Here is a 235,074-nt window from a genome sequence, read left to right on the forward strand (position 1 = left end):
CTCGGGTCAGTACAAAATTGCTGTGGCTTTACAAAAGGTTTGGGATTCACAGTAAAATACCAAAGGGGAGCGTGGCAGGGGCACAGCGAGGGACAGAGCCCTGTCCCTGCTGGAATTTGGTCTCGGAAAATGCAACAGGTCTGGTAGAAAACCCCATCCCGAGGGCTGGATGCGTGCACAGCCACAGCCACGGGATTTCTACTCCTCCTAGAGGGCTCAAAGCCTGGAAAAGGCATCTGCAGGCCTGTCCTGTGCTGGGCTGCATGCGATTCTCCCTCCAGGAGGAATTTTGCAGGAGGGGAGGACAGGACACAGGGACAGGGCAAGGCAAAGCAGGGATCAGCCCCTCTGCCTGGCACTCAGCTGCTTTTGTAGCTTAAAAAAAAACCCCAAAATCTCCTCCCCTCCTGCCCAAAGCTGTTCCAAAGAAAGCAGCACACAAGTTTTGGCTATTTCTGGATTTGTGTCTAAAACCAGCCCAGACTTTCATCCCAGGGTCATGGGAAAATCCCAAATCTTTCTGAAATAGGATTTCACTGCCGGCTGGAAGATTTGCAGCCTCCCAGCATGAGGGCATGGAAAGGCCTCCTGGGACAGCAGTGGCACCTGACAATCCCTGTGTCCCCACCAGGAAAATTCCCACCTGGAGCACTTTGGCCTCTCCCCCAGGCAGGGATGAGCAGGGGGGATGTGGGCAGTGATCCTGCTCTGGCTCCACTGGGGACAGCACCAGGATGAATTTTAGGGAATCCTTGGTCAGCACGAGGATGCTCAGCTGGGATAAATAAACCCAGGCAGGTGCTGAAGTTTCATACATGGAAAAAATCCCTAAAAAATCCCTAAAACATCCGGTCATTCACCTTTCCCTGCTGCTGTGGGCCACTCTCCAAGGAAAAATAAACCCAGGGACATCCAGCAGCAGAAGGGGCCCAGGCTGCTCTGATTAATCCAAGAGGTGCCAGGCAGAGCCAGGTTCCTGCCCTCCTGTGAGCCCCCCTGGCAGAAGCAGCATTTCCTGGGGATCCAGCAGCTCCATGCACAATTCCCAGAAGGTGATGCTAAAATTCAGCACTTTTTGTTTGTTTGTTTGTTTGTTTAAACCTTTACAAATACACATCTTGCTCTTTTTTCCCCTTAAATATATAGTTTATAAAATAAGGCAACTCGAGGAGACAAGAAGTGTCCCCTTTGCTCGGGTACTGCATCCTGCAAAAAGGGGGTGACAGCACTTCCAGTTGAGAAAAACCCGGCCCAACCCAATGCAGGGATGATATAAATCATGGAAAAACACCCGGGAGTGGCCCTGGGTGCTTCCCAAGGAAGGAAAAGTCTCTGGGATTTCCTGGGGAGGGAGTCACTTTGCTGGGGAAGGCAGCAGGAGCAGCTGAAGGGACCCCCTGGCCAGGGGACCTCAGGGACAAAGGCAGCACAGAAGGTGGAATGAGCTGATTTCTCCCCAAAACCAAAGCACAGACAGAGATAAATCTTTGGGAGGAACTCTCAGGACGTCGCTGTCTTGGAGTATTAAAAGCTATAAACCAGGAAAGCACGAAGGGTGCAACTCATCCCCAGCCCAGGCCCTGCTCAGCCTCACAGCTTTCCATAAAAACCTGTGCAGCAGCTTTTTCTCACTGGGAATTCAGCTCTCCCTGGGGAAAGGGTGCAAGGGAGGGTTTCACCTCCAGTGTTCTGCCTCTTTCACTAATGCTGGAAATGTGATCCTCACGTCTCTCAGCTCTGTAGAAAACACCTTTTCCATGTTGCTCCCAAAATTCCCACTGGGGTAAGTGTTGCTTTCTAGAGCTTTATTTCTCTGAGAAATACATTTAATAGAAAATAATTTATAGGGAAAAAAACCTCTCAGCCTAGAGAGTCCTCAGCAGTAAAAGGTCCTGTGGAGAAACAGGATGGCACATGTGGGCTCAGCCAGGGACTGGGGGCTGGACAGGGATGGCAAGGACACCACGGCAAAGCTGTGTAAACCTGGAATGACCAATGCCCTGGTCAGCATCACCAATCCGGGATGGACCACAGGCAGGAAAACTCCATAGCCCCAAAAGAGGGAAAAACCCCTTATTCCAGCAGACTGGACCTTCCAAACAAAGATCTGATCCTGGCTGTAACTGGTATCCACCAACATCACCCAGTTCACCATCACCCAACCCCAGCACAGCCCTGGCACTGCACTGGGAACCAAATCCTGGATGGGATGGAATCCTGGTCCTTGTTTAGTGCTCCTCGTCCGGGAGGACGGGCGGGATCCTGCTGGACAGCAGGCTGTACACGTAGGGCCAGATCTTGTTGGTCTCCGTGCCAGAGAAGGAGTGAAGGATGCCCCTGCTCCTGGAAAAAAGGGGGAGAAGTCAGGAGCAGCCCATCCCAAGGCAGCTTGGACAGGGCTTGGAGCAGTCTGGGATAGTGGAGGAGTCCCTGCCCTTGGCAGGGGATGGAATGGGATGGGCTTTAAGGTCCTCTCCAACCCAAACCATTTTGGGATTCTGCAATTCTCCCCATTCCCCTGAAAGGGCAATTTTGGCCCCCCATGTGTTTAAAAACACTCCTGGGCTTCTTGTCCCTTTGAGCAGTGGATTTGTCACCCTGCAGCAATCCATCGTCCCCAAGCTGGCCAGGGGACAGCAGCCCCACATCCCACAGCTCCAGGGGACAGCAGCCCCACAGCTCCAGGGGACAACTTCCCAACCATTCCAGGGGACAACTGCCCCACAAGGGGAACAAGCCCTGGAAGCCCCCTGTGCTCCCAGCAGATCCATCTGAGCCAGCTCTGGGGTCTCTCCCTTCTCCTGCCAACCTCCCCGTGCTTCACCCAAACCCCTCAGGATGGATTTTTCATGGCATGTCCCACCCTGGATCAAGGCCAAAATCCCCATTTGATGAGCCCAGCAGGATGGACAGGAGCTGGGAATTTCTTTGGATCACCCTCCTGCCTCCAAGGGAGGCCCTGTCCAGGCTCAGGGCTCGGCCCCAAAAATCTGCCAGGGCTCTTTGGGATGTGGGCATGGGACAGGGCTGGAGAGGGGCTGGGAACACAAACCCTGTGAGGAAGGGCTGAGGGAGCTGGGGGTGTTCAGCCTGGAGAAAAGGAGGCTCAGGGGTGATTTTATCACTCTCACAGCTCCCTGGAAGGTGCCTGTGCTCAGGTGGGGTCAGGCTCTCTCTCCAGGCAGCACTGACAGAAGGAGAGGACACAGCCTCAAGCTGTGCCAAGGGAAATGCAGGCTGGATATCAAGGAAAAGGTTTTTATGGAAAGGGTGATAAAGCACTGGAATGTTCTGCTGGGAGGTGGTGCAGTCACCACCCCTGGATGTGTTTCACACAAGGCTGGATGTGGCACTGGTGCCGTGGTTCAGTTGAGGTGTCGGGGCTGGGTTGGCCTCGGTGATCTTGGAGGTCCCTTCCCACCCAGTGACTCTGATTGTGTGACAAGCAGCCCTGGTGGCTGCTGTGGCAGCCCTGCTGTGGTTTCTCCTCGTGCCCAACTCACTTGTAGAGCTCAATCACGGGCTTGGCAGCATCTTTGTACTTCCTGAGCCGCGCGGCCACGGCCTCGGGCCGGTCGTCCTCACGCTGCACCAGCGGCTCTCCCGTCAGGTCATCCACACCCTGAGGGGACACAGAGCCACACAGGGACACCCTGAGGGGACACAGAGCCGCACAGGGATGTCACCGAGCCCATCACCCCCCCTGGAGCTGCCAAAGCCTCCTCCTGTCCACATAAACCCCGCTTTGCTCGTGAACATTTCACACAACCCCCAGCGGTGCTCAGCGCCTCTGCCCAGGATGGCATCCCCAGAGCTTCCTCAGGATCCCAGCTCCCCAGAAAGGGCTTCCAAAAATCCTCTCCGAGGTTTTCCTTCTGTGGATGGCCCCCAGGGCAGCGCCGGGGGCTCTCACCTGCACGTGGGGAGGGTTGAAGTCCATGTTGTAGACCCTGCCGCTGGCGGGGTGCACCCAGCGGGCGCTCAGGCGATCCTTGAGCGTCTCGAAGGGGATGTTCAGGCTGATCACCAGGTCCAGCTCGCAGATCCCATCCAGAGCCCTGGCCTGCCCCAGCGTCCGAGGGAAACCTGGGCAGCAGGGGAGCAGCAGTGAGGGCTGGGGAGCAGCGGGGCTGAGCCACGCTCGTCCCTCGGCAGCGGCAGGCCCGGCCCCGCTGCGGCACACGCAGGCAGACACCGCCATATGGCTCCGGAAAAAATAGCTCCTGCAGCAGCAGCTCCCAAAATGTGACACCCAGGGCTCGGAGCTGAGGCTGCTGTCCCTGCAGCCGGGGCTGGGGGCAGGAGGGAGGACACAGGGAAGGGCAGAACAGGGAACAATGCTGGAATGATGAGGGAGAACGTGAAGGGAATGGAGGGCTGTGCACAGACTGCTGGTGTGTGTGGAGGGCATCAAAGACACTGCAGGGAAATGGTCCTGTCCTCCTTGGGAGAGCCAGAGAGCAGCTGAAGCACAGAATTCCAGAATCCCAGATGGTTTGGGTAGGAAGGGACTTAAAAGACCTGAAGGGAGCCCACAAGAAAGATGTAGAGGGATCTTTTACAAGGGGTGGAGGGACAGGACACAGGGAATGGCTTTAAGCTGGAAGTGGTAGATTTAGATGGATTTTGGGAAGGAAGTGTTCCCTAGGAGGGTGAGGAAGCCCTGAATAGAATTCCCAGAGCAGCTGTGGCTGCCCCTGGATCCCTGGCAGTGCCCAAGGCCAGGCTGGGGCAGCCTGGGACAGTGGAAGGTGTCCCTGCCATGGCAGGGGTGGCACTGGATGAGCTTTACCCCCTGGGATTCTTTGATTCTCATTCTGTGCCTGTTTGCCCTCAGCCTCTCCCATCCCTCCACCTCAGGTGGCTTTTGGGATTGAGGAGCTGCTTCACACACACGTGAGGGAGGGAAGAAGTTTTTCCTGGCGTGTCTCCAGCCCTGCTCTGCTTTCTGGAGCACCCAGCTCCTCTCCCTGCCCTTCCCTTTCCGGCCACCTGCCAAGGGCTCAGCTGGACCCTCACATGCCCAGGCCAGCAGGAAGAGGTTCCTGCCAGCAGGTCAGCTCCTGCCTCTCCTCCCACCTCCAGCAAAGGCACTGCTGCTTTTATCTTCTTTTGGCCAGCATCAGGATTAAATGCTCGAGACAGTATTTTTTATTTCACTCAGTTGTTTATTAATTCTCATCTATATTACAGTCTCACAAGCTGTGAGTTCTACAGCACTTCTAGCTAAGAGAGTAAAAATGGAGCCCTGTCTCTCTCTCTACAAGGCCTTTTAAAGATAAACTGTCCAATTATGGAATGACACCTAAATTATTTTTACTTTTAAACCAATAACTTAACCGATGGTCTTCAGTGTGGATTTTTCTACCCAAATTACAAAACACCACCCAGACCCATGAGAAAGAAGGTGAAAAAGAAGGACTCAGCCTCTGCCCTAAAACCTCCATCCTGCTTTATATCTATTACTGTATTCTAAACCCTTAAACTCTGAGTTTTGCACCCTGTGCTATCACACACTGCTACCCAAACTCCACACCCACAATCCCAGCGCTGTGACTCAATTTTGGAGCCTGTTCCACAGCCTCAGGTCAATGCAGAGTTTGCTTGGGGGTCAGTGCCTGTGAGCACAGAAAGTCGGAAATTCTCAATGCCCAGGGTTCCCCCAAGGCACCTCCTGGCCTTTCCCTCTCCTGGGACTGCCAAAGCGTTGGGAACAGAGGGATTTCCCTCTGGACTCACCGTCCAGCAGCCAGGGCTGCTCCCGCCGCTTCTCCAGCTCCGTCAGCATCACGCGCGTGATGACGTGGTCGGGCACCAGGAGCCCTCTCTCCAGGTACTGCTGGGCCAGGGCTGCAGCCTCTGCTCAAGACAGGAAGGGAAACCCAAAAGCAACAGATGAAAAAAAAATCGTGATGTTTCCACGTAAAAAATATCCCTCCCCTTCAAATTCTGCCCTGCCTGGCCTCCTCTGTCTGGGGGTTTTAGGCAGCTCTGCCCGTGCTGGAAAGGGCACAGAGCCCTGCTGGGGCTGGAGGGATGGGAATTCCTGAGAGCAGGTGATGCCTTGGGCAGGCTGAGCTGGAATAGACTGGACAGAGCTGAGGAATAAAGTAGAGATTTATCAAAAGGCTTTAAAGGATTCAGCTTGGGCAGCACAAGAGCCTGGCCAGGGCTGCACCCATGGTGGACCCAAAATGGGCACAAAATGGACAAATGGTCACGAGGTCTCACACTTTTGTAAGTTTTGGTCCATTTGCATATTGGGCTTTAATTGTCCAATTCCAGCTCCAGGCTGTGAGGTCCCATCCTTTGTTCCTCCCTCCAGCCACCCTTGTTTGTGCTTTTGGGCCTGAAAACTTGCACTCATTGTCCTTGGTCTCCATCAGGGAAAGGATTTGTTTTGTCTCCCTCTCTGTGCAGAGCTGAGTGACCCTGAGTGTGAGCTCAGAGCTGCACCCCTGGGCAGCACGGAATGTGAAAAACATGGAAGATAAAACTTGAGGCACCACAGGAACATGCTGGGCCTCAGCCAAGCCCTCAGCTGATGGAGAGGGAAGCTCTGGATGTGCTCCTTATTTCAGGAGCTCTTTGGTTCAGGAGATGGCTCCCATGTGGTCACAGGTGAGGCTGGCACAGGCAAGGACTGTCCCAAATGCCTGAGCCTACTTCCCATCCCCAGCACTGAAAGATTTCACAGCCTCCACTTAAGAGAAGCTCAAATAAGAAAATTATTCCCAAGATCACGTCCTTGAGAACATAATTGTGGTAATTGCAAGGTAAGAGCACGAAGAAAACATTTGGGAAATGCAAATATTCTTTGTCCCTGTGTGTGACAAGTGCTGCTCCTGCCCCAGGAGCTCCAGCCCCTTTCCCCTCGGGCCAGGACCCACGGACACCTCCTCTGCTGTCTTCCCTCAGCAGCTGAAATAGCACTTGTCACCAGAAATGAACAATCCCCTGATCTATTTTTTGAGCCCTTTCTGGTGAGGACAGCACATTTCAGCCTCTCCAATGTGAGTCCTCTCTAAAAATAATCCCCAGGACCCTGCACTTGGAGGCAGCTCTGGCTCTCCAGAAGAGATGTCAAAGTGGGCAGCACCTGCACCTGGCTGGGGGTGAATTCCTCAGCTGCAGGAGGGGTTTCTGCAAGATAAACCATTCCTGGGGAGAATTCATCTGATCTGAGGGAGGAACCAGCCTGAACACATCCCCTGGGAGCGTGGGGACGGGGCCTGCCTGGGAAGGGGGGAGCTCCCAGAGCAGCCAGGTTTAATCTGATGCCTTGGGCTGAGCTGGAACAGAGATGGACAGAGCTGAGGAATAAAGCAGAGATTTATTGAAAGGCCTCCAGGATTCACCTTGGGCAGGACAGGGCCTGGCCAGGGCTACACCCAAGGTGGGCCCAAAATGGTCACAAAATGGACCCAAAATGGACCCAAAATGGGCACAAAATGGATGACAGGTCACGGGATCTCACACTTTTATAAATTTTGCATTTTGGGGTTTAATTGTCCAATTCCAGCTGCAGGCTGTGAGGTCCCATCCTTCTTGTTCTCCCTCCAGCCACCCTTGTTTGTGCTTTTGGGCTGAAAGTTGTCCTTGTGTGCAGCAGGGAAAGGATTTGTTTTGTGTCTCTGCTGTGTGCAGAGCTGAGTGACCCTGAGTGTGAGCTCAGAGCTGCACCCCTGAGTCTGAAAATACAGGAAAGATAAAACTGGAGGCATCAAATCCAGAATCCCAAGAATCTGCCTGGAAAACACACGGATTTTTCCCTGCTGTGTGTGACGAGTCCTTCTCCCCTCACCAGAAGGAAGGTCCGGCCTCCTTCTCTTGGAGCAGGGCCAGAAGTGCAGAATGCTGGAATCTGGCATCCAACCTGCCTGGGAGGGGGCAGCGCTGACTCACGGCTGAGTCACCGGGATCCATCCCTCTGCCTCCATCCAGGCAGGAATTCCAGCAGAAAACACCTTTTCTCAAAGGCAGCTTCTCCCTCACTGCCCAGAGGTGGCAGCGTTCCCGCCTGGGAACGCGAAGGACACGGGGATGGAAAAAACACCCTGTGGATTGTGCAAACAGCACGCAGCCCTGAGGGCACCAATTTTATAAAAACAGGGCTTTTTGGGTTGTTTTTTAAAATATTTATTGGCATGGGCTGCACAGTGCCAGCGGCTCACAGGGAATGAGCAGGGCTGGGCTGCTCCAGGGAGAGCCGAGAGCTGCTGGGCAAGGTCTGGCTGTCACCTCAGGAGGGAGGGACATCCAGGGGACCAGGAGCTGCCACACAGGGTCTGGCTGTCACCTCAGGAGGGAGGGACATCCAGGGGACCAGGAGATGCCACACAGGGTCTGGCTGTCACCTGAGGAGGGAGGGACATCCAGGGGACCAGGAGCTGCCACACAGGGTCTGGCTGTCACCTCAGGAGGGAGGGACATCCAGGGGACCAGGAGCTGCCACACAGGGTCTGGCTGTCACCCCAAGGAGGGAGGGACATCCAGGGGACCAGGAGCTGCCACACAGGGTCTGGCTGTCACCTCAGGAGGGAGGGACATCCAGGGGACCAGGAGCTGCCACACAGGGTCTGGCTGTCACCCCAAGGAGGGAGGGACATCCAGGGGACCAGGAGATGCCACACAGGGTCTGGCTGTCACCCGAGGAGGGAGGGACATCCAGGGGACCAGGAGATGCCACACAGGGTCTGGCTGTCACCTGAGCAGGGATGGACATCCAGGGGACCAGGAGCTGCCACACAGGGTCTGGCTGTCACCTCAGGAGGGAGGGACATCCCAGGAGCTGGGAGAGGCCACACAAGGTCCGGCTGTCACCTGAGGACAGATGGCTGTCCCAGGGACCAGCTGTGGCTCAGCAGGGCTGCTGGAGCTGCAAGCCAGAAATACCCTGAGCCACAGCTGGGGCTGGGAACAGTCTGGGAACAGAGCAGAGCCCCACAGCTCCGAGGCTGCAGCTTTCCCACGCCCCAGGACAGACGGACAGCTCCCCACGGCTCTGCCACGGACAATTCCTGCTGCTCCCCTGTCCCCTGTGTGTGTGAACCTCCTGGAGCTTCTCCCTCCTCCACAGCACTGCCCCATCTCCTCTCTCCAAGGAGGAATGGCCATGGATCTGCAGAACTCTCCAGACCCCCAGGATGTGCTGGAGAGCATCATCCCAACCTCCCAGCCCTTGGGGTTCCTTCCAGGCAGACTAAACTCCAAATTTAACATTTGCTATCCCCTCCCCAGCCCCCAGCCCCATCTGCCCCATGTAAAACCTCCCTGGTACAGCCTCATCCCAAAGGGGAGGGGGTTTGGGGAGCCCTTCCCGAGCAGGGAGGGAGATCCTGGTCCCCCCACGCGGAGCTGGGGCTCTCCCTATAGCCCCAAACCCCCACTGCTGTGGCTGAGGGGTCACAGAGGGGTGCAGGCCTTACTCTGCAGTTACTCCAGGTAGCAAAGGGAATTTTAGTGTGCTGAGCTCAAACCCAGCCTTTCCAACTCCTGCTTTCATCCATTGATCTGATGGCCCTGGGTTTAATCTGCCCTGAAACTCACGGGAATCCCAGCGCTCTGTGCCTTCCCCACGAGACCTTGATCTGTCCCTCCCCATCACAGCAGCACAGACCCAGCCCTGAGGGAGGTGTCCCAACCCCAGGGAAGGTGTCCCAGCCCCAGGGAAGGTGTCCCAGCCCTGAGGGACGTGTCCCAGCCCCAGGGAAGGTGTCCCAGCCCTGAGGGACGTGTCCCAGCCCCAGGGAAGGTGTCCCAGCCCCAAGGGACGTGTCCCAGCCCCAAGGGACGTGTCCCAGCCCCAAGGGTCGTGTCCCAGCCCCAAGGGTCGTGTCCCAGCCCCGAGGCCACCCAGCAGCCACGCAGGGCCAGGCAGGCCAGGCTGGAGGAGAAGCTGTTCCCAAACCCAGCTCTGGGCAGCCCCCAGAGCCTGCAGCACAACCCTGGACTTTCTCCCTATCCAAAACCTTTTCCAGGATTTTTTTCCCCTATTATTTAGGCTACAGCAACACAATCTGGAGCTGACAGAGAGGAGAAACCCTGGGAGTGACCAGGGCACCACAACAGATGTCAGCCCAGTTTTGGGACCTTTTTCCTGGCACAGGTGCTGCATCCACCCTGGCCACCAACCAGGCCAGTGTGGCCAGCAAACACCACAGCCCCTGGGAAAGGTGTGGGGAAGGGCTGTGGGGCTGGGCTGTGCACGGCCCACATCCCCCGGGGAATTTTGGTTTGTGCTTGCTTTGGTGGATGCTCACAAAGGAAATCTGTCACGAGGAGGGGACAGGAGCCACTCCTGGCTCCAACAGAGCACCTGAAAGGGAGCAGTGGGACAGACACAGGACCCACAGACCCTCAGCCAAAGCCAGGATAAACAATTCAGTTGTTTGGCAAATGAACTGCCAGATCCCACTAAGAGCTGGGGATGCTGCCAACACCAGAGACAACCACCTGGGTTCCGGGGCAAATGCTGGCCAAGGAAATGGCTCACCACCCTCCAGCAGTCCTGCCTGGCACCAAAACACAGCCTGTGGGCTTTCCGAGGTGTTACAAAGGCCTGTCCCTGCAGCAGAGCAGCCGCTTGCTGACAGACACCAATTAGGAGACACAGGGTGGGGGCGGATGCACTCGGGGGTTCTGGAGCACAACCTTCAGCAGCAGCCGTGCGTTCAGCTGCCTCACCTGCCTCCAGAGAGAGCCTTTGTTCCCCGGCACTGCCATTCCCAGCTCCAGCAGCCCCTGGAATGCTCCCCATGCTGGGAACTCAGCAGGAGCTGCTGTGCCCCTGAGCCCCGAACCACAGCCGTGGCCGCTCCACGCCTGGCAGTGGCCAGCAGGAAAATCCCTGGAGCACCAGGCTGAGATCCCAGTGAAAACACAGGACTGGGAGCTGCCTTTGGGATGGTGAGCCCCTAATGACTCTGTTGGTTCTGCAGGGCCCCAGCTCCCCTGAAGCACAAAGCCGGTGACACAGATGATAAACTTGGGGAGAGGAGCTGCTTCCACCTCGTTTCCCTCAGAGCTGGCACATGGCAGCACAGTCATGTAACAGCTTGTCCAAAGCAAATAGAAAAAAAAAATTAAAACCAAACAACTGGAGCTCAGTGAGAGCTGTTACAGAGGCTGAGTTAAAGGTGGGACCCGAATGTCATTCCAGATGAACCAAACCACGGATGGTTTCCTTCTGAGTAATTTTCCCTGCATTTCTCACTGTTGCTTCCTTCTGAATGCACCCAAGACACCTTCAGCTAACTCTCCTGGCTTCTCCAGTGTCCCCAGAGGAGCTCCATGGCAAGAGAACTGAAATGTGGAGTTTGGGAGAGCCAGGGGAGTTCCGGGTGGGCAGTCCCACTGTGCTGCCCCTCTCCTTGCTTTTCAGCCCACCTTTCTGTCCTTCAGCCAAAGCCCTCCTCGGGATTTGCCAAATTTTGAGCCTCCCTCTAAAGGAAATATTATTGTCCTTTTTATTTGCAAAAGGAAATCTGGATATTTTCACACGAGTGACCAGTGCCGAGCTGTGTGCAACGCCCTTGTTGGACCATGCACCTCTCCAAAACTTCGCCCTCCCTAATTTTCCTCCCTGTTTTTGACATCCTAGAATAGAAATCGCTTGTAAATCCTCTCGGCTTGTTTTGCATCGACGCCGTTTCACCGTTCCCTGCCCGGTGAGTCAGCCTCCCCCCGGCTCGGTCTTTCACACATTAGCAGAGCACAGAATTAAGTGTTGGGAAGAGAAATACGCCGGGATTGCCCAAGGCTGCAGAGCTGGGGCTGAGCACGGCCCTCCCGAGCCTCGCCTGGACCAGGAGCCCCTCACAGCCCAGGGGACACGGGCACAGCACATCCCGGCTCCCGGGGGCTGGATTTGGATACCGGACACGGGCACAGCACATCCCGGCTCCCGGGGCTTGGATTTGGATACCGGACAGGGGACAGGGGACACGGGCACAGCACATCCCGGCTCCCGGGGCTTGGATTTGGATACCGGACACGGGCACAGCACATCCCGGCTCCCGGGGCTTGGATTTGGATACCGGACACGGGCACAGCACATCCCGGCTCCCGGGGCTGGATTTGGATACCGGACAGGGGACAGGGGACACGGGCACAGCACATCCCGGCTCCCGGGGGCTGGATTTGGATACCGCACACGGGATAGGCAGCACTGCCCTGCCTGGGGCTAAACCCGCGTGTGCAGGGGTGGCTGTGGAGGTGGGTGCTGACACCCATCTCCAGAGCAGCCGGTGACCCGCAGCGATGCTCCGGGCGGGTTTTCCCTCTGGACAAACGCTCGATCCCAATCCACCCGTGCCACCGTGGGCGCACAGCACCGCAGCCGTGTGCCGTCCGTCCCGGGCACCTCCTGGGGCCGGTGGAATTACCGATGGCAGCCCCGAGCCCCCGACACGGCCGGGTGGGGGTCCCCCAGCGCAGGGATAACAAACCCAGCACGGGGATAACAAACCCGGCACGGGGATAACAAACCCGGCACGGGGATAACAAACCCGGCACGGGGATAACAAACCCAGCACGGGGATAACAAACCCGGCACGGGGATAACAAACCCGGCACGGGGATAACAAACCCAGCACGGGGATAACAAACCCAGAGCAGGGATAACAGACCCAGCACGGGGATAACAGACCCAGCGCACATCCACGGCCCCCCGCGCCTGCAGACCCCGCTTTTCCCGAGCGGCTCCGTGCGCTCCGGCCGGAGGGAGCGGGCGGTGAATGAGCTGTGCCAAACGCACAGAAAACAACCTGTGGTGTACCCGCCGCGGGGATGGATCCCCAGCCGTGCCCGTCTCCATCCCAGCCCCGCTCCATCCGCATCCCTCCCCTGTGCTCACCCCCGCCCCGTCCCGGGCAGAGACCCCCCGCTCCCGGGGCGGACGGGGCGCCCCGCGGGCACTCACCGCCGCCGCCGCCGAGGCTCTCCCGCAGGAACTGCCCGCTGGAGAGGTGCTGCAGCCCGAAGCTGCGGGCGATCCTCTCGCACACCGTGCCCTTGCCCGAGCCGGGGGGGCCGAGCACCACGGCCCGCAGCAGCTTGGAGGCCATGGCCGGCTGCCGGCGCCGGAGCGCTGCGGGGCAGGACACGCGTCAGCCGCGCCGGCCGCGCTCCCCCCGCACCGCCCGGACACATCAGCAGGGCGGGGGGACCCCGCGGCCGCTCCCCCCGCCCGCCCCCTCGGGCCGCGGCACCCTGGGATTTGTAGTCCCGGAGCCGCCCGCGCATCCCCCCGGCCCGACGGGGCCCCCGCGGTTCCGCACATCCCGGCTCGGTACATCCCGGCTCGGTGCATCCCGCCCCGGCACGCCCCGGCTCGGTACATCCCGGTTCGGCACGTCCCAGCCCGGCGCGTCCCGGCTCGCCCGAGCCGCTCCGCCCATGGACGCGGCTCCCGGGGCACGTCCCGCACGCCCAGCACGGCCGTGCCCGCTGGGAGCCGGGGGGAACCCACGGGGGACCGCGACCACCGGGGCGGGCAGGGCGGCCGCAGCCCGCGGGTACAGCCCGGGGGAGCCCCGCCTGCGGGGAACGCGGGCGCGCAACCTGTGGATGCAGAGCTGGAAAACCTCAGCCCGGGCAGGCACAACCTGTGGATGCACGGGCGGCACACACACACACACACAGCCTGGAGATGGTGCACAGCCTGTGGGCAGCCCGGCACCGCAGAGCACCGCACCGCACAGCCTGGCACCGCACAGCCTGGCACCGCACAGCCTGGCACCGCACAGCCCCGCACCGCACAGCCCGCCCTGCCCAGGGGCTGCTCAGCCCTGGTGACACCGTGGGGGTGGCTGTGTCACTCCCTGTGCGTGTCTGTGTCACTGCGCGTGTTCGTGGCACTCGCTGTGTGTCTGTCACACTCACACTCCCTGTGAGTGTGGCTCCGTGGGTGTCATTCCTTGTGAGTGCGTGTGTCACTCCGTGTGCGTGTGTGCGTCTGTCACTGTGTGTGTTTCACTGTGTGTGAGTCACTGTGTGTATCACTGTGTGTGTGTGTCACTGTGTGTGTCACTCTGTGTGTCACTGTGCCACTGAGTGTGACCATGCATGTCTCTGTGTGTGACTGTGTCACTGTGTGTGTGATTGCCACTGAGCGTCTCTCTGTTTATATGTCACTCTGTGTGTGCTGTGTGTGTCACTCAGTGTGTGTGTCACTGTGTGTGTGTCACTCTGTGTGTGTCACTCTGTGTGTGTCACTCTGTGTGTCACTGTGTGTCACTGCCCGTGCTATCCCGGCAGGCTCAGCCATGTGTCCATGCCATGTCCATACCGAGGCTGTGTCCATCCTGTGTCCATTCTGTGTCCATCCTGTGTCCATTCTGTGTCCATACCGTGTCCATCCTGTGTCCCTACGGTCACCATTCTGTGTCCGTGTCCGTGCCCGGTGCGCGCCCCCGCGGGTTCCGCCGTGCCCGCGCTCGGGGGCGCGCGCCGCTCCCCTGCCCTCCTCCCCCCCGCCCGCGCGCGCCCCCGCGCCGCCCCCGGAAGCGGGCGCGGGTCACGTGGGCGCGCGGCGCTGCCATAAACACGGCAAGATGGCGGCGCTCACGCCGCCCGCCCGCCCGTGCTGCGTCATGTCGCGCCCCGGCCCCGCCGCGCCCGCAGGTGGGTCCGGCCCGGCGCGGCCCCGGGCACCGCGGGGTGGGCGGCCGGCGGCGGAGGGCGCGGGGCCGGCGGCGCCGGGCGCGGCGCTGCCCCGTGGCGCACTGGCGTTTTCGGGGGGTGCGCGGGCGGGGCCGCCGCCCCCCCTGCCCCGGGCGGGTCCCGGCGCTCCTGAGGGGCGAGCGCGGCGGGGGGCGCTCCGCGGGGATGGCGGGGGTTCCCGGGCCCGTCCCGTCCCGCCCTGTCCCGTCCCGTCCCGCGGCTGCTCCGCGGCGTTCCCCCGCCCCCGTTGCAGGTACCCTCGGGCAGCGAAGTTGGGCGGGAGCGGCGGTGGCGGCCCGGGCCCCGCCGGGCCCCGCCGCCCCTCGGAGCCCCGGGCCCGTCACCGCGGCCGTGCCACCGCCCGCCACGCCGCTGCATCCCCGTAACGAGAGGTTTGTTTTCTTCCCTCTCCAGGCTCCCGGGATTGGTGTTCCAGCCGCGCCGGGAGGATGCACAGGAGGTTTGTTCCCCTCACACTCCCGAGGCCGGGCAGGGCGAGAGCGGCCCCCGGCGCTGGAGGATCCTCGGCCCGTGCGTAGGGGTGGGGAGGGACAAACCCCGGGGCTGTGGGCAGGGAGCGGCCCCAGTCCCATCGCTGCCACGCTGAGGAATGTTGGGTTCATAGGAAAAATATCACCAGCCCCAAAGGGGGCAGGAGGTGGAACTGGAGTTTAAAAAACAACCGGGCCAACTTCAACGGGTTTCAAAGGTGAGAACTGGCAGCAAACACTGGAAAGCTAGAGGGCTTTTTTTAAAAAAGTCTATGGAAATTTGCAGGGCCTTAGCAATAACAAGAACAAAAATGTGTGCTGGACTCCAAAACTAATGTGGGTTTTGCTATAAAGAGGTGGGATTTTTTTCCCAGATAAATGGAGAACCTGCTTGAGCTTTCTGCATCAGGTCTGTGTAGCTTTAGTCTGGCTGAAGCAAAACCAAAATCAGAGTGTGTGTGAGATGCAAGACAACAGAGTGTGTTTGCATTGGGGGAAGAGCTGGATCCTCCAGGGAAAATGGCATCAGCCCTTGAATACGGGTGTGACTCCAACAGTTGCTGTGCCAGAGGGTGCTGGGGAGGAATTGTTCACCCTCTCCCTGTAATACTGATTAGTAACTGCTGGAGCACAGTAAAATCCTGATAGAGTGATCAAAGCATGCTTGAATTGCAAAGCAGCGATTCTCTCATCACCTCTGCCTGTGAAATGCAGAATTCCCAATCCCACACTTAAACCATTCTGCTGAAATCAGTGGAATTCCTCACCTGGAATACCAATGGTGGTGTGAAAACACCTGGCAGTGAGAGCCAAGGGCTCCTTGCTCGTGCAGCTCCCTTCCTTTTCCAAACCCACCCTTGCACGGGCAGAATCCATTAATATTTTTAGCGAGTTTTTGTTGTGCTTTCCTAGCAACAGCCAATTCCTTAATGATTAATCCCCAACCTGTGGCAGATCTGCAAATTTGGGGATGCACGCTGAAGTCATCTGTGCTGCCCAACGTCAGCATTGCATAATCTGTTGACTGTCCCGTTTTTATGTAATGTATGTTTGGAGTTTGTTTTAAAATGTACAAATGGTTTGGGTTTTTTTTTTTTTTCCCTGCGTGCTGCTCCTCCGAAATTCCACGTTTGCCTCTCCATTGCCCTCTGGAGTTGCAAACTTGTAAGGCAGCGTTTCCATGGCTGGGTGCAGCCGAGTGTTTTGTGTTTTTCTCTTAAAAACAGCCTCTGGAACATCTCAGCACCTTCTCTTTGCCAGGTGAGTTGTTTAGAGTGTTGAAAAAAACCCCAATTTCTGGAGTTTCCGCTTCCTCCTGGTGGAAACGTGGAAGCTGCTCGTGCTGCTGGAGTGCATCCACATCATAAATGGACTTTTATTGGAAACTTAGTAACACATTAACTTTGGCAGCCTAAAACCGTGGTGCTTTTTTAAAGTCTTTTGGGAACTTGATGTATCCAATCCCTCAGGCAACCTGGGGGTTGTGGAAATAATTTTGTGATGTTTTCAGGAATGCCTGGTCTTAGGAAAGAAAAAAACCAAGAGGGGGTAAAGTTGTAGAAAAACACAACAAAGTGGGGGGTCATGGAGAAGTAGTTCCATGATCTTTTCAGTTTTTAAGGAAGAAAAAAAAAAAAGGGGGGGGAGTAAATCCAGGTTGATGGAAGCTTGTAATTTAACTGATTAGTGGGATTGTGCATTTCAAATGTTTTTATGTGGATTTGGTGACCTGAAAAAGCCGACTCGAGGCCCCTCTTGGCCTGGTGCAGCTGCAGCCCCTGTGAGCACAGCTGGCTCTGGAGCTGCTCCCCTCGCAGGGCACGGCGGGGATCAGCCCTGCTGCCTCTGGAGACACACGTGCCAAACTCCAGGGGAGCCCGGGGAAGCTGTGGGATGGGCTGGAAAATCCCAGATCCCGGAAAACCGGGCAGCAGGAGCCTGGCGGGCTCGGGGCACGGTGCCCGTGGTGATCCCGCTGTCCCAGGGTGGCTCCAGCAGCTCTCCTGGCTGCCTGCCACTGTCCCCGCTGCTCCCTGCCAGCAGCGCAGCAGCGGGAGCCAAGTGCCGCTGCCTGCCGGGGTCTGAGGGCAGGGAGGGCTGCCCCCGTGCAGGAGGGTTGGGTACTCTCTCTCCATTAGAGCCCGCGTGGGTGGATGTGCCCAGAAGAAGCTGCTGCTTAAAACCGCTGGGAGCTGCGCTGCAGAAGCCGCCGCGGTCATTAAGATAACGCTAATTATGTCGGTAATTTCCTGGAGTGAGCCTCAGCTGCAAAGCCACTTGTGTTAAAGCTCCTGAGGCTTTCACCTGCGGGGTGGCGCGGGGTTTTGGGGACACGGAGGGACGAGGACACTGAGGACTCGGCACGAAGGGGCCAATGACTGCCAGGCTGCCCTGGCTCAGTTATCACAGTGCTGATGCTGTCTCTTGTAAAGGTACAGTACTGTGATAACTGAAGGATGGCAGCCATCTGAGCTTCACAGGGCCACCACAGCCACCACGCGCGGCACCCTGCTCCTCTGGAGCGTGCTCCTTTTACCTGGAACCCTTGGTGTAAAAGGAACAATCATTTCAATAAAATGTTACACACTTTGCCTCGTTATTGGCTGTTTCATCTTGGGAAGGCTTCCAGAAGTGCTGTGCTTTGGAGAATGTTCAGAGCTGGTTCCCAAAGCGGGGTCCTGTGCAGACTGATGGATATTAAATAACAGAGAGGCCCCTCAGTGGGGGACACTTGGTAACAGAACAAATTATTATTTAGCAACAAAGAAAATGAAGCCCTTTAAAGATACTTTAAATTTTTTTTTGTTAAGGATACCCCAGTCTTGGTTGGCTACTGTAACTCAGAGGTCTCTACGTGGAAATGGTTCTTCCAGGCATTGAGTTAGTGGTGGAGTCGGGGACAGTCCCTTGCAGGATTTCCTCGGGGCTTCTCTGCTCTGTGAGTGGGAGGCTGAATTTCCTGGGTCATTTTTACGGGGATGTCATCAGAATCGCTGGAAAGGAGGCGGTTTTCAGGAAGCCGGTGCTGATTTTTGTGCCGTGAGTTCACTCTGCAGTGCTGGGACACGACAGCAGAGGGGCCCCGCGGGCCGGCTCGTGGTGAGAGTGAAATCCCAAGATTTTTGCGCAAAGTAACCGGAACCCCGCAGAAATGTCCGTGCAGCGCCTGTTTCCCAGATTCCCGCCCTTCCCCGAGGAGCTGGTGGCGTTCAGGCTGCCGAGGCTGATGCAGCACTTTCCAGAGGTCACTGTTTACTCCCCGGCCTCGTTCAGCGTGGTCATTGACCCAGGGGTGTTTAGAAATTCTTCTTTCTGGGCTGGATAATTCATGTCCAGCGGGGCTTTGCCCTGTGCTTCCCTGCTGCTCGGGGGAGAGGACAGGGATTAGCCCGAGAGGGTAAGAAGATGGTTTTTCATTTCCCTGCTGCTCACTGGAAGTTTTTGGGGCCAGCCTGGCGGGGTCAGGGCTGTGCAGCCGTGATGGAACATTTTGTCAGCCTGCGTCACTTAAATTGGGGAAATTATTACTGGTGCCGTGACAGAGGCTCGAGGCTGGCTCTGGAGGAGGGATCTGCCTCACCAGAAACTGCAAACAATAAAAAAAAAAGACATCCTGCTACCAAGAGCATAAATTCTGTGCGGAGTCAACCCTCAGCCTCCTCTTTCCGAAGGCTACAGGCACCTCTTGATCAGGCAGGAATGTGCTCATCCCAGAAAGGAGCAGTGGTCATCTCTGTATTTGCTGACCCACAGGAAAACTGCTGTGCTCCTTCCTGTGCCACACTCCCATTCCAGGATGGATGGAGAGAGGAGGAGCTCTGGGATCCTCAGAGCATTTGAAAGCTGCCCAGGGCTCTCTTTTTACCTGTTTTGGGGTCCAGCAGGTGCTCAGGGAATGTGCATCCCCTTTCCTGGCAGAAAGGCAGGGGCATCCAGCCAGGTGCTGCCCCCTGGACAGCTGCAGTGCTCCCTGATGGAAACAGCGTGCTGACTCCTTGGAGAAACCATCAGGTTCTTTCCCTGCCCAAGATCAGTGCCCAGAGGCAGACCCGAGGTTTGTTACGGGTCACATCCAAGGATTGCAGTTCTCACCTGCCAGGCCGTGGCTCAGGTTTGAGGTTAGGGACCAACCCGTGCTGTTTTTAGGGATGTGCAGCAGAGCTGGGACCCTCATGTGGGGCCACTGAACAGGGCACAGAGCCCGCCCCGGTGACTTGTGCCTCTCATTTCCTGTCACAACAAGCACAGCCTCGAGCTCTGGCACGGGACAGGAACTGTAGCACTGCCTGTGCCTCGGAACAGTCAGATTTACTGGAATTTATCTCCCTCTCTAGCACAGTGGGACGAGAGTCCGTCTCTTTTTCCTGTGGCTTCCTCCTGATATGGGAATGGGACAGACTGGGGGGTTTGCTGTCCAAATGTTGCTGCACGTGAACAATGCGACTCTGAGAGTTTGCCAGTGGAGCATTTCCTCCCAGCAGCGTGTTAAAGCAAGACATAAACAACCTGCATCCAGTGACACAGCCTCAGAAACAAGATCCGTCCTCTCTCTGGTAAAGCAGTCTGTCATTTCTGGGATTGCTCCCAAGGCAAGGCAGTTTCTCCTGCCGTGTCTCAGCTGCCGTTCCAGATGGGTCTGTTCTTACCCAGCAGTTCTCAGGCCCTCGCATCAGGAAAGTCCCTTTTCCCGTCTGGGCCCTGCCTTCCCGCCCACGTTCCGCGTGAGGAGAGGAGCAGTTCTGCCCCTGCGCTGCTCCCGGGGCTGCCAGGCTGCCACAGCCGCGCTGCTCCTGGCTCCCAGCCCCAGCTCAGCCTTTTAAGGGTGGCAGCTGCTGCTCGGAGCAGCCTGGCCCCTCTGACAGCAGCAGGATTAAAGGCAGACGTTGTCTGCGGGCCTTGAAACCAGGTGAAGATGGTGCCTCTCCCCAAAGTGCCTCTTTTTTCCCCCAAATGTACCTTCTGTAAATATTGGACTAAAATGAGAAGAATCCTTCCCAACAGAGCTTCAAGCACTCAACTGTTTCAAAGTCCAGCAGTGCCCCATATGAGTCAGACTGCTTTAATTGCTGCTCATTCAGATCTTCTCCAGCTTAGTGCGGACACTTGAACTTGAACTGTCACCCAGACCTTTGTGAGTAAACCTCTTTATAAACCAAGCTGCCTACTTGCAATGTCGCCATGCAAATATTAGATGTACCAGAAAGCAGCTGGGGTTTATGTCTGATTCCTCAGCGTGAACCTGGAGATATTGGACGGTGTGCAATGAGCTCTGTACTGTCCTGTTTTTCCCTGGAACTGGGAAAAGCAGTGCCCAGGAGCAGTGTGTGAACAGAGGGTGGTGACATGATCCCTTCTCCTTTCTCCATAAGATATTTCTGCCTGTATCTCACATGTTAGAAACAGCTGCTTGCTGAGTTGTCGGATTATATGTAAAGCGTGCATTTTGCCATTAGCTTGATTCACCAAGGGAAACTGAGACTATTTGGTGGCTGATCAGGGACAAAAGTACCCAGCAGGAGCTGAGTGTTCCAGTGTGGTGCAGTATCAAAGTTACTGCTGTAATTTCTGTATTTGGGCAGATGAGAAAGCCAAGATTGCACAATTTGGTACATAACTTGCTTTTGATAACATTTCACAGGAGCAGGAGAGGTGCACAGACCCGTGTGTGGATTAATAGATATTCTTATACAAGGTCTTTAATTGATGTTGGGCAAATGTTGTAATTTTTCTGGGAGTGGTGGAACCAGAGGAAAGACCCCTCTCCTCCAAAGGGCTTTAGCTCCCAGCTGTGCTTCAGTTCATAGGTGAAATTAGAATTCAAATCTCAAGTTCCCCTTTGACTTCAAGAGGCTGAGAGCTGCACTTTGGGTTTTGTGATCTACAGGGATGTGCATCTGCCACTGGAAAAAGCCTCTTTCAACCAGAGCAGAAAATGGAGAAAAAGATGAGGCTGCTCAAGTTTTTCCTTGGATCTTCTTAAGTCAGGCACTGCAGCCTCACGCATAGCTCAGGACACAGCAGTCCCCAGGTCTGCACCATTCAGGATCACCTTAAATTAAGGCAAATTTGCTCAGATTTGGTGCTGGACAGCACCAGGGGAGCCCAGAGCTGGAGCCTGTGGGGCAGGAGGGGTGGAGAGGGCAGGGGTTGCCAGTGCTTCCTCTGCCACCTCCTCTCCACGGTGAATGTCAGAGCTGTATCTGCTGCCCTCCCTTTGAATGAACCCCAGGAGCAGGCAGAGCACACTGAGTCACTCAGGAGAGACGTGTGTTTAAACACTTGCACAAGCCTCAGATTCCTCCTGCCTAAGAGTAAAGGCAGAGAGGAAAGGATTCCTGGCTGAGGTGTTGGTGGAGGACAGCGGAGCTGTGCACCCCTCCATGGGTCTCATCCCTGCTGCTGGGACCAGCCTGGGGCTGAGGGGAGTTCAAGGCCATGAGTTGAGGGCTGCACACACAAGGGCAGCACCAGCACAGGCAGGTTTGGTCTGGTGGTGGCAAAGAGCCCTGGAGAAAGAGCTGCTAGAGGAGCAGGGGAGGTCAGTGAGCATCAGTGCTTTGATTGGTACAGGGAGAGCTTTCTCCACAATGGGAGTCTCACCTCCTGCTTTTTTTAAATAAAGGCAGCGTGACTTTAGGAAAACACAGAAAAAGGTGTCGGTGTTTGAGCAGAAGTGATTCTTCCAGAGGGAGGTGGATGAATGAGGAAGAGTCAATCCCTCTCCCATGGAAGCACAGGCTGTGCTGGATGAGATGGACACAAATCACAGAGACAACGTGAGGAGCTCCACGAGGATATTCCTGATTTTCTGTGTTCCATTTGTGAGCAGTTTCCTCAAACCCGTGTGCTCACATTCCCAGAGTGATCAAAAGTCACGTGGTAGCTTGAGCAAAATCTCCTCCCTGTGCGGAACATCCACATCTCCAGCATCCAAAGCCTTGCTGCATCCTCCTTTGAAACGTATCCAGGGACTCTGGAAATGAAAATTTCCTGAGGTTTGTTGCTAATGAAGCCTAATTCATTTTGGATGTAAATGTGCCAAGCATCTTCAGTTGTGTTTGCAGCCCCACTAAAGGAAAACTCATGGCAGTTTTATCTGAAAATTGTTAGAGCAACAGGGTCTGTTTTGTTCCTTCTTAGACTTCTTCACCTCTTGAACTCAGCTAAGTTAAAGGAAATGTCACAGCTTTTTAAAACTGCCTGAAATATAAGAGGAAATAAGGATAACAGAGAGATGAGAGAAGATTCCTCTGCTGCTCCTCACCTCCATGGATTTTATGGACTGGAATGGTAACATCAGCTATTTCCTCCAGATTTTGTGTTGCAGTCTGGATGCTCTCAGTAGGTTTGAAACCCATATTCAAGAGCACTGTGACAATTCTTCTCTTAATGTGGACTGTGCCATTTAAAGGTGACCCAGGGTGACAGAGACCAGCAGGAAAATCACATTTCTCTGTCTCAAGGATCCCTGACACTTTCTTCTTTCCCTTCCCACAGCAGCCACCTGGTCCTGCTGACTCCATTCAACCAGCACAGCAGGACTGGGGCACTCAGCTCATCCTTAATGGGAAAAAACTCCACTTTCCTCCAGATCTGGAGGTTGTTGGCCATCCTGCCTGGATTTCTGAACTCTCTGTGCCATTATGAGCAACACCTTTCCTGGAAACACAACCTTAATTCCCAATCTCTTCGTGACAGAGGGAGGGGGGATATGGTAAACCCCACCTCAAAATGCTGCTTTACAACCCAGAGTGAGGAATTGTAATTTCCAAAAGTGCACATGAGGAAAACAGCAGCTGAGTGAGCTTTGAAATTTGTCCAAGCATTGAAGATTTTAGAAATGCTACGTGCTCTGTGTCACGTGTGTCCCCTGAATGGGACAGGGACCCTGGACAGTGCTGGCACGACCTGAGGAATGTCCCAGACATGTACACAAGCTCTGGGGTGTGTGGACAGAGAGAGAGACGTGATCAATATTGTTTCATTTTGGTGACAGACATGGCATTTCCCATCCAAAAATATTTAATTCTTGCTCTGGTTGAGGTCCCTGCTCTGCTTTGTGCCTCCCCACCAGCACACTCCAGTTCCAGTAAGCGCTAAACTTGCCCTTACAAAACCCAGCTGTTGCACATACAGCTTTTTCTAGGATATATATATATCTCCCAGAAAAAAATACCCATATATATCCATAAATATCCGTGGATGGGGAGTGTCTGAGAGCAGGGCATTGTCTAGCTGCAGTGGTGTGGCTGGCAGGCAGCCAGGCAGCAAGTGAGTACCTGTGAGCTGTGCCAGCAGCAAGCTCATCCTTCTGGAAAGGGCTGTGCTGGGAAGTGGGGGAGCTCAAGAAAATGCGTTTGAGCTTCTGGGCAGTATTGATTTGTCTTGATGTATTTATTCATCTGCTTGAAGCACAAGAAAAACGTGCTGGTCCGAGTTCAGGGGAGGGGGGTTTGGAGCTGGCCACCATCGCCGTCTTCTTCCTTTGCAGCTGCTCTAGAGCTCTACACAAACCCAGTTTCTGCTTCCCAGCAAGGTAACAGAAAGGATGTTTTTCAGCAGAGAAATCTGGGGGGAAAATGAAAATAAAGCTGTTGGTTCAGTGTGAGAACAATGAAGAACCAGAAAGATGGCAACGGGAAAAAGCAGTGCAGGCAAGCAGCAACATGAAGGCGCCTGGCACAGGGCTGAGACACGGCAGCAGCATCCTCACACTCGCCAGCTTGGAGCAACGTGAGTGAACTCCATCCCCCCGGCCAGGAAAGTCGGGAATTGAGCTCCTGTTCACCTCCCACACACGGCTCTGCCACTGGCTCCAGCCGTGCCCAGGAAATCCCCCTCAGCCCGGCCGGGGCACCCTCGGAACCAGCGCCGCGCTGGGTGCACAAAATCTTCTTTTTGCCAAGTATCCTCGGACTACCGACATGAAGTAGCTCTCCTTCCCCAAAACGAGATTATTAGCTTAAAAAAAAAACCAAAAAAGGCTTGAGCACCATGTTTAGAAGTAGTTAATTACTCGGAAGCAATTCACACCTTCCCCGTGGCTCAAAATAAATTCTGTCACTTGCTTTTCCAAGCAGAGCCCTCTGCAAACGGTGTCAGCAGCGGGGGTTTCACGCATGTTCCGTGAGCACAGGAAGCTGAAGATAAATTCAGCTAAAAACAGATCAGATGTGAAGAGCTTGTGCTCTTGGGTGTGTATTTATGCAGCTCCCACCAGCAGCCGGGAGCTCTGCGGTGGGGATGGGGTGCAGGGTACCCCCAACACCCAGCTGAAGGAGGCTTTGGAGCACCCAGGATTTACTTGGGTGACCAAAACTCTGCATCCTGGCTGCTCCCCATGCTCCAGCACGGAGAGAACCAAAAATGGAATTCATAAGATTATTTCTGATTTCAAAGCGCTCTGCAGAAGCGTGCGAGGGCACTGAGTTGCTCTCAGAGTGCTTTCAAATCCCGCTGCAGGTTAAGGAATTTTACATCTCCTTTTACTCACCCCCAGTGCTGCTGGCTTCATTGCATCCTCCTGAATTTTGCTGATACGAGTGAGGAGAAGCAGGCCCCAGAGTCACTGCCAGGAACAAATCAATGACAAACTGGAACCACTTAGAGAGTGTTAAATCACCCTTATATAAAAGTCCTGTCAATCCCAAGCTGATGTCACCAGTGATTTAAAGCACTTTACAGTATGCCCCTTGCTGTACCTTGAAATACAATGAATAAAAAAAGCTTTTAGAACATTTACACTGTTTAGAGTGAAAATATCACCATTTCAGAGGGAAAGGTGAAGCTTGAAATCAAACTGCAGAGTGGACAAGAAAGGGATAATCTGTGCATTCATCCCTACCCCTTCTTTAAAGAAGGCTACAAGAGGAAATTTGTTGGAATTTAGTTGGATTTTTGAACCACAAATACCAACAGAGTCAGATTTTGTCTTCTGTGGGGTTTTTTTTGTTTTTTTGTTTGTTTTTTAATGGAGAATATCAGTGCATCCTGGAACTTGGAAAATAAAGGAGAATGTAAGATACAAAATAATTCTTCAGATGTGTCACTGCACCCTGGTACAGTACTTAAAAGGGAAAAAAAATTATTTTTATTTATTTACCTTTCTGCAGCTCTTTGCAAGCCTCTTCACTTTCTAAGCAAGAAACAAAGTCAGCCACAAATACAGATGATTAATTCCTTAGAGAAAACGACTTTAAGAGCTTTAATACAAAATTACATCCTTCCCATAGGCTGGAATGTTGTGGTAAACACAGACAATTCTGGGCATAGGTTGGAAATCTCCCCCTGTTATTAACATAGTTCTTGGAGGAATTTTTAGAAGCATATTGATTTCATCCCAGTTTCTGTCACAGAACAACCAGGAGAAATCAGCAGTGTCCCAAAATCAAGGAAAAGAAGGCAAAAGCTCACGTATCAGACAGGACTGGCAGACTGAACACACAATTTCAGTGAAATCTGAGTTCCAGAGCAGCTCAGCCCCTGGATTTTTTTAAGTGAAGCGTGTGAGAATTTAATTCTGGCTAGAAGATGTGGCCTTTGGGAGCCTGGGTCATTCCTGGCCGTGGTCCTGGGCTCTGGGCATGGATTTAGATGGAGGAGAGGTAAAGCTGCTCTGCTCCACGAGCAGCCCCAGGCTAAGCCCCTTATGCAATCCTTGGTCACAACCTCGGCTGGGCAGCTCCAGGATTTAAGGACCTTTCCAGCCTCAGTTGCTGTGCTGAGAAACAAGTCCTGCCTGTAAGGCACAAATACTGCAGCTCTGGTGTGGTTTTCAGCATGAAAACTCACCAAGAAAATGGATTTTATGCTTATCAAGGCAAAGCCATGGAAAGGGCTGGTGAGAAGGAGAGAGAGTTGTTGGAAGCAGCACCTGCAGGTAAAATGTGGGGAAAGGGAACAAGGAGAGGTCAGGCCTGGTACATCCAGACGTGTCGTAGATGTTAGGGAAGAATCCTTCCCTGGGAGGGTGGGCAGCCCTGGCACAGGGTGCCCAGAGCAGCTGGGGCTGCCCCTGGATCCCTGGCAGTGCCCAAGGCCAGGCTGGAGCACCCTGGGATAGCAGAAAGTGTCAAGGTGTGAAATTAAATGATTTTTAATGTCCCTTCTGATCCAGATCCTTCTGTGATTCCATGATTTGCACTGTTCAACCTCTCTTCTCCCAGCCTCAGGCTCTCATCTAATTTTGAGATTACCAAAGTGATGGAAACGGGGTGAGGCTCCAGTGTTCTCCCACAGTGCATGGTTAATCCAGACCCACTGGCCATGAGGAAAAAGGTTAACTAAAAGGAAAAGGAAAAATCGTCCAGCTGACACCCTGCTGCTTCCCTGAGAGCTGTGGAAACAGGCGGGGAGGGCTGGCTTGATTCCTCTTGGAAGAGGGGAAAAATGGAATCAATGATTATTTCTTTAGTTTGTTTTACAAGCACCTGGACATGTGCACTGCCGGGCCATCAGCACCTGACTCCCAGCTGCTCCCAGCTCGATTTCCTGGAGAAAAAGGGTCAAAACTTGGGATTGCTGAGGCACAGGGCAGATGAGCTGGGGCAGAGAAGCTCCGGTGGTGTGTAAACACTTCAGAACAGCGAGGGGCCTTTCACACCTGCTGCTGCGAGAAAACCGTGGTAAAATGGTGTCAGTGTGCTTAGTCTGAGTTACACACAGGGGAAACTTTTGGCAGAATGGGTTTTTTAGCGACCTGTTCATCTTTTAGGACGATTCCCCCAAAAGGCAGCAGCAGATTTACTCTTCTGTCAGAAGAAAATGCCAGAAACGTGTGGTGCGTGGGAAGCAGGGGCGAGTGATTTCATTGAACTGAATAATCTTCTTACTCGTTTTACTTCCACTTGTGCTGTTTCCTGTGACTTTGACAAGAGTTTGAAACCGCAGTGAAGAAACTGGTTTGTTTTCTGTGCAGAGGGAGGACTGTGAGCGTCTCCTCATCTCAGCGCGTTGTTTACACTGGCGTGAGGGTGGAGATGAGGTTGTGGGTTTGTAAAAGATGATCTGAACACACCTGACAGGAGCTTGTAGCCAGGTGGGGGTCGGCCTCTTGTGTAACCAGCAGTAGAACGAGAGGACACGATCCTAAACTGTGCCAGGGCTGCTTTAGGTTGGAGAGCAGCAGGAATTTCTGCATGGAAAGGGTCAGGCCTTGGCAGGGGCTGCCCAGGGAGGTTTGGGGTGTCCAAGGAGGTGGCACTCAGAGCTCTGGGCTCCGTGACTGGTTGCAATCGATGGTCTTGGAGGGCTTCTGCAAGCTCCATGATTCTGTGATTCCATAATTCTCTAGCTCACACCGCACCATGGCAAACTCTGGGCATCTGCGGAGGTGACGGCCGCAGCCCGGCACTGGGGTGGGGAAGAACCCGCAGCTCCGGCGGTGTCCGAGCGGTGCCAGAGGTGGCCGCAGACTCCTGGCTTGGCTCGGTTCGGTTCGGTTCGGTTTGGTTCGGTTCGGCTCGGTTCGGTTCGGTTCGGGAGGGGCCGCTCCCGCCCCGCCGCCCCCGGCCCGCGCGGCGCCTCAGCCGGGCCCCGGCGCCTCCCCGGGGCGGGCCGGCCCCGCGCATGCGCCGCTGCGGCCTGCGCCGCGCCGGGACCGCCGCCCTCAGCTGTGCGCCCGGAGTGCCGCTCCCGGCCCGGGCTGCAGCGCGTCCGCACCGCCGGCCCCGCCGGGCTGCAGCGCCCGCACCGCCCGGCCAGCGCCCGGCCAGCGCCCCGGGCCGCCCCCGGAGTGCTCCGCACCCGGCCCGGGCTGCAGCGTCCGCACCGCCGGCCCGGCCCGGCCAGCCGGCAGCCAGCGCCCCGGGCCGCCCCGCGGGGCCGCGCCGCTCCGCCGGGCGCCACGGCAGCGGTGAGTGGGGCCGACCGGGGGAGCGGGGAGGGAGGGCGGGCGGGCGGCGGGCGCCTTTCCCGGGGAGGCTCCGCGGGGGCGGCGTGGGGCTCTCCCGGACGCGTCCCGGGCTCAGCGCGGCGGCCGCGCCCGGGGTGCGGGGCGGCTGCGGAACCTCCGCGTTCCCTGTGTCAGAGAGGCTGCGGAACCTCCGCGTTCCCTGTGTCAGAGAGGCTGCGGATAGAGGTGCCCCTAAGCCGGAGGTTGCGGGGCTGGGCAGCGCTGTCAGAGCCGCGTTTCGGCCCCGGCTCGGCGGCAGGAGGAATGAACCAGCAATGAACCAGCTCCGGTTCTCCGCCGGTGGGTTTGGAGGGCTTAGAAACGCCCCGGAGGCCGTGGGTGAGCGCAGCCCCCCGTGAGCGCTCTGTGCGGGGGTCCCGCTGCCTTCCAGCCCGGGCCTGGGCCCGCTGACGGTGCCCGCCTGTCCCTCTGGCAGCTGCTCCTCTGCGACATAAGGACACTTGGGGACATCTTTCACTCCCCCGTGCCCTCTCCCCCACGGGAAAAGCCATGCCGGGTCACCTGTGGCTGGGTGCCCATCACCCCAAAGCACACGCAGGGATGCAGGGCAAGGTGTGCCCACTATACACCTCCTGCAGATGCTTAAAACAGAATTCTGCTCTGTGTGTGAGAGAAAAAATAATTGCTGTGTTGGATAATGGCAGGGAGTCGGAACCAGATTGATCTCCAAGGTCGCTTCCAAACCAATCTATGGTTCTATAAGCGTGTTGAATTGAGATTTTTAAAATCCATGGATAAGGAGAACCAGGACTGAAGCACATCAAGCCTGCTGCTAATAATGTAGATTGAGGGTAGAAAGAGCACTCAGCAGTGGCTCAGTGGCCGGAGAGGATGGATCCAGCTCTGTTTGAACAGGCACTGACCCTGTGCTTAGGAGGATGCAGTGTCTGTTCTGAGGGATTAACCATGGGAAATCATATTTTCAGGCAGTCTAGAGTGCCAAGTGCAGTGCAAGAAAATGTTTGGTTTATTTTTTTGGTGCTTTTTTAATTGGGGGAGGCAGATGGAAATAATTCCAAGCCGTGTCAGTGTCTAAACTAAACTCCACTGAGCCCAGCTTTGCTTGGGGAAGGTTCCCTGCAGTTTATTTCCGAGCGGAGTGGATGTACTTTGGTACTGCGCTATTCGGGTGCTGGAGCTCGGTGTTAAGTTCAGTTTTGCCCTTATAAGGGGCCTGGGAGGCATTTCCTCCTGGCACTTGTTTTTAAAACGCTCAGGAAGTTGCACCTTGATCTGGCTCTGTGCTGGGTGACACCGGGACAGGTGCTTTGAAGTGCAGGGCCAGCTCAGGACCTGCTGCTCGGGCTGAGCCGACAAAGACAAACCCGTCAGGCTTGAGATGGTAGAAGTTTGTCGTGGTAGGCAGATGTTACAAATATTTTTGTCAGTACATTTTTAGTGATTCAGTTGTTAAATATGTTACTTGTCCAAGTGTCACAGTATCTGTAAGCTGTCCCACAGCCCGGTGGCACAGTGTGTCTCTGGCCTTTGGGAAAGGTGATGTGAAAAGCTTGTAAAAAGCCACGGTGAGTGGGTTTAACCTTGCACAAGAATATAAACACGAAACAGGAACCGTGTTAAAGTCTATGAACTCCTGGAAGGTTGTGCACTGCGTAGTTGGTTCAGAATTAATGGCAAAGTGGCCCTTTTTTGAGAGGTAGCTTCTGTAAGTGTTGATCTGTTTCTGTATGCTCAAATTGTCTGTTCAATGATTTCAGTTAAAAAACAATCAGGAATATTTAATGGAAAAGCTTTGAAAAACAAGTCTATCAGCTGCAAAGCAAAAAGGTGAAGTGCACCTGAACAGTCACTCAGGGGGTAAAATCAATGTTCCTTTTAAACTCATTTTTCCCTTGGTCAAACCAAGTCTGCAATTTCAAATTAGTTTAATTCTTTGCCTTACCTCTTCGGGGCTGGAGGGAAGGCAGAGTTCTTATAAGTTGTATAAATTCAGGAAGTTTAGAGTGACATTTTTGTAGTGGTTTAGTCTTGCAAATAAAGACAAAATTCAGAGAAATCAGCTTCCTTTTTTGTGTGGAGGGGAAAAATCTGTTTTCACGGGTAGCATCCTGACAGCTTCACCTCTTGTGCCTCCCCCTGCTCCCTGAATTTGGAGGTAAAACACCTTTTTCTTCAAGAGAACTGGCCTCAGGTTCCTCGGCTCCTTCTGGTGCCTGATCTGGCATGAGGAAGAGGCTCAAAATGAGGAAGGGAGTTCAAAACCCAGCAGCCAGCTGGATAATCCTTGTGTTGGGTGCAGAGAAAGAGCTGCTCTGATTCCATAAAGAGGAAGGTGTTTGCATTGTGGACCCGCCAAAGCTTTCACACATAACAGCAAACCCTCAGGACTGGTTTTATCGAGGTTGTTGTGAGAATTTCTGACCCAGAAAGGAGCTTGAGAAGCCAGATCATGGAGGCAACACCGAGCTGGGGCTCTGCTCCTGATTTGTCTTGTGTCCAACAGCAATTAAAAATGATAAAGTGTTTTCTTCTGGGTGAAAAACTGGCAATATTCACGTTGTTCTTTTTCACTAACAGTCTGCAATTCAGGCATTATTCCTGTAAACACACTCAGAGTTGCTCCAGATCTTTTGAAGCACTTAAAATGCCATTAGGTTTCAGGTAGTGGTGGTGGCAAACACCTGCTAAATTGATAGAAAATGGCTTTTACAGTTCAAGCACACCATTCAGGCAGCTGATGCTGAGAGCCTGCCTGCAGTGGAGCTTTTCATTTGCTGGCAGGGTGAGACAGAAATGCTTGAACCTCAAGAAGGAAAGTGGAGCCTTAAAAAAAATCAGCATTTTGGGGTTTTGGCAGCTCAATTGCCACTTCCATCTCTTGCTGTCGCTTCTGTGCAGGACGTGAAGTGACAGATGAAGGGAGTTGTTCTCTCACTTGATTTCTTTAGCAGCACTTTGGGGCTCCCATCCAGGATGTGTTTTACAGACCTTCCAAAAAACTGAAGCACTGCTGAAAACTGCTGGAAGAAGAAGTTGTGATGGCTTTCTTGAGCGAAATGGCTGCAGCTTCTCTCGACTGAAAGTGGAGAGGAGGAAGTTCAGTTTAGTGGTTTTAATGTCCTGGCCTGTTGCACACAGGTGGATTTTTAAGGAACATGCCCTGACCATTTTCTTCATGCTGAAGGGTTTTATAAAACTGCAAACAGTTTTTCTGGCTGGAGTAGTTCTTGATTTTTTCTTTTTTTTTTTTTTTTCCCTTGAACTGGTTATATAAATGTAACGTAAGTTGCATAACTGACAGAAAATTGAGCTACAGGAAACTGGGAGAAAAATGGAAAAGTAAAGTCTGGAGCAGTTACTCTGCATATCAATAATGCCTTTTACACAGTGTGGGAGGTTTGATAACAGTGGTATTAATGTGGCTCTCTGCATGTGATGTGATTATGATTATGCCTTGAAACTGCTGGCACACAGAATTATTCTGTTTAACTTATTCTAGATTTCCTTCTCTCCACACTACGATGTAAAAGGTAATCTGGGAAGTAAAGGAAAAGAACTGAAGTGAAGGGAAAAGCAGAGGATTTATACATTATCCTGAACTGTGGGGAAAGGTAGTGCTGAATGCCTGGGGGGAAAAAAACGAGTTTTTATATGAGGAGGAACCAACCTGCAGAGTAAGGTGGAAATAAGCAGAAAGTAGAAAAATTGTTAAATTAAAGTGGTTTGGTGTTGCTGTTGGTCCTGTTTGGATCTGACTGCAATTTTCTGGAAATACCAAGAAGGAGCCTTCACGAGGAGCCTTTGGGAAACTGGGCTGTCATAAATCCATTTATCCAGTAGCTTTGCTTTATGCTGGATTTCACTGTTGCTGCTTTGGAGCAGGTCTGCTGCATCAGGGAGGCTCTGCTAATAAAGGGAATTAACCCAGTGTTTAACACAGTATTCTCTGAATTTTGAAGCCTGTGGGATTTACTGTGAGTCAAGAGTTTGGCCCCAGTTCCCAAAGGCATAATTCCCTTTGTACACAAAATTTGACAACTACAATTCCTCCTTCCAGGAGAAAACTCCTAAAGGCAATTTGCACATTCCTCCCTTGTTTATAGAATGGATCTGAGAGGGGCTTTGGCTTGTTAAAGCCCCAGAATATGAATATAGTTCAAATTTTTAGCAATTTTGGACTCCAAGTACTGTTTAGACAGTTCCCTGAGTGTTTCCTGTCTCTTCCAGCTATTCCAAGACTCAGTGGAATCTGTCTTGCTCATCATGGGGCCCAGCTGGAGTTCAGCAGGATATTGAAATATTAAATTGCATTAGTGATACTCTTAATAATACCCCTTCAGTGTGATGCATATTCTCTTAAAATGAGTTTATTGGTCTTCCACTTCAGATCTTTGGAACCACTTCATTTTCCTGGCTGCAAGCTGAGCTAATATTGACTGATGTCATTTGGAACAGGAAAAAAAATCCTTGTTCAGCTTAGGAAATCTGGGAAAAAACCCTTAACACCTTGTTTGTCAGGAAAAGGGCAGATCCAAACCTTCCACTTATTTTTTAGATAAGGAGAATGGAGCAGACAGCGCTCAGTCCTTGCCTGGGACAGCAGGGAGGGCAGGGAACACAATTTGTTTGTGTGTGGACTCAGATTTTCAGGAAATGGATTTGGCAGAGGTGACTTTTATGTTCATTTGGAGCCACCAGCAGCACGGAGAGATACATTAAACAAAACAAGCCTTGAAAACTTGGCACTTGTCTAAATAAAGGGCAGTCTAAATAACTTCCTGGTGCTGGCCATCCATAAATACCTGGCTCTGCTCTCTGGAGTTTATTAAAGTGTGATAACAAATGCAAAGCAAGTTTTGTTATTTGTGTGGCTTGTTCTGTTTGATGTTTTTTTCTTTCTTTTCATGAAGGTAAATTAGTTGTAGAGCACCAGAAAGGGAAGGGAGCATCAAGGGAAAAGTATTAAAGGTGCCACCGTAAGTGCCGCATTAGGCTCAGTCTTTTGTATTTAAATCTCTTTGGCATGGGTTGTTTTTTTGTCCCCAGGGTACCAAGCTCTCACCTCTTCTCCTGCATGGAGGGAAGGGGAGGCCACCCCGGGTGCTGAGGTTTTGACCCCGAGCTGGCATTTGCAGGTCACTTGGTGATTTTTGTGCGCTCAGCGTTTCGTGTTTACTGAGGGTGCACAAGAAATAACCTTTCACTTCCTGGACACTTCTGTATTTCGCTTTTCCTCAAAGTACACCAAAGCAGGCACCAATAATTTTGAAATTGCTGGGGCTGAGAGTTTAAAAGTTCATAAAGGACCAGAGGTGAGGGAGCCTGAGCTGTGTGTGTCACACCTTTGTGTCACCCTCGCCAGCTCTGTCACTCTGTGCTACAGGAATTACCCTCCCTCTGAAAAAAAAAAAGAATTAAAAATTCACTGTTTGCCTCTTTACTCTTTCCTGCTCTTGATTTATATTGCATTTATATTAATTTTCTTTTTCTCCTACCCTTCTTTCTTGTTCTTAATACTCAAGCTGAAGGAAGAGAAAGGTGCATTTGACTTCGGTAATGAACTTTGCTCTTTCCCGCTCTTGATTTGTACTGCATTTATTCTAAATAATATTTTTTTTTCTTCTGCCCTTCTTTCTTGTCCATAATACTCAAGCTGAAGGAAGAGAAATGTTCATTTGACTTTGATAATGAAGTATCAGCTGCAATTCCCAGACCTAGCACTTGTTACCTTCCAAGTGTTCCTGATGGAAAACTCTGTTTGGGCTCTGCAGGTTGTAAAGGGCACCAGGTGCTTCTGAAATGGGGTTAAAACCTTGTAACTTTTCTATTACAAACCTCAAGGCTTGGTTTAAATGTCTTTTATTTGACTTAGGTATTGTTTTGTGGAAGTCTCTTAATTATTCCAGGCCCTAAAGGAATAGTCAAGAGCTCCTCCAGGCTCTGGGCTGGTCAGACAAGGAACCCGTGCAACCCCTGATTTTTGGTAATTCATAACAATTCATTGCCAAGGAAGCTTGTGCTCATTGTCCTGAGGGGAACATCGAGGTTGTTTTATCATGATGCAGAACAAACCCCCATGGAAATGCAAATTGAGCTTTCCCAACTGGAATTCTCCCCTTGAAGCCTTTGTTTTTCCACGTGGAAAAAATCAACTTGCCTTGTTCTACACCAGCCATTGTTTTAGGAGGAATTCACGGCTTTGAACAACTTTCTTGTAGTTGTGGGGTTGATGAACAGCTTGGGTTTGATTTGGATGTCAAAGCCACACAGGGCAAGTGAAAGGACATTTAGGGATGGCTGGCTTAGAGCTGCATTTTTACCAAAGAGCAGCTATCTTCTGCCAAATTAAAAAAAAAAAAATCCTGTGGTTTTTAGAGTTCTTTCAGCTTCCTGCACACGTGACTGACAACCCAGCCAGGCCCCAGATATATAAGCAAGATACACCAGCAAACAGGCTGGGCTTAAAAAGATGCACCTTGTAAATCCTGAGTGCTCACCGAGGCTGATCAGATTAACCCGCTGTGTGATTAACTCCTCACCCTCTGTGGGATTCACGGCGTGTTTACCTCGCAATTAAAGAGTGTGCTAGCTCCAGGGTTCATCACAGCGCCTTCTTGGGAGTTTGCTGTTGAGTTAAGTGGAGAAAAAACCAGATTTTTCTTGGTTCGTGCTGTGTGTGGAGGCAGCAGAGCTGGGGGGTGTCCTTGAGGCTTCTCCTTGGCTCTGTGGGAATTTGGGAAAATCCTGTGTGAGGAACACCAGGCTGAGTTGAGGTGGAGAAATTTAGCTCCATCAGGCACAGAATTGTTCACAGAATTGTTCACAGAATTGTTCACAGAATTGTTCACAGAATTGTTCACAGAATTGTTCTCCCCACCCTTGCACCACAGCCTGGGCCTGGTGCTGTGTCTGCATCGTTCCCGTTCCTATAGGACTGCCCTCTGTCTTCTGTACTTGAAATATTAATTTTATTTGACCAAGGCAGGACCTGCCAGCCTATAAATCTGCATCCCCCTCTTGATGTGACCCCTCATTGATTTGGTTCCATGCTTTGCCTGATGAACAAACTCCTCAGGACTTGTTCAATCCTCTGTGTCCTTGTTACTTACCTGCTTGATGAAGTTTAATTAGCAGCTAAATTGCTGTGCTTGTTTGTGTGCACACTCTGCTGCCTCCCTTTTGGCCGCTGAGTTCTGTAAAAGCTCAGCTCTGCACACACAGATCGGTGCCTATCACTGAAATTATTACATAAAAACCTGGATTTCTCCAAGCTTTGTGGCAGGTCCAGCCTTTGAAATGCGGCCGAGATGCAAACCACTCTTCCTGATCATTTCGCTGATATTGCAAAAGTTTTTGTTAAAACCACAACTTTTTCCAGCCAAAACCAGGGAAAAGAAGATTTACTGCCTATTTCAGCTCACATTTTGGAAGTTCTTTAATCTGGAATAATTCTGTATTTAGGGCCAGGCCAGCTGGCAGAGGTGCACATGATCACTCAAAATGTCCCAGCCCTGCCCTGCTGGGTGGGACAATTCCTTTTTTCACCAATAAACAATGATAACCACCAGTGAAGCAGTGACACCTTCACCAGGCTCTGGTGTGCATCTGCTGACAGCCACAGCAGTTTTAGAAATGTTTTAGGGGATGTTCTAATCACCAAATTATCCTTAAAAAAAAAATCTCTTCAGTATGGTTTAGAAGTTTTCAGAATCAGTGGAGATGAGCAGCTTTCCCAGGCTGTTCCAGGATATTTATGTATTTATTAAAACCTGCTGTTGCTCAGTTTCAGAGACAGGGAAAGCTGGGAGTGGTTAATTAGCAGGGAGGACTGACATAATGATCCTTATCTTTTGAACAAATACACACTTACAGTCCCATAAAACCTTTCTACGTGTCTGTACTCATTGAGAGGGCACAGCCTGGAACAGAAATGTTTGGTTTGTTAAGCCCCAACCAAAGGATTAAGGAGCAGCTTTCTGTGTTCTGTCTCTGTGTTAATAGAGCTTCATTTTTTAGGGTTTAGTTTAGAATCAGACTCTTAAGGGTAGGGTTTAGGCCATGCCTCTGCTCCACGAGCATCCCATTATAAAATGGGCTAAAATGGGGTAATTCCCTTTCCCCCCATGTGGCTGAGCCTCATCCAGAGCCAGGGGTGAGCTGGAAATGGGGATAGGAGGGAAAAGTTCCTCTCTGGGAGTTTGACCTGGCTGGTGTCAGGGATGAGCTGGAAATGGGGATAGGAGGGAAAAGTTCCTCTCTGGGAGTTGGACCTGGCTGTGTGCAGGAGCCCAGGGTGCTCTTCAGCAGAGCTGAGGGCTCAGAATTGTCGTGGAGCTGGCTGTGGTTGGAGTTTTCGTGCTGGCCTCACATCATTTTCTCAGTTTCCAGCTCAGGTTTGTCTTCCTGCTTCCATCTGCATTGGATCCTGATTGTTTCCTGGAGCTGGGACCTAAAAATATAAACCAGGTTTTTATCTGTGAGCATGAGTAATTGGGGGGGTCAGGCCAATTAATTATGCAATAATTACGTTCTTTCCTCTTTCATTTTGTAGCTGTGGTCTTGCTCTAAGTCAAAGGCTGTGGCTTTAGGAAGAGACAAATGGTAATTTGATCAGGATGTGTTTTTAATAAGACAAAATGTCATCTAATGCTTAAGAAAATAAATGTTTTGTACACCAGCCCTCTCCTTAAGAGCCTGGGACATCTTTCATGCGGCACTTCAGTAATAAATAATTTTTAATAAAATTAACACCTCAGACATTCATTTTAAACTTCTAATTGCATTTATTTCCAGATTAAAACTGTGCTTTTCAGTGCTAGTCCTAACTAGGAAGGAATGGCTGTTCCTGGAATATCTGGAATTCTTTTCCCTTGCCCATCTGTTTGCTCTCGTGTGACAGCAAACAGCAAAGAATTTACAAGATTTTAAAACTGTGGCTTTGGCTTCTGTAATCCTCAATTAGACTTTCATCATTCCCAGCTGAAATGGCAGGGTGGCTTTTCCAGGGCTTGTATCAAAGAAAGGCATTTTTCCTTTGGGGAAGATGGAACGAGATGGGTCCTTCCCAACCCAAACCTTCCGTGACTCCAGCCCAAGCACGTGGTGAGAACTGGCAGAAAATTGAGTTTTAGGCAGCCTAAATGAAGCCCTTTGCCCTGATTTCAGTGACTTCTGGTCGCAAGCCATCAGCTCTGGATTTCTTGAGACAAAAATAAGGATGGGATGGTATTTCTGCAGTGTTTAACACTGCATACATCAAGGCTTTTAATAGCATCAAAAGAATGTACAGTGCATGTTGTAAGTGGAATTAGGTTTCTGTGCTCTGATGGATGAGGAAATAGTGCCATGCAAATTTCCCTCTCTTGGCAATCGAATTCTCCTCGTGGTGATTTTGTAGAACAGGATTATGGGGTTTTTGTTTAAATTCAGGTGGGGTTTTTGTTTAAATTCAGGTGGGGTTTTTGTTTAAATTCAGGTGAATTTACTCCTGAGAATGTTTTCTGCTTGCCTTGTTCCACTAAAATATCAGATTTTCAGCAGAGATTAATTGTACAGTGAGCCCTGAAGGGGGACAGAAATAGACTGATGGATCTGTTGAGTTGATTTTCCTGTAAGAATGAGGAAAATTATTCTTTTTTTTCTATTTGCACGTGTCTGGATATGTGTGGCGACATGCAGCAGGCAGCTTTTAGTTGCAAATAATCTTTTATATAAAGATAACCTCTGTGTATGCACAAAAGTCACAGACATCAAAACAAACATTGGTTTTCTTTATAGCTGGTTAAATATAATTTATATGCATTTCCATTTGAGAAATGAAGCAGTTTGTGACAGGAATACCAAGGCAGAGCTTGGCTGTGGCCGGGTTTCCAGGTTGGGACACCCAGGGCAATATTTTGGTTTGAATATCAGGAGTTTGCCCGCTGTGAGGTGCATGTGGGAATTCTCAGATTGCCTAAGGAAAATCCTGCAGGGCTGATACATCCAAATTACTGCAGGAATTACAGATTTTTTATTCCTCCAACCGATTTCTCTGAGTTTTGTCTGAAGTCTCTGATTAACCTTTCGACACACAGAGCTGCTTCATGTCCCTAACACTTATTTAATGTCTATTAAAATATTCTCTCAGCTCTTTGAATTCTGAAGCTATCCAAGCTTATGATTTTTTAATTATTTTTATTATGATTTTTTTTTAATGATCTGATGCATTTTGAGTGAGTTTTCATGGGATAACAAAGCTCTGGTAATTGCAGTGACAGGACAGTGGTTTTTGAACCTCCCAAAACCCAGAGGTTTCTGTAAATTCTGAAAATGCCTGATGTGGGATTGCTCAGTTTTTGTAAGGGATGAACCAACAACAAGCTGAAATTGGAGGTTTTGTTGTTCAGATTCCTGCATGATAACTTGCAATTCAATTTCTGGGTTGTTTTTAAGGCCAGAAAAAAAGGAAGTTCTTTATGGAGAAGAGAATTCAGAGCTGCAGGCCCCCTCGGGCAGCTCAGGGCTGTGGTGTCCTCAGCTCTGGGCATGCACAGGGCACCTCCTGCCTTTATTTTTTAATTTCTCATTCTTTTCTCCAGGATCCCGTGTGCCTTACAGGGGGATTTGTAGGAGGTGCTGCCCACTGCAGTTCAGTATTTATTGCCCAGAGGAGCTGCACTGTATTTGTAAATTGGCTGCAGCTTTGGAGCCAAGCAGGAAATGTCCAGATGCTTCATAAAAGTTCTTTTTTCCATAGATTTTGGGTTGGAAATCCAGGCTTTGGAATTGTGATGAATTGTGAAACCAGCCAGTTTCATCACAGTGGATAAAAAAGGGGGAGAGGTGTGATTTTTGATTTAAAGCTCCTCAGACTTATCTCTCTTCTCTTTTTCCATTTTTTCCCCCTTTCCCTCTGTCTTTCCAGATTTCCTGCCTGTGGAATTCCCAAATTTCCCTTGGAACCTTTCTTTTCCAGCTGTGCTCACTCCTCTGGAAGTTTTCTCATTTGTAGAAATGCAAAAAAAAAAAAAAAAAAATCCAGAGGGGGTGTGAAGCTACACTCACAGCTCAGCTGAAATTAAAACCAAGTTTTTGCAGCAAATAATAAATTCTAAATTTACCCTCCCCCTCAAAAAAAAAAATAAATTCAGAAGTTTTCGTGTCTCGTGGTCTCTGAGGCACAAAATGTGTTGTTAGTTCTGGTATCAGGTTCAGAAGGGGAAATACAAAACCTCAGTTCCAGAGCCCAGTTCCTGTTTTTGTGACTTAACAGTTTGAGCTGGGGCTTTGTTGCTGCTGGGTTTTGTTAGTTAGGACACAGGCAAATAGGTTTTTATAGTTTATAAGTGAGTTAATCTGGGTTTAACATTTATCTGTCCTCTCTTTTTTCTGAGTTAAGGTGAAAACTTCACCCAAAATAGGGATATTGTGCTTTTTCTGGAGAAAAAAAGAGCAGAAAATAGTATTTTTTTTAATGACTGACACTACGTAATGGAGAGATAAAACTTAATAATTCATTCATAGGTACTTAATAAAGTAGTGCAAGTATAATAATCAACAACTTCCGTAAGATATGAAGTATTTTTCCTAAAAGTTTCAGGATTTTTCCTCTTGTTTTGGTTTTTTTTTTCCCTTGATGTCCAAAAAAAGCCACTCAACCCCAGAAGAAGCTGTTGTTATTTTGGCAGTGAGAGGGGAAGGTGCAATAAAAACTTGACACAATTTCTGAAGGGTTTATGTGAGGATTAATGATGTGATCACAACATGAACTCTGTGCTTTGCTGGCCTCTCTCTTTTCTTCCCTTTGCCATTTCTTTGTGATCTCTTTTAAGGCATGAGCACCACAATTTAATTATTGGCTTAATATCACTGCAATTCTGGCAAAGACTTTGGTTTATACAATTTTTAAGCACATAAATAATTTTGGAGACCTACCAAAATTATATACAATATATATAAAATCTACAGGATCACATATGTATCACTGATAACTGATTAGCTTAATTAATCTTGATTAAAATTTACATCTGTCATGAAGATTGTTTTTAAAAGGCTTTTCTGTTCTCTGTTTTCATGGTAGATGTACAGTCAAAGTATAAAAATGACGACCTTCACTCTGTGGAAATTCCCTGTATGTGAGCAGCAGTTCCTGGAAATAAGACAAAGAAGGGGGATTTTTCTGATTTTTGTGGGGTTCAAACAGCGAAGGCAGAGATCCTGCATTCAGAAAGTTTGTGATGACAGCTTTGGGGTAACTGGGTGATCTTGGAGTAATTCAGTGTCTTAGGGGACCACTCAGAAATTCAATGTTTTAGAGGGCAGCTCAGAAATTCAATGTTTTAGAGGGCAACTCAGTAATTCAATATATTAGAGCACAACTCAGAAATTCAATGTTTTAGAGGGCAGCTCAGAAATTCAATGTCTTAGAGGGCAACTCAGAAATTCAATGTTTTAGAGGGCAACTCAGAAATTCAATGTTTTAGAGGACAGCTCAGAAATTCAGTGTTTTAGAGGACAGCTCAGAAATTCAATGTTTTAGAGGACAGCTCAGAAATTCAATGTTTTAGAGGGCAGCTCAGTAGCTGAGCGTGGCTGCAGTTAGGAGGGAGAAGGTAAGAAATAATTTCCTGAAGCCAAATATTTGGGAGTTGCCAGTTAAACCTTTGGAGAGTGATTCTAGCACGACAACCCTCATTTCAAGTCCTTTTTAATGCTGGATTTCGGTAGCATCAGTTTATGGCTGATCTTTTTCAGAGTGACCCTTGGAGGCTGCAAGGAGGAGCAGCAAACCCTGCGGGGTTTCTGGTGGTGTTTTGTGGCCCCTCTGCCCTGCAGTGTCGGAGTCTAGAACATTCCTGTGGCCACCCTGGAGGGTTTGGGGACAGGACAGGGGGTCTGGGGTCTGTCCAAGGGGGTCACAGCCTCACACAGAGCCCAGGAGGGCACTGCCTCTGATCCCTGCCATGGCAGTGAATGCCCACAGTGTGTGAAGAATCACAAGCTGAGAGAATTCAAAATAAGTAGTATTTAATTTATCATAGAATGTAAATGTAGAATCTGGGATTCTCAGTGTATGGGGTTGAAGAGACAAGCTGGAGGAATTGGGGAGTGGCCCCTGTGCTCCTTGTTCTTGCTCTCGTCCCCCATTTTCTGCTGAGTTGGATTTTAGAGATTGGTTTAGAGTAGAAATGACATGTTAACATAGGTAGTGAGCATTGGTAAGATTCTGTAAATAAAAAGTTCATTGTGGACAGTGGTTGGATCAGGGGAATGGTACAAAGGGTCCAGGACCCTCTGACCCGCCCAGTCCCCCGCGTGTCCTGCTCTGCTGGGGACGCCCTGCAGAGCTGGGACAGAACTGAGATCAGGGACCCTGCCAGGGAGGCCTGGCAGAGCTGAGAAAGAACTGAAATAATGAAGAATAAACAACCTTGGAAATGTGCACTGGGGACTCAACTTGTCGTCTCTACCTCTGGTGTGAAACACTTAGGGCAAAGAGAAGACAAAAAACCTGATTACCTGAGGATCTCAGGGAAGAGCAACCCTGAGACTGGAGCATCCCCAGGGTGTGATGCAGGAGCTCCAGACGGGGACAGCAGAGAGGGCAGGAGGGATTGGGGATGAGCCCTGGGATGAGTCACCCCTGCCTGAGTCAGTGCTAAAAGCCATTGAGCAAGAGCGGCGCAGCTTAGCTATTTTTAATATTTGCTTACTCACATTTACTGTACTAAGCTCTTTACAGGAAAGGTGGTTAAGAGCTGCAGTAAGCTCCTAAAGCCACTTTCCACGGCAGCAGCTCCTGGATTTGAGGAGCAGCGATGCCTTCAGCCCTGTTTTGTCTGAGCTGTTAAAATCTGTAATTCTTGATGCTTCCAAGAGTGCTGCAGTGTGGTGCTCACAGGATTGCCTCTGGGTACAGAGGATAAATTGGATATAACATAACATTCTATATTCCTGGATACCCAGGGATAAATTGGACTTTAAAACCAGCAGAAGCAGCTGGTTTCATCACAGCTGTTTTGGTCGATGCTGTCTTATTTTAAACAAAAATTAACTAAACTTTGTAAGTTAGATAAGCATATTTTAACAAAACATGGGATAATTTTAAATTTAACCAATACTTAATATGAATAAATTTTGGCAAAAGGAATCTTAAATTGTATTCATAAAACTTACATGTAATAGAACTTTAAATTAACAAAACATAACCTAACATTATTTAAATTTTACAAAATTTTAAGCTTAAATTTAACCTAAACAGGGCCCAAACTTAACACCGGTATGTTTTTTATGGTACTTAGAGGTATTTTTTGACCTCACCAGGTGGAATTCTGTCCCCAAAGCGCCGTGGGTTAACGTGAATAAAACACCCAAGGTTTTTTAGCCACGATGGAATAACCAGGTCCCAACTTTGCTGTTCAAGCCCCGTTTCAGTGCCCGCCTGTCACAGTGGACACAGAAAGAACCACATGAAGACACACTAGTGAGCGAAACAAGAAAAAAGAGACGAGTTTATGTACAAAACTCAGTTTTATACATTTCCTATAGTGCCCGTGGATTGGAGGATGGAATTCCACCTCTCAATCCACATTAGTCAAGCTAACTGTCAATCACCTTTCTCTTCTCACCTAGAAATATAAACAATGAAAGACACTTAGCAAAACATAGCCAGTGTTTATAATAGAAAGTATGATAAAGTAAAATTTCTGACTCCAATATAAAAAACATTACAGAAGGCTTAGAAAAGTCTTCAAAACCAGGGTGACATCCGCCCTCCTCCGGGCGTGCTCTGGTGCTGAGGGAGCCCTGGCTGTGCCCTCCCCGGGCACGGCTGTTCTCCCCCTCCAGCTGCTGCCAGCTGTGCTGCAGCAGGAGGGAGCCCGGCAGGTTCCTGGGGTGCCTTTGTGTCACCGAGTTCAGCCGTGGCTTCCTGTTTACTGCTGCGAGGGAGGGCTGGGCCCGGGCCACAGCAGGTGCGAGAGTGGCTCTGGGATTCGCTGGTAGGGCTGGTAGCCATGGGCTGGCAATTTTGCACTTTCCCTTGCCCCTTGCCCCCTTTTCTCTTGCCCCCTTTTCTCTTGCCCCCTTTTCTCTTGCCCCCTTTTCTCTTGCCCCCTTTTCTCTTGCCCCCTTTTCTCTTGCCCCCTTTTCTCTTGCCCCCTTTTCTCTTGCCCCCTTTTCTCTTGCCCCCTTTTCCCTTGCCCCCTTTTCCCTTGTCCCCTTTTCTCTTGTCCCCTTTTCTCTTGTCCCCTTTTCCCTTGCCCCCTTTTCCCTTGCCCCCTTTTCCCTTGCCCCCTTTTCCCTTGCCCCCTTTTCCCTTGCCCCCTTTTCTCTTGCCCCCTTTTCTCTTGCCCCCTTTCCCTTGCCCCCTTTTCCCTTGCCCCCTTTTCCCTCGCCCCCTTTTCCCTTGCCCTCTTTTTTTCCCTTGCCCTCTTTTTTTGCCTCCCTTTTTTTGCCTCCCTTTTTTTGCCTCCCTTTTTTTGCCTCCCTTTTTTTGCCTCCCTTTTTTTGCCTCCCTTTTTTTGCCTCCCTTTTTTTGCCTCCCTTTTCCCTCGCCCCCTTTTCCCTCGCCCCCTTTTCCCTCGCCCCCTTTTCCCTCGCCCCCTTTTCCCTCGCCCCCTTTCCTTGGGAGAGGGAGGCAGACCTGCAGCTGGGAAATCGCTGCTGCTTTGGGCTTCTGGAGAGCTGAAAGAAAATCATAACTGGACTGAAAAATGAACTGGCCATAAAGTTTTATGAAACTGCTCTTGGCCAAAGCAAGAAATGCTGCTACTGTCAGTTTTCATAATGCACACACAGTGCTGGGAATGCAGATGGATTCCTTGAAAGGTCAAAGTTCACGTTCCTCTCATAATTTTTGACTTTGAATTCTGAAATATAGAGTGTACATTCAAAATTGGACTTCTTCTCAGCTTTCCTGCATGGTATAAGACTCACAGGATGATGAATCTGGAGTTAAAGACCACCTGGAGTTACCAGGCAGCCACTGCCGAAATGGCACAAGCAAATGTTTTCTAAAAAGAGAGAAATGAGCGAATTGCAAATAAACACAAGATGATTCAGCCCTACCAGAACTGTATAGAAGAGTTTATTTGGATTGTTAACCTGGAAGAGGTGAGAGGCTCTCTAGGGCAGGAAGGTTGTTGGTGCCAGGCTGGAATTGCTGTTGGGGTGAGATCTGTGCCAGGTGTGAAGTGTGGCAGGGTCTGCAAAGGCAGCTTTGGGCAAACCCTCAGTGACAGGAGAACTGTGCAAGGTGCAGGACAAATGTTCAAATTCATAACCCAGCAGGACTCCCTAAGGAAAGGAAAACAAAGTCCCCCTGGTGATCACTGTACGCTGAAGCCACTCACGTGTGTCACCACCTTTGCACACTGTTGACACAATTCTCAGATGCAAACACGTGAATTTTGTACTCCTGTTTCGCCAGTTAGTTACAAACAGTGGGTGCTGTTTGTCCAAGAGATTGAATGAATGGTGGGTAAATATTTGGGTTGCTTGCCAGGGTGATGCTGGGCAGGAGACTCACCCCAGCAAACTCTGAATTGTAGCAGCTCCTCCAGAGCATCCAAACGAAAATTCATGGCTGAAAACCATTGGTGGAGCTTTGGGTGGCTGAAAAAGCCAAACCTGCAGTGATGTGTCTGGAGGCGCTGGGGTTGTTGGGGCGGTGCTGGAGGACAGGACTGGATTTACAGGTTCCTTCCTGCTGCTGGTGCAGAGCCTGCCGTGCTCAAACACAGAGTTCTGGTGTCTCAGGAGATAAAACTGATACCAGACAAACAGCAGGGTGTTCTCTGGCTGGGGCAGAACGCAGCTGTTAGATAAGACTGGAGCTCTGCTGGCAGTTCATATCCTGAAGGAGAATCCCCAGGAAATCCCTAGGAATCCCTAGGAAACCTCTGGAAAATCGTCCTTGGCGTGCCAGGGTTCTGCTTTTGGCCACCGAAGGGAGGCACAGGGATCCTGGGTTTGGCAGAGCTCAGGTTGTTTACGGAGACAGCTTTCTAAAGGTTTCACTGATTGATTGGCTTCTTCTGGTTCAAGTGTTCCCTGCCAGTTTCCTTGTGTTTGATTTTTGGGAAGAAAGGAGCCTTCAGCTGGGAGAAGTTAAACCAGTTAAGTGGTTTTTTTCCCAATCTTTGTTGCAGTTGGGATCAGAGAAGAATGATTTAGGGGGAGATCTGAACCACATCATTTCTGTGTCATCTTTCCAGGTGGTGTTTAGGGCTTAGCTCCTCTTTTTGAAGGTGGCAATGTAAGAATTCAGAGTGAATTCATTAAAGCCTGAAAATATGAAAGTAATTGCAAGCAAACCAAAAACATATCCTGGGGGAGAGTTCACTCGCCCAGATTTGAATCTGCAGTTTGAAGGGATGGGTTGAGATGCAGATGTGAGATCCCTTCTCAGTCAGAGGACTTGCAAAGCTCATTTTGCTTCAGACAAGTGCATTAACTGTCCCACCTCCTTCCTCTGCCTAAGGGGGATAAATGTCTTTACTGCCAGCCCTGAGTACAGCTGTTCTCTGGTGATTTTTCTACTAAAAAGAGATTGCTGGGTGTGTTTATCCCAACAGATGGACAAGAAATAACTTTATTTCCCATTTACGCCTCAGTGGCATTTGGTTCTTTCCTTGGGTTGTCCATTTTTTACGGAGTCCATTTTTTATGGAGTGCTTGAGCTGCTCACCCTGCACCCACTTTTCTAAACTGAAAACATTTTTTTCTCTGCACACCAAACCAGTGCAGCCCAACAACTCCACCTGGGAATTTTTTGGGTTGGAAAAGTCCATATTGTCCACTTTCCTCTGAGCCTGACAAGATCCTGTGCACCTTTGTGACTGAATACAGATGGGGGCTACCAGCATTTTAACTTAATAAAAGAGGAGCAGAGAGCACAGGGAGGGGTTTTGGAGATCAAATTTCTCTTGACATCAGTAGGAAATACCAAGTTTATTATGGAATTTCATGATTTTCAACTCCATTGAAAGTGGATGTGCTGGATGGTGCTGGACTAAAGGAGTTTTGTTCCTCTGTTCCAAAGGAATTTTGCTGCTGCAAACCCTCCCCTGATGCTTGTTCCTTCTCTGAGGCCAGGTGACCTCCGTGTGCGTGGTGGCAGGGAGGAGATGATCTTTAATGTCCCCTCCAACCCCAGCTCTGTGTTTTTGTGCTGGGGCTGTTGTGGCACTGAGGAGTTTTGCTCACGATGTGCAGTCGGTGCTGCCCAGGGAGGAAGGGCTGAGAGTCCCCGTGTGAGATGAAATGAAAAAGTTGAGGGGGAACATCTGGAGCTGCTGTGACCACGTGTGAGCCATGAGGCAGCAGGAGGGAGCCCTGCAGCAGCTCTGCTCCCCCAGCCCCGGCCCCTCTGCACTTTTTACAAAGCAAAGCCCGTGAGGAGCTCCCCTGTCGGGCCCGTGGGGTCTGCAGGAGCTGCTCCCAGCGCTCTGCAGGGCAGGCTGGGCATTGCCCGTGCTGGCACTGCTTCCCTGGGTGAGGCAGCAGCTCCTTTCATTCCTCCCTGGCACAGGGGACACATTGAGGATGTTTCTCAGCAGTCGTGGCTCTGCTAGACCTCGGCTGGTTGCTTGGTTTGGTTTGTTTCCTACTAAAGATCCAAGGCACTGTCAGAAATCCGGGTGCTCTTGTAGTAAATCCATGCTTTTTCCATAAAAACTGGGGGAATGTGGGATGCCCTTGCTGAGGAGCACCAGTGGGTCATGGAGGTGGTGGTTGGACTTGTTTAGCAGCAGTGGGGTACAAACAGCTCCTTTGGAATGATGTGAGGAATTATCCAGTGGATCAGTGCCAGGGTGGCACATCTGGGACCTGGGGCCATCCCTTCTCCACGTGCACAGCCTGTGGGGTAAATGGATTCTGTAAGATAAATAGGGCGAGGTGGGTGAATTCTGGCTTACAAAACTTGGCTTTTAGGAGAACTTGGAGCTCTGGCAGATATCTGTAGATGCATAAGGAGCCCCCAGAGGTTTCTTCACTCATCATTTCAGCGTGGTGGCATCTCTGAGATTTTAAAGCTCAGAGAACAGCGTGAAGTGACCTCTCTTGCTCCTGCCTGGGTAAGGAAGGGAGGAATTCTCCAGTTCCAGGTGTGAACCATGGAACTGCTTCACCTCCTTCCTGGTGGCTGTTCCTGCCTGGGGAAGCTGCTCCAGCGCTGCCCTGTGTCCATGCAGGGTCAGCTGTGTGGTGTTGGCCTGCTCTGCTCTCCCAGTCAGCAGAGGAAGGGCTGGTGTTGGGCTGGCTTTGCTTCCATTCCCTGTTCTTTTTCATTCCTCCCATTCCCACGGATCTGTACTGTGGCTGCAGCGCCTTCTCCTCCCTTGGAAAAGGCAGAGCATTCCCTGGATCGCGCTGTTCCCAAGCTCTGTGCTGTGTGAGCAGGGCTGCTGTGTGTGACCCCCCTGGCTCTCCGTGTCTCCTCCCCTCAATCCATTCCATGGAAATTGGAATTTGGGTCGGGAATGTGTCCGGAGCCCTGCTGCAGTGACCCGCTGGGGTCAGCGCCAGCAGCGCCGAGCTCTGCACAGCCCCGAGCACTTTCTCCTCCAAGAAACCCGAGATGTTTGCCAGGGTGACAGATTTCCCTGGAAGTTTCTGAGCACACCTCGGTGCTCCTCAGGAAGCCCCCGACATCAGCGGTGCCACCGGGAAGGGGCCGCGCTTCCTGCGGCTCTGCTGGGAAGGTGGCGTGGCTCTTCTGTGGCTCTTTTCCAGAGAATTCCCATCCCATCTTCCATCCCCGGTCAGGGATGAGAGAGGAGAGCATCGAGGAAGGAAAAGGATCATTAATGCCGTGCCCCAGGCAGGAATAAAAACAAATTGTCCCTGTAAATCACTTTAAAACTGGAATGCCCCACAAGCATCAGCCAGAGCAGTAATGCTGTTTTTAGGTAGTTGTGAGGAAAAACTAATTACACACAAATCAGGTTGTTGTTGGAAAGTTTCTGTGATGGCTTCTTGAAGCTTGAGACCTTTCCCTCTGAGAAAATTGATCCTGGTTTAGCAGAGAAGTGCTTGGGGTTGACTATACAGGGATATAATAATTGTAAACCCCAAGAATTTTATCATTTCCAGTTATTGCACCAGAAATGAGGGATGAAAGAGAATTTAGCACGCCTTTATAAGCTATAAAAACTAAGCTGAAGATTCCCCTGCTCATTGCAGAGGGGCTGTGACCTTTAAAAGTCACTTCCAACCCAAACCAGACGATGAGAAATTGGTCATTATAGCAGCCCAGGCTGCATGCAAAGGAAAATCAGGCTGGAAAGAGCAGATAATACAGAAAAAAAAGTGATTTTGTGTCTGTGTGCTCCTGCATCTGCCTCAGCCGTTACAGGCAGAGCAATAAAGGTGGCAAATTAACACCCAGCTCTCCGAGAGGGTGAGAAACTTCTTCCCACATTGGTGACACATCATGAAATTCAGAGAAGTGGCTGCAAGTGCCATGGAAAGGCAGAGGAAACAGCAGGGTCCTGCTCAGGGTGCAGCAGGGGATGGGCTGAGCTGGCACAGAGCTCTCACCAGGAGCTGCCCTCCTCTGCTTTTCAGAGCTGAGAGCTAAAAATGGAAATATTTGATAGCTGTGAATATTAGCATGTCACTAATGAAGCTGGCTGGTTTTCAGTTCTTGTGAACTTTGCTGCGCATCAGCCACTCTGGATGAAAATTCCCATTCTGTGCCTTGCTGGCCCTGTTTTAAAACACCATTTTACAGTGGAGCAGTCACACCACGGCCCGAATTCCACAGGAAAACCCAAGGGGGATTACTAATTCTGGGCTGGGGTAAACAGCGTGTGATGAGATCACTGTGGATAAAAGCATCAAATAAAAATAATGAACAAAACAAAGGAAACGGACACTTGGTGAGAGAATCCTGTGGAAAACAAATAGCCTGTGCTCACATATCCAAATTTTCATTGAGTCTTGAAGAGTTAGGAAACCTGAAACTAAATTGGCTGAGAGGGTAAAAAAGAGGAAGGACTTGCAAATGGTGCTTCAGAGTGAGTTTTGGACTGGTCAGATTTTATCTGGGATTTTCCTGTGTTCCTATTTTAGGGACTTTTGCCCCTGCAATGGCCCTTCCATGTTTGCATTTGGGTCCAGGATCCTGGGGAAGAGTGGTGTTGGTCCTTCTGGTTCAAGGAAGATTTGCACAGAGTTTCTAAAAGATTTAATTTCTACATCTGCCTTTTCTTAGTTTCTGAGGCATGCCCGAGTCTAAAGGGGTTGGTTAACAATACCATTGTACATTTGTTTTTTTCTTCAAAAATGTTGGAGTTGCTGGGCTTCAAATGTAGCAAATCATAGTCAGGAACTTGAGTTTTTACCAAATATTTTTCTCTCAAAGTATCCTAATAATTTAATAGCCAAACTGATTTTGAACAACCCACCTTTCGACTTCCCTGTTTCATAATTCTTTCTGATGCCAGGAGTTTTTGAGGGCTCTGTCTGTGTGTGAGGAAAAAAATACCTGACCTGGCTTCCCTGACCAGCCCTGGGCGTGTTCCTGGGTCTGGATTTTAAATAAGCAGGGAAAGCCTTTGCCTGGGGGAGTGGAATCTCGAGAGGAGCCATCCTGCATTCCCAAAAATGCTTTGGAGGATGCATCACAAAGAGCTGCTCCCACTGGAGAAACAGAAATGAAATTAAATAAAGCCTGAAAAAGGCAAATGCTGTCCTGTGCATCAGCACATCCCTGCCATCCTTGGAGCAGAGAAGAGAGCAGAAAATACACAAATAATAATTTGTGAGGCTCTGAGGCAGTGGCAAAGGATCAAAATGCCCTTCACCTTTCAGAGGTGAGGCGTTTGACCGTGTGGGTCTGGGGAGGGATGAACAGACAGAGCAGGAAATGTCTGGCTCAAAGGAGACTTTTTGGAAGATGAGGATGCATTTTTCAAAGGTGAATCCCTGACAGTGAGAACATCTGGAATTGTCTGGGAGAGCCATTAGGAAATCATAAATCAGAGAGTGGATGTTGGGTTGTTTGGTTCGTCCCCAGAAGGTTTTGTAAATGAAGCAGCACTTAAAGGTTTTTAGGGTTCTGGGAATTGCTGTGACTAAAGCCATGAGTAGGAGCTTTTAACCAAAGCAAAGCAGCTCTGTTGAAAAACAAGAAGTTTGATTTAGGAATCTGCAAAAGGCAGTGGTTTTATATTCCCCCTCACATTTTAAAACATCTGGACAATTTTTTTAACATTAGGCCCACACAGACATTAAAAAATATTGAGCTTCAGTTATGTGTAATTTTACAGGGGGTGGTTTTAATGGATTCAAGTTAATATATTTCAGTTTTATGGTGCTGTGCAGTAATAATTCCTGGCTTGTCTGCATTTCCCAAAAATCACACTCTCAATTACTTCTTCCCCATATCATTGCCAAAGGAACGTGTCTGGAAACTCAGATTTAGCATTCAAGTGGGAGAGATAGCAGGAAAATGCAGTTTAACTGGGAATGTGGGCCAGGCTCTTCAGTATCATTTTTTTTCTGGGATGGGATCACGTTTGCTGGGCTCTTCCCGAGCACCAGGGAAGTTGTGTGCCCGTGTCTGACTTTTCCCAGACCAAGCCTCAGGCTTTTAAAGCAATATTTGCTGCCTGCTGGGTCACTGGTGAAGCAAAAATAATCCCACACCTTTGGTTTAAACACGTTTTGGCAGAGAGGGGGGTGGAGGCTGGAAGTGGAGGAACCCTCCAGCCTCAGGTGAGTGATGGGTGAGGTTTCCCAAAGCAGCAGCACTGTCAGGTTGAGTTTAAAATGAAAATTTGGAGGGGGGGAAGGAACAGCAGAGAGCAGGGAAGGATTGGAATTAATACCTAATGAAAAATTGAGGAATGGAGGCACGGAGGAGGTGAAGCACAGAGGAAAATGGTCCTGAGGTGTCACAGCTTGTGGTGAGAACAATTCAAAACTGAAAACAGGGGAGGAATCCAGGGGTAACCAAGGCTTTCCTGGGTTTTTGGGAGTGTCCCCAAAGTGTCAGAGGGAGCAGTGGATGTGCCCAAACTCCTGGAACCGGCTTTGGCTGAGACCAGGTCCAGATCTCAGGGGTCCTGAGGGTTCCCTGGGGCTGCAGGTGGGATTTCATTTCATTCATTAAAAGAATGTTTCTTTCTGCCTTTTGTTTCAGTCAGAGTGAAGCTTCTCCTGGGGAGAGTGAGGACCCGTTTCAGCTGTGTAGAGCATCCCACAGGCACATAAATGCAGGTGTGTTGGCTTTGAGAATTCATTTTTTATTTAGTTTTTTTTTTTTGGTGGGAGGATTAATTTCATAAACTACAAAATTGGTGGTTTGGGCTTTTGTTGTTGATTGAGCTAAAGTTTAGAAAAACATGCAACAAAACCCCCAAATAACTCAAATAACTTTCTGCTCTTTCTATTTAAGCACTGGGTATAAAATGCAATTTTCTTCTGAGTCAGAGCTGCCTTGTTGTGCATCCTTGGCAATCTAAAAGCTCTTGCACTGAACCTACTCAGTGCTACCTTTTCCTCCCAGAGAGACAGAGAGGTAATAAAAAATAAATGCCAATAAATCTTATAAAATACATTGTGACTCGTAAAGCATCAGGAGTTTCAAACACAAAGGGTGAGAGGGGAGAAAACAATGAGGAGTATTTTGCTGTTAAGGGGCTGTAAAAATAGAAGTTGACTTTTTAAAAGAAAGGAAACATCAAATGAGCTGTTTAAATCACTCAGGCTCAAGTGTTGTTTTCCAGCCAGTGAGGTGCTGAAGGATGGGGAAGTCATTTCTGCCTTGCAGTGAGGAGAGAAACCTTTCAGAACCACCAGAAGAGAAGGGAACGATTTGGAGCAGAGTTCCCAGAACAGAATGATCACTGACATTTCTCCCCTTTTCACCTCCTTGGTTTTGAATAAATCCCCACCTGAGGGTTCTGAGGGTTCACTCCAGCAGCGATGGATTTGCATCCTGATAATTCCAACTCCCCCTTTGCTCTTTTCCCTCCTCTCCCAGTATCTCAACGTAAAAGAGGATTGCAAAGCCATGGCTTTCTGTGCAAAAATGAGGAGCACGAAGAAGAACGAGCTCAACCTGGAAACTCAGCACCAGGGGCTGGAGATCCTCTTCTACCTGCAGGACAAAGCCCCCATTTACTACTCCAGCGGCGAGTTCACCTCGGAGGAGCTGTGCATCGAGGCTGCCCAGAGGTGTTGTGAGTATTCGCCCTGGTTTCAGCTCTCAGGGGCTGGCAGCACCCAAAGGGAGGCACCCCCTGTGTGCCAGCCTCAGAGGAGCCACCCTGTCCCAGAAAATCCCAAAGGGAGGCATCCCCTGTGTGCCAGGCACAGAGGAGCCACCCTGTCCCAAATCCCCAAAATGAGGCACCCCCTGTGTGCCAGCCTCAGAGGAGCCACCCTGTCCCAGAAAATCCCAAAGGGAGGCATCCCCTGTGTGCCAGGCACAGAGGAGCCACCCTGTCCCAAAAAAATCCCAAAGTGAGGCACCCCCTGTGTGCCAGCCACAGAGGAGCCACCCTGTCCCAAAAAAATCCCAAAGTGAGGCACCCCCTGTGTGCCAGCCACAGAGGAGCCACCCTGTCCCCAAAAATCCCCAAATTGAGGCACCCCCTGTGTGCCAGCCACAGAGGAGCCACCCTGGCCCAAAAAAATCCCAAAGTGAGGCACCCCCTGTGTGCCAGGCACAGAGGAGCCACCCTGTCCCCATAAATCCCAAAATGAGGCACCCCCTGTGTGCCAGCCACAGAGGAGCCACCCTGTCCCAAAAATCCCCAAAGGGAGGCACCCCCTGTGTGCCAGCCACAGAGGAGCCACCCTGTCCCAAAAATCCCCAAAGGGAGGCACCCCCTGTGTGCCAGCCACAGGAAAAGCCACCCTGTCCCAAAAATCCCCAAAGTGAGGCACCCCCTGTGTGCCAGGCACAGGAAAAGCCACCCTGTCCCCATAAATCCCAAAATGAGGCACCCCCTGTGTGCCAGCCACAGAGGAGCCACCCTGTCCCAAAAATCCCCAAAGGGAGGCACCCCCTGTGTGCCAGCCACAGAGGAGCCACCCTGTCCCAAAAATCCCCAAAGTGAGGCACCCCCTGTGTGCCAGCCACAGAGGAGCCACCCTGTCCCCATAAATCCCAAAGTGAGGCACCCCCTGTGTGCCAGCCTCAGAGGAGCCACCCTGGCCCAGAAAATCCCCACAAAGCTGCTTTGCCCTCGTGGGCATCGCTCACGTGTCAGGGGCTGGGCTGTGCTGCTCCTTCTGGGCTGGGGCTCAGCACAATCCCTGTAATTCCACAGGAAAAAGTGGATTTACAGTTTGATACTTACACTTCTGAGGTTCTTGCCCCGTGGAACACCAAAGGTTTTGCAGCTGCTGTGGGGTGTGAACAGGGGGACTGGGCAGGGATTCTCCTGCAGCTCTGCAGTGTTTTCTCTGCCCACATCACCTGGATTCTTGGAATCCCTTTCAGCTCATCCACTGATTGCTCCTGTTCCATGGGAGTGGGTGAAATGATGTGAACCTGCAGGGCAAACCTCCTCAGATGAGTGCTGATGATGTTTTTTAAGAGATTTGAGCAAAGTGAGGGTGTTTAACACCCCCTGTCTCTGCTGGCGTGCAGGAGCTGCTCCCAAAACTGGAACAAGGAATTCAAACAGGTCTGGGATGGAGTAAATGCAGAGTTAAAGCAGATCAGCCCATTGTTATCAAAGCCTGTCCTTAGCTGGAATCCCCTCTGTGGAGTGACCAAAGCTTCCTGCTGGTTTGCTGAAGCCTCATTTCACCTCTGGAGGTTGAATTTAGTAATAAAATAAAGCTGAGAACAAAGCTGTGGGATTGGTAAAACTCCTGTTTGTATGATCTGGACAAAATGAAGGTTTTAAGTAATTTCCTTGAAGCTCAGACCTTGGCAAACTCAGGATTTGAGAATGACTCTAACACCAGAAATCTCCCTTTAATCCACCCCAAAGCCCGCGGGTTGAACCGAGGTGACAGCTCCACCTCACCCTTTCCCCCCTAACGCTGGTTTCAAGCTAATCCCGGTATCAGTTTCTTTTCCTGATCCAATATTTGCTCTGTGCATTTGTGTTCTGGGGTGTGGCTGTGCACTGGAGCCTCTGATTCACCCTTTTTGTGTGTTTTTGTGCCAGCTGTGTCCCCTCTGTGCCACAACCTCTTTGCCCTGTATGACGAGAACAAGAAGCTCTGGTATGCACCAAACCAGGTGTTCAAGGTGGAGGAGAAATCTTCCTTCAGGCTCCACTATCGCATGAGGTAAGAGAAAACCCTGGAAAATGAGATTTCTTCACTCCTGAGCTCCCTGCAGAAGCAGGGAAGCAAAACCAAAAGCAGCAGCTTGGTTTGCACAGCTTGGAGGGGAGATGAGCAGCAGGAGCTGCAAATATCTCCTGATTCCTTTGCATCTTTGGGATTTAACCTTGAAATAAAAAAAGGTGGAAAACCAGGAGAAGTTGTTTTCACAAAGCTGGGAGTGAACAAGGCCAAAGTGAATTGGAATATTGCCTCCAAACCACAGCTTTTTTATGGATGAGTTTCCTTTTGAAGTGTTCCACTTCCCACTGACATCAGTGGGAATTTTACTCTTAAAAGGAAAAGGCAGCAAGCTCTTGCTTTTGGAATTCTCCAGGACTGCAAGGGATCTGTGGGAAAACCTGGAAAAAATCAAACCAGGAGCCAGGATATTCCCAGGATCTTTGAACAGGGAATTCCAGGTGGCATCCTGGAAATCCAGCCCATGGATTTGGGGCTGCAGCCTCATCCAGGGGAATGAGGGCAGGAATTCTGGCAGCTGCTGAGCCAGGAAAGTTTTCATCCTTATAGGGTTTGCTAGAAAGCTAATTCTGCACATTACTATTATTAATATTAATGTTATTATTGCTATTGTTATTGCTGTTATTGTTATCATCATAATCCTCATCACAATAACAATGTTGTTATTATTAATAATAATAATATTGTTGTTATTATTATTATTGTTATTATTATTATTATTTCTGGCTGTTCATAACCCAGAAAGGTGATTTAAGATAATTAATAATTCTTTTGTTATTTCCTGCAAATAATTAGGAACAAAATTAATTTCTGCTGAGCTTTATTTTCTATATTTTTCTGTTGTTCTGTTTCATAGAATGAAGCTGTGGAAAAGCCCCTGCTTTCCATAATGAAAAGTTCTGATTGTTTATTATTTGTTTAAATTTTTTTCTTTTTTTTTTAGCTTTGGGGTTGGCAGGGAAATCTCTTTTGTCCCTTGTAGTCCACCAATGAAAACTGACAAACTTTGGGCCAAAAATATGGATTTTAAATCATTTCAGATGCATTTCAGACAGAGCTAAGCACTAAAATCCAAATGTTCGCATTTTCCCAGGAATGCATTCACATCCTGGTAGTGTTTTGCTTTTTAATTTCATTTATTTCTGTTGTGGGTTTTGGGTTGTGAAGCCGATCCCTAAATGAATTTGGTTTGTTCTGGTCTCTGCCAGAGGCAGAATTGCCCTGGAAAAAGAGAAATGCTCTGGGCTTTTCTAATAGAGCAGTGGGTGAACTGTTCATGGTCACTCAGAAATGAAATAATTTGCATTTTTGATTACATTGACAGGTTTTAGGCTGTATCCTTTTCCATAGTATTGAAATGTTTTTAGGGCTTTGACTTTTCTCCCACTGCTGAGAGCTTTTTGTTCTCTCTGTGAACTTTTCCTCCTCCTCCTCCTCTCCCCCAAATCAGTGCCAGATGCTGCTGCACTTCTGGGGATGTTTTCAAAGGGCTTTTCACAGAAACTCTGTGACTACCCCGTGGTACTCACACTTTTCACACTTGCCTCAAGTTCTTTCTTTTTTTTATAATGAAAATAGGCTCCAGTGTGAGAAACCCCAGGATTTTGTAACATCCTGGAGTCACTGGCTCACAGGGGAGGAGGATTTAACTCCTCCCTAGCTGGGTTTGATTGTTGGTGTGGGTTTGGGAGGGGTTTGGGAAGCTCCAGATCCCTTCCAGCCCGTTCTGGGATCATTTCCTGGGAGCTCTGGGAGCTGCTGGAGAGGAGGGAGAGCAGCAGGGCCCCTCCAGCATTTCCAGCACTCCCTGGCCAGGCTGAAATCCAAATCCTCCTTCCCAAGGGAGTCCCAAATTCCCCTTCCCATGGGAAATTTGTGCCCCTGTTGCTGTCGTGGAAGTGAAATTCCAAAAATCCCTCCCACAAATCCATGGAGCTTCCCAAGGAAAAGTTTCTCCTTTATTTACTCCTCCCTCAACCAATGGGGCTCCAGTTGTTTTTTAACTCCTCAGTGTTGTCTTAATCAGAGCAGTTAATTAGGAAAAGGAGCAATTTTTCCTCTCAATCACAAACAATACACAATACCGTGCCCATAATTATTTCCAGGAAATAACAAAAGAATTGGAGTTATTAATTCTGACTCCTCTTCTGCAGAAGAGGGAAGCAAAGTCATTTCCTTTGGATTTCAAAGGATTTGCTTTGCTCTGCACTTCAGGCTTCAGCCCAAGGAGTTCTTGAGGATCTTCTGGTTCTTGTCAGGAGCTTTTGGCAGTTTTGGGTTGGAGTTTCTGCCTGAGAAGAGCTGAACTAAAGATATTAATTTTATTTTGCTGAAGATCCTGACTCTGCACTGAGGCTGAGCCACTCCAGCCTTGACCACTGCAGATTTGGGGCTTTAAAAATGTCAATCCCAGACTGGCTTGGACTGGGAGGGACCTTAAATCCCATCCCACCCCTGGGACACTTCCACCACCCCAGGCTGCTCCAAGCCCCGTCCAGCCTGGCCTTGGGCACTGCCAGGGATCCAGGGGCAGCCACAGCCAGGAATTCCCAATTCCCAATCTCCCACCCATCCCTGCCCTCTGGCAGTGGGAGCCATTCCCTGTGTCCTGTCCCTCTGTCCCTTGTCCCCAGCCCCTCTCCAGCTCTCCTGGAGCCCCTTCAGGCCCTGCCAGGGACTCTGAGCTCTCCCTGGAGCCTTCTCCTCTCCAGGTGAACAATCCCAATTCTCTCAGTCTTTCCTCACAGGTGAGGTGCTCCATCTCTCTATCAAAAAAAAAGGAAAAAAATCTAATAAAACGTCATAATTTTATCATTTCCCCCCAGTTCCTCAGGCCAGGAATGTTGAACCACTTAAGGCAGAAGTTTGACCGATTTTTCTTTGAACTGCTTTGCTTTTCAAAGCCCAAATTATCTTGTGGAAATGGAGGCTTTTCCCAAAAAGTTTCTGAAGTTTCTGACTCTTTTTGGTTTTTTTGCAGGTACTATTTCACCAACTGGCACGGGACGAGCGAGAGCGAGCCCTCGGTGTGGAGGCACTCCCCGAGGAAGGCCAAGGCCTATGACAAGAAGCTGGCCCCCGAGGGGACCCCCATCCTCGATGCCTTCTCCCTGGAATACATCTTTGCACAGGTTGGGACTGTCTCTGACGCTGTATTCCTATAAAAACTGTGGGGTTCTAGGGGTTTGTTATCTTCTTTTCTTCTGTTACAGCTGGGATTGATGCTCAAGAAATGATTTTTTGTGTTTGGGCTCAGATGTTTGTTAATTCTTATCTGTGTTACAGTGTTACAAGCTGTGAGCTCTGGCTAACAAAGTGAAAAGTGGCTCTGTCTCTGTCTCTACAAGGCCTGTTAAAGCTGAATTGTCCAATTAAGAGATGACACCTAAATTATTTTTACTTTTAACCCAATATCCAACCACCTCTGGCCCACAGTGTGGATTTTTCTACCCAATTACACAACACCACCCAGACCCGTGAAGGAGAAGGTGAAAAAGGACTCAGCCTCTGCCCTAAAACCTCCATTTTACTTTTTATATATAACTATATTCTAAACCTTTAAACTCTGAGTTTTGCACCCTGTGCTATCACACACTGCTACCCAAACTCCACCCCCACAATCCCAGTTCAATTTTGGGAGCCTGTTCCAAGCCCTCAGGTCAAATGCAGTTTTTTCTTTGGGGTTAGTGCCTGTGAGCACAGAAAGTCTGGAATTCTCCGTGCCCAGGGTTCCAGCAGGATTCTGCTTGCAAATCCTCTTTTTAAGCTCCTGAAATGCACATTATGTGTGCTGTTAGTCCTGGAAAGGGTTTTTGTTTTGCTGCTGCCTGGTGGAGATGAGAGGATTTGCTACGTGAAGGAGGTGTAAAGAAACTCTCCCAGTCCAAAAAGGGTTTTATTTTTATAGATATTTTATTCTGAAGTGAATTACTTGTCTTTATAAAGGCTGTCAGGCACCTTTTGTGGGACATTTCCACAGGGCTGGGACATTCTGGGGCTGGAGAGGAGCAGCAGCAGAGGGAAATCTGGCAGGGCTGGGTCCTTTGAATGAGGTTTTTTATTGGGTGGTGTGAAAGGATTGATAAACATTTACTGATAACCCGGGGTGATAAAGATTGATAACCTCACTGCAGTTTATTCTCCTCTTGGGCCTTCCAGAGGATTTTTAAACCAGAAGGCGTCAGGTTTCACAAAAAAAAAAGGAAAATTCAGGTTGATGAAAGAGCAAATTGCATGCACTGAGGAAATCTCGTTTACTGTTCATTCTGAGTAGAATTCCTGCAGGATTTTCACTGCAGGAGTTCTACTCAGAATTCACAGTGAATTCACTGCAGGAATTCACTCAGGAATTCTGTTGTTTTGGAAACAGGAGTTTGCCCTTCAGAAAAAGACACAACATGGAGCTGCTCCAGCAAATCCTTGTTTAGTTGGGAAACCACAAAGAAAGAGGATTCCAGGGAAACCTTAAAGCAGCAAAGCACAGAAATGTCTTTGCTCTTTGCTAACCAAACACTTTCCAGGCTGTCCCAGAGCCAGACTTGGCTTAGATGAATCCATGAGATTCATGGAGACTTTGGATGGGGAGGGCAGACATAAGGCAGAGACACAAAATTGGTTTTGTGGACTAGAAAATAAACATTGAAGGTACTAAAAGAGGCCAGGAGTGGTGATTTCTGTAGTTAATTTTTTTAAAAAGTGAAGTTTTAGTGGGCTGCTGTATAAAACAATGGGAGGAGGTTCCAGCTTCTCCTTGCCCAAAGATCCTGGGATGAATTCCTGGCTCAGGGACAAACTCTGGGAAAGACCAAAGGGCTAATTTGGTTTTTTTTGTCCTGTTAAGGGCCAGTATGACCTGGTGAAGGGCCTGGCCCCCATCCGTGACCCCAAGAACGAGCAGGAGGTGCACGAGATCGAGAACGAGTGCCTGGGCATGGCTGTCCTGGCCATCTCCCACGATGCCATCAAGAGGAACGTGAAGCTGCCCGAGCTGCCCAAGGACATCAGGTGAGCTGGGCCCTGATAGTGTAATTAAAATATAATTATATTCTCTGCTGCCCCTGCTGCTCCCCCAGCAGGAGCTGAATCCCAGTTTTCCCTCTGTCTTGGTTTGACAGACAGGTATCTGCTAGGAAGGGGGCAGGACCTCCCTAGAGATGGAGAATTCAAATCCTCTCCCTCCAAATTGTTCTAATTTAGAAAATTAAAGGGGCTTTCAGGCAGAGGTATGGGTATAGGAATAGCAGTTCTTTACTAGTATATATGACAAAACAACAAACAAACAACAACTACAGCATTAATAATAAACAGAACCAAGAACCTTGAGGGCTTTCTTTCACAGAAAGAGAAAGGGGAAGGCAGTTTGATCTGGGTGCCCCTGCAGGACTCTGAGAGGCCGAGCTGGAAGGGAGGAAAGTCCTGGGCTGGTGGAAGAGATGAGGAGCTCCTGGAGCAGCAGGGGTGTCCCAGCAGGGCTGGGCAGGGCAGGGCTACAGAGCAGCAGGGGAACCTCAAAGCTCCCAAGAAGCAGCAGTGGGGAGAGGCTGGAGAAAGCGAGCTCAGGATTCCCGGGTACAGGAACAGATTTCCCAGGATGAGACAGAGGCAGAGTGATGGCCGTGAACTCTTCCTGCAGCGAGGGGCAGCTTGAGTGTCCTCCTCGATGCTGAGAGCAAGAGAGAGCCCCTGCTTCCCCCCAGCTCTGTCTTTTTACCTTTCCCAAAGCCTGTGTTATCTCTCCCCTCTGAGGGACACTCAAAAACAATCGGTGTAGCCTTGTGCTGCCATGTCCTTCAGCTACTCCCTTTGCTCTGGCTAAGCACTGTCATTAGGGTTTCTTAGAAACTCATGGGAAAAAATTCTATAAGTGAAAAAAAAGAGTCAAATCTAACCCCCAACACCCTCCCAGTTACAAGCATTACATCCCCGAGACCCTCAACAAGACCATCCGGCAGAGGAACTTCCTGACCAGGATTCGGATCAACAACGTCTTCAAGCACTTCCTGAAGGAGTTCAACAACAAAACCATCTGCAACAACAGCGTCTCCCCGCGGGACCTGAAGGTGAAATATTTATCCACCATGGAGGTCCTCACCAAACACTACGGGGCTGAGATCTTCGAGACCTCGTTCCTGCTGATCTCTGCCGAGAACGAGATGGGGAAATTTAACTGTGGAGACAACGAGAGGTACGAGGTGATGGTGACAGGGAACAACGGCATCCAGTGGAGGCTCAAGCCAAGTGTGAGTAGCCCCGGATAAATGGGAATTAAAGGAGTTTTTGAGGATAGAACAGCTGGTAAAAGGTGGTTGTGGGCTTCAGACACTGCAGAGCAGCTTTTATAGGATTGCAGGATTATCCAGGTTGGAAGGGGCTCAGGAAGGTCCAGCCCAGTCCCTGTTCAGGCTTTGTTTTGAAACCAGACCAAGCTCAGGATTTTTGTCTGGAAAAATTCCAAGATTGGACACAGAACCACCTCTGTGGGCAGCCCTGTTACAGGAGAATGAAAGGCTCTGGGAAAAAAATTCCAGAATTAAATAGGTTTATTCTAGATACTACAATACATTATAGTCTGTATTTTATATTCTTATTCCATAATTTATATTCATTTTATAATGTATTTTAATATATATAGTATATATATTATATAGTATATATTATATATAGTATACATATATATATACTATATATATTAAAGTATTATAATTCTGTTCTGTAATTCTAACAAATAATTTATATCATTATTCTAGAATTAATTTTTGGTTTAGAGTAAAGGTATTACAATACATTATTTTCTTTATTTTATATTATTTGCCTATAATTTATATTAATTTTATAATTTGTATTATAATTCTATAATTCTAACAAATAATTAATTTATATTACTGTTCTAGAATGAAATGTTGGTATGCAGTAAATGTATTACATTATAGTCCATATTTTATATTATTATTCTATAATTTATACTAATTTTATGATTAATATTATAATTATATTTGACAATTCTAACTAATAAGTTATTAATTTATATTACTGTTCTAGAATGAATTTTGGTATAGAGTAAATGTATTACAATACATGATATTATATATTTTATATTATTATTCTATAATTTATATTAATTTTATAATTAGTATTATAATTACATTCTATCATTCTAACTAATAAATAATTAATTTATATTACTGTTCTAGAATGAATTTTGGTATAGAGTAAATGCATTACAATACATTATATTCTATATATTATTTTTCTATAATTTATATTAATTTTATAATTATATTATAATTATTTTCTATAATTCTAATTAGTAATTAATTAATTTATATTACTGTTCTAGAATGAGCTTTGGTATAGAGTAAATGTATTATAATACATTATATTCTATATATTATATTATTATTCTATAATTTTTATTATTATATAATTATAATTATTTTCTATAATTCTAATTAGTAATTATTAATTTATATTGCTGTTCTAGAATGAATTTTGGTATAGAGTAAATGTATTACAATGCTATATTCTATATTTATATAGAATATAAAATTTATAGAATATTTATATAGAATATAGAATATATGCTATATTCTACTATATTCTGTATTTTATGCTATTATTCTATAAGATATATTAATTTTATAATTGCTATTATAATTATATTCTATAATTAATAATTAATGAATTAATATGACTGTTGTAGAATGCATTTTGATATAGAGCAAATGCATTCTAATACATTATATTATATATTTCATATTCTGTAATCTATATTAATGCTATATTTTATATCATAACTCTAGTATATCATTCTAATTAACAATTAATTGATTAATATGACTGTTCTAGAATGAATTTTTGGTTCAGAGCAGAATCCCTGTGCTGAACTCTTTTCACCCAAGCTTTCCCCCCCGTTTCAGCCCGTGCAGGCGGAGAAGGAGAAGAAGAAGAAGAGCGAGGGCAAGGCCAGGAGGGAGGAGGAGAAGCACAACCTGCGGGAGCTGTGGAACAGCTTCTCCTACTTCCCCGAGATCACCCACGTGCTCATCAGGGACTGCACGGTCACCGTCAACCGCCAGGACAACAAGAGGATGGTGAGGGCTGGGCACGGGGCTGGGCACTGAACGGGCACTGAACGGGCACTGAACGGGCACTGAACGGGCACTGAGCTGGCACTGAACGGGCACTGAACGGGCACTGAACGGGCACTGAACGGGCACTGAGCTGGCACTGAGCTGGGCACTGAGCTGGGCACTGAGCTGGGCACTGAGCTGGGCACTGAACGGGCACTGAACGGGCACTGAGCTGGGCACTGAATGGGCACTGAGCTGGGCACTGAGCTGGGCACTGAACGGGCACTGAACGGGCACTGAGCTGGGCACTGAGCTGGGCACTGAGCTGGGCACTGAGCTGGGCACTGAACGGGCACTGAGCTGGCACTGAGCTGGGCACTGAACGGGCACTGAGCTGGGCACTGAACGGGCACTGAACGGGCACTGAACGGGCACTGAGCTGGCACTGAACGGGCACTGAACGGGCACTGAGCTGGGCACTGAATGGGCACTGAACGGGCACTGAGCTGGGCACTGAGCACGGCACTGAGCTGGCACTGAACGGGCACTGAGCTGGCACTGAGCTGGCACTGAACGGGCACTGAACGGGCACTGAACGGGCACTGAGCTGGGCACTGAACGGGCACTGAACGGGCACTGAGCTGGCACTGAGCTGGCACTGAACGGGCACTGAACGGGCACTGAACGGGCACTGAGCTGGGCACTGAGCTGGCACTGAACGGGCACTGAACGGGCACTGAGCTGGGCACTGAGCTGGCACTGAACGGGCACTGAGCTGGCACTGAACGGGCACTGAACGGGCACTGAGCTGGCACTGAGCTGGCACTGAACGGGCACTGAACGGGCACTGAACGGGCACTGAGCTGGGCACTGAGCTGGCACTGAACGGGCACTGAACGGGCACTGAACGGGCACTGAGCTGGGCACTGAGCTGGCACTGAACGGGCACTGAACGGGCACTGAGCTGGGCACTGAGCTGGCACTGAACGGGCACTGAACGGGCACTGAGCTGGCACTGAACGGGCACTGAACGGGCACTGAGCTGGCACTGAACGGGCACTGAGCTGGCACTGAACGGGCACTGAACGGGCACTGAGCTGGCACTGAGCTGGCACTGAACGGGCACTGAGCTGGCACTGAGCTGGCACTGAACGGGCACTGAGCTGGCACTGAACGGGCACTGAGCTGGGCACTGAACGGGCACTGAGCTGGCACTGAACGGGCACTGAGCTGGCACTGAACGGGCACTGAGCTGGCACTGAGCTGGGCACTGAGCTGGGCACTGAACGGGCACTGAGCTGGCACTGAGCTGGCACTGAACGGGCACTGAGCTGGCACTGAACTTGCACTGAACTGGCACTGAACGGGCACTGAGCTGGCACTGAGCTGGCACTGAACGGGTACTGAGCTGGGCACTGAACGGGCACTGAGCTGGCACTGAGCTGGCACTGAACGGGCACTGAGCTGGCACTGAACTGGCACTGAACGGGCACTGAACGGGCACTGAACGGGCACTGAGCTGGCACTGAGCTGGGCACTGAACGGGCACTGAGCTGGCACTGAACGGGCACTGAGCTGGGCACTGAATGGGCACTGAACGGGCACTGAGCTGGGCACTGAACGGGCACTGAGCTGGGCACTGAATGGGCACTGAACGGGCACTGAGCTGGCACTGAACGGGCACTGAGCTGGCACTGAACGGGCACTGAGCTGGCACTGAACTGGCACTGAACGGGCACTGAACGGGTACTGAGCTGGCACTGAGCTGGCACTGAGCTGGCACCGAACGGGCACTGAACGGGCACTGAGCTGGCACTGAGCTGGCACTGAACGGGCACTGAACGGGCACTGAACGGGCACTGAGCTGGCACTGAACGGGTACTGAGCTGGGCACTGAGCTGGGCACTGAGCTGGCACTGAACGGGCACTGAGCTGGCACTGAACGGGTACTGAGCTGGGCACTGAGCTGGGCACTGAGCTGGGCACTGAGCTGGCACTGAGCTGGGCACTGAGCTGGCACTGAGCTGGGCACTGCAGCTCCCTCAGCACGGGCGCAGTTCCCTGGGCTCATTCCGGGGTTTGATCTGCTTTTCCTGTGGTACAGCCGGGATTGAGGCTCAGGAGATGGAGTTCGTGTGGGGGCTCAGGTGTTTGTTCATTCTTATCTGTGCTACAGCCTCACAGGCTGTGAGCTCTGGCTAACAAAGTGGAAAATGGCTCTGTCTCTAACTCTGTACAAGGTCTTTTAAGGATAAACTGTCCAATTATGAAGTGACACCTAAATTATTTTTACTTTTAACCCAATATCCAAACACCCGTGGCCTGCAATGTGGATTTTTCTACCCAATTCCAAAACACCACCCAGACCCATGGAGAAGAAGGTGAAAAAGAAGGACTCAGCCTCTGCCCTAAATCCTCCATCTTGCTTTATATCTATTACTGAATTCTAAACCCTTAAACTCTGAGTTTTGCACCCTGTGCTATCACACACTGCTACCCAAACTCCACACCCACAGTCCCAGTGCTGTCACTCAATTTTGGAGAGACTTCTCCACGCCCTCAGGCCAAATGCTGAGTTTTCTTCAGGGTCAGTGCCTGTGAGCACAGAAAGTCTGAAACTCTCCGTGCCCAGGGTTCTTTCCCTTCCATGGGGAGCCAGGGTGGGGTTGGGCAGAAGGGGACAGTGTCCTTTGAGGAGTTTCTGTGTGGAGCCAGAGAGTTTTTAGCCCCACCAAGGTTTATCACACTCTGAGGGATGCCAGCAGCCTCTCAGAAATGGCTTATGAAAAATTAGTGAGATGGCTGATCAGAGGGGTTTGGAAAGAGCAAAAAGGTTTTAATTAAAGAGAAAACAACAAATTACTCAGAATAAAAGAATAAAAGCCATGCACGGTGCAGGGAGGGCCCTTGCACCTGCTGAGAAAATGCCCTGAGAATCTCTGGGCTCTCTCTGAAGTGTTCAGTGATCCTGGAGGGGTTTTTGGCACTGCCCAACAGAGAAACAGCCACATTCCCTGAGGAACAGGTCAGGGGTCCAGGAGTGCCTCTGTCCTGGCACTGGGACAGTCATGGGGAGGAGAGCATGGGAGTGTCTGGTTCTTCTTCCTTTAAAGTTCAGGGATAAAGCTTAAACTCTTTCCTAATGTGGGAACACCTGTTCAAGTGTGGGGCTGCACTGCAGCACTCCCTGAGGGACATTTTGAGTGTAAACAACACAAAACCTGCTGCCCTTGACACAGGGCAGAGCAAAAGTGGTGTTAAAAGGGGGTGAGTGCAGTTGTGCCCACACTGGCACCAGATTTCCCTTCACAAATCCCAGGAGGAATTACAGAATTTGTGAGAGCAGAGAATTGAGTGTCCAACCAGGGAAGGGCAGGGAGTGGCCACTAAATCCCAACATCCTGTAGCCACAAGTGGCTGGATATTCCTGCCTCATTCACACCAACGTTCCAGGGATATTCTGATGCCTTGGGAAGGCTGGCCTGGAACAGAGACTGGACAGAGCCAGAGAATAAAGTGGAGATTTATTAAAAGGCCTTAAAGATTCACCTTGGGCAGGACAAGAGCCTGGCCAGGGCTACACCCAAGGTGGGCACAAAATGGACCCAAAATGGTCACAAAATGGGTGACCCGTCACGAGGTCTCACACTTTGATAAGTTTTGGTCCATTTGCATATTGGGGTTTAATTGTCCAATTCCAGCTGCAGGCTGGGAGGTCCCATCCTTCTCATTCCTCCCTCCAGCCCCCCTTGTTTGTGCTTTTGGGCTGAAAGTTGTCCTTGGAGTGCAGCAGGAGAAGGATTTGTTTTGTGTCCCTGCTGTGTGCAGTGACCCTGAGTGTGAGCTCAGAGCTGCACCCTGGGCAGCAGAAAGTCTGAAATACAGGAAAGATCAAACTGAAGGCCTCAGTTCCATCCTGGTGCTGTCCTGCCCAGCTGATCCTTTCCTTTTTTTGCCAGGAGCTGAGGCTGGGCTCGCATGCCGAGGCTCTGTCCTTCACCTCGCTGGTCGATGGCTACTTCAGGCTCACGGCAGATGCCCACCACTACCTGTGCACGGACGTGGCCCCTCCCCTCATCCAGCACAACATCAAGAACGGCTGCCACGGGCCCATCTGGTCAGTCACTTCTGCTTTTTGAGGGGGTTTTTTGACAGTTCCTCTTGTTTTGATAATTCCTGCTGAGGAAACGCGGGGTTTGGATGGGCGGTGGTTACCAGAGGGTTGGAGAAAAGTTTTGTTAAAGGGAAAAAAATCAGTGTTTGTCTCCTTACTCATGTATAAACCCAGTGTTCTGCACTGAAGGAGTGTTCCAAGAGTTTCCTCTGTGGACAGAAGGGAATATTTTAGGGAGAGAGTGGAAGTGTCTCTACACTCACCCCAGGATGGATGGACAGAGCCTTGGGTTTTTAAACACCTGAAGGAATTCTCTACCCTCCACCCACCTCTGTGGCTTTTCCCTTGATGTTTAAGCTGCAAACTGTAGAAATCCAGGAGTTCACCTGCACAGTGCTGGATGCAGAATTCCCTTTAATAAATCCTTCCTCCCTTGCTCTGTGCAACGCACCCTTAAATCCAATTTTAACAATAACATAAATACCTCTAAGTTGCTGTTACACCCCAAATAGAGCTTTGCTCATGTGTCCCATCCCAAAAATCAACCTTTGGACGCTCCCTTGCTGCTTTGATCACTGTCCCTTCCCTTCCAGCACGGAATATGCCATCAACAAGCTGAGGCAGGAGGGGAACGAGGTGGGAATGTACGTGCTGAGGTGGAGCTGCACCAACTTCAACCACATCCTCATGACTGTGACGTGTCTGGAAGGCTCCGAGGTACAACCAGCTGGGCATTCCCAGCAGGAATGTGATCCCTGGGATCCCTGGGGGTGTGGTTTTGTCCTTAGGGCACTCACCCTGAGCTCTGCAGAGGGAAATGGCTTTTTTTTCCCAGCTCTTTGTGTTGTCTCTCCAAATGGGATTAATTAGATCCAGAACAGCTCCATTCCTCCCAATCAGACTGTGCAGGAACATGATAAAAACGAAGCATTTGAAGCTCATGACACAGAGGATTTGTCACTTCACCCTGCCTTGAGCATGGTTCAGCTTCCCTGGAGCCTTTTTGGGCGTGGATTTAATTCCCTTGATGGATTTTATTCCCACGCCGGCCTCAGCTGGAAGCCTGCAGCTGACTTGGTGGGCTGGGAGAATATTTAAAGTGTTCACACGAGAATAATAATGGAGAATAGAGAATAAATTATATGTAATAAGTAATAAATAATAATAAATCCTCTTAGGAGAAAATGGTCATGGAATCAGTGGTGAATCAGGAAGGAATATTTGATATTGAGTTTATCTCCTGTAGGTATTTTTTAAAATAAAAAGATGCTCAGCTCTGTCTTTTAACAGTGAAACAAGAAAGGAATTTTGTCTTGGAGAAGAGGGAAGGGAAAGGTGACCCAAAGCTGCAGAGCTTGAGAGCTCTTGGGATGGGGAAGTTCAGGAGTTCAGCCCTTCCCCAGCCCCTCTGAGTGAGGCTGGAAGATCCCAGCACCAGCCTGAAACCTCCGTGAACGCTCTGGGGTGGGAAAGGGAGTTTTGCAGATTTTAAGTTGATATTTTGAAACCCTGCTCCAGATTCTGCAGTTCTTGACCAAAGGAAGAGAAAATTCCTCCAGAAGAGGCAGAACTGCATATTCTCAGGCTCTGCAAAAAAACCAAAAAAGCCATAATTTGGGCTTGTGGGGTGATTGCATCTTTCTGTTGCTGATCTTCTCTTTGAGTCTTTCTGGGAGTGAAAATTTCAGGAATTTTAGGAAATTTAGGGTTTTTTTCTGCTCTGTTGCAGTTTGATTAGAGCTCCTTGACTCAGGAGCAGGGGCTGAGCTGTTCCCATGTGTGATGCCAAAGTTTTGGGAAGCTTTACAAACAATTCCCTCACTCCAGTGATTCTCTCTGCTTTCTTGTCCCTCCACACCAGGGGATGAACAACTCCAACTCAGGCCCCTACAAGAACTTCCAGATCGAGGTGAAGAAGGGAGGGTACTTCCTCCACGGCTCCAACAAATCCTTTGGGTCCCTGAAGGAGCTGATGGATCACCTGAAGGGACAAACCCTGCGCACAGACAACATCAGCTTCACCCTGAAGAGGTGCTGCCAGCCCAGACCCAGAGGTAGCCTGGCCTTGCAGGGTTTTGTTGTTGCAAGGGCACAAACTGCAGGCACAGGAGGGGGTTTGGGTGTGTTTTAGTGCTGTGTCCTGCTGTGAAGGGATTTAAAAAAGGATGTTTGAAGTTTTTTCCCTCTCTGGGGAGGAGGGGTTCTGTCAGAAGCAGGGCAGAGCTGTGGGCAGGTTTGAGGAGGGGAGGGGAGGTTGGGAGCTGCTGTGGGAGCTCTCATGGTGAGCTGTGTTCAGTAACTCTGAAGGGTTTGGTCCCACTGCTGTCCTGAGAGCCTGGTGGCACCTGTGGGTGACATCTGAGGGACAGTGGGGCAGCTGTGGGGCGGTGCCAGCGCTCTCTGGAGCTGCTTGCCATGACCTGGAGAGTCCTGCAGCTGAATTCTGTGTGAGGAGGCACGGGGGGATTGATGAGCTGATCACGGGGTCCTGTCAGCAGCAGGGGAAGAACTGAGCCACATCCATCACTCTGAGGCTTGGGGGAGCCCCTGAGCTTCTCACTCTGCACAGAGAGCCTGGCTCGTGCCCTGGAGCAGGGGGACAGTGCACATTTGACATTTTGGGTTTGTTTTGATGGTTGGATTTGGGATAAAATTAAATAAAAAGGGTCAGGGAGTTGATTGCCCAGATCAGCTTCTCCCTGGCTTTAGTTCCAGCAGGATGTTCCCTATTCTGTCTGTTCCCTGGTGGGTTTTTAACTTTTCAGGTTTTTAATCAGTTGGAGGTTTTTTAAATCAGTTTAACCAGATTAATTCTTTGAGTATTTAATATTCACAGAGAAGTTCAGGGGGTGCAGGGCTAGAGCAGTTTGGCAGGGAGTGGTGATTCCTGGTGATCCCAGAATCCCAGGTGATGATTTAGCCCCAGTTCTGCCCACAGCAGGAGGAAGCCCAGATGGCCACACACATCCCAATCCATCCTCTCCCAAGAAATAATGCCTGGAAGGCAGAATTCCTGTGCAAAACCTCTGGATCTGTCCTGCAGCAGTAGAGCAGTGGATTTTTGAGTTCTTCCTTCTGCTCGTTCCCCATTCCCCAGCTGAATTCCTGGGAACCCTGGTGGTGTTTCCCAGTGCTGAGGGAATTTGGAAGGAGGTGAAGAGGAAAGGAGCCCCCCCCCGCACCCTGGAAAGGAGAAGGCCCTGCTGGCAGGAGGGGATGGGGGTATTTTATTCCATTTTATTCCATTTTATTCCACTTTATTCCATGTACAGCACAGGTATTTTCTCTTCCAATCTTTGTGCAGAAAATTTGGTACAGTTGCTCAGTATCACCCTGATCTGGCTGATAACAACTCTGTATTTAAAATAGAAGCACAAAACTATTTCAGTGACTGCTAAGAGAAGAAGAATCTGCTTCAGTGACTTCTCCATTGAATGAGGAGCAGAAGTCCAGCCCGAGTTTCTTTTTTCCTCCCGTTTTTTGGGATTTTAATGCATTTCCACCCACGTTGTTCCTGGGAAGGGGAGTGCAGCTCCTCTGAAAAGCCTGAAGGACGTTTCCTCCCCTGCAGAAATCTCCAACCTGCTGGTGGCCACCAAGAAGGCGCAGGAGTGGCAGCCCATGTACTCCATGAGCCAGCTCAGCTTCCACCGCATCCGCAAGGAGGACATCGTGCAGGTGGGTGCTGGGCACCCAAGGGTGCTCCCGAGGGGCACAGACTGCCCTGCTGCTGCTCCTGCCCCGCCAGGGACCCTCAGCAAACTCACCTGGAGCCGTGTTTGGGTTTTTTTACTTGCTCACAGAGCCCCCGTGTCTGTGGGGCTTTGTGTGGACAAAGGAGAGCTCAGCAGTGATGCCTTTCACTGGAAAAGAAATCGATGTTTAAGTTTCATTTAAGATGCTTAAGGTCATTTCTTGGGAGTTTTAACAGCCGTGCTGGTTGTGGGTGTATTTTTTAAAGCCTGGCTTGTCAGAGAAACAGAGGTTTAAGGCAACATTCCACAGTAAAAAAAGGTGAAGTGTTCAAAAGCTCTGAGCAGTCAGAATTCCGTGTTTAAACCTCCCCAAATTTTCAAATTTCCCCATGTTTGTAGGTACTTATTCAGGTCACATGGCAGGGACATGTTCAGGGACATGGCAGCCTGGTGCTTATTTTTCTAAGTGTTGTGTGCATTAAAATTCCACCTTTGGAATGGCTGGTTCCAGGTTTAATGTTCATTTGCCCCATGGAGCCTCTCAGCCTTTCAATCTGGTTACTCTGAGCACTGAATACACTTAAATCAGATTTAATGTTGCTAAAAGAGCTCCTAAATGGTGCACTTGGCTTCTTCTGTGAAATCAAAAGGTGTTGGGGGTGTTTTAGCTGCATCACTGCAGACAGAGATGGGGTTTGGGTTGTGTTTACAGTCAGCATCCTGCAAAAATATCCCACGGCAGAATCCTGTGCTGGTGTGGAGGAAATTGCCTCCCCAAACAAAGCCTGCCCGTGAAATATTGCTTCCTCTCACTTTTGGAAACAGATTAAAGATCCCCTCAGCAGCAGTGTGTGAACAGGAGCCCAGCTGTTGTTTATTCATTTGTTTAGTCTGGGAATGCTCAGCCCCAGGGAAGCTGCTGGCTGATGTGGAGGTGTCACATCCCAGGAGCTCAGGGGGAGCAGGAGCAGCTCCTCTGGCACTGCAACAATTCCAGTCTGTAACCAGATCAGCCAGAGACACAAAAAAGTGCAGGTTCCAGTCAATGTTTGTGTAAATCTTGTTTGCTTCCTGCCTGACCAATCCCTGCTGCTGTCTCAGGGAGAGCACCTGGGAAGAGGGACCAGAACCCAGATCTACTCGGGGATGCTCAGCCTCAAGGATGACGAGGACGAGGGGTACCAGAACGAGAAGGAGATCCGGGTCCTGCTCAAAGTCTTGGACCCCAGCCACAGAGACATTTCCTTGGCAAGTTAATCCTTTTGTGTGCTGTTCTTGGGTGACTTTTTAAAGGGCTGGGAATGGGGAGATGCTGGAGGTGCAGCTCAGCCCACGGGGCACATCCCTGACCCGTTCTGTGCCTGCACCAGGGGGGTTTGAGTGCTGTGGACGTGCTGGGCTCAGGGAGCGCTGCTCAGGAGCAGCAGTGGCTGTGATCTCTCTCCTTTGCTCCTTTCCCCAGGCATTCTTTGAGACAGCCAGCATGATGAGGCAGGTGTCCCACAAACACATCGTGCTCCTGCACGGCGTCTGCGTCCGCGACGTGGAGAGTGAGTCCGGGGCAGGGCTGGGGCAGCAGAGCAGCTGGGAAAGCCTTCCTCCCATAAATGTCCCTTTCCAGCACTGTCTGAGCCTCCCTGCGTGGTTCCCTAAGGCTGGAATGGCAGAGGGGCAAGGCCAGGGCGGGTACAAAGCACCCTGTGGCAGGGGTGGCATTTGCACCATTAAATGTGTTGCATTTATTACAAATATACATTCATTTGTATAAAATAAATGTGTATTTGTAATAATTCCACATATAAAACATGGGCACATTTACATGTATACATTTATATGTATAAAGTTTATGTTTATACATATAAAATACAAATATGCAGATAAAAAATGTAAATGTGTTGTATGAGTTTTTAACCCAGGACAGTCCTGATGCTGTGGTGTGGACACCAGAAGGAGAGCAAAGCTTTGGAAAATTGAAACACAAATTGGTCAATGCCCCAGCCTCAGCTCTTCCAGCCTCAGGAAAGGAATTTGAGTTCTGTTTGGATGTTTAACAGGCCCACGCTAAAGGAATTTTGGTACCAGAGCACAGGGGGACGTGGCAGCCTGGTGTTTATTTTTCTAAGCTGTTGTATGAATTAAAATTCCACCTTTGGAATGCCTGGTTCCAGGTTTGATGTTCATTTCCACATGAAACCCCTCAGCCTTTCAATCTGGACTCTGAGCACTGAAATAAACCTTGGGCAAGGTGAAATAAAAACATTTTCCAACCATCTGGGCTGGGAGGTGGCAACACAAATTGAGTGACTCCAAACAATTCCTTGCAGCCCTGACTTTCTGCTCCTGCCTTTGCAGATATCATGGTTGAAGAGTTTGTTGAGTGTGGGCCTCTGGATCTGTTCATGCACAAGAAAAGTGAACTTCTCACAACCCCATGGAAATTCAAAGTGGCCAAACAACTCGCAAGTGCCCTGAGCTACCTGGTAAGAGACACCTTGGCAGAGGCACTGGGGCCTAGCTGGGAATTCGTTTTCCCCCAGGAAAAGTGGAACACTTTATTTCCTGCTCCTCCTTTCCTTCTTTTCCTCTGGTTTCTTCCCAGATATAATTTTGGATTTCAGCTTGGAATATTTTAGAGGTGGTGTTGATACCTGGAGCACTGGCAGAGCATCCCTCTGACTGTTCTTTCCCCGCTTTTCTGTAGGAGGACAAGGATTTGGTGCACGGGAATGTGTGCACCAAGAACATCCTGCTGGCCAGAGAGGGCATTGACACCGAGTACGGGCCTTTCATAAAGCTCAGTGACCCGGGGATCCCCATCACGGTGCTGTCCAGGCAAGGTGTGTGCAGGGCAGGGGAAATGTCATTTATGGCAGCAGAAGTGGCTCTGCAGTAGCAGGGATCAGCTTTCCTGGACCTGCAGGTGCACAGGGGGTTCAGAGCATTCATTGCTCTTACACAATGCTGTGTCCAGTGGGGTGAGACAGAAGGAATCCCAGTCTGGGGGTGGCTCCAGGCACGAGCCTGTAAAAGCCACAGGAACATCCTTTTGAAAACAGGGATTTGAAACCAAGACCTGCACCAAGCCTGCAGCTCTGGTTCATCTCAGACAGTGACTCAGGTGAAGCTGTTTCCCTGCTTGGTGCTCACTCCCGGTGTGTTTGGTCCCAGAGCGTGTGGAGCGGATCCCCTGGATCGCACCCGAGTGCGTGGAGGATTCCAAAAACCTCAGCATTGCTGCAGATAAATGGAGCTTTGGTACAACCCTGTGGGAGATCTGCTATAATGGAGAAACTCCCCTGAAAGACAAGACCTTGGCAGAGGTAAAACTGTTACACAAGCCTGGATCCATCCTCCTGGGCCCTTCAGTTTTCCCCCTGTGTCCTGTCCCTCCGTCCCTTGTCCCCAGCCCCTCTCCAGCTCTCCTGGGGGCCCTGCCAGGGCTCTGAGCTCTCCCTGGAGCCTTCCCCAGACTGGACAATCCCAGCTCTCCCATCCTTCTCTAAGCCCTGTGTCCAGTTGGCAGCTGGGTGAGATTCTCCCCAACATCTCTTTGTTTCTTTTGGGTTGATCCCAAAGCGTCCCAGGGGACTCTGCTGCTGCTCACTGCAATTTAAAGAACTGGAGTCCCTCCTGCTGTGCCCCTCCTGATGTGGCCACAGCCCTGCAGGGTTGGGAATGTTCATCCCCGCCCTGTCCTGGCCTGGAGCTGGGAGCTGAGGAACACCCAGGGTGTCCTTGGTAAACATTTCCTGGTGCAGCAATAACTGGGAAAGCCTGGCAGGAGATGATTCCTGAAAGTGGAAATATTCAGCCCCTTTTAAACACTTCATGGGTGGTCAGTGGTTGCTCCAGATCCAGCTCACTGGAATTCTCTGCTGTGAAGATCCAAGTCCCAGTTGGAAGGGGAATTTCCTTGGCAAAGCTCTCACTGAATTAAGGGTTTAATGGTCACTTCCTCTGATGTAGAATCACAGAATTGCTCATGTTAGAAAAGACCTGAGAGATCCTCGGCTCCAGCCACTGCCCCAGCTCAGCAGTGAGAGTCAGGGAAGTTAAAAGTGCTGGAATTTCTGTTTGCTCCCACAGAAGGAGAGGTTCTACGAGGGGCACTTTGTGCTGGCCACGCCGTCCTGCAAGGAGCTGGCAGACCTGATGAAGCAGTGCATGAACTACGACCCCCACCAGAGACCCTTCTTCAGGGCCATCATGAGGGACATCAACAGGCTGGAGGAGCAGAGTGAGGCCCGGGGCACTCAGGGAGGGGCTGGGACCCTGGGCTGGCTTGGGGGAGCAGCTCCTTCATCTCATGGAGGCTGAGGAGCTGCTCCAGGGTGGGGAGTTCACCCAGGGGAATCTGGGCGTGGAAGCAGATCCAGCCTGGCACGAGAGGATGGAGAATTCCCTGTCAGCAGGTGGGATGTAAGGAAGGAAAGATGTGACAGTGGGAACAGAGCAAGGATGCCTTGGGAGTGTCCCTGCAGGAATCTGACCTGGGATGTTTTCCCCTCCTAGACCCCGACATTGTCTCGGAGAAGAAGCCCGTGACCGAGGTGGATCCCACCCTCTTTGAGAAGAGGTTCTTGAAAAGGATCCGGGATCTGGGTGAGGTAAGAGGAATGTCACCCCCAGACCACAGCCAGTGCTCGTGGGTGTCCCCACAGTGTGTGCACAGTGTCACAAGCACCCAAATCAGTGCCTGGGTGTCCCCACACAGTGTGCAGTGTCACAGACACCCAAATCAGTGCCTGGCTGTCCCCACAGCCTGTGCAGTGTCACACAAACACCCAAATCAGTGCCTGGGTGTCCCCACACTGTGTGCAGTGTCACAGACACCCAAATCAGTGCCTGGGTGTCCCCACAGCCTGTGCAGTGTCACAGACACCCAAATCAGTGCCTGGCTGTCCCCACAGCCTGTGCAGTGTCACACAAACACCCAAATCAGTGCCTGGGTGTCACTGAGCATTGTCCTCAAGGATGCTCCTTTCTCCCCCACCCAGGGCCACTTTGGCAAGGTGGAGCTGTGCAGGTATGACCCAGAAGGTGACAACACCGGGGAGCAGGTGGCAGTGAAGTCCCTGAAGCCCGAGAGCGGAGGGAATCACATCGCTGACCTCAAGAAGGAAATTGAAATCCTGAGGAATCTTTATCACGACAACATCGTCAAGTACAAGGGGATTTGCACAGAAGATGGTAAATCGTGCAGAGTATTAACAAGGATAAAGGTTTTCCTCCATAGGTTATAGATGTCCTGCCTGGAGCAGGTTTTCCTGTGGATTGGCTCAGGGATGGATGATGGGAATGAGCCATGGGGTGTTTAAAATCCTGTGGTGCTCTGGGCTTGTACAAAAGCTGTTGGTGTTCACAGTGTGAGAAGGGTCTGCAAACTGAACATGCTCTGTTTTTCAGGAGGAAGTGGGATTAAACTCATCATGGAATTCCTTCCCTCTGGGAGCCTGAAGGAGTATCTCCCACGGAACAAGAACAAGATCAAACTCAAGCAGCTGCTCAGATACGCAGTTCAGATCTGCAAGGTGAGCTGGGCCCTGCACCTGCAGCCCCTCTGCTCCATCAGCAGGGCCAGGGGGGATGGAAAACACCAGCAGCAAACCCCCTCTGTATCCCCAAGGATCAGAATCCTAAAACAATCCCTCCCATGCTTTGGGTGCCACTGGCACAAAGATCAGCGGGGGAATAATGAAGAGGTTCCAAACTCCAAAGTTTCCTCTGAAAAGTTGTTCCTGGGATTTGGAGGATCAGGAGGGAGGGCAGCACTTGGAATGTGTTGGCAAGAGGAAAGGAGCAAGGTGAAGTCTGAAGGGATGGAGATGAGAGTGCAGAACATGGCCAGGCCATGTGAAGCAGTAACTGGAGAAAAAGGGATTAAAGTATTGGAGCAATAAAAGGAAAGGAGATAAAAGGAGAGGAAATAAAAGGCTTCTCTCCTCCTCCCTCAGGGCATGGACTACCTGGGCTCGTGTCAGTACGTGCACCGTGACCTGGCAGCGAGGAACGTCCTGGTGGAGAGTGAGAACAGGGTGAAGATCGGGGACTTTGGGCTCACCAAGGCCATCGAGACCGACAAGGAATATTACACAGTCAAGGACGACCGCGACAGCCCCGTGTTCTGGTACGGCCGGGCTGCAGGGCAGGACCCTGCTCCTGTGCTCCCCAGGATTCCTCCTGCTTTCATGGGAGCCCTGAGTACAGACACACCATGAGAGCAAGGAAAAGGCACCTGGTGGACAGGACTCACCTTGTGCTGTTTGCTGTTTGTTTTTCATTTCCCTGCCATTTTGGGTTTGGTCTCCCTGGTTTCACAGTGCCTTGCTGTGAACACTCCTTGTTTATCACTGTTTAATTTACGTGTGAGGGCTCCACACACACAGCGGTGGCTCCAGAGCTGCCCTGGCTGTGTGAGCAGGGCCGGGCTCTGGGTGTGACGCTGTCCCCTCGTGTCCCAGGTACGCCCCCGAGTGTTTGCTGCAGAGCAAGTTCTACATCGCCTCCGACGTGTGGTCCTTCGGCGTGACGCTCTACGAGCTGCTCACCTACTGCGACTCCGAGTCCAGCCCCATGGCAGTAAGTGGGGCAGAAACGGGACACAAACGGCTGCCACAGCTGCCTCATCCCATCATTTTAAACAATTCTTGGTGCTTTTGGCAACACGGGGAGCAATCAGAGAGTCGTGGGCTTGTTTGGGGAGGGACCTTAGCACTCGTCCCATGCCTTCCATGGGACACCTCCCTGCAGGTTTATCCTGGCAGGCAGCCCGGGGTTGTCCCTGCAGTGTCCGTTCCCATCTGTCATTCCCATTCATCTGTCCCCGCTGTCCCCGCAGGAGTTCCTGAAGATGATCGGCCCCACGCAGGGACAGATGACGGTGGCGCGGCTCGTGCGCGTCCTGCAGGACGACAAGCGGCTGCCACGGCCGCCGACCTGCCCCGAGGAGGTGAGCGGGGACGGGGAGGGATGGGGAGGGAAGGACAGCAGGTCTGTCTGTCTGTCTGTCCGTCTGTCTGTCCGTCCATCTGCCCCTGTCTGCACGTGGAGTCAGCCCACAGGGGTGACACTTCCCCGGTTCCACACCCCGACCACTCGGGTAGGAAAACCTTCAGAGTGCTGGGCAAAGGCATTGCCAAGGTTTGCAATTATTGTTTAAGATGTTTTTTGATATTAACAAAGCCCGTGGTGTCCCTTCCGAGGGGTCAAGGACTTGCTGTAGTAGCTGGATCCATGGAAATTCCTTGGGAATGCCTCTGATTTGGGCAGTTCCTGCTGCGTTAGTTCAAACCTGAACTGGCCAAAGGCCCCTGCTCAGTCCCTGCTGCCCCTGCCCAGCACTGGAGGTGTTTCTGTTCCTTCAGGGAGACTCTGCTCCGTTGTCTTTACTGGAAAACAAAGAAATGTTTCACTCCTTTAAATCTCCCCCCCTCTGCTGCCAGGTGGATCAGCTGATGAGGAAGTGCTGGATCTACAGACACGACGAACGCACCACCTTCCACAACCTCATCCAAGGATTTGAGACAATTATGAGTAAAATGTAATTGAATTTTTTTATCCTGTCAGGACTTTAAATGCCCAGCAAACTGTCTATGCCCAAGGCTATTTCTTTTTTGTTTTTCACTCCTGTAATTCGTACTCAGGCTGGGCTGATGTGCTTATAAAGGATTCTTTTACCAACGGATTGAAAAGTTGGATTAAAAGAATTTTAAAGTTTGGGCAAAACGAACTCCAGCTCCCTTTGCTGCTGTTCCTGCAGGGCAGTTTTATCCTGCTCTCGTTCTGGTTGTGCCAGGATTGGAATTGCCCTGATGGATGTGAGCTGTGAAAATAAATCCACTGCAATTCTCTGCTCAAACCTCTGCTGGTGGATGTAAGAGGGCTCAGTTAAAGATTTTAAACTCAGCTGACAAAATATCCTTCACGTGCACTTAAGTCCTAGTAACAAACAAAACAACTCTGGCATAAAAATACAAGGAAGGCAAAATCTTCAGCTCTTTTTACCCCACCAGGGCCCAGTCCTGAGCTCTTACAGGTATTTTTTAAAAATTGTTCAAAAATATCACCCCCGGAGCGTGGAGGGGTGGGCACAGCTGTGCATTTCAGTGAGAACACCCCAATTCTGGGATAAATAATTTGCTTTTCCTGCATTCTTCGCCCCTGGAGCTCCCAGACTGGAGGGGGTGAATGTGCACCCCTGCTGCTGAGGGATGTGCAGGGGAGGAATCCATGGAGATGGGGAAGATCCCAGTCCATGCCCACAATCTGGGATTATCCAAAAGGAAATAAAGGCCTGAGCACCCAGGGGTGTCCTCGGGATGGGAACCCCTCCAACAAAATTTCTGAAGAACATTTTGGCTCAGCCCATGCGTGGTTTAACTGGAACCTTCTGCTGCCATCATTTTTCCTACCACACCTGGCATTGGAAAATGCTCCGAAGAGAGCCTCAATTTTGGCAATAATAGGAAGAGGTCTATATAAATATATATATAAATATATATAAAAATGATAATGATGAGCTCTAAGGAGGTCAGATGTATTTTTACAGTGTTATTGTTTCTGTATGTCACTTAGGAAGCTGAATTTAATCTGGAAGCACTTTGTTACTCTTTATACAAACAAGTCTAATAAAGATTTTTTTTTTCTCCATGTGCCTCCCTTTTTAATCATAAATTAAATAGAGGAGAGTTTTAAAAATGGAATTTCCATAGGAATGGTGTTCTTTAAAATCTTTTCCTGCCTTACCTGATTAAAGGAGTCCAGGGCTGTTTTCCTCCCACAAAAAAACCACTTGAAGTAAGTACCAACAATTTATTTTCATTGAAAAGTGTAACAAGTTGAGAAAGTTGCATATACAAACAGTTGAAACAAAATATTACAAGTGAATTTATCAATACATACAGGCAGAATCCCAGAAAAGCTCCTGGCTCCTCTTTGTGGAGCAGTTCCAGCAGCGGAGGGAAGAGGGATTTTGACTGGGATTTTTTAAAGCTTTGAAAATGTGGATCCTGGTCACATCCCAAAGCTTGAAAGGCAAAATTTAAGACTTTTCATTAAAAAAAAATCAGTATTGAAAAATGGCTTCAGTGTTCTCTAGCAAAGAAAAGGGAGAAGGAGGCGGCTCCTGGCCTGGGTGAACTCAATCCGAATGGATTTGCAGCAGGATTCCAAGGGGCAAAGCCCTGGAACGAGGGCTGGCTCCTCATTTCCACTGATGGCAGAAGAGAACAACTCGAGCCAGAGCTGAGAATAAGCTAAAAATAGAAAAAGTCTTAAAAAAAAAAGGAAAATACACTCAAAAGTGGGAAACAAATGTGGGGTGGCGCAGGAAGGGCTGCCCCACACCTGGGGAAGGAGGGTGCTGCCTCACACTGGGAATTGCTTCCTCCATGGAAAAGCTGTGGATTCTCAGGCTAAAAACAAAGTTATTCCACTGTCCAAGGATCAGCTCTCCAAATCCCAGGGAATATCCCAAGGCAGCACAGGGTAGCATCTCCCTTTGCACAGGCATTTATTGAGAACATCACCGGGGCTCTGGGAATCCATTTGGTATCGCTCCATTCCAGGATTAAGAAGAAATATTAAAAATTGAAAGGCTGTAAATGCAGAGCTCTTAATCCTGGAAAAAGGAAAGTTGGGAAAAAAAGCCCCACATTCCGAGTTAAAAAAATACAAAAGAATTCCTACCAAGACTTCCTCTTTTAACTTCTTCAGGCTGAGGACTGGAGAGAGGATCAGCTTTCTTTCCTCCGGGTTTTTATTGCTTTCAGCTGGAGCTGCCCCAGCTCCCCCAGTCCTTGTGCTGTCCCTCAGCCCGCGGGTGACAAAGCCAGCGCTGTCCCCTCCTCTCCAGGTGAAAGCAGCCGCCGCCTGTGCCACAGCCCGGGTGTCACTCGGTGTCCTTGGCCGCGCCGGGACAGAGCTGGCTCCTGTGGGACGCTCCCCGCACGCAGAGAGCGCTCCTCGGGCGCGGTGAAGGCAGCGGTAAATGCGGGGTTCCGTGCCCGCCGTGCCGTGCCGGGGCAGCGCTGGGCTCTCAGTACACGCGCTTCTTCTTCAGCGCCGCCTCCGCCAACCGCGCGGCGCCGCCGGGCGCCGGCAGCTCCGCGGGGCCGGGCTCGGGCAGCAGGAACGCGGAGCCGCGCTTGGGGGCCGCCTGCGGGGACAGGGACACGGACAGGGCAGCCACCAACGGGGACAGGGACACGGACAGGGCAGCCACCAACGGGGACAGGGACACGGACAGGGCAGCCACCAACGGGGACAGACAGCGCTCCCCCGGCGGGAAATACTGAGCTGTGCTACGTGTCGGGAAACAAAGAGAATCTGTGCAATTGTAATTGTGGGACACGGCCACGGGACAGTGATAGAGGTGAGTTCTATAAACAGCAGAGGAAAGCATGGAAGAAGGGTTTTGAACAAACTTTACCTGTTATAAATCTTAACCTATTCTGTAATAAAGTGTTTTTGAATTATAACTCTAGAAGCTTGTTTTATATTAAAGAATTTTAGACTGTAGTTTTAGAATGTAAAAAGGCTTTCTCACAGACTGGTAAAAAAAAAACCATCCTGGATACAGAAGAAAAGATTTCAGCTCATTGATTTATGGTTCCTGAAAAAGGAAACTGAACATTGTTATCAAAGACTGATAGACCTGGAAAATAGAACCTGGACTGAAAATAGAACCTGGAATAGAAGCTTCCATATCTGGAAGCTGGACCCCACCACCTAGGATGCATATCCTGGAATACTGAAATTTAAAATAGACCACAATAGGTACTGAATAATGACGGCAAAAATTAGAAATAAAAGCTGAGAAAGTTTATGAATATGGATGAATATAGCCAATAAAATCCCAGCAAGTCCAGCAATGGGTGTGCAGTCAGAAGGGAAAATCCTTCCACTTTACCCAGCGCTGTCTTTGCTCACACTTTACCATGCTAATTAATTAATTATTAAATTGAATTGCTGCTTGATCTATTGGCACCAGGGTGAGGATTCCCCCTGAGGCAGTGTCAAAGACCCGGCTCCTCCGGCCTGGAGGCCTCAGGTTTGTCCCCTTTCCCTAAAAAGCCCCACTGGCACAAGGATCCACCTGTGGTGCCAGGCCAGGCAGCCTCATCCCACAGCCCGTGGATAAAATCCCATGGATAGTGGCCTTGGGGGTGTCCTGCACTGATGCAGACATCTCCACCTTCAGCAAGAGGCACTTCCACTCCTCCTGGAGAGCTGAAGGGCTTGAGCAGTCCTGGCCCCGCTCCCACACTAAGCCAGGGGGTGAAGGGGGAATTTTCCAGCCGTGCCAGAGCGGGTCTGGCAGGACCTGCCCTGCCCTCACACGGAGCGAGGGATGGATGGAGCAGCGAGGGATCTTTAACTGGAATTTCAGCCCTGAGGGGCCCAGGGCGGGGTTTCTGTGAGGGCACAGCTGCTCCAGGCTGCCCCAAGAGCTCCCTGGGTTCACCTTCCCTTTGCAAAATCCTTTCCCAGCAGCCCTCCAAGCACCCTGTGCTGGTCACAGGCACAGCTCAGACTGCTCCTGCTCACTCCAACTCCATCCTGGGGGCACCTCCACCAGAAACACAGAATTGTTTGAGGAAAGGCAAAAGCTTTCCCCCCGTCCTCTCTCCTGCAGTTCTCAAAGCCATGGGGATGTCACCCATGTCCTGTGTCCCTGCACGAGGTCCTGGCTCACTGCTGCCTCACACAAATCCCCCCACCCTGCTCCTCCTGAGCCTCTGCAGCAGCAGGATTAAAAAAAGCCCCAAAAAAGGAGGAGCCCCTGCAAGCACAGCCACAGAGCACACCCTGAACTGACAGAGCCTCGTGGGGAGCAGCCTCTCCACTGAGATTTATCTGCAGTTGCAGCAGTTTGGAGGCAAACTGTGCTGCTGTGCCTGTGCCAAGGGACTGAGCGAGCTCCTCCTGCCTTTTATGGCTCCTGGCAGCACCACCACCATCCCAGAGCTGCTCTGCACCACCCCAGGAACCTCTCTGGGGACAAACTGAGAGGTGCTGCTTGGCCCAAAGCCCACACTCTCCTCCTGCTGCCACTCCATCATTCCCAGCCCTGTCAGGGCTGTTTGCAATCTGAAAATTCCATTTTTTCATGTCCCAGCCCGTGGCCAGGCTTTGGCCATCCTCACCCCAAACCATGTCACAGCCAGCTCTACGCAGGAGTCAGGAACTGCTGGAGTTCAAAGGAAGGCACTGCCTTCAAAATCTCCAAAAAACAGGAATCTCATGCCCAGTCTGAACTGCACCCACAGGATTTAATGCTGTGATGCAGGGGCCAGGCCCCTCAGCTCTCCATCCATGAAAACAGGAGCAGTGGGATTTACCTCCAGCACACAGACAGGAATTCCTCAGCAGTTCCAAACCCTAACCAGACTCCATGAACTGGCCCTCACTGTTTCCAAGGCACTCCCACTCCATTTCTTGATGAAAACTCGGTGTCCACTGGAGCACCAGCAAAGCAAGCTTTGCTCAGTGAGTCTGAGCTGCAGCTGACACCTGCTGTAATTCCAAATAAAATCCATTTTATCCCCCACGATCCAGTGAAGGGGCTGTTGGTAACCTGGATGCTGCCCAAGACCAGGTAACCCTGCAGATGGCTCCAAGAACTGTTTTAGAAACACACCAAAAAAATCTGTATTTTACAAATCAGGCAGGTAAAAATCTTTAAATCTATCCTGTGTTTTCAGATTTGCTTTCCAGGACATTTTGAGCTGCTCTCTACTCCAGAGATTCTATCCCAGTGCAAACTATCTGCAAGTCAGGCAAACACCCATTTAAATCCAGTGTGAACCTCCTCCTTTTCCTCCTTTATCTGCCTCCTTCCAGGCATTTCTGCACATTCACATCTCTCCAAGGAGCTCCCCAAAAACCCAGCCTTGCCCTGCCCGTGGGTTTTGGGCCCTGAGAGGAGCTGGAGCCCAGGGCCTGGAGGGCTCAGCCGGGCTCTGGAGCTGGCCCAGCCTCTCCTCACATTCCCAGGAACTGTGAGGAGCAGGGATGCGGAGGGAAAGCTCCACTCGGGGGCAGCACCAGACAGGGAGGAAGCGTCTGCAGCCACTGCTCCTTCTCTGCTCTCACCTGCTTTAAGGGATTGGCTGGAGGAGGCTGCCAGCCCTGCTGGGACCCCGGGGCTCCGCTCAAAAGGGGAGGCACCACCTGCAGGCAGGTGCTGCAGTCTGGGAAAGATCCACCCGCAGATTCCTGAATCCAGAATGGCATCCACGAAGCAGAAGGAAAAAAGGTTTAGCAGTAATTTTGGTTTTGCTATCCTGATGAGGTCTCAGCAGGTATGGAAACACCTGAGGAACAAGGGGTGCAATTCACAGCAGCTCAGGTGTGCAGCAATTCCTGGAGCAAAATGTGGGATTTGGATGATGGTTTCATTTGTGTAATTCCTTTAAAAAGTGTCTTTCTCCTTGGTCACAAAAACCTCAGCTCGGGCAAGCAACAGCCCTTCAATGCTGGGAAGTTCAGCACTGGGAAATGCCATTAATGCTGTGCTGCTGCCTGGTGGGAATATTTTAATCCCCTCCCGAGTGTTCCAGGTGATTTTAGAGAGGGATATTTAGGTGTGACTGCAGGGGGCTGCCCTGCAGCAGTGCCCATGCAGTGCCCTCACCCCACGCTCTCCAGCCCCTCGTTCCTGTGCCAGCACACAAAGCAGTGTCCAGAAGCTGATGGGAGCACAGCCAGTGGAGACAGCAAGAAAATGAAATTATTTCTCACCTCAGAGGCTTCATTTTCCAAGCCCTCCACTCTGGCCTGGGTGGAGGGATGTGCCTGAGCACAATGCTGGTACCACTGCTGGACAGCCTCCTACAGAGGAGCAGAAATCCTCTCCCACGTCTGCCCACAATTCCTACAACCCAAAACTCTCCAGGAAGCAACAAAACACCTTGATGGGTGTGGAGTGCTGAAGCTCACATCAAACATTTAAAATGATGGTAAGTGCTTCAAACATACCAGAGGCACCTCTGGCTGGCAGTGAGGAGGGACAACCATTCCTGTTCTGGAACACCTCCAGGGATGGGGCAGCCACAGCTTCTCTGAGCACTCCCATCTTCCCAGGGAACAATTCCTGCCCCAAATCCCACCCATCCCTGCCCTCTGGCAGTGGGAGCCATTCCCTGTGTCCTGTCCCTCCAGGCCTTGTCCCCAGCCCCTCTGCAGCTCTCCTGGAGCCCCTCCAGGCAGCAGATCTGACCCAGGGGGTGCCTGGCCCCTGGCAGAGCTCCCTGCCCTGTGCAGTGCCTGTTCCTCCATCCCTCTGGCCAGGCTGGGAGCCTCCAATCCAAACCCCTCCATCCTCGGGAGCCACCTGACTCCAGGAGTTTGGGGGGTCACGGCTGTCCCTGCCAGCAGCCCAGGGGAGCCTCTGTGTCCCCAGTGACAGCCTGGGCAGGAGGAGCTCTCAGATCTGATCTGTTCCAGTTCCACACAGCCTGGGCAGGAGGAGCTCTCAGATCTGATCTGTTCCAGTTCCACACAGCCTGGGGAGGGTTAATGAGAATGGGAATGCTCCTTCCCGGTGGAACTGAGCACTGCAGCGCTCTCCAGAGCTGCACTCTGCTCGCCACAGGGGCACACGGGAGCACATCCTGTCACTGACAGCCTGGGCAGGAGGAGCTCTCAGATCTGATCTGTTCCAGTTCCACACAGCCTGGGCAGGAGGAGCTCTCAGATCTGATCTGTTCCAGTTCCACACAGCTTGGGGAGGGTTAATGAGAACACAGGAATCTCCTTCCCGGTGGAACTGAGCACTGCAGCGCTCTCCAGAGCTGCAGCTCGTGGTTCTGCTCACCACAGGGGCACACGGGGCACATCCTGTCACTGACAGCACTGCCAAACGTCCCCAGGTCTGCAGGACCAGAGCTCCCTTCTCTGCCAACCTTCAGGAGTTAAAAACTTCTGGGGAAGGCAAAGAGAAACCCCCCTGGGTCTGCAGGCAGACAAAAGCCAAGGAGGGGTGGTGAGAAGTCATTTTTTAGTGAGTGCCCAGAGCTGAGGCTCTCAAGAAGCAATTTTTAAGGGCTGTGATTTCAGCAGGGAAGGTTCTTTGTGCCAGATCTGCTCTGAACACTGAAAGAGATAAAGTGTCAGAGGAGAGGCTCAGGAAGAACACCCAGAGAAAAGAAGGAGCAGCTCTGGGAGAATCCAGGCTGTGCAATTCCTACCTGTGGGTATTCCCCAGGCTGCTGGGAATAACTGAAGTAATTTTCCATTGCATGTTGTGATGCAGTTCCCTGAGACACAGCAGCATCCATGACATTGTTTGGAAGGCTGGTCTGCTGTGGAGGACTGGAGGCTTTGCTGGCAATTGCTGCAGGGAACACAAAGAACAGAGTCTGAATAAACACCTAAAACCCACACAAATCAGGTCCTATTCCAGGATTAAAACTGAAATTTCCCTTTTCACATTAGGCTGTGCCCCAAATTAATCAGTGCTACTGATAACTGAAGTTTGTGAGGCACTGAAAATTCACCCCTGTTTAACCATCAGGAGAAATTACTTTGCAATTTTAAAACACACTGTGAGATTTCCTTGAGGGATAAATGCTGTGGTCACTGGATTTACCAGGCAAACAGGATAAAGATTTGCCACGCTCTGGCTGTGGAGATTTGCAATGAAATCCATGAAATGTTTGCTTACCTGGCAGGCAGATACCAGGCAGGACACTTGCCAAATTCAAGTAGGGGTTGGTGCTCAGCCGAATTTCTTTTGGGGGTTCCCCAAGCAGAGAAGTCTGTTTTTTCAAGGGAGTCTGAAAAATGGCAGTTTGCATTAAATGCATATAAAATTGATTAGAAATAAGGTTAAGTGGCCCAGCAGGGTCCTGGAAAAAACTTAGTCCTATGAAAAAAACCTTCTGAAATGCAACTTTTGAAATAAAATTAAACTTTTGAAGTCAATGCTTCAAAAGTTTCATTTTATTTCAGCAATTTGGACACATTGCGTGCAGCTTTTCCTTCCAAATAGTTTTTGTAGGGATGTTTCTCTTCAGACTGCAAGTTCCTGAAGGATATTACAAAACAAACAAACAAAAGAGAACCTTTTACATGCAAGTGAAGGAATAATAATCACTCGAACAATTCCAGATGCAGGGAGTGAACATGAAGTGCATGGCCAAGACAAAATCAACTCTTCTCACTTGGAGACACAAGGAAACAAAGGCCAAATGTTAGGAAAATCATGAATTAAGCACATGTTTCCCCAAAAATGTCTAAGTATTGATGTATATTATAAATAAGGTAAATTTTGTTAAGGGCAGAAAAAAATTCTGAAAGAATGAGACCACTTAAATCCCATCTCATCATCCTCTCACACATCACCTTCAAGGGAATAAAGAGCATTTTAAAAAACTGATAATTGGAACTGGAAAATTTATATACACACACACACAAGCACCTGGAAACCCAAAACCCCCCTGCCCCACCAGAACTGCTCCTGCCTAACCACAAAATTCAACCCCAAGTTCAAATTTTGGCCTTTAAAGGAGACTCTGCCCCTGAGATCAATTTAATCATCAAGCACTGAGGCAAACACATGGACAAACGCCCTGCAGCTCTGCGGAGCCTCCTCTGTTCACTCGGCTGGACCACCAAGGAGCAGCATTGTTCTCCTGCTGCCACAACTGCTGCGACCTCCACATGGCCCAGGGATGGCCCGGGATGAGCAAAATTTACAGCAGAGACACAGGAGTGGTTAAAATAAAGAGAGGAAGAGAGGGGGAAGAGAGGGAGGGAAGAGAGGGAGGGAAGAGAGGGAGGGAAGAGAGGGAGGGAAGAGAGGGAGGGAAGAGAGGGAGGGAAGAGAGGGAGGGAAGAGAGGGAGGGAAGAGAGGGAGGGAAGAGAGGAAGGGAAGAGAGGGAGGGAAGAGAGGAAGGGAAGAGAGGGAGGGAAGAGAGGGAGGGAAGAGAGGGAGGGAAGAGAGGGAGGGAAGAGAGGGAGGGAAGAGAGGGAGGGAAGAGAGGGAGGGAAGAGAGGGAGGGAAGAGAGGGAGGGAAGAGAGGGAGGGAAGAGAGGGAGGGAAGAGAGGGAGGGAAGAGAGGGAGGGAAGAGAGGGAGGGAAGAGAGGAAGGGAAGAGAGGGAGGGAAGAGAGGAAGGGAAGAGAGGGAGGGAAGAGAGGGAGGGAAGAGAGGGAGGGAAGAGAGGGAGGGAAGAGAGGGAGGGAAGAGAGGGAGGGAAGAGAGGGAGGGAAGAGAGGAAGGGAAGAGAGGAAGGGAAGAGAGGGAGGGAAGAGAGGGAGGGAAGAGAGGGAGGGAAGAGAGGGAGGGAAGAGAGGGAGGGAAGAGAGGGAGGGAAGAGAGGGAGGGAAGAGAGGGAGGGAAGAGAGGGAGGGAAGAGAGGGAGGGAAGAGAGGGAGGGAAGAGAGGGAGGGAAGAGAGGGAGGGAAGAGAGGAAGGGAAGAAGGAGCAGGAGAGAAAGAGCAGGAGAAAAGGAGCAGGAGAGAAGGAGCAGGAGAGAAGGAGGAGGAAGGAGGAGGAGGAAGGAGGAGGAAAGAAGGAGGAGAAAAGAAGGAGCAGGAAAGAAGGAGAAGGAAAGAAGGAGCAGGAAAGAAGGAGGAGGAAAGAAGGAGCAGGAAAGAAAGAGGAGGAAAGAAGGAGCAGGAAAGAAGGAGCAGGAAAGAAGGAGCAGGAGAGAAGGAGAAGGAGAGGAGAAGGAGAGAAGGAGAAGGAGACAAGAAGCAGGAAAGAAGGAGGAGGAAAGGAGGAGAAGAAGAAAAGAAGAAGGAGGAAAGAAGGAGCAGGAAAGAAGGAGGAGGCGGCAAGAAGAAGGCAAGAAGAAGGCAGCAGAAGCAGAGAAGTGGAAAGGGAAGCGCAGAGCAGCGCAGGAGGCGGTGCCGTGCCGCGGGCTCTTACCCCCAGGCCGGAGTCGCAGTTCCTGAGCTGGCCGGGCGGTTTGCAGGGCGCGGCCCGCAGCGCCCCGGGCAGGCTGGGCAGGGCCGGCGGGAAGGGCTGCGGGCCCGGCCCCGCCTCGCCCTTGTCGGCGGCGGGCCCGGGGAGCGCCTGTCCCACGAGGTGCTGGCTCGGGAAGAACGGCAGCATGCCCATCCCTGCCGCGGCTGCAACGGGAGCTGGGTTAGACTGCAGCCTGCCAGAAATGGTTCATGTATTTTTTTGATTTTTATTTTATTTTATTTTTGCTTTGCTGCTACATGGGATTTGCTAGGGAGGGTTTGGTTGTGGGGTTAATGAGGGGGGAGGATAATTCCAGATCTACTTCATTTGTTTTTGTTCTTTTCCCATCCCACAGGCAAACAACTCAACTTCAAGCTGATTCAATAAAACTCTGACTTTTCTAAACATTCCCTGTGATAACTTACTTAGTGCTTCCTGTCATTGTCAACAAAAAAACCTGGGAACAACATCCTGGAGGATGCTGGATGGGAACGCCGGGGGAAACCCCACCTCAGCTGGAATTTAGCAAGAATTCTGGAAGAGCTGGAAAGTGTTCTCCAAAATTAAAATCTGGATATTCTGAGGAGCTTTCTGCCCTCCCCTGGGTACCTTTTCCTTGCTACTGCAGTGACTCAGGATTGCAGAGCACAATGGAGCAGTGGAGGAAAGGGATCAGAAAGTTCTGGAATGGTTTGGGTTGGGAGGGACCTTAGGGATCATCCATTCTCACCCCCTCCCACTATCCCCAGGTGCTCCAGCCTGGCTTTGGACACTTCCAGGGATCCAGGGGCAGCCTCGGCTTCTCTGGGAATTTTATTCCAGGGCCTCAGCACCCTCCCAGCTGGGAATTCCTGCCCAGTATCCACCTAAATCCACCCTTTTCCAGCTTGAAGCCATTCCCTGTGTCCTGTCCCTCCATCCCTTGTCCCCAGTCCCTCTCCAGCTCTCCTGGAGCCCCTTCAGGCCCTGCCAGGGGCTCTGAGCTCTCCCTGGAGCCTTCTCCTCTCCAGGGGAGCACTCCCAGTATCCAACTGATCTTTCCTCATAAATATTGAGGGCATCAGTGGCACAGAAATTTGCATTCCAAATTGACATCTGCCACAGACTGGCTGTTAAAACTCATTTCTTAATAAAATGAGGGCAAAGAGCAAATTTGTGGTGCCTCTTAAGCAACTCACATTTACCTGCTTTGAGAAACCCCACAAAACGTCACCTCTAAATAAAAGCTAAATATTCCAAGTGTACAACAAAAGGCAGGAACTGAGCTGGCAGAGGAATTAACAGCCTGCTTTTGTTACACAGGGAGAAAGGCAGGTGCACAATGGGAAGCCGGGCATTTCTGCTGATCTGGGGTGAAATAAAATGTCACTTAAAATCAAATTTACACTTGAGAGCTTCTCCTCGTGCTGCCAGGCCCGAGTTCACTGCTGGCATCACCCCTATGCCCAGCACTGTCTGCAGGAGCATTGTTGGAGGCTCTCCCAGCAAACCTGGTTTCTGGAAGGAAGAAGAGAAAACTGTAAATGATTAAAACAATCTGCTCACAGCTCCTTCTCAGAACTCCCACATCCCCAACCTTTCCAGCTCTGCTAAACTGGTCAAGGATCACAGAACCAGCAGTGGGTGGGGTTGGAAGGGAACTTAAAGCTCGTTTGATGATACAAATGATTTATTTTAGGAATTCTAGGAGTGCCCAAAGAGAGCCAGGGTTGCAGGGATGGCCTTACACTGTTTGCCTGCATGTTCTCCATCTTCAGGAGCTGCTGCTGGGGCAGGGGCAGGTGAGCAGGGCTCTGCAGCAGCAGGCTGGACGTGCTCCCCAGAAGTGAGCTCTGAGAAAGGATAAAAACCAGGGTTAGTTGGCACTCAGGGAGAACAGAGCAGCCTTGAAACATTCTCACACAATACTGCTTGAAGAAATCCAAGATTTTGAGTTAAGGCAGCAAAGGAAAATAATAATTTTCCCCACAGAACTGATTTTGCTTCAGAGAAATACCCAGATATGTTTCCCCTCACAACAACCTACATGAAATCCTACTCCAGAGCCATTAAAACCTGACAAATCACAGTGCCTGCAGATCGGCAAGTCCATAAAATATTCACATTGCTCATTCAAAATATTCTGGATCAGTTTGCCACCAGAACTGAGCCACTGAATTAATAACTTTGGGGCACCCTCTTCAGACTCTGCCACTGGTATATTCAACATTAGGAGCTCTGGCCAGCACTGAGGCTCAAAATAAACTTTAAAAGACATCATGATTGATGCTGCAGGCCTGGAAGTGTCTGGCAGCATCATTTGCCAGTAAAATATAGATTGTTCTATAGGGTGCTGAACAAAAATCAATATACAGGACACTGTGATCACGCCAAGTACACCCTTTTTTATTATTTTTATTATAAACCCAGGGAATGAAGACTGCAGAACATCTCCCAAGTATTTCCAAGCCTAGGCTGTGTCTCTGGGTGGCAGGGTTACATTCCCAAGGGAAAGAAAAACCCTTTATGACTAAAATATCATTTTCTGGACTAAAATATGATTTTCTGCACTCAGAAATGTGCTTTTCCAAACAAAGATGTGCCATATCTAGATTAGTTATGCATCTATTTTAATTGTCTCAGTGATTTCCAGGAGAAATTATGCAGGGCTGGTTATTGTCACCAGTGCCTTCTAAACTCGGCTCCAGCAACAAAGCAAAGTGGTTCAATTGCAAAACTTTCAGAAATAAAAGAGTGGAAAAATCACTTTGGTCAGAATCCTCAGAGGAAAGGCTCTGGATTAATCAAGATTTAATAAATTGCTGGATGACTGAGGAAAACATCCCTGAGAAAGCTGAAAATGCATTATTTTGGCACAGGATAATTTATAACGAAGAGAAATTAGGAGAAACAAGTTGAAAATCAGGCTACATCGAGTTGAAAAATTACTGGTGAATAACCTTCAAATCCTGTGTGTTAAATCCTTTTCAAATAATTATTTTAAAATACTTATTCTCATTCTGTTACTTTACAAAGCCCTGAATATAAAAGAGAAACCCAAGACATGCAGGGAGCTAAATCAGCGTGACTGGGGAGGTGTTTCAGTGACAACACCAAATTTCAAGAGTATAAAAATAAAACAATAAAAAAATAATACAAAAAATACAATAAAAATAAAATAATAAAAATAAAACAGTGACCTGCTTCTCTGGCTTTAGAGAATTCCCACAGTAAATCACCCAAGAAGAGAAAAATGTGCCTTACAGAAGAAATTTGGATCAGCAAATCCTTCTAAAATTCAGGTTTGGAGCTCATTAAATGACAGGAAGAGAATGAGCCTTTTAAGTCTCTGGACTTAAAATACAGAATTGTCTGGCTGCAGCTCTCCCAAGCCAAAAACCACTGGAAAAACCTTTGGATCATCATCAATCCCACTGTTCATCGTGGAAAACATCCCTGGCTCCAGCTGAGAGCACCAAACACTCACACTGCCTTCCAAGGAAGCACAGGCTGAAGAGAGAGCAGCAGGAAATGTCATTTAAATTTAAAAAAACCAAAAAACCCATGTATTTTTTCTTATATGGGCAAAATTAAGCAGCATTTATTCAAAATTAATATATTCACCTACCAGTTTTTACAGAAAAAATAGAAGAGCTCAATGGACTTAACATAAGGAATATATCTGCATTTTAGTTGGGTTTTTTTTTTAGTTCACTTAGCCTGTGTTTGCCAAAAAAACCTGCAGAAATAATTGATGCTGAAGGGGATTTTGTTTTTGAAATGGGAATTTCTGAAACATCAGAAAAAGTAAGGCCAAGTGATCAGCTCCAGTCCCTTGGAGGTATTTGTGTAAATCCCTACCATGACAATTAAATTCAATTTTTGGCTCCTGGCAGAGCTGGAGAAATCCCTGGGAGCAGCTCAAGGCACAGATCCTGGCTGTGGGTGCATTTTCTCCTTCTCCATTTCTAGCACAAACTCATCCCTAAGATCCTTCCCATCACCTCTCAGGGATTCTGGTGCCCGTCTGGAATTACAGGAGAACCTTGAGGGGTTTATAGGAAAGAACATCTGCAAATCTCTGTTTTTATGGCACATTTGGGTCCCTGCAAGCTTGAAAATGCAGCTAAAGGTGCTGAACTTGTTGGTTTGACTCAGATTCACCCACAGAGGCCCTGCAGGAGGTGGATGAGCTGCTCCAAGGGAAAGGGATGTGCCAGGCTCCTGGAGAGATATAATTTAAAGAGGGTTTTTTCTGCCAGTAATGACAAAATTTTGTTTACATTGGCAGGTTTTAAGTCAAAAATTTAGTTAAAATAACTCAGTTTTGGACAGTCAGCACTGCCTGCTCCCCCATCTCATAACTTTCCTTAGAGCTCTAACAAGAACATTCGATTTTAGCTGTAATTCCTTAAAACTTTAGGGTTTCTCATGTTAAGATTTCCCCAAATACCTCTTCGATGACAGAGTTTTTTTGTCACATACCTGATGAACTTTATTCAACTGCAAAAAAGGTGGCCCAACTGCTGAATTTATGAGGTGAGGTAAACCTGCAGATGCTCCAAGAACTGTTCAAGAAACACACCAAAAAATCGTGTATTTTACAAATCAGGCAAGGAAAAATCTTTAGAATTATGCTGTATTTTTAAATTTGCTTTCCAGGAAATGTTAAGCGTACAAAGGTCATTATGAGGGAATGACAGACTCCTTTAGGCTGGGAGAGGCTGTGAAATGTTTGGGTGTACAATAATCAGAATATGAGAGCTCAGAGCCCCTCCAGGTGCTCCTCCACCCCTGAGAGTTTCAGCCCCGAGCTGATTCCAGGTCTCAGCTTTATCTGAAGTGCTTTAAATTCAGATTAGCTCAAGTGCTCCTGCCCTGAAGTGGTCACTCCACACTCCCTCTCTGGGTTTCTTTGTCACCACTCTCAGCTCTCCCCCCTGATCTCATCACCTGGTTCCTGTTCTGAGCACTTTCACATTTGAAATTAATGAGGGTGATTAATGAGGGTTTCTGTTTATTCACATCCTATGTGAAAGGAACACAGAAATGTTTCTGGCTGATGCTGTAATAAATACTCTGTGCAGCTGTGGCAGCAGCCAAAAGAATAAAGATTTACATTGGCAACAGGAGAAGGACTCAGGCTGCACAGTTCAGACCTAGAATCAGATTTAAGCTTAGCAAAGTCCTGCAAAAGACATTTCTTTCTAAACCCATCTCTAATATGAATATTCAGAGCCCACAGAGTCAATACAAGGGTATTTGTAGGAACACTGAATTTTACCCAAACACAAGAGCACCACAGTTTTACCCAAACCCAAGCACCTCTTGCTTTTCTTTTCAGAAAATGTGAAATTACCTGCACAAACACATTGAAACAGCGTCTGCACAGATTTAAAACATTATTTCTACTTAACTACTTTGCAAAAGCCTTGCAGCACTAAGAGCAGGGTTTAATTTTGCATTATTTGAGAGCAGCTTACCAGGTTTAACAGCGTGGCCACGCAGCTGGGGCTGCAGCAGCATCTGCAGCATTGCTGGATTATTAAAACTTTTCATGATCTGCACTGGATTTGGCTCTGGAAGCAAGCCTTTCCTATTGTTCCTCATCTCCAAAGAAGAGATAAAAAGTGTTAGAAGAGGAGAAAACAATGAGTACATTTAAATCCCTCGAATTCCAATTGCAATGTACTCATTTCATCTGCCACAGAAAAAACAATTTCCTTCCCTGTTTTCTGCTCTTTTTCTCCTCATATGAAACACCTAACAAACCATTCCAACAACATTTCAAGCACATTTCTTTTTTTCCCTTAAACCCAGAGTTATCAGCACAGGAGAATGAGAAATGTTGCCATGAGCACCATATCTTGGAGCAGATTTCTCATCCCTTTTACAGAGCTGGCTGAAGTGAGGGAACTCTTCTGCCTCTCCATGTAACACTGATCACATCCAATTTCCTAGGAAATAATTTGATAAGACATGTGGGTGTAAAAAGCTTTCTTCTACCTCGAGCATGAAATGAACCTATTTCTCCTGCCTTGAAATTTATCTTAGAGCTGACAAATTCTTACCTCTCTGTTTTAAACCAAGTTTTAGCTCATCCAGTGACTCATCCCCAGTCACTTTTGTTTCGAGCTGGAATGATTTCTCTTACAGGAGGTTACATTTACTAAAAAATCCCAGAGCTATGTGGGTGCAGAGCTTTGTGGTATTTTATGGATATATTTTATGGATATATATTTCTTCTTGACCATCTTTGCCTAGGAAGGAGCCTGAACTGGGCTGATTATCCAGAATCCCAGAATGGTTTGGGCTGGTTAAAGGTCCACCCTTCCCCATGGGCAGGGAACCTTCCACTGTGCCAGGGCTGCTCCAAGCCCTATCTAACCCTCCTTTGATAAACCCAAAATGCCTCCCCAGCCTGGCTCCTTCCCCTTGAGCAGGGAACCTTCCACTGTGCCAGGGCTGCTCCAAGCTCTGTCCAACCCTCCTTTGATAAACCCAAAATGCCTCCCCAGCCTGGCTCCTTCCCCTTGAGCAGGGAACCTTCCACTGTGCCAGGGCTGCTCCAAGATCTCTCCAGCCTGGCTTTGATAAACCCAAAATGCCTCCCCAGCCTGGCTCCTTCCCCTTGAGCAGGGAACCTTCCACTGTGCCAGGGCTGCTCCAAGATCTCTTCAGCCTGGCTTTGATAAACCCAAAATGCTTCCCAAGCCTGGCTCCTTCCCCATGGGCAGGGAACCTTCCACTGTGCCAGGGCTGCTCCAAGATCTCTCCAGCCTGGCTTTGATAAACCTAAAATGCCTCCCCAGCCTGGCTCCTTCCCCTTGAGCAGGGAACCTTCCACTGTGCCAGGGCTGCTCCAAGATCTCTCCAGCCTGGCTTTGATAAACCCAAAATGCTTCCCAAGCCTGGCTCCTTCCCCATGAGCAGGGAACTCTCCACTGTGCCAGGGCTGCTCCAAGCCCTGTCCAACCCTCCTTTGATAAACCCAAAATGCCTCCCCAGCCCGGCTCCTTCCCCTGGCGGCGCCCAGCCCCAGCTCAGCGCGCCGGGCTCGTCCCAGGGGGTTTCCAGGGATCTCACCATCCTCTGTGCTGCAATCAGAGCTGCCAGGGTGCTCCTGCCCGGGGCTCCGGGGGCGCAGAAGGACACCTGCACCCTCCTGCCGCCGACGGTGGCGCCGTCCATGGCCCCGCGCACGCTCTCCGCCTGCTCCGCGCTCTCGTACTCCACCACGGCAAAGTCCCCGCAGCCGCCGTCCTCGTCCTGGGCAAACTGCAAAGCAACAGCGCCCTGCAGCCCACGGAAACTGGGAATGCCAGCAATCCAGGGAAACTGGGAATGCCAGCAATCCAGGGAAACTGGGAACGCCAGCAATCCAGGGAAACTGGGAATCCCTGCAGCCCACGGAAACTGGGAATGCCAGCACCCCACGGAAACTGGGAATCCCTGCACCCCACGGAAACTGGGAACCCCAGCACTCCACGGAAACTGGGAACCCCAGCACTCCACGGAAACTGGGAACCCCAGCACTCCACACAAAACTGGGAATCCCAGCACTCCACACAAAACTGGGAATGCCAGCAATCCACGGAAACTGGGAATCCCAGCACTCCACGGAAAACTGGGAATGCCAGCACTCCATGGAAACTGGGAATGCCAGCAATCCACAGAAACTGGGAATGCCAGCACTCCACGGAAACTGGGAATCCCAGTACTCCACAGAAAACTGGGAATGCCAGCAGCTGCCCTGCAATACTGGCACCTGCTCCCTGCAAGGTCTTGCATGGCTGACACAACCCAAGGTCACTATTTCCCCCCAAACCATGAGGTTTCTTTCTCAAAATGCTGGAAATAAATTGGATATCACATCTTCATCTCTTATAGACTCCTGATTATCTCTTCATGGTTATCTCTTCATGGTTATCTCTTCATGGTTATCTCTTCATGGTTATCTCTTCATGGTTATCTCTTCATGGTTATCTGCCCATTCCTTCCATTAGCTCCTCCACTCCCACCTCCAATTCCACCTCACCTCATGGAGAACCTCTCTATGAAATGCATTTAACCCAATATTTAAACAACAAAGGAGGAATGAGGAGCCAAGTGTAAATACAGCTGGATGCTACAACCGGTTTTGTTTTGCAGGATAATTATAAACTCATTCCTCTTCATTGTTTTCAGCCTGCAATAATCAAAGTGTCGTTCATCAGGGTGCAGGACAGCTGCTGAAACAGGCAACAATGCAAATTCCCCCAGTGTCTGGTGCCTTTTGGGAGCATGGGAAGGCTGTGCCTGTGGGGAATGCCAGGAGAAGATGCCAGACTGATCAATCAAGCAGACTGGAAAAGGGCTTAGGTGGCAAACGCTGCCCTGCCCTTTGTGTGCAGACTTTGAGAGAGAATGAGCAGATTTAAATCAAACAAAAAAACAGGCTGAGAAGGGAGGGATGAAGCTTAGGCAAAAATCTCCAGTTCCCCAATGAATGGGAGTGATAAACTGATACCAGCGCTGGTGTGGGAGAGACAAAACCTCCTCCAGACTGCACTGGATAAAAACAGCCTCAGCCCCACAAACCTCCCCTGACAATGAAATATAAATGTCAAAGAGTTGGAAAAAAAAGAGTCTGGTCAGACCTTTATTGGCACTGTTCCAGCCTGGCCTCAGGGCAGAGCTCTGGAGAACACATATTCCCTATATTTTATATTTATGTTTTATTTTGATACCAGTTTAGGTGCACTGGCAAAGACCTGAGGTACTTGTGAAAAGAAGGGTTTGGAGCTATGGAACATCTGTATTTTAGTTGCAGCTAAAATGAAACAGTTAAAAACTCCCTGAACATGTCCCAAGTGCAGACATCAATATTCTTGCACAGGATTCAGGAATTTTCAACTTCCCAAGTAAACAGGTACTGAAAAAGAGCTCTTAATTCCTATCCAGGTAAGGGTGGAGACCTTTTAGTGACAATTTAAAGTTGACAGAAGAAAAAAATGAGATTTTCTGGTCCATTTTGTTGAAACAAAGGACAAAACACATTTTTCCTAATATCCATGTGTGAGTATTTAGCTTCACCTCCTCCTGACAGAACATTTCTGTTGTCAATGGAGGAGAAATCAAAATGATTTTAAAAAATGGTAACTTTGGAATAAGATGAAATAACCCAGGGTTTATCTCATGAGTCCAGGTAAGAATTTTGGGCAAAGGATTGTATCCACTTGATGAAATACTGCCTGAGCTCCCAGCAGAACTAAGCCATGGCAGCACCACAAGAGCTACATTAAAGTTTTCCAGAAAAAAAATACTTTTCTTAGTCACTGTCTATAGAAATTCCCCCACACTGAGGTTTCTGCTGCCCTGTCCTCTCCCAGTTTTTCTGTCTGTACCCACCACATCCCCTCCTCTTTGCTTTTTCCACCTTTTCTTGGGTCTTCCTCCTCCTCCTTTCTTTGCCCTCAATTTTCAGGCTCACTCCTAAACCCATAATGAATTTTCTCCCCATTTTCTTCCCCTTTTCACCTATTAAATCTGAACTATTTGTTTTCCTCCCTCCACCCTCCTGTGTTTTATAAGAACAGGAATATTTACTGACCTAACGCAGACAAACACTCTCCTCACCCACACCAAGTGTGACCCAAGGTTTATTACGATTTAAACAGGTAAAAAGTCAATTTTTAGTGCCTCTAACTGCACAGCAAAGCTCTGTCAGTGAAGGCCATCCTTCCACAAGAAGTCTGTTATTCTTTGAAGCTCAGACTTTTTAAAGGATGGTAAAAAATTGTTGGGGGAGCTGATAACAGCCCCCGGATTATTTGACAGCTGGAAAAAAAACCCTGAAGGAAAAGACTTAAAAGGATCAATCTGTTGAGCTAATTAAACAAAGATTGAGCAGGAGACTTGAGTGCAGCATTTAATATCTTCTTACAGGAAGAAAATAACGGGAACAAGAGCTCCTTAATTTAGGCATCAGTGAGGTGAGGCTGAAGCCAGACACATTCCCAGGCTCGAGATCAAAACAGCCAGGAATGGGGGTTTTCTGGGAAGAGATAATTCCAACCTATTCATCTCCTGGTGTATTTGGATCAAGTAAATCTAAGATTTACTCTGGCCAGCTACAAATTAGTGGTGCTGGAAAAGAGAGGCTGCAGGTGGTCAGGCTGCAGATCCCGATGATCCTCTGCTCCACATGCTGGGAATCTCTGGGTGCTCATCCCAGGGCTGATCCCTGAGCAGCCTTCCAAGAGACTTCAGGGAAAAATCCAACCAAAAAATAACCCTGCGACTGCAATCTGCATGAGTACAAGGAAAGATTTCCTTCTGCTGCCTGTTCATGAAGATCTGTCTGTGCCACTTTTATTTGTGGTCTCATCTCACAAGCCATGAGGATGAGAAGGAAACCTTTGCATTACAAAGGCAAGGATCCGTCTCTTCTGTGCTTCCCAGCTTTCCAAAGATGGGACTTCTATCCCTGGCAACACCCAAGAACCCAAGCCTGCATCTCCCTCAGTTAGGGAAAAACATGTTAAATATTAATATATTCATTATATGATGTATTTTGCATCATCTGAACTGTTGCACTTGTGGTATTCACACACTTTGGCTTTCTTTGAGCAGTAAACCTGCAGCAAAGTTTACTTTGAAAGCTCTCAAACCCCATATTATTTTCAGCAAATGATAAATTTATTTATAATAATTATCATTATTAAATGATGAAATTATTTCAGAAAATGATGAAATTTTCAGTAAATACGGGGATGCCTTCCAGACATTCTGCTGGCATTTCCCTGGAGTGGTGTCCTGTGGAATTCCCAGACACCACGGGTCACACTGCACACCCAGAGCAGCTCAGCATCACCACTCCCATCCCTGTGCACACGCACAGTCGAGTGATTAAAGCAAAAATAAAACTGGAAGACAGCAAGAGGGAAGAGAGGCAGAACTGCAGTCCCAACCCTGGTCTTCCACAAGACAGAAATCCAACATACCTGGCAGAACACAGGTTTGTACTTGAGGGAGAACGCCTGGATCAGCTCCTTGGAATCAGCGCAGTCTTTTTGTAATTTATCCACACAAAGGCACTTGGAGTGAATGAGGTTTGTGGTCAGCTGGTTGACATCCATCCACTGTGCAAACAGAGTGCTCTCCTCCAGCTGCTTGCCCAGCAGCTCCAGCCTGGCCTTGGCAGCAGAGTCCTTCTTCATGTACTCCACGAAGCCGTAGCCCTTGGAGCGGCCGGTGAGCTCGCTGTACACCAGGAAACACCGCTCCACGTTGCCATAGGCACGCACCAGCTCCTCAAACTCCTCTATGCTGAGGGAGAGGGGCAGGTTGGTGATGCAGAGCAGAGCATCCGTCGGCTGCAGCTGCACGGAGATCTCCTTCCCCCGCAGGGAGTGCTGGTGGAATTTCCTGATGGCGCTCTGGGCCTGCTCCCCGTTTAACAGGGTGACAAACGCTGCAAGAGAGCAGGAGCAGGGACATCACCTACCCCAGCTCATCTGCAGCCACCTCCCCCTCCCCTGAAACCACAGGTCTACCCCAAAGACACAATAAATCTATGGCATATATTATATATAATGTCTAAAATCTGGGATTCTCAGTGGAACACCAGGAGCAATTAACTGCAGAGGTGACTGTGTTGTGATGCACACAACTTCACTGCTTGGAACCCAACCAAACTGTGTGTCTGGGGAACAAAATGAAATATTCTACTAGCAGACTATTATTTACTGAATTAAATATTCCACTGAAGTCAACACATCACAGATTCTACGGAATCTCTTTGATTTGACAACATCCACAAGCTCTCACTTTGGGGTGAACAGACCTTTTTTTGGGGTTTTCAGTCCATAAAGCATTTCACACAATCCCCAAACGGGATGAGGGTGGCAAGGACCTCCTGAGGGCCTCTTGTCCAGCCTGTTCTGGTCACCCAGACGGCTCCCAGGATCCCAAGGGATGGAGATTCCACACCCCTCTGGACAACCCACAACAGTGCTGGGTGACCCTCAGAGGGTAAAAGTGTTTCCTGACATGAGCAAACTGCAAATGCATCTGGAGCTGGGCAGGTTCTCCTCTCAGGCACGTGTGGTTTGTCCAAGAGAGATTCGGGAACCATTTTCCAAAGGAATTCAGCCAGCTGAGGTCAGCTTTGTCCCAAAGGGACACTCACTGTGGAATACTCCTGAGAGAGACCAGAGTGAACCAAAAAACCTCTGATCAGCACCAGAAAGTTTCCAACTTTCACTGGCTTCAGTAGAAGGTGACAAAAAAGGCACTGAGGGACACCAGACAAGCTGTGACAGCCCGTGACTTCACACACAGCACATGATGTTCCTCACAAAACTGAAATAAATGAAATTTTTAAGTTCTCACCTGTTCTTTTATTCCTGTCCACATAACAATACTTGATTTCATAATCCTTGAACAACTCGTGGATTTCCTGCAAGGGAGAAGAACCCAAGTAACATCACAGAAATAAGCAAGTGTGTAAATTCATCCTCATTTCAAACAAAACCAAAAACTTCCCCAACAAACAGAAAATTTCACCATAGAAACCCTTGATAAGTATTTGTTTTTAAAGGGGTTGGTTACACTGCTGCAGCAATGTTTTTACGTCACGTATAAAACTGGCTTGCTGAATTTGATTAATTTACTTTTCATTCTCTGGGGTCATGTAAACACAAAAGGGCGTCCTGTAACTGTCTTTTGATAAAGACAAATAACATCACAGCTCATTAAATAGCAAAGCCCTCTCCATTTCTCTGAAGTACAACTGGCATATCTAAAATACCACATGGACAAGGAACACTGGCAGCATCACGTCACCAAATTTTGGGGCACAACGCTGCCCCAAACCCCAACAGTTGCTTTAGTTTCCTGCTCAAGTTCACTTTAATAGATTTTCACTCTTAATAATGGATATTCTTTCAGCCAGCAGATAATTGTGGCCAGAGTACCCCCTGGAAAGTATCCTCTATCAATTACTGCACAGCTGCTCAACAGAGAATCAATCCCAAGAGTGTTATTTGCTCCCAGTAATTAATGGGAAGAGAGGAGGGGTGAGTAAGAGCAAGTCTAAGAGGAGTTTGCTGAGATATTCCCAAAAAATCCAAGGTGCACATGGCCCAAAACCCCACAAATTACTGTCAGTTCAGTGGTGAGAAGGCAGAGATGAACATTCACCACCCCAAGGAAAAACGAGGAGTAAGAACCTGGATATTTACATTATTTTAGCTGGATAAATCCCATGCACAAGAGTGCAAGATGATTTCTGCAAGCAAAATAATCACCCAGCCCTGTCTGAAAGTTTAATTGCAGCTGATTTTCAGCAGCTAAGTGTAGGTGCCAGTTTGGTAACTCAATCTGTGGAGCCTAAAGGTTAATTGGGTTCTCTGGGAGGGGTATCAGGTGCACACCTTTTAGTCAAGAGAGCACCAATCTCTGGTTTCACTATTTAACAGCTGTCAAACACTGCATGAATAAAACATGGCAGCATTTCTCCAGCCACCACCCGTCCTGGAATAAGGTGTGATGAGGATGGGGTTTCTGAAATGCAAGAAATGCCCAAAATTCAAGCCAGGTAGGGGATGTGAGTCAGGACACCTCTCAAACAAGGATTGGGAGGTTCATTCTCAGACGTGAGAGACTGAAAAGAAACTTTCTGTACAGTTTGTGAGCTCCGTTGTGCTGTGCCACTGAAGACTCCAACACATTGTTTCTGTGCCACTCAGAAAAAGAGGGACATATTTTACCTTTTGATTTCCTGTATTATTTTACAAGAGCAACACTGGAAGTTTTATATGATGATCAGGTAGCAGGAAATAGGATTTCAAACAGCTCTGAACACTCTTTTGAAAGTCATCTGTGTATCAGATGATTCCACATGATTTCCCAGTAACTGCCTGAAACTTGGAGAGCAAAACCAGCTATTGAACAACTCTTTGGGGGATAATTATGAGATCTTGTATAAAAAATGATGAGAATATAAGGGAGATTCAAAATAAAAGATTTAAGCATAGAAATCCGGTAAATATTTTAACACACATTTCCACAGGTGGCTGCCAATGCTGCCAGGTTTGTGCAGAGGGTTCTTCCAGGAAGGTTCTGGTTCTTGTGGACTCTTGGCAGGGCTGAGACCTTCACCTGTGGAACTGGGGTTGTGCAGAGTTTCAGTGAAAGCATTTCTCACATAAACACCGTTCCTGAGGATTTACAAAGATAAAACACTCCCTGCCAAGGGTCAGAAAACGTGTACTCCTTTCAGTGAAACAGCTGTGAACATCTGTGTTACACTGAGATTTCTCTGCTAATTCTGTAAACTTCATCTCCACCATCTCCCAGCACTCAGGTCTGGAGCAAAGGAAGGAACAGAGCTCCCATTGTGCTGTCCCAGTTTCCCTCCCCACAGCTCAGGAGTGTCAGGGAAAGCAACGGGAACGACTCAGCTCTGCAGGACTGGCCAGGAGGGAATGTTCACCCTGGAGGAGGACGGGGTCAGCCAAGGCAGGTAGATGCTCTGCTGAGGAATGTAAGCACGGGGGTGTTTCCCTGAGAACGGAGAAACAAACAGGGAATGCTGCTCCAGGGAGCTCCTGCACCCCCAGCCCCCTCAGCACTGCCCTCAACTCCGAGCTGTAGTAACGCAGGAGTAAACTCAGAGTGGCACCACACCTGAGCAGCCCCAGTGCCACCTCCCTGTCCACGCTCCAACATCCGCATCTGAACATTCCCCAACAAAACCGCTCCTCCTGAAGGGCTTTTCCTCATTAACAAACCAATTAATCCACAAAAACTGACTGGCAACTGCCACAGTAATCTTCATGAAACACAGGACATTAAACATCCTATAAACAACACCAATATTTACCAACATGCTGAAGGCTTGAGTGTCACACACTGGACAAAGCAGATTTTGACAATAAAATATTAAGGAGTTCTATCTGGTCCAACCCAAACCATTCCAGGATTTTGTGCTCTTGGAACAGAAATACAACCAATAAAGCACAGCTATTCTGCAGCCCCTTACAGCTTTAAAAGCAGATAATCTTGTAATACAAATTAAAATTGTAACTAGGAGATCATCGGTCATAGGAGAAAATTAGTAGAAAAAGCAGAATCGAATATAATAAAAGGAGTTTAAGAGAAATCACTCTTTATCCTTTAAAAAACTGTATTATCTACTACTGCAAATGTGGTCTTGAAATACTTCAGTTCTTGCCCTGTCCTCTCTTGGGCAGAAAAACTGAGAAGCTGAGTTTTCAGCACTTATTATCAATTTGTGACTTGCACCTCAGAATTCCTTAGAGAGATCTAAGAATTCCTTAGAGAGAATCTTTATGTTTAGTACCTGCACTGTTTAAACACAAATGAGAAAGGGACTCACTCATGGGCACATTTACTACATTAGTAAAGCTCAGTGGTTTATTTGTAATAAAAGCATCTTTTCCTATCCAGACTCACAGTGCAAAGGAAAAAATGTCCAAGAAATTCTCAGTACTCACGTGGAACAATACATAAAAAAATATATAATAATGTATACAAAGCCTACATCAAACTCAAGCACTGTTCTCTCTCTAGATGTAAAACCAAACTGGATATTAAATGTAATAATTGTGCTATTCTGGCAACAGAATATTTAACAATTCTAAGGGTGCCTGGCCAGATTTCTGCAGCGAGCTTTAGGGAAGTCTCCAATACAAACACTCTCCAAGCCTGGTCTATGACTTGGCTCTCACTGAGCAGCTGAAGGCCTGAACTTCACACGAATATCCTTGAAATGGGAATCAATTAAGTTTAAAGTAGTTACTTGGCTAACCAAGAAGTTTTAAATCATCCCACAGCTGAAAAAGGCTTTGTTCCATTTGTGCAGGCAGGACAGGAAAAAGAGAAGTTCTCAGAAAAAAAGCTTTACATTTACAAAATGATATAATGAGGTGTTCATTTGATTCAGATTTTAGACTGCTAAATATTTGAGTTCATGACATGACACATGGGTTTCACTGCAGATATTAAACAAATAATAAATAGTAAATAAGAGAATATTGAAATAATATGTGACTAAGGGGAAAACCCACAGCTCTGCTGGAGAGCAAGTGCGGCACTCAGCACCAACAAGAGGGTTAATAAAAAACCAAAAGGACTGATGCAAAGTGCAATTTTAACCATCTCCTGATCAGAGAGGTAGGAGGGCCACAAATTTTCATTAATTGCTGGATAAATGCCCCTAAGAAGTAGCACTGCAGGCAGACTGGGCTCCCCACGCCTCTTCGTTCCCAGTTTCCAGGTGGTTTTCAGTGCTGAGTTAAAGGAAATTCCCAGAGGAGCAAAGCAGGAGGATCACGGGTGAGATGAGGAGATGCTGACCTGCCCAGGAACAGCCGGCACTGAGGGGTGTCCCAGAGCTCCTGCTCAGCTCATCCCCTCTTCATTTCCACAGTCCCACACCAGGAAACCATTCAAAATTAAATGCATTCAAGCCTCAATCCAGGCCATGAACTGCTTTTGGGGCAAACCTTTGTGTTTGGGAATCCATTCTCTCACTTTTGTAAGATCAGAGCTCTCAAAGAACTTTAGTGAAGTAACGTAAGAAAATGTGAAGACAGGAAAGCAACAATTTCTCAGTGGAATGAAAAACTTTTTCCTGTGATCTCGCAGAGACCTTTGGGAGTGTTGGTAAGAGGATCTTCATGGGACTGGAAATCAATTCCATCATCCTGGGTATACTGGGTGGTGTGAGAGCTAAATGAAAGAGGGAGAAGGCACAGAAAGAGGTAACTTGAGAGAGCAAGAGCTCAAAGCAAAAGAAAAGTAAGAAAGAAAATTTTTAAATGTCCATCCTAAGGCATGAGAGCTGCTCCCTCTGCACAATGTGCCTTTCATGTTCAGGCAGTGTGACAGGAGTAATGAAAACACAAAGGCCCCTCTGCTTAAAGAAAGTCTGGCATCCAACAGACTGGAGAGAGCCCTTCCTCAAATCATCACACCTCATTAGAGCCTTCCAGCAAACAAGGAAAAATCACGGCTAAGCCACGGAGAAAGGGAAAAAATGCCACAACCCCACCAGGAACAGCACCACGCTAAGCAGTGATTTGGCCTTTGATAGGAACAGACAGCAGAGAAAAAACCTGAATGGGTCCACGAGGTTCCAAAGCACCAAATGAATCCCAATCCCAGGTGGACTGTACTGGGTTGGTATCAACACCTCGGGGTTTTATTGTGCTCTGGATCCTGTCCCATGCCAGGAGAACCACGGGGTGTTAAAATAATTAACCAGCCCTACTTTGCTGCATGTCCTGCATCCCAGTAGAGCGTCCCCTCCACTGGGTTTATTCTGTAGAACTGTGACTTGTTGGCATTTAGGGATAACCAAACCAAAAACGTCTGGGAGCAAGTGCATCTCCACAGCATCCTCTCTTTACCTGCAAAGAGGGGAAGCAAAAAGCCACCAGCCCTTGCTGGGCAGCTGATCCTGGCACAGAACACTGGAGATTTGGCTACAAATCTCAGTAGTGATGAGCAAAAGAAGATAAATAACCCAAGGTCTAATCTTGCCATGGGATAGGAACTGGTGTCCTGGTATCAGAGTCTGCTGATGGTGTCCCCGTGACGAGCCACTGCCCCTGTGGAAGTTCATCAGCCATGAATAAGGAACCACTAACAGTGAAAAAAAAGAAAACTGAATTGGGGGAAACCAAAATCAGTTATTCTAATCCAACGGGGTACTTACAGAAAAAATGCAAATGGTAATTACCACTTTCCTGGTTTGGGATGTGACAGAACTAATTTTGTTCTTAGTGGTTCCGTGCTCTGTTTTGACTTTAGGATGAGATTAATGTTGATAACAGGGGGATGTTTCAGTTGTTGCTAAGCAGAGCCTGCTCTGAGCCAAGAACCTTCCAGTTCCCCATGCACAGGTGCCCGGAGTGCCAGGAGGGAGCAGAGCCAAAGCCAAAGGGATGCTCCACACCTCACAATGTCATGCCCAGAACGTAAACTGGGAGCAGCTGGCATCACTCAGTGGGTGCTGAGCAACCCCACTGGGCATCACTTGTTTCTCTTGGCTTTAATTCCTTCTTGCTACAATTAATATTAGTATTATTAGGCTTATATTAATTTAGATATGTTTTATTTTGCTTCAATAATGAAACTGTCCTTAACTCCCAAGCTTTTCTTTCCCCCTGATTCTCCCCAGCACCAGAGCAGTGAAGAAGTGAAGAAGTGGATGTGTGGTGCTCATTTGCTGGCTGGGGTGAAACCAAAACAAACTCAAAATAAAACCTCCTGTTTAATGAGGTACAACTTCACTTCCATTCTGGTCATCCTGAAGTTCTTGGCATCTCTTTAGGAGAAAGGGAGAGAGGAAGGTGGTGTTTCCCTCCCTCCCTCTGCCCAGAGCAGGTCTCCTCCTGCAGAGCACTGGAACAGTTTTAGGGTTGTTCCAGAGACCTTCTGGTTGTAATTTTTGCTCTTACAGCAGCCCATGGGACCGTGTTCCTGGCTGTAGGAACGGATGGTGGACCAGGGATGGGGCTCAGGAGATGCACACACAGCAGGGCAATCCAAGAGATGCCTGCTCCACTGCCCAGCACTGAGCACGATGAAAGGAATCACTACAGCCACGCTCCCTTTTCAGTCTCCTGGCAAAGACTCCTCCTGCAGACACCAGTCTGACCACACCACCACCTCAGAGGCCATGGATGCTGACAAGAACAGCCTCACGATCTGCTGCTCCTCCAAAGGACACACCGAGGGACAATCCTCCTGCAGAACATCCCACATCACTGCCCTGCCCTAATGGAGCCATAAAATCACTGCTCTAAGAGCACAGGACACTTCCCCACTCCAGAAGAGCTGAAATTGGAGGAGTGTGATCTGCCAAGGCTGCAGGAGCAGAGTGGATCCCTGCTCCAAGCACGTATCCCAGTGAAGCTCCATGGAGAACAGGGCAGCCTCTCGTGATCCTGCTCCACCCTCAGTACTGAATTTGCCTTTAAGGCACAGTCACTGCTACAGATATCAAAGATCTGAGCATTTGGAGAGGTCAGCAACAGCCTGTGGCCATGTCTAGGTCATTATCACACCACACGTTTGATATTGTGCTGGAGGAATCCCGTGAGGATGAATTTGGGGAACCACCTGGCAGCTCTGGAAGAGCTCAACATTGACAGACCTGCCAAGTGAACAGCAAATGGAGACTGCCTTCAAGAGCAGTGAAGATGTGAACTGTTTACCACAGACCTGCCACAAAAAATCCTTTCTCCACGGCTGTGATGAGAGAATTGCCTGAAGAAACGCTGATCCTGCAGGCATCAATTTGCAGGTTGAGCTCTGTTTGGTTTCCAAGACTGCAAACCCGTTTCTGGTTCAGAAACCTCATGGCCAAGGGACATTTCTTCTGTGGCCTCAAGAGTAATTTATTTTTTGAAATTTAGTTTAACACAGGTGGGGCTCCAAGGGTAATTGCAGATTGCAAGTACAATAACAAAGTTAATATGTAGCTACAACTGGCAGTGGAATTATATTCGTTATATAACTTCATATTAAAAAATCAAGCTTTCCCCTACTTTTCTGACAAAAGTGAATGTCTCCACCAATCTCTCTCTCTGTCAGCAGAACAGGCATTTTTCACTTCATAACTGTTTTGGTAAATCTTGGCCTCTCTCTTCACCTAACAACAAATGGCAGCAAAGCCAACACCCCAATGCTCAGAGATGAATAGTTACATTTATGAAGACCTATTCTGGGAGACTTGGCTGCATTTCAGTGATGTTCATCTCCCTCTTGACAGAGAATAAAACCAGCCAGGTCAGAAACAGCTTATCTGATTTTACTTGGCTCACCAATGACTTCAAGGAGAAAACAAAAGACAAACCCGTGTGTACCACGAGTGTTAGCTGGCAACAAGAAATGTTAAATTTCATAGTAATTTTGGAAGTATATGACAGCCAAATACACGGGTAGACTTAACATGCCTGACCACAAACATACTTCTTTCCAAAGCTGCGCCGGGACAGAAACTTTCTGTATCTTCTGACTTTATTACCACCATCAGTTGCTCACCAATGTTAAAAATTAAAATGACAGTTCATAAAGTGCATTTTAGGATCTGTACATGGTGTTCAGGGCAACATTAGAACCCAACATACAGGAGGAAAAGGCATCTTAGTGCTGCTCTTCAGCCATCAAAACAAAAAGACAAACTTCCAGAAAACTCCGTGGCTGCCAAACTTGACCTTAATGTTGGTTGCTATCTCCCTGTAGCACACACTGAGCAAGCAACGCCAAACTCCAAAGGTTCCAGAGAGATGAATTCCCCCACGGGAATCCATAAAAGACCTGCAAGGAGCAAGGGACACAAGCGGAGTGTCAGGGAGCGCTCCTGTCCCGGCCATCCGCAGCGAGCATCTGCTGACACACCAGCAAAGCCCTCTCTGTCAACACCGCCGCCTCGCCAAGAGACCAAGATTAGCAAGCTGCGAGCTTGCTGCTGACCAGGCTGCGAGGAGCAGAGGTGCCTAAAGCGCCTACCAGAGCTGTCATCTCTAAACTTTTAACCTGCTCGAGCAGGGCCAGAGAGGCACGGCGGACCGAGAACAAAACAGCAGAAGTGCAGCGGCCAGCTGGGGGCTGCGGCTCGGGTTACAGCCAGCGCTCCAGAGCCTCTCCACAATGAATAGTCCCTTTTTTCTGCCGGAGTTATGCAGAAATTGAGAGTCTGCACGTGCTGCTCTTACCCGCAGGTAGTAAAACCACCTGTGCTTTAGAGGGGGGAAGGCAGACGAGGAGCAGAGCACAACAAAAGCCGCAGTTACTTTTTTTTTTTTTAAATACTCGTGCATCAAGTTGTGTGTTCGGAGCTGGGGAAGTGACTGTGCAGCTAAATCACCTCAGCATCTGACTCACAGCACTCGGTTGAAGAGTTCAGCGATCATCTCCCTACCAACAGCAGCAAATTGAGCGGAATTTTCCTAAACCACCGTCAAGACTTCGGGAAACCGCTTTCCCTCTCTACGTCTGGCTCACCTCACAATAAAAATAAAAAGAGCCATCCTGGAAGCCTTTTCCGCCCCGATGCCGCCCGGAAAGCGGCCGTGCTGCAGTGCCCTACCTGTGCGCACACAGGTGCCGCCTCCCCGCTCCCGTTACCCGCTCGCCCCACACCGAGCCCCCGCCTCGCCCCCTCCCGCCCCGGGCCGCGACCCCGGCGCTCCCCGGCGAGCGGCGCCCGGCCAGCCCGGCGCGGCCCCCGCTGCGGGCGCGGACGGGGCTCTCCGCAGGTAACAAAGCCGCCCCACACCGCCGGCGCCGTGCGGGGCAGCGCCGGGGAGAGGCAGAGCCCCGCGGCCGCCGAGCCCCGCGGGGGAACCGGGGCTGCCCCGCGCCTCCCTCCCCGCCGCCGGCCCCCGCCTGAGGCGCGGGCGGTAGCGCGCCACGCCGCCGGGCGGCTGCGGGCAGCGCCGGCGGCCGTACCTGGCTGCTGCTCTCGGCCGGCAGGTTCCGCAGCAGGATCTTGCGGCGGTTGCCCAGCTCCCGGCGGGTGCTCGCCAGCCTCCTCGCCACCTCCTCGGCGCTCAGCGGCGGCGGCTCCGCGGGCACCGCCGCGCCGCGCTCGGCTCCCGCCGCCATCTTGCAGCGCGCCGGGGAGCGCGGGGGGAGCGCGGCGCGGGGGCCGCCCCCGCCCTGCCCCGCCCGGGGGAGCTGAGGGAGCCCCGGCCCGGCCCCTCACGGCCCCTCACGGCCGCCGGACCCCGGCCCGCCGAGCCCCGGGCAGCGCTGCAGGCTCGGGGCGGGCTCGGCGCTGCCCGTAACGGAGCTCCGGGGGGTGTGCGGGATGAAGGGGAAGGCGGCGGCAATTCCACACAACGGGTCCGAGCTCAAACAGGGTCATCCCAGAGCACATGGCACAGGGCTGTGTCCAGACGGGCCTGGAACATCCCCAATGAGGAGACTGCAGAGCCTGTCTGGATAATCTATCATCCGCACAGTGAGGAAGTTCTGCCTCCTGTGCAGGGGGAGTTCCTGGGCTCAGTCCCTGCCCGTTCCTCTGGTGCCACTGCTGGGCCTGGAGCAGAGCCTGGGCCCTGCCCTGACCCTCCCTGCACTCAGGGACAGACAGGGACACTCAGGAACACCCAGGGACACTCAGGGACATTCAGGGACACCCAGGGCTGAGGGCCCCTCTCACTGGGGCTCCTCTCCAGGCTGAGCAGCCCCAGCTCCCTCAGCCTTTCCTGGGCATGGAGATGCTCCAGGCCCTTGCTGAGCTCCAGGAGCTCCTGTCCCTGCTGTGCTGAGGATCCAGAGCTGGACACGGCTCTCCAGAGGAGCCTCCAGGGCTGGGCAGAGCGCAGGATCACCCCTGAGCTGCTGGGAGTGCTCTGCCGAGGACCCCACGGGCCTCTTGTCCCCGGGGACACTCTGCTGGCTCGGGGACAGCTCATTGTGCACCCTCAGGCCCTTCTCCTCACTCCATCCCCACAGCAGCACATCTCCAGAAGGTGTTTGGGAAGGATTTGAGTGCTCTGGAGGAGAGCTGGGGCTCTCTTGTGAGGGGAATTGCCCCGGGATCCATCCTGATGGAAGCCAAGGGCACTGTCCCTCTTTGTCACCCAGCAGGAATCGTTCCCCAAATCCCCATCACTGCCACCTTCCTGGGATACAGATCCACCCGGAGAGACTGAAAACAGAACAGCAATGAAATAAAGAAATCCCACAGAATCAATTAGGCTGCAAAAGACTTCTGAGATCATCGAGTCCAACCTCTAATCCCAGGTAAACCCAAGAACTCCACTGGAGATCAGCAGGCACAATGGCCCAGAGTGATCCTGTCCCAGCTTTATTCCTCATCAGGAATGTGGCAAACTAATTAAAATCCACGGAAATGGGGAAAACAGCACCTGGATGCTGTGCTGGTGACACAGGGCCAGGCACAGGGCTGTGACCTGCCAGAAAAAGGAGCCCAGCATCACAACAGCAGGACAATATTTCATGGAATCGCTATAAAATAATTTTCCCCTTCCATGAAGTCTCTGTCCATAAAGACATTTCACCCAGTCAGCACCCACTTTAAAAAATAAAACAGGTTGTTCTCTTGGAAAATCCATTTTTCCTCCAGCATAGTTCCTTGCAATGTCATTCACAACACAGTAAATTTAGCCCTTAACGTTGTCATCATTGCTATAAATGAGTGAAGAATAATTTAAATATTTGTAGCCATTTTTAGCCACGAGGCCAACCACAAAGAACAGGCAAAAGAGAATCCAGACCTGAAACATAAAGAGTCTTAAAAAGGCAATTGGAAGAACTCTTGGAGTTATATTGGGTGTATTTAACTATTCTTATCAAGAAAATCTACTTCTGATGGATAATTCTTGACTAGGTTCAAGGTGCTATTTTAACTACCAGTTACAGATTAAAAAACTCCACCAAACACATTATTTTAGAAATTGCTTTAGCCCAAACCAAAACAAGTTAAGGATACAAAGTATCTTGGACTTTCATTACTTCTAAAATGATTTCTAAAGCTACAGAAATCAAAGAGATTTTTGGTTTATTATTTAAAAATTGACAGCTGACAAGCTTCTGTTCAAGGGCTTCCTTTTCTCTTATTTTTTTTCCTCAAACAGGTAATGTTCCTCCTTTTTCAATATTGGATTATTTGTAATAAATAAAATTATTGGAAATAAGAGGGTGAAGGGTTCATTGATTATGGGATGTAAATAATTCTGGGATGATGGAAAAGGAACACTTTTCTCCTAGGAATACTGAAACATGTAATATCTCCTCAAAAACTATCACCAGATCAAGCTGTTATCCCAGAAATGATGGATCTGCTCAAACATCACAAAATTTAGTGATGCTAATGAAGGAATTGAAGCAGTAAAATTAATTTTACCATTAATTTTCCAGTTTGAAGGTGGACACTGCTTCACCTCTAACCAGTGTCTTTAATTCTACCTACAGAAATTTCCTCCTCAAAAATTGCCTTTTTCTGGTCTTTTTTTGATGGGGTGCAGGCATCCCTGAATTTAAGTTATTCAAATTTAAAGTGCATTGCTGAAAGAATTCAGAAAGGAATAGTTTGATGTTAATGGCACAAACAAAACTCCTGCAGTAAATAGTTCCAGAGAAACTCTAGAAAATAGGAATATATTCAGAGAATATATAAGATATCAGAGAAATAAATTTCTTTTTTCTTGGTTAGGGATAGATATTTAAAATATTGTATTTTGTAGGTCAAAGTATTGATGTTTTCCCCCCAGTGCTCATGTCCAGGTGATATCAGGCTTCCAAAAAAAACAAAAAAAAGCTGTTCCAGGAGGAAGAGGATGCTGAGCCAAGGCATGCAGGTATTTCCTTAAGGAATTTCCTCCTGTTGATTACAGTTTGCCATTAAATATTTGTATGGCTTTGGCTCCTTTTCTGGAGCTTCCACACCAAACCCTCCCCGTTTCTGCTCTGATCTAAACAGTTTTCCATTTCCTAACCCCTTTCACTGGGTTTCAATATTGCTGCAAAGCAAAAAGCATTATTAAAAAATAGAACAGTCCAGTGTAACTTCAGCTGTGCTGCTGCCCTGATGTTGTCACACTGATAAACCACCTTGTAATAATTTATTTCATTAAAACCCTTGCTAATTAAGATAATATCCAACCCCAGTACCCAACCCCTGCAGCTGCATTTGTAGCTCTCCTAAAAAGATAAATTTCCCTGTGCTTCTGCAGCTTTGAAGCCATACCAGCTATATATATTTTATATTTTTTTATGGAATGAGTGTGAGTTAGAATTGTAATTCCCAACATTCTTTTGGAATTACAGGTGCAGTCAGGAACAATTTTCCAGGCTGGGCTGGAGGAAGGTGTCCCTGCCCATGGGACAGGGGTGGAATGAAATGGGATTTAAGGTCCCTCCCAACCCAAACCAGTCCAGGATTCTGGGATTTTCTGGGATTCTACATCCAAAAGTACAAACAAATTCAGATCTGTGCACATAAAGTGAAAGGCCAGACTGAGAACATCTGCAGGATACAAGACCCACCTGAGATTCCAGGGATTTGAGGCACTGGGAATTCATCTGTGAGCTCTTTAGGTAAGTGATGGCTTAATGAAAGAGAAATTAAACAATTAAATGTTTCCTGCAGGGGGATGTGGAATCAGCTGCTGCATATTCCATGAAAATAATGGATCACCATCACCACTTCATGTCAACAACACCAACAGTGCCACCCCCTTTTGCCCCTGCTGTCCCACTGCTCCTGCTCCCGTTGTTTCATCAGGACACTGAGATTCTGAATCCAAAAGATGCAGATTTCATTTTCAACACCAATAATTAATTTGGTGACGATCACCTCACAATACACACTGCATCCAAAATACACCAGAGGTGCAAAAGGAGTTCCTTGATCCTTTTTGCCCCTACAAATTCCAATACTTTTGGCATTCTCAGTGCACCATTCCGTGACATGCCCAAACTTGGGATGTTTCTTTACTGCTGTTCTTCCACACAGGCACAAAAAACTCTTTGCCAGACGTTTCAAGTGGACCCTGCTGGCTGTGAGTTTGGGAATGATGGATTATCTTGGGATCAGCCTGCTGAGCAGCTTCTCCTTCCTTCCACTCCTCAACTCAGTGGCCTGCAAATAAACAGTGAAAAGGTGGGAGAGTTCAGAGCTGTGAGTTACAAAGTGAGTAACTCCTGCAAGGAAATCATGACTGGCCTCTGCTGTAATGGGCTATTTTGGGACCTGTGGTCTCTGCAGCAGAATTTCAAACCTTTGTTGCCCCATGCATCATTAGCAGATCTCTGTGGCTGCGGTTAAAGGCAGCAAAAAAAAGAGAGTAAATCTTAAAATAAACACCACAAAGCAATGGCAAGTTCTCAAATAATAACTGAGAACAAAGGAAAATGAGATCAAACAAATACAATTCTCAATAAATGGCCTAGAGATTCACAGGGGAACCTCTGCAGCACTTTCTCCTGAACCCATGCCCTCCCTGCTTTAAATCACCATTCTTCCCACACAGGCTTTATTTTTCCTCATTCAGCTTCAAATTTAGTCATTACTTATTGGCACCAAGAGCATTTTGGCAATTTTAGTATTAAAAAACATCCAAATGTTCCCTGGATTCCTGGCAAAAGCAGGTCCAGCCCCACATTCCTAGCAGGAGTATTTTATTGGCCAGCCCATGAATGTGCTGCAAATGGGAATTCCAAACAATTCAGTCTCAGATTCCCTAAAAGCACCAATTTTCTAGGAACTGGAAACCAATAGCGAGAATTCACAGGGAATTACAAAACCATTTACCACCAAAAAAATAGGGAAATCATAATGCTGGGGACGAAAGCATTCCACAGGGTAAATCCACACATCTCCATTGCTGCCCCTTGGATCTGGCTAATTATAAACCTGGAGGAAATGTGCTGGGATTAACTGGGGAGCTGGGATGGACTGGGAGGGAGCAGGCATGGGACCAACAATTTGTTTGGAGAAGATAAACCAGGCCATGACTTCTCCCTGCCAGCAGAGCCTGGAATTTCCAGCACTCCCCCAATATTTTGTCCTCAAAACCTTGTTACACATGGAAAAAGCTCGCTCAATGTGGAAAGCTGGCCTAAAGGAGGTAACGCAAGAGAAACATTCCCCAAAAAATTTATGAGGCTTTCAAACGTTCTGCTGCTCAGTTATAAAAGGTTTCCATAGGAACTGTCACCCAATGTGCTGAGCTGGATTTCTCCACATTCAGAGTGAAAAAAAATCCATCCCTTTCCTGTTTTCCAGGTTCCCTGGCTGAGCCTTTTTGCCTTGTTTATGGACATTTCCTTGGTCCAGCTGCAACAGAAATAAACCCGTTATTAAGGAGGTTGTTATTATTATTTTACAGCAATTAGCTCACGTTAATGACTCGACCTTTAATCCTGCATGTGATTTGCATGAATTATGCCAGGAGAATGGATATGGGAGCAGCTTCAGGACGTGTCAGGGTGTTGGGAAGTGAGGAGGAGGCTCTGGGGCTCTGCTGCATTCCCAGTTTGTGCCAGCCCATCCCGGAGCACCCGCCCAGTTTCACTGCCTCGGGCCACTGGAAGAGTTTTAGAGCTGGAAAAATCCGTCAGCATTGGCCAAACTGGAAATCCTTGGCAGTCTGATGGCTCAAGGGGATTTAAGGAGAGACCACCAGATTTGTCAGGCCTTGCCAACGCCTCCCTGCATTTTTTCCTGCAGAGTGCCTTTGGAAAGGGCTGACTCAGCACTTCTGGGGGCTGTTCCCTTTTTCCACGGAGTTGTTCCAGAGCCAGGTGAAGGTGGGGTGGAAGGATTCCTTCTGCCCCGTGCCCTTGGCCAGCACATTCCCTTCCTGCTGTCACTGCAGTGGCCCCGGGAGAGGCAACCCCAGCACAGGGCACTTGCTCAGGCAGTGCTGAACTGTGGATTTGCCCAAAAACCAAAAACAACCCAGAGCAAACAAAGACTGCTCCTTCCAGGGCAGCTCGAGCACAGAAACGAGCCCGGGGATCATTTTTTCCACAGCATTTAGAAGAGGCCCCTCTGAGCTGAAGAAAACCTCCAGATCCAAGCCGTGTTCTGCCTGTGCCATCACATTCCCACTGCTCTGCTCCCAGCGTGGCTGTTCCAAAGGGATCCCATGGGATCCCCTCCCAGGAGGAACCAGCAGGGCTTCTGGGCAAGGGCTGGCACCCTCCCCAGCCCTGCCTGGCACCTCACTGGCAAGGCAGGGCTTGGAGAACTTCACTCTTGTCCAAATTCCACTGCAGCCTTGGCCCCAGGAACGCCAGCCCTTCTGGGCCAAGGTCCTTCCGTGCTCATCTTGGAACACAGAGCACAAAATCATCACCTCTCATCAGCCCGAGGGCTGCCAGGCAGGAATATGAAATATTCCATGGCACTGACATTCCTTTTGCCCACTCAGGCTGCCTGGCAAAGGGGGGTTTGTACAGCAGAACAATCCGATGGTTCCCGAGTTAACTGCTGCAGGAATTAATATTCCAAACATCGCTGACAGCCCAGAGCAGGCTCCTTTGAAAACCCCAGCCATAGCTGGGAATCTCTTTTACAAACAACTGAAATGGGCAGCCAAGAGCTGGGAACGCTGCAAATTAAACTTGGAACTCACCAAAAGCCTTTTGGATTACCTGCACTCTCTCAGATCCAGGACTTTTGCATCCCAGTTTTTTCTCCTTTTCCATATTTGCTGCCAGCTTACTCCCGTAGTTTTTCCTCTGACAAATCCACTTTCTGTCCTCTTGCCCATTTCTGGGTCACTCGACAGAATAAAGCCTTTGAGAGATCTCCCTTTGCCCAGTTATAGTCACAAGTCCTGCTGCATGTGAGCGTCTCCTGAATTCCCATCCATCCTCCCTTCCCTGTCCTTGCCAAGGGCAAGGATAAAGATAATATTTCATGCCCTAAGTGCCCTTATGAAATGTTCATGGGTAAATTGTACCAGGCTTTACAATTCACGCTTTTTAGCCAGGTAATAGCATAAATAAAAAATAATAATAATTAAAAAAATCTTAATGCATTTGCAATCAATATATTCTGCCCACAGAAATGCTTCTCCATGGTTCCTTGGATATAGGAAAATCCATACACTTGGCAGATCTCAAATACTCCAAGCATCGAGTCAATTTAACATTCATGAGCACAAACTAAAGGCAATGCTCATTTTCACTTTAAAAGAACCTTTCTTTTTGTTGGGACAATGAAAGAAAACCTACAGGAAATTACCACAGCTATGTCAGGAAAATGAAATAAGTGGAAAATTAATGGCCATAAAATCTTATCAGTTCTAGGGAAGGAGGATCCAGGGTTTAACTGCTCCTTTTATGATCTTGCTCCTCAGTCAACACAGTAAAATAATGCTGGGGAGGGAAGGGAAGGCCATGGCAGAACTGAGGCAATAAAAATGAGCAGCTCCTCATGAACCCAATCAGATCCATTATCAGCAGGGGAGTCTCTGCAGCACCCCCTTTACTCTGCTGGGACAGGTCAGTGCCAGCACTGCAGCTGGCATTTGGCACCCCTGGAAATCAGCTTTCCCTGTGATCCCTTTTACCAGCAAGAGCTCGGGCTCTTCCCATCAGGAGAAGCAGGGCTGTGCAGTCCATTTGTACATCCCACGAGAAAAGAGATGAAGCAGCAGCGAGGAGAAGCTCTTGAAAAGCTTTTAAGGCAAAAGCAGAAGCTTTTGTTGGATTGTTGGATTTCCAAGAGCTGTTCCAAGAGGCTCTGGAAGCTCCTGTGTTCCTGGCAGAGCTGCAAGAGAACCCTGCAAGCACCTTCTGCTGGCAAAAAAGCTCTTCCCTGAAGGAATGCTGTAGTTCAAGTAATGAACATGATGACTTTTCCCAATGGACGTGGCTATTAATGATATTTCTGACACATTTTAACAATTTTTTTTTGTCCCCTGGTATCCAAGCAGCAGCATGAGTTTGGATTCCAGGCTGGAAAGGAATCCCAGCCTGGCTGATACCCAGGGCATCAGCAGCACAGCTCTGAGGGCACAAAGCAGAGGCTCAGTGCATTCCTGCACTGCCTGCTCAGCAAAAACCTCCACCAAATCCTGCACAAACACGGCACAACAGCAAATCCAAAGCCACGGAGGTTCCAGGAGAGGATCAGGAAAATAAAACCCTTAAATTATTTGCTTTGGTGACTCCAAGCAGTGGCTGACCACTTCCAGAAATGGTCATTTCCCAAATAATGACCAATCAGCCAAAAAAGGCTTTAAAGCTGCCATCAGTTCTGTCATTCATGTTTAAAGTCTAGATTTCTCAAGGTTGTTGATAGAACTGGAGGAACTGGAGTGAATTTTCAGGGAACTGAGGCAGAATCATTTCAGTGCAGCCACCTCTCCACAGATCTACACTTATATACAGTTTATTTCACTAGAGATTTTCATTTTATACATAGTATAAAGGGGTATCCTGGTATCACACGTAGAGTTATTTTACTGTACTGTTTAAGAACCAATTTTTTACATAATACAGTATAAGTACCATATTAATTAAAACAAGTATTTTTTAAAAAAACCTACATATAAATGGATGTTTATCATATGCACAGTGCAAGAACGGCTTGATATCTTTGCAATCACAAAATGTGAATCTAAAATACAACATTGTGATTGAAAACTAATTGATAATTACGATGCCCTGTGTTGTAGACATTGATTAATCTCTGAATTACCAAGCAAGGTTAAAATTCCAGCAAACAGCAGCAGCTTCTCGTTATGGTTTCAAGGTTTCTTCCACAGTAACCCAAGTTGTACAAAACACTGGTTTATCCCTACCTGTGGTCTAAGGAAACAGAAGAATGGCACAGATTCCATCTGGGATTATCTGGTAACTAATGCTAAAGAAATTCTTTATTACTTCCACACAGGAATCCTTTAAGGATGAGCGAAGAGATAAAGGTGGAGAAGTTTCTGGGCAGAATTCTCCCAACTTCACTAACAGAGTACAGGATTTCTCCTCTGCAAACAGGAAGACAATACTGGAATAGAAATCAGGCTGTAATATTGACAGGAAACAAGTGTGGAAAAGAAAGCAATCCTAATGTAAACACCGAGGCAGAGAGGGCTTCTTCATTTTCCCTTTGCAGAGTGGGGCACTGGAGGAAGGTCAGCTCCTCAGGAACGCTGTTTTCCCTTCCCCAGCACAGAATGCACGTGGTACTCGTTGAGAATCCCTAACAGGTTTTCTCCCCTCCCTCCCCCCAAAGTTTCAAGTTCAATAAATAGTAGAAAAATAATCCTTTACTTAAAAATCTTGAGATGCATTGTCCCGGGTCCCGCACAGCAACGTGGGCTGGGAGTGTTCCACCTGCAGAGGTGCCAGAGCCTGCCCCACTCTGTCTGGCACTGCTGGGCTCTCCAGCTGCAGATTCCTGCTCTTCCAGTTAAGGAAACCAAATCATCTCTGGCTCCTGAAGCTCTGTCTCTGCTCTTGGCTCAGCACAACAAACTCCAGCTGCTGGATGAGCTCCCATCCCTGTTCCTGGAGGTCTAACGTGCCTCCTGCTCCATCTGTCTCCATGGTTTGGCAGGTCCATCCATCAAGCACGTCTCCAGGCCAGAGCCAACCTCACATTTGTAAAATTGCAAAGCTCTGCTGCCTCAGCTGGGTGGGGAAGCCTGTGAGGCTGTCCCTGGGGAGCAGCACAGTCCCATGGCTCTGGAGTGGCATCTGTGCTGTCCCAGTGTCACAGCCTGCAGGCGGTGGCCGCAGTGTCCCCAATGTCACAGCCTGCAGGTGGTGGCAGTGGCACCCTCAGAACTCAGCATCCATGGTGTGCACGGTGACAGCGGCCTGCAGGCAGTGGCTGTGCTGTCCCCAGTGTCACAGCCTGCAGGTGGTGGCTGCAATGTCCCCAGTGTCACAGCCTGCAGGCGGTGGCTGTGGCAGCCTGCAGGCGGTGGCCGCGGTGTCCCCAGTGTCACAGCCTGCAGGCGGTGGCTGTGGCAGCCTGCAGGTGGTGGTTGTGCTGTCCCCAGTGTCACAGCCTGCAGGTGGCCGTGGCACCCTCAGCACTCAGCATCCACGGTGTGCACGGTGACAGCAGCCTGCAGGTGGTGGCTGTGCTGTCCCAGTGTCACAGCCTGCAGGTGGTGGCCACAGTGCCCTCAGCACTCAGCATCCACGGTGTGCACGGTGACAGCGGCCTGCAGGCGGTGGCTGTGGCAGCCTGCAGGTGGTGGTTGTGCTGTCCCCAGTGTCACAGCCTGCAGGTGGCCGTGGCACCCTCAGCACTCAGCATCCACGGTGTGCACGGTGACAGCGGCCTGCAGGTGGTGGCTGCAGTGTCCCCAATGTCACAGCCTGCAGGTGGTGGCCGTGGTGCCCTCAGCACTCAGCATCCACGGTGTGCACGGTAACAGCAGCCTGCAGGTGGTGGCTGTGCTGTCCCCAGTGTCACAGCCTGCAGGTGGTGGCTGTGCTGTCCCCAATGTCACAGCCTGCAGGCGGTGGCCACAGTGCCCTCAGCACTCAGCATCCACGGTGTGCACGGTGACAGCGGCCTGCAGGTGGTGGCTGTGCTGTCCCCAGTGTCACAGCCTGCAGGCGGTGGCCACAGTGCCCTCAGCACTCAGCATCCACGGTGTGCACGGTGACAGCGGCCTGCAGGTGGTGGCTGTGGTGCAGGGCGGGGTGGTGCAGGCGGTAGTGGTGGAATTTGTGGCTCAGCAGCGCGGCCGTCTGCGGCGGCGTGTCCAGCTCCAGGTCCTCGTCGTGCGTGCCCACGTCCACGCCGGCCGAGAGCGGGTCGTTGTTGCAGGGGGGGTTCTCGCTGTCCTCCTGCGGGCTCATCGTGCTGTAGCCTGGCAAGAAACAGCAGCAGTGAGGAGCAGCAGGGCTGTGTGCTCAGGGTTCCCAGGGCTGGCTGGGAATCCTTCCCGGGGGGCTAAGAAAGGGAATAAAACTGTTCCCTTCCTAGAACCAACCCCAACAAACTCATCCTTTTCTCTAACGGATCCCTTTCCCTGCCACTCAGAATTCCCAGGGCTGGCTGGGCACCTTCACAGAATCAACACAGGGAATAAAACTGTTCTCTTCCTAGAACCCACCCCAACAAACTCATCCTTTTATCGTATGATTCCTTTTCCCTGCCACTCAGAATTCCCAGGGCTGGCTGGGCACCTTCATGGAATCAACACAGGGAGCTAAGACAGGGAATAACAGGATTTCCTCACAGAATAAACCCCAACAAACTCATCCTTTTCTCTAACGGATCCCTTTCCCTGCCACTCAGAATTCCCAGGGCTGGCTGGGCAACTTCATGGAATCACACACAGGGGGCTTAGAGAGGGACTAAAACAATTATTTTAATTAACAGAACAAACCCCAACAAACCCATCCTCTCCATGTCTCGAACAGATCCTTTTCCCTGCCACTCAGAATTCCCAGGGCTGGCTGGGCACCTTCATGGAATCAACACAGAGTACTTTCAGAGGGAATAAAACAATTTCCCTAATTAACAAAACAAAAGCCCAATGGACTCAGCCTCTCCTGTAAGTCCACTCCGGATCCCCTTCCCTGCCATCACCTCTGGTTCAAAGCTCTGGGGACGTGTGGTTTGTGCCACCCCAGACAGTGACAGCACCCACGTGTTCAACAGTTTGTAACAACAGAAGTGCTGGCACTGATTTCAAACCAAAACATCAAAGATATGTTAGAAGATACTATAAAAGATACCACCCCCAAAAAATCTGTTAAGATATAACCCTGGATTTATCCAAACCAGCTGGTCCCACTCAGACCAGGCTGCAGGGCAAACAACTCCCCCTCAGCATTTCTAAATGCAAAACCAAATGATATTTAAAAGGAAGAAAGATCTTGCTTAAATTGGAAATAAATCCTTCTCAAGAAACAAGGGCTAAAGGCTGAGGAGCCCCTGGTTCTCCTGGGCATCTCAGTCAGGTTTTCAGCTGGAGACACCCAAAAGGAGGGAGGTAAAAAATAGCAGGCCCCAGAGCTGCCTCCCATTTCCCATGCTCTGAGTCACGGCTTGGAGCTGGCATGGAGGAATTGGGGAAGAAGCCTCGGCAGCCCTTTGAAGAAGATGGAATTACAGAAACTAAAAATAGCAGTGCCCATTCCAGATGGAGGTAGACAGCTCCCCTGCTAACCCAGGATGACTAAAAGATGGGAAGGATTTGCGGGGACTGCAGGAAAAGGAGCAAAGGGGGCGTTAATCTGGCAAATCTGCCTCAGCACAGGTAATCTCAGCCCAAATCCAGGGTAATTCCTCCTAGAGCAAGATTGTCTAGGAGACATCTGTTCCTCCACGCTGCAAGGCTTTGGCCTTTGGGTTTCCTGTCCCAATGCCATTAGTGCTGGGCCAGGTCTGCTGGAAGGTCCCCAGCCCTGCAGAGCTGACAGCTTGCAGACTGCCCTGTCTAGCCCTCCTCCTCTTCTTTTGCTAATAAATTAAGCCTCCTCATGAGTCAACAGCATTACACCCTTCCAGCAGCTTTCCAGATTTAAGGAGATTTAGTCTTAGGGCAGGGGAGACACATCCCACCCCCCTGAGCCCAATGGTGCCCAGCGTTTGCTTAAAGGTGCTGGAAGATCACTGAATCCCAGAATGGTTTGGGTTGGAAGGGACATTAAGGATGATCCCATCCCATCCCTGCCAGGGCAGGGACACCTCCCACTGTCCCAGGCTGCTCCAAGCCCTGTCCAGCCTGGCCTGGGGCACTGCCAGGGATCCAGGGGCAGCCACAGCTGCTCTGGGCACCCTCCCAGGGAACAATTCTTTCCTACCCTCTGCTCCAATCCTGCCCCCTTCCAGTGTGAACCATTCCCCTTGTCCTGTCGCTCCCTCAGGGGAAGAACCTTTCCCTGACCTGCAGCCATTCCCTGGGTGCTGCCTTGGCACAGGGCGAGAGGGCAGAGCCGCCCCTCGGGAGGATGCGGAGAACCCCAGTGAGAACAAAGTGAGAACGAACCAAGAATGAACCCAGAACGAACCGAGAACAAACCCAGAACACACCTAGAACGAACCCAGAACACACCTAGAACGAACCCAGAATGAACCCAGAACGAACCGAGAACAAACCCAGAACGAACCGAGAACAAACCCAGAACACACCTAGAACGAACCCAGAGCGAACACAGAACACACCCAGAATGAACCAGAATGAACCAGAACGAACCAAGAACAAACAAGAACAAACAAGAACAAACAAGAACAAAGCAAGAACAAACAAGAACAAACCAAGAACAAACCAAGAACAAACAAGAACAAACAAGAACAAACAAAAACAAACAAGAACAAACCAGAACAAACCAGAACAAACCAGAACAAACCGAGTCACAGCAAGCAGGAGCAAAGCCTTGTCTGCCCTGCCAGAGGCAGCCTGCTGCAGGGACAGGAGCCCCCAGCCTGCTGCAGGGACAGGAGCCCCCCAGGCTGCTGCAGGGACAGGAGCCCCCCAGCCTGCTGCAGGGACAGGAGCCCCCCAGCCCCCCAGGCTGCTGCAGGGACAGGAGCCCCCCAGGCTGCTGCAGGGACAGGAGCCCCCCAGGCTGCTGCAGGGACAGGAGCCCCCCAGGCTGCTGCAGGGACAGGAGCCCCCCAGGCTGCTGCAGGGACAGGAGCCCCCCAGGCTGCTGCAGGGACAGGAGCCCCCAGCCTGCTGCAGGGACAGGAGCCCCCAGCCTGCTGCAGGGACAGGAGCCCCCCAGCCTGCTGCAGGGACAGGAGCCCCCAGCCTCTGCAGGGACAGGAGCCCCCAGCCTCTGCAGGGACAGGAGTCCCCAGGCTGCTGCAGGGACAGGAGCCCCCCAGCCTCTGCAGGGACAGGAGTCCCCAGCCTGCTGCAGGGACAGGAGCCCCCAGGCTGCTGCAGGGACAGGAGCCCCCAGCCTGCTGCAGGGACAGGAGCCCCCCAGGCTGCTGCAGGGACAGGAGCCCCCCAGGCTGCTGCAGGGACAGGAGCCCCCCGCCCGGGGCCCAGCACTCACCGTGGTCGCTCTCGGTGCCGGAGCGGCCCCAGTAGCGGCGCCGGCGCTCGGGGCTGTGCGCGTGGCGCTCGATCACCGCCGCGATGAACCGCGTGTTGCTGACTGCGGGGACACAGAGCCTCAGAGCCGCTGCCACCACCCCGCAGCCCCGGCAGCCCAAACAGCCCAAACAGCCCCCGCAGCCCCGCCTCGGGCACTGCCAGCCACAGACGGGCACAGGGCTGGGCTCCACACCGGGAGCTGCTGCACTGCACCCCCACGGCCACACTGATGGCTTCTACATAAGGAAAAGGGTTTTGGTTTAACCTTAGAGCTTTCAAGGGAAAATGCTGGAGTTTCTGTGCTCACCTCACCAGAACTGGCTCACTGATAAAAGCACTGATAGGTGTCTTTAGCTGTTCTCCAAATTTTGCTATTCTCTATTGGGCTGTTCACCAAAACCCCACCTAAAGCCTTCAGTACTTAAGGAAGAGCATGAGGCTTCTCAGGGCATTCTCGGGGTGTTGTAGGAGGTGTGTGGGACCTCTCCCTACACTGTGCGTGGCCTTTGTTCTTTTGTTCTGTGTTATTTTCTTCTTTAATTAAACCCTTTTTGCTTTTTCAAGACATATTCAATCATGCCACCTCGCAGAGTATTTTAAGCCATTTCTGTGAGGTGCTGGACACTCTCAGATTGTACGGGACCCTCGTGGAGCTAAAAAATATCGGACTCGATGAGAAATTCCAATATGGAACAGGTCAGGATCCAGCCTAACTCCCTCACCTGGGCTGTCCAGTGCTGAGGATCCCATGGCAACAATGCAAGCTGACTCCAAAGGAAACAAAAAGGGACGTGGAGAAGCAGTAGATGCAAGCCATGAAGCTCAGATGTGCTTATTTTCCATCTCTGAGTGTTGACACAGCTTCAAATCTCGCGTATTGTTTTAGTGAGGGCCCAGAGCCAGGGATCCAGTCTGACACCAGAGCTCCCCTGGAGTTTGGGTGCACCAGCTCAGCTCACAGCACACCAGGACCATGCACAGGGCCCTTTTACTGGATGGCAAAGAACTGCAGGCACCCCAAACCAATGCAAAAAAGATTTACTGCCACCTTTGACTGTACTTGCCAGACTTGGCTTCTGGCTTTCTAAGGCTGAGAAAGGGGAAGAATTTCTCCCTTTGTGGAATTTTTAAGCTGATCAGAGCTATTTCTGGAAGTGCTTATAACAACGGGATGTAAGGGGCAAAACTCCTCCACACCTAATGGAGAATTATCTTTTAAAAGTGAAAATGTAATTTTTCAGCATGAGACTAAAGGTGCACTGGACATTTGAATTAAAACATTGCTCTGTCATTTTCTACTGCTGATCAGCACAGGGCTTTCCCACATACTCAAATCTAGGGTGTTAAAAACAAATGGCAGATTTAATCTCACAGTTTTTCACAGGTTTTTTGGTACTTACTGATTCCTCTGTCCTCATGGCTGTCATCGTCCCTCTCGTCCCTGTCGTTCTCCAGGTTGGACATGCGCACTGACATCTCTACAAACAGAAAATACAACTGTGAGAGGAAGGTCTGCATCACCTCAGTGCCAGCTTCACCCCAGTCACAGGAGTGGGAGCACTTTGTGTTACTGCTCTGAGCTGGGGGTGCTCTTCTCCAGTGTGGATGGGGCTGGGACAGCAGGAAAATCCCACCTCCCCCTGAAAGGGATTTGTGAAGGAACTGATCTACAACAGAGCTGGGGGATGATCAAATACAGAGGTAATTAGCTCTGATCACACCTAAATTCCCAGAATGGTTTGGGCTGGAAAGGGCCTTAAAAGCTCAACCTTTTCCACCCCCTGCCACAGGCAGGGACACCTCCCATTGCCCCAGGCTGCTCCACGCTCTGTCTAACCTGGGACACCTCCAGGGAGGTGTTCTCACCTCTGGACCTTTATCTTTGTATCCCTATCCCTTCTCCCAGCACAATCCTGCCCCTCACACTTCAGTGGTTTCACCTCTCTATGCACAGACACTCCATGGACCAGGACCAGGAAACACACGTGGAAAAAGACACATCCCAAACCCAAGGCAAAAGGGGGTGAAAGGTGTCACTCCCAGCAGCTGCACAAAATAAACACACGATGGATCTGCTGGGCCGAGCTGCAGAAAGCTGGGATTAGTGTCTGAGCTCTGGCAAAGCTCAGCTTATCTCCCTTTGGTGTGGGCAGGCTCCCTGGGCAGCAGCAGCAGCTCTGGCTGTACCCAGGAGAGGGCAGCAAGACACAGCCCCTGCGCCAGGCCCGGCTCCTGCAGCTCCAGCACCGAGCAAAACCGGGGAAACACCGCAACAAACCGGGGAAACACCGCAACAAACCGGGGAAACACCGCAACAAACACCGCAACAAACCGGGGAAACACCGCAACAAACCGGGGGCAGCTCTGGGACTGCTCCTCCTTTGGGTTTGGCAGCTCTGGGACTGCTCCTCCTTTGGGTTTGGCAGCTCTGGGACTGCTCCTCCTTTGGGTTTGGCAGCTCTGGGACTGCTCCCCCTTTGGGTTTGTCGTGCTGCTGGGTGTTTGCCCATGCCCACCCCTCACCCCGTGCCCGAGCTGAGCTCACCCTGTGCTGCCAGCGGGGACATGTGCTGGTGGCTGCGGCGGTGGATCTGGTGCCGGTACGCGTACACGGCCAGCACCAGCACCATGATGCAGCCCATGATGCCTCCAGCCACCGGGCCCACCGGGGCACTCTTGATCATGTTCAGGGTGATCACCTCATCTCCTGGAGCACAAGGGACAAAGCAGAGGGACAACGACACCGTCAGTGCTCTGCAGGAGGGGTGAGACCGACAACAGGGAGCGGCTCTGCAGGGATTTCTGGGTGCTTGACTGTGTCACTTGGAATAGGAGAAGGAACTCAGAGGGTGCATCCTAAAGACAGGAATGTGAAGTTACACTCAGCTCCACGTCAGGATTTTCCAAAAGGGGATATTCACCACGTCTCTGCTGCCTGCTGCACTCTTCATGCTGATTTAGCACTAGGCTGAGAGGCAAATGTTATGTGCAGAACCTGCTGCATGTTCAGGGGTTGGAACCCTGGGCACTGAGAATTTCAGACTTTCTGTGCTCACAGGCACCCAATAAAACTCTGCATAAGACCTGAGGGCTTGGAAGAGGCTTCCAAAATTGAGTGACAGCACTGGGATTGGGAGTGTGTTGTTTGAACAGAAGTGTGTGATAGCACAGGGTGCAAAACTCAGAGTTTAAGGGTTTAGAATTCAGTAATGGATATAAAGCAGGATGGAGAATTTATGGCAGAGGCTGAGTCCTTCTTTTTCACCTTTTTCCTCATGGGTCTGGGTGGTGTTTTGTAATTGGATAGAAAATCTGCATTGTGGGCCAGGGGTGGTTGGTTATGGGGTTAAAAGTAAAAACGATTTAGGTGTCATTTCATAATTGGACAGTTAATCCTTAAAAGACCTTGTACAGAGTTAGAGACAGAGCCATTTTTCACTTTGTTAGCTGGAACTCACAGCTTGTGAGACTGTACCACAGATAAGAATTAACAAACATCTGAGCCCAAACACAAAACACCATCTCTCGAGCATCAATCCCGGCTCTAACAGAAAAGAAGACAAACCCAACATTCTGGAACACAACCAGCGAGGCAGCAGCTGCTCAGGAAGGCAGAGTTACCTATGGCCCCCAGGTCATCCACGTAGGGGCTCTTGGCTCCCACGATGCCCCCGAAGCATTCCTTCTGCGGGGCGCAGTACGACTTGTCCAGGTGGGTCTTGCCATCGCTGTCCACCATGCACCACTCGCAGTCCAGCACCCCAAAGCAGTCCCTGCGTGGGGACAGCCAAGTGAGGCACGGTCACTGCCAGTCTGACACCTCCCCTCAGCAAAGCTCACTCTGGTTTAGAGCCATGACACACACGGAGGCCAAAAGCGTCTGTAAACCCTCAAGTACGTGAGTTCAGCCAGAAAAAATTCCATGGAAGTGCTCAAGTACCACAAGGGAGGTTACACAGGGAAGCTGCATTTCCAGCATCCCTTTTCCAACTCTGCTTTGGAATTTTCCTGCACCACTCAGCCTGAGCAAAAGGAGAATCCTACTTGTAACTCCTCCAGTAAGGCATTTCTCAGTGTGGTGAAGTCTGGCTGCAGTTCCAGCCTTTCTCTGCAGCCTTTGGAAGACAGAAGAAAGGATTTGGGCAGTCTGGTCAGAGCATGGTGTGTTTTACCCAGCTCAGGCCCCTGGAGACTGCTCATAACGAGCAAAAATGAGCCCTCAATGCCAGGAGCAGAACCTCGTTCTGGCATTGTGCTTTTTTCCCCCATTTTTTTCCTTTAAAACACTTTCAGCAGAGCTGTTTCCACTGGATTATTTCCACAAGAGAGTGTTCTGAGGGGTGGGGAAAGCTGCCTTACCCGCTCTCTGTCCTCTGGTTGCACTGGGTGTTGATGCACTGTGGGAGTGCGTCCTGCAGGCCGGGATCGATGGCCGTGAACGTCATGGGCTCCTGGTGCACCTCACAGCTCGGGTTCCTGCAGGGGAACAGGGCAGCCCTGTCTGACAGGAGCACTCAGGGCACGGTCCATTCTAACCATCCTTACCTACTGCACGTAAAACTTCTGCCTGCTGGGTCCCAGCAGCACACACAGGGATTTGTCCCTGCAGTGTCCTGGCTCTCACCTGCTCTCGGCGTTGGTCAGGTTCCCAGTGCACTCGTTCACCTCCAGTGGGCACTCACAGGGACACTCACACTCGTTCTGTTCCATCCTGAGGGCACAAACCACGGGGAAAACCCGTCAGACACCGCTGGGGTTTGAACCCCACGGTGGTGCAGCTCTGGAGCTGCAGTTCCCATGGGAAAGGCTCTGCAGTGACTCTGCTCCTTCCCCCAGGAACAGGGATTGCTCTGTCCTGCACCAGGACTGAGGGTGACCCCCCTGGAATTCCAAAAGCAGAATGGGATGTAAGGATCCTTCCGGCAGTGCCACAGTCACCTCAGGACGGTGTGGGCAAGACCTCCTGGATCCCCTCGATGGAAACCCCCAGTCCATGTAAAATCAGGGGAATTTCTATGCCAGAGGAAAGGGCTCACTCACAGGTAACTGCTCTTGAGCCACTCCATCTCTCAGTGTCTTTCAGCACTATCCACCCCAACTCCCCTGGGTTTAACTCTCTGACAACCTGGCAGAGACACCCCAAGCCCCTGCACCTCTCACAGGGAGCACAGGCAGAGCAACTCTTCTTTCCCTGATTGTGCACAGGCCTAAGTGCTGAACTGAGTGTTCTTACACCCCTGAGAGCAGCTGGCACCTGTGGCAGTTGAGGCACAGCCTGTCCACCATGCTGCAGGCGCAGAAGGCCAGCGAGTCGCACGTCTCGTTGACGATGCCCACGAAGGCGTTGGTGCCCGGGATCCTGGTCAGCCTGTACTTGGAGCAGTGGCTGCCATGCACCAGGTTGGTCAGGTCACCCTGGGTGAAAACAAGGTGTCAGTGGTGGAAAATGTTGTTTTAGGGAGCTGAAGACTCTTCCCATCCCAAGGATCCTACAGAGCTGTGGGGCATGAATGCCACCACGGCTCTCAGGGGTGGTGGCTCCCCTCATGAGTTCTTGTGAGAGTGTCACCCTCACAAAACAGAGGCTGAATAAAAGGTGGGAGACTTTTGCTTCCCAGATACTTCTGGGTGAAAAGACTTTGCTGGAGATAGAAAGGAATTGGCTTGGCTTGTGAAAATGGGACGTGGCAGCAGAGGTGACATGTCACTGCTTGCCAGCCCTCAGTGACCTCCCCAGGAGCTCTGGGAGCCACCACCACGTGCTGGAAACGTCCTGACCCTTAAAAAAAGCCACCACAGCACTGCCCAGCTCCTGCAGACTCCTTCCTGATTCCTTTTTACAAGTTTCTGCTCTGTCCTACACAATTTTCCTTCCCAAAACACGCTCCCCACTTGGAATTTCCAGTGTGGGGAAAATGTTGAAGCCAAGCTGACATAAATCAATGTATTCTGACATGACTTGCAAATATTTTCAAATCTTCTCCCACAGTGTAACAGCTTTGGAATCACTGTGGAGGGACCTGGCCAGGGTGGCTCTGTGGCTCTGTGAGGGGTGACAGCCCCTGGTTTAGACTCCTCACAAGAGGAAGCTCACACAGGATCCATGGAGAGCACAGGATGTGCAGGAGCCCAGAGATTTCAGTCTCCCAAATGACAGCCTGGGAAGGCTCAGTAAATGGATTTATTTGGACACCTCCAGGTAAGTTATTGAGACCTCACAGGAGGATGTGACTCTGGTCAGAGCTGGGGCCAGGGGTCAGATCCAGAGCAGCACATCCCAACTGCAGCTGGAAAATCCTCACCCAGCGACAGCAAACTGCCCTTCTTTCCCTGAGGCTGGTGAAACCCTCAGACAGCAGCCACACTTGGCCAGGGCTCCCATCCACCACCCTGCATGTCAGGGGACTCTGTTTGTGCAGCCTGGGTTGTGTCTGGAGAAGGGGAACAGAGGCCAATCCCCACGGAAGGCTGGCTGCCAGCCCCGGCTGCTGAGCCTGGCAGGGACTGGTGTTTCCACCACAAGAAACCCAACCCAAGCACACTGAAAAGCAAAATCAGATCGAGAAGCAGGCTCACCACTAAGCTGGTGTTGAATTTATAGAATCGCTGCACGGTCCTGTCGCTGAAGCTGTTGCAGAGGTTCTTCTTGACAAAGTTGGGGTGGTTCAGGATGTCGTTTGCTACCAGAGGCTCCTAAGGGGGGAAGGCAGCGTTTGATGCCTTTGGAACCAAAGAGCAGCTCAGGAATGGGAGAGGTGAACAAGGGGGGAAGAGCAGACCTTGTGTGTGATGTGCTGCTGCTCCACCGGCGCGTGGCCCTTGGGGTCGATGAGGGTTGGGTGTGCCACCAGGTACCCCCTGTCCTCCATGATGAAGCACCTGCCCCCAAAACACAGCGAGAGCCTCCTGTTAGACCTCCTCAGGCCTCAAGAAAACATGGTCCTAAAGGGCTTCTAAAGGTTTCCATTTAGAAACAAATTCCCTGCAAGATGTCCTTAAAGAACGTGTTGGGTATTTCCCCGAAGCTTTTCCATCTGTTACTGCTCCAGAGATGTGGGGCCATCAATGAGCTGGAAACAGAGCTGATTAAAACCACAAAGGAAAAGCCATCAGTGCATTGTCTGATTGGGGAAGAGCCAGAAATCAACAGAGCCTAATGAACTCGGAAAGCTTTAATGGTTTATTAATTTACTATGTGACTAATTAAAAGAGATTTCACACTCTCCTTTAAAGCCCTCCCCCTTCAGCATTTGATTTTAGCGGGGGATAAATCACTCGTGTTCCACTCCCAGCCCTCCCAAGCTGCCCTGTCCCTTTCCAGCTCTTCCCACGCTGGATCTGTGTCCCAATCCAGAATCCAGGGAATTCAGTCCATCCCTTTTTTCCCTCTCCCGTTTCCATGGCCACAGACGGCAGCGCCGGGGCAGGCGCAGGAGCCCGGCACGGCAGGGACGGGACTCGGTGGCCACGGAGGGGACAGGGGAGGTTAAACCCCCTGGATGTTCCCGAAAGCTCAGCAGGGCTGAGCCACAGCCCTGGCACGGCGGGAATCCGGCTGGACCCGGGGCTGGAGCAGCCCTCAATGGATTCCCATGGGATGTGTCGGGGTGAGCAGGGAGCAGGGGAAGCCTCTGTGCTCTTTAGGGTACAAAGGAGGCAGGAAAAATTGGATTTTGGGGGGGTTTCCATCAGAAATACATGCAGGGATGTGGTGTTTGCTCTTTTTCCTGACAGAAAATCCTTAGGAGAGATTCACTAAAAAACCCCAAGCACCTGTATTTATATGGAGACTGGAAACACTGGATGCAATTCCTACATCAGAATGGTTCAGCACTGAAAAATATCCTCAAAATTCCTCGTTGGGAATGCAGAAACAGAATAAAGCATCTGACCCTCCTGATCAGCAGCAGCTTTTTACTGGGAGGGAGCAATGCCAAACCAGAAATCCTGATTTGTTTTTTTTTATGTGCCATTAAATATATAGAAAAATACCCAAACCAGAGAAGAACTGGGAGGATGACAGAAAACCACTTCCCTTCCCAAATTTAGGGTTTCAAAACAAACAAGGAACCAACAGCAATGCCCAAACCACGTTATCAAGTTACTGCAGATCCAAAGCAGGGTTTATCCCACCCCCACAGGGTTTTTCAAAAAAAGGAACAATTCAGATACCCAGGGGTCTGACTGAAACTGGATACCCCAGATGAAATCAGACTTCTTCTGCCTAGGCTGTGCTATGGATTTCTGAGAAAAACATCCCCAAAGCGTACTTGAATAATTGGAGTTAAAATAACTGAGATCCTGTAGCATTCTTACACGCTCTCAGGAACTAAAGAGGTAAAATTACCACAAACAGAAGAGCTGGGAAGTGTGTTCATTTAATAAGGAATGGGTTTTTTACCCAGGATTTCAAAGAAGTCTAGATATAACCAAAAAAAAATCCAATCAAATCTGTTATCTTCTGCTGTTGTAATCCTGCAGATTGTTTATTTAGCTGATGGCAAGTTTAATCTGGAGGAACAAAAACATCCACATAATCTTTCTGAGAAGGACAAGCACAAGTTCTACTGGAAATCAGAGAACACACACTGGAAGTAACAGAATCCTTGGAGAAATGAAGTTGGAAACGACCTCTGGCTCATCTGGTTAAGGAAAACCAATATTTAATTTATTCTGTGCCTGGCAGGAGCAGCTCTTACCTGATTTTGTTCCCTCCATCTTGGTTACAAACTGGCAGCAGGTCCATGAGAACTTTGTAGAAATATCTGAGGGTGAAGTCGATGCCCATCACAGCCACGGAGTGTCCTGAGGACATCTGAGCACTGCAGGCAGGGGGAAAATTATAAATATTATAAATAACAAAAAATAATATTATTGGGGGCGGGGATAATAATTCATAAATAATTATATGATAATAATTATTATTATTATCCCTATTTCAGTCTGCCCCTTGTACAGCCAGCACAGGAGACAGCCCAGGAGTGGCTCCCACCCTACACTCCCCACCACCTACAGACATTTAATCCTGAGCAACAGAAATCAGGATTACAAATCCCCCATCCACACAAACCAGCAGGGGATGCAGCCCCTGTGTTTTCCAATCCCCCAGCTGGAAGGAGGTACCTGCACCCCTCCTCTGCTCAGCCCCCAGCAGCAGGAGTGAACATGAAGGTGCCAGACTTTGAGCTAAATCCCTAAAACTCTGCAGTGTGGGAGTGATTGTGAATGGCAGGCAGAAAATCAGGAGAAAATAACATTTCTTAGGGTGAGTTATGAAAAGGATCCTGTGATGTGGTGGTGTGCAGCAGCCTGAGGCTGCATTTTTTCCTTCTTCCATTCCTAACACCCCAGTTGTCCCAGTTTGCTCCCAGTTTGCTCCCAGTAGCACACCAGTGCCACACCAGTTCCCTCTCACCCCTGCAGGACACAAAAGGATCACAGCTCAAGGGTGTCAGATTTGCACTCATGTGGACCTCACACCTCTGACTTGCTGCTCTTCAAAATTCACTTTTCTCCATTATTTAATCTCTGAAGACAGGACTAAAAACGTGTAGGAAAAGAAAAACAAAAGATGCTGCAAGGCCCAGCTGGACTGCACCAACAGAGCTCTGGCCAGCCCTGCTCCATGGAAACCCAGCTCTGTTTACTGGGCTGAGGTTTGTTTGCTTTTGAAAGAGATGCAGTGGAGATGTAGTCAAATCTCATCTGTACACAGATAAATACAGATTTTTAAAACCTGCATTTAATTTATTGTTCACATTTCCTGGAGGAGGAACGGGGGGATGGCAGTGAAGCAGCACAGACACATTTCATGTGGGACAAGGCATCAAGCTCTGAAGTTCTGCTCTGTCCTAACAGACATAAAACTATTAGAATGTTGTAAATATTTGAGCTTCATTTTTAAGCATTAAATCCTCCTGCTTTGCTGATGCCAACTGCATTAAACCACATCAGGCATAAATCTTCTCTTCCCAGCCTCCATAAAGAGAAATAAGACACACATAAACTGGGAGTGAGAGGTGTCAGCTCTGGCTGCCCTGATGTGGGTGTTTAAACCCTCCCAGCAGTCCCCAATGCCAGAATTCCTGTTAACTCCACGGATTCCTCCCCACCCCTCTGGATTCTGAGCTCGGGCCTCTTTGGGGATTACAAGCACATGTGACTGTGAGCTTCAGAGGTCATATTTACCCAGGAATCACACTCACATCTGCCAAACTTTGTTTAACTGTTCTTTAATCATGCTCTAATAACCCACAGGAGCTTTCAGTTCTTAGAGCTGAGTAAACCATCCCTTGCTAGATAAAAATCAGAATTTTGATTAATTGCACTTCTCTCCTTACACAAGTGCTCGTTTCCCCACCAGAGTAAACTCCTCTGTGAGAAGCACCACGGAGGGGCTGGGGCTGCAAATGCTCCTGCCAGTGGTGGGAAAGCCCACACAGAGCAGGGGAACCTCTGGGAAGAGAGGAGGAGCTGCTCCCTGCTGGCTTTGGGATCCCTCTTTCCCAGTACTGGAAGTTCCCTTTGTACTGGTGGGAAGGGAGTTTGGAGGAGACTCCATGTAAAAACCAGGACAGGTGACTGCTGTTTTGGGAATTTGGGACAGCAAAGTTTGGTCTGTGTTTTATAAACTGGGCTCCTTTAATTGTCCTTCATCCCAAATCCTGGCCTCAGGCTGGGGCCTGGCCAGGAGGGAGCTGGAACAGCAACGGTCTGGTCCTCCAGGAAAAAGTCATTTCATGGAATATCCCAAGCTGGAAGGGACCCACAGGGATCAGCCAAGTCCAACCCCTGGCCCTGCTGCTCCCACTCCAATCTGTTCCCAGCAATCCTGGAAGGGCTCTTGGAGATTCACGGCCTTTGCCTCAAGATCTTTCCCCTCCTGGAAGCCCAGAGGTGCTGGATTTAAGCAGCCCAGGAGAGGAGTTCCCCAGTTCCTGGAGCAAGGACAGCTCTGTCCTTAACCCCCTCTGTGGCCTGGCCTCTCTGCCCCAGGATCAGCTTCCAGTTCCCTTCCAGACACCTCCCTGCTCCTCAAAACCCCACAAGTGGAGGAACTTCAGGGAATGTGGAGCTTGGCAGTCCTGGTGGAGAAGGATTTCACTTCCAGCACAGAGGGAACACTTCCCAAACTGCCCCAGGAGAGCAATCCCTCTCCTCCTCCCAATTCCCTGCACATCCCACCCCGTGTTCATCCAGGAGCACTTCCCCACCCATCCAGCCTTTTTTTAACGTGCTGTTATTACCAGAATTCACACATTCCTATAAAATGGGCTTCTCCCAGTGTTTCAGTGCCCCATTTCCACAAGGTCAGATGACATTGCACCACCAGCTTTGGTTTTCAGTTCTGGGGCACACAGGGTCACCCAGCTCTGAGAATTCCGAGTCCTCCTGCCTGCCCCAGAGCCCCTCACCTGGAGGAATGCACAGTGTGGCTGATGGTCACCACATATCCAGCCCCTCCCACGTCCAGGTAGGGCCCGGTGAAGGTGATCAGTCCTGGGTTGGCCACTGCATGCAGGTACCTGAGGGGAGCCCAAAGAAATGCTCACAGTTAATGCCAAAGTCTGTAACTGCAAGACTTTCCCAAAATAACAAACACTGAATTCTGAAAGCTGTGAACAGGCACCAAATTATTGGGTTTTAATATCAAACAAGCAGCTAAACACAACTGGGACTCCAAACTAATCCAGACTGGCTCAAAAAAAGGTCTCTCAGTACATCCAGCTGCATTAAAAAAAGCTCAATTTACTTCTGCACAAAACACATTTAATGTGATTTCAAACATTCTCCCCCAGAACAATGCAGGTCTTGGTGCCAGCAGAGTCTCAAACTCAAAGCAAACCTTGGCAAAATGATTGCATTGCAAACTGGGGAGAAAAGACAGAACTGAGGCAAGAAAATGCAGAAATATCAGACTGTGATTATAAATTATAATATCCTAAAGCTTCCATCAGAGTAAAATAAGCTGCAGTCACAGGATAGTTGATAAAACTGTCACAGGGAAGTTGATAAACTTTTGGAAACACTCTTCTGTCAGAAAAAGTGATCACTCTGCTTCTCCCTATGCAGAGCACCAATCCCTGAGCAGCTTAACCCAGCTCTCTGCCCTCATCAGCTGCTGCTGCATAATGAACCCCTCCTTGAAAGCAGTGAGGAAAGCCACAGTAAACAAACAAAAAGGCTCAAATGTGAACGACCAGAAAGGGCCCAAGGAGCTCAAATACTCCTGAATTAGCTAATCCCTGAAGGGGATGCTCATTTGCTGAGTATTTATGTCCCCATCTGCCAAAGCTGGGCTACGAAACACCAAACACCCCACAAAATAAAAAGGCCTGAAATTAGAACCACTAAATGTTTGAACTTACAAAAGTAAGTTCAAACTGCATTTAAGCTAAGCTTTTTCCCCACGACGAAAACATTTTTTAAATTTAAAAAGAACAACCCACAGTCTACAAAATCAACTCTAAAAAACAAAATCAACTCTAAAACCGAAACCAACTCGGAACATTTCCCTCCTTGCCCTGAGAGATGATTCAAAGCTGTGCTGAAGGGACCCTAAGAACTGACCATTGTCTCCTGGTGGGATCAAACGCTTTGTCCATGAGGGAGCCGGGGTAGATGCGGAGCACCCCATTGGGGGTTGCTATGTAACGCCGGACAATGTAACTGTTGAGGCCGCTGATCTCCATCTGGGTCATCCATTCATCCGTGCCGTGACTCGTTGCCATCACCTCATTCCTGACAGAGAACTGCAAGACAAAGGCAGAGCTGGCAGGGCTCCCGCAGGACTTGCATGGCAAAGATAATAAAAGCTTCCCCCAGAGCCACCGGGGATCATCTCGGCTCAATTACTTGGTTCAAGGCTTCTCACACATTCCAAGCAGATTATTGGGATGAAATATTGTTGGTGTTATCTCTGTGGCCTTTGGGTTATGGGATTGTTGTTTGGGTTTTTTTTGTTTTTTTTTTAACTTGGAGTAAATATAAATAAAGTGCTGCTTGCACAGAAAATAGAGATTTTTCATTTGTATGCCTAGGAACACAAAGGTGTTTCTGCTAAAAATTTAATGTGGTTTTAACTTTTCTAGTGTTTGTTTCAACAGAGTTCTGCTGCTCTCCTCTCTCCACTCTTAGATCAGATGCTGGGAAGGAATTCCTGGCTGGGAGGATGAGGTTGTCCAGAGAAGCTGTGGCTGTCCCTGGATCCCTGGAAGTGTCCAAGGCCAGGCTGGAGTGATGCCTTTTTGGGGCTCACCTAAATACAGAGGCCAGACAAAATTAAGAGAATAAAAAGCAGATATATATATATTTATTGAAGGGCCTTCAGGGACATTTTGGGCAGACAAAGCCCCCCCAAGGGGCTACACCCAAAATGCACAACAGGTCACAGGTTTTCACACTTTTGTAAGTTTGGTCCATTTGCATTTTGGGGTTAATCTCCCAATTACAGCTTCAGGTAATGAACTCATTCACCCCAAGTTTGCTCCCCACAACTCACATCTCCTGGGGCCTGAGGCAGTGAGGTGCCCTTGACTCCCAAGCTTGGAGAGGAATTGTGCCTGCCCAAAAGGGGAAAGCAGCAGCTCACATTCTGTACGGGGTTTAGCTCCACACCACAGCACTGCAGGATTACAGATGGAGAATAAAAAAGCTGCAATCCCGAGGCACCAGCAGCACCCTGGGGCAGTGGGAGGCGTCCTGGCCGTGGGCTGGGATGGGACTTTGAGGGACTCTGAGGGGCAGGGAGCTCACCTTGAGGCCGGGGTTGGCGATGAGGCGCGTGTTGTCGCTCAGGTAGGCCGTGTAGTGCTCCACCATGCGCTTGGTCTCGGGCTGGCTCAGGTGCTCGTAGGGGGAGGAGAAGCTGCCTGCAGACAGCATCACCGTGGGGCTCTCTGCAAACACCAACACCAGGGATCTCAGCAGGGTGAGCTGTACGCGGTGCCTGCGGAGGGGGTTCAATCCCACAGGGTCCCTCACCCTGTGCTGTCCCTGTGGCAGGAATGGCCCTGCTGCTCTCTCACCCTCCCACACCTCACACAAAGTGCCCAACTCCTGCAGCACACTCTGGACTGGGAGGGAGGGCAGGAAACATTGATTTTCCCACCCAACCCAGAGAACTTCCCAGCACAGTTTCCTCCTGAGCTCAGGCTGAACATGAACTCGTCCCCTCCTGCCTCAAAACACAGAGCTCACAGCACCAGCCCCTCCTCTGATCTCCGTGTGTCATTTGGTATTAATGCCCTCACTCCCAAAGCCTCAATAATTTCTGAATTACTGCTTTTTGTGAGATTACAGAAGCTGTTTTCCCTTAAGAAAAGATGATGGGCTAAAGAAGAAATGAAGTATCCCTGTTAGGTTAGACATCCCAGAGGGAAATGAAAATGAGCGTTTTCAGGTCCAGAGAATGAACATCTGGAGAATCCCAAGTGCAGAAGAGGAGATCCCCAATAAAAGTGCAGCTGTCTGCAATGACTTTCAGAACAAACTAAGAAGTAAACTTTCATCATGCAAAATCTGCAAAATTAGCCAGCTTTTTCTTTTTAAAAAAGAGAAATGATTATGATGATGCAGGGCTGAGGGCTGAGAAGACCTTTTCTGAGGATGTGGCCCACGGAACCCAAAGTCCCTGTGTGGAATGGTCTCCAGAGGAAAAACTGCAGTGCAGTATGTGAAGAATTCTGCTTTTAGTCACATTCCTCTCAAACACATCCCCACACGTGTGCTACAGTCCCCCTTCCAAACTTCCACTCCTTCATCGGCTCCCCAGAGCAAATATTCTGATTTTGCTTCACGTGAAGTTTTTCCACTTGACAGCTTAGTACTGCATTTTTGGGATAGTCTGCATTTACATCTTTCTGGATATAAGATAATCAAGATTAAGCACCACATTAAAGAAAAAAAAATCGCTGTGTTTTAAACAACTGGCACAGTGATTTCCACAGGTTTGCCAGCTCCCTCCTCCAGTCTGATCTCATTGGGGTATTCTGCAGGGCTACAAAGAGCTAGAAAGAGCTAAAAACCCCCACAACTGTGCCACTAATCCAGCATGAGACCTTCAAACCCTGCTACAAGCACAATATTTAATTCAGAACTTCTCACAGCACAGATTTTAGGGACCTCCCAAGGTTGTAGCTCTGTATGACAGCCTGCAGTGCAGGATGTTTCTGTAAAACCCCTCTGTTCCTGGGGTATTTCTGGGGTTTGAGTTCTCCATCCTTCCCAGACACTGGAACTGCCATGGAGATTCTCCCTTTTCCCAGCAATGTCTGAAATCAGTCAGGAGGAGCAGAAGCACTTTGGCCTATCAAAACCTGAGAATTCTGAAGTGGGTGAGGAGGATCTGGAAACCATCAGAGCAATGAGGTTCTCCTTCTCCCCAGCAGGCTCAGCTTCTGACTCTGAAGGTGTTCAGTGCTTCTGGCAGTGAAAAACTTCCATGAATCCAAAGAAAAAGAGCAGCACAACTGGCTGGGAGTTGATCCCACTCTGCCACTGCTCAGGGAGGTGCTTTGGAGCCAGGAGAGGAATGGGTTTAAGCTTGGTGGGACAGCTCCACTCCCCCACTGCCCTGTCAGGACCCTGCTGGACTCCCAGTGCATTGATCTCCTGCTCTGGTGAGCAGCCCCACTTGTTCATGCTGCAAGAGGTAAATCTGGTGGTTAAAATACAGTGCTGAGGATGCCAAAGTTATGGATCCAATCCCTGCCCTTCACTCAGGATCCCTGTGGGATCCAGCTCAGGCTCTGCTGCGATCCTGAGCAGTTCACTGGGACCAAGGAGAGCTGTGAGAAGGTAAAAACTGATCAGGAAATCAACCTTGGAAATTAAAACTTCTCGAGGGCAGAGTAATTCCCACGTTTTGTGAGGAGAGCTCTGTTCTGTGCTGCCACTCTACAGAAACACACAGGAGTGTGACTGTGCCAGGGGAGGCGCAGGGTGGGCAGCAGCAGGAATTTCCCCATGGAAAGGGAGCTCAGGCACTGCAACTGCCCAGGGAGGTTGGGAGTGCCCATCCCTGAGGGAATCCAAGGAATCCCCAGAGGTGGCACTCAGGGCTCTGGGCTGGGGACAGGGTGGGCACAGCTGGTTCTGGCTCCTGGGGGTTTTTGCCAAGCTGGATGTCCCCGTGTCCCCGAGGTGGCCAGGCCAGGCTGGCAGAGGCCCTCACCCAGCGTGGCCAGCTGCTTGAAGTGCAGGCAGGCGTTGGGCTGGCCCAGCAGGTCCAGCCTGTGGTACAGCAGTTTGCTGCTGGGGACGGTGTTGAGGTTCTTCAGCTGCTTCACGGGGATTTCTGGCTGGATCACCACCACACACAGGATGAAGGACGTGTCCTGCACCTGCAAAACGCCAGCCAGTCACCAAACAGAACCAAAATGTGGGGATGAACACAATTTCTCTGTCTCAGAGCCACTCAGTTGTACAAAAATGTACAAAACCTTTCCACAGTTAACACAGAAAATGAAAATACTGAAACCTTTTCTTCTTGAAAACCAAACCAGACTTTCATTTTGCTGCTCAATTAGGAACAATTTCTAATTCTAACACTATTTCATGGATATTTTTTGTCATTAACAAAGGAGAGGCTGAAGATTTCCAGTTGCTGGACACACACTGCTGTTACTCTTATGGAGAGTCCAGACAAATTAACTCTCAAATGCAAGATTTTCTTATTTCCACTCTTAATTGTGTGCTGCATGTGCCACATGTTTTACTGGTTTAGGTATTTTAAGGGCTCTAAATTACACCTTGGAGTGTCCCAGCTGCTCTGCAGGGGAGTTTGGTATTAAATGCAGCACTACAATCTTAAAAAATCAGCTCCAGACACCTCCCTGTGTGAACTTCTGTTAAACAATGACAGATTTAATCTCTTAAAATTTCTCAGCTTAATCCTTTAGGTTGGATTTAATGTAATACTGTGAAATGATCCACAAGTGCCTTCTTGAGTTTGTTGGCACAAAGCAACCCATTATTGGTGGCATCAGTGAATTCACCTGGATTATGCCTAACCTGGGATTCCATTTGAACCCCTGGGTTCAGATTAGATCAGATATTCCCAAACTGAAGGAAGGAGAGCAGCAGAGCCGTGAATTCCCTCTGTGCCACCCCACACTTGTTTTCCTCACCATTTTCCAGGCGTAGCTGACGTTGTAGGCTTCTTTCCCAATCTCCCTCAGCTTGTTGACGTGCCAGGACAGCGAGGAGTTCACAGGAACTGTGATGATCTGGCTGCCCAAGGGGATGCTGCAGGGGCAGATAAAACATCCAGCACTTTATTCAACACTGAGCAAAACTGGTAGGACTTCAGCAAAATCCTGCTATTGTGTGTTTATATAATTATCGTAAGAATTGAAGGAATTAACTGTTATTTGTGTTTGGTGAAGGAAAGCGTGTGTGAGCTGAAAATGCACTTGTGTACCCCCACATTTTGGGCTTAAAAATTCTCAGATTAGGCAAAGGATAAAGAAAAACCCAGACCAAATAGTGGGAAGTCTTCCTGACAGGAAAGAGACAGATTAGGAGGAATATTCCCCAGATCAGCTGGGAAACCCAACACAACAAATGACAATTGAAAAAAGGTGGAGGAAAAATCCAACCAGAATTGTTAATGGGGGGAAAAAAAATCCATCCAAGTATCCAGATATTGCAATAAAAGGGATTTTCACTTATCTACTCCTAGAATTCCTCTAGAAATGCTCCCAGAGCTGCATCCAGCCCTCACCTGAGGATGTTCTGGCGCACCAGCTCGAATTTGGGGATGTTCTCGTAGTGGATGATGTCTGTGTGCAGGGGAGGCTCAGACAGCAGGTAGGGCCTGGTCAGGGAGGGGTGCATCAGGGTGTACCCTAAAAAACAAACACACAGCCCCAGAGGTGGGAGGCACTGCAGAGCTGAGCCCAGCACCGAGACTGCAGGGGGAAAAAAGGAATATACAGTAATTACATAGGATTTTGGCAAAGGTGGCAGTGGGCAAAGAATCTCATCATCAAAGGGGGTGCAAATGAAAACCAGCTTGAAAAATCCAGCAATAAAATAAGCTGGATCAGAGGAAAAGAGCTGGACACACACACTAACACCAGTTTTCCCTCTTTCCCAGAAAATCCGGGATGTTATAGGCGTAGGAAATCCCCACAGCAAGAGTTTCCAAATCAGAACTCCAGGACAGAAGTTTCACGTCATGAATCCACCTAAAATCTCCAGCAATTAAGGCAAAACTATCCAACAACAAGCAATTGAACTTTTAATCCATATTATCATTCACTACTTAGAGACTGCTCAGAGATGTGGGAATTCAGAACTGGTGGTTCACGAGCTCAGAGGGACTAGAGGAGATCATCTGAGTCAAAATTACCTTTATTATCAATGAGGAAGGTGTAGGATCCCAAGGAGTCCTGGTAATAGGTGACATCCTCCAAGATATAGGCAAGGTTGACATCCACTCCAACAATTCCCAGCAGGAGGTTCCCAAAGTAACAGGGTTTACTGACAGTCATTATCAGGCCTTGGAGGGAGAGAAACACCATTAAACCATCAGAAATATCACTGGGTAATTAATTTGAGAGGAAAGAGTGCATTTTGAGATGTTACACCATTAATTTTATATCTATTCCATGCTGGAATATGGCCAGGGAAGCTCAGCAGGGTTTCTCTGGTGTCTGGCTGTTGTCAGCCACTCTCCCTAATTAGTTAATTTGTGTTTCTGATAGTGACCTGAAGTGTATTAATCAATTTATTAGAGCACACACCACAATTAATGTTTGGGGGTTGTCAGTCTCCAAGTGGGTTCCTTATAGATAAGAAATAAATTTGTATGAGAAGCCAATGAAGTGTTTTCTTCCTTTAACAGAATTTAGGGCATTAAAAATAGGATCAGAAAGAAAGTTAATTTGTCCTTGTAAAGCAACAGTTGGGATGAATTGTTGCTCATCCAGTGCATAATCAGAGGATTAAACCCTTGCCTAACGAAATCCCAGTATTGCCACTGTGCTGGGAATCATATCCATAATTACCCAACAGTTTGGGATTTATCTCATTCCTGAGGTGAGAACTCTGCAGCACCTTCTTGTTCTGCACCACTGTTTGGAAACTCAGCAGCTCTTCCCTCAGCCCAGTGTAAAATTCACTTGCATGTACAAACCCTGAATTACACTCTGAAATTCATGCAAGACAAACCTCTCTTTGCACCCTCCCCAGTCCTTTGTTTCTCACATTTTCCAGGGAACATGGCTTTGGGAGAGGGCAGTATCAGAGTTTAATCATTGAGAAAGGGAATGCAAGAAGGAGCAAAAGCTCAGACTCGGATTTGCCCAGAACAGCCATAAATTTAGCTTGGGTCTCAGGACAGTCCAGGTGTGCTGAAGCCAGAGGAGGGCTGAGAGTGAGAGTGGCCAGCTTGGACAATAATTAATTAATTAACAATAATTAACAATCTCTCCTTGTGCCATTTGCAAGGCTGCTCTAACACGTGGATGCCATTCCAACCTATTTCCCTGCAGCACAAAGAGTTTCTCTCCACAGATTAAATGATGGATGTCGTGTATGTACTAACACACAGGAACAGATTTCACCACAAGAATCCAAACTAAATCTGTCTGCTCCATGTCTTGTCACCACTTTTTGCACACCTAAACCTTCTGCAGATGAAAATTCTTCAGCCAAAAAGGCTTGGGAACACACCTCAAACCAAAATCTTGTAGGATTGGAATTCTGGAAACTGAGAATTTCTGTTCCAAAAGGCACTGACCCTCAGGCAAGCACTACATTTGACCTGAGGCTGTGGAACAGGCTTCCAAAATTGAGTGACAGCACTGGGATTGTGGGTGTAGTTTGAATAGAAGTGTGTGATCTCACAGGGTGAAAAACTTAGAATTTAAGGGTTTAGTATATAGTGATATACAAAACATATAGTGTATATGTGAGGCAATGTGGAGGATTTAAGGTGGCTAAGTCCTTCATGGTTTTGGGGGTTTTTTTCTCGTTGGGTGAAAAGGCCTGCATTGCAGACTTTGGGTGGTCAATTACTGCGTTAAAAGTATAAATAATATAGATGTCATCTTGTTAATTGGGTAATTAATGCTTAAAAGTCCTTTGAAAGAGAGGCAGCTCCATTTTCTACCTTATTAGCTAGAGCTCGCAACTCGTGAGACTGTAACGTAGATAAGAATGAATAAGGGTTAATTAATAAACATTAAAAATTAATAAACATCTAAGTCCAAACATGAAACTGCACCTCCCACGTGTTTATCCTGGCTCTAACAGGAAGGAAAGATGAGGAACTGCCAATCCCAGTGTGTCTGGGGATGCGAGAGCACAGAGAGCCCATCCCTGGTGTCCCATGGGCAGCGCTCACCGTCGCCCATCTCGTCGGAGAAGGGCAGGCTGAACACGGCCTCGTCGATCATCCTGTTGGGCAGGTTGGTGTAGAACCTGCCCACGGTGGTCTCCAGGTTGCTGAGCTGGTTGAGGACCATCATGCTGCCCTTGGTGACGGGCAGCCCGCTGCGCTCGGCCACGCCGTACTTGGCCCAGTTCTGCTCGGCCAGGTCCCGCAGGAAGGCCAGCTCCTTCAGTCCTGTCACCCCCTCTGCCACAAAACACAAGCCAGAGGTGAGAAATGAGCTTCATTTCCATCCAGGCTCCTGCATCCTGCTCCAAAGGAATGATCCGCGCTCTGTACCCCGGCACTGAAAATTCCACGTTCTTATTTAAGCCCCTGAAGATTGCTTTGAGGAAAATTAATTACCTAACACCAAATTTAATGAGATTGCCTCTCTCCTACTGTTTGAACAGCGCAAAGATTTGCCATGCTGCTCACATCCCCCCTTGAAACAAAGGCCCTGGAACAAAGGGCTGTGTGCCCCATAAATCCACGGGACAGCTCTTTGTTCTCCAGGGTGCCTGGCCCACAGGCAGGACCAGCAGCAATCCTCTGCCCTGGGAGATAACAGGCTTTGTTCTCCAGCTGAATCACCCCAGTTCCACACTCCACTCAAGTCCCAGGCTCAACTCCTGCACACAAATCAAAACCTTTTGCACAGCCCAGTCTCAAATGAGGATTTAAATTTACAACCAAATCATACATTACATGAAGCATTCATTTCCCTGGCTATTTTCAGCAATACAAAAAACTGCCTTCGTGCCAAAAATGCTTTTTTTGGAAGATGGGTGGGTGATCTTCAGGTTTAACTTCACTCTCAGGCTGGTTCCCAGGTCATCAAAGCATTTCAGACTTGGTTTGATCTCCCATGAAGTCACACTTAGTCCCAGTTTGCTACCCTGGAAGCTCCCAGCAAGGTTTGCAGTTGCAATAATTAACAAATTTAACTTACTGTGGACAATGCAGGCCTCAGTATTTTATATCCCTGCAGCTGCACTGGGATACACAAGGATGGAGTGGCACAGTTATAAACACCAAAGTAACAACATCTGGAAGCAGCTTCTGGATTAAATGTGCCAAAATCCATGAACAAACTGCTCCCAGTAAGGCCTGGAATTACTGGAGTGAGCTTATCAAACGAGCTGTGCTGTGCCAGGAAAGGGAATTTTATGGCCTGGAAATGACAAGCCTCTCTCACCGTTCATGAGGGCATAAGTGAGGATCATCACTGAGTTATTGAGGAAGCTGTTTTCCTCGTTGATGACACGCAGAGTGGCTTTTTTATCATCTTCTGAGGAGTCCTTTGATGTGATCCCAGCCGAGAGATAAATGATGACCATGTCAGTATCTAAAACACAATCACAGACACAGCACAACGTGCGTCAGGATTTAACTGGGGTGAGAGAGCCCTGAAATCTGCTCCCAGCAGCTCCATCCAGGATTCACAGCATCTCCAGGGGATGAACACGCTGCAGCCACATGGATTCCAGCCTTTGGTGGCAAATTCCACTCTTGGCACCTCTGTTTGGTGCCCACCCAGGACTCCTGAGCAAAGCCAACAGGCACCTTCTGGCTCTGGAGTCCTGGAATGGTTTGGGTTGGGAGGGACCTTAAACCCTATCCAGTCCCACCTCCCACTGTCCCAGGGTGCCCCAAGCCCTGTCCAGCCTGGCCTTGGGCACCTCCAGGGATCCAGGGGCAGCCACAGCTGCTCTGGGCACCTGTGCCAGGGCCTGCCCACCCTCCCAGCCAGGAATTCCTTCCCAATATCCATCTAAATCCACTCTCTGGCAGTGGGAGCCTTTCACTGTGTCCTGTCCCTCCATCCCTTGTCCCCAGCCCCTCTCCATCTCTCCTGGAGCCCTTCATGCCCTGAGGTCTCCCTGGATCCTTCTCACCTCCAGGCTGAGCAGCTTGGCTGCCTCCAGGCAGGAGAACAGACCCAGCACCTGGAGCAGCTGCTCCAAGTCCATGGGAAAGGCTCCCCAAGGTAAAAACCTGCACTTTTCATCTCCTGCCCCTGTGTTCTCCTTCCATCCTGCACTCCTGAGGCATGGAGCTGCACAGGATGCCCTCCTCTGGAGCAGGGCAGAGCAGAAAGCTTGGGAATGTCACCTGGCCCCTCACACCTTCCCTGGAACATTTTTCAGGCCGAGGATTGTCCTGGCCAAAGTCCTGCCCTGTTGGAGCCTTGGGCACTGAGAGTTTCAGACTTTCTGTGCTGCTCACAGGCACTGACCCCCAAGCAAACTCTGCATTGACCTGAGGGCGTGGAGAAGTCTCCAAAATTGAGTGACAGCACTGGGACTGTGGGTGTGGAGTTTGAATAGCAGTGTGTGATAGCACAGGGTGCAAAACTCAGAGTTTAAGGGTTTAGAATACAGCAATAGATATAAAGCAGGATGGAGGGTTTAGGGCAGAGACTGAGTCCTTCTTTTTCAGCTTCTCCACAGCTCTGGGTGGTGTTTTGTAATTGGGTAGAAAAGTCTGCATTGGGGGCCATGGGTGGTTGGTTATTGGGTTAAAAGTAAAAATATTTAGGTGTCATTTCTTAATTGGACACTTTGTGCTTAAAAGACCTTGTAGAGGGACAGAGACAGAGCCATTTTTCACTTTGTTAGCCAGAGCTCACAGCTTGTGAGGCTGTACCATGGATAAGAATTAATAAACACCTGAGTCTGAGCATGAAGAATCATCTCTCAAGCTTTAATCCTCGCTCTAACAGAAGAAAAGATAAAAACCAACACTGCCCCAAAGCCTTTGAACACCACAATTCACAGCCCTGTGCTGACTCCCCAGCCTGTCCCATCACACTGATCTCAGTACGGAGAGTGGTTTGTGTTTATAATGAACACAGGATCATCCACAGCTCATCCAGAGCACTGGGCTGACGTGGTCACATCCCAACTTTCTTGTTTCACCTGGATTTTTGGTGGATTTGCTGTGCTGGTTTATTAAATAGGTATCAATGCTTTGATTTGCACATTTTGTGCTCTTGGCTTGACCAGAATTTCAGCCAGAACCAGATTTTGACACAAACAGGAGGCGCTGTTAATTTGGGGGAATTTTTTCCTTAGCTTTTTGTAAGGGCTAAAAGTAGGACAAAAAGCAAAGCCAGGCACTGAAGCAGCTTTGGGTGGAGTTTAAGGAAAATTGTTGCTGTGTCTCCTAGGCTGCAGCAGAGATATTCTACCTGCAGCTAGGCACAGTGCTGCAGCCTGAATGGAGTGACACCAGCCAGTCCTAAATCTGCATCAGGCACCAGAGCAAGCAGCTTTTGGGGTGTTTTGTCACCCTTTGGGATGAGGAGCTGCTGAGCAGGACTGCAGCAGGAAATCCAGATGTGTTTATAGCACAGCTCTCCCATCTCACACCAGCAGTTCCCCTCTGGCTTTGCCAGTGTGAATTTGGGATTGAGGCTGTATCTCAACAGCTTCCCTGACACACCCACACATTGTTCTCTGGGAACAGGATGTTAGAAAGTTAACAGTGAAATAAAGGATTTTTTTTTTGTGGGTTTTTCTTTTTTAAAAAGATGAAAAGGTTATTTACAAGAAAATGAGACATGTTTTATAAACATCCCCTTCTCAAACCCATTGTGTCTCACCCCAGGAATTCTGAAACTCGTTATAAACATGTTAGATCTTCACAACCTTCCACATGGAGAGAAAACCTAAATCCAAAGCATTTGCATTTTAACCTTCTTTGCCCCAAATCAGTTGTTTGATATGAAACCTAGTGAAGTGTGGATATGCCAAAACTTCTAATCCTAATATAAAGCAGTGCCAAATATAAAATGATGGAATCCTGGACTGGTTTGGGTTGGGAGGGATCTTAAAGCCCATCCCAGACACCTCCCACTGTCCCAGCCCGCTCCAAGCCCTGTCCAGGCTGCCCTTGGACACTTCCAGGAGTGGGGAATATGCAGGAGGATGTTCCAGGACTCCTCAGCTGATGTTCTTGGAATAACTCCTGGTGACAAATTCACCTCATCCCAGCCAGCTGCAGCAGCACTGCATTGTTTATTCTGCATTTGCTGCAGGTGCTCCCCACCATCGTTCTACCAGAGGATGGTAAAATCCTGCCCTTGCCAACCTCATCCTTTGTCCAGTCACACAAAGTCTCCCTGTGCCCATGGCCTGGAGCTCAGGAATTGGCTGAACCTTTGGTAGGAAAAGCATCATTCCAAAAACCCAAGGAAAGTCACGTGGGATGTGAGGGTATTTCCTCATTCTTTCCAGAGCACTTCAGTTCCTGGACTTTTCTCCTCTCTCTGGCTCTGCACAGCCTCTGGGCTGGTGCTCTTTGGGACACTGAAGGATCTCACTGGAGCAGGCACAGGCCCAGGGTGTGGGAATTGTGTTCCATAATCCCAACATCCCAATGGATGGGCTGTTCCCTCCACCCTGCCACGGCACTGCCAGTGCTGCTCAAATCCACGGAGCACTCAGAGCACTGAATTTGCCTTCCACAGCTTCCCAGCAAGCAAATCTGCCACTCAATTCCCCATCCATCTTTGCCATGGCTTTCACCACATCCTCATTATAAAAAACCCCAGAAAATCCCAATCTTGGGAAGGGGAAGGATAAAGCTCATAATGAGTATGCAGAGTTCAGGGGGGGTATTCTGAGATGGAGGAAAATTTAGCCAGGACTGGTTTGTGTTCCACAAAATATCACCCACAATTGGTATTCTCAAAACCCCACTCCCCTGGGAAGCAAGGGCCACTTCCCCAGGATTCTAGTGAGGCTCATCATCCATATGTGCCAGCAATCATTAGATGAACCTGCAGAAACTGCAATTTTCCTGGAAATGCCCCCTACCCCCTCCAGTACAGACTGGGGAAATAAGTCAGCTATCACACAGATCAATCCTGCATTTTCCCCTTTCAGTTCAGAAGAAAGGCAAGGCAGGAATGACACAAATGAGAAGGGAATGGACACATCCAACAGTCCCTCACATGGACTGCAGCCCAAGGAAGTGCTCCTTAAAATAAAAATAGAGGACAGAGCACATTTCTGTTAACAGCCAACACACCCCACTCCAAAGTGAGAACACACCCCACTCCAAAGTGAGAATGTGAAATAAGAAACCACTGGCAAGGCCCTGGAGTGCCCAGGCTTGCACAAGAGCCTGGCTTACTTCCTTGCAGCCTGGTGCCATTGTTGGTGTTCCGGAGGAGCTGGAAAGCCTTCTGGAAGCCCAGGGCGTGCTGCGTGGAGCTGTCGGACGCCTTGATGCTGCTGACAAAGGTGGACATCTTCCTCTTGGTCTCGCTGGTGGCAGGGGACAGGAAGGTCTTGTAGCACTGGTCCAGGGAGCAGGTCCGCACCGCCTCCGCCACCGTCAGCACCGAGATCTGCCGGGGACATCTGAGGGGTCACTCCCTGCAGGGAGCCCCACACACTGCCAGAACCAGGGGACTCCGGGGGGTAAAACTGCAGCACGGGAAAGAAATGCTGAGGAGAAATCCATCAGGTTGCAAAGGGATGAGGGGAATTGAAGGAAGAGAGATTTGTGGTCTTTGTTTCTCGGCAGGGTCACTCACTGTGGTTAATGCACTGCTCTGGGCAGAGCCTGAGTGAGCCAGGGAGGGCTGACAGGGAAATCAGCACAGAGCATTTCCAGGGAAGCCTGGAGAGCCCAGAGAAAAGTGGAGTGCACAGAGAAATGAAAAAACAAATAAGCAACCCCTCTGAGGACTGCTCCCAGCAAAGCTTTTTGTTGTTTTAACGTTCCAGTCAAAGCAAGGCGACTCTGACATCAGCCTTTCCTGTAAATAAGTTAATGCAAGTGCTACCACTATGCCTTAATGACATCTAACACACCAGGCTCATTAATTGACTGACAGACTTCATTAGGGAGTATGAGTGAGGCAAGACAGTCACAGAGTTCAGCAGTACTTAGATACCTGTGTAACAGGTTCTATAACTACTGACCAAGGAATTTATGTCTTAAATATATTCTCTATATTAACACAAACCCTTCTGACACTTGAATTTAAGTGCTATTAATCCTGCTGAACTGTAGGATTACCATATTAAATCTCTCCAGAAGCACCAAGTTACAAGTGGTTTTCCCCCACTATCCATGAGAAGACTTAAGGCAAAGATTATCATCAGCTTTCTTCAATTTGATTTAACTGAAACTCTTCCTACTCACAAAAGAAAACCCAAGCAGACACTGATCAAGGTCTCACCAGTAGAGAGTTACTAAAAGTAAAGACCAAGCTGGAGACTTTTTACAGAAGCACTTTATGAGCCCATGGTTATCTGAAAAAAACTGCAGGTTAAGTGACCTTGTCACTGTCAAATGAGTACCAGTGGCAGAGCAAGAAATCAAACCCAGAGTCCTCAGCCCTTTGCTCGTACCACACTTATCTGTGAATCTTCCCAACACTAACTATGCTTCAGCTCACTCCAGTGCTGCAGGAGGATAAACAATTGCCACCTTCACAAGACAAAAAGAGAGGCTCAGAGGTGCAATGAGCTGCTGAAAGCAGTGTAGGATGTGAGAAGGAGTCATGCTTGGAGCATGGTTCTTCTTCCTGTTGAGCATCACTGAAATATCTGCCAAGATGGAGGAGCCTTTAAAGATTACTCAGGTACAAGATTTTGCCTTAGATCAGTGGGATTTCACATTTTTCCCAGCCTGCAGATCCCCAGATCTCCCCAGAAATGTTTCCCCTGCAGCAGAAAAGTTCCACGAGTGAGCTCAAGGCTCTGTCACCCCCAGAGCCCAGGGGCTGAAGGCACCACCTTGGGTGTGACCCAGAGCCCCAGGGCGCTGCCGTGGCTGCAGAACCTCACCTTGTCGTGCTCATCTATGGAGCTGAGGATGACCTGGGCTGCGTCCTTGGCGATCTGGAGCTGCGTGTCCGTGACAGAGGCGCCGTGGTCCACGATCACCACGATGTGCTTGGACTGCGGGCGCACGGTGGAGACGTAGACGGGCCTGAGGAGGGACAAACCCAAACCACATCACCAGGCACCCCCTGAAACGCTCACGAGTGGGAACAGGCAGGAATTAAAACACCCAAGCAAACATCCAGCAACAAACAATCAATTATAACAGGATTCTTTTTTCCCTTATGAAAACTTGTACCAGGAAAGGCCAGCTGAGAATCTGAACATGCACAAATGCCCCTCACTCTCTGAATTTTTTAATCCAAACCAGGCTCCTCTGTCTCTGTCACAGCAAAAGCTTTCAGGAATAAACCCTGTTGCTTACACAGCAGCGTTTGGGATCACTGCAGCAGTTCACACCGAGGTCTGAATGAAGCAAGAAATGCCTCTGGTAAATCCTGGCTGCTGGGAACTTCACCCACCCATGAACTGAGTGCAGTCATGGGATGTGCTGGGCCGTGACAAGTAAAAACCTGTGCAGCTGCAGGGAGCTGAGCAGCCCAGGGTGTTTGGGGTGCTGTAAGAAGGCTCCTGGCCAAGGCAGGGTGCCCTGGGATGACTCTCACTGGGGTCATGCTGGATCTGCCCAGTTTCACACCCCAAACCAACACCAACACCAGTGAGGACCCTCAGTGCTGCCACGTGTCTGTGCTAACACCAAAACCTTGTTTTCAGGGAGGTGTTCTCAGATCCAGCTCAATATTGAGAGATCTGTGACAGAGTTCACAGGCTCTCACGCCAAGGTTTCAACCTGGAATAAATTAGGAAGATCCTCAGCAGGGAGGAAGGATTAAAATAAAAAGGCAAGTTCTCTTTCCTCTTTAGTCCAGACACAAAACTAGTTACAGTCAAGTGAGAGTTGTGGGATCTAAATTTTATTATATCAAAGGCAGACACAGAAATCTTATTAAGAGGAAAGGAAATGCAGAAGATTTGAGAGCAGACACTGCAGTAAACAACTGGCACAAATCAGTTCTTAACTGTGAAACAGCCTGCAGCTCTGCCCTGGATTAATACCTGCAACTGAAACAGGGCCTTTGATCTTCAAAGCACTGAAGCATTAACTAATTCATTCATCCAAACTACCCTCTGAAGTAAATATTACCAAAAAGATGCCCCTTATTTAGCCACGGAGGAGCTCTGACCCAGACTAAGTATTTGGATAAAATCACTGATGGTTTTAGTGTCCCAGCTCTGAGCACCCCCAGCCCTCACCTCTTCAGACCACTCCTTTCCAAGGCCCCAGAAAAGTCACTCAAGCTGAGAACTTTGTGCTTTGATGGCACACTGAAGATACCATCAGTAAACTTTTGATTGCTCAACCCTGACAGGAAACCAAACCCTCCTCAGTGTCCCCAAAAGGCTCCTGGATGTGCTGCTGCTTCCCCTGCACAGACTGATTAACTGGTACAATTAATTAATGTGTGACCAGGGGTAATAAAGCCACTGCAGCTTCCCACTCTTGAGCCTTCATCAATCCCATGGTACTGACAGAAAAAGCAGGGAGAAATCCTGGACCTCCAATTCTTGGCTTCATGTCTAGAGAACAGAAATCCCTGTGCAGGAAACCCTGCCACCAGCTGATGCTTTATTTTTACTGGTTTTTTATTTAAGTGGAAGGAAATTTTCACTGCTATCCATGATGAAAACTGCTCGTACCTGTGTGCCCTTCCCAGCCTCTCATCCCTCCCCAAAGTGATGCACCTGCCAAACCAGCAGAATGTGTGCTCACTGCTTTAGTAACAGGGTCAAGGATGAGTCAAATGTAAGTCAGATTTTGCCTGCAGGCTGACCTGCAACTTCCAAGCCACTGCTGTTTACAGCTGATTTAATTTGGGAGAGGTGAGGACCTGTTTGGAATTTTAGTTGAGTTTCTTGGAAGTGGAAAGTGGTGCTTTAAAAAACAACCCTAAGAAAACCCAAGGGACTCCATTAGAAGTTACTCATGAATGTTGTCAGCTTGGCAAAGGACAGCACGGGATGAAAGCAGGGCTTGAGGAATCCAACATTAAAGTTTTTCCTGGGAAATGAGAAGGAGGCAAATCCTACCTGCTGCGGTGTTCATAGCTGCCTTTGCACCGGAACTTGTGGGCCGGGAACACGGTGAAAATCCCTTCTTCTGAGCTGAAATATTGCCACTTAATTCCTGGGTTAGACTTCAGGTTATCAGCAAGGACTGCAGGGTGGAAAGGGAGAATGAGCAGAGTTACAAAGGCAGCCCGGACTCGGAGGTTTTGTTACTCTCTCGTGGTGTTTGAGAAGAACAAGCAGGGCCCAACATGAAACACAAACTGCTCTGCTTAGGATGGGTAAAACTCACTGGTAAAACTTCACTGATCTGCAAACAGTTCAGGGCTTTTGGAAACTCAACGCTGGATTCGAGAGATTTTGTTTAATATGTGATGACAGTTCCTGAATCTCTGAAGTACACCCAGGTCCCGGGAAGGCAAGGCCAGAGTGAGGAAGGAAGAGATTAGGGCAATTTTATATAATATTTATCACCCCTACATCTCCATGTAATGATAAATACACTGTCAACATCCTTTCCTAAAGGAAAAAGCCTTCATGTTATAAAATGCCGTTCTTTTTGGTGGAATAACTCCAAGATATTAAACAGGTTCGGTGCTCACAGCTTCATAACCAAACTATTGCCAGGGAAAGGAACAGATCCCATGGGGATCGGGAATGAACAGATCCTGTGAGGATTGGGAATGAACAGATCCCATGGGGATCGGGAATGAACAGATCCCGTGGGGATCGGGAATGAACAGATCCCGTGGGAATCGGGAATGAACAGATCCCATGGGGACTGGGAATGAACAGATCCCATGGGGATTAGGGATGAACAGATCCCATGGGGATTGGGAATGAACAGATCCCGTGGGAATCGGGAATGAACAGATCCCATGGGGACTGGGAATGAACAGATCCCGTGGGGACTGGGAATGAACAGATCCCATGGGGATTTGGAATGAACAGATCCCGTGGGGATCGGGAATGAACAGATCCCATGGGGATTGGGAATGAACAGATCCCATGGGGATCGGGAATGAACAGATCCCGTGGGGATTGGGAATGAACAGATCCCATGGGGATTGGGAATGAACAGATCCCATGGGGACTGGGAATGAACAGATCCCATGGGGATCGGGAATGAACAGATCCCATGGGGATTGGGAATGAACAGATCCCATGGGGATCGGGAATGAACAGATCCCGTGGGGATTGGGAATGAACAGATCCCATGGGGATTGGGAATGAACAGATCCCATGGGGACTGGGAATGAACAGATCCCATGGGGATCGGGAATGAACAGATCCTGTGGGGATTGGGAAGGGAACAGATCTGGATATTTGAAACCTTTAGTTTTTACCTAGCAAATAAAGTGGATCATAGCAGCGTAAAATGCATGAAAAAAGAAAATATTTCTTTGCCATTTCTCCTTTCATGTTCTTTGACTGCAGAACTCCAAGGACTGGCAGAGGGGGGCTCTGATTTCCCTGTTCACCTTTTGCTCAGCACTTCCCCTCAGCATCCCCTCAGGACTGGCACTACAACAGGCCAGTTTCATCTCCTGCATCTCCTTCATTATCAAATATGCCAATATTTGGGTTGGAGAGGACTGCAGGGCACATTCAGACCTTAGCCAGGCTCTCTACACCCAAATACCCACACTGAGGATAGCCCGAGTCCCACATCCTCCACACTTAGCACTTACTCAGGTTTCCCAGCCTGGCTGTGGCCACGATGTTCTCTCCACATCCAGCTCAGTGTAATTACCCTAAAAACCACTGTCCTGGCCTTTCCCCACTCCTCTTTGCCACAGCGTTTTACACTTCCCACAGCGCCTGCAAATCCCACCGGGATCCTGGGCTGGGGCTGCTGAGCTCTGTGCAAAAATGCAACAATTCTCATGTTCTCATGGCAACAATTCCCTGCCTTGGTGGACCAAAGACCACCAGAGATCCCTCATTCCCCTCCAAAATCAAGTTTTTCTCTGACTGCTGCTTCCTCCTGCAGGCAGAAGGGCCTTGAGACTATAAAACATTGAAATCCTTCTTTTTATGCCCAGCCACCAGGATTTCATCGTTCTGGGGGTGCAGTTGTTTTGTGAAAAGAGGCTGAATTTCTGGTGTTGAAGCTTTTGTTTTGAGATACAGAATTTGAAAAATGTAATTTCAAAGCTGACATGTGAACACTCACTTAAAGCCTGGTGAAATAACTCGCCCAGTCTCATTTTACCAACAACATTACAATAAAGGAGTTTATAATTTAAAGCCTTTGCCTTTTTTTAAATCCTTGCTATATTAAAGATAAACTTCTCATTCCTGCAAGGCCATGAGCTGTATTTATTTCCCCACGAGAGTCTGTGGATTTAGAAGTGCTCATTTTCCCCATAAAACAATTGGTTTTGAAACTCTGCTCTGCTGTTCTTCCTTTTCACACAGTTGTGCTCATGTTTCCTCCAGCGAGTGTTAGTTCAGTAACAGCCTCCCCAGGGACCACCAATTTTATCCTAACTCTGCCTTTTCCCCCTTTTTATTTTTTCCTATGACCACAGCAGACAATCTCCCTGCAGATAAGCCCTGGCTGAAAAATCCAGACTTTTTTCTCTTTAAACACATTCTTATTTTCCATCCACTCAAGCTGTAAGAATGCCCTGCAGATATTCCCTCAGCTCTTGCTCCTTGCCAGGACACACAGTAGATGATTTTTTTTTTTGTAACCTAAACCTCACTTACCCCAAACTTTCCACCCTCTCAGTAGTTTATTCCCATCTCCTCCTCCCAGGAATAACCCTGGACAGGTTATTCCACCACAGGACCTAAATAAAAAGCTGATCTCTTAATTCTGGACACAGACTGGGAATAAAAGTGGCCAAATTCCCAGGAGGTGGCATTGCCAAGTCACTCCAAACCTCTGCCCCCTCCACTGCCCCTGCAGCAATATCTGACCCCAAATCCAGCTGCAGACTGGAAAAGTTGGGAAGTATTAACATGACAGCATTTGAAATGATCCTTCTCTCTAATTATAAATATCTCACAAGGCAAAAAGGACTTTTAGGAAGAAAGCCCTGTGTGATAGAGTTTGTAAAACTTCAAAGGGAATGCGATATGATAACACTTAGCACTTCTAGATACCACTTTACATCTTCAAAGCACAGCCAAATCATTAACTAATTAATCTTCAAAGAACAGCACAAACAGTCAGGGGGAAAAAAAAGGAACTACTGAACATAATTGCTCGTTATAAAAGGGTTTCTTACAGCCCTCCTCTTTAGCATGACATTTGCTGAGCTGCCCACCTCGGATCTCATCCCACAAAAACAGCAAAGTTTAATTTTCAGCTCTCCTCTGACAAGTCCCTCCATTAAAAACCTTCACGGTGAAGAAACAGCACCAAGAAATGCGTTTATTGTGCAAGTGAAGACATCCTCTAACTCTCCAGACAGAGCTGGCCCAGGATTTTCCAAGCCAAACCCAATTCCAGCTCCTGTTGTCATCTGGAATAAAAGCTCTGCAGCTCAGCCACAATTAACATTCTGCTGGTGGCATGGGCCAGGACACAGCCCTGCTCAATCCTTAGGACTCTGAAGGGAAAAGAAGTAAAAAACCTTTTCATTTTAAGGAATGGGTCCAGATTCCTCCATCAAAAGGATTTGGAAGGAGGGATATTAACTCTTCTGCTCATTTAAACCATTTTAACTCAGCCAAAAATCAGTTTAAAATACAGCAATTTAAGGAACATTCCACATTCTGGACTCGATGATCCCTTCCAATTCCAGATATTTTATGATTCTACGATTTTAAATGATCAACACCTCGAATAAAACAGACAAAATTTGCTGGGCAAATTTGGTGCCATCTCTGTGTATTTCTGGGAGGAGCACCCTGCCTGACTTGGAACAGACATTTCAGCACTTTGAAGGATGAGAAGGAGAAAGATTTACTGGTTCCCTGTTTATTCAAAAGGCAAAAAACCCTCCAAAGGAATCTGATAACATAATGCACTGGCTCTGGGGAAGATTTAATAAATAAAGGACTATTCAGAGTGGTGAGGACAGATCTCTTCATCTCACTGCCCAAAGTCTGTGTCTCCATCTGGAGAATAAAGACTTGCTCCTTATCTGTTCTGTAGTAATGGCTAAAAGTAATCCAGATGCAAAACTCCAACCAAGATAAAACAAAATCTTTTCAAGACACTAAAAAACATTTTAAAACCCACTTAATAGCAGGAAAAAAGTACTAAAAGTGATATTTTTTAAAGCTAAGAGACACATTTCCATTTCTTTCTCCCTCACGTAAGATTCATGTTTATTTTAACAAAAACTCCAATAATACTGGAACAAACAGATTTGAAGGTTTCGTGAGCTCCATCTCCCTTTTAACGCCCTGCTCAGGGAGGGATTTGGGGCTGCTGTCCCCGAGGGCTCTCCCAGGCTCTGCTCCTGTGGCTCTGCCAGAGCCTGCGGTGCAAATTCCGTTCCCTTCCAACACCTCCAACTTCACTACTCCGATCCCACTTTTTATTCTGGGCCAAGATTAACATTTCCAGAGCCGAGCTCGAGGTCGAGCAGAGCAGAGCTGAAATTTATGTTTTGCCAGGAGCTTTTTATAGGCAGGATTATTTAAACTGCAGAACCCACATGGGAAAAGGGGGGATGCTCATGGGAATTTTGCTTTTTATGTTCAGAATGAAATGAGAAACTCATTCAGGAAGACAACGTGAGAACACCCACAGTTTTTAAAGCATAAAAATAAGTGAGGCACAGGTAGAGCCTAAACAAATTGCAGCAGATATTCCTCCCCAGCTCTGCATGAGGACACGTATGAGAGGAGAAAGAAAGTTATGGGATTAGGGGAATTATTTTTTTTAATTTGATCACTGCCTTCTTTCAGAGGTTTTAGTTTAATGTGAGTATTGATCCATTTATTAAGAATTGGCTCCTGTGCACTCCAAGGGCTCTGCCCTGAGTGTGCCCTCAAAGGCACACAGTCCCACAGAAAGACAAAATTAAGAGTTTTAAGACACAGATACACTAATTAGTACCTTTAAACCCCATTTCGAAGGTGGCAGCATCTCCCTAGGTGGGGGATGCGGGGCACTGAGAGCACTCCATCCCTCTAACCAAAGCTGCTGCCCCCTCCTTTCCTATCCCAAGCAATTCTTGTCCCAGCCCACAACTCCCCTGGGCACACACGGATTTTCTGGCCCAGGAGGGCACAGAACACAACACCCACAACACAAACACCCCTGAGACTTCCCCATTTATCCCTGAGCCCCAATGCTCCTGCAGCCCCACAGCAGCAGTGCCCTGCTGCCCCTCCCGAGTGTCCCCAGGGGTCACCCAGAGCCTGAGCTGGGGTGGAGCAGCTCACGGGGCTGACAGGAGGGGCAGGGATGGGAAGGTGGAAGTGTCCCCAGTCCCAGCAGTGGCTGTCCCTGGGTCCCTGGCAGTGTCCCAGGCCGGGCTGGACAGGCTGGGAGCACCCTGGGGCAGTGGGAGGTGTCCCTGGGGCAGTGGGAGGTGTCCCTGAAGCAGTGGGAGGTGTCCCTGAAGCAGTGGGAGCACCCTGGGGCAGTGGGAGGTGTCCCTGGGGCAGTGGGAGGTGTCCCTGAAGCAGTGGGAGGTGTCCCTGGGGCAGTGGGAGGTGTCCCTGGGGCAGTGGGAGCTGGCCCTGGGGCAGTGGGAGCTGGCCCTGGGGCAGTGGGAGGTGTCCCCGGGGCACTGGGAGGTGTCCCTGGGGCACTGGGAGCACCCTGGGGTGTCCCTGGGGCACTGGGAGGTGTCCCCGGGGCACTGGGAGGTGTCCCTGCCATGGCAGGGTGGCACTGGGACAGTGGGAGGTGTCCCTGCCATGGCAGGGTGGCAGTGGGACAGTGGGAGGTGTCCCTGCCATGGCAGGGTGGCAGTGGGACAGTGGGAGGTGGCCCTGCCATGGCAGGGTGGCACTGGGACAGTGGGAGGTGGCCCTGCCATGGCAGGGTGGCAGTGGGACAGTGGGAGGTGTCCCTGCCATGGCAGGGTGTCCCTGGGACAGTGGGAGGTGTCCCTGGGACAGTGGGAGGTGGCCCTGCCATGGCAGGGTGGCACTGGGGCACTGGGAGGTGGCCCTGCCATGGCAGGGTGGCACTGGGACAGTGGGAGGTGGCCCTGCCATGGCAGGGTGGCACTGGGTGGCTCTCAGGTCCCTCCCACCCAGCCCCATCTGTGTTTGATCTCCCAGACTTTCACACACACACGGACCCAGGACATTCCCTGGACCTCACCAAAACACAAAACTTCTCTCCTCACCAGGAGTGTGCCCAGCACTGACTTTTGTTTCTCGAATTAACCATTCCCATCCCGTTCTCCTGCCTCAATCCTCTCTTTCCATCCCATTTCTCTCCTGCAGACATTTCCTCCCTAATCAAAACCTCCCCCCAAGGCTGTTTCTGTAAAAGGAGAGCCAGAGCAGAGTGTGCTGTCAATAAATCCCTGTTCTTCCTCTCCCTCAATTCCCTCTCCTCTCCTGCTGCCCTTTCCTGCCAATGCCACGTTTTGAAGGTTCTCCTTTCATCAGGAATTTTCGAGCCAGAGGCAAAGGAAGAGGAGGCACTGGAGCCTCACTGCTGAGCCAGGACAGCAGGAACCCTGAACACCCACTCACTCTATTTCTCTGAGAATTCAAACCAGAAATTTAAATTATGTTTACCAGAAACTGCAATTTATTTGCTTTTCCTCACTCAAAAATAAGGAATATTTCTTGGATACTTTTTTAACCTCCAACTTCTGCAGTAGAAAAAGAGATTTAATTTAATTAAAAGCCATGAAGTGATTCATTCTATGCTTCGCTCTTACAACAGTGACTCTGAACTTGCCTTCAAAATTATTCTGATTAATTAACAACTGCATGTGATTTAAACATTATTTTAATGAGTTGTTTGGGTTTGTTTTTTTTTTAATAAAGAGATGAGTAAAACAAAGCCCAGCAAATCACAGTGAGTGAGTAAAGAGTGCCTGGCTTTAGGATGGAAAACACCACACAAATCATGTCAGGAAATCAGCCTGGCCAGCACCTGCACCCAAGATGTGGGATACAGTGGATGGGATGGAAAAGAATCTGTGGGGGCTGCTCATTTTCATATTTCATTAAAAATCCAGAAAGCAAAGCTGTAAGTAAAGGAGTTTATAAAAATTTGGGGTTCTTTCCCCCTATTTGTTGTGGGATGGTCAGGGTGAAATGGCAGGGCTGCCACTTCATCAGTCAAGTTAATAAAATAAATCAGTTTTTTATTTCAAAAGACCTCTGAAAATGAAAACAAAAAGAAAATAAATCTCAAGTCTGCATTATTGCCCAGAAGAATGAACAAACAACACCTCCCCAAAATGAAATCCACAACCAAAGTCTGTTAATGTTCTCTCATTTACAACACTGAGTGCCATAAAAAGTTGAAGTCAGATGGAACAGCTGGACCAAAGTCTGACTAAACCAACTGAAATCCCTGTATTAATCCACACTGATTAGGATGCAAAAAAAGGAAGAAAACCTTGCTGCACCAGAGGCCCAAACGCTGAATTTTTCAAGGATAAGTCGTGCGTATTTTGGTTCTAAGCATATTTCTAAATCCTTAAACGCGTCGAGAAAATGCCCTGACAAGACAAAGAAAGGAAATATTTTAAGAGCCCTCATATTTGGTAGTTTTTGCATATCACATGAGCTGAACTCAGCTCAGAAGATCAGAGAAACTTCCCTGCGTGGCCCCTGCAGCAGCTGACACTGCTGATGCCAAAGCAGACAGGCCTAGGAAGGAGAAAACCTTGGGAAAAAAATGAAAAGGAAGAAATAAAAAGCTCAGAAAGCACAACAAAATTATCCACGGTAGGCTGGAATAAAATCTTCATGACATTTTTATAAAGTACTTAGACTGAGGGCATTACTTTAGGTATCAGCTTTCAATCATGAAATCTCAAATTAAGAGCAGTGTGACACTTGCAAGGAGAAATAAAAGCTTGTTGCTATGGCAATCAATGCAAATTCTCTGTGCCAAGGAAATGTTCGAGTCTGATGGGGAAAAAACCCTACAGCAGAAGGAAAAAACCCCAAAGTGGAACTGTGCTGCTCACCAGAATTTAAGTCACGTCCAGGATTGAAGGCTCTGCTGTTGACAGTGGTCGAGAGTCTATCACAGCTGATGGTTCTGGAAACGTTGGTGTTGAAATTCCCATCAAATCTGGAAAAACAATGACAGGACCACCAATCAAACATTATTTATTAAACCTACATTTGCAATGGAAACACAGCTTTGTAATGTTTCAATGTAAACAATTATTTATAACAACACGGAGTTGAAATTCCCATCAGATGTGGGAAGACAACAGGAGGATCAGCAATCAAACATTATTTATTAAACCTCCATTTACAATGGAAACACAGCTTTTTCATGTTTCAATGTAAATAACTATTAATAGTAAGAGATTGGTGTTGAAATTCCTATCCAGTCTGGAAAGACAACAACAGGACCAGAAATCACGTATTATTTATTAAACCTCCATTTACAATGGAAACACAACTTTTTCATGTTTCAGTGTAAATAACTATTAATAGTAAAAGATTGGTGTTGAAATTCCTATCAAATCTGGAAAGACAACAACAGGACCAGAAATCACGTATTATTTATTAAACCTCCATTTACAATGGAAACACAACTTTTTCATGTTTCAGTGTAAATAACTATTAATAGTAAAAGATTGGTGTTGAGATTCCCATCAAATCTGGAAAAACAAGAAGAAGATGCATGAAGAGATGATTATGGAATCAAAGAAGGGTTGGAAGGGACCTTAAAGCTCATCCCATTCCACCCCAACACTGTCCCAGGGTGCTCCCAGCCCTGTCCAGCCCGGCCTTGGGCACTGCCAGGGGACAGGGACAGCCCCAGCCCCTCTGGGCACCTGTGCCAGGGCCTGCCCACCCTGCCAGGCAGGAATTCCTGCCCAATCTCCCACCTAACCCTGCCCCTCTCTGCCCTAAAGCCGTCCTGCTCTTGTCCTGTCACTGCCCGTCCTTGTCCCAGGTCCCTTCTCCTGCATTATCACTGCACAGCCAGGAGGAGAAAGGACGGACAGACGGACACAAAGGTGTCCTGTGTCCTGCTGGCCAGCCCCAGGCTGGCAGATCACGCTGGGATGCTCTGACAGACCCAAAGAGCCAAACCTGGAGCTCTGTATGGGCTCTGCTGGAGCTGTTTGCTGACACCACTGGCAGCCTCCAACCAGAGAACTTCCCCAGCTCTGAGGAAAAGACATTTCCCATTTCCCAGGAATGCAGCTCTTGGATAGAGGCTGTGGCTTTCCTTATCACCCTTAAAACGTAACCACTTCAAACAATCACAGCTCTTTCCAAGACAGCAAAACTGCTGTTGATTTTTTGTTGGCTGAAGGATCTCCAGCCTAAGATTGATTGATAATGGATGGGTTCCACAAAAACCGTGTTTATCTTGGGGCAAACCCAAAAAGCTGCACATTAAACATCTCCTCCATCCTAAAGAAATATTTCCGAGCAAGGCTAAAGAACAACCCCACAGTGAAAAATAATGACTTTTCAGGATGTAAACCAATTGTCCCAGAGCTCCCATCAAAATCTATTAGTGATGGCAACAGGATGCCTTGTTAGCAACCAACATTATTCATTTATTGCATTCAAATGCTTCAACATGCTCCAAAAATCATCCACGGCCTCAGCTCTTCTCAGGAAGCCACTGTTAGTTACCCACCAGGAAGATAAATCATAAATAAACCTAAATAATCTGCTGCAGAGCTGAAGAAGGAAAAAAAATCCTGCAGCCCAATCCCATCCGTCCTTCTTACAGCAAAAAGGAAATACAGTTAATGGGGAAAAAATGTTAATAAAAGGTGAAGAATTGTTTTAAATCCCATAAATTAAAAGACCAGACCTGCCAGCCTTGAGCAAGGGCTGCCCCAGACTGGGCTAGGTGGGGTGTCTGCCTCAAAGCTCTTTTCAGGAGCTGTTTGGCCTTAAAATTGACTTTTTGCACCTTGCAATGGAGCGGGTTTGGTTCCATGGCACAAGGACCAAAGAAGGGAGCAGCTCCCATCACAACTGAGAATCAGGAGCAGGAACTGGCAGCACTGTGGCAAATCTACATCCCAGTATTTGTCACCATTTTAATGACACTGGAGAATTTTCCACTTCTAAGCTGAATTCAGAATGCATTATTCATATATTTAAGCATCTTCCCCATTAAAGCCACAATTAAAACCAAAGCCCCAGCACTGGTGTGTGACCTTTCCAACCAATGGTTGGAATTCTCAGCTGTAAATCCTGGTTTTACCTTTCCTACCCTGTTTATACCTCGCACATTTTCCACTCAAGTTTCAAATTGGAAAAACCTTCCCATCAATCACTCTGGAACAAGTTAAAACACAAAGTATTTTTGGTGTTTTAATATTTATCGCAAGCATTGGTCAGCACCTTTTCTCTGCACAGAGTAGACAATTTTTACCAGTGTCTCCCTAAATTCTTACCCTTTTCACCAGTATCTCCCTTAATTTTTATCCTTCTTAATTCTTCACTCTCTCCTTTAATTTTTACCTGCATCTCTCTTAATTTTAACCACTGTCTCCCTATTTTTTCCCAGTATCTCCCTTAATTCTTATCTGTGTCTCCCCTATTTTTTATCAGTGTCTCCCTTAATTTTTACTAGTATTTCCCTAAATTCTTACCTGTGTCTCCCTAAATTTTTACCGGTGTATCCCAGTGCCTCCCACTTTTGCCAGGAGCACGACTACAAGGTGAATAAACCTCTTGAGATTTCACCCAAAATGTTTCAGGCAACAACACTTAGAAACCCCTCCAGAATCCTCATCAAATTTTTACCAGTGTTTTCCTACATTCTTACCTGTACCTCCCTAAATTTTTATCAGCATCTCCCTTAATTTTTTACCAGGGCATCCCTTAATTTTTACCAGGGCATCCCTTAATTTTTACCAGGGCATCTCTTAATTTTTACCAGGGCATCCCTTAATTTTTACCAGGGCATCCCTTAATTTTTACCAGGGCATCCCTTAATTTTCACCAGTGCCTCCCCTGATTTTCACCAGTGCCTCCCTTAATTTTCACCAGTGCCTCCCTTAATTTTCACCAGTGCCTGCCCTGATTTTCACCAGTGCCTGCCCTGATTTTCACCAGTGCCTGCCCTGATTTTCACCAGTATCTCCCTAAATTTTTACCAGGGCATCCCTTAATTTTCACCAGTGCCTGCCCTGATTTTCACCAGAGCCTCCCACTTTTGCCAGGAGCACGACTACAAGGCGGATAAAAACTTCTCTTGAGATTTCACCCAAAATGTTCCTGGTGACAACACTTAGAAAACCCTCCAGAATCCTCATCAAATTTTACCAGTGTTTTCCTGCATTCTTACCTGTACCTCCCTAAATTTTTATCAGTGTCTCCCTTAATTTTTTACCAATATCTCTCTAAATTTTTACCAGGGCATCCCTTAATTTTTACCAGGGCATCCCTTAATTTTTACCAGGGCATCCCTTAATTTTTACCAGGGCATCCCTTAATTTTTACCAGGGCATCCCTTAATTTTCACCAGTGCCTGCCCTGATTTTCACCAGTGCCTGCCCTGATCTTCACCAGAGCCTCCCACTTTTACCAGGAGCATGACTACAAGGTGGATTAAAACTTCTCTTGAGATTTCACCCAAAGTGTTCCTAGTGACAACACTTACAAAACCCTCCAGAATCCTCATCAAATTTTACCAGTGTTTTCCTATATTCTTACCTGTATCTCCCTAAATTTTTATCAGCATCTCCCTTAATTTTCACCAGGGCATCCCTTGATTTTCACCAGAGCCTCCCTTGTTCTTCACCAGTGCCTCCCACTTTTGCCAGGAGCACGACTACAAGGCGGATAAAAACTTCTCTTGAGATTTCACCCAAAATGTTCCTGGTGACATCTCTTAAAAACCCCTCCAGAACCCTCTCAAAAACCCCACACCAAAACTATTAAGATGTCATTTTTTAAAATGAATTTAAAGCCAACAGCAACCATTGGCTGAGCTTCACTTCCAAGCCAGCCTCCTTCACCCCATCCCCCTGTGTTCCTCCTGGATTCCCGTAATGAAGCAGGGCTGGGAGCCGCATCCCGCGGGAGCCGCGCTCCGCTTTGATGCGGTCCCGCGGGGCTCCGTGCCCGCATCCCCGGCTCTGCCCGGGACTGACGCCGCCTCTGATGTGCGAAGCGCTTTGAACTTCACACAGCGCATCCCCAGCGGGCCCTGCTCATTGCTATTCCCCCTCAACAGGGCGGGAGATGGGCGAGAGCAGCGGATAAAATGAAATTTGCAGGAGCTTTGAATCCCACATCAAAACGGCGCTCGAGTGAGCTGCAATTGGATTTTGCTCGGCCTGGATTTACAGTGGAAATCAACTTCTTTTGTGCGTTTGGAGTTTAGGGGGAAACGAGGGAGCTGCGGATAAAAATGGCACTTGAGCAGCTGCTCAGGGCTTCGCATTGTTTTAACGCTCATTTTTTTCCTTTTCTCTCCGTTCGTACAGATGCAAGCTGACATTAATATGCAAATGAAATTACATAAGTTCGCTCAAAATTCAGCGTTTCCTTTGAAATTCCCAACTAGGCCTTGTTTGCTTGATTGCAAGGCAAGATTTTACCTTGTATTTTACATAAATACTTAAATATAGGGCTCCCATCTAAACAGAATGCTGGAAAACAATGTTTTTATTAATAAATTCAGCCCCAAAAAAAAGTATGAAAAAAAAAGCTACTGATGGTTCACTCACAGAATCTCTTCTGGCAAGGCACCAAAGTTGTTCCCATTATTTCAAGGTATTCTTGTATTATTCAAGTATTCTTGTATTATTCAAGTATTATTCAAGTATTGTTAAAAAATCCAAGTGTAGCTGTTCTGAGATGTAAAGAGAATGTATTATTGGAAGGAGGATTCACCCCAGGAACACCAACTATTCCCAAGCTCACTTTTTCATGAGGAATTTCTGTTCCCAACCTCACTTTTTCATAAGGAATTTCTATTCCCAACCTCACTTTTTCATAAGGAATTTCTATTCCCAACCTCACTTTTTCATGAGGAATTTGGCCACATTAGAAGTCAAGAGCTCAGGAGAGGAATTTCTGAAATACTTCCTGCACTTTATGGACAAAAGCTGCCAAGCCCAGGACTGTGGACAGTCCCTACATCTCCTGGAACCCCCTGGGCTTTAGTGCAGCCTGAAACTCTGTCAGAACAGCAAATACACCTTAAATTTGATTTATTGTGGCCCCCCTACTCCTCCTCTGGAAGTGCAGCTCTTCAGATATTGCAGCAACCCAAGGAACTGAATGGGATTCCCGTTATCTCCCACTTAACTGCTCCAGAGAGGAAAGACAAACATAGAAAGAGCTGTGATAAAATTGAACTGCATTAGCAAATATTTAACCATCTGTTAGAAAAAAAAAAAAAAAAAGCAAAAACCAGACCACTTCTGAAGGCAGTATCACAGTCAGGGAGTAAATGATTTTCAAATAGAGGTTTGTAAACTCCCTTATTCAAACAGCTCCATTAGTGTTTGCAATGCACCGCTGCCAAGTAGGGTGTTTTACCAACAAATATTTCTCCATTCCAGCTCCTTCCACAAACTTGGATAAATGCATTCCCTAAGCTCTTATCAGCATAGTTAAATAAAGAGCAAAACCAGATTTCCAGCTGCCTTTTGAGGCAGCCAGAGTGGGAGCATTAATGAACACCAGTGTCCCTGAACAGAGGGATTTGGGAGAGCTGGGGCAGCCTCCCCTGAAAATGCAGCACTGAAATTCAGCTGTGGCTCCAGGGTGGGAGGAACAGGGATGATTCCAGCAGCAAGGGAGGTGCAGTGAGGGACACTCCTGGAGCTCACATCCCAAGGAAACTGTGATTCCCTCCTCTCCCAGAGCCGAGGATGAGAAATGCTGGAGCACATCAGACAGAGGGGTCTCCACACTGGGCCGAGAGGAGGATCCAGCTTAGCTCAGGAAAGACTTTTTGTCTCCCTTTAAAAGCATCACCTGGCTTTTGTTGGAAAAGCTGCAGGAACAGCTGCATTTCCTCACAAACGCATCTGATAATATTTTTTTTTCTGGAAGGTGATCCCACTGCAGCCATTGCTGCATTGAGAAGCCACTGGCAGGTGCTAACACAACCAACTTCCCTGGCAAACTGCAACTATGGAAAGACACTTCTGGAAATCTCCCACAAGAGAGCATCAATCACAGCTTCTCCAGAAAAAGACATTTTGTGTAATGTGTAGAAGACAAATATTCAAACACTACCCACATATCCAGCTTATTCTTAGAGTGGAAGGAGTTTAATTTCCTTTCATCTGCAAATATTCAATATAAACCACCTTTTCTATCTGCCTGTTGCCATCCAGGCCAGCAACATCTCTATGAATAAAGTTATTCCAGTCATCCCTCCCAAGTCAGACCATGCAGACCTGCAAAGGTAGAACCCCCTAATGCTTCCAAACCTGCTTCCCAAAATTCACTTCTTAAATCTCTATTTGGATACTTCTCACAACTGACACATATCCCAGAAGTTCCCACTGCAGGTACTCAGGCCTTCTGATAAATAAATTGTGTTTATTCCTTCCCTCCCTTCTTGCTGCTCCATTCCAGACCCAAGATTTCCTCAACACCTGCTGAGGGCTCTCAGGCACGAAAACCAGGAGACTCCAACTTGTACACAAAGATATTTATCCTCTTCAGGAGAAAGACACTTTAATTAAAGCACTGTCTGGTAAATCACCACCCAATTCCATCACGATAGGGAATGTCTGGAGACAGCATGAAATCCATTCCTCATGGCTTATTCAGCAGCCTGTGCTGGTGAGGAAACCCAAAGGGATTCCAGCAGGGATTTCTTCCCCAGATCAGAAGATGCATGTCCCCTGACATCCATTTTCCTTATCTCCCATCAGCTTGCTGAGAGCCCAGAGCACTTTATCCACATGAACTCTGTGCCTGGGGCAGCCTCTTCCCCAGTGCCTGGGAAAGGAGCTGGTCCCAGTCCCCAGGCTCTGACCCCAGGGCCACAAACACAGCCTGCATGGTTGGGAAGGTGTTTTATTTTATCTTCTTTTGCCCAGGGTCGGGATTAAATGCTTGAGACAGTATTTCTTGTTTGGACTCAGATGTTTATTAATTCTCATCTGTATTACAGTCTCACAAGCTGTGAGTTCTACAGCACTTCTGCTAAGAGAGTAAAAATGGAGCCCTGTCTCTCTCTCTACAAGGCCTTTTAAGAACAAACTGTCCAATTATGAAATGACACCTAAATATTTTTACTTTTAACCCAATAACAAACCACTCATGGCCCACAATGTGGATTTTTCTACACAATTATCAAACACCCCCAGACCCATGGAGAAGAAGCTGAAAAAGAAGGATTGGCCTCTGCCCTAAATCCTCCACCTTGCTTTATACCTATTACTGTATTCTAAACCCTTAAACTCTGAGTTTTGCACCCTGTGCTATCACACACTTCTATCCAAACTCCACACCCACAGTCCCAGTGCTGTCACTCAATTTTGGAGCCTGTTCCACACCCTCAGGTCAATGCAGAGTTTGCTTGGGGGTCAGTGCCTGTGAGCACAGAGAATCTGAAATTCTCAGAACTCTCATGGTTCCAGCAGGCAGCACCAATTTCCACACCAAGCACGTGGGAGCTCGGAAAGCTCAGCTCCCTGCCTGCCCTGCTCTGCCCCTGTGCCATTCCCAAAGCCTGATCAGGCAGAGCTGAAAATGCCAACAGAGATATCTGGAGAAGGGATCAGCACTTCCCAAAGGGGAGCACAAATCCCTGCCCTGCTCACCCTCCTCAGCAGTCCCTGCACGTGGGTTTAGGCATGGGATGATTTCCCTGTGCCCAAGCACTTTTAGAGCCTTTGGTAAAGCAGCTGAGTGTAATTTTATCAGGAAATGTTTGCTGGATTAAGGCCTTGCCAAAACCACTTGACAGCCACCAACTGTGCTGCCTCATCCAGCTGGGTTTGCATATCCCAATTTATTTCTTTTCACCACTTACCAAACCAAGGCGGTTCCATTGCACAACCCTGCCTTGGAGGGGGCACAAACACACAACTGCTGGTGTTAGACCAGTGAAACCAGAATATTTGGGGTACAAAACAGCAGCCAAAAGCACAGCCAGGCTGGGAATTTTAATCCAGACTGGAATCATGAGGGGAGACACTCATTTGGGCTCTTCACCGCCAGAGCCAACACCACGTAATGGCAATAAAATAAATATTGCTCTCCCTGTCATCTCTCACTACTCATTAAAAAAACAGTTTAAATGCCAGGTTCATTTTCTAACCCAGTTTGTGCTTTGTTAGGTCCTGTTTTCTATCATTTATTTATGGTCTCCAGGAGTGGAAATCCCACAGTTTATCCCAAGCAACATGACAAAGCAATGCTTGGATTTTCAGGAGAAATCATCAAGCAGACTCATGGATAGTTTTCTTAATGGTAACAACAAACACCAACTGAAGTCAGCATTCCATATAATAATAATAATAATAATAATAATAATAATAATAATAATAATAATAATAATAATAATAATAATATATCCTTTTCCTACAGAATAGTTCATCCTTCCCAAGTTAATTTTCCCCAAACCAATCCAAACTTGCAGCATTCCCAGCTCACTGTCAATCAGATGGACAATAAGACGTTGAACACCATGTGATAAACAGCTTTAAACACTGTGGGGAAAATTTTCAAATCTATCAAAAAATACCTAGAAATACACGGAATATAATGCACTTCTGACACTGTTCTTGCCCCAAATGTTTGCTAAAATAAAGAGGCCACAGGAGAAAAAGAGCACACAGAGCTCAGGAGTTGTAACACAAACATTTCACAACCCTCTGCAAGGAAAACCACAGCCCTGAGGACTCAGACATGGCCAAGGCACAATCCAAGGCAAAGGACCTCATGGAAAAAGTGATTTTCACAGACAAATCTGGGTCTTTTTCCACGTGGCCTCTTCTGCAGCAGCAGTTAATAAATACTTCAACCAAAACATTGTAATTATTGTTGCTTTAACACCAATATAAACATTTTAAACACCAAGGATAAGCTGTTAGCAGCAGCAACACATCCAAATTAACTTCCTGTAAGTGCAGGGCCAGTTAGTCCACGAATTAAACATGGAACAATTCAAAATATGACCACAATATCCAGGTGAAACAGCTTCTTTCCTGATATTTTAACCAAAATGGGGAATCTCCCAGAGAGGTGATGCCACAGGGAAGGGAAATGAAAGGAAGAGCAGCAGATGGGAGAGGCAGAAAGGGGAGAAAAACTGAAATGATGGCAGAAGCATTTAGACAAATCAGGCAATAACCAAAGCATGGAGCTAAAACCTGGAAGTTTCAAACAGAAAATACATTTTTACATTATTTTTTTATCTTGCAGATGATTTCCTACAGACAGCACTGGATCCAATGGTCAGAGGTCATGCCAAGGTCCAGAACATCCTGCAGCTGATAAATTGATATAGGAACCATTTAATTATTGATCCAAGTGATTAAACAATGAGAATTTGTAGAGCCTGAAGGAGGAGCTGTGCAAACAGCAAATTCACCCATTTGCTTTGCCAACTGTTTTGTGTTTTAAATCAGTTCCTGGGAATGATTCTCATGCAAGTTCACCACAGGTAAGGATATTTCTAAAGGACTTCCAAGTTACATAATCTTGGAGGACAAAGTGAAAAGGAATTCACTAAAGTTTCTAGACTAAAAGCAGACTTCTCTTTTTAATGAAAAATCAGGCCACACTGACAAGGGGGTGATAAATCCCATTTCTCCCTCCCCTCAGCCCTTGCTTGAAAGGTGTTCCTGCTGCCTGGTGATTCCTGCAAGGACTTTGTGATCACAGGGCAGAAAGGTTTTCATCCTCAAAGAATTCCTGACCCTTTTGTCCACACTGCCAGCAGCCTGGATGTGCCAGCATTTTCCACAGGCACCTTGTCCAGCAGGAACTGCAGAGACCTCCAAACCTGTGCCCTTGGAGTCACCTGATGACCCAAATTACCTTCCTTCCTCTCAAATGTTTTTAAATCAGACTGAGATATAAACAATAAATTGAGTCTGTAATCAAGGTTTGCAGAAATAGAAAGTTACTCTTGTTCTTTTCAAGCCCACATGGAAGGAAATGTTTAATATGTTCAGCATTTCATGAAAATTTACAGTGTAAATCAACTTCTTCTATTGGAAAAATCAGAGCTTCTATCACATATGTCCACAGTTAGAAAATCCAAAGAAATTTCTGCAAATATGCAGCACAATAGAAATGATTAGAGACAACCTGGATCCAGCACACTCAAACCTCCTGCATTTAAAACCAAACCAAACTGAACATGAACAAATCCAGTTTCCAAGCAATGCACTCGATTTCATTAAACCTCTGCTATCAAACAGCAGCACGTCAACCTGATTAAACTGGAACACAGCACTGCTGGTGTGGGATGGACTGACCAACTCGTGATTTTGGTTACTTCAAAGGACAGAAAAAGGTCCCATGACCAGCTGGAGGAGAGTTATTGAGGGCAAGCAGTGTCTCAGTGCAAAAACGGTGTCCTGGACCTTGACAGACTCTTTTTGTACAGAACACTATGAACAAACTTTCCTCCTTTTATTGCTTCCAGCTGATTCCCAGCTCCTGTTTAAAGCCTGCATTAAACACTGGATGGAAGAAATGTAAAAGAAGATGAGGACAAGATAAGAGGCACCTTTAGAGTTGTGCCTTCTCTGTTTTTATCCAAAGTAGCGGAAAACTATTTTGCAAAGAAACCTTCATTTTCCTCACAGATGACACACCAGAGGAATGCCAGAATTTGATACTCACTCCATCATGGATGGTGGGATGGTGCAGCAGTCCTGGATGGCAGTCAGGGGTGAGGTGAGGTGAGCAGTGTATGAAGCCTCCACCACCTGCTTGTTCCGATTCACAACGTCCAGGTAACGGTTGAACTTCTCGCGGATTTTTTTGGCCAACTGAAAAAAACATACAGAAGTTTAAAATCAACCCAGTTTCTCTGTATTACCCCATTCCTTAACAAGCAATTAAAACCTGTGTTAATGACAATTGTTTCCTGATTTGCTCATTGTGGTTTTATTTTTGTGGCTTAAGTAAAAAGTCAAGTAATTAATATTGGCTGCAGCAAGGAAATACACAAGAAAATAAAATACATTTACCATCCAGCAATGGGTGCTTCAACAGAGTTTTGCATGTGTGAAAAGTGTGATTTCCACTACATAAACTTCCCTTTTGCTAAGAACTGATGCTGGATGTGACACTGAGGTGCCTGCTCCAAGGCCTGACAAGGATGTGATGGAGAATAAACCAGGCCACAAGCCAATTTACTGAAGTTCTATACATGGACACCTCAGAAAAAGCCAAATCACGGTGCTAGAGATGCCTTCACCTGCACAGAACTCCCACTGCTCCAGGAGCAAGAGCCAACAGCAAATCTGCTGCTGATGGGAGCAACCTCAGGATCCAAGGAACACAACCCCAAACGCTGCCATGAAGATTTCTCTGTTCCTCTGCAGCCTCTTCAGCAGGGGAATCTGTGCACAAGTATTTCACCACAACTTTCATGGAGATTTGGGCAAAACAAGCCATCCCAGATTTTGCTTTTTTGCTGCTTTGCTGGGAGGCCCCACAGGCTGAGCACTGCCTGGGTGATTTTCCTCATCGATCCAAAGCTCACTGTGCCTGCTCACAACCCACAGCTCCAACTACAAACTGAAAAATCTCTAATTGATGTTACAACACAGCAGCAAGAAAATAATGACAAACGTCTCGCACCAGTGGAATTGCTCCTGAAGCCTTTTGTTGTCAGAGGTCCCTCTAAGGAAGGGACTCCTTATAAATCAGGACAAGGTTTAGAGGTTACACTGTGATTTGTAAGAGCCAATTTCCCTCCTTTCAGAAAGTGAAAACAAACAGGCTGTGGCCACTCCTATGCAATTCTCAGACCATTAAAAAAATTAGGGTGCCTCACTTTGGAAACAGCAAATTGGGTACTTCAGCCCTTTTATTTTTAACATGCTTCTGAAAAAAACTAAAATAGAATTAACAATTTTTGTTGGCAAATACTTGCAGGTGGTGTGGTGTGAGGGCTGGTGGTGCCTGTGGCACTGGGGAGGGCTGAGCCTGTTGGGACAATCCCAGGCTGCTGCTGTCACACAGGAGCTCCATGTCCCTTCACTGCCACAAAAACGGGACAGGAAAACTCTGTGGCTGCTCCTGGAGCAAATGTGACAGTGAACACAGCTTCCAGGAGACATCAGGTTTTACAAGAACTTTTACTGAGACTTTCACTCCTGGTCTCTCATCAAAGGGAGGAATTGATTAAATGAATCAGCCTTTTTTTTTTTGCTCTGCATGTTCTGCATCCCTTTCACACCACCCAATTATATATTTAATCATCAGCCAGACACATCCCAAATGAAAGAATCATCTCTAAGCCATAGACAGAGGTGTTGAATAATCAGAAATACTGCTTTGCATTTCTGCAAACTTCTCCAGGGCCAAACCAACTCCTCAATCCATGGCACTCCTCTCTCCTGCTCCCTGCACACCCCAAACCCTACAGGGATGATTTAACAGTGCTGCTGCTTTTGTGTGCTGGGGAACAGCCCTGGATTCTCCAGCTCCCCTGGACGAACAAATGTCTCTCCTAACTCGTACCAACAGGCCCTTTTGTCATGATTTACCTCGTGGTGGGAGGAAGGAGGCCTCGCTGCTCTGCCTGCATTGTTCCAGGGAATGCTGCGGCTCCGTGACCGCTCTCCAAGGAGCACAGGTTTAATGGGACCCCCGCTCAAATGACTTGCAGAATTACACCTAATTAGTTCTGTGGAATGATTTATTGCCAAGGCACCAGAGGACTGCTAATGGGCTCCTCCATGTTAGACATCCAGCACTATTAAATTGCTCCCAGTTGTTGAGATAATAAGCTGGTGGGGAGATCCTTTTCTGGTTTCCAGTAAATTCTCTTTTTGTCTGGCTGCACCCCTCAGATGTGTTCTTCTGAAGTGGATTCTCCTGGAGAATCTCAGACAAACACAAGCCAAGTTTCCTAAATCAAAAGCACTTAGATTTGGGTGGGTACAAAATCCTCCTCTCAGTCTGGGCAAATGAAACGCCAAGGTAAACCAAATATCTGAATCTGAGATTTCTCTCTTGGTTTCCCTACCTGAAATCAGGGAGAGAGCTGAAGTTTGCTGAGCATCATTAGCAGTCATAAAACCATCACAGGGCCGCAGAACAAAAGGCCTCTGGTTTGGAATCTGGGCTGCTCTCTGATAAATGAATGCTGTACAAGCCGAGGGTTCGGTGTTGATGAGTTTTCACCTTCTAGGTTGAACGATAAAAGCACCCCACAGCCTTTGAATTTCACCCTGCTGTGCCGAGTCTAAAGATCTGACAAACGTGTTTTTCAGAAGATCCTGTACTTCAGAAGCCGACAAAAAGCAAATGCTTTGTTCCCAAACTGCGTCTCCCATGGAAAAGCCTCTGAATGGCTCAAAGTCACTCCGTTATTCCTCTGAAATGGGATCCAGCGCCTCGGTCGGGGCAGGGAGTCAAGAGCGTGTCAGCAAGGAGGGATCTGAAACCTCCCAGAGCTGCAGACACCACTCCTGCCCACGGCTGCAGGAACTGACTCTGTCTAATCCCAAGAACTCTAAAAATATTGCCCTCTGATAACAAGACAAGGCTCCCAACAGTTCAAAACCAACAAACTCAAAAAAGTCACCCAGGGCAAGATGATCCAAAAATAATTTTCTGCTGAAAAATTTCTTCAAATGAATAAACTGTGATAAGAAACTGAGGGTAACACCCCAATGAAGTACTAGAAACAAATGGTTCTAATTCATCAAATTGAAAAGTATCACCCAAATGAAGCCTAACAAAACAAACTTTTCTTCCATAGCTGGGCTTCACTTCCCTCCCAAACTTTATTCCCATTGCAGGGTGATGCACTCAGCTGCTGGAGCCTGTCACAGTAAAAGCTGCAGGCTTAAATCACCTTCTCCTCTTTCTAAATAAAAACCTGAAGTTTTTATCCAACACATACCCTGCTTTTTTTAACCTGCCTGGAGCTGGAGAGCTGCTGGATGCTGATGGATGCCAGACCCACACCGGCTCAAAACCTCCAAAGTAGAGAAAGAGAGATAACAAAAAATGAAAGGGCAGAACACTGAACTATGAAACCATGCTCACGTAATTGTTGAGGCATTTTTAAGGCAAAATGGAAAATTGTGCCCCCAATCAGGCACAGAAAAGGGGCAGGGGTGTCTCACACTTGGGTGGGTACCAAGCGTGACAGACATATCCTGCTCCCACAGAAATGCTCCAATTCCCCCAATTTAATGGAGACCGAAATAAATCTGGATGCCTTGAGACTGACATAAAATATTATTATCCTACACAAAATGCTCTTCACCTCATCTCAAAAACAACCGCAAGGGGAAGGCTCCGTGGGCATTTTCCAGATTTCTGTGTTTTCTCCTTTATTTAATAAACAAAGCGAGAAGCAGTGAGTGCTCCCTGTGAACAATGCAGCCATTAGCCCTGTTTTCCCTGGATCTCCTCTGGCAGCTGACACGCAGCCAAAGCCCCTGGGTTTGCAGCCAGGTTGGACTGTAACACCTGTTTCTATTACTGCAGCACCCCTGGGTAATGCACTTCAATTGTCACCATCTCCACTGACAACCTTTCATCACAACATCACTGAGCTCCTCTAATTTTCCCAGAGACATTTCCCTCATTTGCATCGTTCCCTCGAGCTTTTTTTTAAAGCTTCTTCCCCCTCAAAGCTGCACAGCTCTGAAGGCTTCCCTTTGCAGGGAGCTCTGAGGGAAAGCAGAGCTCCGAGGTGAGGTTTTCTTTCTGGCTGTAGCTTGAAAGTCAAGGTATTTTTCATGTTTCCAAGCCTGTATATAAAATATGCATCAGTGGGGTTGACAGGCAGGGATGCCAGGATGGACTCACAGGCAGGTATTTAACACTGTCAAGCTCCTTGGACAGGACTGCTTACACATGGAAGAGTTGAGTTACAATTCTGAGGTTTAAATTCCCCCTGTAAACCAGAAAAATATGGAAAAAAGCACCTCTCTCCAACTCACCAGGCATTCATTCTGATCACAACTGGGAATCCACAGATTCCCAATCTAGGAAACTTTTAATGTTATTGAGTTTTCCTCTACGTGGCTCTTGAAGAAACCACAGGTTTTGTATCAGCCCTGAAGAGCCAGAGGTCAGCAGGGACATGGCTCAAGGAAGGATCACAGAATCACCTCTGGCTTCATCCCACACCTCTGCTTTGAGGGATTCTACCCATTCATGGAATCCTGGAATGGGTTGGGAGGGTCCTTAAGGATCATCCTGTTCCACCCCATCACACCTCCCACTATCCCAGGGTGCCCCAGCCTGGCCTTGGACACTTCCAGGGATCCAGGGACAGCCACAGCTCCTGTGGCCTCCCCACCCTCACACGGAATTTCTCCCTAAAATCCATCTAAACCTCCCCTTCTTCAACTTAAATCCCTTCTCCTTTGTGGAAAGTCCATGTTCCTGCTGCTCTGGATCACACTGAAAACATATTCCATTATTGCAATCAGTATGCAGGAAACCACTTTCCAATGTGCATTTTGTCACGGAAACCAGCACTCATATGAGGTTTTCTACTGGCCAGCACCTTTGGCAAAGCTTCCCAAGACTTATTCCAAGGAAGATGTCAAACAGGATGCACAGCAAAACCTAGAGAGAGGGCCACAATTCCTGAATCATTCTGGAAGTACATTAAACACACAATAATTGCCTTTTATTGTGAGGCTCACAATTTATTAATGTGTGTGAACATGCCACTTTTCACAGCCAGGCAACGTGTTGTGCTCAACAGCTGAATGTAATTTTTTCAGCACATTTCAGATCTATTTCCTCCCCAAAGATCTCTTTTCCCAGTCCAAAACGAACCAAACTAAAAATCCAACCCAACAGCAGCATGGTCTGAGCTTTTCAAGCCTTTTCTCTTCAAAGTTGATAAATCTTCTCCTGCTTGATTGCATTTCAGCCTCTCTCCTCCGTGGAGCCCCGATCCCCTCTCTCCACATCACCGAAAGCAGATGTCTGGCAGGACACTGAACACACACTGACTTCCTTGAAATCAGCTAATGGAGATTTTCCCCTCATAAAACTCCTCCTCTCCCACTTCAGTTACATCTCTAACTCACACCACTGCATTCTCCTATTGTATGAGAGTTCTCTGATACTGAAGTAACCCACAGGGTAGGAATCCAAGTTATTTTTGGCCATTGCCACCCCATTTTTAATAACCTATTCAAAGCAGAAAAGGTTTTATCTGTCAGGTACAACAGTAATTCTGTAACTGCAGACCTTAACAGTGTAACCAGTTCGATGCTGAGAGGTAAAACTGCTCCTTGTGTGGCACGAAGAAAGCCAAAGGTATGGAACAGTTAGGCCTGAAGGCCAACAGCTGGAATCTTTCACTTCTTCAATAAACTGAGAGTCATTACTAACATGGTTTGGTATAAAAAACCCACCACCCCCACAACAATTCAGTGCTCTGCCGAAAAAATAAATCCCAGCTGACATAAAACTGTAATTAATTGCCTTTGGATATCAGTTGCTACGAAAATGTTAATGAATGACCAAAGCAGAAATGAGATTTCTCTGGCAGGGGATTTCATTTGCTTACATTTGTTTGCCTTTGCTCAAGATGATCACATTCAATGCCCTACTCTTATAAAATTCGGGTTCTGTTGCTGGGGATTCATTAGGGCTAAAAGATCTGGTTATTAATGAAGCAGAAGTGCTCAATTATTCTTCCATCCACTTCACTGTAGAGCTTTTAATCACAGTAATTACACTTTACCAGAGCCCTGTTTTCTCCCCTGACAGCTCCAAATCCATCACCCTCCCTTCAGTGTTTGGACAGCTCTTTAAATCCACTTGGGATGAACACAGACATCTGCTCTGGGAAACAAGGACTGTCTTTTCCTCAGTGGAGAATCTGCAGTCAGGACTTCAAAGAAGTTTTAATCCGGTTTCTTGGTCTCCCAAAAACACTTTTGCCTTTCAAAAGCCATCTGATCCATCTGATCCAGCCCACATGGCCCTTCTGTGGTGCACAGACCACCCAGAAACACTCCTGGAAATGCTGCCCGACACAACAAGAGCCAGAGACCCCATCCTGAGGGAGGCTGGGGTGGTTGGGGAGTTCAGTTGTCAAAGCCAGGTGACAATTAATGCCCATGGCCCCTCTGCTTGCAAGCACCCACCTGGTGGTGAGAAACCAAAGCCTCCAAAGGGCTGGGGAGGGTCTGGAGCCCCAGGAGGGGCTGAGGGAGCTGGGAAGGGGCTGGAGAATCCCTGAGGGAGCTGGGAAGGGGCTGGAGAATCCCTGAGGGAGCTGGAAAGGGGCTGGAGAATCCCTGAGGGAGCTGGGGAGAGTCTGGAGCCCCAGGAGAGGCTGAGGGAGCTGGGAAGGGGCTCAGCCTGGAGAAAAGGAGGCTCAGGGGGGACCCTGTGGCTCTGCACAGCTCCTGACAGGAGGGGACAGCCGGGGGGATTTGGGAACAGGGACAGGAGAGGGAACGGCCTCAGGCTGGGCCAGGGGAGGCTCAGGGTGGATATTTGGGAATATTCCTTCCTGGAAAGGTTGTCCAGCCGTGGCACAGCTGCTCAGGGGTCCCCAGCCCTGGAGGGATTTAAAAGCCACGTGGATGTGGCACCTGGGGACATGAGGTGGCCTTGGCAGTGCTGGGGAATGGTCTTGAAGACCTTTTCCAACCCAAAAGTTCCTTACAATCCCATTTGAACCAGCTCTACTTTGACTTTTTCCTCAGTAAAAAAAAAAAAATTCAAGAAGACTGGAAATGTCACCATTTCCAGGAAGCACAAGTTGGAGCTGTCATTATTTCTGTATTCCATGGGCAGTTTGAATCCACATGAACTGCCCTGGGAAACCACGACGGGGCTGCCTGCAGGGCTGAACAGCAACTCCCTCCTGCCCAGGAAAGGACCCACTCTGAGGAGCTTCTGCTTTTCCTGAACATTAAAACTGGATTGAGAGGGGTCTAGGAAGGTCAGGTTATCCTGAAGGTTGAGCAGGTTCATGCTCAAACTGGGAAGAAAAGCTGCTTCTTTGTTCCATTTCTTTGACCAAAACCCATCAACTTTACCACAAACATAATTAACGCTTTATTTTCTTAAAGACTAAAACATGACTTATTTGATCCATTTGAAAACTGATACAAAATTAATTTTAAAAATGTACACATGTTAAAATGCAAACTGTCCATGTACTATCTCAGTGTTAAACTGAAGAGTTAAATGTTGAAACGTGTCCCTGTAAAACCCCACAAAATGACAAACCCCCCTCAGCCACACCTGTGATGCACCAGGCTGTAGCTATCCCATATTTCCACATCATAATAATATTAATGGGTTAACTTTGAATTTGAAATTTAAAAAGAGACACTTCCAACATGAAAGCTTGACAATTAATGGAGCTACTTTATGAGGGCCCTTTTGTTTCCACGGACAGCCCCACACCAAGCAGATGGAAATGCAAATTCTCAAAAGCACCATCAGCACAGGCAGCCCATCTCCATTTCCATCCTATTGCACTGGCTGTGCTCTGAGGTTAGAAAGAGGCAGATCAGACAGAAAGAGTTCCCTGAGCTCGCTCTGCCAGTGGAGGCAGGACGGGGTTTTGGACTCACCTGCTGAACTTCGCTCTCTCCATTCGAGATTTTCTCCGTGTACACGAAGGAGTTGAATATCCTCTGCAACAAAAAGCAGAAAGGATGTGTGAGAGGCTTTTTTTTGTCATGAATATCACAGGAAAGCAGCTCCAAAAGGTGGATGGGTGAGGAAATGTGGTCAGAGAAGGACGTGGGGAGTCTCCCAGTGCCAGGCTTCCCAAGGGGAATCATGTCTCCAAGTGGGGACTTTGGAGGGCAGAGATACAACAGGAGTTTTTCCCAAACATCTGTTTATTTATCTGTTTATTACCCTTTATTTATCTGTTTATTTTTGTCATTATTGTTTAATGACAAAAGGTGCTAAAAATAGTTCCATGTGCAAACTATGACCCTCCTTTTGCTAAACATTTAACTACTTTTATAAGGACTTGTTATATAAGGACTAAAGCATGAGAGGCTGGGAGCCAAATTTAGACAAATTTAACACGTGGAAAAGAGACAAGTGAGATCAAATTTGAACACAACCTCATTAATAGCACAAAAAGGGAAAAAAGATGTATCAGAAGATGGAAGTGAACTGTGTCAATCCATGGGAAGCTCAGTTCTCACTGAGGACAGGTTACAGCCACGCTGCCATCCCTGTTCACAGACACAGAGGAAAAAACACTCAACACCTTGTTATATTCTGCTTCCAGACTGAAAAATAAGACTAGAAAGATCTGGGGTTACACCAACAGCATTCCTAAAAAGTTTGCCTGATTGCCTAAGCTCCTCTTCCAAGATTTCTCACTTCCAAGGGCAGCTTTCCCCTCAGGGACCATAGAGCCATCCCCACGAAAATGTACAATATCCCTGAAATATTCCTTTGCTCTCTTAACAGCACCAAGTGGTGCCAACAGCTGTAACAGCAATAAATGGAGTTTATTTAGGCTGTTAAGACATTTCTCCAGGAGAGCTGGGGTTTCACTGAGGGAGTGGATCCCACTTCCATCAGTGCTGAGTCGCACACAGGACACAGAATCTGGCAAAGGACAGGGATTCCTAAACACCCTGATTGTCTCAGCAGCAGTAACAACTGCAATTACTAAAAAGTCTAAGTTTCATCCAAATTCATCTCCCTGACAACTCTTGCAGTCCACAGCTCCAAGAGTTTTTTTGCTGCAGGTTCAGCTGATTCCCTCCCAGCACAGTTACAGCTCCGACTGGCAAAACCAGCCTGGAAAATCCTTTGGTGTGCTCACCATCATCACTTCCCCTTATCCCTCTCCCTCCTGAGGACTTGAGGAATTTCAAAAATGTGAACTCTTCATTCTCAAGAAGCGTTTGGAAGGGCAGCAATAAATCTCCTTGGCTTACAAGGCTCAGGGAACCCAGAAGGGGGGAAGAGGAGGGGAAAAAAAAAAGATATCTACTCTTAAAAGCTGCCTGTACATCGAGACTTCCTCTTCATCAAGACCTTTGTTTAAAGTTCTGCTTGGGTACTTTAACTACAAACATGTTGGCTTTTTTTCTTCTCCCTCATGAGATGAAAAGATAATTTAAACATCAGAAGGAAATACATTAAAGCCTGTCATTTTGATGCAAAATGTTTTAAATGAATTGAATTTTTCTGTCCACGCAGCGTTTAGTGTGCAGACATCAAAAGGAATGAGGAGGAAATCGACTGTCAGCTCCTGAGAATGGAGCTTTCTGTCCCTAACACAAAGCTGACCTTTCTTCCACCCTTTTCACACGTTGCCCATTTATGAACTTGCAAAATAATGCCAGAGAACATCATCCATGGTTATGTAAGAGTCACAGTGCCAGCAGCGATTTATTAGGCTTGATTTTTAACCTATTTTTGCTTGATTTTGAATTAACTAACTTCTTTAAAATGCTCTGGTATGTTCTGTTGTTTTAACTAAAAGCACCATGAATTAGCAGAGGGGGAAGCAGGAATTTCTCAGTCAAGCTAAGCACAGATAATGAGTAAACCAACAGTAAAAATCGAGTAAGGATTGAGAATCCAGCCCCGAGGCTACACAAGGACTGCTCAGTCCCTGCCTGGGTATCAGGATATCTGCCCCCTACTCAAGAATTCCTGGGCACAATTCCATCCTGGGGGAAGAAACCACATCTTTAAGCTAATTTCACTGACTTAAAAGTGCCCTAGCTTTAAGTAGAAAATCAGAGCTAAGTGGCAGCCTCAAATGAATGTGAGGGAACTTCACAAGTCAGCCCCACACACAAGCTCAGGAAAAGAGTCTAAATATTTGGGAGAGCTTGCCCTGCGGTTTACACAGCCCATTAGCATCTGTACTTTATTCTTCCCACCCCTCTTGTTTAATTGGCTCTGTGGAGCAGATGGCAGCGGGCTCAGCTCCCTCACACAACAATCCCACCCGTGCTTAATGAGATGCTTGCCCGGCATTATTTGCCATAACCCATCACCACTCGCTCCCCCAATGTGGGAAAGCTGTGCTGGATCAGTGTCCAGCCTCTCCTCTGGATCAGCATCATCCAACCTCTCCTCTGGATCAGCATCATCCAGCCTTTCCTCTGGATCAGCATCATCCAGCCTCTCCTCTGGATCAGCATCCAGCCCTTTCCCTGGATCAGCATCATCCAGCCTCTCCTCTGGATCAGCATCATCCAGCCTCTCCTCTGGATCAGCATCCAGCCTCTCCTCTGGATCAGCATCCAGCCTCTCCTCTGGATCAGCATCCAGCCTCTCCTCTGGATCAGCATCCAGCCTCTCCTCTGGATCAGCATCATCCAGCCTCTCCTCTGGATCAGCATCCAGCCTCTCCTCTGGATCAGCATCCAGCCTCTCCTCTGGATCAGCATCATCCAACCTCTCCTCTGGATCAGCATCCGGCCTTCCCCTGGATCAGCATCCAGCCTCTCCTCTGGATCAGCATCATCCAACCTCTCCTCTGGATCAGCATCCAGCCTCTCTTCTGGATCAGCGTCCAGCCTCTCCTCTGGATCAGCATCCAGCCCTTCCCCTGGATCAGCATCCAGCCTCTCCTCTGGATCAGCATCCAGCCTCTCCTCTGGATCAGCATCCAGCCTTCCCCTGGATCAGCATCCAGCCTCTCCTCTGGATCAGCATCCAGCCTCTCCTCTGGATCAGCATCCAGCCTCTCCTCTGGATCAGCATCATCCAGCCTCTCCTCTGGATCAGCATCCAGCCTCTCCTCTGGATCAGCATCATCCAGCCTCTCCTCTGGATCAGCATCCAGCCTCTCCTCTGGATCAGCATCATCCAACCTCTCCTCTGGATCAGCATCCAGCCTCTCCTCTGGATCAGCATCCAGCCTCTCCTTTGGTTCAGCCTTTTCCCTTGAGCTGCTCCTCCACCAGACTTGGAATATTCCATGGAATATCTCCATCCCCACCATCACTCCCAACATCTCAGCACACACATCCCCAAGCTCTCAAATGCCACTTTATTTTATTTTCCTTCATTTGCCTTTGTAGGCAGTAATTAACTGGGAAAAATCCCTTTATTTTTACATCCAGGTGCAACTATCCCAGCCCTGTGATTGAAGCAAAGTTTACTTTTCAACACTAAAAAACAGTGTTGGAGAGTTTAATTTATCCTGACACTTTCCACAACAGCAAGTGGACAAGTGGAAAGGGCCTTAAGCTGAGACAGGAGATTAAGGTTAGGTACTAGAATTTTTTTTTCACTGTTTCTAGGGCCAGGCACTGGAATAGGTTGCTCAGGGAGATGGTGGAGCAACCTATTCTAATACCTGACCCCAAAAATGCTGAAATAATGTTTTTTCATCTCTGGAGGTGTTCTGGAGCTGGAGCTGGGAGATGTGGCTTGATGGTTCCAGGAGGGGAGGGTCCACGGCTGGACCTGGTGATGTTAAAGGTCTCTTCTCTCTAATTCTACCATTTCAGAGCTTATTATGATCTTTCCAAAGATTCTTTTGGAATTATTCAGACGCTGGAGCCTTGCCTGGCTGTACCTGCAGCTCTGCTCAGGTTTAGGCTCAGTGCTGCTGCCAGGGGCTGAGCACAGAGCCCTGAACCATCCCTGGGGCCCCGGGCACATCACTCCTGCTCCTTCCTTTTGTACACGAACACAAGCGTGGACACAGCAGATCCTGGGATCTGCAGGGATCACCACTGGTGACCCATCCCTCAGGAGAGCCGGGAGATTGGCCCTGGGAACCTGCCAGGGATGCCTGCATGGGGTCCTGAGGAAGCTGAGCTTTGTTTTCCAAACACACATTGCCAAATTATCACACATTCCCAAATTATCACACTCTTGCTTTCCTAAGCTCTTCAAGTACCTGGCTGGGTCAAAGCACTCGCAGCTTCCTAGGAAACTCTTCTGGTGATTCTTTAATTACTCCAACTGCCTGGCTTTTAGCTTTGGACAACAGGACAAATGTTTGGTAAGAGAGAGAAATCAGGAAGTTGTTCAGAAATCGGGATTCAGGAGCAGGGGGCTGGGGCAGGGAGGATTTGGGCCACCAGCATCTAATGCCTGGCCCAGGGGGTCTGACAGTGATGGATGGGCCCAGCATCCAAAGCACAGCTCAGGGCAGGATGGAGTCAGGTTTCCCACCAGGCTGGAGATAAGCTCGAGTTTAGCTTTGTGGTGTCACAAAAAAATCCACTTAAGAGACTTTTATTTACCTGAAACTGAAGGCAACTCAGTTTTAAATCTGGGAGAAGACTCTAAACCAAGCACAGCATACAAAGTAAAATATTAATTGGCTCGTTCCTTCAGTTCCTCAAGATTAAAATGCACTGCAGTGAGAAAAACACTTCCAAAAGTCTGACTGTCAGCACAGCATCAAAAGAAACAGAAAACCCCCAAATCTCCAAGGTCCCCAACCAAGCACAAGCACCAACTGCTCTGCAGAGCACTCAACCATTTGCACATCACTGTATTTGCCAGACAAGGCACGAATCCATCTCCCTGACAACAAAAATAACATTTTTTGAGACAAAGAGAACGAGGGAAAACAAACACAGGATTAGTAAAATAGTCACTGAGCTGTAATATATTGAAGCTGCTTCACCATCCATACGAGCCATTTAAAAAAGAAATTAAAAAAAAAAAAGACACCCATCTTTTAGCAGGTTTAGGGCATGGACTGTTGTTACTTGTTCCATCTGGGCAAAGACTCAATGACAAGAATCAATAATATTGAAAAAGTTACACAGAATAATAAAATGTAGGTGTGTAAAACACGGGCAGAATTAGCTCGGCAGGGCTGTGATACTTTTTAAACCTCAGGCAGCCCCTAACCAGGGTCTGGTTCCTACTTGAAAGGTCAATGTTTTAAAAAGTGGTGAGCAAACAAATATCCAACAAATCCCTTTTCTGGTGGAACTCACCCCGTGATGCTGTTTTCAGGGAAACCTGTGGCTTCTGCCTGCAGTTTATTTTTGCAGTGTCTGAAGCCATCTCGTGTTCTGTTTTGTTACCATTTTCTAAACGCAAGGAACATTAAATAGAGGCCTCCCAGGAGATCAGGGACATGCTCTGTGTTTTCCTCCATGAATTCCCAGTAAGACACGGAAAAAACTGAAGTGAATTGAAGGAAAACACAGGGAAAGGCAAATCCAGTGGGATGGGAGCACTGAGGGCAGGAGTACAAATCTGAAAGGAATATCCCAACACCATCCTACAAACGCCTTTCTCCTCCTGTGGCTTTGAAAAAACCAAACATGTTTTCAGAAGGGATTTAAGGAATTAATGCCCTTTCTCATTACATTATTTGTGGAGCAGCCACAGACACCTGAATCAGAGAGAAAAGTGATGCTGAGCTCAGCTCAGTCAGTGCCTTCACAGGCTCTTGGAAATCAAAACTTTCCTAATTCATATAATAACTTCATCATTTTCTAATTAATGCCTCTAATTCACTTTTCTAATCAATTGTTTTAATTAATCACAAGCAGTGTGATTTCTGTTTTAGCCAGCTCATAGCTGCCTTTCTTCTCAGACTGACATTTTTGGAGTTTGATTGGAAAATCACTGAAATCTGAAGTTTTGCTGAACTAACCTGATGAGCTTCAATGAGGCTGCAAACTGCACACCTAAAATGCAGATTTTATATCCCTCCAAGGAAATGTTGCAGAAAGCAGAAGGTAAAGAACAGCCTAGCAAAGACAATCAGCATGTGCTGGAAAGTCCCAGCACTGTCTGGGAAAAAGATACTAAGAAGATTGAAAAATGTGGATTAATTAGCATGAGAACTGAGGAATCAATAACCAGCAGAGGATAGAATACTAATTAATAAAGAGAATTAATTGGAACCAATGAACATCACAGGCTCATAACACACCTTCTGGGTGCACACATTCCCTCAAATTTAAGGTTTTAAGCGGGAAAACCTCATCTCCCTTCCCAGATTTTCTTTTCATGAAGATTGTTCACCAAGTCCCTATTTAAGGCTCGAGCTCCACCACCTTCCACCAGTGCCCATCACATTTCTGCAGCACTGGGATGTACTCCAGGCAACACAGGAGAACTGGGGTTCAAGTTAGATCTTAATTTTGATGGCCAAAAGCATCTCAGTTAACATTTATTTATCAGCTGTGGGAGCTAAAATCCCACGGGATCAGAGGGGAGATGGGGAATGGGCACAACACTGAAAAGGAGCAAAGTAGAGCACAATTCTTAGAAATTTGTTTCCTTGGAAAACTCCAGGCATTTGTAAGGAGAGAAAACTCTGGAAAACCGAGGAAGTGCCAAAAAATGCAATCAGGAAACCAGCAGGTTTTTTGGTCTTCTTTTTCAAGGGACCAGAGAAGAGGAAGGGAAGAAGAGTGAGAGGGGAAAATACCCCAAGAAAATGAGTTCCACATGTTCCAGAGATTATTGATTTAGCCAGTGTAACCTGACTAAGGTTATTCTCCTGACAATGTGCATGGCAGAAAAAAAGAAAGTCATGCTACCCAAGCCTTAAAATACAAAGCAGATGGGCTTCTCAATGGCATTGCATTTCTTCTCCCTACACTTATTCCTCATTCCAGCCTCTAAATGTAAAACTTACTTTTTTTTTTGGTCCTTTTCCTTTTAAGAGAACCTAAAATTGAGCATTTTAAAGGAGCAAAATTGACCAGATCCTTCATTCCATTGGGAGAACTCTGGGTTTCAGTTTTCTGGTTTGCTTTCAAATTCATGTCAAAATGAATAAAATTGGGAAAAATTCAAGCAGCAGCCCAAGACTTGTAAATAGTTGCAATCCTGGAGCCAGAAGGGTTTGATACCACTTTAGGGTAATTACTGTGCTGGTCCAATTTGCTCATGAATTCAATGTACAGCGAGTCTGCAGAAAAAACATGGATCAACTGATGGAACATTCCAGGCAGGACTGTGTAATTTTACAGTAAAGCCAGGAAAAAACCCCAAAGCACAAAGGGACATCAGGAGAGGTGACTGCTCCCTGATCAGTTTTACATAATTAAGGCAGAGGCTGATGGGTTCTGCTTGGACAAATGCTGCAGCACAGGAACTTTACTTGAATGAGAAAAAAAACAATACCCAAGCAGACAACCTTAAATCCAGGGATTTAAAGATCATAAATCACAGCACTGGACTTCTGTGCATGAAATGAATGGGCTGATGGCAGCCTAATTACAGAAATGTTTGCTTTAAATGTCCAAGAGTGTCATTTTTCAGGATCTCTCGGCAGGAACCAGCAGCATCCACAGGATAAATATCCCAAAGCCTCCCCTACAACCCCTCTGGAACAGGAGCTGTCTCCCAGAGCCTGCACTTGGAGAGACACATCCAGGTTTGAAGTTTTAACACAAACTGCAGTCCATGTGCAGGTGTTTGCACCAAAACACCCTCACTTTTGTCAGGAGATAAATAATGGATGAGCAGGAACCTGAGCAAGACTGGCAGGGCATCATTACCTTCCTGTGAGTCAGTGTCTGCAATAAAAACTGCAAGGTTACTGTTATTTATAGCAGTAGTTGTATTAATAAGTACAGAAGTTTTAAGGTCACCTGTTTAAATACCTCATCTGCATCATTTTTATATGATGATTTGTATATTATTCATATTTGATGTAATCCCCATCCTTCTTTCCCTGAGCAGAAAGAAAGGGGTGCAAATCTCTGCAATTTTAAATTCTTAGGTTGAATCTCTCACTTGAAGTTTAAAAGAACTTTAAAAAATAACTAGAGAACAAGAACACTTTGCATTACATTAATCAGTCCCTGCATGTAGATATTTTTAAATACCTGTTCCATTCCCAAGTGACTCCAGACACACCAGGAGAGGTGTCCTGGTCAAGCAGGACCTCAGCACATCCTGTCCCACCTCGGCTGCTCTGCAGCTCCCTGGGGACACAGGGCCAGCCCCAGGGCTGTCACCCCACTTTTAAAAGGGGGGGCAGTCACCAAACAATTCCAGAAGAGAGGAGAGGACATTTAAGCTGCACTCAGCTGACCTCGGGATTTGAAATCCCCCAGGAGCCTCTCTGGGCTTCAGGAAACACCATTTTGCCACACTTCAGTGCTAATGAAAAGAGAATTACTCATCCACCAGCACTGGAAATGGGCATTTTTCCCCTCTGTTCCCAAAACAGGGGTGGAATGAACTCAGACATTGAGCACAGTGATGGATCTGACAGCTCGGTATTCCCTGAGCCAGAATCCCACCTGGAAGCACTGATGCCTTTTTGGGGCTACCTAAAAACAGGGGCCAGACAAAACAAGAGAATAAAAAGTGGTTATTGGAGAGCTTCAGGGACATTTTGGGCAGACAAAGCCCCCCCAAGGGGCTACATCCAAAATGCACAATGGGTCACAGGTTTTCACTTTTATAAATTTGGTCCATTTGCATATTTGGGTTAATCTCCCAATTACAGCTTCAGGTAATGAACTCATTTACCCCAAGTTTGCTCCCCCAACTCACTTTTGTTTCCATCTCTCGGGTCCTGAGGCAGTGAGGTGTCCTTTATTCTAATATTCTGTAATTTAGAGGAATTGCTGTGTCTGACCAAAATGGGAAAGCAGCAGCTCACACTGCGTGTGGAGTTGGGAGTTCTACACTAAAGAACTACAGGATTACGAATATATGAAAAATAGAAAAGCTAAAATCCTAAGGCATCACCACCAGCACCCTAAACACACTGACAGCACCAGCAAAACATGTCCTGCAGCCCAAAAAACAACAGAGAGGTGCAAAGTAGCAAATAATTCCTGGGTAAATAAAGCCAAGGAGGTAATCCCTGGAGAAAGTGCTCCAGCATTTTTCCAGGGAGCTGAGCTGTCCCACAGCATCCCCACAGTGCCCAGGACTGCTCTTCCCTCATTTTTTCAGGGAGCTGTGACCCAGCACAAGTAGTAAAACTTTGGGAAGGCTCTCTGGGAGCTGCTGAAGTCTCCCTCGTGTTGAACTCGTTATCTCGGGACACAGGAGGAGGCAGGGCAGAAAACAAATGCAATCTCCTGCAAAGAGCCCAGCCATTAGATGTTATCAGTTTGCAAAAAAAAATTAAAGATTGAGACGGGAGGAAGCTCATGAATTGAATTCTTACAGCACTTCAAAGCAATTTGTGCATGAATGCAAGCATTTATTCTTCTAATTAAAAAAGGGAAAAAGCAAGCAAAATAGCAAGACATCATTTACATGAAAGAGGGGGGGTGTAAAAAAACCCCAAAAAACAACCAACAACCAAAACTCAAACAAAACCTCCAGTGTTAATCAAGCACAGAGTGGATTCCAAGCCAGAAAAGGGAGAGAAAGCTCCAGATTTAATGAGGGAAGGCGCTGGAGAGGAGCAGAACTCGCCTCGGTGCTTTCTGCAGTGCTCCTGCCAAGCCATCCCACAGGAATTCCTACATCCAGCCTTTGTGCAAAGCGGGGATTTTATTTTATTCCTGCCCCTCATTGTTTTCCAAACAAGCCAAGGGTGGGGGCTGCAGGGTCCTGGCTCTGGGTCCCAGGGGATGGGATGGTCCCACCACGGCAGGGATGGAGAGGGTTTTTTGAAATATGGTTTATCCTAAATAAAGACAATGATCCCAGCCTGCCAAAAATGAGCTGTGCTGAAATGTTTATAAATGTATTTACCTTTCAAACACTAAGAGGCAAGAAGTTACACTCGACTCCAATTTAAGAATCACCGTGTGCTCTTCTGAGGAGCTGTGATTAAAACCCTCAATGATTTCTGTCTCTGAAATCAACCTCAAACTAGCAGCTGAAATTTGTAAGAACTGCCCCCCAAACCTCCCTAAAGGCATTTCACCCGTGCAAACACAAACCCTCGGGTTACTGTGCAGCATTTTTTCAGTTTCCACTCAGGCATCTCCTCCTTAGCCAAGGGAGGAGCTTTTTGCAGTAATTTCAATGCCAGGGATGCTCTTGGCTCCATATTCCCACAAATTCAAGCCTCACATCCTTGGAATCACTGCAGGAGGAGATTTCTGCTGGGTTATCCCAGATTTCCCACTGGTTATCCTCAATTTTCAAGCGAGAAATGCACTACCAGCAGCTTCAGCTCTGCTTGGAAAAACTGCCCAGGGGGGAGTTCTCTAAGGGTCAGTGTCACTGATTAAAGAGAGGGAAACGTGGGAGAGAGATCACAAAAATCACAATGCAAAAAAGCTGCAGAGCAAAGAGAAAAGAGGAAAAAGAAACCAGCTTTCAGGATGTTTAGAAAGAGCCTGAGTTCTTTTGGAAAACTGTTTTTTCCTCTGTTCTGAGTTGTTTTTACCTCCCCAACGCAAACTTCCAAGTCCAGGAACAGGCTGGGCTGAGATCTGCACAATCCCAGCTGTGGAGGATGGAATTAATATCTCAAATTGATATCAGATTCCTGTTTTGCAACCTAAATCACACCAGATCTTGCTGCAAACCTGTAAGCACAGTCCTGGGACCCTGCCCATCCACACAGTCTTGTAATTTCTGGCCCACAAAGCACAACATCACGAGGACAGGGCAGACAACAGAATGTGGGAGCAGATTTCTACTGTAAAAAAGGGATTTGAGCTGGAGGGAAGCAGCTTTTCAGAAAAAACCCCAAAGCAGGAAGCTGACAGTGGTAGCATTAATTCCTTTCCTGATGTGATGTCACTGCCAGTTGGGTTGTACCTATTAAAAAGATCAAAAAGGCCTCAAGTGCACACACACTGTTAAAATTCAAGCAGTGACAGAGGCAATTATTATTTTTCACTCCCTCTATAAATATTATCACAAGCTGCTTTTTCACAAAACATTTACAAACTACGAAGCAAACCCACTGCTCCTGGTAAATGAACACAAAACAATTTCTCTTTCAAAACAGGAGAGAATGACTTGACCTCTTTTTTAATCTCCAGTCGTGTTTAACTTTGTCTAAATAAAATATTTTGTAATCTCTGGAGACAAGGCTGCTCGTTTACTCCAAACAAATCTCTGCTGTGATTTCCTCCCAGGAACTCTCTTTATTTGAGAAGCATTTGTGCTGATCATGGGTAGTGTCATCTTCATTAAAGATAATCAAGAATCCCTAGGCAGATATTTGCACTTGAAATTAGACGTTCCATAGAATTTGAACATCTCCTAACATCCATTCCTGTTTAATTCTCGAGGATGCCTCAATGCACATCAAGGATGGATCAGTCCAAGCAGTTTTCCAATCAGGAATCGCTCGGAGCACGAGGCCAACAGGACTGAGTGGCAAACCTGAAATTGAATTAAGGATTTAAGGCTGCACAGAGACCACCTCCAGCTCAGCAACTAAAGAAATTCCCTTTCTTTTGCCTTTCTGTGCAATTATCTGTGTGTTGCACATCTGTCTGAACACGCAGGAACGACACCATAATCCACTTTGGGATCGGGATTAGCGGGTTCAGGCTCCAAGGAGAAATAAAGGCATTAACACTGCTTTGAATGGAGAATGGAGATTAATGCTACTCAGGGAATGAATATTCCTCTTGTCTCACTGTTACTCCTGCACTGGTAGCACGATTTGACTGTCAGGAAGTGGAGGGGGAAAAATAAAAACACTTAATGGGCTGAAAATTTTTCATTAAGCTGATAGTGATAATTTATCTTCACAAATTATTGAATAAATTTCCACTTAATAAATTGCTGATACACTGGAATTAACTTAGGTCTCTGTTTCAGCATGGAATCTGTATTTTAATTTCCAGATTCCACGTGTGTTTTCACAATGTCATTTTTGCACTGGGAACTGGCAGACACTGGAACAGCTCAAAACTCCTGTCTCACCTCCCCAGCTGGATTTTTATTCTGCTTTTTCACTCCTAACAAGGACACAAACACAAGACTACAAAAACAAAAGCATCAGGAAATACAAAAGTTCAAAACATTCTAAAAAGGGATGTCCATCCTCAAACACAGAGGATGGAAACGAAGGAAGGGTGAGAATTTCAGGGTCAGAATGAATTGAAAGAATATTGAATTTCTTATGAAGAACAAGTAAATTATGAAAATTCTCAGAGCCATGCAAGGCAAATCCTTTCTCCAGTGTCTCATAACGCATTAAATCCAGGGATTAATAATTTATTAAATAGAAATTAGGGGATGTGCTCCTGTTTCTCACTTGCAAATGAATGAAGAGCAAGTAGCAATTGGAAGCAGCTGCCTGTATCTTGCTGTGTATAAGTGGTAAGAACTTAGGCAAAATTTGAATTAAAAATGACAACATGGCCATTGTAACAACATCACTAAATCCCAAGTAGCCACCACCACCAATTCCCACTGTCCTTTCCACATTTCCTGGCTCTGCAGTCCCTCATCCCCCCGTGCCAGGCTTGGCTCCCACTCATCCACAAACGCTTCCAGTCTGAGCATTATCTCATGGAAATATAAATTATCCACACAGAGAAGGTCCCACAGTGTGTTTGGGTTTACTCTGCTCCACACGTTCGGAGTTATGAGCAGGTGAGCCCTGAATCAACCTCAAAAAGGTGGAACCAAATCCTCCCCAAACCCCAAGTCAGGGATTAATAAAGGATAATTACTGGACTTCAGGACAGTTTAGGAGTGCACTCTGATTAATAAACACAGCAATCGCTAATTTTTTATGTTAATTGGATATTTTTTCATGTATTTGCATCCAATTTCCACCATTATTAACCACAAGCGACTATTTCTATAAAACTGATTGGATCCTCTCATTTAAATAATCAAAAAAGAGCAGCAGATTCCCACAATGAAGCTAAAAAATAGAAGAACTGGGGGAAAGAAAGTTTCTGAATTATTTTTGATGTGTTTCTTGAGGAGAGAGGGGACAAGTGGCTTCTACAGTGTCAATGCCATTTTAAGTTTACAAGCTGCAAAATCAGTTTTGTTTTTAGAATTTGGCATATCCTGATCAAGCACTGAAACTGCCCTGAAAGACAAAACCAAAACAAACCCACTCAAAACACCACCCAACCTGCAAAATTCAACTGCTGACAAAGAAAACACAGATATTGGTTTAAAAAAACCCAAAGCTGCATTTAACACACCCCCTCTATTAATTAGTTGTTGTTTCACCTGTTCTGAAGATTCATTTGACATTAATTTTACACCCCTGCATTTAAAAAAAAAAGCTTTCTTTGATATTCATGGAATCCCAGACTGGTTTGGTGTGAAAAGACCTTGAAGCTCGTCCAGTTCCAGCCCATGCCATGGGCAGGGACAGCTTCCACCAGACCAGGCTGTTCCAAAGCATTATTCAGGAGATAAAACCCAGATTATTTCACTTAGTTTGAAGTAAAAAGATGAAATATTCTGCATGGAAGCTTCAGGAGGAGAAAGCAAGGCTTGGAAATAGCACTGATGAGCTGGAAACACTTCCAGGACCAACAGGGACATGGAGAGCACAGGAGGTGCCCAGCTCAGACTGCTGCTCCAACTTTCCTGTCCAGGTACTCAAAATTCCCAGGAAAACCCAGACCAAGTGACACCAAACACTTCAGGCAGAGCTCTGTGACACCGCCAGGAGCTGCAGCAGGAGCAAACGCCACCACTCGACTCAGAAACTGCACCCTCAGCAGTCACAGCTTGTTCACAACTCAATTTTCCAGGATTCCATCGGGATTTATCCCTCAAATCAAAACCAGTCCTGAGATTCAAACCATTTCTCAAAATAAAGTCCTCGTGCCACACCAAGGTTTGATCCCTGTATGAGCCACTTATCGAAGAGTTGGACTCGATGATCCTTGTGGGTCCCTTCGAACTCAGAATAATCTGATTTTATTTCCCTCTATTTTAAATATTTATCCCTTTGCCACACCTTGGAGGATTGTTGTTCACTCCAGAGGTTACAGGGGTGTTAACAGCCAGCAGAAGAGGCTGCTCACATTTCAATTTCTCCACCAAAAAGACATTTTTATCTTCTCCACAGGGGCAAGCACAGCCTCCAACCACTCCTGTTCTGGGGTAGAAACCACTGAGCAAAGGAAAAACACTAAATAAATGTACTGAGCAAAGGAAAAACACTAAATAAAGACCAAATCGCCATCTTCTCGCCCAGACAGAAACAAAACCCAGCACCACATCTCACACCACAAGTTCTGCTCAGATTTTACAACTCCATAATTTATTACCACATTCGTTCCAGCAGATTTTTATTTTATATATGAGCTCCCCCTCCCAAAAAAAGCCACATTTAGGTTTTCAAAGATTCTTAATTTTCCTTTCAGTGAGGTCTTACTGTATTTCCTTGTCCTTGGAGAGTTTTATCTGGGATTACACACATGTACCAAAACACAGCTGTTCCACTTCTTGCCTCCTTTATTTTTTTCCCAGAGAAAAACCTGCCTCTATCAGGCACCCAATTAGCTGCTCACTATCAAAAGGCTGCTTGGGCCTTTCATCTGCTTGAAAACTGGATTCAAGTGAGAGGGTGTCATGGAAACTGTGGCTGGGGTCATTTCCTGTTGCAGTTTTTCAGTCACCAAAAATAAAATAGCAATAACAATAATAGAAGGGTTTTCTGCTGATTAAAAAAATGAGTATTTGTTATGCCAGCTTGCAAAGCAGTGGTTGTGTGAAAAGGAAAATTTTATTATTTTTCATGAGAAATCTTTATCTGACAAAGTAGAAACTGATTTCAATTCCACGTTCAACACTCTCTTAAAAAACTGAAGATCACATGTGCAGAACACAAAACTTGCAGCAAATATGCAGTGAAATTAATGAAGAACTTAAAATTAAAAGCCCAGCTTACAGTACTACCACAGAATGAGTGTTTCTCTAAATATTTCACTGAGTAAGTGGGAAAGAAAATTATAGATAATTATATAGGAGATTCGAGCTAATGAGCTAAGGACAGTGCTGAAAACTAAACCAAAACAAAACAGCTCAGTTCATGAACCAGGGAGCTTTCTGGCCTTAAGATGAGTCATAAACAGAGGTAATTAAAATTATGAAAAAATAAGAAAACCTCAGTCCTCTGCCAGATTTTCTTCTATTTTGATAAAAATAAGAGGGAGAGGAAAAAATTACCATAAACTTGCACACATTCCCAGGTAACAGATTTTTTCTGAACACAGAGTTAAATGTGGGGATAACAGGGAAATACAAATAAATTCCTCTTAGGGAGGAATTAAATCACAGATGTGATTCTGTGAGAGCTTTTCTTTGGTGAGATTGAGGAATACCTGGCACACATCCATTTATGAGCACACCTAGCAAGGTCCTCATTTGGCTTATACAGAAAGCACCACAAGTTCACTGGGCAAAAAGGCCTGGAGTGCTTTGTCCCCAAAAGCCCCTTCCAGTCACCCAGGTGAAACTCTCCCTCAGCTGCACCCATGGGTGCAGAGCACCCTGGCTGATCCTGACACAAGAAGTGTTTCCAGCCCAGAGGAGCAGCCCAGCCCTCTGCCTTTCCCCTGCTCCTGCCCACCATGGCCACGCACGTTCCTCTGGCAGCATTTTCCATTTTCCAGCTGAACTCCCTTCCACCCCTTTGAGGGCAGCCCTGGTTTCACCCTCAGCACCACACAGCCAACAGCTCTGCCCCTGGAGAAGCTGCAGACACAACTGGAGAAGACAGAACGACTTTGGCTCTGATGTGACGGAGTCTCCAGTTGGAAAACCGAGGGCAGACTCGTGGATGAGACGGAGACAGGAGCTGTACCCAGGGCAGGGAGGGAGGGGAGGCTCCCCACAGGCACTGCTGTACCCCCACACGTCTGCTGGAGCATCCCAGATCCTCCTCAGCGGGATGTTTCCTTGGGAATACATCAGCAGTGCCTGCACACCGCCCTTTCCCACCAGGGACAGCTCAGGCTGGGCAGCAACGGGAATTTCTCCCTGGAAAGGGAGCTCAGGCCTTGGAGGGGCTGCGCAGGGAGCTCTAGAGTGCCCATCCCTGGAGGTGGCACTCAGTGCTCTGGGCTGGGGACAAGGTGGGGAGCAGGCACAGCCTGAACTCCATGGGCTTGGAGGGCTTCTCCAACCTTAAAGATTCTGGGACCAAACTAGAAACCCAACTCCAATCACATATATCCAATTTCTAAATTAAATACGTGCATTTTCTTGTGTATGTTCCCCCACCATTTGAGGTGTTTTTGTTGTTGTTAATAATCTTCTCTTCATCTTTACTCAGCAATTTCCAAACTGGAATAGATTTCCAAAAGAAGCTCTCTCTGCATGCAACCCCACAAAACACCACGTGAATTCACAACACAAAATGAGACGTCTTTACCAGACAATCCAGAATTTTTTTGTTGGAAGTTTCACTCTTTTTGTTAATGGAAAGTTAAATATATGTTCACTAAATTCTTGTTCTCGTGAAGATTATTGCCAGGTCAAGCTGAGCATATCAATGACCTTGCAGCCTTGATTTTGGGGATGAAAGGTAAGGTTAGGAAAAGGTTTTTTAAGAGCCACACACAGGAAACCAAATGTAGCTGAGAGATTAAACAGAAGATGAAAGACAACATCAAATCTCAGCTGACAAAAATAATAAATTAAAAAAAAAAAAAAAAAAGAAAAAAATTTTAAAAAAATCAAATGCTGTTGTGGGAAGTGGCCATCACAGCCAAACCTGAGGAACGAAGGGATTGAGGAAAGATGTCCCAGTGTCCCCAGGTGTGGACGCTGCTGCCACAGTCCCAGCTGCGATTCCCGGGAAGGCCGAGGTCACCGGGAATGCAAAGCCCCAGCTGGACCAGCAGAGTTCAGAGCCCTCCCCCACTCCCATCCCGCTCCCCTTTATTCTCCACTCAAGCTGAAAGCCACAAGGGCTTTTCCTCGGCCCCTCCGTGTCAGCCAGACTTGGGAAGCTCCGCAGGAATTGCCGAGGGATCCGGGAAGGCACAAAAGGCTCCTGCCACAAAGAGCCCTTTCATCTGGGCCGTGTGTCCATTAAACACGTCCTGCTAATGTGGCTGCGTTTTATAAAGTGATTATAAAGTGAAGGCTCAGTCACTAACTCAACTGCACAATGAGATTTTTAGGTCTATCACTGGAAAACTGGGATTTGAACTGAGGAGCTGGGAATGCTGCACAGCTCCTCAGGGTAACACTCAGGGCCTGGTAGCCCAGCTGAATGTGGATTTTGGAGGTTTTAAGGGTTTCATTTCTTTACTTGGTGACACTCAGGCACCTCACACTGTTTGGGAAAACATGGAGAAGAGGATTCAAGCCCTGACAGTGTTCTTGCATCAAACATGATGCTCTGAGGACACTGGAATCGCTGCTCTGGCAAGTTGGAAACAGAAAAGTTAACAAATAAATGCAAAATAGAAGTAATAGCTCAGATCTTGCTGTTACAGCATGGATCAGGATGAACTAGTGAGCTGCCACTCCTGCTCTTATCAACACCACAGCAGTGAACAGCCACTTTATCCTCTCTCTCCATCTTTTCCCTCCCTTTCCTTTTCCCACAGGGGCTCAGCATCTCCTGTGATTTTGAATAACTAAGGTAGGTATAGACTCCTGCCAGCTCTGTGACAAAGGAAGCTATCTTCTGTCCACCAAAAGTAAAAAAAAAAAGTTTTTTAAAAAGTAGTAAAATAATCTTTTTTCTTTCTACACTATCAAAGCAAAGGCAGAAGTTGAGAATCCTCCGCAGCGTGGGAGTGGCTGTGGGCCAGCTCTGCATTCCAGCCTCTGCAAACCACAGCCTTGCTATAGCAAGGTTTCTGTATTTTAAATATATTTTTAGACTTAGGGACTGATGCTGACACTGGCTCTAACTCCATTTCTGAGCAAGGAGCCCAAAAAGCCCAAACAGGCTGTGAATCTATTTTCAGGATTAAAATGAAATGTCCTCTCCCAGCAGCAGCAGCAAGACTGCAGTCCAGCTCCTCGTGGGACAAGGAGGAGGAGTGGGTGGTTGCCGACCTGCTGGGATTTCTCAGGCACACCCTTATCAGGTGAGTGCTTCATCCATCCAGATCCCTGCCAGAACAGGGAATCCCAAACTGGTTTGGGTTGGAAGGGCCTTAAAGCTCATCCCATCCCACCCCTGCCATGGCAGGGACACCTCCCACTGCCCCACACTGCTCCAAGCCCTGTCCAGCCTGGCCTTGGACACTGCCAGGGATCCAGGGACAGCCACAGCTTCTGTGCTCACATAATTTCCTCCAAATATCCCTCCTAAACCTGCTCTCATCCAGTTTCAAGCCATTCCTTCTCCTATCATCCACGCCCACATCCAAAGCTCCTCATGGATATCTTCCATCAAGCACAAAACTCCAGGGGATTTGTTGCCAACCCGTTATTTATTCCCTACTGGAATACCACTGGAGAGGTCCCTCCTACACCAGAGCTGCCACCAGTACACCTCACTGTGCAGGGAGAGGCCAAGTGCTCACCCCGTGCCATGGGCAGGGAGCGGCCTCCAGCCCTCCAGTGACACTGGGAAGCGAGGAGACAGGGAATGGGAGACAGGGAATGGGAGACAGGGAATGGGAGACTGGGAATGGGAGACTGGGAATGGGAGACTGGGAATGGGAGACTGGGAATGGGAGACTGGGAATGGGAGACTGGGAATGGGAGACTGGGAATGGGAGACTGGGAATGGGAGACTGGGAATGGGAGACTGGGAATGGGAGACTGGGAATGGGAGACTGGGAATGGGAGACTGGGAATGGGAGACTGGGAATGGGAGACTGGGAATGGGAGACTGGGAATGGGAGACTGGGAATGGGAGACTGGGAATGGGAGACTGGGAATGGGAGACTGGGAATGGGAGACTGGGAATGGGAGACTGGGAATGGGAGACTGGGAATGGGAGACTGGGAATGGGAGACTGGGAATGGGAGACTGGGAATGGGAGACTGGGAATGGGAGACTGGGAATGGGAGACTGGGAATGGGAGACTGGGAATGGGAGACTGGGAATGGGAGACTGGGAATGGGAGACTGGGAATGGGAGACTGGGAATGGGAGACTGGGAATGGGAGACTGGGAATGGGAGACTGGGAATGGGAGACTGGGAATGGGAGACTGGGAATGGGAGACTGGGAATGGGAGACTGGGAATGGGAGACTGGGAATGGGAGACTGGGAATGGGAGACTGGGAATGGGAGACTGGGAATGGGAGACTGGGAATGGGAGACTGGGAATGGGAGACTGGGAATGGGAGACTGGGAATGGGAGACTGGGAATGGGAGACTGGGAATGGGAGACTGGGAATGGGAGACTGGGAATGGGAGACTGGGAATGGGAGACTGGGAATGGGAGACTGGGAATGGGAGACTGGGAATGGGAGACTGGGAATGGGAGACTGGGAATGGGAGACTGGGAATGGCAGAAAACAAGCAAAGAACAGTCCAGGAAATGAAGTGACACAGGAAGGCAGCAGAAATCCAGCCCTGCTGCTCCTTCCCCCTGCTCAGGGGTTGGATGTACAAACACCACAGGAACCCCCTGTGCTTCCCAAGGAGCCACGGTTTGGGATCAAAGGCCTTGGACAAGCAGGGACAGTTTTTGTATCAAAGTTGCAGGAAGATGTGGGTTAATAAAAACCAGGGAAGAGCCTGCAATGAGCCTGACCTACACAGTGTGCACCTGCACTATACACAGAGAACAGCTTCCTTTAAAATCCCAAAGAATCCCAAACTAGCGCCTTCCTTCACTAAATATCTGAATCACCATTATCCCTCTCGAGCTGCTGATTTTTCCTCCTCTTTATGCCGACTGTTCAGGCTCTGTGAAGCCATGCAGACAACACACACCAAGCAGGTCTGGCATTTCCAACCAGCCTGCCCAGAGCAGCTCTGCATCCATTTAACCTCCACTCCTCATCTTCCCTTCCCAAAACAGCTGCTGCACCTTTGCTCCTCGAGGGGAAATCCACCACTCCAAGCACTGAGAACCACAGTGATGCATGTTGGCTTTCATTTCTTTTTGGAGGCTGAGTTTCTATTCTTGGAAAGGTAGGAAAAAGCAGCATTTCAGAGTCTGAGGCTGCAATTACCAGAATATACTTTTTTTAAAAAAATGTATTTCTAGACTTTCAGCCAACCACTTGCTGAATAAATACATAAATATGAAGGGGAGGGCAAAATTCTATTTATGTGACATCACAGTGGATCGATATTTTAAAATTCATGAGATTGAATTTCACACCAAATAAAAATAAACAACTGGTGATTTCTATTTCTATTAAACAAGTTATCTCCTATCGTGGCTGTGTTGGGGTTCCTTTAATTCTGGCTTTGCAGCCAGTAGTTTTAATGGAAATACAGCATCATCCGTATGTCAGTATTTAAAATTTCAGAAACCAAACACAACTTTTGGAATAGAATTCCGTGTTCCCAGTGGTGAGCTCAGCACAGCAGAGGTTTCTCTCTGCCAAGAACAGCTGGATCATCAGTAATGTGAATTTAACAACTTCAAGACCATCAAGCACACCCATCAAAGCAGCTACTGAAATAATCTAGGGATTTTAAAATACTACAGCAGCAGAATTCAAAAGGAAGAGCCAGAATATGATAATTTATAATTATAGTTTCATTTCAGTCAAAAATAAAAAATTCAAAATAAGACTTCTTGTTTTCCCCAGCTGCACTAATGAGCAGTAACTCACAAGAGGAGCTTGGCTACTCAGTGCCATTAGGTTTGGATCTGCAACCTCCACCCTGGTGAAGCTCATCTAAAGCTAAAAAACTCTCAGGAGTTTACAATTTCCATCCTCCTCCTGCAATGTATGTGAATATTAACTTTCTTCCATTTTTAAATCAGAACCTCCTTCACGGAAGACACAGGAGACTGTGTAACCAGGAATAAGATTTTCTAATTTTAATCAAGCAGATCAAAGAGTGAATTTGACAGTTCTAAACCAGCTGCCTGACCACAGCTGCCTGACGTGACTAACAAGCAGCCTCAGTGCTCATCCCTGCCTGCTCCAGAAAGTGCAGATTTCCCTGTAAAATGCTGTGTGCAGCTCAACTCCACCAAAACACACCAAGGGAACAAATCCCACATCACACCCGGCAGCCCTGGAGAGCCACTGGCAAAAGGAATGAAAGACAATTCTGAAATTCATATTCCAGACAATTCCTTGGGCAAACAATGTGCCCAAGGAAGTCAAACTACCTACAGCTGTAGCTTATTTAAATTAAATATCCTTTCATTGTTAAAACTGCTAAGGGTATTAACCTCAAATTAAAAGCACTTCTATTTTTATCCTTCAATGCCTTCCCATACCACACAAAAATCCTGTTTCCAAAATGTAGGTTTGGCCCCTCTGGAATACACCTGTCCATGAGGGCTTGACCAGACTGTTGCCAACTGGAAATAGAGAATAAAGAAAAAAAAAAAAAAAAAGGCTTGCCTTTATTTTTCTTTTTTTTTTTTAGCTTCAGCTTCCAGTAACAAAATATGAACTGCAAGTTAGGATCCACAGAGTGGAAGTGGCTTTTCCTCCTCGTTTCACACTCCTTGCAATGATGGGAGATCCTGGTTCTTTCTTATTCTCCCAATAGTCTTTATCAAAAGTCAGAAATCCCACATGATTCCAATATTGGTGAAAAGAGGAAAAACAATCTGCTAATTCACTGACCACAAACAAGGCAATAAAAATATCTTGGATGTGACCTCCTTCTGTACCCACCTCCCATCAGCAGCTGGTTTGTTTGTGTTGGTTTGCAATGAACAGGCAACATCTGAAAGGAAGTCTTTAATTTTTGGAAAATTTACTTCTGCCCCCACAAAATGCACAATTCCACAGCCAAGGAGTCCATTGTAGGGTACTCCCAAAAAGCTCTCCTGGCTTCCAGCACATCCAACACCTCAGCAGCTCAAAAAGCCTCACACCACTCATTTTTCTCTTCCAGTACAAGTCCAACACGACCAGTCTCTGCTGCGGACTGGGGATCCCAGCTCCCGGGGTTTGGGCAGCATCAGGAGCTGAGCATCCCACGCTGGAGCCATCCCAGTCCTGTGCTGACACAGCCCCAGGAACAGTCCCCGGGCAGGAGCAGCTCTGCTGTCACCCTCCAGCTGAGCAGATTCTCACTGCTGGACCTGTTTCCAGTTTCTCATCCATGTCACGAGGAGAGGGGAAGGACAAGGGATCACCAGGGGCAGGGTGGATCACACAGCTCATCCCTGCGCTCACAGAGCTGCTGGGAAAAGCTGCTCTGACCTGGACAAATCCCACATTTGTACTAATTCACCCTCCATTTCAGTGCCTAATTATGCTCTGACACTGCTGCCCCACACAGTTTGGGGTTCCTTTATTTCACAACAAATAAAAAGCTCTCCTGCCTCTCCGTGTGGCCTCAAACCCTGGCTCAGGGCCTGGTCCTGCTCCAGGCAAGCAGACTCCCACTACAGCTATTTTTGGGAGTCTGTCCCCTCTCCCCAGCCCAGCACCACAAACACCTCCCCAGGTTTTGTTTGATACGAGTCCTGAGGTGAAAGCACAGCCCAAAAGGAAACGTTTCTAATTCTTCCTTTGCTGCAAGGGAGAGAAGCAGGGACTGGGCAGTGCCAGGGAGGTCACGGGAGCACCTCGCCCCTGTGGTGTGGTACCACCACATCATCTCCGCCAGGCTGAACTTATCTCCACGTAAAATTTGCTGTGAAATCCCCAAAAAACAGCCCAAAAATAACCCTACCGGGGTGAACACACCAGAAATTCTGCTTAAGGCATTCCAGCTCCCTGAAATTTTCATGGCAACTTCCAGATGTGTCTATTTTAAAGTTTTTTGGGGTTTTTTTCCCCTGGCCATGTTCCTACCCATGAGAATCCTAAGTAGAGCCAGAAATTCCTACAGCATTGCAGGGATATGTGCAAAAGAAGGTCAAAACTGGACAGGGAGCAGTGGCTAGACAGTTCTGCAGACGTGCTGAAAGGAAAATTACAGTTTTTTATCCAAAAAGTGGAAGGGGGTTCAAATCACACAGTCCAAGTTGTGCAAATCTGTGAGCTCAGAGGCCAACAGCACCACAAAAAGCTGCTTCAATCAGCTGCTCCTGGCTGGGAAGTTGCTAAAGGGAGATGTAATAGTTTGCTTTTACTAATTATTGTAATTGTGCAAATATACTTTTGCAAAATCACTTGGGAACCTCTCCATGGAGGCAGCTGATAAAGTGACTCCATTAACACTTTTCCTGGGATTGGAAATGAGTGTTCCTGATTAGTGGCACCAGGATTGTTTCAAAAGTCAGCTCAGATTTTCACTGCTACGGCAGACACGTAATTTCATCCAGATTTCTGCACGGAGCACAAGATTCAAGCAATAACTTGGCTTATGTTTTATATCAGAAAAGGAAAATTTCCACAACAGACATTGCATAAGCACTAATGTTTTTATACTGTTTTCCATGGAAAAAAGAACACAAGGATATCCTTTCAGATTTCATTAACTCTGCATGGTATTGAACAACAACGAGCTACAGGAAAATGATGATTGAGGAATGCAGGCTCCCTATATTTTTACAGTTCATTCTGCATTAAACCTACAGTACAAGAGCTATTATCAAAATTTTAGCAAAATTTTTGACATACGAAAAGGTCAATACATAAGTTACTTACATTTCAATTACTAAGTTATATTATTCATGTACAGAAAAAAAATTAAAAATAAAAAAAATACTATTTTCCTATTCAACTGCATGAAAATAAATCATTCCTGAGACATTATCCAACCCTTACCCATGAAGTGTTGCCATTCCCAGGCTTCACAGAGAGCCAGGCTCAGGTAGCCCCAAATCCCATTTCCATCTATGGAGCGCCCTAACAATGGAAATAAATAAAATTTGGGCTACTTCCTTAGAGCTGGGCAGTTCCATATAGGAGGGCACTGACCTGACAAGGCTCCAAGCATTTCTCAGCCAATTTCTCCCCAAAAATTGACAAACAAAAAAATCCTGTTTATTATTAATTCTCCCCTTTAACATACAGACATAAAAGAATAACAGCGAAACAAGCACAAGAAAACTTCTCTTTTTTCCCCCTAATTCAAACACATCTTGCCTCTCTGAAAGACGAGAATTCCTCGATGTTTTTTGACAACAAAAATCAGTGTTTTTTCTCCCCAGTGCCCGGCCAGGCTATGACAGCTTCCAGCTTCTCCAGCACGGGTGCATTTCCCTGTGTGCCCTCCTGTGTTATCAGCCCTGCCACAGCCGAGATTCCCAATCCCTTCCCAGGATTTCTGCATTCCTGCTGTCCCGGGGACTGGGGCTCCTTGGGCACAGCTCATTCATTATCTGCCAGCCCACCTTGCTGCTCCACATCCCAATTTTATCTGGCCGGGCCAGCTGCATTCCCGCTGTTTGAAGTGGGATGTCAGCCTCGGCTGATGCCGCATCACTAAGGACGCCCCGACCCTTTGAAGAGAAGACTGAAAGCCTAATTAAAAATTCAGATCTGTTCTGCCCTTCCACCAGGACTTCTCGCTGTCTTTTGGAAATGTTTCATGTCAGGAAAAGAAAAGGAATATGTGTGGAAAAGGATAAAAAAGCTGGGCTGTCAGAGAGCCTCAAATAAAGCTGCTGTAGCTGGATTCCAACTAAGGCATAATCATGGAAAACAGATGAGGTTTTGCTCCACTGGTTTCTACTCTGTAATTATTACTACAGCACACACTACTGCCAAATAATATTAAAATAACCCAAAAAGGTACAATCCAACACTTAACAGCCTTCCTTACTTCTGGCTTTTTCTTGTATTTCAGCTTCACAAGCTGAAAATACTAGGAAAAATAAAAAGGAAGCAGTTTTTGTGCTGAGGGTGCACAAGGTCCAGGTTCCAGAGCTGGAGGACGTGGGGTTTTACACCACTTGCTGTGAAAGTACCTCACAGTCACCGCAGATTTATTTATAAAGATCCATCAAAAGAAGTGGAGAAATGTTGGAAACCCTGATTTCAGAGATGGAGAATCACTGTTCTGGCATTTAAATTGGTCTGCAGGACAGCTCAAAATGGGATTTATCTCTTCTAAGCAGTAAATCCATTAGCCAGAAGACAATCTCATTAGAAAAAATAAATAATGCTGCATTCTGTCAGTGCTCATTTTCAAAAGGATTGAATAAATGGACAGTTCTGGTGACTCCATCTCTTTGCCATCACCCAAAAATCCTCAGAGAATGTGGATTTTTTGGTCCATATAAACGCCTGGACATCCACCCATCTCCATGTTGTGCTTGTCTGAGCACAATCTGTTCTTCTTGAAAAACATATGGCCAGACAAGCTATTAGGGAGATAAATAAATAAATCATATGCTCACCAATCAACCAGGAGAAGCCTGTACTAAGCTGTTATTTTACACATCACTGCATCACCTGATGTATTAATACATTATTGTTTGCACAGTACCGATATTAAAAATAAACCAGAAAAAAAGTGACCAGCAAACTGCTTTTTTTTCAGATTCAAAATGCATTTTTCTTAATTCCAGCCCCCAAGATGAGTAACAGACCACGAGCAAGGGCTGTGCTTCCCTCACAGAGTAGGAGTTAAGGATTAACATGGCAGAGCTGCCTTCACAAATATTCGAGGCCCTCTGGGCCTACAACTTTTGTTACTGTCTGACTGGAAACATCAACACGCATTTTGAGAGCTGTAGAGGCATTTAATGCTTTTCATCTTCAAAGCATTTCTTACTCCTTTCAACTCTGGCTGCAAGTATTACATCCCTGTTTTGGAGATGGAAACGTTACCTTGCCCCACAATACCAAAAAATATTCCTCACCTCACCCAGGGCAGATCCAGAGGCTTAAACCTCGCCAAAATGAAACCAACCACTCACAAAAGCTCTGATTTCTTTTTTTTTCCTGCCTTCACCTCCCAACTAAAGAATTTCAGTTGTTTCAAGCAACAACCTACCCTGTAATTTCAGCCAGGCCAGAGAAGCCAGGATCAGAGGAGCCAGGTAACAGCGCTGGTGAAACTCCACCCGCAGATCGGGTCAGGCCACAACCACCAATTTAGTTACAATTTTAGTAAAAACGGGCTCTTAACTTTTCATTAGTGCTGAGTGTCAGCTCTGCCCAGGAGAATATATTACAGGATTGTCACACAAGTCCTCACTGAGCGAGCTCCAGCCCTTGGCAGGCGATGCCATGGGATATTTAGGATGCAGTGTGCTGAGGAATGACAAGGAATACGGAGCTGGGATTGCACACTGCCTCCCGAGGATGCCAGAAGATGTTCCCTGGAATGACAGGGATGCTGAAAAACAAGGGCACAGTTACAGGTGACTGTGGTACAGCACAACCCACAATCCTTCTCCAGCACCCTCCGTCCCGCAGGAGGGAGAGGGAAGGGAAGATAAGAGATTGTGGTGAGGCTGTTTCTGGTTGATTTGGGAAATCACTTTGGGCAGAAGCATAAATAGATCTGCTCTGCTGCTCAGGGCAAAACTCCCTGTAAAGATGAGTATGTACACAACAATCGCACCCCAGAATGTGAGAGGGAAGACACAGAATATTAAGATACAGCAACATCATTAACTGGGGGTTTGGCAGAACTGTCAAACACAGAGGGAACAATAACTAATCAGAGCAACAGAGAAAATCAGACAACTGATGAACTTTTAATATTTAACCACTCCTGGAGAAATAACACACAGGCAGACAGCCAGGAACCCACCCACACTGCAGAGCCCAGCACCTGCTCTCACTAAGGGAATCCTTGGTATGGTACAAATACGTGTATTCTAATTGGAAATTTAAATAAGAAACTCTTAAGCTGCTGTTCAACACGTTCAGCAAATGATGCAACTCACGAGTTGTCACCTACACTGATGATCCTCAGCTGCTCTAGGCAGTACCATTCAAGGAATAAATGTATAAATGAAACCAGAGCGCTTGCATGGGCGAGGAAACAAAGCACTCCCCAAAGGTAGCAGGCACACACTGCTCTCATGCAAGCCTCTGTAAATAGAAAGAAGTGCCGTGAGTGCCAGAATCAATTGCCAGACTGGTGCTGCCACCAGAAACCTCTCATCCTCAGTCTGCCTGTAGCTTCAGCCTCTCCTCCGGCTGTCCCTCACTCCTCTCAACAATAAAAATAATCTGATTTTATGAGAAATGCTCAGTCCTCGCTGCTGTTGGACCAGCGCCACGAAGCACAGGTAGAAGGAGAAGGTACCACAGGAAGGAGACACCGCGCAGAGGAGATGGAGCTCGTTTACAGCACCGCCAGCACACCCGCAGAAATCTGATTTATTTCATGTCTCACAGCCTCCACGTTCATCACTCCCTGCCCCTTCTCACAGGCATCTAAGGCTCACAAATTCCATGCTTCTCCTCTTACCTCTTCCACTTGCTCCTCTGGTGTCTGCTCTGGAGACTCCACCTCATCCTGCCTTCCTGCACTTGCAGAGGCTCCGTCCACACTTTTCTCTTTTCCCAGACTCAAAACACACCCAGCCAACCTCTCACCTTCACTCTGCTGAAGCATTTCCACCTGCTCCCGCACTCATTGGATGCTTCCTCCCCACCTCCAGCTCAGACCGACCCTTCCTGCAAAGCCCTCTGGTGACAGCACCTCCTGCCTGTTCCCAGCATGTGCAGATGTGGGAGCCACAGCTGGCAAGGACGGAGCATGGGGAGAGCACACAAGGGAAGCATTAAACCCTGCCACTTCCTCCTCTCTGGTTTGTGAAGCCAAATAAAACCGCAGCTCACTAATGGCTGGAACCAACCCTTCCTCCTGCCACCACAGCTTCCCCTCACCAGTCCTGATCTGGGGACTGTCACCCCCTAAACCACGACAGCACTTCCGAATTTGTATCCAGTTCAAGCATAAGAGTGTTCTCACTCTCCTTCTGAAATCCCACACCTTTCTTCTCTGTCTTTGCAACCAACACAACCTGTTTGCATCAGCCCAAGCATCCCCACTGTGCTGGCAGCCCTCACCTGGCACCAGGTGCTCACCACCACTCACCAACAACCCTGGACAAGCAGAAAAAAAGAAGAATTCTGTGCCAGCTACACCCAGCCCTGCCTGAGCAGGCTCTGGAAATTTCAGCCCCAAAACCAAGTGAGAAGCACGGGCTGCAGTGACACATGTCATAACAATTTTTGTTCTACTGTAGGAGGTCAGCAGAAAAGCTTCTAAAATCAGGGGAGGCTTGTTCCCACCGGTTTTTAATCTTAAACAGCTGTAATAATGTTCCAGGGGGGAGCAAAGGACAGGCTGGGCATTAGCGTGATGCGAGTTGAGACAGTCAAAATATGAAGCATATAAAAATAGAGCTCGGTATGAAAAGGGTTTCAGTTTAACTACCAGTTTCACCACATTAAATTACTTCAGGGCCTTAAATATCCAACTAATAGTAAACAGAATTTCAACATTATTTGCATCCCCACGCACTGGCATCCAGATTGTTCCCGAGCTCGGATCGTTGGTACAATTCTTGGAAAGAAAACCCAGCTCATCCTACGGTTAATTCCTGTAACAAGGTATATTTTTATGAGCTGCTTTTTCAAATACAACACACATTGCGGTGATCATATTATAATTTCTTTTAACGTCAGAAACGGATTTAGCAATGCAATTATACTGACTTAATTTGCATTAACAGAGACTCCACCAAAGCAAAGGATTATGCTTATATCTTTTGAAGGGAAATACATACGTGCGTATGCACGGCAGAAGGGAGGAAAAAAAAAAAAAGGACTTCCTTGAATTCAGTACATCAATAATGTACCTTGTTAAGTGAAGTCATTTAAATCCGCGTCTTCTTAGCATCAAGGACAAGAGACAGCTCAGTGTTTGCCCGGACAAAACGAGCCCTAGGAGGCCGCCCAGCACAATGATGGTCCAGAGGTGAGAGAATGCAGCCAGTTTAGAGAAGATAAAAGGCCATTTGGGTAGAGACCCCCGCTGATCCTATGAAAGTGTCTCCTTTTCAATTTGGGAGGCTTTTAAAACTGCATTTGCTACTGACCATACCTTCCCCTGAAAGCCGCCTGGGATCCGATTTCACTTTTCCCCCCGCCCGGAGAGGGTCGGCAGCCGCCGGCGGTACCGCAGGTACCAGAGCTCCCTACAAACCCCACCAGCCCCCGCGGAACGCCCCGCAAACAGCACAGAACTCCCGGCAACGCCAGTAACCTCCCCCGAACCCCACCGCGGATCCAGCATCTGCACACACTCCTCCGGCCGCTCTCCGGGGCCGGGAAGCATCGCTTCCCCGACCGCCCCGCCGCTCCTGCCGCGGGATGCTCGGCGGGACCGCCTCAGCCCCGAGCCCCCAGCCCGGAGCTGCCCCCGGGCACGGCGAGCTCAGCCCCGAGCCGGGGCTCGGACCCCTCCGCGGCTGCGGGAGGCGGTTTTGGCTACTCCTATTGTGTAAATTGCAAATAAACCAACCAAATGCCCGTGCCCCGCCGCTACGGCCAAGCTCGCCTTCGGGCGGGCAGCACTGCGGGGAAAGCGGGGCCGGAGAGAACCGGGGCTGAGGGAGCGGGGCCGGAGAGAACCGGGGCCGGAGAGAACCGGGGCTGAGGGAGCGGGGCCGGAGAGAACCGGGGCTGAGGGAGCGGGGCCGGAGAGAACCGGGGCTGAGGGAGCGGGGCCGGAGAGAACCGGGGCCGGAGAGAACCGGGGCTGAGGGAGCGGGGCCGGAGAGAACCGGGGCTGAGGGAGCGGGGCCGGAGAGAACCGGGGCTGAGGGAGCGGGGCCGGAGAGAACCGGGGCCGGGGGAAACCGAGGCTGAGGGGAGCCGGAGCTGAACGGAGCCGGGAGAAGCCGGGTAGCCCGCGCAGGAGGGAGGGAAAGTTTGCGAAGAAGAAAAGAACCGAAGGAGGGGAGGGGAAGAAAGAAAGAAAGGAATGGAGAGAGAAAGGGCAAGGCAGGAATCGGGAAGAGCGTGTGGACGAGGGAGGGAGGCACGGAAGGAGGGAAAACCAGGCGAGGCGCGGGCCGGGCCGGGCCGTACCTGCATGGTGACGACCCTCAGCTCCTCGGTGGCCAGTTTCCTCATCTGGCTGGCCAGGACTTGCGCCTCGTCCAGGATGGAGAACTCCGCCTCGGCGGCGCCCAGCGAGCACAGCAGCGCCAGGCACAGGAGGCCGAGCGGCCCCCGGCCCCGGCGGGCAGGGGCAGCGGCGGCGCGGGGCTGCAGCCGCCCGCCGCCCCGCGCCATGCTGGGGGAGCGCCGCGGGCAGCGCCGGCCGCGGGCAGCGCCTGCCGCGGGCACCGCCTGCCCCGCTCAGCGCCGCGGGCCGCCCGCCATGCAGGGGACGGCGGCGGGCGCTGCCCCGCGCCCGGCTCCGCGCTCACGGCGCTCCGCGGGCCCGGCGCTGGGGAGAGACGGAGAGACGCAAACTGCGGCGCGGAGGAGGAGCGGGAGCGGCGGGGCCGAGCGGAGGCGCCGCGGGCAGGGGGAGGCGTCTGGGGCCGCGGCGCTGCGGGCGGGGGCCGGGCCGGGCCCCCCGCGCCAGCCCCGCCCCGGAGGCCGCGGTGCCCCCGGGCCGGGCGGGGACAGGGACCGGGGAGGCTCGGGTCGGTTCCGAAAAGTCGCCGCTCTGCCTCCTTTTATTTTATTTTTTTCAAATCTTTTAAAACTCTTTCAAAACTTTTTTCCCCCCTTCGCTTTCATTTATTTTATTTTATCGGTGTTGGACGCCTCCTTTCGCAACGCCGAGCACGAAGCCATCCGCTCCCCGGCCGCGGCACCGCCCAGCACGGCCTCGTGTGGAGCAGCGAGCCTCGGGGAAATGATTGTCGTGCGACTGAGACGGGCAATAAACAAATAAAGGAATGGGAGGAACGGCGGCAAAGCCGAGCCCACCCCGTGGCACACACAGCTGCACTCCCGGCAGGGGCAGCACGGGTGAGATACCTGGGGAAAAAACCCCATTTAGGGTAGGAAAGCAAAGGATCGCAGAATGGCTTGGGTTGAAGGAACTTAAATCCCATGCAGAGCCACCCCTGCCATGGCAGGGACACCTCCCACTGTCCCAGGCTGCTCCAAGCCCTGTCCAGCCTGGCCTTGGGCACTGCCAGGGATGCAGGGGCAGCCACAGCTGATCTGGGCACCCTGTGCCAGGGCCTGCCCACCCTCACTCATTTATTCCAAATTTATTGAGATTTCCAATCTCAACCGAATCTCCTTCAGTTTCAAGACCTTCCCCCTTTGTCCTATCACTGTGCCCCAGTTAAAAGCTGTGTTGATGCCATGTGCACAAGCGCACAAGCCCTGCACCCAGTAACATGTAACAGCATATTGAAATCCTAGAATCACAAAATAATTAAATTGGAAAAGACCTCCGAGATCATCAAATCCAACCACTGACCCAGCACCACTTAGCCATGTCCCACCACCTCCACACACCTTTTAAACACTTCCAGTGACGGTGATTCCACGGCTGTCCTGATCTTCCTTACACCTTTCCTCCTGACCATCAGGAGCCAAGCTACAACATCAAGTTGTGTTAGGAAAACCCAAACAAGGCCTAAATTTTAGGAGTGAAAGCCAAATTTTCGTTGTGCAGCACCTGGAGGTACTGCCCAGCAATCAACAAGCCCAAGAAGCCAAACACCAGGCCCACACAAAACACACACCCTCCAGATTTACTCTTCATTAATTAACACTTCATAATTGTGCAGGTGTAGATAATGTTTAGATAAATCTGGCTGTAGAGACACCAGGGCTTCAATAACCCACATCCAGTTATATTTTTAGGAGTCCCACTTGTGTCCTGTAGCAGCAAATTCCAGGAGCTAACAATCCATCCAAGCATTCATACAACATATTATTTACCATAATCATATCCTGTTTCCTTGAAATGTGGTTTCTGTCTGCTTTAATGGTTGATTTTTTGACTTCTCCCAGGTGCTGGTGCCCACAGCAATTCCTCCTCCCATTTTGTCAAGGATGGGAGCTGGGTCAGACCTGAAACTTGCTCTTCCCAGCAGCGTCTCCTGGCATCTCTGAGGGACATCACCAAAACTCTCTTTCATTTGATTTGAACAAATGAAATATAATTCTTTCTAGGCAAAAGCTGCATCAGCTTATCCTTGGCTTTTGTTCATTTCAGTGATTTATGCGCCTAATATAATTTTCATTTATATTTATACACATATATATATTTTTAGTCAGTATTCCTGGGAATACTGGTTTAGCCAAGGCAATCCAAACCCATAGGATGCCTCTCAAAGCTGCCCTAATTGTTACCTTGTATTTCCATTGCTGAAGCAGCATTTGCTACATGAAAGTCAAGGATTTTTTCCTTCCATCATGCTGAAGCTTCTGGACTTCTGTTGGAAAATCTTTCCTGGCCTCAAGTGGGAGGCAAAACTCAGCTAAAGTCACACTTAGCAGTGGTCATTTTCATATTACATTTTACTTTGTTTCATTAGATTCACCGGCGTAGGACACAAAGGTTTTAAATTATGGTGAGAATCCAAGTGCTTTTTCAATATCTGTATTTTATCAATGTGGCTTAACCACACTTGTAATTTTTTTTTTCTAATACAGCTGTGTGTTTGAAAGCTTCCTACCTGAACTTTGTCACATAATTAATTATCAAATCAAGCTCGCAGCCAGAGCTCAGTCAGATGCATCGGAGCTCCAAGGATTTCCAAGTCATCCCATTCCTGCACCCCATCACGAGGTTGCCACTACAAAAAGACTTTTTTTTAATAAACTAACCCCAGGAAATGAATGAGGCAATTGTCCTTTGGCTTCCAAAGCCCCAGGCTGCTGCTGGTGGTGAGGGAACCCACGGAACGGGTTTCACATTTTCGTATACAACCAAAACTCGTTGACTACAGAGGCCTGGAGGCAAAGCTCCTCCTGGAGCTCCCGTGTGCTTTCTGCCCCTCTGTGCCTCCCTGAGGAGCAATCCAGCCCCCAGCACATCCTCCAGAGTTCTTCCAGGATGTGGGAATCAGACCCGACACCAAATTCCCAGGGATCCGCCCGTGGGGTGTTTCTAATTCAGCTGGGCTCATGCTTGGTCAGTGTCACAAGACAGAAGGTGGAGGGAAAGAGAGGAAAAATCTCCCTCCAAAATGCCAAGGGAAAAGAGATAAAGACCCCAAAATTTGGATTCTGTGATCTTTGGACGTGAGTTAAAGCTGCCAATTCAGACCATCTGATGTTTGTCACCTTCTCAAACCTGGTTTTTCAGGCATTAAATCTGTCTCCTATCACAGAACTATGGAATTGTTCAGGCTGGAAAAACCTCTAAGAGCATCAAGTCCAGCAGCACCTCCATGTTCACCGTTAAACCACGTCCTCCAGTGCCACATCCACACGTGTTCTGGACACTTCCAGGGATGGTGACTGCCCTGGCCAAGCCTTATCCATGAAGAAATTTCTCCTGCTACCTAACCCAACCTCCCTTGGTGCAACGTGAAGCCGTTTCCTCTCACCCTGTTATTTCCTTTGGAATAAACCCTGGAGAAGAGGAGGATCACCCTTGCTGGGCTTGTGGCATCCCAAAATTGGAGCGTGTGCTGCTGCAGGCTGGAGAGGGAAAGGAGGGTGAAGAGCTGAAGGCTCTGCTCTGCTAAAAGCATCCAACACATCTGCAAAACTGAGCCACGCCTGAAAACCATCCCTTTTCCTTTTAGAGAGCACGGAGAGAGAGCTGCAGTGTCAGTGCTGGGGTAAGGGAGGAGGAGGAGGAGGAGGAACATGTGTCAGATGTAAATCCCAGCCCCACGGTGGGAGTGAGCTCGCACAGGCAGATGCCAGGCGGGTCAGTCGGGAAGAGAACGAGTGGGATGGCCCTGGAGAAAAACACCATTCCTGGAGGGAATGACTCAACGTGGCTTATTAATGGTGTATGCCCCCTGCAGGGCTCGGGATCTGACTGATAAATCGTCTCCAGTTGCTCTGCAGATCAATATTTCACTTCTATTCTGAAAAACGGGGTGTAACTGTAAATACAGATCCACATCCCTGCAGAGGTCTCTTCCCTCCCCGGGCTCCTGTGCTTCCTTCACTCCCAGCAAACCGGGAGCACCACAGGTTGGAAAAATGTGGTCTGACCATTGGAAAATCCCATTAAAAGTGGCACTTCTTCTGTCATACTGATCTTCAGGCCTGCAAGCAACACAATACACGCTCCAGAAGGTTGTTAGGTAGTTATGAGGTAGTTTGGAATAATAAAATAGTTTGGAAGCCTCACAGTTCCTGCCCAGTCCTCCTCCCAGTCCATAGCCTTTCCCAAACTGGTTTTGTGCAAGCTGCACATCCAGAAACCCTCGTAGGGATGGAGCAACTCCCAGCCCTCACCAAGAAAGGAACTGAGGAGCTCTTTGTGGCTCTCATCTCTAACCTCAAAGCAAAGGCTAAATTTAATCCTTTGGTATAAACCCAGAGTAAAAATAGAGAAAATGAAAGTTTGCATCAGGCCACTCCTTTTTGCTTTGTTGCAATTCTTGTCCTGTACCATCTCCCAGTTCATGTGCTCTATTTTATTTATGCTTATTTTTATTTCCCCTTTTCAATTTGCCTGAATTTGGTTGTGGCCATCAGCACACAGGCCAAGTCTGAGGGCTGCGTTTCCCCATGTTGATTTTCATGTTTAGTTTCCCATCCCTCTCATTATGCCTCTAAATATTTCCTCTGGAAGTTACACTTTTGTGTTGGTTTTGGCTGCAACTCTTGCTTCCCCAATAAGTTTGATCTTTGCTCACTCCTGAGAGTTACAAGTTGCACTCTGGATTAAGGCAAGGGCAGCAACTCCAATTCTTGGATTTAGGGTGGAATTTTTCGAGTAGCAGTTGATTCATGCATCTGGAAACTGCTCCTCTAAACCTTGTTTTCTTCTGTGCAGATAACAAACCGTGTTTACACCAGAAATAACAGTTCCTTGAACACATTTCATGAATTCTTGACTGGGAAAGCTCCTGTATAACTGTTTTTAGGCCTGCACTCTTACAAGCACCCATTTTCACAACTATCACATGCTAGGAGCTCTAAGACTCCAAACTCCAAGTTTTATCTCCTGGAGCAACATCTGCCCACCTAATCAGTCATCCCCTGCAGATTACAACCAGCAATGAAAATGGAAAAAACCCTCCTTGGTCTCCTCCCTGCGCAGCAGGTTTGCCTGTGAGAGCATTCTTTCCACAGCACCATCATCACCAGATAATATATTTAATATATTTAATGAAAGCCATCACGTGTGTGGTGTGGGATTTCAAAGTGAGCATTGTGCCCAGCTGCACTGCTCAGCACTGGGAAAACCTGACGTGAGCAGCAGGGCTGCAGCACAAGGATCGCTGCTGTGGGCTCTGATTTTACACTGAATTTTATTCTAAATACCCCAGGGATGATGGAAGGGAGAAAACAAAATCAGAGGCTTCAAACTCTCGGCGTTGAAATGTTTCAGCAAGTGCAGAGGCCATGAGGAAGAGGGAGGCAGATGAAGGGGTTGGGGTGGATGCTGGAAGTTGATGGAAGGGCCTGAGGGTCTTGGTTTGCTGCTCCTGCAGGTCCCAGAGAGAGAAAGTGGAAGACAAAGCCAAAAACTTTGGAGCTTTCTGGTATTCCAGCAAGGAATTTACAGGTATTTTTTTTACTTGTCATTTTTTTTTGGGCACAAGAAGATCTCTTTCTCCTGGGAAAAAAAAAAGAAAAAAAAAAACCTCCACCAAAAAACCCCACAAACAAACAAACAAACAAAATAATCCAAACAAACAAAAAACCCCACAAAACAACCAAACAAAAAAACCAAAAAAAAACCCCAAAAATACCACTTTAACCATGGGGTTAAAGCAAAAATTCATGATACAGGAACAAGAATCCTAGGATGGCACAGTGATGTAACCCCAGAACAGACACCATTCACCCAGTGCAGGAAAGCTGCAGCCCAGCAGTTTGGGGTTATTATGACCAGAAAAGCAGATGGCATTTTTTAACCACTTGTCCAGCAGTGCTGGCAATTTCTGAGTCCTGACCTTTGTATAATCCCATAATTACCTGAGACAGAGCCTGAGTTCACCTGGCACACCTTGGAGGTCCTGCAGCCTGGCCTTTCCCAGGCAGGAAAAGGCTTTGTCTGTAACCTCAGCTGGAGAAATGGCTGAACCTTTCAGCACAAATATCTCAGAGCCTAAAATGAAAAACACCTCAGAGCTTTCCAGCACAAACAGGGGGAAAAGAAACACTACCCAGCCTTTCCCAGGCTGCAGAAAAGGCTGCAGGAGCCTCTCCCCAAACTGTGGCTCCATCCCATCCCAGCTCCAGGCTGGGGAGCTTCCCTTGGCTCAGCACATCTCCTCTGTCCATAAAATACCTGGGATACCCCTCTCAGCTGGGTGGGAATTCCCTTCAGCTTCACCAGGAATGACCCCAAAAAATTGTGAAGGAGAAGCAAACTCCACTTGAAGCAAGGTGCAGGAATTCTTTGAATCCCCCTGGTTCTGTCCTGAGTCAAGAGCACACGGATTATGAAGCATTTTTTCGTGGTTATGGGTGAAAGGACAGGCCCGTGCTGTGAAACAAAGGATACAAATTTCCAATCCCCGCTTCTTGATCTCTTCATTCTCCCATGGTTTTTCTCATTCCAAGACATATTGTAGCTACTAATGGGCATTTATAAAAAGTGCAGACCTAAAAACAGCTACTGGAGAGAGCAAACATTATTAGGAAGATGCTGTCAGTGAGATTATTGCTCAAAACACTGGTTACTTGCACTTTTTAAATTTTAAGATAATTTGAAAAATGTTCCTAAAAATACCATTAAATGCCTTCTCTTTTTTTTTTTTTCTTTTTTTAACTTGTTTTCAATTTCAGTGTCATTTTGTACCCTGCACTGGACTAAGGGCACATTTCCCTCAGCAGCAGACGCTCAGGAACCACAGATGAACTCTGATTATATATGAACAAGTTTTCTCCAGAGACTCATAATTTGGCTAAATTTGGATTTTCACAGGTGTTTCAAAGGACACATTCTTGGCCAGTGTGGCAAAACTTAACCAATCTCAGCTTCTCTCTTTTCTCAACAAAACAGCTTTGGCTTTTTGTTGTCTGTAACCTCAGTTGGAGAAATGGCTGAACCTTTCAGCACAAATATCTTGGAGCCTGAAGTGAAAAACACCTCGGAGCTTTCCAGCACAAATAGGGGAAAAAGAAACACTACCCAGCCTGCAAACCTGGATCTTATCATTGGGAAATGGCAGGCGGCCTCGGGAACAGGCACTGCTACGGGCAAGACCTGTAATAATTCTGATACTCCAATCTCTTTATCTTCCTGCTGCATCTCTGCTTTTATCTTCCTGTTGATGCCGTGGAATTCATGGCACCATTTTTAAATTTTTTTCCCCTTCTGCTTCATGCTGGAAATTGGAACGGCTTCGTTTTTATTAATTGGATAAAGCAGGATGTGCCTTCCATGCTGTCCTGGGCTCAGGGCTGGGGGTGAGGTGTAATTATCCTTCCCTTGGCTGGGGGAGGATGGAACTCAGAGCACTGAGAACCTTCTAAGGGCATGAGGGACCAGGAGCGTCGCTGTCACCGCGAGCTGGGGCGGATGGAGGCAGCGGTGGTGACACGGGGGACGTGAGAGCCACCATCCCTCTCCTGGCTCCTGGGAAACTGGATCCACCCCAGCTGTCCTGGCGTGGGGATTCCTTGAGGTGCCTCCTCTGAACGTCCCTGCTGAGCAGACACTCGAATCACGGCACTGCTGCTATAAATACCCCTGTCCCCAGAGCCCTGGGACAGGGAGCAGCTCCTGCTGGACCTCCTGATATGGCTCGTGGAGCACTCTGGAAGGAGCCTGGCAGAGCTTTGTCTCCCGGAGCACGCTCTGAATTAGGCAGAGGAGGAGGCAGCGTTCCCTGGGAGCCCCCAGAGCCATCCCCACGCACTTGGAATTCAAATCTCCCAGCTCCAGCACGCAAACAAAGCTTGGGAAGAGCTGGCAGCAGGCAGGGAGAGCAGCGTGGTCTGACAGGTTCCACCAGCCCGGCTGGCTGAGGATGAGCCAGGCTTGGAGGAGGCTGGGGAGGAGCATTTGGGGTGCTCAGCACCCCCTGGCTCTCTCTGTCCCATCTCCTGCTGTCCTGGGAAATCCTTCCTGAAGCCGTGGCAAGGAGGAGCTCCCCTCACTGCTGGAGCCCTGGGCACGGAGAGTTTCAGACTTTCTGTGTTCACAGGCACTGACCCCAAAGAAAACTCTGCATTTAACCTGAGGCCATGGAAGAGGCGTCCAAAATTGAGTGACAGCACTGGGATTGTGGGTGTGGAGTTTGGATAGCAGTGTGTGATAGCACAGGGTGCAAAACTCAGAGTTTAAGGGTTTAGAACATAGCAACAGATATAAAGCAAGATGAAGGATTTAGGACAGAGGCTGAGTCCTTCCTTTTCACCTTCTTTCTCATGGGTCTGGGTGGTATTTTGTAATTGGGTAGAAAAATCAGCATTGTGGACCATGGGTTAAGTTATTGGGTTAAAAATAATTTAGGTGTCATTTCATAATTGGACAATTTGTTCTTAAAAGGCCTTGTACAGAGACAGAGCCATTTTTCACTTTGTTAGCTACAACTCACAGCTTGTGAGACTGTAACACAGATATTAAATATAAGAATTAATAAACATCCGAGTCTGAACACAAAAAATCATCTCCCCAGCATAAATCCTGGCTCTAACAGAAAAGAAGATAAAAAAGCTGTATCTGACCATGCTGGGGCATCACCATCCTCCCAGGAGACATCCTTGTCCACGGGGTGCATCCTCAGCAGCCAAATTCCCAAACCTGGACCCCGAGCTCTGCTTCCCTCCCCTGCATTTCCCATTCAACGTGGCTTCAAATATAATCCCCCAAAACAAAGGCCAAAATCCAGGATTGTTTTTTTTGTCCTCATGAACTCCCTGCTCTGTGCTGGCATCACCCCCTCCCCATCCTCCTCCTCCTCTGCCCCAGCACATCTGGAATTCCTTTAGCAGCCAGGCTGCAACAGGATCCACACCAGAGCCCTGGAACACCTTGAGCTGGTTACAGCCTCTGAAATTAGGCAGCCAGCAAGGGGAATTTTCTTTTATGACCTTTTTAGGAATACCTAATGTGCACCTAAATAACTGCTGGAGTGACACAATCTGCAGGTAGTTACCTTTTCAATAGATCCAGCTCAATGGTTTGGAATTTCACCACTCATTAGGACCTGCAGAAGTAAAGAAAAGTAAAGAAAATGCATATTAACCCCAAAAAAAGGCTGGTTTGGATATCTCTGTCTTGCAAGTGTAAATGTTGGATTTGCCTTATTCTGGGGGATGCTATCAGAGTGAACCAGTGACAGGCTATAAAAAAGTACCCAAATTTAAAAAAAAATTGTCCTTTTTTGTCATTATTTTTAAGACCACAGTGCTCTTTTCTTTTGTGACAGCTGTTGCTGCACTTTTGTATCCCTTTCAAAATCCCTTTTTGTAACCCTTTCAAAACGATTCCCTCTAATATCATCACTCTGCTGTGACTGTATGTGACACCCCCTTTTCTTAGTTGAATTTCTCCCTGCAAACTTTTAGTCCTGTCTGAACTGCCCTGTGGGCAGGACTGCAAACTCGATGGAACCTGGGCCACTTTTATGGAAAATTATGAATTTTACCACCAGTAGCAGCAAGGTCTTCCAATGGAAAGGTTGGAATGCACCTGAATCAGTGATTTTTGTCATGTTACAAGGTAAATAAGAAAGATTTTCAAGTTTGATGGAAAATGTATGAGATAAGAACACTGGACTCACTTTAGATTTAACATTTTTTGGCTGATCAAATAAATAAGTATCCCTGAACCGGAGAAAAAAAAATCCAGCCCTAGGAGAAAGTGGTTTTCACATCTGCATTCAAACTATAATTGTAAATTCTAAATTGCTCGGCCTACCTGCTAATTAAGCAGCTCATTTACAGGCTGGTTAAATAACAGTCCAAAGATGCCAGTCTGGGCTGAACCCGGGGGTTCCAGTCCCTTCCCTGCTCCTGAAAGATTTCTCTGAAAAGGCAGAAAATGTCCCTGTTTGCCTCAGTGACAGATGGGCACCTCCTCCAAAAATACTCCTGATTCTTTGGGTGTTGTTTTAAGCACTGCAGCTAATGAGGGAGTAGAGAGAAGAGTAAAGAGAAGCCTCAGTTATTCTGTTAAAGATAGAATTGAAAGGAAAATATACAGGGATAAACTGAAATTGTGTACAGGCCATGAAGATTAAAATCTCAGACCAGAGACCAAAAAACTTTGTGGCTGCATTTTTTTTCCTTATCCTCCTTGAGATTTGCCTCTGGAAGGCTGGAAGGGGTGTTTTGGATTTTAAATAGATACCAAAAGGGCAGGAAACGGAATCTCCTCACCCCCATTGCTTCTCTGGAGTTTGGGATGTAAAATCCTCATTTCATGGCATCACATCTGCTGGTGAGAATAAATTTTACAAACTGGGAGGAAAGAAGAGCTCTGTCTTTGAGGCTCAGTGCTGCTCTCTGAAGCAACGTGGAGCTGCAAATCAGAGATTTATTTCCTAATTTAAACCTCTGCTCATCCTTTTCACTTGATTATTGACATCATAATCAGAAAGCAATTTGGTAAATATTTCCAGATTATTTCCGAGCAGCACAACATGTGTAGTCTAGACTTAATTAAAGAAGCAAAGAAAGAAGAATCCCAGCTGCTTCTCTTTTTCCATCATCAAGATTACATCATTTATCAGTTTGGCTCTGCCTTCTGATCCTTATCACAGATTTCTGCTCCACCACTGAACAAACAGCTGGATGTGGTAAAGAAACAGAACTTTTTGTTCCAGTTATTCATCATGGACATGGAAAGAAAAAACCCTGTTGAAAATGCAAAGATCCTCCGTGGCATGAAGGAGAAAACTGAGCTTTTCTAAGGAATTCTTAGTTAATAAGTGACTGACATCATCTGAAGGTTTCCCCTGTCCTTATTGGAGCAAGGGGAAGTTTAAAGGAAATCTGCAGGAGGATGAGGATGGACAGGGAGCCTTCAGTGTGGGGGTACCCTCAGCACTCCTGGAGAGGATTCCCTGTGAATATTCCCATCTTCTGGGATCCCCAGCACGGGGAGGAGCTGGAGCTGCTGGAGAGAGCCCAGAGGAGCCCCGGAGCTGCTGCAGGGCTGGAGCCCCTCTGGAGCCGGGCTGGGAGAGCTGGGGGGGCTCCCCTGGAGAGGAGAAGGCTCCAGGGAGAGCTCAGAGCCCCTGGCAGGGCCTGAAGGGGCTCCAGGAGAGCTGGAGAGGGACTGGGGACAAGGGATGGAGGGACAGGACACAGGGAATGGCTCCCACTGCCAGAGGGCAGGGCTGGGTGGGAGATTGGGCAGGAATTGTTCCCTGGCAGGGTGGGCAGGGGCTGGGCTGGAATTCCCAGAGCAGCTGTGGCTGCCCCTGGATCCCTGGCAGTGCCCAAGGCCAGGCTGGACTCTGGGGCTTGCAGGGCACAGTGGGAGGTGTCCCTGTGTCCCTGTGTCCCTGTGTCCCTGCCCATGGATTTTCAAAGGTCCTTCCCAGCCCAGAGCCTCCCCCAGCTCTGTGCGGGCTCAGCACCTCCTGCAGCATCGGGGATCCCGCTCATCCCAGGGACAACATTCCAGAGGGTGGATTCACAGCACGGGCGTGCAGTGGCCTTGTGGCAACCACCAGGTCCAGAATGGCCCCGGGTTTGTCTCAATCCCCACCCGAGGATCCCCAGATTCAGTGAGCTGAGTAACGCCGTTCTCATCCAGCCCTAGAGTGATTTTTATCCCAATCAAAACAGAAGAAAGGGATTGCTCCAGAGTGAGTCACCAGGAGTGGGCAGTGGCCAGGACCTGCCTCTGCCTACCAAGGGAAGACAGCAAATAAAAGTTCCTGCAGTGGGAGAGCTGCCCCAAAGCCTGCTATGAACTGGCTGCCAATGATTCACCAGCGCAATGAGGAATCGCTGTCGGGATGGAGGGATGCCCTTCACTCCTGATACCCTTATCAGTGAAACACCCAGCCACAGAGCTGTCTGTGCCCAGCAGCCTGATGAGGAATTATCTATTTAAAAAGAGGGAAGAGCAGGATGCTCTGTTTGCTGTCCTGGGTGGATACAGCTCGTTGGACCCCAGGGCTGTGAGGATTCTGCTTCTCTTTGAGCATTTATCACCAGTGGAATCTGTGCCCTCCCTCCTGCTGGCAGAAACAAGGCACAGACAAATGGCTCGAGAGGAAAATGTCCTTTTCCAGCAGCAGCAATGCAAAGATCTCCCAGCAGAGCCTGTGGTTGCCTTGCAGTGGGAATTATGACAAAATGAGACAGGGCACGCATAGCACAGCCTCAGATCCATCCCAGCAATGCCCACGCCTCAGCTGGCTCCTCTTTGGGTCGATGAAGGCATTGATTCTCTCATTTTTCTTATCTATTATTCAGCAATTAAGCAAGCTGGGACTGCATTTCTCTCGTGGGAGGAGTAGCTGGTAAAACCTCACCTCGAGCCAAAGGTGCTCAGACAGCAAAGTGAAAATATTGTCCTTAATTCTGAGCAGACCCAATGATCCCAGGCAAAAAAATCAGTTGTTTTCTATGGGAGAAAAAATTAGCTTGTGCAAAGTAAATATACTTTAAATAATTGTGTGAAAAAGAATAGTTTAAGTCCTTATCTCTGTCATAAGGATTTGCCACAGAGATTTTATAAAAAATTAAATTAATAGATTAAATGTAATAAATATCAAATTTATTTTACCTTAGCCAAATTATACCAGTGCAAACTCATTAATATTCATATTTATCAAGAACAGAACCAGGGTTTTCCTCCTTGCACATCCCTGATGCTAAAAAAACCCCTCAATCAGATTAACTACTCCAAGGCACCTTTGCACTCACTTTGACATGATTCTAAATTTGATTAAATCAAGAGTTGTGATTTGCTTCCATCAGCCTTGGAAGCTGAGTCAAAGTAGCCTGAACTTAGCAGTAGAACAGTTTATTTTTAAATTTTGGTGGATTCATTAGAATATCAATGGTATAATTTGGCCAACATAAAATAAATTTGATATCTCTGTGGCAAATCCTTAAGACAGAGATAAGCACTCAAAGTACTCTTTTTCACATAATTATTTAAAATATATTTACTTTGCACAGGCTGAAATTTTTCTTCCGTAGAAGAACCTTTTTCACCCTTAAATGAGCAGGTTATCCTTAGTTTTACCCCAAAAGATTCAATTATGAGGAGAAGACATTACAAAAATTGAAGGAATGCATTAAAATGCTCGAAAGGGGCTTCCAACAATGTTTTGTTTTCCAGCCATGGAAGATGAGAAAACACAAACTGGCACAAATATTTGAATATTTTTTTCTCTAGTCAAGGGAGACAGAGGTGCATCCACGCAATTGAACGCTGCCCTGACTTGCTCAGCAGCAATTTAGAAATTGAAAATGTGCTTTTTTGGCACTCTCAGCTGTACAGGAGTCGACCTGGGAACAGATGATTCACTCGAAAGGGACACTTCCCAAAAATTGTCCCCAAATCAGAGCAACATTCCCAAATCCAGCCCTCCTGAGCAGCTGGAGAGGTTCAGGGAAGGGGGATTTGTCCCTGTGGTGGCCAAGGGACATTTTATGTCACTGGGGTGATGGAGAACAGGACACCACATCCCCCTGAGCGGGATAAGAACTTCCAGGAGGAGCAGACACAGCGGGTGGAACCGTGCCAGGCTGGGTCAGGGAGGATATTGTGTCTGAAGGAGGCAGGAATGCTGTCCAATATAGAGCTTGGCAAGAGAGGGAGAAATTGTTTGGATTGAAATAAAAGATAAAAAAGAGCAGGAGAAGGAAGATAGGAAACTCTGGCGGGCCCATCTGGAGGAAATCAGAGAGCAGGCAGGAATATTGATGCGGATGGGGAAGGCTGGTGGTGGCAAAGCTCCTGTTCAGGACGTGCTGAGGGTGGGGCACGAGGCACAGGGCTCTCCTACCTGCTGGATTTCGCTTATTCCTTGGTTTTTAAAGCTTTTTGAGATGTTTATGACTCGCAGCCAAGGTTTCTCCTGCTCTCTGCAGCTCCAGAGGCCACCAGCCCAGAGGACATCAGGCTGTCCCTCCTCTTCCTCCTCCTCCCTGCCCCAAGGTCACCTCAGTGAGCCAGATCCAGCTTAAAACAACCCTCTGGGTTAAACTGTATTTAAAAAAAAAGTGATTTAAACCCCGGTGAATCCCCCAGCATGGTTCAGAGGAGATGGGAGAAGGGAAGGAACCACACTTCTGAAGAGCTGTGGATGGAGCTTGTTTAATCCCACTGAAAATATAATTTAGCAGGAGGGACTTTTCCAGCACTTTTTCAGAGGAGCAGGATCCAGCAGGATTCCCCTCCCTGCTCCCTCCTGGACATCTGGAGGCAATATGGGAGGGGAGGTCAGCAGCCCCACACAGGGGGGGAAAAAATTCATTTAAAAATACACGAATAAAGCCCCACCATTTAAAGGGATGCAGCACGGAGGATGACACCACCTCATTAAAACGAAAATGGAACTGAATTCTGCATTTGGAGCTTCAAAGCCCTGGCCCTGCTCTGTTCTGGGGAGAAAAATCCCCCCTGGGGTCCCCTCCGTGCCGTGGTCAGGCTGGCCAAGCCCCCAGGGCAGCAGGGGCCGGAGGCTCCCGCGTGGTCCTGGATGCTCTGCTGGGACTGGGAGGGATCTGAGCCCTGGAGCAGCAGAGCTGAGGGGCTGAGCCACAGGAATGGGGTGGGGAAGGGTGCCCAGAGGGGCTGTGGCTGCCCCTGGATCCCTGGAATGCCCCAGGCCAGGCTGGACACTGGGGCTGGGACAGGGGAGGTGTCCCTGCCAGGGGATGAGGGGATGGTGACATTTCTGAGTGGGGCCAGCGTTGTCAGCCCCACAAAGGTGCACCAGGCTCTGAGGGTTGTCAGCAGCCTCCCAAAAATGGCTTAAGAATGATCAGTGAGATGGCTGATCAGAGGGGTTTGGAAAGAGCAAAAAGGTTTTAATTAAAGAGAAAACAACAAATTACTCAGAATAAAAGAATAAAAGCCATGCACGGTGCAGGGAGGGCCCTTGCACCTGCTGAGACACCCCAAAAATGCCCTGAGAATCTCTGGGCTCTCTCTGAAGTGTTCAGTGATCCTGGAGGGGTTTTTGGCACTGCCCAACAGAGAAACAGCCACATTCCCTGAGGAACAGCTCAGGGGTCCAGGAGTGCCTCTGTCCTGGCACTGGGACAGTCATGGGGAGGAGAGCATGGGAGTGTCTGGTTCTTCTTCCTTAGAAGTTCAGGGATGGAACTTAAGCTCTTTTCTTTATATGGAAACACCTGTTCAAGTGTGGGGCTGCACTGCCCCTGTTGGGGAAGAAAAATCCAAAATGCACCCTAAACCTGCCCTGGCACAGCTGCAGCCTCCCCTGGGATCCTGTCCCTGTCACACAGACCAGGCTGCTCCAAACCCATCCAGCCTGGCCTGGGCACTGCCAGGGATGCAGGGACAGCCACAGCTGCTCTGGGCACCCTGTGCCAGGGCCTGCCCACCCTGCCAGGCAGGAATTCCTTCCTGGAAATACACACAGACATCTGTGGGCCTCTGCCATCCCATAATCCATTAATCCAAACCCGGTGTATTACACCACAGCTCCATGTGCACGTCTGTATAATTTAATTTTCCTCATTTATAAATACAGCCCTTCCCTGTAGCAACTGCTCCCGCACATGTTATGGAAAAACATAAATCAGCACAATAATAGGACTGACTCCCACTCCAGCCTTTCCTGTTGCCCCCTCTGGAGGAGCTGAGCCCCTCAGCAGCTTCCCGAGGGGTTTGGGAGACCCAAAGTTCTACCATGGAACCTCCGAGATCAGCCTAAATTCAAGGAGCATTTCCCCATCCCACCGCTGCTCCAGCCTGCCCGGAGGATGCCAGGCAGCCCCTGAAGCTCTGGTTATGATTTCTCCCAGATGCTCCCCCTTGTGCAGGGGCAGTGTGGACGCCTTTGATCCATTAAAATTCCAGCTCTGGCCGTGGCTGAGGGCTGGATCCCCCCTCTGCTGTTCCCTGCCCTGTCAGCATCCATTACAGAGAGCCCAGCGCTCCCCTGGCCAGGGCACCCCTCCACCAGCAGAGATGGGAGCACAGGAGGTGGGGGAGAACATCTGGGAGAGGTTAAATTTGCATTTATCACAGCCATGGGCTGCTGACAGCAGCTGGAATCCTGCCTGGTGCTCGGCTCTTCCCTGGCAGGGACAGCCCTCCACGGAAACGGGGAATTCTGCAGGCTGGAAAAGGCATCAGGACAACAGCCAAGGGAAAAGGAGCAGGTTCTGATTAATCCTTAATTAATCCTGATGGGTTCCTATGGGATGCAGGGTGTACAGAGGAGGCCCCGTGCCCCAGGTCATCGATACTGCAGATCCAGCCCTGGCCTGGCTGCGGAGCTGGGAGAGGAGATCCTGCAGGAATTCAAGGAGCTGTAAAACCCCCGGGGGTTTTATTCCTCAAACCATCCTCCTCCAGCACTTCTGGGCTTGGAGGGAAAGATTCTCCACCAGATTCCTGCCAAATGGAATTGAAAGGAGGACACCAATAACAGTTCTCTCCATTATTGGGATAATTATCTCCATTATTGGGACACGCACCCAACACTGGAGATAATTCAGCTGCAGCTCCAGCTGCCACATCTGCCTGTGCTCATTCCAACATAAAATTCATCCTGCTGCACTGCTGGGCTGGTGGAACAGCCTGGAGAGAGCTCCAGGAAGCCACAGGGCAGGTGGCAGCAGCGCTGCTTTTTCCAGGTATTTCATTAATCCAGGAGGAAGCAAGGAGAAGTGCTGGATTTGACACAGTTCCTTCACATATTCTCTAAACTCCAGCAGTGCTTCAGAATCAGCAGTGGCTCCTGCACTGCAGCTGGCTGTCATCCTCAAAATCTGCTTAAAGACGACAGGAGAATATTTCTCAACCTAGATTCCACGGGGATTATAAATAATACAGACATTCTTGGTACCTTTGGGCTCAGAGAACTCACTGATAAAGCCAAATCACTTCTCCCACTGTGGCCAAGCACATTTTCTCTGTCTGGCTTTTCCTGTGGATATTCAGGAATGACCTTGAAGATTTCAGGCTGGATTTCTGTGACCTGGAGAAATCAAGATGCAGCAGAGACTCACTGGGAGTGTTCTGCTCTCTGCAGCAGAGCCATCAATAAACAGATATTCATTCAGAACTGCCCTTTTTTTTCCCTTCCCAAACTTCACAAAACAAACAAACAAAAAACCCCTGGGTCTCTGTGGATGGTTTATTTGACTCGGTGGGTGGAGCAGTGATCGGGACCTTATCAGCAGCTGGGAAAAGGGGAAAATCCCCCTCCTGTCCACGGATCATCACCAGCCCATCAGGATAATCCAGGTGCTGGGCAGAGGGGAGCAGCCCGGCCTTGCCCTGCCGAGCTTTGGGTCCCTCCTGCCCCGGGAACAAAGGATTTCTTGTTTGCTCAGACCTTGCACTGAACCCTTCCACCCCAAAGCAGCCCTGCCGCTCCCCTCCAGCTTTAACCCTTTCATCCTCCTCAGGGAGGGGTCTGGGCTCTCACCAAACACCCGTGGTGGGTTGTTCCAGAGCTGGGGGGGAAAAAAAAGTCCAAAAATTCCATTCTGCTTGGAACAGACATCCAGGGGCTGGTTTGGAGCCTGCAGGGACGTCCCACGTGTCCCTGTGCAGCCCCGGGTCACAGCAGGTTTGTCTCAGCATCTGCAGAGCTCCCAGGGCTTGGAATTTTCACATCTCAGTGGAAGAATCTTTGCTTTTTGCTTTCTTCCTCCACTCGTGCAAACCCAGATAAATTCACACACCTCTCTGCCAACCTGTGGGGTTTTTTCCCCCCTCTGGAAGAACCCAACCTGTGCGTTTCCAGCTCTGATATTCCTGACTATTTACATTCCTACGGCCTCCAAAATCAGCTCCTTGCCCTGTCTGGCAGCATTTCAGGTTGAAATTACAGCCTTGGGGAAGCTGGTTAATGTCAGGGGCTGCTCCAGGGCACGGTCCCCGTTTCAGGCCATCCCACTAAATTAAAGTTTGTGGGATTTCAGTCGGAGCCCGAGCCAAGGTCCTTAAACTCCAGCAAACGCACAAGCCACGGTAACCTGAACCAGTTCCTGGGGAAACTCCTCTGACAGCAGTGCTGGATACAGAAATCCCGGCTGATTCTGGGGATGTTGGACCTTCCCAGGGCTGGAGCTCCCAGCTGTGGGGTGGGGACACCCCTGGCAGTTTGTGCTCCTCGTCCAGCCTCTCCTGCTCCCCAAAAATCACAAAATCCCCTTGGCAGAGGCTCCTGTGACTCTGCCCTGCTCTGGAGCTGCTGCCATTCCCAGCTTGCAGCACCAGGGGTTTTCCCCTCCTGGGATGCACGTGGAACGCCCAGGAACTCTTGATCTGCTGGAAATGGGAATGCACCGGTTTTATTTCCTGAAATAAATCCATAATTCCTGGCTGACTGGAGGCACACGAGGTGAGGAGAGGAGATCACTGCTGACAGCAAGGGGTGAGCAGGGAGACTCCTGGGGGAAAAGGCTTCACCTCCTCCCAGAGTGCAGAGGAGCACATGAGAGATTTAGTGCATGATTATTACAAATTAACCATAAATTGGAAGCCAGACAGTTTCCTGCTCACGGGGCGGAGATGGAATATTAAACACTTGGTGCAATTACGAGGAATTGTTTCCATTTGACATAAATCATCCTCCAGCCCCCATTATCTGCCTGCAAAAAGCACAAGAGTCTTGGCTCCTCCACATCAATAACTTCCTTGGAAATTGTTCTTGCGGGGTCTGTGAGGGATGGGCTAATCCTGTTATGAGATTTTAATGCCAAATTCCACATCCAGCCTGCAATGATGCTGTTTAAACTCCTCCCCAGACCAGCAGCACCATCAGGGTTTTTCATTTCAGAGTTTTTCTCCCTGATATCCCTCACACAGACAATTCCAGCCTGGACAGAGCTCCTGGAGCAGCAAACTGCCCTCAGGTATTCCTGGGGATGTTTTGATATCTCTGCATCTGAAGGAATAACTCATCCCCAAGGGCAGGAGGGACTTCACTAAAGGGTGATTTCTGCATTTCTTTGGCAAAGAAAAAGCCCAAACATCCTTCATTTCCCATCCCACTGGATGGTTTTAGATTCCCTTCCAAGCCAAACCATTCCAGGACTCTGTGGCTGGATCCACTCACACTTTTGCTGGTGCCTCCAGGACAGTTCCAGTTTCAATCCAACACATTAAATCTGCTCCCTCACTCAGTCTGCACCTCCTCTGAACCCCAACCCCTCCTCACTGCCAGAGCCACCCCAGAGAGGGGCAGCTCTGCTCCAAAATGTTCTTTACTGAGCACTCCTGGGCCTCTAGAGCCCAGCCTAAGGCTGCCAGCTCCAGCTCGGGCAAGCCTGGAGCCCCTCCAGTTCTGGTTATGATGCATTATAAAGTTTTCTTTGCTGAGCATTTTAATACATAAAAACCAATCAGCATCATAAATGGCACCTTTACATTTACCTCCTGCTGTCATCACCAGACTGTGGGACAGGTTGAGCTCAAAGTTTTCTGTTTTTCTGTTTCCTTGCAGTGGAAAATCCTTAGACTTTGTTTCCACTCGGTAAAAACACGGGGTTTGTTTGCCTATGGTATCTTTTGCTTTTTAAGACTTATATCTGCCTGGTACAAACACCTTCTTTGTGGTCACCATATCCTTTGCCCCAGCCATAAAATCTCCTTCCAACTCCACTCAACCTTTGCTCTCTTAGCTGTCCAGTAACTGCTGGCTCAGCAGTTCTTATTTAGCCATCCTTTATTCTTCTAGATCAAAACTTGCTTTAATTTCTACTCTATTCTGAAGTGCCACATCTAAAGAGCCTTCTGCTAAATCTACACACCCGTGAAACCTTTTCCTTGTCAGAATTTCATCTTCTCCCACATCCTACAAGCAGGAGAGGCATCTGCTCCTTGTGGGAACAGCTCTGACCCACCACGGAGCTCCAGAACCGGGAATGAGGAGGGGAAGAGCCCCCAAACACCGCGGGGCAAGGACTGGCAACTCTTGGGAGCCAAATCGGTGATTAATCTGATTTTCCTGCTGCAATCGGTCCTGAGAAATCAGCAGGGCTCACACGCATTTCCTGGCGCGTAAATTGTCCTTTAGCAGTAAATTGTCATTTAGCAGTAAATCGTCATTTAGCAGTAAATTGTCATTTCACAAGCCCTGGTTTTACCCCGCAGCTGCCTTGGCTCTGCACTGGGACCCTCCTGTGCCCAGCCCGGGTTGGTTCCTCACCCTCTGCCCGGGTTACCCGGGACAAAACTGCTGCAGAATATTTGCTGAGTCTCCTTTTCTCCTTACCCGTGAGAAGCGTGTGGTTGCTCAGAGAAATACACGGAAAAAGCAGCATTATCGCCACCCAGGGGCTGGTTAAATACAGGTTTAAAAAGCTACAGAAATCGGAAAATTGCTCTGAACTCACCCAGCACAGCAAAAAAAAGGTATTTTCGTGAGCAGCAAGCTCTGCAGGGGAAAGCGCTCCTCCCTCCTGTGCTCGGAGCTGCTGAACTGGCCGGGTTTGAAGGCTCAGAGCATCTCCTGCAGCACGGACACACCTGAGGGAGGTGTTTGGGGTGGGTGGGGGCCTAAAATACCAATTCAGGGAGCCCTGCAGGGCATCAGTAAATTGCTGCCGTCGGGAGAACGGGGAATTCTTCTCAGAAAACGAAGTAAAACATCAACCCCCTTCTCTGTTGCACCCCAAATTCTGGGGCTTTTACCAGATGCTCTGTGGAGCATCCCAGGAGAATTCCAGGTTCTCTCAGAGCCACGGGAGATTCCGAACAGAGAGGGAACTGCTCTGCCTCCACACAGAGGTGCCCGGGCTCCTCTTCGAGGCAAACCTGCCAACCTTTAGGGCTGCTCACACCAGCTGGCCTCAGGATTTCGAGTCCTTAGTTTATTTTTTTGTTTAAATAAAAATAATTTTAAAAAATTAAAAAAAAAAAAAGAAAAAAAAAAAAGAGGAAGAAAAAAACGAAGGAAAAATAGAAAAAAGGGAGGGAAAAAAAAAAAAAAAAGAGCGAGCCAAACACAAAAGAGGCAGAGAAAGCGCTTCGCCTTGGGCATCAATCTCGTTAAGGATTGCTTCACAGCTCTTTCTTATGGGAAGGTTTGTTTGATTTCCTCGCCCTGCAAACAGCCCTCATAAAACTCCTGCCGTCCCCTCGCCTCCCTTTCAAGCGCATCCTCTCGTCCTTGGGTGCCCGAGATTACGAACGCCGTGCCCGGGATCAAAGGGATCAAAGGGATCTCCCGGGCCGGGCGCCTTTGATGCCCCTGGAGCCGCGGGGGTGGGAAAGGACCCGCGGCCACCCCGGGGCTCCGGCAGAGCTTTGAAGCCACCTGAGCTGGTGGCCAGGCTGGGGAGGGTCACCCTGGGAGCTGGGAAAGGCGGGGTGGGGGAAAGGAGGAAAAAACTTCTGAACGGGTGACAGGGCAGTGCAGACCTGTGGTCACAGATATTCCATGGAGGAAGCTGCTCCCGGGAGTAACAAACTTTCCCTGCCTGTTTCTCTGTGAACGAGCTTTTCTCTGCTCCATTCGCTCCTCTGAACTGTTTCAAACCTGTCCTTAACTGGAAATGTCGCTGACTTTTGATTTGGCTTCTTCTCAGGTGACGCTGTGCACCACCTGGTGAAAAGCCCAGGAGATTTTGTGCTTAGGGGGAGGTTTAAGCAGGGCTTAAACTGGATTTTGGGGAAAGTTTAATCATGGAAAGGCTGTCCATGCCTGGCAGAGCTGTCCAGGGCAGTGCTGAGTCCCCATTCCTGGCAGGATTTCAAAGCCCTGTGGATGTGGCACCTGGGGACAGGGGACAGGGCTGGCCCTGGCGGTGCTGGCAGACTCAGTGGTCCTAACCACCTAAACAATTCCATGATTCTGTCATTCCAGACTGTTAAAAGCAGAACTGAACCCTTTTGGCAGCTGACACTCCAAGAAGGAGCTACTCAGAGTGGGGAGCATCCACTCATCCATCCCTCCATCCATCCATCCAGCCCTCCATCCCACCATCCCTCCACCACTCCATCCGTCCATCCCTCCATCCATCCATCCATCCATCCCTCCATCCATCCATCCCTCCATCCATCCATCCATCCCTCCATCCATCCCTCCATCCCTCCCTCCATCCATCCATCCATCCCTCCATCCATCCATCCATCCATCCCTCCATCCATCCATCCCTCCATCCATCCATCCCTCCATCCATCCCTCCATCCCTCCCTCCATCCATCCATCCATCCCTCCATCCATCCATCCCTCCATCTATCCCTCTATCCCTCCATCCATCCCTCCATCCCTCCATCCATCCATCCATCCCTCCATCCATCCCTCCATCCATCCCTCCATCCCTCCATCTATCCCTCTATCCATCCCTCCACCCCTCCATCCCTCCATCCCTCCATCCATTCCTCCATCCCTCCATCCATCCCTCCATCCATCCATCCATCCCTCCATCCCTCCATCCCTCCATCCATCCCTCCATCCATCCATCATCCATCCATCCATCCCTCCATCCATCATCCATCCATCCATCCCTCCATCCATCCATCCATCCATCCATCCATCCATCCATCCCTCCATCCATCCATCCATCCCTCCATCCATCCATCATCCATCTATCCATCCATCCCTCCATCCATCATCCATCCATCCATCCCTCCATCCATCCATCCATCCCTCCATCCCTCCATCCATCCATCCATCCATCCATCCATCCATCCATCCCTCCATCCATCCATCCATCCCTCCATCCATCCATCATCCATCTATCCATCCATCCCTCCATCCATCATCCATCCATCCATCCCTCCATCCATCCATCCATCCATCCATCCATCCATCCATCCATCCCTCCATCCATCCATCCATCCATCCATCCCTCCATCCATCATCCATCCATCCATCCCTCCATCCATCCATCCATCCATCCATCCATCCATCCATCCATCCATCCATCCATCCCTCCATCCCTCCATCCATCCATCCCTCCATCCATCCATCCATCCATCCATCCATCCATCCATCCATCCATCCATCCATCCATCCATCCATCCATCCATCCATCCATCCATCCATCCATCCCTGCCTCCCTCCCTCCCGCCGGGAGCAGCGGTGTGTCCCAGGCAGGCCCACGGGGCCATCTAGAGGAGAGGAAGAGGAAAGGGAAGGAGAAAGGAGGAGAAAGAAGGAATTTGGGTTGGAGATGGGGTTGGGGTTGGGGTTGGAATTCTCCCGTCCCTGGGCAGCTCCAGTGCCCCCGCAGTCCCTGGAGAGGTTCCAGCTCCCTCCTGGAATTCCAGCCATTAAACCAGAGCCGGGTGCGGGGGGAAGCTGCGGCCGGGAGAGTTTTCCCTGGATTCTGGACAATGTCCCCGAGTGCCACCCCCGGGACAGCGGGCGCCCTTCCCGGGGCGGGCACACGGGCGGGAAGCGGCCGTGCCCGGGGCGGCTCCCGGGGCAAAGGGCGCGGGTGGGAGCTCGTAAAGAACCGCGGGATCTAAAATCCAGCTCCGTGTCCCTGTGCAGGGAACCCTGGAGCTGGGAATTCCCTGGAAAAGGAGCAGGGGTTGGAGCCGGGGTAGTTTCCATGGGAAGGGTCAGAGCGATCCCGCCTGCTCCGGGCTGAGCACAAAGCCCGGCTTCCCTCGGGCTGCCGGCATTCCTGGCTGGAATTATTCCCGGAGATCCCATCCAGGGTGTGCCTCCCTCCTGCTGACCCGCCCAGACCTGGCTCTGCTCTGCCCGTGCCTTTTCCCAGTGCCAGTGCTGGTTTTCCGGGAAAATGGGAGCAGCTGTAAAAAAAAAAGAAAAAAAGAAAAAAAAAAAAAACAAAAACCACAAAACCCAAACCCCCCAAAAACCCCAAACAAACAAAAACGCCAAACAACTCCCCCCCCCAAAAAAAAAACCCAAAACGCCCCCCAAAAACCAACCAAACAACAACAACAACAAAAAACAGTTGTATGGATATATCCATTTAGCTGACACTTCTGTCAGGTTATTTTATATAATGCCCACTCCAGGTGCTGCTGGAAATTCCAAATCCAGGCTGGACAGGGCTTGGAGCGCCCTGGGACAGCCGGAGGTGTCCCAGCCACGGCAGGGGTGGCACTGGGCGGGTTTAAGGTCCCTCCCAATCCAAACCAATCCGGAATTCAAGAGCCTGGGGGGGGTTTAGAGGGTATTTTTTTGTTGTTGTTGATTTTCCCAGCGGAGGGAAGCAGTTCCCGCTGTTAATGAGATGTTTAATTAGCACCTCCCAAAGGAAACCCGGGGATCCTCGGGATGCAGCAGCCGCTGCCGCCCTTCCCTCGGCAGCCACGAGATGGCAAAAGAGCTTCGAGCATAAACCCGATAAAACCCTGCGGCCCGGGGGTTTCCAGCAAAACCCACCGCAAATCCCGCCTGGCCGTGATTCCCAAACCCCCGCGGGGTCAGGGGACACGGGGAGCTGACCCAGGAGCTGAGAACAGCTGGGACACCCCAGAGGAGGGAAAAGGGAAAATCCAGCCCGGCCTTGGGCACTGCCAGGGATGCAGGGACAGCCCCAGCTGCTCTGGGCACCCTCCCCACCCTCCCAGCCAGGAATTCCTGCCCAGGATCCCACCCAGCCCTGCCCTCTGGCAGTGGGAGCCATTCCCTGTGTCCTGTCCCTCCAGTGACGCCTTGGACAGGCTGAGTTGGAACAGAGATGGACAGAGCTGAGGAATAAAGCAGAGATTTATTCAAAACCTTAAAGGATTCACCTTGGGCAGGACAGGGCCTGACCAGGGCTACACCCAAAATGGTCACGAAATGGGCACAAAATGGTCACAAAATGGACAGCCCATCATGAAGTCTCACACTTTGATAAGTTTTGGTCCATTTGCATTTTGGGGTTTCATTGTCCAATTGCAGCTCCAGGCTGTGAGGTCCCATCCTTCTTGTTCCTCCCTCCAGCCACCCTTGTTTGTGCTTTTGGGCTGAAAGTTGTCCTTGGTGTGCAGCAGGGAAAGGATTTGTTTTGTGTCCCTGCTGTGTGCAGTGACCCTGAGTGTGAG

At 48.5% G+C, this 235,074-nt stretch overlaps 4 protein-coding genes and 1 long non-coding RNA gene across 10 annotated transcripts; 2 read left to right on the forward strand and 3 right to left on the reverse strand.

Annotated features, from left to right (window-relative positions):
* Nucleotides 1–1,784: 1,784 nt before the first annotated feature.
* On the reverse strand, nucleotides 1,785–14,421 carry AK4 (adenylate kinase 4). Of its 2 annotated transcripts, none has more exons than XM_063406899.1 (5): nucleotides 14,352–14,421; nucleotides 5,740–5,859; nucleotides 3,914–4,086; nucleotides 3,504–3,622; nucleotides 1,785–2,343 (listed from the first exon to the last, which is right to left on the reverse strand). In XM_063406899.1, the coding sequence occupies exons 1-5, from the start codon at nucleotides 14,380–14,382 to the stop codon at nucleotides 2,229–2,231; spliced, it is 558 nt and encodes a 185-aa protein (XP_063262969.1). In that variant the 5' UTR covers nucleotides 14,383–14,421; the 3' UTR covers nucleotides 1,785–2,228. The 2 variants fall into 2 exon arrangements, with proteins under 2 accessions (XP_063262969.1, XP_063262968.1); XM_063406898.1 differs by lacking the exon at nucleotides 14,352–14,421 and adding an exon at nucleotides 12,923–13,207.
* A 13,350-nt stretch (nucleotides 14,422–27,771) lies between these two features.
* Nucleotides 27,772–78,821, forward strand: JAK1 (Janus kinase 1). Of its 2 annotated transcripts, none has more exons than XM_063406900.1 (25): nucleotides 27,772–28,008; nucleotides 51,164–51,240; nucleotides 52,007–52,205; nucleotides 54,153–54,276; nucleotides 57,275–57,425; nucleotides 59,135–59,298; nucleotides 60,200–60,533; nucleotides 62,211–62,384; nucleotides 66,323–66,480; nucleotides 67,071–67,194; nucleotides 68,339–68,531; nucleotides 70,049–70,155; nucleotides 71,274–71,420; nucleotides 71,635–71,722; nucleotides 72,525–72,652; nucleotides 72,874–73,009; nucleotides 73,341–73,492; nucleotides 74,259–74,409; nucleotides 74,685–74,779; nucleotides 75,170–75,362; nucleotides 75,579–75,703; nucleotides 76,127–76,299; nucleotides 76,634–76,751; nucleotides 77,011–77,121; nucleotides 77,615–78,821. In XM_063406900.1, the coding sequence occupies exons 2-25, from the start codon at nucleotides 51,235–51,237 to the stop codon at nucleotides 77,714–77,716; spliced, it is 3,453 nt and encodes a 1,150-aa protein (XP_063262970.1). In that variant the 5' UTR covers nucleotides 27,772–28,008; nucleotides 51,164–51,234; the 3' UTR covers nucleotides 77,717–78,821. The 2 variants fall into 2 exon arrangements, with proteins under 2 accessions (XP_063262970.1, XP_063262971.1); XM_063406901.1 differs by having other exon boundaries at nucleotides 51,168–51,240.
* A 148-nt stretch (nucleotides 78,822–78,969) lies between these two features.
* On the reverse strand, nucleotides 78,970–110,019 carry RAVER2 (ribonucleoprotein, PTB binding 2). Of its 3 annotated transcripts, XM_063406902.1 has the most exons (14): nucleotides 109,540–110,019; nucleotides 100,444–100,510; nucleotides 99,054–99,523; nucleotides 95,155–95,346; nucleotides 93,552–93,678; nucleotides 92,554–92,636; nucleotides 89,817–89,921; nucleotides 89,475–89,586; nucleotides 88,051–88,253; nucleotides 85,840–85,951; nucleotides 85,364–85,509; nucleotides 83,916–84,005; nucleotides 83,268–83,390; nucleotides 78,970–80,328 (listed from the first exon to the last, which is right to left on the reverse strand). In XM_063406902.1, the coding sequence occupies exons 1-14, from the start codon at nucleotides 109,693–109,695 to the stop codon at nucleotides 80,209–80,211; spliced, it is 2,106 nt and encodes a 701-aa protein (XP_063262972.1). In that variant the 5' UTR covers nucleotides 109,696–110,019; the 3' UTR covers nucleotides 78,970–80,208. The 3 variants fall into 3 exon arrangements, with proteins under 3 accessions (XP_063262972.1, XP_063262974.1, XP_063262975.1); XM_063406904.1 differs by lacking the exon at nucleotides 83,268–83,390 and having other exon boundaries at nucleotides 109,540–110,017; XM_063406905.1 differs by lacking the exons at nucleotides 83,268–83,390; nucleotides 83,916–84,005 and having other exon boundaries at nucleotides 109,540–110,013.
* On the forward strand, nucleotides 107,907–113,696 carry LOC134555378 (uncharacterized). 2 transcript variants are annotated; one of them, XR_010081416.1, is made up of 4 exons: nucleotides 107,907–109,346; nucleotides 112,332–112,418; nucleotides 112,888–113,157; nucleotides 113,576–113,696. It is a non-coding gene; the product is annotated as an uncharacterized LOC134555378 (long non-coding RNA). The 2 variants fall into 2 exon arrangements; XR_010081417.1 differs by having other exon boundaries at nucleotides 112,888–113,696.
* Nucleotides 113,697–120,016: 6,320 nt separating this feature from the next.
* CACHD1 (cache domain containing 1) lies at nucleotides 120,017–210,353 on the reverse strand. Its single transcript, XM_063406906.1, has 27 exons — nucleotides 209,955–210,353; nucleotides 179,705–179,767; nucleotides 171,792–171,940; nucleotides 160,991–161,097; nucleotides 152,931–153,057; nucleotides 150,786–150,930; nucleotides 149,119–149,335; nucleotides 145,175–145,324; nucleotides 143,950–144,183; nucleotides 141,952–142,101; nucleotides 141,322–141,445; nucleotides 140,726–140,843; nucleotides 139,771–139,939; nucleotides 137,352–137,494; nucleotides 136,167–136,348; nucleotides 135,011–135,121; nucleotides 132,296–132,418; nucleotides 130,376–130,475; nucleotides 130,173–130,289; nucleotides 128,851–129,011; nucleotides 128,221–128,307; nucleotides 127,956–128,072; nucleotides 127,218–127,369; nucleotides 126,142–126,303; nucleotides 124,997–125,074; nucleotides 123,556–123,657; nucleotides 120,017–120,407 (listed from the first exon to the last, which is right to left on the reverse strand). The coding sequence occupies exons 1-27, from the start codon at nucleotides 210,159–210,161 to the stop codon at nucleotides 120,169–120,171; spliced, it is 3,834 nt and encodes a 1,277-aa protein (XP_063262976.1). The 5' UTR covers nucleotides 210,162–210,353; the 3' UTR covers nucleotides 120,017–120,168.
* Between the last annotated feature and the right edge of the window lie 24,721 nt (nucleotides 210,354–235,074).

Source organism: Prinia subflava, chromosome 10, assembly GCF_021018805.1.
Source record: "Prinia subflava isolate CZ2003 ecotype Zambia chromosome 10, Cam_Psub_1.2, whole genome shotgun sequence".
NCBI classification, from domain to species: domain Eukaryota; kingdom Metazoa; phylum Chordata; class Aves; order Passeriformes; family Cisticolidae; genus Prinia; species Prinia subflava.

What these genes read in the sequence shown, in the direction of transcription:
- AK4 (XM_063406898.1), bottom strand. Translation starts at nt 13,067, where the DNA reads ATGGCCTCCAAGCTGCTGCGGGCCGTGGTGCTCGGCCCCCCCGGCTCG. An exon ending in GAGCCTCGGCGGCGGCGGCG is followed by an intron (nt 5,860 to 12,922) that starts GTGAGTGCCCGC and finishes TGTCTTGAGCAG; the next exon opens with AGGCTGCAGCCCTGGCCCAG. An exon ending in GCAGCCCTGGCTGCTGGACG is followed by an intron (nt 4,087 to 5,739) that starts GTGAGTCCAGAG and finishes CCTGCTGCCCAG; the next exon opens with GTTTCCCTCGGACGCTGGGG.
- JAK1 (XM_063406900.1), top strand. An exon ending in CGCGACAGCCCCGTGTTCTG is followed by an intron (nt 76,300 to 76,633) that starts GTACGGCCGGGC and finishes CTCGTGTCCCAG; the next exon opens with GTACGCCCCCGAGTGTTTGC. An exon ending in CCGAGTCCAGCCCCATGGCA is followed by an intron (nt 76,752 to 77,010) that starts GTAAGTGGGGCA and finishes CTGTCCCCGCAG; the next exon opens with GAGTTCCTGAAGATGATCGG.
- RAVER2 (XM_063406902.1), bottom strand. Translation starts at nt 109,695, where the DNA reads ATGGCGGCGGGAGCCGAGCGCGGCGCGGCGGTGCCCGCGGAGCCGCCG. An exon ending in GGACAGGAATAAAAGAACAG is followed by an intron (nt 99,524 to 100,443) that starts GTGAGAACTTAA and finishes GCTCTCTTGCAG; the next exon opens with CGTTTGTCACCCTGTTAAAC. An exon ending in ACTGCGACTCCGGCCTGGGG is followed by an intron (nt 85,952 to 88,050) that starts GTAAGAGCCCGC and finishes GCCATTTTTCAG; the next exon opens with ACTCCCTTGAAAAAACAGAC.
- CACHD1 (XM_063406906.1), bottom strand. Translation starts at nt 210,161, where the DNA reads ATGGCGCGGGGCGGCGGGCGGCTGCAGCCCCGCGCCGCCGCTGCCCCT. An exon ending in CACTTATGCCCTCATGAACG is followed by an intron (nt 144,184 to 145,174) that starts GTGAGAGAGGCT and finishes GTTTTGTGGCAG; the next exon opens with AGGGGGTGACAGGACTGAAG. An exon ending in TCAGCTACGCCTGGAAAATG is followed by an intron (nt 139,940 to 140,725) that starts GTGAGGAAAACA and finishes GGCGTTTTGCAG; the next exon opens with GTGCAGGACACGTCCTTCAT.